This window comes from Equus przewalskii, chromosome 17 (assembly GCF_037783145.1).
Source record: "Equus przewalskii isolate Varuska chromosome 17, EquPr2, whole genome shotgun sequence".
Taxonomy (NCBI): domain Eukaryota; kingdom Metazoa; phylum Chordata; class Mammalia; order Perissodactyla; family Equidae; genus Equus; species Equus przewalskii.
Window position 1 is genome coordinate 73,831,525 of NC_091847.1, and position 288,358 is coordinate 74,119,882.

A 288,358-nucleotide genomic window follows, 5' to 3' on the forward strand; every position below is an offset into this window, starting at 1 on the left:
TAGTTATTTTATTTAATCATAACAACAATTCTGAGATACATGAATTATTAGCTGTGTTTTATAAATGAGGAAACTGGGGGTCTGAAAAAGAACTTGAGCTGCAAAAGCTGGTAAGAGAGAGAAACTAGGAGAGCTCCCGCCTCCTCATGATCAACTTGAGGCAGATTAAAGCTAGAATGTTCTCCATACCTTTTTCTTAAGTTGGGGGAGGGTTCCTAGGACCGTGTGGTCCACAGTCTCTGCTGAGCCTCCCAAGACTCCCCTAGACTGTGCTGTTTTGTGTTAAAATGGGATTATTCTTGTTAATGGATAGTGAATAAATCATAGTTCTCTCATTAATTAATTATTGCTCTGCACTATTTATTACAGTCCTAATGGAATATTTTTGTAATTATTTCTCCATATGTGAAGGTAACACTTTAAACCTTTTAAAATGTCACCAAAGAAGCTACTACTAGATGCTTCTGAGACAGTTTCCCTAGCAGAGCATGGTGTTTTTTAAAAATAGGTTTTTCCTTCACAACAAAACTACATCCAAAATGTCGTATCAGACAAGATTCTGAAAAAGCGTGTTAAGAGAAGTCAAAAGGTCATCTCATAGAAAATATGTTGGCCAATAAACTAATGTTCAGTTCATACAGCCTTTCCAGGACATTCTGGGACCTGAAAAGAGAGGTGGTGTGGTACCGTGGAGAAGATGCGAGCCTCAGTGTCTTGCAGACGTGGTTTTCGCTCCTGGCCCCGCTATTTCTCAGCAAGACTGAATCGGGAGGGTTACACCGCCTGCCCCTCATGGCACCCTTCAGTCTTCATTTCTGTCTCTGACTCAATCCTGGACACACTCACCCAGAGGAAACGCTGTCACACCTGTCTCCACAGGGCCTGTGTCACTCCACCTGCCCACCCCTGACTTCTGCACAGACGAATGCTGAGGAAGACTTCACACCTTCCCACTGAGCAAGCACAGTGTGCCACAAGCCCTGTGACAGTCCTGTGATGACAGAACCCCCTGAGAGCTAGGTGAACATAGAAGGATTTGTAACCACATTGGCAGAGCGGATTAGGAAGGGCTTCCAGGAAGAAGCGATGCTTGGGCTGATCCTTAAACTTAGCCAGGAAGAGGACACAGAGTGGGGAGGAGGAGGAAGAGCAGGTTTCCAGGAGTAGCCGCAAGGTGAACATGCCTCTTCACCTATCCTCTCCTTAGCTGGTATTTTCAGCATCCCTTGACAACTTCTGTGGCAGGGGCTGCTAGTTGCCTACCAAATATCTACTCTCCCCCTTTCTCTGGAACTAATGGAACAGCTAGAAACATTTAACACCCTCCCTTGCATTTAGTTTAGGGCTTGAAGAAGTCTCTAGAAAAGAAAGGGAATATGCTATTCTTTATTCCTCCTTCCATCCTGGTGTCTGGAAGGTGGGTGTGATGGTGAGAGCTCTAGCAATTATCTTGAACCCTGAGGAAGAGGAAACACAGGAACACAGGGAACAGTGGAGCTAGACGAAGTGTGAGTCCTTGAAAACTTTGTGAAGTCAGCTTATTTCTGCAATTTCTCTTATGTAAGAAACAGGTAAACTCTTACCTTGTTTGTGTCATTATTACTTTGGTTTTTTTTCTATTTTATGTAACCGATCCTAGGTGATCCACCTTTCAAGACTATTCTAACTCACAAACAAATATTCTTTCCTTCTCTAAATTCACAGCACGTGTTTGTACCGCTCACTAAACAAATAAATCGTAGTCTGGAGACAACATTTGTACAGCCATTTCACTTTTCCTGGATTTATATCATGCCTTTCCAACAAGTTATAAGCTCCTTGAGGGGAGAGTGCCAAGTCATACATTTTTCCTTGTCACCTCAGTTCCTAGCAAATTATCTGGCATAGAGTACATGTTTAATCAGTGTTTGCTGTCTGATTATGCCATGATTGCCCTTTAGCAAAAAAACATGGGGACTTTTAAATCTTTGCTTAAAATTCGTCAGAAAGGGAAATAATAGTGTAAAGGAAAATATCTCCTCTCAGGAAACAAAAAAGACAAAAACAACCCATGAGGTGACGGCTCGGAGATGCCAGAATATAGCAACGTACAGTCAAGAAATCTCTTCCTTTGCTTTCCTGGAAATAGAAGTTGCCAGCACAGAGACCAGCTCCTAGCAGAAGCCAGTCCTTTTGTGGGCAGAGCCTCCTACTTATGAGTCTGTCACCGCTGATGAAGTTTGACCCCAAAAGCACAACCTCCTTCGTGTGGAAGCTATTTGTGATAAAGTCAGATAATCTCACACATTTTCCCTTCCACCCTCTGGCCCAAATGCAGGATTTAGTTACATTTGCATAAGTAACTCGTATCCCCCAGTACTGAGCCTCCAATTGCTCTTTAATAACCTGCGGGCTCTGGGCTTTGGGGCATCTGCCATTCTGCAAACAACGTTTACACAAAATGGCCTTGAAACACATCTACGGGGTCCACAGTTGTTAACTATCACGGAAAAAAAGGCAAGTGACATTGAGGAAGAAAGGAAAGAAAAATTACATCTGTACGGCAACCAAAGGCAAAAAAATGCAAAAAGAAAAAAACCAGGAAAGACAATTTATAGTACTGAAAGGAAACAAGGTCACATTTGAATTTACTTTCTCTTTGCCAGTGGTGCAGCTAAGCACTTGCTCCCTCCTTATTAACTTTAGTCTTTTCAGCAATTTTTTCCATTGTAAGCACTTTCTAAAAAGTCATCTTCACACATTTCTCAGATGCATCAATCCTTCCGGCATTCCTCTATGCACACATTTTGGTATCCCAGATCCAAATATAAAAGGCTTTTATTATGTCCATTAACCATGGACATATGTGCTCCAAAAGTTTCCTGACACGCAGTCATTTGTGGTTTTTTAATTATAAACAGAAAATATTCACCAGAAAAATAAAGAGGCAAGCCCATAAATATATCTCCATACATTTGCCTTTTGTTTGTATACAACAAAACGCTTGGATAAATGACCCTGCCAATTGCCAGCTCCAGGAGATGAGCATGCGCGCCTTCAGAAACACGCAGAGATGCATAGATGCTCACATGTACAGTCAAATCCAGGCCTTGTCCAGGACTCAAACAGCTGTGATTTTGGGTACCGCTGTCTTGTTTCTAAAATAAGAGAATGGATTTTCCTTGCACTCACCAGGTCTCCCTCCACGTGAAAAGTAAAATGGGGAAGAAGGCAACGCCCAGCAAAGTACTTGACAAACGAAGTCATATTTATTGAATGCGTTTTATTTTAACAACCAAAAAATTCTAACAGCCTAACAATGCACATAAGTTAAAAATTAATTATCACTTAGTGATAACAAAGATAGTTGATTTACATGGAAAAAAGAACATTTACAATATGTTAATCCTTATTCACATTGTTGATACCGCAATAAAACACAATTTGTTTTTTCATTTCACAAAAAAAAAAAAAGGCTGGAAATTGTGCTTTGTCAAGAGGCACTACAAGAGAAAGTTTCTTCTTCCAAATAGATATTATATGACAGATATTGAATAAATAGACATATATGCATTGTAATTCGCAAAGATCTGGCAAGACCACAGGCTAAAATGCCCACAGATTCACTTAGAACCACTGCAAACTTGGCAGTGAAATTAAAAAATAAAAGGCAAGACTTAGCATTGAAAAATACCTAATAAATTTTTGGTTGAAGTGTAAAAGATACCAAATGCGGATGCCATCGATCGATGAACCACCTTGTAAGAGCTTGGCAACATCAGTTTCCATTACGTGTACAGAGTGACCTTCAGCAACAGTGTAAGAAGACGATTTGGAAAGAGTAACTCGGAGATCAGGAAGCAGCGACCACGGACTTTCCGATTAAAGCTGCAGCGCTACAGGTGGGGGGAGGACGGGCCCGGGCGGAACTGCCAACAACCATCCTTTGCAAAGGTACAGGACGCTCGTGTCAAGGTAATTTTTTTAAACATCATTATTTGAAAAAGTACAGGAAAATGTCCCTTTAAAAACTCCAGAGGTTACTGAGCAGCTAGAATTAGCTTGTATTGCAACATGTCTTCTCCCTGTATATTGTAAGTTCTGAGTTAATATCTACACATAGAGGTTTTTTTTTTAACTCCTACCTTTTATACCTTTCAAATATATAAATAGTATTAACAGTTATATTACAATGTTTGTGTAGTAAACAGAAAATAACTTTCAAAGTAATATTGCATGAGGTCTTTGACAAGGTTGCATGAAAGCACAACTCAAACTCCGACCGTGTGGGACTGCGTGACGGCCACCTAGAAGACCAGGTCCCCCCGGCCAGTCCTGCAGGCGAGGTCTCCTCGGGCAATGACCAGCGGTGGAAGCGGGCAGCAATGCTCCCGGTGTTTCTGAGGAAGCTACAGGAGGGTGGAGACTACAGGAGCTCGCAGCTTTAATGCTCGTTCCACTAAACAGCCAGTCGGCATTAGTTCTGCTTTATGTCACGGAACCGCTATGGAGGTGACTGGGGCGGTGCTTCCGTTTATGACGAGTAGGTGATGCCACTGAAATCGCTTCGCTTACTCTATTGCCTGGAGCTGCACCATGATTCAGAAACAGGTGCTTGTTAGGGCTGCCACACCAGGGAAGGGACGAGGCTTGTGAGAGCGGGGACTGGAAACGTTCGGTTCGGTGGACGGAATGTGTACAAAGAAGAGGAAGCCCAAAGTGAGACAGAAATAGGAGACATCTTTTGGGAGACGGGAGGACAGAGACTTATCTGAGAGGGAGCCCCTGTAACCGGGCAGCAACTTCTTTTCTAACTTAACATTACATTGAACTATTTTCTATTAAAAAAAAAAAGAACCAAAAAAAAAGAAAAGAAAACAGCAACAACAAACAACTTTTAAATGAGCAGGCCTATTAATTTTAAGATTTGAAGCCACGAGCAGGTAAATAAACTTCACAATAAAATGTGGCTCATACTATGAATTCCATATGTCCAACGTCAAAATGTCATTTTATCAAGACTGCACTAATGGACAAGTTTCCTCTGTATTGAATTCCCATTTTACTCATTGGAATTCCACAGAAGTGCACCCGTTTGCTGCAGGAATGACAGTGGGTAACGGAGCGTACGAGTCACGTAAGTGTGCGTTGTGTCTCTAAGTGATGTCACTTGTATCGTCATTCTAAGGTGCCCTGATCTTTTTTCACTTGACTTTCTTCTTCTTTCTTTCTTTCTTTTTTTTTGGCAGTGTTGATTTATTTTGTTAAATACATACCTCAAAAATTACCCATCAAGCTGACAGATAGGAAGCCATAGAATTTAAAAAAAAAAAATCAGGGACAAACACAGAAAATAAATAGGAATTCAAAAATAGTCACCCCCCCCCCCTGAGAGCAGGCCGCAGTTTATCAAAGAGCCAGAGCGACTCACTGTGAAGTGGTTTTTTTTTTTAATACATAAACAAGTCTCTTCTTTAAGAACTCATTTCACAGTCTATTCTTTCAGATTGTAAAGTTCTCGGTCCCATGCAATTTTCATACATATATGTAAATATATAGATACATACATATACATATACACACACTGGTAGCTTCCTTCATGTATTCCGGAGGTCTTTTCATCCTGGAACTCGCCTGCTGTCTCTTCCATAAGTGCAAGGATGACGAAGGCAGAGTGTCCTGTGATTATAATTACTATGATCCAGTCAACTGCGAAAGGGTAACACTTTAGTGTCTTTGCCAAGGTGATGTCTGATTCAGAAATACTGAACTCACTCAGTCTACAGGTGTATCCTGTGCAACAAAGAAATGTCAAAAAAGGTAAAGAAAACAAAACAGACAAAAAAAGACAAAACTAAAACAAAGCCAAAAAAAGGTGTTTTTTAAGGAAACTAGAACAGAAAGTCCTTGGGCCGATGTATTGCTTGGCCTGGTGCGAGTTCACATTATCTCTGGTCGATGTCGGCGGGCGCCGCCTTGCTTTTCTCCGCGTTGTCCTCCTCGGCCTCCACTTTGTACATCTCCTCCGAGCCTTCCTCGCTGTCGTTCTCCTCAGACTCTGTCAGCAGCTCCTCGTCCTTATACTCGGCCACATCCACCGCGGAGCCCAGGTGTTCCTTGAGCTTCCCGTGATGCTTCACGTGGTACCGCTGGTTCTGGAAGAACTTGATGATGGTGTGTTTGGGGAGATCCAGCTGCGCAGAGAGAGTGTGGATGGCTTCCTGATCGGGGTACAGGCCTACATCGTGAATAAAGCTTTGGAGGATCCCCAGGGCTTCCAAAGAGATCTTTGTGCGAGACCGGGGCTTTTTGGCACAACTGTCTTCAGCCGGAGGAGGCGGGGGAGGCGCCTCTTCTCTGGGAGGAGAGCTCTCCTTGGCGGGCTGCGACTGCTGTCGATGGAGGACCTGAGGATGACAAGTGGAAAAAATTAACATCTGACTCAGGAGCTCGCCTTTCAAAAGCCATCTGAAACACATGTTGTCTATCTAGCAGTGGAATAATGCTGTAGTCACTTGTAAATTCAGGTAAAAGAATTTCTGGAGATTTAGAATCTCATCTACAAAACAAGAGGCTAACAATAGTAATGTCCGCGAACTTTTCTATTCTGAGGCACAGAGAAGTCAAGCCATTTGTTGCCCGAGGTCATCTGAATTCAGACTATCTGCTCCAGAGTACCCCTTGCTGTTAACCAGCCAGAGAGGCCACCTCTCTGACGCCTAAGGAGAGAGAAACTGGAGCCAGAGGGAAAGCGCAGGCCCTACAATCAGACCTCATGGGTTCAAGTCCAGACTCTCCCCACTCAGCTGGGTGTCTTTGTGCAAGACATCAAACATCTTTAAGCCTCACTTTCATCATCCATAAAAGAAGGATGAGACACTGACTTCCTAGGAGTGTTGTAAGGATTACACGACACAATATATGTAAAGAACAGTGCTTACCTTACATCAGAGGTTGACACACTTTTTCAGTAAAGGGCCAGATAGTAAATATTTGAGGCCTCACAGGGCCATACAGTCTCCGTTGCAATGCCTCAACTCTCTCTCTGCAGTATGAAAGCAGCCATGGGTAATACATAAACAAATAAGCATGGCTGTGTTCCAATAAAACTTTATTTACAAATACAGGGGGCAGACTGGAGTTGGCCCGGGAGCCATTGTTTGTCCCCCTCTGGTTAGGGTAAACATCCAATAAATGAGTCATTATTGTCATCAGCCTCGTAATTACTCTTAGAGCAAAAGAGAGGAATAGATGATATTTGAGCCAGAAAATCAACCCTTCATAAAATCAGTAACAGCTTTTGTTTATTTTCTGTAGCCTTGATTTTGAGCCTTAAACAATAATGTTTTTAAAAAATATAAAAACTTCCAAATTAATGTAAAGATATAACTTTTTCTTAAATTATGAATTTTAAACGACTATTTTATACTCATATAGATGGACCTTCTCAATATCACTACAAACTGTTAATCCTCTGTTTTGCACACACTTCCTAATTTCTGTTTTTTACCCTAAATGCCAAGGTTTTCTAGTCACTGTGATTAACGTAGATTTCTCTTCTACCTCCACCTACTCCCCACTCATTAAAAAGAAAAAAAATTCTAATGTTTAAATAAAGTTCTAGACCCGAGATGGAGTTGCCCCTGCCTGGGGTGCCACATCACCAGATGGAGCTCTCAGGTTCCCGTACGTGCTCCCCTCGACCAAAAATGCAGAAGATCCCGTCAGCCGATCCCCAAACACCAAGCTAACTCCGGGCTCCATACTGCTCTCCCTGTTCTTGGATCTGTCTGAAGATGAGAGCGCCCCCGCCAGCCACGCCCTGGCTCTGCGCTGCCGCCTCCGCTGCTCTATAAGCCTGGCTCTTGCCCAAAGCCCGTGGGAAGAGGCTCCACTGCGCATGCGGCCTGCGCTCCCCCAATCCGTGGACAGCTTCCCTTGAATAGAGGACATTAACTTCGTGACTTAACTGTTTTAGTTTTGTCATTTGACACTAGTTAGGCAAGCTTATTCTTGATCTTTATAACTGCTTCTTCAACATCATCTCTCTGCATGAAATAATTTCCCACTTTAATAGTTGTTTATGAGCTTCCATCTGACTAAAGAAAACAAGCAATGCCGAGGGGACTGTCTGAAGGACTCACCCTGCTCTCATCAAGGCCTGGGTGAGAAGGGCTTCTTGGGGAGGGAGAGGGGCAGGGGTCCTGGAGAGGACCTCAGCCACGGCTCACACCTTAACAACACCAGTGGCACCGTAGTATCATTAAAAAGCTACCGGGAAGACCCCCATTAAAAAGCGTGATGTCAGCTCCAAAGGTAAAGGCAAAGAGATCTCTGCTCAGGTCAGCGCCTAACTTCCTGGATCCTCCCGAGACCTTTAAGAATAATGAGTTCACTTTCTAAAAAACACGTGTTTTTCTTTCACCATTCTCTCCTACTTTATGCAGTCTTTTTCATGTTAGAGTAACAAATTATGCACTTTCCAGAGTTCAGGGGGAAAATAAGTCCAATTAACGTAGAAGAAACATATCTCGTTACATTAAAGCATCACTCGTAACACATCCCATAGCCATTACCACCACCACCACACACTACCCATATGACCCATTTTTTTTAGCCATGAAACATCAGCATCAAAGCAAGCATTTAAGAAAAAAAATCCCTGCCATCTATACTAGTCTCGAGAACCATGTGATGAAAACTAATTTCTTACCAATGTGAAAACGTCAGTCTTTTATATAGAATTTAATAAATATTAGGGCAGATGAAATTGTTACCTGGGTAAGGATAAAACTTAAGAGATGAAATGTTACCTAAGGATGAAGGATAACACCTCTTGAATAATAATTAATAATCAAGTAACAATCAAAATAATAATCAAAAGGATAATCAAATGCAAATAAGAATATCCCTCATAATAAGCTGACATGGCTAGTGACAGAAAGAAATCTAAAACACAAGCCATAAAACAGTGGTACTAAAGGTCTATATAATGTTGACCAATTAAAATGAATGCTCTTAGCATTTTCTTTACCACTTTCAACTAAGAGTAAACTCCTGTGGTCTGCTGTGGTAAGCTGGCATCAGCAAAAAAGTGAGAGCTCCGGTCCTTCAACATCCTAATTATAGCCAGCAGGGAAAGCAGAGTTGCATGGTGGGCCAGCGCTGCTCACGGCAGCTTTGATGGCAGGAAGATATTTGCTCTGAGGTCATAATCTGGGCAGCCTGAGCATTGCAGTCAATGAACCTCTATGTCAACAGGTGAGGATTTTGTTATTTGACGAGAAAGAGAGAGACTGAAATTGCGTATGAAAATGTACTCACAGAACATATAACTCAAGCACGAGTGCCCCCTATTAGAGCAATTGCGTTAATTGGAAAACAAAAGAGAATTAAAATGCCCCATTTTCTAAATTATGCTTGCTTTCTGTAGTAAAAGTCAGCATAACGGTTCCATTTAATTAAATAATTAGATTGGTTCTTTAGGGGTTTTCCATTGTGCATTGGTTAGATTTAAAGACATTTTCCATAACTATACTTTGAAGTTACTATAATCTTTCTGCATGATAGGGTTTGTTCTCCTTAGGTCCAACCAACTGGCCTACTTCACCTCGCCTTTCTTCCCTAGAGCCTGACAGTAGCAACATATGCATACAGAGAAGCCACACATGAAACAGAGAAACGACAAAAATAATAGTCACTACCACTTACTGAATGCTTACTCTCTGCTGGGCAGGTCTGAGAGCTTGACAGGGATCAACTCGTTTAATCCCCGCAGTTCCTTAGGAAGGCACTGCTCGGATCAAGAACAACCTGGGCACGGGCAGCATCTCAGAGAAACTCTCTATATTGGAAATTACAAACCCAGGGAGCCGTCAGTCTGAGAAAGTACTTTTCTGAGGAATGGTGACGATGTTGCTGCCCATGATAGAAGAGGAAGATGTTTCTCAGAGAAGTAACAGCAATAGAAATGACCCTCAAACTGAAATGTCTCGTTTCTGGTCAGGCAATGTTCTATAGTGAGTTGGGCAGCGTCACAATATTTACATGAAGAAGGTCAAATGATATTTCTAGCATCTTTGAGCAGATAGGGAAAGAGTAGTGAAAGTAGAGAGTGACAAAATGAGCAGCTGCACAATGAAATTATCCTGTAAATTACCTAAAGGGCCTGTCTGAGGTTTTTCGGTTACACTGCTACTTTTCATCTGTCTATAACTCCCTTTCAACCACAATATGCATAATATCTGAGATAATAGATTCCCCAAGTTATCGGTCCCAACTATCTTCATTCCCCCAAAATGTTCTAATTACTCCAGGCAGAGAATTCTTTATTGTCTCCAGACAATTTTGAGCAAAAAGAACTGCATCAATTTCCCCACTAGCCAATTGCAGCAGCTTATTATTACGACAGTCAAGGAATTCTTCCCAATGTGGTACGTGGCGCTTTCTTCTAGGGTGCGAGCACCCTGAACATAAGCAGAGGAGAGCCCCATGCTCACAGGACGGTCTTCCCCGGCCAGGTGATCAGCCCCGGCCCTCTCCTCAGATCCTGTGTCTAAACGGAGCATCCTCACTCTCCTCCCCTCTCTCCCGTCTTGACCAAGTAATGTCAACTCTTTCGGCCTCTCCCTCAGAGGACAGGCTTCCTTGCTCCCACTTCACTGAATTTTAGTTTTTCTGTCTGAACTTCTCATAGATGTCTGACATTCCTTGTTAGTTAACTAGAATGAATCAAGTTTGGTTCCTGTCCCAAGCAAGTGCCCTGAGTAACTCGAGCGTGAGGCCATGTCCTTGACACCTGTTGGACGGACAAGAAGCCGTCCTGTTCCTCAGCTCATTTAACAGTTCAGACATCCATTTCTGGCTGATTGATTTTTTTAAACCGCAAAATTTACAATTATTTCAACCAAGACAGAGAATGCCCTGCCAAGTGAATAGAAATATGCTCTTTCCCAACAACTTCTTCACACATGCAGATTATTGTTTTCTGGGGCTTTCTTTACGTGTCATGGAGCATCTTCCCAGATATTTATGAAAATTTGCCAAGTCCACAGACTTTCCAGCCTCATCCCTTTTCCTCTTCTTCAAAATGGCCCCAGCAGTTGATCTCTCTGTTCCTAAGGTCCATCATCCCTCTTCACATGATTTCCACAAATAGCAGAATAGATCCTTCTGTATAGACAGCTATCCATCCCTTTACTCTTGACCTTTGCCACGTGAAGCCTGATAATTCATCCTAGCTCCATTTTGGTTTAGATTTTTGTCTATCACGACTGAAATTAAATTAATATAGTCAACAATTCATTTCTGAAAATTTCTATAGAGTTTTAAAAAGGTTTATTTAAAAGCCTCTTCCTTTTTTGTAGCTTCTATTGTTGATTTTTCAATATGACAATTAGAGTTCACAGCAGTGAAATATCTAAATACCATCAATAATAATAGTAATAAAAGGTGGTTGCAGGGGCCGCCCCCGTGGCTGAGTGGTCAGGTCTGCGCGCTCCACTTCAGCAGCCCAGGGTTTCGCTGGTTTGGATCCTGGGAGCAGACATGGCACCGCTTGTCAGGCCATGCTGAGGCAGCGTCCCTCATGCCACAACTAGAAGGGCCACAACTAGAATACACAACTATGTACTGCGGGACTTTGGGGAGAAGGAGGAGGAGGAGGAGGAGGTGGAGGTGGAGGAGGTGGAGGAGGAGGAGGAGGAGGTGGAGGAGGAACAAAGAAGATTGGCAACAGGTTAGCTCAGGTGCCAATCCTTTGAAAAAACAACAAAAAAAAGGTGGGTGCATTCATGTAAAGCTTATTATGAGCCAAACACTAACCCAAAAGCTATAAATATATTTTATTTTATTTTCACAGTAATCCTGGAGTTAGGTATTTTTACCTCATTTTACGATGAGAACACCAATGTTTAAAGAGTGTAGGTACTTTGTTCGAGGCTGCGCAGCTTGTAATTAGCAGCACTGGGATTCTAAAACGTATCTGCTGATTTTAAATCCCATGCCCTTAAACTTGTTCTCCTGCCTTCTATAAGAAGATTACATAGGAAAACTGAACAAAGTCTCTACGGCAGAGGAGACAGACCATAAATAAAATATCAGGTAGTAATAAACGCTATAAGCAAAAATAGAGCAATGCATAAGGAGGAGAATCAGGGGGACGGGAAGTTCTTTTAGATACAGTAACTCAAGGAAGGCTCCCTAAGGAGGCAGCATCTGAGCAGAGGGCTGAAGGAAGTGAGGACTGAGCCACGAAGAAGAGCATTCCAGACAAAGGAAACCAAGCACAAAGGCCAAGAGGCAGGAATACACTCAGCATATGTGAAGAACGCCAAGAAAGGCCGCATGTTAGAGCTGGGCCACCCCATACAGTAGCTACTAGCCACATATGGCTGTTTACATTCAAATTAATGAAAACTAACAAAAGAAGAGGCTCAGTTCCTCAGTCACATTTGCCACATTTCAAGTGCTCGATAACCACACTGCACAACACCATATTGGATGGCACAGCACATTTCCATCATCACAGAAAGTAGTGATGGACAGCCCTATGCTAGGGAGAAATAGGACAACTGAGAGGTAGCTGGGACCAGAGCATGGAGGGCCTTGGCACTCTACTGTCAGGGGGACAGAAATTTCTCACAATGAACTGCAATCATGTAATCTGATCTAGTCAAAAACATAGTAGGACTTGAAACTGCCACTATTACTAGAGAAAAGAGAAGTATTCATATATCCATAAACTGAGAAGAAAAACTCAGCTTGTAATATATTACTGGACTTTGAACAGAGTGTCACAAATAGCAACACCATCGTAAAAACAACCAGAGGGAGGCACGGGCACTGCTATCCTCAAGAGAATGGTTAATTTACATTTAACTGATGACTGCCCTTTTCCTCAGAGGTGCTTATCACCATCTGAAAGGAATTATGTTTAAAATAATCAAACTTCAGTTTAAAAAGTTCAAAAAAGTATCCATTTATCAAATATTTACAGAGTGTCTATAATAATTGGACCTATTAATTTACAAAGTTTCTAATAAAGAGTCCTGTCTCCAATAATTAAGTGTTGATGAGTAACTTATGGGTAGTAAGGAAACAAATAGAAAGTTAAAAATCTAAGAAGCTCCTTCTTATTTGTTTGCTGAAATCTCTTTGGGCTGAAATATGACATACGTTTATATAAATGGACATGAAGGTGGCGATAAAGAAAGAAAAGTTGTAAATATATTCAAAAGAGACATGAACTTCAAAATACAACCCAAAACCTGCGTGCACAGCGACAAAGCACAATTCTAATATGGACACATTTTGTTTCCCTGCCTGCAAAACCAAAAATTTTGAAAACACAAGGACAAAATGGTACCATGACAAAAGTTGACTAAGAAAGATAAAGCAGCTCCTCTTAAACCTCTCTGTGCTCAAATGGAGTTTGAAGGCCTCGATGAAAACCAGCTGGGAGCCATGTGTAAAATATAATGGTTTTTGCCTGCAGGGAAGGAAGTGAGATCTTGAATGATTAAGTTTAGGAAAGTATATAATTCACTGTATCATTATGGGGTGAACTGGATTACTTATAATAAGCCAAGACTTTGTGGTCTTTTTTATAAAAAGAAAATGAGAAATTATTAAGGAGGTGAGTGTAGAGGGGAACTGATCCAGTGTGGTAATAGGTTAAAACAGAAGTTTCCCAGGTGGGCTGCAGCCACCTCTCTCTGACAAGCCTTCCCCCAGAAGAGTGAGCCTCGCCCTGAACTTCGGGTCCCAGACGGTGATGCCCATCAACAGGAGAAGAGAACGAGAATAAGGCGACTTCTGTCTGCATTCATTTTGAGTTAATATCAGAATTATTTTGACTTAATTTTACTTCATCTATGACAACAGAATGTAAAATAGTTGATCCAAAAAAGGAAAGCATTCTTCCACTAAAAGTCCCCAGAGAAATATATTTAACAGGCAATAAGAACAATTGGTTGAAAGCCCTTGTGCAGAACTCAACTACAATTTGTTAAATAAGTGAATGGATAAATGCTGCTATTTTTAAAATATGCTATATGTAAAATATCATGTAACCAAGATATTTATCTTACGTTTCAACAACCTAGCTCTACCCCCTAAAATTCCGTTTTTTCAAATCACCCTTAAGACTATTAATTTTGGCTCAAAACTCAGTGGGGAGAACTTAACATTAATGATTACTAATTAATGTAACTATTAATGTAACTATTATACCCCTATGTCATCTGTTGTATGTAACAGGTATTGTACTCATAGTAATGATGTAGCTACTATGTATCCATCCCGCCTACACAGTGGCGCACCCCATGCCTGGCCCACAGTAAGTAAGGCTCAGTACATCTTTGTTCTGCTGCACTGGACTAATTCCACATTCTCTCTTCTTTACCTTCAGACCAGTTATTATTCTTGTTCTGCAAAACTTATTATTTTTCTTGTTATTATTCCTAGTTAGCAAAACCATATTTAAAAAGTAAGGAAACTATCACTAATTATAGGAACTTACATCTAGTGGGTATCTGAAGAAAATATAATTTATGTATTTTTTTACCAGTCTTGTATTAAAAAAATTCCAGGGCATCACATAACCCATAAGATGGCATTGTACAGAAGTTGTGAGCAGGAGTTTTGGGGTCATATAGTTCTGGCTTTGAATCCAGTCCTTACCCCGAAAAGCACATCTGCTTACTAGCCTTGTGACTCCGAGCAAGTGACTTTCTCTGAGCCACAGTGTTTCGCTAATCTGTAAAATCTCCCATGTAGTGCTATGAAGATTGAGTGAAACAGGACTTAGCAGAGTTCTTGTCTTAAGGTTTCTGTAAGTAGTTACTATCATCAAAAAATGAGAAGACGATTTAAGAATCAGTAGTAGAGGCCAGCTTGGTGGCACGGCAGTTAAGTTCGCACGTTCCACTTCTCAGTGGCCCGGGGTTCGCCGGTTGGGATCCTGGGTGCGGACATGGCACCGTTTGGCAAGCCATGCTGTGGTAGGTGTCCCACGTACAAAGTGGAGGAAGATGGGCATGGATGTGAGCTCAGGGCCAGTCTGCCTCAGCAAAAAGAGGGTTGGCAGTAGTTAGCTCAGGGCTAATCTTCCTCAAAAACAAAAAAAGAATCAGTAGTAAAATACCTCATGTATTCTTCTGTCAATTATGCTTATTATAAAAATCAGGAATAAATTCAGAGATCAGTCTGTCCTTCTCACCCCAAAGATCTACAGATGGGCATGTCTACCAGTAAGTTTTCTTATTTCTTTCACTCATATAACGACATACATCTTTGTACATGGCACCAGCACATGGACGTTGCCTCTTAAGCATCTGTCACATGGAATTATATCTCACAGACATAGTCCCGTTCAAGGTGACACCCTCTATGTGCACAGCCTGGGATCCTCCTAGGAAGACATCCTTTATCAGTGGTTCTCAAAATGTGGTCCATGACTCCTGGGGGAATCCTGATACCCCATCAAGAGGTCCATGACATCAAAACTATTTTCATGGCAAAACTAAGACATTATTTGCCTTTTTGACTGTGCTGAAATTTGTACTGATGGTGCAAAAGCAATGGTGGGAAAACTGCCGGCCTGTTAGCAGAAATCAAGTCAGTGGCACCAAACTGCACTGGGATGTATTTGTTTTCTTCACTGCCACGCACACACAGTGAAAATGCCACTTTCATTTAAGAAAGTCCTTGATGAAGCAGTAATATATTATTAATTATATTAAATCTCAACCCTTGAGTATATCTCTTTTTTAAAATTCTGTATGAGGAAATGGGAGGTCCACATACAGCACTTCTGTGGGATAAAATGGTTGTCATAAGAAAGAGCGTTTGTGTGATTGTTGGAGTTGCCAGCTGAGCCACCACATTTCTCACGGGATATCATTTTTACTTGAAAGAACAACAGACAGACCAACTTTGGTTATTCAGACCTGGGTATTTGGCAGACATTTTCTTAAAATGAAGTGAGCCTGTAACTTCAAGAAAAATATCTGATAGTGTTTGTTGTCAATGATAAAATTGACCTTCCAAGCAAAAACTAGAATTTTGGGAAACTTGAAGCTGCTACTATAAGCTTAACAGCTCCCCAATACTTAAAGACCTTCCGGATGATATTAGTGGCGATTTAACAATTTTTTTTAATATGTTATGCAATGAAATGTGTCAACATTTGGAAGATCTGCATAACTCAGTGCAGCACTAACTTCCAAATGACCAATGCATGATATTACAAAATCATGAATAGGTAAAAGATCCATTCAAGCGCAAGGCAGACCAATGAATTATAAAGTAACAACGTATGAAAAGTTCATCAGTATATGACTTTAGATTCCACTTTGCAACTAACCTTTAAGAAACTACCACTTGTAGAGTTTTCCTATAGAATCAAAGAAGAAAATAACAATTACCTGCACAGGCTATTAAAATACACCTTTCTTTTCTAATTACATGTCTGCATAAGGCTTGATTTTCTTCGTTTAATTCAACCAAAACCACAAACTGAATGAGATTGAATGCAGAAGCAATTATGAGAATCCAAGCGTCTTCCATGAAGCCACTTGAAATATTTACAAAAAAAGAATATTAAACAACAGTACTCTTTCATTTTTTTGTTTAGGAAATACAGTTATTTTTCATAAAAATATATCATTTGCATATGTATTACTTATAATTATTTTTAAATTAATAAACATTTAAAAATTTTCTCAAAATTAATTTCTAGTGTAACAAATATTGATAGATATAACACAGTATTGGAGTTCCCAATAGTAAGAGTGAAAGGGGATTCTGATGCCAACAAGTTTGAAAAGTCTGTGCTACATGAATCACACTGAACATATACTTTGTCCTTCTCCTAACGAAAACCAAGCACTTTACTATAAAATTCAAAATGTATCCTACATTGACTTGAGCCAAGTCACCTAGGAAGATCTTAAAGAATGAGTGTAGGAGAAATTACACACGCATTATGATTTGCCTCTTGACTTTATCACTCAAAAAAGTTTCCACAGGCAAAGCATATTCTCCTAGATACACAACTCAGCACTATTTCTAACTCCAAATGATGGTCCTTGAGTTGGCGCTGATGGTTGTAATTTCACATCCTAACATTATAAGACTTATTAAAAACCATGGTTCAGTTTTGTTGCTTTTTTTGGATTATATAGTATCCTAAGGTCAAAACTCAGGAAATCTGTTATTAAAAAAAAAAAAAAAGTATCCATGAAGAGATGACAAATTGCAGACTACAGGTGTTAGATTACATTTTGACTCCAGGCAGGTTTAATATAAGTTGGTCTCCTTTTACAATTGCTCTTAGCACATACAGCTATAGGAAGGGGATTTTAACGATAAAAAAAAGAGAGAGACAGAATAAGAAAAAATAAAAAAAAAAGAGTGGTGCTCAATAAAAGAAGACCATGTCAAGAGAAATCAATACAAACAAGCAAAATGGTAGGAAGTCTGACATGGAAATATGTGTTCAATTTCATCCAGCCTTAGTCTGAGTTTCCTTTAATATTGTAACCAAGATGGTATTGGAACATTGTGTATGTTTTTAATGCAGTTTAATAATTGTTTCTCAAAATAAACACTTTGGTCAAAGATAAAAGCATAAAAACACTGTGACACAATAATCTGTTAAAATAAACTTGGGGGTTGGAGGAAGCATAGTTCTTAAAACAGACTTTGGCTTATATCATTTCCTCTTTGGTAACAAATTGAGAACAACTATACCAACTTTGGTATGGTTTGGGTAAAAAAAACAAAAAAAAAAGTGTTGTAGTCATTAATCTGACTAGTGGGAGTGGCCAGAATCTGCAAACACTGACAGATAGCTGGGTGAGCTGCTTCTTCAGTTTAAGGACATGAGCTGACAGGGTAAATTAAGCAGGGCCAGGATGACTAACTGTATCTCAATCAAAGAGACACATGCCCCATAAAAAACAATCACCTTCCTGTTAGAACATAAGAAGGGTAAAACATGGGCATATATTGAACTTAATGGTAATTATAACTTTCCCTTCATCAGTGCCATCTAATAAATAGGTTTATTTGATCATTAAGGGCCTAACATGACCAAAACTGTTCCACAAACATGACAGACAGAATCCATGAGAGGATTCAAGGAAAACAGCCTCTTCAGGATGGTCTAGGCCACAGCCATGTGTCCTTCTGCCTGGAAGAAATCATCTCCCAGCCCACCCACTCCAATCCCACTTGCCTGACACCCACGAGCAGTCATTTCCTCCCTGTTCCCTTACAACCCCACCACAGTCCACAATGTCTTCTCAAAACACAAAACTTACCCTAAAATTTCACAGAGAAAGCCTATCTTTTGAAGACCAGATTCAAGGTACAAGTAGTATTACAGTGTCTTTAAAGACTTTATATTGGAGCTGAAAGGAGTAAGGAGTAACATGGACATGACCAGGGCTGATAGCTATCCCTGGCATTCTGATTTTTAAATGAATGCATGACTTAGTCATTGGTATAATAGAGAAGAGAGTTATCTTTGCATCAGCAAAAATGAAAGAACTCTTATGTCAAGTTAAAGATAACCAGGGTAACTAAATGAAGAAGGTAAAAGGTTATGATGACTTGAGTATCAAGTTATCATAATGGTATTAAAAGAACCAACCCAGAAATTCGCAATACCTCATCAATGGCAAAACACCAAGAGAGAAAGATGTGCAAAGGGTTCCGGATAAGAGCAATCCATTACAATGCCTAAACAGGTAACCCAGTTGGCTACATAATTCTCAAGTGAAGTAAAATGTGACCCAAACGAAAACAACTACATCAAATGCCAGGGATACATGACCCAGTGAGCTCTGAAATTTGATTTTTAAAAAACGGATTCAAGGTAATCTTAAAAGAATAAAATACACAGACTGCTTCAGATAAAGAAATTTAATCCAATAAATTCAACCAGAGCAGAGTTTTGATTCCTTTTAAGTGAAAACATGTTAAGCTAAATGAAGATAGAGGATAGATACATTTTATAAGGATAGACATCACATAGCCAGCCAGGAACTGTCAATGAAGACTCAAATAATATTCCTGAGACAAAGCACTAGAGTCAGGATTCAAACCACTTCCAAATCTCTCAGTATTTATAAATCCAGTGACAACAACAATAACTTAAGAAGACCGATTTGGTAAAGAATTACCCAGAAACAAGGATAATATGGGGGGAAAAATTATGCATACTTTAAGTCATAGAACCTCATTAAATTACGCAAGCTCCCTTGAAATAAGGCATCGCTCCTCCTGATTCACACACAGATCATAATATGACTTGGTGGTCATATGTCCAGTTTCTGTAATTATTTAAATCCTACAATTAGGATATTTGCAAAGCGCTTTACTATCTTTTGGACTTCCTGTTTCTTAACAACAACAAACTGATCTCACAATGTCACTGGGTACTGCTGCATTTGTTCCTCAGAGAAGGAAATGGACACAAGAAATGGATCTCTGACCCCAAAGTCACAAACCCCCGAGTCTAATGTAACAAACACGCCCTGACTGCTGTTTAGCTGGTAAATGGAGAAAAATACAAAAATATGTTTAAATTTAAAATGTAAGTTTTGAACACAAATTCATTTTAGTGTAAATAAACGTCTTCCAATTAAAACACAAAAATAAAGCTAAAAAATGACAATGGATACTAGTCAGTATTTCAAGTTTAGGGTTATAACTGAAGACAAATAAGGAAAAATTAGAATACATGATGGAGAAGTTCCTCTCCCAAATGTTAATTTTGAGTGGGTTTTAAAGGGATTTTTCCTATCTTTGTGTACCATTTTTTAAAAAGCATATACCCAATTTTCTCAAAATTTGCTAGCCCGAAAAAGAGGCTCTTCCTGACAAAACTCAGCCAAGATTCAGCAGAAGATTAAAAATTCCCACAATTGTGATGGCACTAGCGACACTGCAGTTATGTTGTTTCCCAGATTTTTAGAGAAGGTTTAAATTATTTAAGGAGACAGGGTGTTTGGATTAGATTCTTTGCTTGGGGGGAAAAAGAAGAACGAAGGTAATCCATGTGTTTGAGGCTTCACATGGGGCTGTTTAGAATCCCATGATAGGCCACATTTTCTGTATAATTTTTACAGTTGGGGCACTCAGAAGTCAGAACAATCTGACAGTTATGGTTAGTGAAAATATTAGATGTTCGCCAATAAAATACTACTTCAGCATATTTTTTGCTTTCGGGATGTAACCACTTAATAACAGGACTTGAGAAAACTGCACTGTGTGAATCAAACACATAAAAGCACAAATACTCCTTTTATAGAAAGCAAATCTCATGCAGTGCATTATAATCAACCACTCTGGGAAAAGACAAAATATCTAGCATTACCACACCACTGACATATTATGGTTTATTATACCCCAAAGTCCAAACTGGGTAAACAAAGTCAAATGATCAAAGTAGGGTTCTTTCCTCAGACGTGAGGTAGAGGCCATTGATCTCAAGGGAGTGGCAGCAAAGATTCCTTGTGGCTCAGCAATGAAAAGGCGTCAAATGAGAGCTTATCAAACACAGTCTTTCGTTCTCAACTTCATTTAATTTCATCAGAGACTGGCTTCCTTGGTATTATTTTCTTTCAAGGGGAAAAGAATATGGAAAAATTAAATGCTGTGAGGTAAAACTTCCCAAAGGTTAATTCTAGAGTATTCTTTTAAATTTTAACCACTTTTAATTCATTGTGAGGATACTGGTTCTACGTCCTCCACGTTCATGGTCTCACTAACTGGAACCAGGTATGGGGAGACTTTTGCTTCTAAACTCTGTGGCAAGTACGCCAGGGAGAGACAGAAAGCAGAGAGAGCCAGGCACTCTTATTAGGCTGTGGTTTTTCCTCAAGAGAATGAACCTCCTTCTCCTAGGGTACCAAGGACGGTCACTGGGAAGAGAAATCTCAGTTCCTAATTCCCTGGGGCAAAGTAACTGGATGGGTGAGTCCTTTTCCCACAAGAAAGATTACAGTCTTGAGCTGCAGAGGAACCATTAGAGTCCCATGAGGCCGGTCACGCAGCATCCTTATCTGCTCAGATTCACAAAGCAAGTCCAATTTTGTCTCCGTGCCACGTCGCCCGGGCTTTCCTACGCATATTTGCTTACCCTGTGCAGGTCCGTCCTCGGAAACTAGCACTGTCAAGTCATTATACTTTCAAATATGAATTAGCTTAAGGGTGGATTTGATTTAATAGCTGAAAACTCAGTACAAAACAAACACACTTACAAATGACATTAGCAGGGAATTAATCATTACTGCTCTCAATCCGTGCTCCAAGACCCCCTCACCCACGTTGCCCCAGTCAGGATCTGAGAGTTCGCCCTGATTCCTTCCCCTCATCCGCCCCTACATGTAGTGGATCCCATGTGCTGCTGATCCGGCCTTAAACAGGTCTTGGGTGGATTTCCCCTCTCCATGTGTACTCCCATTGCTGCTGCTCAGACCTTTATAATCTCCTGCCTGAATGACTACGGCTTCATCCCAACAGGCCCCCCTGCCACAGCCAACAGAGCATCTTGCCCAAGGTCTTCAGTGGCCTTAAGATGGGTCAGGGCCTCTTGTGCTTCCAAGAAGGCTGTGACCTGACTGCAGCTTGTGCCCCTGCCCCTGCCCCTGCCCTTGCTCCTCAACCCTGCCTCTCAGGCGGGGCTCCAGCGACTGCACAGCTGCAGTCCCCACCCTCACGCTGTGTGGCCATCTGACCTCCATGCCTTTGCCTCTGCTGTCTGCTTTATTGGGAAAGCTCCTCTCAAGAGGAATTCTGTAAAGGACCCTGAGCTGCACTACTTCCGGGAAGACTTCCGGGTTGTCCTGTCCACAAGGTTTTGGGGCTATGTGCCCCTCTTTTGTGCTCTTTTTCTCTGACCTTACTCGCGTGCCGTACTACAGTCATCTGTCCTGGTACCTCTCTCTCACCGAATCTGTGAGCTCCTTAGGGGCACATTCCGTGTTACATTCATCTCCACACACTCAGCACTTAGCACACAGTCAAGAGCTGTGTTTTGAGTGAATAGTTGAAACTTAAAATTTATCCAAAAATTTCCAGAATATTTCTGTACTGCTAACAGCCATATTATAGAAATCAAGTCTTCTTAAAATTTAGAGCATGTCTAATAGCTCTAAGGGGAGAAAAAGCGGCAAGTTCACACAGGTATTCATTGAAAAATACACTTATTACTGAAAAGAGCTGAATTACAAGAGTCTGTAATAACTTATTAGCTTCACGCATTCTCTTTGCATAGGCTAAAGTGGCTCATGCACTTCTTCAATTCCCCCAAACTTGATTGAAAATTAGTGACGTTTAGAGACACACGTTTAGGGTGTCACTATTCTCAGGGATAAAAACTGACATAGTCAGCAGCTTGCTTCACTCTCCCTGTCCCCAACCTGCAGAAGTATTTCTACTGCCAACAGAACTCGGAAAGGCCTACGGCAGACAGTCTGTATGACGAGAAGAGCTGCTGGAGGCAGGACAGCAAAACGACAAATAACAAGGAGAGAAACCCTACAAGACAAGGAAAAAGAACCTTTAAAATAAAAGGAATTCATAAAAACTAGATGTATTTGTCAAAAACGGATCATATATATCACAATAAAAGTCTGAGACGGTAATGGCTGTCAAGTGACTGAAACGTGAAAGAATGTTGCCCATTTACACAGTGCTACAGAGGCACTGTAGGTCTTTCTGAAACAAACATTAAATGCCAAAATGGTTATCCTTGGAGCAGAACGAATGACATTAACCCACGTGTGAAGAACCAACAAAAAAGAAAAGCGAAATTAATTCAAAGTCTATATTTTGCCCCTACTTTGTCTCAACCTCTGTAGTCCCAACATCACACACTCCAACGCCAGTGAGGCACGCGGTTCAAAGTTAGGCCAGAAACTGCCTTGGCTGTTTCCTGCCCGCTTTTGCAGCTTATCTGGATTTTATCAAAATTTGTTTTTAAAAATATTCTACTAAAACTAAATAAATCATGGAAGTAAAGAAAATCTAGAAACTCAATAGAAGCCACCTCATTTATACTTACAGAGATCAAAAAGCATTTTGGCGTTAAAGAACGCTTTCGTTTGAAGGTGCAGTGCATCTGATGTATTATATAATCACCCTGAGTGAGAGTATAGCTTGCAGCTTTGTCAGGGTCTCTGCTGGAATTATAATTCCAGACTGAGCAAAGAACTCTATCAAAACTCTATTATCATATTAAAACACTTGATCATGTGTTCCCTCAAGATTCCCAACTTTCTATTTCTGAGAAGGGAACAGATTTAATGAGATATTTTCAAAGTAGAGCTGGTAAAGGGAATATTTGTGAAAAGCACTGCCAAAAAGACAGTTCATTTGGTAGACACAGAAAAGGCAAAATTTACCACATATACTGGAGCAATGGGTATTAAATAATCATCTCTGAATAAACTCTACAAATCAATATGGTCTTTTTGGTCTAAACTCAAGATGGCATTGCCTAAAGGAAATCTCTAAGGTCAACCAGCAATTAACTGAAAGGCTTTGATTGAAAATGCTATTGACTGCTTTCATATCAGACAGCTTCCTGGGTATTACACTTCGCAGGCTAAGGAGGTGCCAAGACATTAACCTGTCAATAATCTATTAATACCAGACTGGGATGCTAACTCTCCCCGAGTCTCAGGCAAAGGTATTCAAGCCAAGTACCTGCTTAGAACTAATGCAAACTCCCCAACCCTGACATGGACAACATATCTTTATTACCACGCAGCTTAAATGCCTCGGATGTTCACACAGCGTAAGAATAAGAACAAATGCTTATTCAGATGAGTTAAACTAACATTTGTTTTTTTAAGAAATTGCTGAAGGGATGGGGAACATGTCCTGGAATCTGACTTTCTTTCTAAGTCATATTTAACAGTTTCTAAATTGAAAGTAATAAACACTTTACAAAGAGAAATGAGAAGTTATTTAAAGTGAGGCTCATAGGGCCCTGCCACTCCGCATCTGGAAAGCAGTTATGCATCGGTGGGGGGAAGGGGGACTTTTAATGAATTTAATAGAGAAAAGCACTTTAATTAAATGCTGTCAAAGTGGATTGTATTAATGACTGTACACAGAGGAATTTAAAGCAAGCCAAGTTTATTTAGCAAATAGAAACTGGGCTTTCGAAGCCTGCAAGTATTTATGTGTCTGCAGTTGCAGTACATCTAGAAGATGCTGATGGTGTCAAATGAAACCATTGAGTTATTAGATATGATTTTATTTATTGTGTATTATTAAAGTTTCAAAGGCCTTGGGGGAATTAATTTCATTTTCAAAATGAAATACCACATTTGATCAGAAATGGTTAAGAAAAGAGAATATTGTACCCCAACTTCTTCTGTGCCCTGGGATTTGGGTGCAGCAGCATGGTTAATGGGGACGACCTTTTCTAGCTGCATCCAGTCGCAATTCACTTCATCGCATAGTAGGGGCAAAGAAATCGATGACAGTATTTCTTCTATGACTTTTTCTTCTTTTTTTTTCAATGATTTGCCACTGAACATAATTCATTCTATTACACATAGCAATAAGTTGAAAAATGACCAAAGCTCCTAAAAATCTCCATGAAAATTTGGTTGCCATAACTTTCTTAATGAAAAACATGAATAGCACAAACTTCCACAAAGGAAAAGGTATCAAATGTATGACTTGGGGCAAATAGGAAGAAAGGGGTCTTCCTCAGTATCTTCTATTCAGAGGCTGACCACAGAACAAACCTATTATTAATGATAGTATTTTTAAAATAAACAAAGAAAATATGAGCCTTAATGCATGAAACCTGTAAAAGATTGAAAAGCTGGTCTGGCTGGAAAACACTATGTGTGTGTCAAAATGATTTTCTCTACCATTTGTAAAAATGTAATTATCCATGATAGGCTATTATCCGTGATATGGTATGAGGGGAGGGATTTCAAGTAAATCCACTGCAAGCTGAGGATTCGCCTTTGGTCCTCAGGCCCTGACACCACCATGTCTGTGAGATCACAAACCACTGCCATGATTTACCACATCCTTCTCGCAGTTATATATACACGCTTTCGGTCTGTCTTTAGATTTTAATTCAAAACATGAGGAAGGGGGAGGGGGGGAACATGAGGATGGGAGAAAAAAACAAAATAGAAAACCCAGCACCTATTTCCTTTCAAGAACAGGGTAATGATCACAAATGGAGACTTTCAACTTTCTAAATAAATAATCTAATTTTTAACCCTCCCCCTCCCCCCCCATCCAAGCTATTTATTAATATCTTATGTTTGATCTGTGTCTTTGTAGTTCTGGAACTTATAAGCAACTCTGCTTTCCCCATCTGTGCCAAGATGTTTCAGACTAGTCTTTGAAATGCTGCAAATGCAGATGACTATGACATAAGTAGGAACTGATTACATACACAGTCTATATGTGAGTAATGGCCACAGAGAACAGAGATGACATTACAAGTTCACACAGTGCACCGTACAACCCTGCTTCACGTATGCAGATATGCAGGGATCATCAAAGTACCGCAGGCCGTCGCCAGCATGTCTGTTCTAGGAGCTCAAAATAAAGTGGTTGATTCCATACAAACAAAGCAACAAGAAAACTTCTTCTCCCCACTACATCAGTAGTTCTAACATGAAGATACATCAAAGAATCATCAACTGATAGAACAGACTGACGCATTTGATCCACATTATGTTTCACAAGCCAAAGAATCTGTCAATTTGCTTCTCCCCTTCCATTGCTGAGAAGGTGCCTGTGTCAACATACTGCACATGCTGGGTAACCATTTGAGCTCTATCGCTTTGAGAGGCTTTCATTTCATGTGAAGCATAAACTCAAATAAGGGTTTCTCTCAAAAGTATACCCCTAAATTGCACCTACATGGAAATATTTGACATTGACCACCACAATTTCTTTCTGCTCTTCTATTACCACACTTTTGAGTACATTGTTGACATGAATCATCAAAAAACTGAAATGAGAAAAATTATATTTAAAAAACCATTTGCATGTAGATACTGCACTTATACAGTATATGCTGCCTTTAGGACATTCTGTTGTTCATTTAGATCATCATAAAAAATAGGAAGACCTTTCTAGATCCACATACATTTACCTTTAAGAGTTCACATCATAGACTTTAGCTCTCTAGGTTTAAGTACTTTTTAAAAGGTAATTGACTCCTCATATCTGGGTTCAGTTTATGATATCTAAGAAAGTAAGTGTTAAAATAACTTGTTTCCCTGCTTTCTAGCTCAAGTCCTCCACTCTGTTGGGTGTTTGGTACTAGGAACTCACAGGCCATGGACTCATTATGCTACATGGTACGGATTCTGCAAAATGAATCTCACCAGATACTCAGCTTAGCCTTGGGGATTACATACAGAAATAAATACAAAAACTTCCCTGAATATCAAGAAACAGATTTAACCTGAAGGAAGTGTGAAGGCAGAAGAATAGAAACAACGCCTGTTTCAACAAACTATTTTTGATATCTGGGTGATCAAGTGAGCTGTAAGACCAATCAGCCATTCAGTTCTGGAAACACCCGACCTTTCTTTCATACAATGGTTTTCGGTACATCTTGTTTATAAAAAATAAATACACGGATATCCACAGAGCTTTAAAAAAAAGTTAATTGGAGTCCATTCAGTGTTGTGCTATAAATGTTTAACAACTGGCTCTCTAGAGAAAAAAGCCCCAATTGGATCATTTGCCAACTTTTGTAGTGTGAATAATCCCACCAAGGCCAGGTCCATCCTACTAACTGTGTGACAACCAGCTTTCAAAATCCCTGAAAATTTAACCACCGGCTCCTGTTAGCTGGTGTAAGCTTAGTCCAGCACACCCTGGGTCTGCTGTAGAAAGTGTTACCCGTCCTCCACTGGCAAACTACACAGTACTTCCCAGACTTGCTCCCTGGAATGCCTCTGCCTGGCCTGACTCACCTGTCGTTTTCCCAGCCCAAAGGGATCAGGATGACCCTGATGGGATGGACAATTCCATAGAAGATTCTGTATCAAAGGTGAAGGGTTATATGATTTGCAGTGAATTAGATCTACAAACAACTTGTGAGGAAGTTGAACTTGTGACCTTAGAACTGTCAAATCTATCTGGTTTGCTTGATCTCCCATTTCTAGGGTTAAACCAAGTAATAATAAAATAAATGAATTTCAGAACTTTGGCAGTTTTCCTTTAATTGAAAGTGTGCTTTTCTATCATTACCAGGGGAAGTTCCAGACTTCAACTTAATAAAAATCAGCAGTAGTTTTCAGCTACATTAGATTTCCACACTAAATAGAAACAGCTGAGGAGCCACAGTAGGTAGGTTTGGCTACAATAGTTTAAAACTCAGTGGCTGGCTTTCTCTTGCAATTGTCATAACTATCAATCATAAGAAAATCAACCGGATCTCTGTGAGCCCATAAAGGTGTCCATAATCTGTTATTTTGCTGCTAATTTGTTTTTCCAAAATGCATTTGAACCTCCCAGGAGCAATGTGTTTTTGTTTTGTTTTCTACATTTTCATTAAAATAATCATATGGGGATCAGAAATAGATGGACCAACTCACAGAGTGAGTGTTTCAGATAAAAACAGTCTCTGAGATCACTGAACCCATGTTATAAGACTTTACAAAACAGTAGAAGGAAACTCTAAGGGATAAAACCCCTTGTCCAAGGTCACACGCCCAGCTCTGCGGTGAGTCTAGTCACTTTCAGGGTCCTATTCTTTACCATATCATCTTTTTTCCCATTTGGTCAAAGGTTCATGGAAAATAGAGATAGAAAGTCATTTTCATTCTTTATATGATGCTCTAGTTCCTGAAATAGTGAAAAGAAAATCTTAGGTGAGTAACAAACACGTACAGAAAACTTTTAAATATTTGGGAACTTTCTGTTTTAAGGTCATACTACATTCAGATTTAAGCAAATCCCTGTCATCTATTTTGAATGTGCTTTAAAAAATTATAATCAGAAGGCTCTGCTTTCAAAAGAGGCATTTATGTTTGTTTTTTACAATTATGTAAGCAAGACATCACGATTTTTCAAAATTAAAATCAAATGGTTATACGTATCATCAGGTTCTTAACTCCGTCCTTTTCAATCATGGAGCCATGACTGACACATTTGTTGCGAACTGCACTTCAAATAATTTGTTACCATCGACAGCAAAATTTGCAGATGTTTTACTTTTTTTCTTTTTTTTTGTTTTTGGTAAATTACAGCTGACTCTGCATTCCTTCTACCATGACACTATTCATACATTCTTCCACCCCTCTTTACCTGCATATGTGAGAGGGAAAGGGTAGAATTCCACGTGGCGATGCCCAGAGTTGAATCACTTACATGAAGGCCACCCGTTGTTATTTTCAGTTTAAAGGACTCTTTAAAGAGCGTCCTTAGATCTCAGAGAACTCTGCATCTTTGCTCAGCCTCGCTCTACACAGTCTCCTCCGGGAAAGTCTGTATTCATTTCCCTGGCAGCCACTGAGCAATTCAAGGCCCGAGAAAATCCCCTTCCCCTTGTTTGAGTCCATCAGAGGCCAGTGCAGAGCTGCTGATATGGTAGATGATTATTTAATACTGGACCAAAGGAGACTCAAACATCATCACTGCATGGCACCCTCACAACTTTGTGGATTCTAATGCGTTATGAAAAGGACAGCAGAAGTCCCAGAGATTATCCAGCAGCTGAGTGGTCTTTTTGCTTTTTGAAGCTAAAAACATTAAAAAAAAAAAGAAAGAGTACCAACCCACTTGTGTTATATCCAATGGCATTTTATTATGTCCTACAGGGATTTTATTCAGAGCTGAGAAGAAACGTTCTCACTTACTTTTAACTAAATAACTTATAATGACTTTTAAAAGAGCTTGGAAATGTAGAAAGATCAGATGAAGCCAGATAGCTCTGAGTTTCTCAATCTGTCTCAAAACAATAGGACAACATACTCACAATAGAGGCGAGGCACACTCTCCTATCCTGCTAGTTATAAAATTATATGCTGACACCATCCTTGGGTCAACTCTGAACTTTTTTACATAGAATTATTCACTTTAACCTTAATATTAATAGTAATAATTAAGCTCTGTTTGCTTTGGTACCTTCAAATAGCTATGGTTTTTCTTTGTTAAAGTAATATCATCTCTGAGAGGCTCAACATGTTTTAAAGATATTATCTAGTACATTCCAGAAACAGCTAGAAAAACTGAAGCAAAGAGATGGCACCCAAGGTCAGGATCAGAGAAAGAAACAGAACCTGTGGATTCCACCCAACCACAGTCTGAATTCTGGATTAAGGCAAGGCAGCCAGAGGGAAAACGAAGTCTGTTTTGAAAATGCCATTCTAAGCGAGTAAAGGGGAAAACTGCTCAATATATGCGTGAAATTCTGTTTTATTCACCGTTATATACTGGTGCCTACAATAATACCTGGCACGCTAAAGGAGCTCAAAAACTGTTGAATAAAGAAGTAAAAATGTGAGAAGAAAAGTGGCCAGCCTTCTCAATCATGTCTGTAACCTGAGACCTGAAAACAGTTCTATCAATCAATTTTAATCATCTTTACTAAAAGCCAGACTTTGCTAGATATCTACGGAAGTATAAAGGAATGCATTTTCCTTCTCACAGATGAAATGTGACGAGGCCCTTGATTAGAACAATGATACATCAATATCCACACGTACCTTAATTTTAGTTTAAGTTTATTGCTGTTTTTGTGGGTGAGGGAGAAGGGAAGACGCATTCTAATGCATGATCTCACTCTCTCTTTTTGTCTCTCTCTCAATTTGCTCCACATTGCTCATATTTAATCAGTTTGCCCCTCCACAAAATTTATTAACCATTGGCCTCTGCTCGTTCAGCTTTAAAAAACAACAAAAAAAGAGTGTTTCAGATTATTAAACAGAAAGGAAGGCAGGAAGGAAGGCAGGCAGGCAAGAGGGACGGAGGGAGAAAATAGCCATGCTGAGTTGGCCAATAGACCAATAGCAAGAACATCCCCTAAAAAATTCCATAGCAATAGTTTTTTAAAAACACAGCTAAGCTTCATATTCAAAAGTATTATGTTTAGTCTTATTTTCCTATGAGAATATAAAGAAAAGGCCATGGTGCTAAAGGTTTTTTATTATACCTCGTTTCATTTAATGTCACCAGGAGGAAAAGAATATGAGACCGTGTATAAGGAATACTCTGTTGTCCCAAAACTTTTAAAAATAGACATAAGGAAAGGTAATTAACAGTAGTGATTTTCGTGGTTTCTGTGCCCGGGCAGTGCAGAGACCTGTAGTAGCGCACAGAATTTGCACCGCCGTTATGACACAGCTAATCCCCGTTCTTCCCTTTCCCTACACAGCGGCATTAGGCAAAGCGCCTTCCATTCAGTTGTAGGATCTAACAAGGAGTCCATCAGTAACCCACAGTGTGAGCTGAAGAGATTGTGCTGCCTCTCCAAAATTCAAAATAGCAAAATTAGACTATTTTTGAAGAAACATAGCAATCATTGAAGAACAAGCTACTCAAGAAACCAAGGTCTCTGTGTTGCCACAGGGCAGGAGAAGCCTGAAGAAGCGAAACCCAGCTGTTTGACATTTCACTTCCAACCAATAGCTAATCCTGGATATTTAATTTGGAAGGCAGTGTGTTGTGAGGGTTGTCACTCATAGGGGGCACTCTTTTTGGCAAAAACACTATAGCAGCCCAAGAAGAATGAGAAGCAGAAAGCTAAATCCAATTATTAAAATGATAAGCCTAGTAAAATGTTGAACCCACTTTAAAGAAATCAATAGGCAGACCCAGAACAGATTACTATACAATTTTAAGTTTAATTCTATCAGTATCCATAGCACAGTGCCTGAACACACAAATATAGATTATAAACATTAGAAAAATTCCAATGAAACAAAAAGGCATAATACTTTGAATATAAAATCACTCAGGTATTGGTTTCCTACTGCTTACATGTCCACTGCACTTTACATTTAAAAAGTCATATAAATCTCCCTTGATATGAGAATTTTATATTAGACTTGTTAATCATACCTGCAACTGTCTACAGAGCTAAATGCAGAGTCCTAAGAGCCATGTTCTACTAGACAGCCCCAACTTTCCCACCCAAGGGCAGCCCATTCACAGCTTACCTACAGGTGGTCCACAGCCAGTTAGCTTTCTGCTCCCATTCATCTTGAGACTATCTAACAATTTGCCCAACAGAGCTCTTCCTTTAAAATGTAATGTCTGCCAAATTAAGCATTCACATTACTGGGTGGAAATTAAACGTCAAGAAAGTTTGCCTTCTTGGGGATGAGGTGGACTAGTCAATTTCCCTGTTCTAAGAATTTAAAGCAGTAAACATGGAGTGGGCAACAGAAGCTGGATTTGATAAATGTACAGAACAGTCACAAGGTAGAGCAGAGGCCATGGGCAGGCTAAGGTTTTGAGGAGGCAGAATTATAATTCAGAGAGACTATGAGTAGTAAGCAGAAGTTATAGGGTAGACAAAGATATAGAGTAAATGATAAATCAGGTGATGGTGGGAAGAAAAGCTTGATAGTAGAAAGGAGACATGGACAAGAGGTATGCTACATGAAGGATAGCAAAGGAGAGAGCAAACCCATGATGCAGCTGCTGAATTCTCAGTTCCAAGTTTAGAGAAACCTAACCGTATTCACAGGCCTACACCTGGATTTTCATTAAGCTCTATCACCCTCAATTTCTTTTATTATCTCCAATAATTAACCTGGAATTCCTAAAAGAAAAAAAACCTTTAAGCTACTTTAAATTTAAAAATAAGCAAGCAATTTGCCTAAATCTCCAGAAAAAAATGAAGCCATAGCTAATGTCTAATCTACTAGCTACTGACTCTAATGAGCTTCTTCAACTGTCTGACGTCATCACTGAAAGAAACCTGCTCACTACTCTTTGAAAGAAGGTGAACCCGAGATGGAAATGTTCTTGTCCTAGAATAAAAAACTGGTTGCAAATGACCTCCAAATCTCTCTCTACTCCTAAATGACAAATTAAAAAGTTTGGACTGGTGAAGAGCTAACTGGTAACACAGAAATGAAGAATGCTCTTCAAGTCGAATGAACACATGCAGGACAATGTAATGTTAATATGAAGAAAGCCAGTGTGGCTCTTCATTATGGTCAGGTACTCCCGAAGTTTGCCCAGGTGAAGACTTACTATACCCAACTGGGGCAACGTTTCATTAAAACATGGCCAGTGTTCATTTACTTCTCTTCTCAGGACGAGGGGAGGGTTTCAAACTCTGGAGCTGCATGCAGACAGCAGGCTTCAAATAGGAGCTTGCAATGAATCAAAGGTGGGAGAAATTCTCATAACCTGGTTAGAGAATTGCAAATATCCATAATGGATTAATTAATTAGCTTATTTATTTGTTTGCTTAGAAGTTGTCCTCTTAGAAGCAAATTCAGCAATCAAGACATAGCTCATGCAGCTTGAGTAGAAAGGCATGATGGAATTTTTAGAGCTTAAAGGTACACTTCAAGTACCCTTAAACATTAGCAATGAGAGTCACAATCTAAAGCTATCTCAAAAAAGCGTGAAGAAAAGTGAAAATTTCAGTGACATCAGTTCTTTGACATCACACCAGTGAGTTAAGGGTTTCACTGCATTCAGCATTCTGTAAAAAAGAAAGCTCACAAAACTAGGTCTACTCAGTAGGATGATTAAAACTTAAATGATGTACATCAACACTTTGCACAGTCCTCGGCAGCTAACAGCGAGCGTTCAGGGAATGCTAGCTGCTGCGCGCTGGCAGGTCTTTGCTGCACACAGAGGAAAGTCAGACAGGGAAGGCGACAAATGTGGATTTAAGGTCGCGCTTTGAGCAGGTTACTTCTCTAAGATTCAGTTTCCCACACATGAAAGTAGATAAAAACCACCCTCCTCCTTGGTTTTTCACAAGGTTTAAAGAAGAGAAGACACAGAAAAATCTCACATTTTGAGAGCCTGCCTCCTCAAAAGGCTAACTGCTGGCAAGGAGGAGGAGGAAGAAGGAGAGGAGGAGGAGGGGGTGGGAGGGGGAGGAGGAAGAGGAGGTAGAAGAGAAGGAGGGGGAGGAGGAAGAGAAGGAGGGGCAGGAGGAGGAAGAGAACGAGGGGGAGGAAGAGAAGGAGGAGGAGGAAGAGAAAGAGGAGGAGAAGGAGAAGGAGGGGGAGGGGAAGAGGAAAAGGGAAAGGAGGAGGAGGAGGAGGCAGGAGAGGGAGGAGGGAGCAGGAGAGAGAGGAGGAGGAGGAAGAGGAGGTGGAGGGGCAAGAGAAGGAGGGGGAAGGGGAGGAAGGATGTCTATCACCAGACAGTCTCAGCCCAGGTACATTGTAGGACAGATAAGTCTTTGTTTGGGGGGCTGTCCTGTGCATTGCAGGATATTTAGCAGCATTCCTGGCCTGCACCCAGTAGATACCCGTAGCATCCCGAAGTTAAAGAACCAAAAGTGTCTCCAGACACTGCCAAATATCCCGTGGGGACAAAGTCACCCCTGGTTGAGAACCACTGGCTGACACCAATGACAAGGAATCAGTGGCTCAGAAAATGCTGAGAATCCCGAGTGGGCAGCAGTCCAGACGAGCAGGGGGCAAGGCCAGTGTCGGCTGTCGCCCCCCAGGTCTCGCATTCTTACTCGGCATACGGCATGGAATTTTAAAACAAGTACTTGTGAGGAAACCACATAGCAGCAAGCTCAGAATTCCTGAACCTACAAAACAGCCCATGGAAACACTGTGGTGGAAATATAATAAAGCAATAAAGCACAAAGTACACAGACATGAACAGTTTGGCAAATGCTCCCCAATCAGCCCCACTCGGTGACCCAGTCATAGCATGAGCAACGTCCTTTCTTCTCCACTGCACTGGAGAGAAGTGTGGTCAGAGGGAAGACCGGATGCCAAAAACGCCTGCGTTTTCATTCAGCTGGCGATTCTGGCTCCAGGCAAGGCTTAACATCTCTGCTCCAGCTTTTCCAATTACAAAGTGGAGCTGGTAACAATGAATACCCCGACCTAACTAGGTTTTGATTCCAAGCTGAGGGTATCCTTTCACTATAGGGCCTCAGGTCATAATAACCACGAGGGGGAAAAGCACTACAACCACAAGAAATAATTTTGTCTCCAGCCTTTTGGCATGAAAAATGGAATTTATTTCATCTTTTTCATGGAATGTTCTAGTATGCCTTATCTTGTCATCTCACCTCTGTTGGTCTTCTCTGTGCTATCTATACATGGACTAGAAACATCATGCATATTAGTATTTTACAACCCCCATTTTTTTTAATTACTACCCTCTGAAGGAGCCTTTTTAGGCATTTTTTCCTAATCATCTCCCCCACTTCATGAAATTTTAATACCAGAGATATACTATTTCTTTATGTACTATGTCCCTTTGGAGGGCCACAAACCATTGACACCATATAAAAATTGAAGATTTTTATATTCCCCAATGATCAGTTTTCAGCCCCTGGGGCAATAGTGTCCCCACTGAGGATCCACAGTATAGATGGATCTAGTTTACAAAGTGTGTTCAGAGCCTGGAAAGTCACCTTCTACACAGCAGAGATTTCAATGGGGGTTTGTGAAGAGACATATAGTACAGAAAAGAAAACTGGAGAACCCAGATAAATCAACATGACATCAAAGCTGTACATTACCTGGAGAGATCTGAATTCTTAAGGGAAAGCATCTCACTCTTCCAGGACCCCCAAGTTATCTCAGGCTGAAAATACCCCTGAGGGGCCCCAAGCCCCACTTGGTCTCAACTATAACCTAGCTTCATCTCTGAAGGAAATTCCACCAGACACGCCTTGCTTGGTAAGCGTGAAAAGGATTCTGTTAGGTATTAGAATTATAAAAATAAATGGCACATAATGGCTGCCATGGAAGAAATCAGAACCACAGGGCAAAGGCATGTGTGGCTTTGGTTTGGCAGATTCAGATATAGAGTTGGAGTCACAAGGCAAGGTGTCCTCACAAGGGCAGAGTGACGTGACGGGAGCAAGGCCTAAACGAACAAGTGGAGGAGATGCGTGCGCATGTGCAGGGTGTGGTGATGGGGATCTTGCAGCAGAATGGTGAGCGTGTGCCCTATGTAGACGGCATCAGCTCCAGCCATGTGGTCCAGTGGGTCACATCTGATTTTCTGCATTGTTATGTGAAATGCAGATTTTATGTGAAATCTGATTTTTAAATGTGGGCTTAAATTTTTAAAACCCTTTGTGGGCTTAAAAAAAGAAACACAACTGCAAGCAATATAAGACTGTCAATTTGTAAACTATTTGCAAACAAATGGCAAGAAACATTTCCTCTCTTCCAGGCAGAGAGAGAGGCTCTGACTCCACAGAAGGCCCTGAATGGCCAGGGAGATGCGAAGCTCCTTCTTTTATCCAGTACATCCGGGGTCCTAGTCCAACAGACTAATCTGGTGGGTAATTATGCACAAAGATCACTGCTTCATATTTTTACCATTTAAGAAAAATCGGGGAATAATGTACCCTGACTACTTCCAGAAATTTAAGTGGCACCCTTCCATAACCATAAGTGGGGCGACTTCTGCGTGCATTTTAATATACTGTGTGTAAAGTAGCTCTTGATAATCACCGATCTCACCTGTACCTAACAATTTAATAATGGCACACTTTCTGCCTAGTTAGACAAAATCTAACATCACCAAACTAATATTACCCTACATATAAATTTTAAAATCTCTAAAACACGTAAGCAATTATATCTCCCTAAAATTTTAGTTGACATAAGGGCACAGTGAATCCCAACCCTGAATCCAGTGGCTTAACTTTTGGACAATTACAGATATTTTTTAGTAGTTTGGGATCTTTTTGAACAGTCTTTCCCAAGTCACAGAGGCTGTACCAGCTGTATCCTCCAGTCTCATGAGTTCTGCCAGCTGGTTGCAGTTATTTTCTTCATCTTTCATATCACGACTGTAATAAATAATTAATCCAAGGATTTGTATTTTGCTGACAAACGTAAATGTAGCATTCAAAGCAGTGTTGCTGAGAGACAGACACAATGACCAAAAAAAGGAATGTATTGAAGAATTTCACAGTAGTTATGGGATCAAGGTCAATGGCTAAGGCAAAGTCAACACAGAGAAAACTACCTTATTTTGTAAACTCTTTAACTAAGATCTGAGTGATAGAAATAACCTTTTAGAAAATAAGTGAATTCTTTTAGGTATATCAGAAGTTAATGTTAATAGCTACAAAGTGTTTAAAACTGAAAGGGAAAATTACAGACTGACTCTTCCTCAGCCATTAAATATTGTTTGCACACTCTAGTTTTGACATACTAACATAAAAGATAATAAAACTCTTAAATCAATTGGCTGTCTACTTCTCAGATTTATTTTACTCAAACAGGTCAGTTAAAAAGACAAAATATTATGCTGAATATCCTTTCAGCGTCGATAAATACAGGGGACTCATAGAGATGAGGATTTCTAGATGAAGAAGGGAGACAGGGGATGCATAGGGCCATTGTCCAAATGAAGGGAGAGCCTTAACTACAATGGAGAATAAGTTTTAGCATTTTTATTGCAAACTCTAAATTTCCAACTTTGTCATCATCCTATAAAAATGGGATGCCATTAATGTCTAGAATAAATCAGGTATTCATTCCTGTTCTATTTCTGCTTTGCCTGGATTGAACTAAGATGGACCCTGAATAAAAAGTCCACACAAAGTCAGCGGTTTCTGGAGCTGGTCCTTGGCCCTGTGTTGGTTCAACACAGAAGTTTTGATCCGTTCACATCAAAATGAGAAAAACAAGGGTGATGGTGAGTTTTTCAGATGACTAAGTTTATACAGTTTGTCAGATCTTTTGTCTGAGGCTATCCTTTTCATTAATTTGTTTGATATTAAAGAGTATTTTATTTTATGAAATGATATGGATAATAAATGGGAGCTTCAGTTGAATTTTTCAAATAAATTTATTTTCCAAAATAACAGGCTGGTGAACCTATATTGGGCTCCTTTAATTTTAATTTCTACTAAATCTCAAATCTGAAAACCACTGCTCTGTGTGACTCAACATGTTGGTCTAATTCTCTATAGGGAGGTGCCCTGGTGTTTGGATCAGGCTCCAGCAGGACAGGGCAGGAGAGGGAAGAGGGAGGGTGGGCCTGAAGGGTAAGCCCTGGGGCTCACCTTCAGGGAACAAGTTGCTCTGGACTGGTGTCCAGAGCCAGGAGAGTGGGCTCCGCCATTTATTAGGGTGTACCCTCACCACCCACCCATTCTGAGTTCACTGTCGGTATTATAAGAGACTGCCTTTAGGTGGTTCTAGTTCTACAAATTCATGAGTCTAATCATCTGGGCAATTTACTCTGTGACTTTGGAAACTGACCAATGACAGCATGAAAGCATTGACTGCAATGTCAATATTTGGATGAAAAGTCATGTAATGGACCTGTTGACTTCTGGCTTCTCCTCCAGGCATGTGAGGGTGGAAGGAGGGGAAAGGAGACAGGGAAACCTAGGGTAGAGCATTTCACCACATCCTTCACCACCTCTCCTATATCTTGATCAAGAAACTGTGGCCCACCTTATCTTCATTCTCCTCACCTTCTTTTCCATTCTTCACACACATGCACTAATACATGCACTTCTGCCTCAACTGTCCTCGCTACACAAAAGGAGATTCAGAAAGAGGCCCTGAAGGATCCTCTTTGGTGGCACTTGAGATTGGTGGCATTGGACAGAAGGATAAATCTCCTAACCCACCAAAACAATTTGTGGGCAACACTCTAAGGTGTCTGACCTTGGAATACTAACCTAGTTAATATTTCTTCCTAAAAGTGATTGATTTTAGACTATAGCAAGAATCAGTAGTTAAACTCAATTACTTTCAGAAAGGAATATTTCTCTCAATGAGAGTAAAAACTAAGCAAACAAAACACGCAACCCAAATGAAGGTAGATTTCTAAAAGAGGAAACCAAAGACAGCAAAAACACATCTTAAAATTCTAAGAACCTATCACAATTTCTCTCAAGGGTTCAGTTGAGTTCAATGGCATTCTCTAGCTCATGTGGATATTTCTTTTCTCAGCCTAATCAAATATTCCTTGAGGAATTTTGGATCAATTCATTGGCTACTTCAGAATTTTTTCTTTAGAAAATGAACTGATGGAAAGTATGAACTACGTTCTGTGACTGAGAGATTTCATTCCCCACTAGCGTGCCGGCTTCACAATCCCACAAGGAAAGCAGCTGCCTTTGGAGTTGACTTCTTAGTCATTTTGTCTGTGTGAGCACATGCACGCGTGGGCACACACACACACACATGCTGTGCCCACTGTGAGAACGGGGTCCTCTGTCCTTAGGGACATGGCATGAGATGGGAGGTTGGTGTGGCATGCTTCTGTGACCCTCGACAGTTGCCTGCCTGTCACCGACAGCCCAGCTCAGGTTGGGGGAGGGGGCGCTGACCTGTACTGGCTCAGGGGGAAGCTGGACCACGTGCTGCATGCGTTCGCTGTGGTGATGCCTCGACTCCTCCTCATAGATCACATCCCTCTCGTGCTGGGGAAGGTTCAGGAAGCGACGGATGGTACAGAGGTTCTCCCAGAGGGTGCGGTTTTCTGGGCTAGGGTTCTCCTTCCAGCGGAGCAGTTCACACAGCCAGCCCTGGAGAAAGAAGGTCACTTGAGTTAACCTGCAGAGTGCAGAGCGTAGAGGACAGCCAGACTACAGTCAGGTGCCCATCCCTGTTTATCATATTTTTCCATCAAAATTTTTCCCACCACGTGGGGTGAGACTGAAACAGCCTGACAACTCTGAAACCCAACCAACCCAACCGACCACGTCGGTGGTGACACCAATGCCCGAGAATCTTCACTCCTGTTAATCTTATCACCTTCATATAGAATATATTCTCAATTAATTTACAGTTCCTTTGTAAAAGATACTCAAGCAAGATTACGGTTATCTGATTCTCAGCAAAAAGTAATTCACGTTGGTCAGCTACAATTTTTTTAAATTACCCAATCAGATAGTATTCCATTCTAAGAAAGGAGTGAAGATGAACAAGTATGTATTACAAGACGGCAAATTCTAAAGAAGAAAAAATGTCTAAGTGTAAACAACACTGAATTCTCTAGAGAGGAAACAGTCTTACAACTCTTAATAACTCCACAAAATAGACACAACCACCTTGGCTAGAATGAAAACAAACTGTATATTTGCTGCATCTCTGAACGCCCTGGGCTCCAGGCCCTCCTAACCATCACCTTCCCGCCACAGCCACACCTGCAGGAAGGTAGGCAGTTGGTCGGGTCACACCTGCAAATGTCTGCCTCCCAATTCTGGCATCCGGATGTTCTCTCACTCGAAACTGCACAAGAAAGAAAATGTAATGCAAATAATGATGGATTATATGAAAATAATACAGAGGATGCTGTCAACATCGCTCACTGACTCATGTCAAAATATTTTACCCAGTAGCTTTCTAAGCCATCATTTTCAAGCTACATCGCTAATTTTAAAAACAAGAACTGTCCCACATCACGCCTCTTGCGAAAGAGTTAAGAATCTTCCTAAAAAAGTGCAGAAGTAAACACAAATGACTTTGTAAAAAAATAAATCTCAAACCTCAACAAATTCTATATTATAACTTGTAAGCCAATGAGCGTTCCTGACACGCATTATAAAAACCCCATATAATATCATAAGCCGTTGTTTGTCTAACTCTCCACTGTGTCTTCTGCCTTTACCCAAAAAAAGGCAAGATTTGATTATCTCCGCTGCATCAGCCAAGACAGCAACACCAGCTGTTCTCATTGTGCAGCCTCTTCCTCGCGGCCTCCATGTTAATAACCTGATCATTCCATTTTCTCCTTCAACTGCCGGCTGCAGCACCGCGAAGAGACAAAAACCCAGGCCCATCTGCAGCAGCTGTAGGCACTGAACTGTGAAGCCACTAGGGATTTATAAACTAATCTGTAACACAACACTGCCTTGTTTTTACAAGTGAGAGGCCACATTTGCGCAGACCTGATCTTTTCTTGCAATAAACTGGGAGCTGGGGAGAGTTAGAGGGTTAGGAAGAATGAAAACAAGATATCTAATCATTTGCTTGGAAATGTTTTTCCAAGTATTTTCACAGATTTTTTTTTTCAGCTCAATTGAGAGATAGGTAATGGTTGATTTTCAAGGTGCAACATATATGAAAATTGAAGGCAATTAAATTTTTTATCCCTATGAGAAAATAAATTATATTTTTAAATATTTCTTCCTCCCAAAGTGTTTCCTCAAGGGCTTTTTTGTGTACAAAGGAAAGAATTCTTGAAACAGAAAATAAACCATCTTTGGAAAAAATAAGCTCCTATGTCTCTGTCTTTTCACAGATCTGAATAAGTCTCCAACTGAACTCTTTCAAATGTTTCAAACAGGTATGTTTAACATCTCCCAGGGGAGGCTATAGCATGGCGACCAATCACTTAACAGAAAATAAAAACAAAAACCTACATCTGTTAAAAGATGACGCTCTGAGATACCAAGACCTTAAGGAGGACAGCACCTGCTGTTCTGCTTGAGGAGTGAACTGCATTGTGGGAAGCCGCAGCTTGAAAGGAGACAGGTGACAGCTGAGTGGTATCTCCACTTATGATACTTGGAATGTCTCGCACAACAGTCATTGCCGCGTTTGATTTATATGCGCTGTTATAATCTGCACTCATTACAATCACTTAGAACAAACTACAGGCCTCGTTATGGACTGTGTACTGTCTGCCATCAGTCTTTAAGAAGTGTAGTGCTCAATTTGCCCACTGACATGCAAGGTCCTGACCTTGAAGCTATTAGGGAGCGGATTAGACACAAGTGTGGTCATGTGTGCAGACATAAGCAAACCAAATTAATTTCTGGCACAGGGAGGTAGCCAACAAGACTGTGTTCTTCGGGCACCAGAGAACTTCCTCAAATCCCTGATGGAGCTGAGCTAATAGCATGTTTAAGGGAACCCGGTTTTGAAGAGAAAGCACATTCATGGTATTTAGAGGGTTATTAATCTAGTTTCCCCACAAAGTGTTTGCTTGGCTGATCAGATTAAGGGATGGAGCCTTCAACAGCGCACCCCCACCACAGCAGGCCCCAAGAAATCTGTGATACTTCACAGCCTTGGACATATTGCACCATGTGTACCCAGCTGCTTCAATAATTAGCTTATGAATGTATCAGCTGGTTCTGTGATTTTTATAAATAATAACTAACCTACAGAGCAGAAATATTGTCAAGAGCCTTACAGTAGCACAAAATTGCAAGGTGCTCCTAACTCTGACTGCCTCTTCTACTAAATGCCGATATTCCCTACTAGTGGAGCTCCTGGGATACCATTTATAAACATTTACCTTGCATTTGAAATGGCACTGTATTTTTGTCAGTTTTCTTCATGGCAGCCGTGATTGGCTTTCCCCTCACTCTGACTCACTGATCACTCCATGTCTTTGTATGCTTACCTTCCGGAGATCTATTCTTCCACCTTACCTCCCATCTCACCCTCCATCTTTTCATTCACATGATCCTTCCACCAGCCCATTTGGGATACTTATCTCTGTTTTCTCAATAGGGTCCCTTAGTAGCTTGTTTGGTGACTAACGAATGTGCAAGAAAGTACTATGCTGTTGCATGAACACACATGCATGGAACTGTGAGTGAACCCATCGCAGAAGAGATAAAGAGTCCTCACATTGGGATTTTTTTCATTTATATAATTTTTGCATGCCATCCAAGAAAGTTTTGCAGTATCAGGCAAAAAAAAAAGTGTAAATGTCAAATAAAACAGTGACAGATGACAGTATTCTCTATTGAATAGCACTGTTTCTGTCGTGCATGTTCAATGGGAACTCATGAATTATTAATAAACAAATCTCCTTTTTCTGTTAAAAATCTCAAGTAGGTTTTTTGTTGTTGTTCCCTATGTGTTATGTGGAGCATTCCAGGAGAATTACTTTCATTTCAGAAATGCTGATGCAGAAGTTCATCTGATTTCCAACCTTGGCCAGCTCTGTGCGTGGCATCATCAACTGTAGGGTATACAGCTACCCGTGATTTCTCTTTTAGTCTGATTGGAAGTTTTGACCAAATATTGGCTGAATATTCACATAGTCAGTTTAGCTTTTTTGGCATGGTAAAACTGAAGGTAAGTGAACTACAAGTGTTGGAGCACAGTTGGGAAGCACAGGGGGTATTCACCTTGGAGCTCTGAGACCTAACTGCTAAGTTCCTGCTCTGACGGTAAATAATTGGGTGACCTTTGGGCATGTGGTTACCCTCTTGGAGCTTCTGGGAACTTAGCTGTAAAAGGAAGAGTTTACAAAACATGGTCTCTAAGTTCTCTTTTAGCTCCATATTCCATGATCTGTTACACCTTGTTATTTGTCAGAAATAGCAGACAATGATTAGCCATAAGGGTTAAAGTAGAAAGAAGAAACCACCTTGGCCAAGTGATCAAGGTCAACATCACCAGTGACGACATATAGACACCATGAACCCTGTGATATGAGGCACTGTGAAGGATACAACACAGTACTGGAAGCAGTCTTGCCCAAAAAGCATAACCTCCACTCAATCATGACAAACTCAGATTGAGAGATGTTCAACAAAATAACAAATCAGTACTCTTCAAAAGTGGCAAGGTCATTAAAAAAAAAAAAAAAAAGGAAAGACTAAGGACTGGTCACAGACTGTGGAAAACTAAGAAGAAATAATAATTAAACGCAATGTGTTTCCCGGATGGGATCTTGGTACAGAAAATGGACATTAGTGGAAAAACTACTGAAATTAGAATAGTTTTTAGTTTAGTTAATAGTGTTAAAACTATGTGAATTTCCCGGTTTTAACTGTTGCACTATGGGGATGTAAGGCGTTAATATTAGTGGATGCCAAGTGGAGGATATATGGAAACTGTACTATTTTGCAACATTTCTGTGAGTCTAAAATTTGCTCAAAGTAAAAAATTTTTAAAAATACAGAGAATACCTAGAACTTATGTAGGAAAATATCCATGGAGCCCAAGTGTAATGATGCCAAGGAATTTACGATTAAAACTCTTTACCTTCAAAATCTGAACCCACAGAAGGAACATAAATTTAAAGGCTGCATCCTTGCAATCTATGGTTAAAGAGTTCCCAGGCATTCAGTGCATAAGCAAATAATATCTATTAATATCTCACTTTAGCCATCTCACCAACCTCTTAAACAAATATATTTCCCTCTGTAGAAAAAACAACTGTCACCACCCTTTCCAACTATGCAGGTGAGGCGAGACTCGCACAACTCAAGATATAGTTTGTTTACAATCCACGGGTTCCTGAAAAGTTGCATGTCACTCTAAATTTACAAAGCAAATCACGTTGTAAATGTATTAGAAATCCTTACTACTTGAAGAAATGTGCCATTATTTCTTTTTGGAAGATGAATAATAACCCCATAGTTTATCTTTCAGTAAATTGATAGTTTTATTAATGATTTACTTAAATGAGACACCTCTAGTTCACAATTAAAAAGCATTAAAAGAGGCAACAATAAGAACCACAATATGCATCTGTTTTTCCTTCATGGTCTGATCTCCCATCAATTCCCCTATTAACTTTGTGCTCCAGCCACTGTCAATTACTCATAGTCCTCGAGTACGGTTGGTATATTCCCACCTCCATGCTCTGAACTGTGGTATATTCCCCTTTCTGTGCATGAACCGTGGGGAATGTACATGAACTGTGGGGTATATACCTATCTGTGATTTTTCTTTTAGTCTGGTTGTAAGTTTTAACCAAACGTTGGCTGAATATTCTATAGTCAGCTTAGCTTTTTTACTACAGTAAAACTGTGGCTAAGGGAACGACAAGTGTTTGGGAACAGCTAGTATTGCTCCTGTTCCCTTGGCTGGAATGTCTCATACTAAACCCTCTGTCCCCCATAAGAAACTGTACTTCAGGGCTCAGCCAACATGGTCTCAACTGATCCCCTGTAAGAATTGGTTGCTCACTCCTGCATGGCCCCGAAGCATTTTGCTTATATTCTTTCACAATTTGATGATTATTACTGTGGTGGATGGGCATGTTTACATCCCCATCAGATCAGCCAGCTTTGTGATGGGGGTGGAGGGAAAGGGTTGGTTTCTTACTCATTTTAGCACCTTTCAGAGCGGAGTGTGGTTCTCTGCACATAATAGATGCTCAATAAATGCTCATTAAACTGAAATTATTAGACTACACAGAAATTAGCCTAGGGGAATGTTTACAGCCTCACTTTCAAAAGTTATAGATGGAGAGGATCACTATTTCTCAGAAGCAACCCTGTCAATGTTCTGAGGTTTTCCCCCATCTCTAATGCATGAATATGATAAAGAAAATGGTGTGATCCAATTTATCCCATTATATAAATGCAAACAGTAACAGAGGTCTCTCAAAACATTAATTCAGTTTAAAATCCTGTATTGAGCACCCATGTACTGTGTGCCATGCAATGTGCTAGTACATTACGTTGTCATTATTACTTTTTACTTCAAAGGTTATTGAGACCACCAGCAAGGAACTGAGCAATTTTATCTATGAAGCTCAGGAAAAATATCATAGAGAATTTGACATGTAAGGTGGACCCTGAAAGATAAAGATGGATTTCACCAGGTGGGAAGAGGAAGTGATTAGAAGCACATGCCAAGCAGAGATAACATTATCAGTAAATGCAGGGACTGATAAAATGATCACATCTGGAGAATCAGAAGTAAGTGAGGGTAAAGCACAGTCTAAAAATGGAGGTGGGGGGTCAGATTATAAACACTACCGTGCAAAGAAATTTCATCTTAATCCTATGGACCATGGGAGTTATGGAAGGCTTTTAAATATGATGACAAAGAATTAACTTTTCTTCCTTTTTTTCTTTTTCCCTCCTTCCTACCTTCCTTCCTTCTTTCCTTCCCTCCTTCCTTCCAACAAGAAGTCCTTAGGGAAAAAAGTATGATAAAGTCAAGAACACCAATTATCCTGTCTAGATATCTTTTTTTCATAGTAAAATCAGGGCCCACAATGACCTGGTAGTGGTAAAGCACATACTTCATAAGCTTCATCCTCTAGGAGTTTTTGTTCTATAAAAAAAAAAAGACATATAAGCACCAAACCACCAAACTATATCAATCATTTAAAAAAAACTTATCCTCATCATTTTAACCATTTTATTTTCCCTGTGTGTGTTGTTGTTGTTATTTATATGAGAGTTTTTTAATGCTCTCCTGGATTAAAAGTAAATGAGGAAGAGCAATATCTATTTCACTTATAAAAAATGTTAAAGGTTTAAAAATGTCAAGTAGACAATAAATCAGTGACATATTCTCCAAACTACATACCAGAGGCTGAGAACGTTCAAATGACCAGGGAGGTCTTTCACAGAACAATAATGCAGACCAGTGCCTGAGTGTGGATACAGGTTTGAATCCTAGCTCCAAACCTTATGTTCAAATGATGGGGGAGGGGAAGCAGATAGAGAGAGTGGGGTTCCTGTCCGTGGTACTGAAATCTCGCTGTGTACTAAGTTACTTGTTTTCCTACCCCAGGACACTGTAAACGACTCTAGCTTCTCCCACTCTCCATGTTTTTCCTTTAAAAAAAATTAAGTTCTATCTTGGTGACAAATTTCCTAGTTTTTATAATATTTCAGAACAAATACAAACCAGGACTTGCTCAGCAACAAACACAAATTCACAGCCTGCTCTGATTTCCAATGAGAGAGAGAGGAAATAACTTTGTTCCTGTTAAGTAAGGTTGTACTGGCCTGGAAGGCAGGGCCTTGTCACAGTCATTACTGTTGCCCCTCATGTCCCTACCACACAGCCAACGAATGAATTCAATCTGCAAATTGTAAGTAGCCCCCATCCCCTTTGCCCCTCTAGGAACTCCAATGAATGAATAAGTCAGCAAATGAACAGTTCTTCAGGAGAATGACTCGAGGCTTCTTGCAACAGAAATGTAAAAGGCCATTTAGTCACCCACATCTTCAATACAGAAAATGTCAGCATATGTAACCAAAAGGAAATGTTTTCTGGGTGTCTCGAAAGAAAATTCATATTATTAACCACAGACAGTTCGCTTTCTAAATGGAAGCACATAAAGTCCCCAAACAAACTTTTGTAACTGTGAAAGGATTTCTTTTCAGCTGGTTGAGACTCTTCTGAAGTGTGAAATGAGCCAGATAATATTCAGCTCTTGTTTCTTAGTCACCGAATTCTCTTTTCATGAATCCAATAAGTGTCTATTAAAATAAATAAACCCCCTAATGATTCAAGATAACCTAATCAAGAAAACTGAAATGGATAAAAGGCTAGCTGAGAGGGAGACCTGTCAAGGGCTTCAATGAGTCCCTGACAAGGAGGTCATCTCAACCTGAAGAAAGCTTTGTGCTGAGCATTTGGTTACAGTTCAAGGTTAATTATTTTATACCTTGAATGTGGTAAGTAAAAATGATCTGCTTCTGTTTTTTATTTTGCAAAATTGTACACTAAGTTCTAAACTGTATTTTCACAGGGACCAATTTTCAGCTGTCTCTGGGCTTGTTGGTCACATTTATATGGCTGTGTTCATAAAGATTGACTCTGTAATTGTGAGTAATGAAACTTTTATTTCAGAAAAACTCCTTCACCTCTGTAATAGAGGACTCAAGTCAAGAGGAGATTTCATAAAATCTTGCTGCCCTCTTTACCAGAGATATATGGGATGCACATAGCTATCCAACAGTTTGGAGATCTGGGATGACTTTATATAAATATGTACGTACATACATACATGAAAACATGTACCTGGAAAAACTTCCTATTTGTCAAAAGATGAAGGACTCTGGAATCTTCTGCTTCTTCACTTAAATACTAGAAAGATATTAACAGCAAAACATACTAGGCTAAAATATCAAGCAGAAATCACCCAAAATACTTCCAGTCTCTGACTTCAAGCCCAAATTCCAGCATACCTATGATGCAAAATTGTATACGGTGCCAACTGCCTCAAGAACTTACAAGTGCAGGAGGAAAACACAGATATAGCAAAAACACAGAAAGAAGACTTTTTTGAAATATCAGGGCTGGAAGTAGGGTGAGGCAAGTAAGAACTAGTGCACAAAATTTAAGACATGTGACTCTGAAAGTGTGTGCCTCCTCAAACTTTGCTCCCGAGGACCTAGCTTGCGGCCCTGTGAAAGGAAGATGACTAAACAGTCTCTATAGCAAAGGGGTAGGAAGCACTCACAGGCGCCGACATTCTCCAGCTGTAGGAACCCTGGTTTAACTCAAGCTCCTCTTCACAAAAGGGCTGTGAGAGTCCAGAGAGATGGCTTTACTATGTCAACCGGATATGCTTTCAAGTCACATGCAAGTTTCCAAAGGTGCCATGTCATGAAAAGGCAAAATAATGCAACTCAAGGGTTTCTGCAGTAAAGATGTGCTTGAAACCAGTACATAAGTGTTAGTGATGGGTAAAGTTATCTGACTTTATAGGAAGTGCATATGAACTCTGTGACTAATCTTCACTGGTATCTAATTAAGGACTCCCATAAAAGCTAGTTTTAGAGCATGAAACATTAACATAATTAATTGTGGTGGTGGCAAAAAGAACCCAATTCCTCCCTACAACGTTGATATGAAAACTGAGATCTTGGAGTCCAGTAGCAGTGGTTAGCTTTGCCTGCTCTGCTTTGGTGGCCTGGGGTTCACAGGTTTGTATCCCAGGTGCAGATCTACACATCGCTCATCAAGCCACATTGTGGTGTCGTCCCACATAGAAAATAGAGGAAGACTGGAACAGCTGTTAGCTCAGGGACAATCTTCCTCAGCAAAAATAACACAAAAAAAACAAAAACAAAACCTGAGATCTTGAGTGAATTTCTGCTGCAAACCTCTCAACAGAATCTAATCCTTTGAGATTATGCAGAGAGAGAAAGGAAGAATGAGGGCTCAACTTGACACTCAAACATCATTGTGCTGACTGCCTACTTAGCTGGCATTTAGGAATGTTGAGAAATCTCACTTCTTCACTACTTGGCATAATAGTTTTTTCAAATGGTAATTGCAGTGTAAATATATTAATTTTTTAACTTTAACTTGGCAGATAGCCCTGAAATTGTAGTATATGCCCCAGGTGACAAGAGTAGAAACTGCTCCTTGATAGGCTGTCAAAATGATAGTGTTCCAAAGAAACCTGCCCAGCAGGACGGGGCGTCTACTCAGCAAGGCCACATGCCTCATCTTAACCTGCCTTACACACTAAATACAAGATGGCAAAAGCAAAACCAGGAGGAGGGAGTCTGAGACCCTAACTCCTTTTACACAGGGTATCCTACGGCCGGTCCTTCCTGTCACTCTATACCAGACAGACAGGGCAGCCGAACATCTACTTCCAGTAGCCTGAGCTATCAGCCCCAATTAAGTCATCTCCATAAAGGGAACTTAATAATAGAAGATAAACATAAACCACATTTGGTGCAAAGTGGCAAAACTTTGATCCTTGAGCAATATTTTCTAAAGGCTAAGAAACTAAATAATGAGACTAAAGATAGTATTTTATACCTTGTAAATTTACCCTCCTACGTGAAAAGTTGGCCTTAAAAAGAACAGTAGTTTCAACTTGTCTTATAATTATGTGTTGTACAGCATGATCTCAATTCTGATATAAACACACATGTGCACAACCATACACACACAAACATGTTAGAAGGAAAGACTCTACAACATGAACAGTAACTGTCTCTGGGTTGTGTAATTATGAGTGATTCATGTTTTTGCTTTTATACTTTTCTTCATTTTCTGACTTTTCTAAAATGAGGATGTTATTACTTAAGAAATTATAAAGGTTATTTCTTTAAGAAAAGAAATATGTACAACCAAATTGTGCCTGGGACATTTTTCAGAAGAGACACAAAAACAAAGATTAATATGGTAACCTATGACTGACTGACGAAAATATGTTAGCACATATACTGAATGTGACATAAACTCTAATAGCAAAGAGTAATAAAAGGAAGGAAACAACCCAAATAATACACCCATCATTTTTCGTTATGTAAAATTGTCTGTCTTTCCTTTATTTTTGCTTTATTTTAAAAGGACTGGCCAAAGAGACCTGTATATTTTAAATCATTTAGCCTGTTAAGGAAATTATCTATAAGGAGTTATTTTATGATAAAGAAGAATGTCCAAAATCTGAGCTTGTAATCTATATCCAAAGTTTAAGTAGTCTTCTATTTAGGAATACAATTTGTTAAGTCAGTAGGTGAGAATATGGATTTGGGGGTAGAAACATAGTGATAAGGAAGAAAGGTCAAGACAAGAAATCTACTTAACCCCAATATACATGAAGCATAGGACATACTGAAACCCAATCACCATGAAGAATACAGCTTCTACAGGGGAAATGATTTCAGAATTGTGTATTGGAGGCCAGCAACAGCTTCCTCAGCTTCGGTAGGATCCTGACTGTGCCTCCCTCCCTCGCTTCTGTGTCAGCAGTAAGGGCTCTCACATCCCTGATCCTGGTGGTAGTTCCTGCAGCCTGTGGGCCTGGGAAGGCATGTGTGGCAGCAAGAGGAACTCCAGGATTGGCAGGGGTCTTTACATCTTGGTGGAGATGAGGACATTCTTATGTCATCTCGGCAGACACCACTCTGGCTCCCTGTTTATTCCCAAATCACTCCATTTCTTTCATTCCAGCACCCTCTGGGGTTGGTCCTTTCTCGACCACCATCTGATGTTTACAACCAGGTTGTCTATTTCTCCTTTTTGCCGTGTCTCAGCTTCTCTCTACCTTCCTAATACAGAAAGCAAGTGTCCCCACACTTGAAAACAAAAAAAGGAAGCAAACGAAGCACCTTCGAAAGTTTTTGTTCATTTGTTTGTTTTATTTTTTTTTTAATGGGGGTAAGCAAAAACAGGGATTAAAGTACTAAGCCCCTTCACCTTCCTCTAGCTACTCTATTTTCACCCAAACCTAGTAAGAATGACAGTTACACATGTAGAGTTGCGTCTCAGGTAGACAAATAATAAAGATTCACTCTCCTTTCAAATAACCACAACCTGAGACCATCCTCAACATTCCGTGAGCTGAACTACTGTAAGCTATAAAAAAGAGAAGTGGGCAGGAGACAAGAGAGACAGTGAATTAGTGTCTGGAGAAAGGGGCAATTGATGTCAAGGGAAAGAAATGTGGCTGAAGAGACTATCACAAAGCACATGGCCGGCCCTGGAGGACCGCAGTGGGACTGCTACAGCTTACTGTGTTTCCTTCCCTCCGGATTTCCACTGCCCAGATCACCTGGAACAAGCTCCAATCAGGGAGGAAGCAGGAGAGCAGCCCTACAGAACGTAAGAGGGAGAGATTACAAGCAGCCATTGCAGGACAAGGACTTCCTGTGGCCACTCAGCCTGTACGCTGGGGTGCTCATTCCCTGCTGGTCCTTTGTATGTGAGGGTCATATCGAAGTTACGTAGAAAAAGTCCCATATGCCTTTACATTATGGCCCCACTAGGGACCCATCACTCCTATTTCACAGAGAACAATCACTGACCACAGTGCATCCTATCCCCTGAGGGCCAACAATCTGAATATTCTGCAGAAAGAAAAGGAAGATAGTCTTCAGAATTCACACACAAACTAAAACTGATCCTAAACGAAAAATGAAGGAAAAGTGGAAGGTGAAATGTACATAAGCATACCTTTCCCTTTTATTTTTCTGTTCTGCTTTTCCTTCTTTGACTCCTCTCCCATGAAAATAGGAGACTCTCAGTGGAATTGGATGATGTATTGGCCTGGCCGTGACAAAGGAGGCGGCGCTGAACTGGAGAAGAGGTGGTCTATGACCCTACAAATGCATCCTGACGTAACCCACGCACTAAGGAAACACACAGACACACTTTCTGGTAAAATATTTTCACCAAGAGGATCATAGGCAAAACTGTAAAAGCCTGTCACCCTTTCAACAACTTGCCTAAACCCCTCCTTCCATTGTGCCTCTTCCCTGAACACGTACAGCCCTCAAAGACCATCTTGGCCCACCACCTTAATTTCTAAAATTCTCCTCCCTTTTTCCTACTCCTCATTCAAATCTTGTCTAACGCAGAGGGCAGTGTTAGATATTATTCTCTTTTTTTTTGAGGAAGATTGGTCCTGAGCTCACATCTGTGCCCATCTTCCTCTACTTTATCTGTGGGACACCTGCCACAGCATGGCTTGATGAGTACTGTGTAGGTCTGCACCCGGGATATGAATCAGAGAATCCTGGGCCACTGGAGCAGAGAGTGTGAACTTAACCACTACGCCACGGGGCGGCCCCTAGATATTATTCTTAATAGCTGGTGACAGCAATTCACATCAAGGAGTGAAGGAGATTTAATGGAGGAATCATTTCTATTTTAAAAGAAATTTGAAACAGAAGGGGAGGGGTGGCTATGCGTATTTGAATGGGGCCTTCAAGGCTCCAAACCCACTCCAGTTCACAAGAGTTCCTAGTAAATGGTTCTGCTAATTTTACATCCAAGTTAACGGCCCTTGCTGTTCACCTGCCTCCTCCGTCACTCCAAGAACTTCTGATCCCTCCACAGAGAAAACATAGAGGCAGGAAAGGGAATGACAGAGAGGAGGAGAACACCTTTGTTCTCTCAGTCCTCACAATCTAATGAAGAGGGTGTGGCCACTTCCCATCGCAGCTCCAGAGGTTAAGTACTTTGGCCAAAGTCCCACTATCAGTCATACATATACACACCTATGGATACACACCAAATACACGTGAAAGGCACCAAATCAGGCAACTGATTTCACTAAATATGCTTTTTATTAAGTGAACGCTGGTACCTACAGAATGTAGTGAAAATCTTATGCTAAATTGCCTTTGAGACTATCAGTTACGTTCATTTTGTTTGGCAGTACCATTTTTAAAGCACTTAACATGGATTTGCAAAACTAGTCAGTTATCTACAATAACATTCCTTATTCATAAATGAGAATGAGACTATTGTCCCAAAGGAAAAAAGAAAAACTTCAAAGCATTTCACCCCCACCTTTCACACATGACTTCCCAGAACTATGCTTTCCTCCAGATTCTACAAAATCAGGGCTACTGATTTCTTCAGGAGGCGTCAAAAATTTGGAGAGCTAAGTTTGTGCCAAATGGCAAACACAGTTTTCAATCAGCCACCTGAATTATTCTGGGAGGCTCTAGGCATCACTATTCCCAGAAGCCAGAGTGCCAAGTCAACAGGGAGATTACAGGCATTTTGAATCCACTTCTCAGACTGCAGTCTTCAGTTTTTCTGGAAAGCAGCTTATAAAAGAAAGACTCAGTGAAACTTTGATATTTACGTCAAGTCACGACTAAGGGGCAGTTTTGCAAAATCCATTGTGTAGCTTTTATACTCACTGCACATTTACCACATATGTCCTTTATTACACAGTGGAAAACCATTAAATGCACAGTAGTTTTGCCAAGTGGCATTATGCATTTAACAGCTTTATTCGTTTAACAGCTCCAACTCTCATTATATTTTGCCATGTGGTACATGGGATTTTATGCATTTAACAGTTTAAGAAGGCTCTATGGTATTTTCTTTTCATGCATTTCATATTATGGTTGGACATCATATCTTAGCAAGCTGTATTTCAACGATTTCATTGATGAAAGAGAGTAACTATACTTTGGAAAAATTACTATATTGAAACTGAAAAGGGAAACAAACATTTCAATCCTCTTCAAAATTTCTTGATATTCTACTCCTCTCCATTTAACAACATCTGAAAAATACCTTATCAGCTTACTTCAAAACTGCAGGTGAAAAAGGCAATTCTCAAAACCATATAATTAGTCTAAAAATGGCATTTGACTATCTATCATTTTAAAAACTCAGTTTTCATTGAAAACCTTCTTGCTTAATAGAAATACAATATTCAGTAACTTCCTTTCTTCTAGCACACAGCAGAAGCTCTGTTAGGGAGATGATGGACCATTTCACCATTTACATATGTCGGGATGAAAACATTTGTCATGCAAGGCCACAGAGGAAATCAAGCCCAGGATCAAAGGACTCTCAGAATGATGCTTCAACTAACTTTTGTTTCCTCTGCCTGCACTGGGTAATTATTCATCCTGGGGATAAACGAGCAGGCACCTCAACCTACCCCATTCTAAGACAGGGCGGTAGGTGGCCCTTTAAACAAACTGAAACAGATAGTCCATCCCACCAACTGTTGCTGCTTTCAGAAATAAAACCTCTAAGCATCTGTCTACGCTTTTCCCCGGAGCATTCCATTCCTCACAATGCCAGCACTCTGAAAAAGTGTCCTGGATAAGCTTCTGTGTTTTTCTGTGAAAGATCTTAGCACTCATTCTGGGCTCTCCCACGTGTGTTTTCTCCCGGAAAAACAACTGTATTCTATACATAAAAGAAACCCTTGGCATTACAAGGTGTCTTGGGGGTTGGGGGAAGCAGTTATTATGACAAAGTCAGCCATCCCCTGGTGGGAGTAAGAGAGGCGATGAGGTCTGGATGAAACTTGGTCTCAGGAAGACGCTGTTTGATACGTACTACGTTTTGCTCAAAAAAAAGGTTACGTAGTAGTGTTTAGAATTAGGAGAGAAATCACTCAAGGCTGACTCTTTCTGAAAAAAATCCTTTAAAAGAAAAATATCTGGCTTTTGATTTAATCCCTACTTTGAACTCCAATGGGAATACAAGCAAACCATAGAGCAAAAGGCAGAGCATGACAGGTTCCCTAGAGATTATTATTGGGATTATTATTATAGGAACAGATGTATTTTTATTGGTGGGAGGAGGAGAAGGGTCTAATGCCAGCCCTCCCTTTTGCTCTTTTAAACACCACTCACCTGACTTTTATTTGCAGCCACTTTGGCAAACAGGGCTTGAGACACCTTGGCCCTTTTCATCTCCTGTTGGATCTCGTCATAAATGGCAGCTGTGATGTTGACGTTGGCGCCGTCCACCTTAATGGGGAGGTCTGTTGTCGGTGTCGAGGTTTTGGCCTACCAAGAGACCATGAAAATAATAATTTAAAAAGTGCTGCATTCAGCCCAGCCATCTGTGCAGAAATTATCAAAGGATTTCAGTCAGCTGATGCCAAACGGCATTAGCTACAGAGGGACACTTCCTGTCCATTATTCTAATCAGGTTAATTGTGATTGGAAATAATTGCAGTGCATTCCTATAGGACATGCAGAGTCCTGTCAACCCTGCTCTTTCCCTCAGTGTCCTAGACAGTTCACAGGTAGGATGGCCACTCTGGACACCAACTGGAGCGATCACCTCACTGCAAAACAAGCATGCAGAACACGCATATACTTACCTTTTTCTTTCTAAAAATGGCACACCTTGCAGGAAGAGCCAATTCTTCCAGAAAAAATGAGTAAATGGGTAGAGGTCTCTAAATAATAAATTATTACTCAATTTAATGCACTCCCCTGAGTCTCTCTCATTCTTTATTAAAGCTTTACGGATGTCATTCGAGTATGAATGGTTTCCCATCATTATCATCATTATGCTACCCAGACAGTCACCTAATTTCACCTAGGAAATCAGTGGCAATGAAACAAAATTTCATTTCATAAAACCGGGCTTCCCAATGCCTTTGATCTACCGTTTTCATTTTCTTAAACTCATATTGTGGTTTTATGTATTCTGTTGTGCTCGTTTTAATTGAATGATTTCCCATCAGCTTCAGAGACAAATGAAGGACAATATGGAAGGTGCCTGTGCTTCTTGGGGTTAGGATAACCCTAAGACATTTGCATCTACCCGATCTGACAGCCCGTCAGAGCATTTGCTCTGGTGAAATAACTGGGGCTGGGCAGCCCTCTCAGGAGCCCTGGCAGCAGGACTCTGGGAAGAGTCAGCCCGGTTCTTGGACTCCCAAGCAAGGCCAGCTGATCGGTCTAAACTGGATTTCTTTCTTTTTGTCTCCACTCACCCTAGAATCCCAGACCAAGACAATTGTTCCCAAATCACTCCTTTCCCTCTGAGGATGCCTCACTGGATCTAGCAGTGCGCAGGTCTGGAGGAAGACACGGCATGAAGTCTGGACATGGTGGGAGCCTTCTCACTGGTACCTTGAAGCTGGAGTTAATAAGTTTCCATGAAGACTTTGATTCCTAGCAGTGTTCAGTGGCTTTTGCCATTCTCCTTTGACCTCCCTGTCTCATGCTATTTTCTAATCATTGCAAAGTAATAATAAGCATAATATACGCAGTACTTTTTATGTGCCAGACACCCCAGAAAGTGTTTTACCTTTGTTATCTCATTTAATCATTTTAAGAACCCTACGAGTTAGACATTATTATTTTCATTTTAGAGATGAAGACAACTGGAAATAAAGAGGATGCTTGACTTGCTGGAAGGACAGGGGGCAGCAAGCAAAGGAGCCATGATCTGAACTCAAGTCCTTCCAGCTCCAAAGCCTGGGAGCAGGACCCCTGTGCTGCCCTGCCTCCGAAATCTCCCCTTTGTCCCGGGTGCTGTTTTTACAGGTATCTTCTTGTCCTCTCCAAAGAATAATCCAATTCTCTGTCATTTTTTTCAAGAAATGCCTTTTTCTTCTCAAACGTCTAGCTAACCCACAGTGCTTTTCCTCTTGAGAGCACGTTTTAGCACATCATTTCTGCCTTTCTCAACCCAGGTTTCTTCATGAGCCTTGCAGACCATCTCACCTTCCCGGACTGCAAATCCTCTCTAGAGCCCTGTGGGCTGGAACAAAACCCCTCAGAGAACTAGCATATATGGTTTGGAGCCCAGGCCATGGAATCAGAATAGCCAGAGTTCAAACCCTCACTCAACCACTCAGCCAGGTGACCTTACACAAGTCATTTAACCTATCGGAACCTCAGTTTCCTCATCTGTAAAATGGTAATAACACAAAATTGTGAGGATCAAGTTCATGCAAAATGCTCACAATACCTGATACACAGTAAGTGCTCAATAAATGATCACTCTTATACTTATATTGTTGTTTTGTTATTAAGTGCTTCAAGGAATACTGACCAACTGAAGGATTACAAGCAAGGACTTCTGGAGGTTTAATTTTAAATCTGAAATTTCTTCAATGTATTTTAAACCAATTATAAAGTATGGGTGGTGTCTGGAAAATCATCTCCGTGCACCCAGATAAGGCTGCCCGTGTGCCCAAGCTTGCTGACTCCAACTACAAGGCTGGATCAGTGGGCCGCCCCTCAACACCTGTTCTCATGGAGAAAGCTCCCTGTGCTATGCATCTGTACCACTGAGCTGTGTCTGTAAAGAAGTTTGAGTAAAGAGGGAATCAAGAAATGTTTAAAAGACATCAGTAACTTCCCTTTCTCAATGTTTAACCAACAGAAAAAGAAGAAAGTTCCAGAGAATGTATAAAGGCCAATGCCATGACTATATTCTCAAAATTATTTTGAGGAAAACATTTTACATTTATTTTCAGAAATCTTAAAACTGCAAAATTAAATGATCAATTTCCCTGTTCTTCTCGTCCCTATAGGGCACTTTTATCTAGGAATTGCCTAGGTAGGATTTTCGGCTGTTGAAAAAAGCAAAATACTGACCCTGACTGTGTGGCCTTGTAAACTGATCTGGCTCTGAAAGCTATCAGGTCTTTGAAAAGATGCCTGCGATATAATCTCGTTAGAAAAATATTCTGAAGGAGTGGAAAACAAAACCCTCAGGCCTATGTTACTTTCCAACAAGGAGAAGTGACTTTCTGAGAAGGGCTGCCTGGTTAAATGGCCATCAAGCAAGGCTGGACTCTGCTGTGGTGGCTTAATGGGCTTCAAAAGTGGCAAAAATATCAGTGAATTTAATAAGAGTCAATATTAGTGCAAATTAACCACTTACCCAACTTAATAACTCAATATATATGCCCCCAAATTTTTTTGAAAATCAAATTAAAAAAGCTTGGTTACACTCGTTCAAAGTAAACAGTCAAGAGACTCTTTTTTGGTTTAACAGTAACTAAAATTTATAATTCACTAAAAACTAAAGTGTTAGTATCACAATTTGGCAGTGCATGATAGAAAATGATCTTCAATTAAAAATCTATTGCAGAGTGCAAAAATATAAAAAGAGTTCAGATGTGTGAAAAAAATGAATATGCTTGAAAAAGCTCAAATATTTCTACCAGAAAAAAATTCTGCTTCTATGCTTAATCAGTTCTTTGGAACTTACCAGAAAACAAACTCACAAAACCAAAACTATAGTATTCAAGTAGGAAAAAATTTGGTTTCAAAGTACCCATTTTTCTGATTTGTAGAAATGTGTACCTGTTAAGTGTTTGTTTTGAGATGGAACTTGCAACCATCCTAGCAACAGTGAATGAGATGACTTTAGCACAAATCTGTTGAGTCATAAAAATTTAGGGGAAATAGGGAGTAGGCTAGAAATGAGTGTGCTCAGATCTGCATTGGAAATGACCCTTGGCTGACCCGAGACCTTGAGCCTTCAGTTAGGATGTCTGAAGCACACAGCACTAATAGATGTGCACATTCTCAGGAGGACCCGAGATCCGAATGCCTTGAAAGGTGGAGAAAGCGGGGATGGAAAGCTGAGTCACAGAGTCCTGTGGGGAGAGCACCCTAGGGAGGAAACTAATTAAGGCCTACCTCACCATGACCACTGTCGAAGGGATCACTGAAGGATCCCCCAGTCACTCTGATCTAGCTGCTCCATATTCATGCTCCCATCACACACAGGTTTCTCCCCATTTTGTCTTTTCCAGATTGCACAGAGCAGAGCTTCGACTACCCTATGTGTCCCCCGCCCCCAACTACCCATAAATTGTACGCAAATAAACATACAGTGTGCTTGCTATGAAAACTCAGCTTCAAGGCAAATCCCCTAACCTCCTCTTTGATAACTAAGCAGTTGTATGGAGACATTCTAGAGCCTGCCCCTCCCCCACTCCTGCCTTCCTGCCATGTCAGGAAGAATGGTACTTTCCTAAAAGGACAGAAATGGCCCTTTAACCTAGTAAAGGCCAACCACCATTGTATAGGTTCACATCCTCCGACCAACATGGTCAGTGGATTCAGAAATCCTTGAATTGTGTCTGAGTCTTTGAGGGAAAACAGTATCAGCGAAGGCAAGATGTTTCCAAGGCACAGAGTGAAACGTCAATGGAGCAAATATCTCACCTGAGGGGTTCGGGAGGAGCTGGGGCTGCTCGAGGCCGACGAGACCATGCTCACATTGGGGTTCATGCTCCGCTCTCTCTCGTCCTGGTATATACGATCCCGCTCCACTTCCGGCAGATTGAGGAAATTCTGCATGGCCCTCAGGTTTACTAAAAGAGACTGAGAGGCTGTCCGAGGGTCTTCTTCCTTACGCAGAATCTCGGACAACAATCCCTGATTAAATGGAAAAAGAAAACAGGGCAAGTCATGTCTGCAGGTGAGTGTGCAGCGTCCTCTTCTGCCCCTCCCCCTTAGTCTAGTGTAACCAGCTGGCTGTGATGTCCAGAACCTCAGTCTAATTCCTGAGGGTTCTCCAGCAGGAAGATTTTGTGGGAATGTGCTTGCCTTCCGGAGGCTGTGCCTTATTTTGGACTGTTCTATTCTGACACTTTATCATCACTGTAATAATCGTCAGTGTGCAGAGATGCCAGCTAGCAAGGTAGGTGCCTGGGAAGAACTGTGAAACTGCAGTTACCACCAGGTGCCTCCTACAAGTATTTCAGGAACTGCTAGAACTCTCTGCTGGAAACTGGGAACACTTGGCAGTCCTGCTCAGCTTTACAAATCTGCCAAGTTTGGTAAATTTAGTTCCGACATTTAAACAGCATGGGAGATTTACATTGATTTAAAAAAAAAAGTTTGGCTGAATTTCTGTTGACCGGCCACTGTTTTCAATATAGATATTTCTTATGGCAGAAAAGAAAAGAAAAGACACAAAGTAAATGGCTACAATTTGCATTAACCCTCTGACAACTTCTCAATCTACACACATAACAGGTATCCTTGCATTTGTACCAGACGCACCGAAACTTTTTCATAAGATGCTCTCAGAGGGAAAGCTCTAATCCCACCATTAAAGCAATGGAAATGTAGGCACATCTGATGAGGGGAGAGAGCACACCATAACTATAGCGGGCGTAGAATGCCAGGACAGGCTCAGATCCTTTCTGAACACGTGATTCATCCAAACAGAAACCTTTAAATAGGAGATTAATGTTTTCATGGGCTCTGATGACAGAAAATTCACAAAGAAAAGGAAAATGCTGCCAAGTCTAGAGAAAAGTATTATGGACTGAAGAAAAGGGCTGGAGATCTGAGTAGGAATACTGGAGTACTTTGGGCAAAAGCAGATCTATTTCCATTCTACACACTTGTTAGATTATCACATGGAGTCATCACTTTCCATTCCCAGCTAACATCCCTTCTCAGGGCACTATGAGATCAGGACTAGGATTATCCCTCAGGAAGAGCTGGGATGTTAACCCCTGCATCTTAGAACAGATGGGGCAACCCCAAATCGTGAAAAGTAGATGTCAAAGATGTTTCCACTGAGGGGAATATGAATGCGAAGGAAATGCTATCAGATTTGAAATACATGGCTTAAATATAAAAATATTGGCTACAAAAGTAATATACCATCTCTGGTTGGCCAGAAATCTTCAGGGTAATGTAGGCAATTTTTAAAAATAAAGCAATGCATTAGGGTCCAGCCCCGTGGCCGAGTGGTTAAGTTCGTGAGCTCCACTGCAGCGGCCCAGGGTTTCACCAGTTCGAGTCCTGGGCGCCAACATGGGCACCACTCATCGGGCCATGCTGAGGAGGCATCTCACATGCCACAACTAGAAGGACCCACAACTAAAGATACACAACTATGTACCAGGGGGGCTTTGGAAGAAAAAGGAAAAAAAAAATCTTTAAAAACAAATAAACAAATAAAGCAATGCATTACAATACAGGGAAGCAAATGTCACTTATAGGAGTGTGCATCACACAGTTATCAGCACTGCAAGGAGGCGATCACCACTCCAAACCTCAGGTTAGGCAATGTTACTATAATGAACCTACGAGCAGTATGCCAACTCACAGTTCTGCAACTCAAGTGTCATGTGACTTTGATTAAAGAAGTCTTTATGACTGAGAATAAGATATGCCATACAACGAAGCTAGAAGAAATGTTAACAAGTGTGTGTCTGTGACATGCATGCCCAAGGAAAGGATAAGGTATGACGTGTATGTAAAAATACCCTACTGGTAAAATGATTCTAAGAAAATCCAGATTTCTTGTCATGCTTTTAGAAGCAACGAGTGAGAAACTTGTCTTCCACAAAAGGTTATACAATCTAGGTACTGATTCTCTTTCTGAAATTAAAAGTCAGTTCTGCCTTAAGTTATCCTAATTTCCACTTGCACTAAGAAACCTGAAATATTCATAATGGATTTGTTTCTAAGATAAAAATCTACAAATTAATACGTGGAGAAGCAAAAGAGAAGTGGACTTAAAATCAATACCAACAAGACACTAAAGATTGATATTTACCAAGTTTTCTTTAATGATGAACTCTGCACATAAAGAATGTGTTGGTCTCCTCCTCTCTCTCTTTCTCTCTCTCTCTCATAACTCTAGCATTTTAATAAATCTCAGACTACCAAATTTGGAGGAGGTGTAGGATCTATCTGGACATACTCTTTATGATAGTTACTACGATTATACTCAAGGCATCTCAAAGGCAAAGTCTGTAAACTTATTCTTCTGTGAAATTATTTTCACAAGTCATGGAGTACATTGTAGCAAAGACCTTGCATACAAAATAGTGAAATAACAAAAACTATTGTTCTAACAGACCATGGTTCAAAATCCTAAGTTTGTTCATTCCGAATCAATAAAAAAAAACATCATTCCAAAGCATAATGTTTTTATTTGTTTCTTGTTTGGCTTGGTTTACTTTTTTTTCCAGATTGAAATTATGGAGTTCCCTCCCCTGCATTTTTTACATGTTGGACGACCTCATAGGGAAATGAATCCATCTCTAAGAAAAATGAAGACAAAGCATCCTTGAAGATGACTGCTCATCAGCATCGTTTCTGAAGTGAATCAGACACAATATTTGTATTTTAAGGGGCTGGTGGAATATACTGTTGCCTCTGTTTCATTTGCCTAATTGAAGATAAAGTCACAAACCAACAAGGTGGCTGGCACCACCTCCATGTATTACCCCAGAGAATGAGAACACTGTTCTAAATTATTTACTTAAAGCCTCATCTGTGTAGCTGTGGTCCCAAAGCAGATTCTTTTCACCTCAGACATTTTCAATAACAAGTGGCTAGCTTGTGGGCACAAGAAGAGTTTTAGTTGTTTTGTTGAGCCTTTTTCATTTTGGTTATTTATGCGCTTTTAACTATTTAACTGCAATTTAAAAAATATATAGTCCAAATTCTGCAGGCTCATAAATGTAAAGTGAGTTTATTTAGTTAGTTGAAAATCACCATAGAGGAAAAAAAATCAGAAGAAAATCTACAGCAGAACTTACACCACGACTCACCCCATCTAATTATCAAGATAAGTAAATGTTGATCATATTGAAACTGCCTTGCATAGAACATGAATTAATAATTTATCTCACATAAATATTTCTAAAGCCCTTGCCACTGTGTTGTCTGGCATTTTAATTATCAACCAGCCAGGCAGGAGGTGTCACTTGGACATTCCCATTATGCAGCCTGAGATATAGAGCATGTGGCATGACACTTGGGCACTGAAAAAAGGTGTACTTTTATGAATAGAAAGGTCATGAATATTGAGAATGTGAAAATTGAGGAAAATTAATAAATTAACCAGGATATTGCTTATTAAACTTTCATATGACTAACCATATTAAAACATATTGCAAGTACTGAGTCAAGTGGCCATTAAGTATTTTCCTCATCGTAGGCAACAGAGCCTTCTCGAGGGAGAGATTATAACAATTCCCTCAACAGAGTTAGCTGAGGTTATGTAAGACCAGGAAACATGTTGACTGAAAAGGAGTAGAGAGAGCATCTGCACAGGGTGGGAAGACACCTTGCACAAGAGCTCTAGGGTTACAAGTCACCGAAAAAAGAAGGGAGTCGGGCAGAAAGAACCTCTAGTCAGTCTTCTTCCTAGCCTTTCAATGGGGCATTTTGTAAGCTGCATAGTATTTCCAGCAGCAGCAAGGAATATATGAGGTTAGCAGAAAATTCGATGAAAGCAAAATAATTCAAAGTGCAAAACAAGATATAATACAACGCCATCTAGCTTGGTTGCTAATATAGGCTATCTCCACAGACAAAATAAAGAATTCGGGCTAATTTTTAAAATGAAAAATCGATGTACCTATTATTTCTAGTATTTTAAATAATATTTATTTATAACAAATTAAATGACCTTACAGTTTCCGAGTGTGCAATTTCTGTCAATGAGCTAACTTATTTACCTTGTTATGATTTCCATATTCAAAAATTTATATAGTTTGCCCCAAATTGTTAGTGTGCAAAATACATGCTGATAGTCAGAAATGTTCGGAAAACATTACCATGACTGGCTCTATAAAATTTACTTCCAAGTTTTTGCACCAGCCCTTGAGGCCTTGTCTGGGATGGGTGAGAAACTGCCTTTGATAGGCTCTTCATTTTAAAGATTGGCACCTGAGCTAACAACTGTTGCCAATCTTTTTTTTCCCTCCTTCTTTCCTGCTTTTTCTCCCCCAAATCCCCCCAGTACATAGTTGTATATTTCAGTTGTGTAGTCCTTCTAGTTGTGGCATGTGGGACACCACCTCAACGTGGCCTGATTAACCATGCCATGTCCGCGCCCAGGATCCGAACCAGCAAAACCCTGGGCTGCCAAAGCAGAGTGTGCGAACTTAACCACTCAGCCACAGGGCCAGCCCCCAGGCTCTTAATTCTTGAAGAGAGCAAAAAGAGAACCCAAATGGGGGCCAAGTTCTAGGAACACTGAGTCTGAGCCCCTCAGACCTCGCCAGGCCCCCTGCCCCCTCAGGGCTGACGGCAACAGTTAAGGTCATTACTCACTAGATTTTAACAGATATCCATTCCTCATCATTCTCAGACCTTAGGTAATTATCTAGATTAGGCTATATCTCCCCTGATTATCTAGGGAAACCCCAAATTCAATATACCTATTACCAAAGAATGACAGATCAGTCTATTAATTTATTTCTTACTTAAGACTTGGTACAAAGCTCAGAAAGGAATGAAAAGATTAATAAGACAGATTCTGCTGCCAAGGAGTTTACTCTATGATAGTTTATAGAAGCACAATGTAAAAGATGACAAGTGTCGTAAATTCGAGACCGAACTAGTGCCACTTCTGTTCAAAGGAGGGAGAAAGTCTTGCCAATTGCAGGACTCAGGAAAAATTTTGGAAGGGGCAGGACTTAACTTGGCTGGGATTTGAAATATACAAACATAGCACATGGATGTAGAGATAATGGGGAGACCAGCCAAAGGGGAGAGGGAGCGGTGGACTGGACAGGATTAGAACATTTGAAGCAAAAGAAAGAGCATGCCTAATCCAGACATAAACAGAAGTTTCTGTTGCTTTAAAAGCTTAAAAAAAAAGGAGTACAAAAACTGATAAAGTAGTAGGAGATATTTTGAAGTGAAAATAATACAGTCCACATTAATATAATTCTGAACTACTGGAGTATACACAAACTAACCAGCAAATATTACCCCCAAAATGAAGTGATATTAGATAATCTGTTCAGCCTTTTTGTCACCTGCAACAAATTAGGCTTTCAATATGCAAAACATCTTCCTTCCAGAAAAACAAATGATCGTGATTCCATTTAATTGTAATTTAATGAGGCATAATTTATTTTTTAAAGTGATATACACCAGGTGTGTACTGAGAGGAAATCGGCCCAGCCAAACCCCAGTGCTTCTCTTTGGAAAAAGCCTCCAACTCACCGGAGACTGTTTTATTTGTGTAAATTATATTTCTGTCTGTGGCAGGTGAAGTGGGACGTAGAAAGGGAACTTGCAAAGTGCACATATTTATTACAATACATATCTTTGAAGTAACTGAGCAAATACTTATCACACAAAGCAAACAATTTGAAAATGTTGGGCTCTGATCCGAATAAAGGCAGATATTAGAATACTGTAAATAAATCCCAAAGATAGCCTGTATATACAGCTGATTGCCACACTAAGAGTAAAAGCATATGCTTAACACTTCTTTAGAAACATTTAGACTGGTTATTTTAGAGAAAATAAGCCCTAATCCTGTCGCAATCTATCTTAATTATTAATTATTAATTGTTGGATGTACAAACAAAGTATATAAGCTCTTCTGAAATGAAGTCACATCTCTTAAGGATGTATCAATTGAAGCCTATTTAGTGAGCAGTACTGAGTCAGGAAATATATTTTAGTTCATAATTATATATTGCTTTAAACAAATAGTGTCAGAACCATCAGCAAAGTTAACAGGCACATATTCCCCCATTTTACAGACTAAGATTACAGAGGGTCAGAGGTGGAAGGGGCCTTGGCACTCACATGGTCCAACCTAGCATCCTGCCTCTGAACGTGACCTAGCTATCACATACTTCTCTTGGAATACAAAAAAGAAGTTCCCTCCAAAAGTATTCTTCACATTTCACCACCCCTTCTGCATGCTTATTTGTTAGTCTTAATTTTCACACAATTCTGAGATGTCTCGTCCCAGCTGACACGTCAGCCAAAATCGGGTCTCCTCATAAGAAAACCAGGTAATACCAAATGCCTGGTGCAATCACACAAAAATGAACTCTTAAATTGCAATGGTTAACGAAGTTAGCCAAAGCCGCGAAAGCAGCTGCACGGCTGTGGAAGGTATTGCGATCCCACCATCTGAAAGCAGCCCTAACAGTATCGGCTTCCTCCTAACCTCCAATCTCATTTCCTCCCAGACGCTCCTAGGAGGCATCTCCCCTCTGCTCACGAATATAAACAGGTTTCCCTGGGTCCCATATTCATAATCTATAACTCTACTATGAGCCTGACTGCGGATATTCATCTCTGTAATGCTAAAAATACTCACACCCTCCACCCTCCAGAGCATTGCTTAGCCACAAAGCCAGAGTACTTAGTCTGATTTGAATAAAAGGTATACAGGACACAACAATGACAATTTGATTTTTATTATTAAAGATGATGTGTTAAATCCTCAAAGAAAATGTCGTTATTGCATTAGTTTAATAAAACCTCTCTCTTTTATTACAATATTTCTTTATTAGGAAAGACAGCATATGCATGTGGCATTTTTGTAGGATGGGGGTGGATAGAATTGAGCATCTAAAGGGAATTAATGAATTCTGCAAATATAAATGCATATACAAAAGTAACATTTGCAGACAAATGTTGTTGCTGCAGAAAAGCATTCTGTAATGCACTAAGAGACTATGCATCTTTGTGTCTATTACCTACGCTGCAGTTGGCAGTCCTTCCTCTCTCCTTCGAACGCAGATGTACTGGTTCTATCTTGCACTTACGACACTTCTCAACTGTTAGATTGTGCTACTATGAACCCTTCTTCCTCCCATTGAACAGTAAACTCCCCGGGAGCAGAATCTGTCATTTAATGCTTAGTGGTTAGTTGGGGATACACAGGAATATAGGGCTCTAAGATGGCACCAAATGAGTATTTTTCCTTTTTCTGAGCAGTGGGAGTCCTATCTCTGCTGAACAGCCAGCAGCAGGCCCTGATGGACCACCATATTAAAAGCCTGACTCACATGTACTCAAGATCTTTGCATTCAACCTATTGAAAACAAGACAATGGAAACTGAAATTCTGGGCCATGTACATTCTACTTTAAAACAAATACTCTATGTACCCCAAATCTGAAATTTATTAAATGAAACACTACCCTCACTGACAGCTTTCTTTCCAGTGTATACAAGAGAAGTTCACTTGTGCCACCTGACACATCAGAGTACAGTAAGCATGCAACACCAAGTGAGTGGGTGCAACAGAACATTCTTGAAACCAAAAGTCTGCACTCTCCTAGCTGCAATCTCCTTGTCCAAGCCACACTCAAGCACGTACAACAGAAGAACTTTGCCAAAAACAGATTCCTGGCAACTTCCCTGTTTTTTACCTACCTAATCTGTGCAATGACAGGTGCAATTAGACAAACAGTCCCATCTTGTTTTCCTCCTTACCCCTTCCCTCCTTGTCTTTAGAAAGTCTGAGGTACTGGCATGGGGGGCTATGCACAGTCTAAGTCAAAATTTTCCAAACACATCAACACCAAAAAGCAAAAGCAAACAGAGAGCTGAACAGGTTCTCTTTGGAAACATGTTGCCAGTGGTGTTCTCAGCTCTGGGCACATACTTGGTTTCTACTAACACCTCAAGTACCTGGCACCACGACTATTACATTCACATAGTTCTGGGCCCTGCTTATTCCTAGTTTCCGGGAGTCTTCTGTGAAACAACGGTTGGCAAACTGCCTAAAAAATTTACTAGCTTTGGCTACTTTGTCAAAACATTGGCAAAAATAGTACTTCCCAAAAACAAAACAAAACAAACCAAAAACATACATTTATTGACTATTTCTATCTCAAATGTATCCAGTGCATTCAGATATAAAAAGTAAGCCAGTCGATTAACATACGCGTTAACTGTCCTAAAGCAAATGTAAAACGTTATTGTTTCCTGCTGATATATTTCTGCTTTAACTTCAATCACCTCCAGGGTCCAAAGCACCCGTTCTCCCACGGTACATACGACACATCACAGTACTTATTATACCACAACGGGATTACTGGTTTGAAAAAGTCTGTTTACTCCTTGCATCTCCTTAAAGAAGGAACTGTGTCTTTCATCCTCTGCTCCCTGACAGCAGAAATGACTGAGAACAAAGTGGTTATGAACGTGAGTTATGAAGTCAGAATTGCTGGGTTCAAAACTGGGCTTCAATTGGACAAGGATGAATTAATCTCCCTATGGCACAATTTCCTCACGTGTAAAATTGAGATGACTGTACTTCCCTCATGCCTAGCACAGTCTCTGAATGAATAACAAAGATTTGTTCAATGAATGGATAAATAGATACAAAACTGATATCAAAGTACAATTCTTATTTTAAATTTGCAGCTTCAAATATTCCAGGACCACCACTCATATTTTGCTAAATGTCTTCCCATATGGAAAGCAGAAAATACAAAGAATAAATTTTAAGAAGTTAGATAGCTCAAATTATTTGGGATAGAGGAGAATGTAAAGAAAAATATAACAAATTATATAAAGTAAAATGACTGCATGGATATTCAGGATAGCACCAAACTAAGATATTCATTTTATACTTCAGAAAAGTAAAACAACTTTTCTTTCCTAAGTAACTTTGTAGTCATTTAAAATAAACCTTAATCTGCATGACTGTTTAATAATTATTAGTAAATGATAAAATTCATTCAGTACATCGTAACTAACTTTTCTATAATGAAATGCAATTAAACAGATTAGAAAACACCAGAGTGCTTCATAAGTGGGACAAGTATTGTTTCATGAAGCCTTTTTTTTCTTTCAGGAAGGCTTTGTTTTAGAAATATACACAAAGATATAGGTGGAAATGAGATAGAGTTCAAGATAGACACACACACATGTGCAAGCAGACATACAAACACATGTGCACATGTGTGAGTGTGTGTGTCCCAGCTCATGATGTAGAAAGTATTTCTTTTTGGTGTTGGGTTTTGCAGTCAGAGAAGTTTGAAAGTAAATGCTGTAGTCTATAGTGACAATTTTAGGCATAAAACTATTAGATAGAGCTTAAATAACCTTGTAATTTCCAATTGACTTCAAATTGATTCAGTTATATTTTTCTCACAGCATTTCTGGCCTTTAAACTTAACTCACTTTATTTAAGCAAACACGTACTTAACTCCAGGCCAAACGGTCATCATTTCAATCAGTGGCCAGGAAAGGATCATTCCTTGTCTTTTATTACTTTAAATAAGCAATGGTGAAGAGTATACAAATGACAGGATCTAAAGCTAGTGTTTCATTGTATGTCTCCTTTACTTTTTAATTTTTTTAAATTAAAAAATTTTACTTTAAATATAAACATCACCCAGGGTTTGGGGAGACAGTCAGACAATAAAGCCATAGGCCTTCACGCTAAAAGCACAGGTCTCTACTGAGACGCACTGGAGGGGAAAGAAAACCCTTCCTGAGGATGGAGTCCTCTTATCTGTGTGACATGAGCTGATCATTCCTTGTTAGACAATAACGACAAAAGCTTATAAAACCATCACCAAAAGCCAATCTTTTTAGTAAAAGGGGAGAAGTCTGAATTTTCTAAAATTAGTTCAGTAGCTAATTTTTAAGGACACTGGCCACGGATGAAAGGAATAGATAGAACAGTGTGCTACCATGTTTGTTTCCTCTGATTCTTTGGGATGAGTTTTGTGAAGAAGTGGGGAAAAGTCTCCATATTTTCTTTTACATAAAATTTTCTATTTCAAGTGGCTTTAGAAATGGGGAGAGGGTTATATACGTTTGACAGCTGCTGAGTCAACCTTCTCTCTACCCAGAGCATATACAAAGCCAGTATCTCCTCCACGCTTTTTTGCTGAAATTGCCTAAAAGTTGCTAACTAATGATAGTCTTTCTATGTACAGGAGGAGCTAAAGTGAGACCACTATCTTAAGGACCATCCTTAAGCCATCTAATAACATTGAGACACTGCTATCCTGGGAGATATTAATATTATTACAATCTTTAAATCTATGAACTCAAGCCAGTGATTCTGAAATGAAAGAATGCCTATTTTATGAAGCAAGCAGGGCCATCTTTTCCTACTTTATTAATTTAATGTTGAAATCAAAAGAGGATATATTATTTGCTTCAAAACCCAATAACATGTTCATGCCTGATCTGCAGCATTTCATATTTATAGCCCAACTTTCAGTGGGTGGACTTCCTTTTTCTCACAGATTTCCTTGTCATTTTATAACCAGCTCACTGGACCATGGAGTCAAGACCCCTGGACTTACATTGTGTTCTATTCCTGTGTGACTTGCTGAGTGCCTGTAACACTGTTGAATACTGAGAAATAATGATAACTGAGACCAAAGGTTGGCTGAAAAAGAATTCTGAATATCTTGGGGGTCAAGTTTTCTACAAGTAGAAATTGTATGTATAATTAAATCATGCCTGTCTTTGGCTAACCATATGTATAAATCAAACAAAGGACTTAAAAGAGAAGTTTCTGCCCCAAAAAACTGACTGCTAATACACTGAAGCTCGGACTCCCAAATATTTCAGTTAAGTTTTCATTTTGTTGCTACACATCTCTTCCTGACTGTACCACTTCAAAATATAATGTTTAGCAAGTCCTTAGACATTTTTAAACTTAATAATATGGGTGTGCATATATGATAAACACTGTGCCAAAAAAGCATAACAGCAAAACCCATGTCATTTCACACAAAGACATTTACATTTCTAGCTGTTGACCTTACTGCCAACTTTCCTGATACATCATTCAATCTAATTTTCCAATCTGTTGAAAACATTCTCCAGTTGCTGAGTGACTTCATAAATTATATTTATGACCCTGGCCTTAAGTTTCTTCAACTGATTTGGCTTTCATGAGTAAACGGCAGACTTTTTTGCAAAGTCTCATAAAAAATAAAAAGTAATCAACCAAGTGAGTTCCCAAAGGATTTTTAGAATCCTCTTCTCTGTCAGACAAGACCAGGATGAACAGCTTTCTCAAGCAAGGGTTTCGACAAAAGGTTGCAAACTGGGTAACTCTTTTTCGTCAAAACTGAAGAAGGAGAAAGACACCAAATTAGAGACCTACTGTTACAGAAGAATAGCACGTTTTGCAAAACACATCTGTGCTTCCACAGAGAACATGTTGCTAAGAATTGGCTCAGGAGAGCTACCTGAGACACAAAATGAACATGAACTTTCTGAGTTATGGCATAATTTGTTAGATGGAAAAAAAAAAGTATACTACATAAATAATGAATGTAGCCAAACTTCTTATTGCTGATCCTTGTTTAAGAATGTTTCCTGAACCCCACCATAAGGTGAGGGGACAGTGGTGCAGAGAAGGGACAAGGCTCGCACCTAATTTCCCTTTTTGGGCATTCTAATGCTCCCATTCATACCTGGCAGGGCATCCGTTCCAATGGATTTAGCCTAGTTTGGATCAAAGCTTCCTCTACTTCATTTAACAGATTTGCTGAGACGGAAGGTCTCAGAGGAGAATGGATGTTAGTAAATGGGGGATTCTGAACATATGAATATGTAGGTCATTGGATTTTTAAATAAATTAGAGAATAGTTTATCTATTAAGGAAGATTCGCTGTACATATTTTATGAAACCATGCTTATTATAGGTCAGTGGACATTGCACAAGTATCCCTTGGTAATATTAAGTCTTTTAAAATACCGTGAGACACCTTTTCGTACTATCATATGCCTCTGATTAATTTTTTAAGTCCATAAAGTGACAAGGGGCAAAAGAACGTTTCAGGTTAGGATTCATAATCAAACTGTCGAAACGCAAAGAAGTAAACTTAGTAAATAGCCAAGTAACTTATTTCACGTCCATAGGCCAAGTAAGTAAAAGTATGCTAACACTAAATAAATTCAGAATATAAGCAAGGGAAAACATATATGCAAAAAAACAAAAACCTGACCGAGCACTGGTTCTATAACTTCTCAAAACTATTATTCCTCCAGATACCATCTGCCTCACTGACAGAGCCAGGGCCAGGGAGCAAAGCTGCTCTGAAACTCACCAGAACCACGTAAGTCACTGTTGGGGCTCAGTAAGGATGGTTTCTATTGAAGTCAAGTTTGGGAGACCTCATAGGGCCTCAAATCAAGGTCTGTTTGTCTCATTCTCTCTCTCTCTTTCCTTTCTCTTTCTCTCTCCCCACATTCAATATCCACAAGTAAATCTGGCCAATATCAATATCATACCATTGAGTTCAGGGGGCTCATTTTAAAACAAGCATAGTGATAATATTTTCAAAAGACAATAATACAGTAAAAAAATTTGTACAATTCTATACTATTCCTCTAACAACATCTTTCTTATGATTTATTAACAATAGTAGCATTTTTAAAGAAAGAAGTACAGTAAAGATTTCTATACTATTTCCATGACAGCATCTTGCTTTAAACTTGTAAAGGGAGTAGGCATAAAATTGAAGAGATCTTTTATTCAAACTACCACCCCATGGTATAAGCAAATGCCATCTAGGCTAGCAATAGCATTGATGGATAACCTGGGATAAAAAGCACAGCCTGAGATGAAGATTTATTAAGGAAGTACTTCCGGGGCAAACTGGTGAAGGAGTGGGAGAAGCATGACAGGGAAGGGAAGAAACCCAAGCAAAGCCCCAGCCTCAGCTTATCCTGCAAAGAAAGCTCTGGAGTGGAAGTCACACGGCAGAGCTGTCCCTACTCCAGGAGGCAAGGAGCTGGGTTAACAGACATCAGTGAAGCATTTCCAGCTCTCTGTCAGTGTGAGCAAAGCAAAGCCCAGTAGCCTGAGGAAAGTCCTTTGAATGAAAAGCCAACCAGGAGATACTAGATTTTACAAGTAAAAGCATGAGGTGGGGAGGGGGCAAGGTGGAGCATCAAAAGCAGAGCAGGCATGTTACCTGCCTTGGCTTCCCCTGGTGTACTGACAATACCACATCGCTTTATGACCATAGGTAACAGAAATGCTTAGAAATGTATCATAGGATTGACTGAATATTGATGACCCGATTGGCAAAAGACTGTCTATCTCTAACTCCAGTAGAAGTTACAACTTCGTCATGAAGTGTGGGTAGGGTATCATTTTATCAAACAAATGCATTTTATGTTTTTAAAAGACATAGTGATTAAAATAAAAATGTATTAAAAGTAAGCTCTTGGAAAAATAGCTCTATTCCCTTAATTATGTTATTTAACATCACCAAATGACATAGTGCCAATGGATCAGATATACAAGGTAATTAATAGTTTCTGTTTGGAGAACTGGCATTTTCAAATGTTATTTATTATGAATTTGAGTTTTTCATCTGGAAGTCTTTAACACAAAAAACTAGGCTGATATGGGCTTTTTTTTTTTACAACTCTAGCTTCATTGACAAATGTTGTGCATGTGATTCTGTTTTACACACACATACACACACACTCACACACACACAAATTGCTAGATTTGTTCTTGGTCCAATCAAGTACAAATACAGGAACACAAACTGTAACATGACAAAATATGTCAAGTGCTTTTTATTGAATTTGATAATAAGTGAATAATAGAGATCATGAACTATTTTTGGAATATATTCAATGGACTGAGAATATGCTACATATCAGGAAAGCAACTGAGTATAAGACTGATATTGGCCTTAGGTGTCTGTGAGAAATGAATGGTTCTAGGGCCGGTCCGGTGGCTCAGCGGTTAAGTTCCCACGCTCCCCTTTGGTGGCCCAGGGTTCTCTAGTTCAGATCCCAGGCATGGACCTATGCACCGCTTGTCAAGCCATGCTGTGGTAGGCATCCCACATACGAAATAGAGGAAGATGGGCACAGATGTTAGCTCAGGGCCAATCTTCTTCTGCAAAAAGAGGAGGATTGGCAGCGGATGTTAGCCCCGGGCTAATCTTCCTCAAAAAAAGAGAATGGTGCTAACTCTATTTGCTTTGAGGAAAAAAAAAAGTTGAGATTGTTTTCTATCCAAAGACTAACATGCATTTATGTTATTATCCATAAAGTTAATTTATATTTGTTTATTATAGCTGGCAAATTATTATATAACCCATAAACGTCTGATTCCACTCAAAAAAGCCTCAACATTTGGAAAATCCATGGTTGGTTTCATGGGGCATAGTACACCACATTTTCCATTTAACAATGCTGCTGGTGAAACCCAGCTGTCCAGCCTTGCTGTTAGTGACTACAGTATATACAGCAAAAACAATCTGCCTGCTGACCTCCGGCTTAAGTTCAAACTATGTCATTCTGTCAATACCATCTACCTTGATTAGGCTGGGCTTTATACACAACAGGTTATGATCCCAGAGGGATGAAAAGCTTTCCCAAATTAAAAGCAGAATTTTAAAAGGAAATACTCATACATTCCTATGCAGTTTCCATTTGATATCCTCAAGGCTGGCCCACGAACTCAAGCTCATGTTGATTGAAAGTGAATGTTTCTTTCTGGGTGTAGCCATCTTACAAATTTAACGGCAGGAGGAAAATAATAAAACGTGTTCCATGCTTCAATTAGACCTTTTATAACTTGGCACTTGAAAGACGGCAATGCCAAAGAAAAGTCATTAATCCATAAAAATAGACAAAAGAGTTGTGCAGGAGAAGACAGACCTCCAGGAGTCTAGAGCCTTGGCAGAGCGTTCCCTCACACCAACACGGTCTGTCTTTTGTCTAGCCTCATTGTGAGTCTTCTCTCATGCGTCACGCTATTTGGATAAAATATATTCTGTATTTGATTCTAAAATCCAAAGTAATACAACCATGCTTTCAATTTTATTCTTAGCCAATGGAGCTATATATATAACCAGGCAATAAAATGTTGGCTAGCCATGAAATGCCTATTCATGCACATGAATGATAGATGAAAGAACACACACACACACAGCACCGCAAAATACAGACTAAAAGATGCATCCTTCCACTTTGCATTTTCCAATAGTATGGAATGGACTTGCTCAAAAGGACCAGAGCGTTTCATAACCCCAGTCCAGATAAAGTGGGCGCACAAATACTGCCTGAGTACTTTGAGTCACATGAGAAAAGCAGTGGAGTGATGTCTAGAACACGTGCAGACCTCTGTGAACCTCCAAACTCATTTTCAAATGATGTAAACAGACTCTGTCAATAATAGAATGTATAAATTAGCTAAGAGTCAAGGGAGCAAGAGACTTCACCCCTCTTGGTCTCCTGCCATACCTAATCTGTCAGCACCAAACCTCAAACAATCCCACTGTGTTTCTTCCCTGCTCCCACTCCTGCAGTTCCAGCGCTGCTGAAGCCTGTTCCCAAACCACAGTGGTTGGTTCCATCACTAGCTTAACTTCAGCTGAGGCCCCAACTACCTCACAAATCCTTCTATCATGAATTGACTTGCTATCACATTCAAACAGTCAACCCATTTCTGGCCTCCCTTTCAACACCAAATTTTGGAAAGAGTAATGTGCAGCGCCTGCTTCTATATTCTCACCAGTTAATCACTCCTTAACTCCTAAATTCTGGCTCCTGTGTTCACCACTCTAATGAAATTATACTCTAAGTTTGCCAAAGATCTCTCCCAACCAATTGCCAAATTTCACGGCATGGTTTCGAGCGTCTCCCTCCCAGACATCTTCGCTTTCTACACATGGACAAGTCTCAAGTCTGCCCCTGTCCTCCACGGCCTTACTACTATCTCCTTATTCTTCTATCTCCACGTGCCCCCATCTCCCTGCAATTTCTTCTGTCTCTTTTCCTGGTGGGAGCAGTGGTGATGGTTTCTCCCCATCATCCCCCAAATCTTTAAATCTCAGGCTCTGTGAATAAACTTCTAATTTCTTTCTCTAGCCTTGACAACTCTTCTTAGCACCAAACTCCTGTTTCCAATGAGTGCTGCACATCTTCACTTAAGAAATCTGCCAGCACTTCAAAGTCAAGACAGCCCAATCTAGAATAATCACTAAACCTGACTCCAACCATTTCTTTCAGCATCCTCCGTGAGTCTCTGAATAATCGCAGCTTTATGCTCAGTCACAGGCATTATCTTTACTCCCTTCCTCCCTGCCCATTCAGCTGGTTGCACTTTCCATCAACTTTACTTCCACGATGCTTCTTGACTCTGTACCCTCTACTCCACTGCCACCAGCCTACTTCAGAATTACTACACATTTCAGCTGGACATTTACGGCAGCCTTCTAAATGATATTCCTATCTTCTTGCTATCATAAGGGGGGAAAAATATTCCTAAGATCCAATTCTGATTATTGGGTCAAAGCATATTCCCACATGAAACCTTCAGTGGTTTCCAGCGCCTATTAAATAAAGTTTAAAGTTCTTAGAGTGTCCCTAAGACTTTTTTGATCTTTTTCTCTCCCTAAGTTTCATTATCTAGCTTTACTGTCAACTACCAGCTATTCCTGCATTTTTCTAACTCAACACTTGTCTCATGAATTCTTTTAGCCAAAAATACCCTTCTTCTCCATCTTTGCCTGTTAAATTTTATTTATCCAGCAACCTAATACTCAAGTCAGTTGTTTACATATGTGCTGGCCCATGATCGTTTTCATCTTTGCATCTGCACAGAGCTTAGCTTCCTGACTTGCACATAGTAGGGTGGCTGAACTTAAACCCACTGTCTTCCTAAATACTCACCATATTCATTCTACTGTAAGTATTCCTTAGCCCCGACTCCTCAGGAACAGCCACTACAACAATTGCTTACACTCTCCTACACTATTCACCTTACTTCACACCTTTAGTTATCTAGGTACATTTTTTTCACTACTAGGTTGTTAGCTTGTTGAGATTAGCACTTTTACTTTTTTGTTACTCATATACAGGCTAGATTAATGGTTCCCAAAGTATGGCCCCCAGACTAGCAGCATCAGCATCACCCAGGACCTTGTTAGAAGTACCAATTTCTGGGCACCACCTCAGACCTACTGAATCAGAACTTCTGGAATGAAGCTCAGCAATCTGTGTTTTAACAGTGTTCCAGATGATTCTGATGCAGCTAAAGTTTAAGAACCACTGGTGGAAAAGAATGTCTTACTTATAAGCAGCCCTCAATAAAATAAGACATACATAAATAATTTATTCTTTTATCTTTAATATTATATTGGCATATAATTCCCCTACAAAAATAAAGATACAGCCATGCGTTGCTTAACAACGGGGATACATTCTAAGAAATGTGTCACTAGGAGATTCTGTCATTGTGCTAGCATCAGAGTGTATATACACAAACCTAGATTGTATAGCCTACTACACAACTAGGCTACAGGTACTAATCCTAAGGGACCACCACTGTATGCGTGGTTTGCTGTTGACCATAACGTCGTTGACCATACGTCTTTATGCGGCACAGGACTGTATAAGTAAACTATCTATTACCACTTTATCAATATCTTAAATATAATGTATATTTTCAAGAGCATATAAAAAAATTATTGAAATTATAACATATAATGATACTCTTTTTATAAAGTTCAAAAACAAGGTAAATAATAGATTGGGCATGAATAAATAGTTTTAGAACTAATTTTTAAAAAACAAGGCAATGATAACCACAAAATTCAAGATCAAAGTTACATCTAGGGTAAGGCAGATCGAGAAGATGAGAGAGGAGAGGAGCACATGGACAGAGCCAAGTCACTGGTTACATTTTGGGTCTTGAGTTGGGTGGTGGGTTTTCAATTAATTAATTATGGTCATGCATGGATCAATGGTGATAGTATTTCATGAACTAAGGATTATTAAGTAATCTAATTCTATGTGCTCTGAGATCCATAAAAATTTCTTAAGAGATAAAAAGGATTTAATATGTGTCACAATCCTGTCCCTAGTATTATTCTTAACCACCAATTATCAGGCTTAACGCTAATTGTACCTGTGTGCGGTTGAATGCTACTCTTGCAAAGACAGCTTGGGATACGCTGGCCCTCTTCAGCTCGTCTCTGACTTGCTGGTAGATATCTGGAGAGACTTCCACAGAAGAGTTGGTTGGCTCCGGCTTAACTGCTCTGGGAATGGGCGGATGGTTCAGGAACTGCTGGTTGATGGCTTGAGGATGCTGGTGAGCCAGGAGCCGGCTAACAGCAATCTGTTGGTTTATCAGATGGGCCATAGCTATTTGCTGCCTGACAAGTTGTGGACTAAGCTGGGGAGAAAGAAGACCAGGGCTCATGATGGGCTGTAACGCGGGCACTTGGTTTCGGATTGGAGTACTGTGGTGGATTTGGCTGTGAGGAGACTGTTCGTTGGTTTTCCCCAGGGATGCCAGCTGGTTCATATTTGGTAAATGCATTGGACGCTGGCCCAGAACACAATAGTCTGAAAGGTTTTCTCGTTCCACTCTTTCCACTGTTGAGATAAAAATGATAATTCATTTTTATTGGTATAATTCGTTGCTAATATATGTAGTACTGAATTATCATGGTTTTTGTATATTAATGACATAGACATTTTTTCACACCTAGCTGGAAGCCTCAGCATAAAATGATCTTGTAAAATATTACAATAATAGATTCTTTCATAGGTGATATGAAAGCAAAAATTATTTGCCACTTCAGTCTTAAATTCCTAAAAGTAGGCATTTTATTGAATAGCCAAGACAGAAACCGCTAACCATTACAAACTCTAAATCCTCTGATATTCCCAATCTCTATCATCTCCCTCATCACCCTCTGCTATAAAAACACCAGCTGTTCTCATCTTCTGCAGTTTGTGGTTAATGGTGTAGTTCACGGTTAACAGGAAATGACAAGGACAACATCTCCTGCCAAATTAACTGCTACCTGCTAATAAAAACCTCACATAAATACTATTATACAACTATGGAAACATTCATAGAAAATGTCTACCACATAGTATATCCTTTTACCTACTCACTTGCTTTCTTCTTTATAAGAACATTTCTTTTAGAAATGGATATTTTAATGATCGTAATATGCACCAGGATAAGAAAAAAGCTCACAAAATCAGTAACATTTGCCTTGACCTCCTATTAAATAAGATGCTCTCCCTCTCCAGGTTATCTACTTTATTACATTCCATTGCATTCTAGCAAAGATTGAAGGAATAACCCTGAAAGGGAGAGGAAAAAGAAAGTGAATATCCTATATGTTCAAACATGAGGCAGATTTTTTTCTTCCCCCAAGAATATTTCTCAGGAAAGAAGGAGTCACTTCATAGTCAAATCTTCACCTAAATCTTTGTATTACTTTACCGTATAAAACAAAGGCTTGTTTGGAGAAAACACATTAGGCTGAAACAACTTCCATCATTACTAGTTTTAAATACTTACAGAGATAATCTAAAAAAATCTGTTTTTTAAAACAAAAATTCCAAACAAATTTAGTAATTATTTCTTACAATTGTAAATGTTAGATATGATTATGCAAAACCTTATTAAGATAACTTTAAAGAGCACTACTTTGGGAGGTTACGTGCTGGAGATCAAAAGAACTCATCCATAGGACAAATTTTAAAATAATTGCTCCCCAATATGGAAATAGTGTTTGTAGTTTTGCATATACTTTACATTGACAGAACCATATTTGAATCAAAAAAGTACTGTCTCATTTGTGTATTTTTGTTTTTGTTGCCCTTGCATGAGGAGACGTATCCAAAAAAGTATTGCTAAGACCGATGTCCAAGACGTTACTACCTATGGTTCTCTTCTAGGTGTTTTATAGTTTCAGGTCTTATATTTAAGTCTTTAATCCATTTTGAGTTGATTTTTGTATATGGTCTGAGAAAGTGCTCCAATTTCATTGTTTTGCATGTACTTGTCCAGTTTTCCCAATACCACTTATTAAAGAGACTGCTCTTTTTCCATTGTGTATTTTTGCCTCCTTTTTCATAGATTAATTGACCATATATGTGTGGGTTTATTTCTGGGCTTCCTATTCTGTCCCACTGATCTATGCATCTGTTTTTGTGCCCATACCATACTGTTTTAACTACTATAGTTTTGTAGTATAGTTGAAATCAGGCTTTTGCACAGAAAAAAAACAAAATCCACTAAACAAAAAGGCAACCTATTTAAAGGGAAAATATATTTGCAAATAATACATCTGATAAGGGGTTAATATCCAAAATATATACAGAACTCATACAACTCAATATCAAAAAAACGAACAACCCAATTTAAAATGGGCAGAGGACCTGAACAGACTTCTTTCCAAAGAAGACAAAGAGATGGCCAGGAGACACATGAAAAGATGCTCAGCATCACTAATCATCAGGGAAATGCAAATCAAAACCACAATGAAGTACCATCTCATACCTGGCAGAATGGCTATTATCAAAAAGATAACAAATAACAAGTGTTGGTGTTGGTGAGGATGTGGAGAAAAGGCAACTCTCATGCACTGTTGGTGGGAATGTAAATTGGTGCAAACACTATGGAAAACAGTACAGGGGTTCCTCAAAAACAGAACTATCATATGATCCAGCAATTCCACTTCTGGGTATTTATCTGAAGAAAACTAAAACAGTAATTTGAAAAGACACATGCATCCCTATGTTTATTGCAGTATTATATACAACAGCCAAGATATGAAGTCAACCTAAAGTGTCCACTGGTAGATGAATGGATAAAGAAGATGCGGTAGATATACACAATGAAATATTACTCAGCCATAAAAAAGAACGAACTCCTGCCATTTGCAACAACAGGAATGAATCTAAAGCACATTATGCTAAGTGAAATAAGTAAAGACAAAGAAAGAAGATTATCATATGATTTCACTTATAAGTGGAATGTAAAAAATCAAAACAAACAATCAAACAAAACAAAAGAGAAACAGACTGATAGATACAGAGAACTAATTGGTAGTCTCCAGAGGGGAGATGCTGGGGGGAAAGATGAAATAGGTGAAGGGGATTAAGAAGTACAAACTTCCAGCCATAAAACCAATAAGTCATGGGGATGTAATATAAAGCATAGGGAATACAGTCAACAATACTGTACGAACATTGAATGTGACAGTTACTAGTCTTATCAGGGTGATCATTTTGTAATGTATATAAACATCAAATCATTATGATGTGTAAATGAAACTAATACAATATTGTATGGCAACTATACTTCAATAAGAAAAAAAAGTACCGAGTCTCAAAAAAATTTAGGAGACATGATGTGTGCTGGAAAACTGGGTGAAATGACTCAAAACAGAGGATTTAGTAATGACAAAGATACCAGTGCCAAATCACACGTGAAGAATTTGAACAAAATCAATCAATGAACGGGGCTGGCCCCGTGGCCGAGTGGTTAAGTTCGCGCGCTCCGCTGCAGGCAGCCCAGTGTTTCGTCGGTTCGAATCCTGGGCGCGGACATGGCACTGCTCGTCAGACCACGCTGAGGCAGCGTCCCACATGCCACAACTAGAGGAACCCACAACGAAGAATACACAACTATGTACCGGGGGGCTTTGGGGAGAAAAAGGAAAAAATAAAATCTTAAAAAAAAAAAAATCAATCAGTGAACTGTAAGGGTGGGGAAAAGTCATATTTCTAAATGAATAATTTGTGAAATTTTAAAATACATACATGGAAGTAAATATATTAAAAATCTAAGCAGATATTTGACCACTTTATCTATATGTCTAAAGGTTTTATACATTTACAACTTATCATTGGGAAAATAGATAAACACCTATTTCTTGGGATCACCTTAAGTTCAGACATATACAGTACTTTTTCCTGCTTTTTAAAAAGCTGAATGATTGCTTAACTTTCCTATGAACCCCCAAATAAGTCAAAAGTTTACCTCAAATTTCTTTAAGGGGTTCAATTTCTAGCTTAATCCTTTCAATGCAATTCATTTAGTGTGTCACCTTTCCTTCATAAGGTTCAAGGTGAACAAATTTAATCTCATCTTCTAAATGCAAACATTTTTCAGTCATTGTATTAGTTAAACTTTAAGGTACACAATCTTGAAATCAAACCAAGCAAATGGTTAAGAGCCTTCAAATAAGGTAATCTAACAGTTTCCATGGAACAGGAATTACTATTATAATTTCCTTATTGCAAGAAGAAGTAAAATGACCATGGACTGTTTCCAGAGTCAAGCCATGTTTTATAGGCAGAAATATTTGGTCTCAGGTGGACACTTGGTTTACTTTTGTTTCTTTATTCGCTTTTTAATTCAGCTAAAATAAAGACAAATTCAAAGATTAAATTACGTTTTCAGGTACTCAAGAAGCAAAAGTTTTATCTATTTTTTTCTACTTTAAAAAACATAGAATCATCCTCTTACAGCATGCATTCTTTGGCCATAAAGCTAATTTTCCAAAATTTCAGTATTTTCATTTTTTAGTGATTTAATTACATTTGAGTGATTTACTTTCTTGAGATATATCTAAATCACGTCATTAATAAAAAATACACTCCATTCACAGATCTAGTTGTAATCATGCACACAATTAAGCACAAATGTCAGAGCTCCGTGAAACCTATATGAGATGGTGGAGTAAGAATCCGAATAATGCCAGCCAATATTCCTTTACGATTATACATAAGAATTCTCCCTTTTCTTATGAGTTCCTAGATCCTTATAAATTCATAGCGTTAAGAACAGTGACTGTGGAGGTACACTTAGAGACACGTGGTGACACCAGGAAGCTCCAACTCCTTAGTAAACCCCAGTGAAGGCACTGCAGGTACAAATGCCCACACATCCAGGCAGAGAAGCTGCCGCAGAGGTGCTGGGGGTGAGGGAAAGCCTGCCCAGTCCTAAGGAAGCAACTAGTTTTTGTGTTTCTCGTACTATCATTTCTTCACATTTTTTTTTCAAGAAAATGAAAAATCTGGATTATTACATGATAGCTCATAAGTTTTAAGTGTTGGCAACTAATTCCATTTTCAAAACACAATAAACACCAAACAAAACATTTCTGCAAAACAGATCCTGCCCATGGGCTGCCAATCTCAAAATTTTGCCTATGAGACTACAGACACTCCTTATGTTGTTAAAGAAAAAAAAATATTCAACAACACTTGTTAAAGGAAGTAAGGCAGACCTTATCCAGGACCTTCACAATAGGTATAAGGGCCATTGCAATGGGGTTTTATAGTGGGGGAGAGAGACGGGGCTCAACTCTGAATACAGCACAGGCAAGTGGGAATTTATAGCCAAGGAGCAGGTGGCGGACAGTGGGTGGAAAATTACTAAGAGGAAACATCAGGAGCTAGGGGGATTCTGGCTAAACCGACCTAACAGGATTCTTTGCTGAAGACAGACCAGGGCACTCAGACATCACCTGGGGGAGGTGGAAGATGAGGAACCCGATCAGATATCGAGGGTGATCAGATATTGAGACTGGGGGTCTGGTTAAACTGACTTAGCAGGGTTCTTGCTAAAACTGGATTTTACAAGTAAGTGAATAGATGGGCCTAGGAGAAGGTTCAGGAGCCTGACTTAAGTTTGGTCAAGCAAAAAATCTTTGTTAATGTTTTTCAGTCCCTGACATCTTTACCAGTAAAAGCCAAGTTATCTACTCCCAAGAATGAAGGAAGAAAAAAAAAATCCTCATCCTGACTTTAAGAATGCTTAAAAATCAAATGCTTGGGGCCAGCCCCATGGCTGAGTGTTTCAGTTCCCGCACTCTGCTTCAGCGGCCCAGGATTTCACCGGTTCGGATCCTGGGCGTGGACACTGCACCGCTCATCAGGCCACGCTGAGGCAGTGTCCCACACAGCACAACCAGAGGCACTCACAACTAGAATATACAACTATGTACTGGGGGGCTTTGGGGAGAAGAAGAAAAAGGAAAAGAAAAAAGGAAGATTGGCAACAGATGTTAGCTCAGGTGCCAACCTTTAAAAAAGAAAAAATCAAATGCTCATCAACAGGCTGCACCTTCACTGACCAAGGCAGGGTATGGTTTCAGTAATGGTTTGAATGGATTTCGCCAAATTTGAAAAACTTTTTCATTTTTTCTCCTGCCAGTCTTATAATAATAACATCAGAATGCATCACAATGTACCAGCCTCCGTGAAAAAAACTGCAAGGAATGGAAAACCATTATCTAACCAGCTTCTGAGCTTCTGGGATTCCATTTAACTCCAAAGTAGGAGAGGCCTTTGCAGGCCTGTGTTAGAATTCCAGAGGCCCCTGAAGCCTCCCCAAGTTCACAGAGCTGATGTTCTAACCAAGAGCACCCCAGAACCATTAGCTATTCAATGCCCATGACCGGTGGCTGTGGTGGGCTCTTCACAGATGGGAAGGCTACATTCCTCCCCAGGGATTTATCTGGATTACAATGAAAAGATACTTGGTTCAAAAATCTCATTTTATCTCAAGCAATTTTACCACATTCAGAAAGTCAAGTATTTATTTTAATAATCGCAAATCCTTGAGATATATATATTAGGTGGTTGCAAGAACATTTTCAATACCCAAATATATATATATAAATCTTGTCTTATATTCCTATCTGGTGCCTAGTTTTTGTACTGTCATTTCTTTACTGCAATTTGGGTAAATAGCTTTTCAACTGTTGGGAAAGACGTACAGTATACTTGTTGCAAGGAGAGATTTCTAAGCCAGACTGCTGGCGTTTCAATCTCAGCTCTGTCACGTGGTAGATGTGTGACCTTGGGTAGGTTACTTACCTTCCCAGTGCCTTAGTTTCCTCATATATTTAATGTGGGCCAATAATTATGCGTTCCATGAAGGATTATTGCACAGATTAAATGAGTTATTATATGTCAACAGTCCCTGGCACTGTGCAGTATTTACCATTGCTATCGTATTCACCTTGTCTGTGTGCGTGTGTGTGCACGCGCACGGGTACAGATAGAGATGGCTGGACATACACGGTACACTTCAGGTCTGTGTTTATGTCAGAAATACTCAAAGTATGGTCCTTGGACCATCAATATCCATATCACCTGGAAGACTGTTAGAAAGACAAATTTCTCCAAATCAGAATCTCTTAAGAGTTCCTATGTACACTAAAATTCCAACGAGTCTTAGGTACACTAACGTTTTAGAGTTAAGTCTATATCATCTTGCTTTTATTTATTGTCTTTTGAGATTACACCAGGTATTTAGAGCTGCGGGGTGATTCTTTATGCTGAAGTTTATCACTGTTCTATACTGTCTTTGCTTTTATGTTGATGTCTTTTGAGAATGTTCCAGACACTTAGAACTGTTCTATTCTGTTTTTTTCTCTCTAATGCCTAACAACATTAAGGATTCAATCTTCCTATGAATGTATATTATAATGTATATTATAAATGTACCTAAGCATTTTTTAAAATTTTCTCTACGATACATCTTTAGTTTTTGTTGATGAACATGTTATATCGAAGAAGCATTGATTGGACCTGGTATTAGAAAGCTGTACAGTCATGTGCCGCATAACAACGTTTCAGTCAACGATGGATCACATATATAATGGTGGTGCCATAAGATTAGTACCATAGAGCACAGGTGTGTAGTAGGAGATCCCACCTAGGTTTGTGTAAGTGCACGCTATGATGTTTGCATGATGACAAAATCACCTAATGACGCATTTCTCAGAATTTGTCCTCTTTGTTAAGTGACCCATGACTGCATTCAAATTGACGTTCTGCCTCTTATTAGCTGTGGGGCTTCCTTGAGCAAGTTGGAGACTCCCTGGACCTCAGTCTTGCCATAGGGAAAATATTATTATCTCAGAATTCTAACAGTAAAATTTAGATGTTCAGTATCTATGCGAAGATCTTTGTGAAAGTGCTACTGTAAATTTCAGAAAATATCTATATAATTATGATTAACAGATTAGGCTCCCATTTCAAAATTTCCTGATTAGGACATTCAGATCAATGTCTGCTATTTCCCAAAGGTCATCTAAGGAATTGCACTCTTTTCTTTTGGTTCAATTAGCTATGCCACGTTATATCATATCACTTTTTAAAATAAATCCGTGCAGTTTAAAAGAATTCATTATCAATATAGAATTGCATGCCTCCTGGTCTATGCAGGAATATGCTGCTATTCAGTTTTTCCAAATAAGGCTTACTAGTTCATATTCTGACCTTCAAATTAGAAGGCAGAAGAATATTTGGGAAATAAAATGACATAATCTCATAACTCTTGCAATTAAATTCACAAGAATGCTACACAAATTTAGTTTTAAGTTTCAAAAATTATTATGAATAAAAAGTGAAAAAAATCCTTAACGAATAAAATATGCTTTCTTTAAGTGTATACTTTACTTTTACATCAACCAAAAGAAAGAAGGAAAGTATCCTACAGTATTTTAAAAAAGGAGATGTTTAATAGCTTGCTTCTTTTTTCCAGGGAATGAGGAGGCATGTCCTAACTTAAAACAACAAACACCAATAATTTTTCCTCTTCATTTTAGTGCTTCCCTCAGTTAGATTTCATTATTGTTATTATGGCTATTTGCTATAGATGCTATGGAAAGTAAACTCAGTAAAATTTCAGTGCTCAAAATATACTCCCGTGACTAAGTGCCCCAAAGTATACTTTCTGAGGAAGATTTATGAGCAAAAGGAGAAGCGTCTGATTGGCACAGATACCTGGCAATCAGAGCAAGATGGCACAGGAGAGGCAGAAAGAACACATGGGATTTTTACAGTCTGAGTTCTGACTAACTGGGTGATCTTGGGATTGCCTACAAACTGGTTTTAAGGCAACCTTCCAGGTTACTTACCCAATAGCATCTTAAAGAGTATTGCTGCTAGGATTTTCAAAAGGATTCCCTTTCTCAGAATACTTGCTTCTGCTTTTTGACTCTTTGGCAAGAATTTAAGACTTTCCTACGGCATCCCTCATTAGGAAACTCCCCATTGGAGCAATAACAGTAGTTGACGTGTTCACAATAACAGTAGTTTACATGTGCAGCGGCAACAGCAGTAGTTCTAGTCTTGCTCTTGCGAGTTTATCTATCAATACCGCTTGAAAAGACTGATCATTTTTCCAGAACTCTAAATCTAGTGTTTCAATGCAAACCTTAACACAGTTGCTTTTGTGAAATAACCCCTGGGGTTTGTCCATAGTTATAATGAGTGGAAAGCAAAGCAATGGGTAAAAGGCTTTGCCCTGAGAAATTTCTGGAATTTCTGGCCTATGGATTTTTCCTTAAACCTTTAAAATGCTTATGCAATGTAAACAGATTAGCATGAATGAGTGCTAATGGATTCCTTAATAAGATAACACTCTAGTATTCCCCAGAACCTCTCCTGGAAACCTTGGATAGAAGAATATAAGCCAAATAAAAAGAGAAAGAAAAGGATGGCAGAATTTCTCTGTGAGTCTGTCAGCCTCAGAAAGTTCTCTGGAAGTGGTCCTAGAAAGGTAACACATAGGCCTGACTTTGGCACTCTCAGCAGAAAAACCGTCAATCAAATAGACAATTTCTAATACGTACCCGAATCTTTGAGATACAGAAAAGATATGCTCGAGCATCTCATTGCCCTGGCTTTCCAAATCTCCGCCAACAACTTCCTTGCTTCCCTACCCCTAGCTAGCCCCAAAAGCCTGGAGCCCAATTTTAAACACAATGACCCTGTTTAATATCAGAGAAGGCAGATAACTAGTTCAAGGTCAAACCGATGTCCAAATGTAGATAAATATTTAGGAATATTCAAAACGATTAGGGCTGCTGGCTCTAACCTCACATGCATAATAAACAAACCACATAGCTGGTAAAAACCAGGATTTTTCCTCTTTCTCTGCATAGATCAAAGTCAAGTTCTCAGGGCCTGAATGTTTCACAAGTACTTTCTAATGGATTCCCTTTAGAGAAAAACGTCTTTATTATAAGTATAGAAATTTTCATGTCTGTATTGGTAATATACCTCTTTTAAAACGTGTTGGCATCACAGGTAACATCAACCCGACTAGTGATATAGTAGCTGGGGCAGTGGACTACACCCTGTACACATCACTGTCATTTAATTCCCACAACAATTGTATGAATAGATATTATTATGCCCACTTTACTGAAGAAGAAGCCGAAGCTCAGAAAAATAATGTCACAAACCTATTAAAGGAAGAATCAGAATTCAAACCTATATCTTCAGGATCTTACAGCCTTTGTTCCACTGCTTATGCTACACTGCCCAATCCGGGGCAGGTAGTTACTACTAATTTTAGGGTTTGAGTCAGGACTAATCAACCTTCCTACAGAGAAGTCCTGCTTTCTATTTGGGGGTGTGTGCACGCACGCATGAGGCATGTCCATGCAGGGGCAACGTGATGGAGAGATGAGTTATCTGAATGGCGAGGGCTCAAGCTGATGCCTCCACTACATGCCCTGCAAAGCTTCCTGAGGTGAGAGACCGAAAAAGCTGGTCAGCTCTAAAAATTGATGAAATCATGGATTCTTCAACAATTGGATTAGCTAATCAGTAAAACAGGATTATTTACATTTGTTTGTTTACTTCTTTAAATTACTTTGAATATTTATTAATCAACTATTATGTGCCAGGAAGGATGCCAGGCCCTAGAGATACAGTACTGAATAATATTGGCTTCAAAAAACTCCACCTACAGATTTGCTTCAGACTATTTAACTGTTTGGTACACATAGATGGGCCTGAACATCTGCCTATGCTTTAAAATGCATTTCTATTTGATGATAAAACATAGATCCTTTTAATTCCTATTTTGCCATTTGCTAGCAATTCATTCTGGGTATCTGTAAAACAAACTCACACTCATTATATTTATTTTAATGAATCCCCCCATTCTTGTATTTTTCTTGTGGCCAAAAAAGCTTTGTCCCAAAATGAATGTCATTAGCATGGATTCCCACCTGACTGATGAAAGACGTGAATCACACAAGTGAGAGCTTTTGCAAGTACTTTTTATAAACTCTGGAAATATGAAGAGTTTCTTTGAAACAGGCAACCAACAAGAAATAAGTGGGGTATGCACATTCACATAACATGGTAATAACCTGATAATCTTGGGCAATCACAACAAATTCATATATGATTGACTATATATGATTGAACATATATGATTGTGATATACAACAATTTTGACCTACAAAAACAGCAGTTTCATATGGTTCAACCTGGTAATTATTTTGACTCCTCCCTCTGATCTGGGCTATTCATTAACACTATACATTAACATTAAAAACCTTACTGTCTACCCAAAGTCTTTCACTAAGTTAAATTTTTTAAAATGTAAACATAACACGAATTTCCTCGACAAACCAGGACAGCATCCCATCTGCCGATATTAAATATGCCCAATCACTGAAAATACTTCTGACTTATTCTCTCCTAGTCAATAACTGTAGGTACAAAGTCAATTTGTTATATAAAAAACACTTTCTGTTAACACAAACACAGACAGATGATTTCAAGAGCTAAAGCTAATATTCCATATATATCAGATATAAATCCCACACCATTGGAAAAAAAAACTATTACCAGAAGAGTTCACTAAATATAATTAAAGAAAATATTAGGAGCCTGAAAGGGCTGAAGGGCAAAAGGAAAAAAAGAAAAGCTAAGTCTTTTAGGACTATGAAACCTAAAGATTTTTTTCTTTCAATTTGTTAAAGAGAATCTGTCTCTGCGTTGAGAACTTGCTTGCAAAGTCTCTGCCTAGAGCAAGATATTCGAGCCAACCTGTTAACTCCTAATAAAACAAGGCTTGGAAGGAAAACGCTTCCAGCCCCGTAAGCTCAGTGGACCAGCCGGCATCGTGATAATACCACAGTACTGATTTTCTTAGGTGTATTTTCCCCTTATTATCAACTTCCTTTTTCCATCATATTAAGATCCATAAAAACATATATATTTACCATAAAGCAACTTGAATCTCGACAACTCTGCATTTTGACAATAAAAGCTCATAGGACCCGTTATGTTCCATGGAAAAAGTGAGCGTTATCCACCTTTACCCTACTGCAGTCTCCACCTCGGCATCTGAACGCTATGGTCCCTTCTGGTTTCCAACAACGCTTTATCAGACTTGACATCACTGATGATTTCAAGTATTCCATAACTTTCTGTATAGGTGAAAGCTACTTATATCTAATAATATCTCTAGTTTTATTCTTTATTTTAATCTAAAGTTATAATTTCAGAGGTGAATTCAGCTCACGATAGAAAAAAATCACATTTCAGAAATTTAACATTACTGTTTGAGAACATTCTACCTTTGCCAGTTGGCAATCAATGTGTATTAATTAATTAATTAATTAACCTATTGAAGAAAAGTTAAGGAAACAACCCATAATTCATTCTTTTCCACTGGCAATTCTCTCTGATTTTATGGGACTTAAACATCTTAGGCCTTTTTTAAAGGAAAATACTCAACAAACTAGCTGGAAAAATCTCAAAGACATGCTTTTCTTAGGCTACATAAATGGTTCCTAATTTCTACTTAATAAAGGTGCTACTGTCTCTTTCAGTGGAATTGACTAGCTATTGCTAATCTTTAGCTCAATAACTAATTAATAGAAGAAGAGAATGATTCTAACTGATTACTAATTTGCTAAGGACATTTGTAATATGAATTAAACAAGCGGAGATTTTCTGTTTTCTTTTTTCTCTCAATTGAGACATCGGCATATAAAATTAGTTGCAATATAATACGTGCAAAAATAAAACTGTTCTAAGTGCCTATGTTCAAACAAGTTCATCTATGTTAAGTTCAACGCTATTAATATTTACTAAGTATCTACAACACTCAAGGTCCTATGCGCACAGGGCTCTGAGGAGGGCACAAAATGGATGAGGGCCCCAGACGTGCTTTCAAGGACCTTCTGGCCTAGTAGGAAGATTATTCAAGAATCAAAATTACTATGGAACACGGAACTCAGGTGACAACTTGAAAGCCCCGATGTTAGAACTCATAGCCTAACTTGTACCCCAGATCTTTCTAGATCCATGGCCATTCCCTGAGGAGTTCAGGACTCCAAGGTCAGATAATCTCAAATTCTTACAAAGGGTAAAATGAAGGCCTTCCATCAGTCAGGCAAATAGTTAAACGACTGTCTCCTATTGGCAATTGTCTTGTTGGTGCTCATGTTATAGTACTCAACTGTCATGTTAGAGTGCTTACACAGTGCTCTACTTAAGAGCTTCAAGCCCCTGACAAACTTAAGTACTTTCTAGCTTATAACACTGTAAATCATCTGAGGAAAAACAAATAATAATTTTTATTTCATTGATCAAGAAACCAAGAGAATTCTCTGATTTTAACCTGCTGGTTTCCCCCAAATAAGAGAATGTCACCACAATCATACCAGACTTTAAATAAGCTGGACATTTCCTGGTGTACATACAAAATGTATGTTCTCTTTTTGCAACTCTTATAGATTCTTCATCAGCCACCACCAGATCTATCTTTGTTTTTGAGTTTTTAATTTTGGTTCTGGGAAGGAAAATGGAAATCTGAAACTATAGGAAATCTAAAGCACACTGTAAGGAAATGCTAAGAGTTAAAGAGACCTGAACCACTACAAATCCTTAGCTATGCCACCTCAGTTCAACCGCCTACTTCTCCATGATTTTCCCAAACATGATTCGTCCAGGACCTTTTTCAGGTGTTCTCCTCACCAAGCCCCCATCCCAACCATGCTCTCCTTCACAGCTAGATAATCACAACACCCCCACCTACCCCCACTGCCACCACACAGCATGAGCTCCCTCATTCCTTACCACACACCGCATCTCCAAAACTTGTCTCCTTATCCATCTCCTTTCCTTTCCTCCAGGTTCTGAAGAAGACATAACTATTTCAACTTCTTTCAAAGACAAAGCATCCTCTGTGCCTTAGATCTCATCCCTTCCTAGTTTGCGAGCTCTTGCTTATCACCCCTCTTCCTCTTCAGAGCCTTTGACCTCCACTGGCTCCATCCTCTTTGTCCTGAGTATTAGGAGGTGGGTGGGGAGAGTGTGTTACACTTAACCCTAATGCTGCTTTTAGATCTTTTCCTCACTAAGTCTGTATCTGCCATCCTCTTTGCCTTCCTGGATGCATATAGGTTCCCTTTGTTCTCACATTACAGGGAAATAGCTCCCTCCAATGTCGTTACAGTCCCCTTTGTTCTAAAGCTAAGAGCCTCCAATTACCTCCTCTCCTTCTCCTCCTCCTGGCACCCTTGATGACATTTCTCCACTAATAACCCATCTTCCCTTGGCTGCCATGAAACCTCCCTTTCTTCCTAATCACACCTTCTCAACCCATGGCCCTTTTCCTCTCAAAGTTTCCAATCCCTGCCTGTTCTCACTCTCTCTCGTTTAGAGAAAACTCCTTTGGTGTCATTTTAACTCTCATGTCCAAACACTTGGCTGCAAAATCTCTTCTCCAGTTCTGTCTATTGGTAAGCTGGCTCCACATTGTGAATGGCCCAATGGATAGTTCTACCTAGTTCACCAACTCTCACTGAAGTATCAGCAAATTCCTCTCCATTTATATTGTCCTGTTTCTGTCAAAATCACCAAGAGTCACTTAAGCTTGGATTCTACTTTGATTTCTCTCTTTCCCACACCCGTATTGCATTGATCGCTTCTCTTTCTCGCTGCTGCCACCAAAAGCCAAGGCCCCACCTCCCTCACTGTCTTCACCTCCATATATTAATACACTAGATTCTATTTTGCCTACTTCCTCCAGGGTATACGCACTGCCCCTTTTCCTCCCAGCTGCCTCCTCTCCTGCCTTGCACACACTCACATCCATACACAGTTTTAGATGGGTTCTAGAGGATTTTTTTTTAAACCACCATTTTCATGATTTCACTCCTTTGCTGAAAAACCTTCAATGATTCTCAAAATGCCTCAACTGGCCTTTCAGAGTTCCCTAAGGTGTGGTCACTCCCTTCCCAATGTTATTTTTCATTGTTATAACACAAACGCTCCCCACAGCCAGGTCCAAAATATTTCTGCTCATTCACCAATGTTTGGTGCCACCATCAACTCCACACCTAGCCATGCTTTTCACCAATCAGAAATTGTAGAGATCGGGGCATCTGTTCTATTATTGTACCACAATAAATGCACAGCATTTAGACATACTGGATAACCACTCATAATTGTCTAAACACATCCTGCTCTTCTGCACCTCTCCATCTATACCCATGAACTTGCAGTTGCCTGAAATGTTCTTTTTCTTTTTCTCCTTGCAAAACTCTACTTCTCCTTAAGGCATAACTCATGTGCTACGTCTTCTCGAATTACTCCCTGCAAACCTGACACTCAACAGGTAGAACTTACGGATCTTTCTCTGTGCTACCACTGCAATAGTTTATGCCACTGCTATATATTTGCCAAATATACTTACAGGGCTGCCTCCCTCGCTAGGTTGAGGGCAACACAACTAGAGGTGGGAACCACATCTTACGTGTGTCTGGATGTCTCTCGCTGCTTCTAGCACTGAATATGGCCTGTAACAGAGGCATTGACTAAACATTTATTTAATTACAATTAGTTATTTAATTGTGACTGTAATTTTCTCACAAAGAGGGACTATATAATGGCTCCCACCTAGAATCCTGCCAGATATAAAAAGTAGATGCTCAAATTTATATTTGAATGACAAAATATATGTTATATTATTAATTATTTCATACAGAGCATAGGCTTTTTGGAACCAGGAACTGTGTCTTACACTTCTTTCAAATAGTAAGTAAATGTGATGGATGGAGGCAGAGGAAAAGAAGGAGTTAGGAAAGCAGATCCTTTTTCCTTTTCCATTCTTTTTTAACAAGCATTTAAAATGGCTTATAAATCGTATAAATACAAGCAGATAGCAAGTTTGTTTCTTTTAATCTACAAACCACATTGTTGACAAATGATTGTTTTTCCTTCTTTAAACATTTATGAATAAACACATTCAGGCTAAAGGAGCAGCTACCAGTACAGCCAGAATGAGCTTCTTAAGATCCAAGTAAGGAATGAGCCCATGTCTGAGTTAAGGGTCCAAGGCATTGCTCACTCCCCACGCACCATTCTTCCAGTTGCCGACAGCACCAATAAGCTTCTGATGGGAAGGCCAGGTCGAGTAAGGTGGTCAATGAATGCACACACATCAGTGACAGTCACCGTGAAAACGCACAAAGCTCTCCCAAATGTTGGAAAACCAGTAAGATGGAAAGTGGTTGGTTGTGGAAGTAATGTTTCTATTTCCATGAATCCAATATTTACATCAAGTTCAAGAATTTGAGGCTGGTATTACTTTAAGCAAGGTACAATACAGGCAGAGGGCAAACTTCCTCACCAAGCACCTTCATTCAGCTCCAAGGCTGAAAGCAAACGTCTTTCATGACTCGGAAGGACAAGGTAGACAAAAGTAACCTCCTCTTACCTCCTCAGAGTTAAACAACAGCAGAGGCAGCAGTGCCGGCAGTTGATGAAAGCGTTGTCCCGACCACCGATAGCACCACAGCTACGCAAGGGCCGCCTGATGGGCCCAGGTCGGGAAACATTGATCTCTCTCTCTATTCAACTCCGAGGCACCACTTTGTAAATGACACAATCAATTTTGGGTACAAGAGGTGCTTTAAATGTGGTAACATTATATCATTTCAGCTATAATGATCATAATTACTTATTTCTTTTAATCACAACCCACTTAACCACTTTAGTACAGAGGACTAGTTCAAGGAGTTTAATTTTCATTCAACATCTAATCTTTGTGTTTACTGAAACTCTTCACGGGCTTTGTTTACTGTCTGCTTGCTGGCCCGGACGTTTGATCTTGCAAGACTAGATCAGACAGGGTCAGATAAAATACTGATTACTAGAATAAACCAGGCTTGGGGAAGTAACACTGGTTTTTAAAATTCTTATTTCTCCCAGCTTTTTAATATTTTGCAAAATAAACTCAAATAAACAAATAAAATTAAGACGACTAGCAATCAGAGGGTTTTTGAGCAATGATTGAGAAAAGGAAAGTGATGAGGATCATTTTGCTTTCTGGCCAAAATGTGGGGTTTGCTTAGGTCCATTCATTCTAGTGGTATTACTTTATGACACAAATAACTTTATGATATTCATTAGTATTTGTATAAACTTTCAATGACCCTTTAATTCATGTGACATATTAAATACTTGAGATTGACCTGACCAGAGAGGATAGTTTTTTGCTTTTGGTGCCAGATAAAAGACACTTCAGATATAAAGTCATTTTCTTTTAACTTATTAATTTTCAATTAGGAAATATTTAAAATATATGAGCCCTTCCTTGTTAAGGCTCTTTCTTATTCTTTTAAGATCCCCTGTAGAAGTAGATTGAAGTAAGAGTATAATTTCTAGTGCTATTGCATACATAATTGCCACTTAGTTTCATAAAAATGATGGGGCAAGTTTAAGTCTAAATAGAGTTAATACAAAAGAAGAGTTAGGTTAAAAAAATAAGTGTCTTATTAAGATGTGCAGAATTTCTGAAAGAAAAAGTGATGGGATAAATCCCACATAATCCCAAGAATTCTTGAAAATAATTTTGCAATAGCACGAACGTTTCTAGGTCTGTTGGGATTATCCTTGTGTCCAACATTAAAACTCATACACATTAAACAACTTTTAATATGGTCACTTCTTTCTTTCGTTTTTACACAAAACGTCCGCTTTTTATACTTGGGAGCTTAGGAGCTCTACATTGTAGAATCTAGGCCAGAAGCAATTACGGTATGAGATGAACAGCAATGAAAAATGCTGAAGAAACCAACCTACCCCAGCCACCACTCCATTTCCTTCCCTATCAGAGCTCCTGGGGAGCAGGCTCAGGTTTTAACCTGCTATCCAACCTCTGTCTCCCCATCTATTCTGAATTAACACTAATGTTCACTCAGATATGTGTGCGTCAACCATGATTGTCTTTGAAATTAAAGGAAAAAGGTAAACAGACTGTGCTTTCCTGTGATCACCAGGGGAAAAAAGTTAACATGCTAAGCCAAACCAACTTAGGACTTTTTAAAGAATAAGTGTAAATAGTTTAGCTATCCTAACAACAAATTCAAAAAATCTACATTAAAATGTTTATTTCAAAACGTAGACAATTCCATTTGTATATAGTTTTTACATCTGTTTTAAATGATATCAAATTATTGATTGTTCATTTTTCTCATATTTATTTAAGCATTAACTATAGAATTTGCAATCTGATCTTTTTTTTAAATCTCCCAGTAGACTTTTATTTTTGCCAGGTTTTAGACATATTTACTTTGATCTTTCAGAGTATATAATTATTTTACCGTTTATTTATTTCTATGAGAAGAGAAAAAAAAAATTTGACCTAGGAGATCTATATGTGGCAATTTGTAACAGAATCACATAGCTTATGTTTAGGAAATCATGGTTTTGATTAAGAAGCAACCATTTAGTTCCCACTGTTTTATTAAAACAGACATTAGCAGATAATAGGAAACATATTTAACAATGCAGGCTGCATTTAGTTTGGGACATCAGTCAGTTAGCTTGAGATTGTCTTCCATCCTGAATACCAGCCATGGTACCCGTAAATTGGAGACTTTGGGGTGGAGGCGGGGCAGGAGGAGGTGGAGGGAGGTAAGGACGGCCACGCAGCTCTGACTGCTGGGCTCTCAGGAAGATCCTAAGGTAGAATTCTGGTTTTGCTGCTACTAATTTCCAGATTTGAAATTCATCACTTCTTTTTCTCATTTTGAAAATGGATAGACAAAACAGGAATTTTACAAACAAAATCATTCCTTTCTCATGAGAAATGGATTCCGATAGATAGGAACTCCCACAGCGACATCTATTCATAGCATGAAGCTCCTATCAAAGGAAATGTGCCTGTGTAGGTCCAATACTTCCTTTTCTCTGAGGGTCGAAAGTTAATGAAACGCACTTCTCTGGGTGTTTATTTTCTGTGCACCATTATACCTGTCAGGAATTCTTTGTTTTTCCTCCCACTCCCTTGGTTGATGAATCAACACCACTTGAACTGTTTTACGGCAGCTTGTGTTTACTTCACACATACCTTAACCTTCCCTTTTCTCCTCCTACTGACACACACACACGCACACATACACTTTTCAACAGCGATGACTAGCTCCATCTCTTTGAATAGCATGTGTACACAGTGTCTGGCAGCCTCTTCAGGTGTGGATCCTTGACCTCCTGATTGAAATCAAGGTCTCAGTCTGCTTTTACAGCACTTAAAGATTTAACTGTGCATTTACTATCGCGAAAAAAAAAATAGAACTTGAAGAATTGCATCTCTAAGAAAGAAAGAAGAAAAGTAGAAGATATAAGTATTAACATGCGTGTGAACAGATACACACACACACGCACGGACTCTGTAGTGGCAATTCTGAAAACACTAGAGTGAAGGGTTTCCAGTCTTTCTGAATGTGGAATTATACTTCAGCCTATTAAAAGAGGACGCTCTCTTCCTTTCTCTTATAACAGAAAGTAAATGGGATCTAAGAAATGACCTTGAAGCTGCGTAATTCTTTTGATTTTTAGCCAAAGAGGATATGTTCAAGCACTTTAACAATTTTATTTAAAAAAAAAAAAATTCTTGGAAGCAACGCTTAGAGAAAAGAAACTCTTCTGAACTACACCATTATGTCTTATAATGAGAAGGAGTTCTTCATCTTATCCTGTACAATAATTAATATTAATAATATCCTAAAGCAAGTGCTCAAACCAGAATCTAAAGGGCCCTAAGAATTTTAGAATACACTGAAAAGAAATGTATCTTAATTCATTTTTCAGTGCACTTAATTTCTCCTGGATAGTTCAACATCTTGACTTTCCTTACAACTGGTATATTTAGCATAAAATGCTCTCGTTCCTTTGTAATCAGAAATGTGCTGTGAATACATGTAAAGCTCGTTTCCTCAAAAAGTAACCTTGTAAACAAGCTCTGAAATACTCAACAGCCAACTAGCATTTCTTCAACACTCTGTCTCCCCAGAGGAAACCTGCAGAGAGTAAAACAAATTCATCCTCTACCTTTACCTACCCACCATAAACTGTCATTTGAACCTCAGATGGGGGCAGTGAACTGTCAGCAAGGCTATGAATACCTATAATAAAGCATGATGGATGATGTCATAATCATGCAAAATATGGACTGGAAGGACCCTAGAACATCAACCTATTATGGTGCAAGAAATATCCCAAATTCCCTCAGGGACTAGTATCATTTTAATTGAACAGCATTTGCATTGGGGTGAGAACAAAAGAATGTTTCCAACATTGACAAATTTGCAAAGGCAAAATATCACTGATACGTTTAGAGGGCCGGATGGTCTAAATAGCATGCATTTATTATATAAGAGAACTGTATTTTCAGGACCAGACGTAACTCCATATTTAATACATTACTGCTGGTACTACTACCACTACTATTAATTATTATGAATCATAGGAGTGTTTATTAAGAGGTTACTTTGTGCCAATATTGACTTATTTAGTCCTCACAGCTAGCCAGTGATTTAGACACTTTTCTTATTTCCAATTTTCCAATGAGGAGATCTAGTTTTGATGAAGTCAAATAATTTTTTCAAGCTCATACAGCCAGTTAATGGAAGACAAAGACTTGAACACAAGTCCCACCTGACAGCAGGCTCACTTTGGTTCAACCACTGCTCTGGAATTGTCTCCAAACAAACACATCAAAACTCCATTTCTGACCAAAGATTTCCTGATACCAAAACAGTCATTCCACTTGTTAATTGGTACTTAAACTGTAAATGCTGATTTAACCTACAATGACTGCTTTTAAATTTCCATTAATATATGGTTTATTGATTGAGCTTTTTAAATAGACAAGCCCGGGCTGGCCCGGTGGTGTGGCAGTTAAGTGCGCATGTTCTGCTTCAGCAGCCGGGGTTTGCCGGTTCGGATCCTGGGTGCAGACATGGCACCGCTTGGCAAGCCATGCTGTGGCAGGCTTGTGTAAAGTGTATACATGTATAAAGTGTGAAGTGTATAAAGTGTATCTCATGTATAAAGTGGAGGAAGATGGGCACGGATGTTAGCTCAGGGCCAGTCTTCCTCAGTGAAAGGAGGAGGATTGGCAGCAGTTAGCTCAGGGCTAATCTTCCTCAAAAATAAATAAATAAATAGATAGATAGACAAGCCTATCTAAAATAAACCATTTCAAGATATTTCCAAAAATCTTGGCCTTCACAGCCATCTCTTGTGAAAACTATAAACTTCATATATTAGGCTATGAATTTTACTTTTAGTTCTGATACCACCTTTGCTTTAAGGGAGCCAATCTGGATCTCTTGATGGAAATAATAAGAATCTTATCTTTGCAAAAATTATACACAACTTTATTAAAAATTATAACTCAAATTAACATAAATTCCAAAGAATCAACAACTCATTGATCTAAGAAACTGAAAATAGGCTTTAAAAACAAACAAGTCCATTTACCTTTAATCTTCTTGTACTTCTTATACCATCGCCCAAACTCCTGGCACTTGGTTGCTGACACGTTGGCATAATATGTGCTATTTACAATGGATGAAATCATACTCTGAAAAGAGAGAAAAACCAGTTAGTGTTCATAAATATGCGTACTCCTTTTTAGGGACAAGACAGGGCACATTATAGCCCACACCAACCTCCTTTGTCTTTTCAATTTGAAGTGGTCACCCTCCTGTAAGCTCAACTAGTCAACACCACACGATTATCTAAATTCACTATCCCTTTAATTTCCACTTGTTTGATGACAGTGCTTTCTCCAAAAACCAACCCTGGGAAAATGCCAAAGATGGAGGGGACAGGACACACAGATTAAATGCAAAGGGAAAGAACAGTAGTGATTTAGGAACCAGAGCAAGAGGTGAGATCAGATGCTCCAGCATCCGTAATGCAAATAACGCCTTTCAGATGTTTCTGTTCCGCTTCCAACTGCAATAAGCTTACACAGCCAAGAATCTGAGAACATCCGTGCTACACACTGCAGAACAACATTTAGGGAAATAAGTTAAATTAATATAATTTATAGAAACGTGTGATTAGCACTTGTGTGAAAATTCACCAAATGAAAAAATTAACAGTGCTATTTCAGAGCAGGGGAAACTAAACATAACACTTATACTGTGTTTCAACCAAAAATGAATCAAAGCTAAAACTTTCTGAGTGCTTAAGTACATGAGTCCTGCTTGCTCTTCGTCTTCCTCTCCTTCCTCAGCTCAACCCCTTAGTTGATTTGTTGGTAATTGGGGTTAAAAGGAAAGAAAAGGGGAGCGTGACCTGACTTACCACTGAAAAATTAAAATTATAATGGCATACCTTGAATTATATTGCCTACAGAAATATGTTTTCAGTCACTATGGCATATTTGGACGAACATTTGTGACAGATGTTAACTTATACCTGAATTGACACATTCAGTCACATAAATTTATACACAGATTTAACTTCTGCAAAGTCTGTCTAAAAACAAATGGACAGAAACAACTCAAGAGATCCAAACGACCTACATGAGGTTTTACATCCTGCCTTACAATCTCATCTTTCTTAAAAAAAGGTATCCCCAGATACGGAGCAGCTGAACAAAATCTTAGAACTTCCAATGGCATTTCTGCAAAGGAGTTGAGATAAAAAGGATAACAATAAATCAAAGCAATGGCAACTTATTTACCAGGAGGTTAACTGCCAACAGACAGGCCTGCATAGACTCCCATTTAAAACAGTTCCTTCTGTGAGCCCATAGACCCCAGCTCTTTTAATCACCATGCAGTACTAGTGGGGGAGGGGGATCCTAATTCAATTCACAGAAACCTCTTTGGCCCTTTCTACGTAGCAGATGGCTATCCTCCCCCACTTGCTGATCTCTAAATTACAATTCTGTTCTCTAAGGGGAGATAATAAGGTGAACTCTTTCAATCTGAGGATCTAAACACAGCCCTGGGAACACAATGAGCCAGCATCACCTGAGCATCTCAGAAAACTTTCAGAGCCTTGCCTGCTACCTTAGAGGGTCAACGGAATCTCCTTCCTGAGGCAGCGTTCTGCTTTGCGTGTTATTAACAAAGGAGTAAAGAAGTCTCTTGGCTAGCTGGGCTAGTTCCCTCTCTGGGCTGAGCTTTCCTCTCTGTCCTAGTCCGTGAGACCCTTGAGGACAGCGACTGTGTCTGTTTCCTTTGTTTTTCTTCTCCCTCATGTCTAACACAGTTCTGATGTGGGATATCTGAGTCACTGAAATATAACAGATGAAAAGGGACAGCGATGAAATCTAAAAATGCCAAACTGAAATGTCATAATAATGAAAAATTTAGCATGAAAGAAGCCTAATAATAGATACACCAGCCATACTGGTGTATGTGAATAATCGCAAATGTACTTGTCATCGCTCTATGTTGTTTGTATGAATGTTACCCCATGGAAAGGCACAGGCTACACAGCCATAGCAGGAGTCAGACCTAAACCTTCCATTGCAAAGTGGTCAAAAGCAGATGGCAATGGAAAGTATCTCAAGCACTGTCTGCAGGTGTCCCTCAACTCTTCCTGGCTCATAAGACCAGGCCACAGACCCGTATCACTCTGGCAACAGATAGTCCACCTTTTCCTCACTCCTCCGCCTCCCTATTGTCTCTGCTCCAGATGCATATTCACTGACACAGCACAAGGCCAGTATTAATCTGCATGGCAAGGAAATAATATCTGTGCTTCCACTGGCTCCATCATCAGATCCTATACTAGAGTCAGGTTCACACAACTCATCTAAAAAGGAGGAGTTGGCTACCCAGAGATGCAATCAGATTTGTTCTCTTCCTCAGATTATCATAAACTAGTTTTCATCTCTACTGATAACAGAACAAAAAGTAAATAGATTTAAGCTATAAACTGAGCAAAGGAATTGGGTAGCAATTGGAGGCAGTTTCCTAGACAATAAGAATCTTTAGTCACCAGAAAAATTTCTTTTAGTTTGTGGCACATTTTATTCATTAATTCCCTGTAGGTCTTTACACCTAGTTGACACTCAAAATACTTTTACTGGTAAGACTTTTTATAATTCATCCTCATAGAGCTTTAACAATAGAAGAGGTACATTTTGGGGATATTTTAGATGAAAGGTTATGTGATGTCTCATTATTCCAGTTTCAAGCATGAACATTCTCTAACCCTAAATTAGACCTTACATTCTGATAGCCTAAGTCTGAACCACTAGGCCTCACTAGAATATTCTTGACACATAGTGCAAGGTCATCTTAATGTTAGCGTCAATTTATTTTTAAAAAATCAAAACCATTCATTATAAACAAAACTGAATGAGGCTAACACAGACCCAGCACATGCTGACTTTTACTCTACATGGAACAATGTTCTCCAGAGGTCCTGGGACACAGAGAATCTGCATTTAACACATTTCATCCTTTCTATGGCCACATTTTTAAAATACTTTAAAGTCACTGAAATTGGGATGCATTTTACAATCAATAGCATCTTAGACCTGATGAGATATAGTTGCGGCAAAATGGGAGGAGTAATGATTAAAATCTCTTCCACCTACCACCCTGCTAAAAATATCTCATTTCCATTTACTGCTTTTTAAAACATGTATACAATTCTGTAGTTTACAGTTGTCTTATATGTTTTCTAATAATTCCAGAGCAACCATACAATTGGACTTTTTGGATCCACACACCTTTTTTGATAAATGAACAAGATCTGAGTCTACTTTTTCAACCCAGAATGCAACCAACTCCTGGGAATCCATGTTAATATAAAGCAATACTGATACAAATAAGCCAAAAGATATGTGTATTGTTATTTTTGACACTTAAACAAAGGGACATTCAGGCTACATTAAAATGACTTTGCATTTGCTAAGCATGCTCCACTTCTCACAGTGCTGGGTTGTGAGAAAGAAAGGAGGAGGGTACACACAATGGGCAGTTGAGGCAGCCCCTTTAGACTCTCAGTCACAGCCAGAAAGACGACACGGACAGTGACTGTAAGCAAAGCTATTTTATGAAAAATATTACTTATTAAAATAAATACAAAGATTTAACGGCTTCCCAACTACAGAAACTTTTTGAAAGTTTCAGACCTCTTTGTAATCAATTGTGAAATTTTAAATATGAAGATTTTAGATGGGGGATAAAATCTAGGTTTCCTCGTGTTCAGTCACTCTGACACATAGTTTTCTACTTATCTTTGAAAATTATTTTTTTTTAGTAAAATAAGTTAGTTGAGGAATTAAAATACATCAGAATGAGTTACTCCAGAGTTTACTAGCTGATTGGAATTTGCCCTAAGCCACACAGAAAGAGAACATTATAATACCGTTAGTAATACTTACTATAGCTGAATAGATTGCCTTATGTAAAAATAAATTTTCTTTTCTCTTTCTGAGACAAATTTTAAACTCACTTGTTTATTTTTCACTAGCCCAGAGAATAGATGTCAGTTGTGATTATAAGTAGGGTTCCATTTTCCAAACTGAGGGCCCAGAAGCTCAGAATGAAGAAGTATCTTGTCCTAAGTCAAATCGCAGTGGGACGCATCTCAAAGACACCACTACCGGGCCGCACTATTTCACGGGTCTCTGAAGAAGGGAAACTCATTAACGAAAGGAAGGAAATATTCACCACCACCTCCACTGCTAGCACCAGCTCAATAGCAGATTCTGCAACCAATTCTTTAGACAAAGCAAGAAGCAAAGTGACAAAAAATAAAACAATGTTGTGACCTCAGGCCCCTTATATGAGTTAATTAAGGAGTTTAGAATCAGAGAAAACTAAGGAACCTAAAGGCAATTTAAAACTTAATAGGAAAAGCAAAGCAATAAACACAGGTTAAGATGATTTGCACAACACGTTTGGAAAGACAAAGATCCGAGCATCCCCTTTTCCTCCCCCTAAAAAGAAAGATAAAATAATTGGATATCCTTCACAGCATTCCCCTTGGCTTAGTGAGATTTATTTGTTTGAACAGCAACGTTATACGAAGAGTAGCTAAGCTGCAGATACACAATACACTGGCTACACAAAAGAACACCTTAATCCAAAGTGAACAGTTACACGTTCCGTCAGTGAGAAAGCCCTGTCTAAGCAGGAAGACTGCCAGAGTTGGGGGGAGTTGGCGTCAGAGTCGGGGGGAGTTGGTGTCTTGTGGCCTCCCTTTCCACGTTAACATGGAGGAGACAGCGCGACGCAGGCTATGAATAATACATGCATTCTTTGCTCGTTTTCAACCTTTTCATTCTGCTTTGTGATATACTAAAAAACGTAATAAACATAAGTATAATGATACTTCAATTAAGTATTTAGTAAAGGGAAAAAACTGATTTGGAGGAATTTGTCATGGAAAATTCACTTAATGTCATTTGGCAGCCTTCTCCCATCCCTTTCTGAGCTATGCTATCAGAATTGAAAACTTTTGCCATTCCAGTTGAAAGAAACCCTTCCTCTGGACTTTGGAGTATGAAACGACTGCATTGAGAGCTTCTCTCCCAAGTAGTCGCTGAATGGCTTATCTGATGGTGGGACCTTCTTCTGTGAAATTGGGATCTTGATACCTGTCTCAGAGGGCTGCAAGGATTCGGAGGGATGATTTGTAAAAGGCCTAGCACAAGATGTGAAGGCAACAAATATCAGCTCTCTCCCCTCCACGTGATCATTTGATGTGATTATCTCCATTACTCGGTTAGGAATTCTTTTTAAGCTGTCACTCGTGAGCCTCCTTCAACATGAGTTCACGAGGCTGGACCTCAAACTAAAACAACCTCGTGTGAAAATAACTGAAAGGAACTGTTGGCAACTGGTTAACAGGAAACAGGATGCATCCCCACTACATACGTAAATTTAAGATTAAACCAAATGGACAGCTGGCAACTGGTTAACACAACGCTGGCCCATGCAGTTATCAGCCACTTGTCTGCAGATGAGCACACAATCAATTTGTGTTTCTCTAATGACCCAACTGGCGGCTTGATTTCACCGCCCAATTATTTTGGCATATTGTACACTTAAGTTAGTTCTTTACTGATCCCCAAATGGGCAAGGCTTCCTTAGGATGACAGAAATAATTATCCTACAGTTTACATCTTTAAAAAGTTGTATAAACACTATATCACCATCATACTGGAAATCTAGTAACATTTTCAAGGTTCAGCAACTTCTGTCATTTTGTTCCTCAAATATTTGGCAAACAAAACCTCAACCAGGGGCATAGGACAGAGCTGCTTTAAAAACATATCTATGTGCTAAGCGAAATAAGCCAGCACAAAAGGACAAATATTCTATGATTCTACTTTATGAGATATCTAGAATAAGCAAATTCACAGAGACAGAAAATAGAAGAGAGGTTACCAGGGGTTGGGGTGGGGGAATTACTGTTAATGGTTACAGACTTTCGGTTTGGGGTGATGAAGAAGTTTTAGAAATCAATAGGGGTGAGGGTTACACACATTGTGAATGCAATTAATGCCACTGAATTGTAAGCTTTAAAATGGCTAAAATGATTAATTTCATGTTATGTATTTTTACCACACACAAAAATTTTTTAAACATGTCTACAGTTTGAGAGAACACATTGGGGGCGGCGCAGGGGGACAATGGCAGGTGCACGCATTTGCAAACTACTTGTTCTTTCATTGCCATTTTCAGTGAACAAGACTCTCTCTTTAATCATTCCATGTGCTCATCATCACAACCTATGAGGCAGATAAGGCAGAAACTGTTAGCTTTACTTATTTTAATGGATCAAAACCCTGAGGACCTGCGGTTTCGTCCTCAAGTAAAAATCGGTAAGACACAAAAAGATGTGTTCATAATGTTTTCATATTGGAACAGTTGGAAAAGACCATTGAATAAGGGATACCTGTGCCTAAGGTATGATAAAGTAAGATGCTTCAAGGACAGACTATGTGGCAAAGGAAGATGCTGGAAGTGGTGACTCAGGGGAACATCAGAGGAAAAGGAAGAGAGTCTCAACAGTTAAACACATTTTGAAAGGTGAAATCAAAAATAAATACACAGAGACACAAACACAACCTATACTTTCTAAACATCTGGCCAGACAAGAGAATAGCTAAATCATGACTTCCCTCCCTTTAAATATATATGCCTCAGCCTACAATTGTTGCCCTCTTATGGACTTTCCCACTCTTTTCTTCTGCCTTCAAGGCTGCTCTTTTGAACTGTGGACCACTGGGATCTTCAGGAAAATATATACTAGCCACTGAATCATTCCTTTATGCAACCGCCAAACTTGAGTGAGGAAATACCTAATATGGTTTGGTTTAGGGGCAATAAGGAGGAATTATTTCAAAAACAGGTATCTTTTACTCATGAACTGAGACTATTATAAATAGCCCAATAACCTACCTTTCTCCTTTGAAGTAGTAGTATTGGGTGCTTCACTCCCTTCCTCCTAAATTCAAAGCGTAATCCCTCTCTCATCTTCACCACTCTCTCCCCAGCCCACCGTAAAGGACCTGACTCTCAATCAGGACTCCAGTAATGCTGGTGGAATACATGTTTGAATTACTGCTTCACCTTCTTAGAATAAAAAGGTACTCTTTTTCACATTACGTAGGTTGAACTTAAAAAAAACAGATGCACCTGCTCTCTGACAACCACCAACAAAATGGGTGAGCTTTTCTCCACATTGAAATGCAATCTAGCTATGCAATAAGTGAATAATCTGGAACGTTTACGGTTAATAACTGTCGGATTAATGCTGGAGCCCCCATTACATGTCCATGCTGGCTGAGAAGGACTACTCCCGTAAGATTTTCTGTAATCACACAGCATACCAAAAGCCTAAATCAAATCACCCCAAATGTAAGGAACAGAACTGAGCTCCTGTTTGAAAATGTACCGGGTGTCAACCACCAAATTACTGTATTCACTTCCTAGTGGAAAATATTTTAGAGCTTCCAAGAACACTGTACAAATGATAAAATTTTACAGGACTTTCTAAAAGAAATTTATATTTAATTTATAAAACACATTAGAGCAGTGGTTGTCCACCAAGATGGGTTTTACTCCCCTCATTGGACATTTGGCAATGTCTGGAGACATTTTGGCTGTCAAAACTGTGGGGGAGGGAGGATGGTGGCATGCTACCAGCATCTAGGGGGTAGAGGCCAGGGATACTGCTAGACATCCCACCATACACAGGACAGCCTCCTACCACAAAGAATTATCCAGCCCTAAAGGACAATAGGGCCAAAGTTGAGAACTCCTGCACTAGAATGACAACTACGTGCAAGACATACATTGCGCTGAACGCTAAGAACACGAAGATAAACAAGAGATGGCTTTGGCTATTGTGGGCAGTCCATCAGCCATGGGAACTTGGATAACACTGACAACAGGCTGTGAGAAGTGCTGTGACAGGGGTGTGTACAAACGGCTACTAAGAGCAGAAGCAGCAACTACTCCACCCAGGAGGTCGGGGTACTTCACCAGCAGTGACTTTCCAGCTGGAATTTGAAAGATGATTTTTATCAAGTAGAAAAGAGCAGCACATGCTAGTCAGGAGAAATCACGTATGCAAAAGCAAGCATCAAACTGAAGGACTCCAGGGTCACCAGCATTGTGTGCGGGGCTTCCGAAGCCAGAGATTAACACAGTACATCTCCCTGGCGGGCCAATCTCACATGGACAGAAGCAAGGTAATAATTTAACCAGTAAAGTGATTTTTATGGCACTTTAAAAAATATCAAAAACACAGGTATATGGAGTAGAATATAAACTTTGCACAAATTTTTTAAAAAACACAAGAAGTTGTTTTGTTAGCCTTGTAATGCAAAGGATACAAGGGGACTAGTTCTGTTTCTCCCACCCTCGGGAACATTTTGGTGAAGTATGAGCCGTGGCAAATGTTCCAAAATAAGTAATTCCGTGTGTCTGGAGCACAGAGTGGGTGCAGGTAGAGGGAGGAAGGGGCTCTGGTGGGAAATCAGGCTGGACATGTCATCTTGACGCTTCTCACTGGCTCTGCTGTGCCCTCGGTACTTGCTACAGGCTGGGCAGGGGGTCATGGAGGCTTGGAGACAGGAAACAGCACAGTATCAGTGTTGGAGAAGCAGGTGAAAGGTTGTGACACATGACGACTTACAATATTTCAGATGAGAGGTGATGTAAGTCTGAGCAAGGCAATGCCACAAAGGAGGAAGATTTCAGATATCGAAGCTGTAGAATCCATAGGATCAAACGTAAGAGGGACGAGGAAGAACTTTTTAGGTTGGGCAATGAGGTGGGAAAGCAATGAGACTAGAAAAAGGGGGGAAAGGGAGGTTTTTAAGGTAGGGATAAAAATGATCTCACGTGAACCTCAAGACAACTCTGCAAATTAAGTGAAGTGTGTAGATGCAATCATGCCCAGTTTATAGATGAGTTTAATGAGATGCTGGGAGTAGACGGGCCTGCCCCAGAATCACACACGCAACAGAAAAGAACTGAGCTTAGAGCTCTGGGCCCTCAGCTCACGATGGGGTTCTCTCTCCTCATGTGTCTCTCTCATCACATTTTACAGTTATTACCAAACTTGAGAATCACAATAGATCAGTTTTGACCAAATTCCCATAGGCCTTAAAAACCCTAGATAAAATTCTGAACTGGTGATATTAAGTTAGGAGCTTGTGCCCTCCAGGCAAAGCCCATTTTGACTTCCATGTGAATCCAAGAGATAGTTAATTGTGACTAACAGTGAAATTCAGGACAAATGATTAAAATTTTTTCCAAAATTGTTCTTTTCTTTTCTTTTTTTTTTTTTGAGGAAGATTAGCCCTGAGCTAACTGCTGCCAATCCTCCTTTTTTTGCTGAGGAAGACTGGCCCTGAGCTAACATCCGTGCCCATCTTCCTCTACTTTATATGTGGGACGCCTACCACAGCATGGCTTGCCAAGCGGTGCCATGTCCACACCCAGGATCCGAACTGGCAAACCCTGGGCCACTGAAGCAGAACATGCAAACTTAACTACTGCACCACCGGGCCAGTCCCTCCAAAATTGTTCTTTATCCAGTCCCTGCATATGATTAGAATAATTCAAAATATTTATTCTTTTAACTTCATAAGTAACCACAATGAAGTAAATTAAAATTCTAGCAACAAGCTTTAGCCCCTACATTTGTACCTATATGCAGGTATTGAAATGGCCTGCATGAAAGGTGTAAGCACAAGAACAGGCACATAAGTGATGGTCAAGAACTACCACTGCCCCTTTCTATCTAGCTGCCAACTACTCAGCAGCATGCCTCCTTGATTTTTTTTGGAAGGAAAAATATTAACAGCATGTTTTGCTTCAGAGGATGCATGTTCCAAAACACTCCTTAAGACACACATAAAAATTATTCAGTGCCCACCAACAATATCATGTCTCAATAATAATAGCTGATACTGTCTATGGAGCATCATTGCATGCCAGGCACCAAGCCAAGAATTTATGTGATTTATCTCATTTACTCGTCATTTATGACTTAGAACTATTACTATCCTGGTTTTCTTACAAAGAAATAGGCTCATAAAGGTGAGGTCATAGAGGCTTGTAAGCCAGGACACGAATCCAGATCTAAGTGATTCCAGAATGCATGCTCTTAAACATTAGGCTTCCTGCTTCCCCCGAAGACCCATTATTCTAGAACACAACTCAGGGTGCATCAAGTCTCTATGGTTCTTGCCACCTTCCCTTGAACTTCATAGACATGTAGTCTATTGTCTTAAATCAAGTGTTGCAACTCATGCCAGGAAACGGATTTCCAGTTATGGCTTTAAATAATGTCAACTTGACTTCATTTCACAGCAGTCCTAAGCCACTGCCCATAGCCACCAAAACATCATCTCAGCATTAGAAAAAGTGGGGCCATCACTCGTGACGCAAATGGAAAAGAAGCCCTTTCTTCTGCTGTCCTTCCTTTGATCCTCTCAATCTCTTTAGTTTATGATCAGTTCACTAAAAATGGAGAATTACTTTTTCTCATGATGCATTCTCACATGGAGAATTCACTATAAAATCTCCACAAATGTGTATGACCTAAAGATCATCCCTTTCTACTAGACAGAGAAAAGGCTCAATAAAGAAATGTGAATAAATTAAGATAAGCTTTGCATGGCTCACTCATGTCATTGACCAAGTAAAGCAACGATCTGGAGCCAGAGCTTTGGGAGGGGAGGTGTGGATTAGGGTCTCAACTGGCCACTTAGCCAACAGAGTAAGCTGCAGCAAGTAAAGTATTTCTCTGAGCCTTGATTTCTTGATCCATAAAACGGAGACACTGATACCCACCTCTTTTGATATATGTGAGACGTTAAAGATTGTGAATGTAAAACATTTTAATATACTCCCATTACATCAAAACTCTCAATAAATGATAACTTCTACAATAAAAAGCACCACAATCTCCATGTTTTTCCCACCTAAAACGTGGTGTGACTATAAATAAAAGACAGAGACGATAGCTGTCTAAGCAGTGGTGTCCCTCCTACTAGATGGGCCACCAGTGGCTTTCCACATCTCCCAGAACCCCAGAATACTGACCTGGGAGAGAGGGCATTCTTTGGCTAATGTGCTCTGGTTCATCTCTTTGAGTAGTTCCTTTAAGGCATTGCGGACTGTGGCATGGTTCCACTGCTCCGCAGGCAAGTCTTCCAACTTCGAACAACTGGAAAACAGAGCAAGAATGAACGACATGGCCATGCAAACCTCACTAAACGGCCCCAATGCCACCGCCACTCCCTGGTCTTGCGCCAGTGTCAGGACCGCTCAAGAATGGGCCTAAGGAGGCCCTGAATGAGGGAGGGGAGCAGAACTGCTTCTCCAGGACCTTGATAGAGCCCAATGCTGTCTCCTTATGTTGGTTATCACATTAGCCCGAGAAAAAGAGTCATTTCAGATACAAAGAAATGCTGATTTTTTAAAATAAGATTTCTCAAACCTGCTGATAGAAATGGCATGTAGTGTGACTATAAACTTCCATAATACCAATTTAATTATTGGACATTCCTAAGGTTAAACGTAAACGAATAGTCTGTCAGATTTGAAGCTTGAAGGCCCACCCTTCACCCTCATAGAACAATTCAGAGATGCTACTTTCCTAACCAAAATATAACTTTTAAGAGAAGACACTAAAGCATTCCTAGACAAGGATGGGAATGTTGGGTTCCTATTAAAGTACAAACTCTCCAAAAGGGGCGAATTGAAACCTTTACCCTAAAGGACAACTTCCCTTATATCACATGACTTGCAGGCTCTTCACATACAAGACTCTACAGAGAACCTCTAGATTCTTTAGGGCATAATTTGCTCTGGATGCTGTATCTGGGGAAAAAAAAGGAAAGAAAGCATTCCCAGAATCTCTGTGGGCCACCAGAGAGGGAAGAAAAAGATGTCCAGTGCTAGCTCCTTCTTGGTAAGCCTGCTACACAAGCACAAAACTCACCCCTCACAACACAAACCTGAAACGACAGAGGTGTTTATTCTTCAAATACTACGTGCTAAGCATTTAACCAGAGGACCCATTAAATTAGGGGCTGTGGAAAGTTCCCCTTCAAGGGCTGCAGATTTTTAATGATTTATCAGGCTTCCCCTAGGTTACCACTTCACTGCTTCTGAAAACAAAACATAAAACAGTTGGAATGTGGACTATAAAGATGCCGGTGAAGTGCCCCTCCTTCCCTCCTCTCTCGCCTTTTTTCATTTCATCCAATGTCTAGAAATTAACAAAGATGGGACATGCTGATCTCTGTGGTGACTCCACGATCAACAGAGCAGCTCCGAGAGTAAGGAAGGGCAGGTGCTCAGGGACACCCACCTTTGTAACTGGATTTTCAACGTCACAACATGATAGACATCTTGCAGCATGTCGGCCACTGTCGCATCAGGTGCATCTGTCACATAACTGAGGGGGAGAGGGTTCCACCTCCCCAGCTTGATTATTCCTGCACAGAGAAGAAAAATACAATAAACACATACCTGCCATTTATTAAACCTTCCCACTGTTTGTTCAATGTTAAGAAGGTCATTCAATAGTCAACACTCAAGGCCCACTCAGTGATATTTTACGACCCAGTGCAACAACCTATTTCTTTCTGGGTGACCATTGAGTGAGTTAACTATAGAGGAAGATGAGAAGGAAAGGATGAGGCTTCATCACGGACAATCAGTTCTTTTATGTTTTCCTGTTTCTTAAATTACTTAGAAAACCATACGGTTACTTCCTTCCCCCAAAGTCTTGTTTTACATTCTAACTTAAGACTGATGCTAAATATACCGGACTGCTGATTTCATAGACAAAAAAACTAAAAAATAAAAAAAGCAAGCCTTAAGTAAATATAAGATTCGGTTTTGAATTGTACAAGAAGATTCCTGTGTGTGGGCTCAGCACACACAGTCACATCCTGCTTGTGGTGTGATTCCCCGTGCGAACGGCACTGGGAGCTGATGGAGCAGTTAGAGTTCACTTCCAGATCCGCGTCTCGCCAGGCAGAGGCTTGTTTTCCAATAGCACAATGATTGACCACAGATCAGAAATAGCAAAGATCCCTTCAGCTTCCTTTTTCTTTTTTTTTTTTTAATTCCTCAGCTCTTTTTAGAGGGACCATGGTCCCCTTTCCCTGTGGATTTCCTGCTGCATACGGTAAACACGTGTAACAATGGAGAAAGAATGAAAATCCTGGTCAAACCCGGGCTGCGTAGAGCATGATTTTAGGAACACCCTTGTTATAGGAAGATTCATGGGACAACTTCAGCAACATGTGGTGAAAATGCTAAATTATTCCTCAGATGGACCCGTCTGATCTGGTGCATAGGGCATACATAACATTGATGAAAAAAATAAAGAGGAATCCATTTCACAAACAACAGAGCAACACAAGTTTTTCGCATGCTATGAAAAATCTAACGGTCTCCAGGATGTCAGAAACTGTCACACACAAAAAACAGCTATGTTTTAGTGATAGAAGAGAAACAGCATTTTTATTTTTGACAATACAGGTGAGTCCAACTATACTGTTCTTTCAAAAAACATTTTTTATCCTCAAAGAGGGAAAACACCTGTATACCCAAGTGACCTTTTAAAAGCTTCACAAAATGATGGTTTACAGCTATCGGGGGATGTTCCAATAATAGGAAATGAACTTTCTGGTCAGGGCACGTCCTGTCCAAGATGAAATAAATGAATGCGCAATGCTTGACATAATGCTTGAAAACAGGGAATAAACAGAACAAAAATATTAAAATGATGCACTGTTTCAGTATTAAGATTTAACAATCTGGTGCTGAATATGCTGCAGTGTAAATAGCGCCTGGACTCAGATCCAATGAAGTAACACAGCTCTCATTCATAGTACCGTATGTCTCCAGTTCTGGCTCCTTAAGTCATATTTCACTTGCCAAGAAAAGCTGTTTTCTTGTGGGGATAGTTTTCCTAGCATTCTCTCCCATGACAATGAAAAGTGCACAGCACGCAGCACGTAGCAGTCATGAAATGAACATCCAGGGCCCACTGGACAGCCACCCATAAGAGGCTGGATCCATTTCCTTCCTTCTTTTACTCCTTCTGACATTTGAAAATACTAAAAAACACTGTGTAACATCTAACATATCTCCTTTTCTTAAAATCACTTTAAAAAATCATTATGATAGCCTATAAATGAAGTATCATCTAAAGACATGATATTTTATTATAAGAGATTAGAAGGGGAAAAAATGAAGTTGACAGTTGTGCCCTATGATAGGCGAGTAGAAGAAGGTGATTTTGTGGGTCATCCTTGTTTCTAAGATACAAAGGTATTGTGAAGAAACAAGAAACGAATCCTGCAAACTTCCATGCACGGCTCTTGCGGGGATTCATCCATGCTGTTGTGGGTCACTGTTCATTCTTTTTCATCGTTGAGTAGTGTTCCACTGTAGGAATATACCACAACACAGCCGGACAGAACAGGATGTCTCTGTATGATTTCATTATACAAAATACAAGAACGGGCAAGACGAATCAATGAGGACAGAAGTCTGCAAGCGGTTACCTATAGACGGCTGGGACACGACTACAAAGGAACAAAGGGGATTTTCTTGTTTTGGTTAGTCGTTTCGCAGGGATAAAAAATGTCAAAATTCATGAAACCGAACACTTAATATGCATATATTTTATTGTGTGTAAATCATACCTCCATTAAAAAAAGCATTGAAGGGGAGGCATCTCTACAGGAAATGACAGACAAATCACTCTACTGGAAATAGTAATCTCCATGTAGGTAAATTCTCTCCCCACCTTGATGAGCTGGAAGGAGATTTGTTTGGGCTAGAATTAGATGCACACAGGTGTCTTCACAACTTAACACCTCCACAGGGAGCAGCTGCTCCAGGTTGGTCTCTACCTCTTGGAAGAGAGCTGTTGGCACACGCTATTTTCAGGCAACGGGACGTGGCCCGAGCTTTTTCTTTTTCACACCGTATTGACTAATCTGCACAGTTCTAGAAGTCATGTTCTTTGCTCAACTATCTACCAGGGCCTGCGGATGCAAGACCTGCCAGGACAGCTGCATCCAGAAGGCTGCTCTCCTCCAGCCAGGGAGGGCTTGGAGTAACTCTTTTTTAATAAGCCTTTCCTCCAGACAGGGTCTCTGACTAAAGTATTTGCCCTCTTGGGAAATACATTCCTTAGATATAGTCCTCTTTCCCTGATATAAAATCCACAAACATATTACTTGGGTTAGTGGTCAAGAGTCAATTGAGGAAATCAAATCAGGAAGCAGTATACATAGGGACTAAGAATGCAGGCAGTCCAGTTGCCTCTGTTCACATCCTGGCTCCTCCACCCACTAACTATGTAACTCTAGAAGTTACCTAACTTCTCCATACCCCTGTCCTCTCATCTGTAAAATGGCACAATGAAAGTACTGACCTTATCAGAATATTGTGCAGATTAAATGGAAGGCCCTTAGTACAGAGCCCGGATATAATTCATCTCAACAATTGTTTACAGTCATTATTTAGATGTTTTTAATACTTCTTAACAGGAAGATATAGTTGATTTATTTCAAAAAATATTGACTCAAGGATTTTTTTAGGACTTCATTGTCTTTCGATCTTTAATTCAGTCATGTGCCTCTAAAAGGCCTGTTATTTTAAATCACAAAAGAGGACTGTAGGTCAATTTTGTCCCCCCTTATAGTCCTGCCTTCCCCCCCATTCATTTCTTCCATCCTTGCTCTTCAGCACCCCCTTTCCTTTTACCTATAAGTGGGTTCAGCTCGCCTCTACTTTAAAACTAACAAAAACAGTACGACAGCCTCTTTCCCCTCAGTCCCTCATTTTTGCACCATCAAATGTACTGGACGTGCACCTCCCATTTCTCCATCAGACCTTCACCCCTAGACATCCAGTTTCAACTCTTTCCAGGAGGAAACGGAGGTTCAGAAGAGTTGGGTTATCCTGAGTAACATCACTGGGAAGTAACAGAGCCCAGATTCACTTCAAATACCATGTTCTCGCTGTCCTTAGTATCCTATAAGTCACACTGGCTCAAGTGGGAGGCACATTGGAAGAAAAGACTGGAAAAGAGCTTGGCTCCAAGTCTGGAAGGCCTTGAATGCCCAACTCAGCAGCACTCGGTATGGGTCAGAGGTCAGGATGGAGGCCTGGAATCAGAGGTGAGTTTACACCCCGCCTCCTCTGCCATCAGAGACTTTGGGCGAGTTGTTTAGTCTGCCCAAGACTCCATTTCCATTACCTGTAAAATGGGGATAATGACGATGCCTGCCCTTTAGGGTTGCCTTGAGGCCTTAAATGAGAATGAGAGTGTAGCACTGGGATTGGCATACAGTAAGTGCTCAGTAAATGTCAGGGAAAAAGAGATCCTGAAAGGTTCTGAGTGTAGACATAACAGTCAAAGCAAAGCTTGAGGAAAGTTAACCTAAACTAGAATGCAGGTGGACTAACAGAGGGAAGCATTCTGAGGGGAGAAAAAAAGAGCTAAATAATACAGACAGGTGTGTCTAATCACAACCATACAGCCTCTTCCTGGCTCCCTCTAAGGGAAGATCCAGACCCCACCAAATGCCACAGCACAGTAGAGGAGGATAGAGAAGAAAGAACAGGCTACGTGCCCAGTAGGGGTATCTGACTCACAGTATGGGAGAAAGCTCAATAAAAAGGGCATAACTATCAAAGTACATTATTATAACTATAATAATATATATAACTATACATGTATATTATTTCCAATGCTCACATTCCATAAGTAGGTTTTGTAACCTCAATCTGAAAAATGAGAAAAACTAACAATGATTAAATTAGGTAGGGCTACATGCACACACACACACATACACCTCGAGCCCACCAGGCACATGGCAGCTGCTCAGTAAACGCCAGTTCCCATTTCTTCTCTGAATATGTATCACACTCTCTCTATGTCTAGAGTACTGATCCCCAATATTCACTTCTAGAAATTGTACACATTCTTCAAATTCTGCCCCATAAATAATTCCAACCCTGATCAACACAGCTTGAAGTAATTCTTTCTCTACACAGATGCACAATAAATATTCTTGGTTGGTTTGTGTGTCTCATAAGGAACTTACTTCATCACAATATCCCTTTATGTTACCTTACAGTTTGCGGACTGTTGTTTTCAAACCATTAGCTCACCCTCATGAGGACAGCAGGGGCTCAGTAATCTAACTGGAAGTGAGTTGAAGATCAGAGAAGAGTGACCTTTCAAGGTCATCAGTGGGTTACAGCCAGGACTAGACCCTGGGCTTCACCTGACAAGTTTTCCAACTACTGGACCAACCCTTTCCACTTAGCTCTGCCCATGTGCCAATGCCCAGCCACTTGATAGGTCCCCGGAGGGCAGGGCCCTGGCTCGTCCACAGCCACACATCAGGTAGGGTCTTGACATTTAATGTTAAACAAAGGAACATATGAGACTAATGAGCAAACAGGTGACAGGCTCAGAAGCCTGAAGAGTCAGCTACACTCGGGACTTCTCTGGAAAAAATCGCCTCCCACAAGAGCGCCATTTCAGACATAAACATTGTTTCCCAAATCATCTTTCCTAGTGCCAAGGAATTTATCATCTGCAAACATTTACAAAATGCCTGGTGACTATTAAAGACGTAGTTTTTCAAGGTCTTTGAGTCACAAATTATGGGCCTTTATTTTGGGGTTGAAATTCATACAAATGTTAACATGATTGAATTGAGCACAATATAAATGAAATTGTTTACATCCAGACAAATCTGTTCACTAAAATACAGAGGACCAATCCACTCTTTATGTAATGACTCTAAACCAAATAACAAAATGCAATTGTAGGTAAATTTCCCATTAGTGACATAAAATTAGGTTGAGAATGGAGGCAATTTTTGTCCAAAATTAAAAAGATGCAATAATGGAAACCAGTTTTCACTCTCTCAATGCAGTATTCAGCCAGAGTCGAGAGTTGACATATCACAAAAAGAAATATCAATACTTGCATGTGTTTGTATGTTTTTCTTATTTTTATCATTTTCTCAAAGAAATCAAATAGTCTTCTCAGCAGATGCATAATTCATATTATTAGTATTATTTACCTCCAACCATGTAAAAACAGGAGTGGTGATTACACATTATAGTTCATCAATAATTGATTCAAGTTTTTAGAAAAGTCGATCACCTCTGAGGATAAAATAAAACGTGGTGATAATACAATATAATCAATAAAACATCAGAATGGTTTGTATTAAGCACAAGTCATTCATTCATTCAACAAATTTTTCTTTTGTGTCTCCAGCGTAAGTCACGGAGATGCAAAGATAACCCAGTGTACACTATCCCTGTAATTATGGAGCTCGCACTTGAGTAGAGAAGCTTATTATTCTTAAACACACAGCCAAGTGAAACCACTCTTAAAATAAACCAAAATGATTTACCCCCTGTACCCCAAATATAAGAAATATTTACTTCATGAAGCCCTGTAAAGTACATGAGAATACTTCTCTTTTTGCAGTGGCATATAGATAGATGCTGATAAAACAGGTATATATTGGGCATATTGTAGAATAAAACCCACATACCAATCTGTAAGACAGACACAGGAACCCAGCCAGATATCAGCAGCATTCCTATAATGCAGCTCAAGGAATGATTTTCTTTTATTCCAGGTGCATTTTAACATTAATTTTAAAAGCAAAGTGAAAATTCAGCCTGGGAAAAAAACGAGACATTAGCTTTAATATCCAAAGGGTGGGGTTTATATATCTCATAACTTCCTGGAAAAGATGTCGGCAAAAGAGTATCAATAAAAACCCCAGCCTGAGAGTACCTAAGCCTTGGGGCTTCTGGTTAGGGGTATAATTTCCACAATACACCAACTGCTGATGAGGCCCCTTGTAAAAACAGGAGTACTGGTGACATTGATTGCATCTGTTCACCCTCCACAGAGTGCTTGTGTCCCTATGCTCAGCGTATAATTTTTCGTTGTTCAGTTATGCTTTGTTAAAGAAATTAAAAATTGTCTGTCCTATATAATAAGAACATAGAATTATTTACGCATAAATCAGTTCACAGGAAATCACTACCCAGCAGTATATAATAACTCAGCCTGTGTTTCTAACCAGTGGCCTAACTGTGGTACATCATCAAATTGTAGCAGCGTAACGCATAGCTTAGTGGTACCTCAATACAACTTACTGGAATTCTTCTACACCTTCTGCTTTGATTTTAAAGGATGTCTATATTTCAAATGTCTCGTATTGGGGCAAAAGTAAAAGGAAAATAGAATAGCATTCTTCTGGCATTTTACATTATTCAAGTGCCATTATAACTAACACAAATTAATGAAACCTCACAACATGCTTGTCTGGGAACTTACAATACAGTTAATCCTGTATTTATAACAATACAAAAGAAAACACCAGACAAAAATAAATAATTCAACGATTCAGAATAAATGTTGAGGCTAGACTGTTATATAAATTTATCTGAACGTCAACAGACACCATACACACACACACACCCCCCAAATGTACCATAGCCTGTCGCCACAGACAGCTCGTCTACCAACAATAACATAGGTATTATCGGCAAACACAAGCAAGATCGGTTTTTCCCTTTTTAAGAACGCTAACTTTTATTCTTAAATAACATCTGTATCTTTCAGGGAAAATTATCATTAGGAACATTATTAGTATTAAAAAGCTGAAATACGAATTTTAGAGCACTTTCTGATTAAATTATGGTGACACACAGCTGTCTCCCACACTTTTCTTGAGCTGACTACCCCCTTACACTACAGAAACATTCTACTTAAAAGATATACACAGTACCATTTGGTGCCTGGTAATTCTATACATGGCTTTTACATTTTGCAGCATAAAGATTTTGTCTCATGTAATAGATGCTGCTTCACATTTGGGAAACATTATGTTATAACCATGACTTTTATTAGATTATTTAATATAAGCACTAAGTAACTAGACTAAATTAATAAAGACCTTATTGAAAAAAAAAAAAAAAACAGAGAGAGAACAAAATTATTCCACAAATTAAATAAAACTTTCTGAAGTTGGTATTTTAGAAACCTTTATTTAATTTTCAAAATTCCAATTCTTCTGAAAAACAGCCAAAATATTGGTCAGGATATGAAAAAAATATGGTTAGTGTTTAGTTATTTATTTCATAAGAGTGCCATTTAAAACTATTACATGGGAGAATAGGACAAATGAGAAAGAAAAGTGTTATGAGAAATTATTTGGGATCGGTTCTAAGCTTCTGTCATTGGTTAAAAACTATTTCATCTGGTATATATTTTCTTATTATTGTTCTAAGTTTGTTTAATCATTACCTAAAAGAGTTTTGAATTAAAGGATTAATTTTGGCAGGTAACACAAACAAACTTCTCTTTTTTTCCTTTCTATTCAGAAATACATATGCATAAAGAGAGCTCCCTCCACATGTGTCCCCCTACAATATCTTTAATAATCAAAGACAGGGGAAAAAGTATAGCCTTTTAAACATACTTCTCTACATTCTAGCAGATGCTATTCATAACTTATGTTTAGCCAGTGTTTCTGCATCCTCTGGGGTAAGAAGTATCTACTGAAGATCTAAAAATACAGTTGCCACACATATTCCACATCCTAATTAATGACATGTACTCTTTTCAGATGGGAGCTCGAACATTACAAGAGGTTTCCCGAGACCTGGCTTTCTAGGTACCCCATCAATGGGCTCAACGCCCTTGGAAATCCCATCAATTGCATGCTCCCAATTATACCTTCCAGAATTGTCCTTAGGCATATTCTGTTTCCTATAATTTAAGGTTACATAATATCTGATCTTAAGGGCAATATTATGATGGCATGTTGATTATCAAAGAAAATGGTGCCATATAATATGAAGGCAAAAAGTATATTCATGTATGCTGTACATTTTTATTCATGTTCCAACTAACCTGATTTCACAGTAATTTGTTAAGAAAGTACATGACATGAAAGCAAGTATGGCTGTAACTATTACAAAATGGAAACTGCTTTTGGTTTGGAGGGGTTTTGTTGAGTTTTTTTAAAAAGTGTCTTTGGTTCCTTTAAGAACATTTTAATAGTTTTTTACTTTCAGTCCATCTTCATATATACTCTACTATTAAATCTAATAATGTACATGGTTTGCAGATTTCAGATATTTTACATTCAAAAAAGTTCTGACAGTTCCTTGATTTCCATATTTTGGAAATGTCATATTTAAATGTGGCTAACCAAACTTTTAAATATGGTACAACAGTTTTAATGGTTATAATAAAGAAGCCAAGGGCCCAATACATAGGATGTAATCTCTCATTAGGCAAATGTCTCTGGAATTAAATTGAAGGTAGATCTATAGTTACAACATGCAAGGTGATGAGTAATAACAATGATCTATTTGCACCCCCTTAAATATTTAGCCACGTCAGGAAAATGCCATACAAATCAATGGTCAACTGAACTACGGTAGAGACCTAGCGATTATTCCTGACAAGATGTCTAGTTATCCCAGGGTAGTTGGGCCAAACAATTACAAGTGACCTGGAGTATAGGGAAAGATCAGAAATGAATTCTTTTTCTCCCCATTCCCAGGAATTTACAGTGTTGTAAGGACTGTGCTGCTGAGAGTGGGCATGTTAAGTGAATGGGTTCCTAGTTCACCCCTAGAGCAGTTGTGGGCGCCACTCTGGCCTCTGGAAGAGAAGCTCCAGGGGTGGGTCCCAGGAGATGCTGAGAAGGAGCCAGGTCTGGTGAACACTGCCTGGTAAAAATGAGGACCTGGAGCATGAAGATCAATCCACTGATTCTCCTGGAGAGAAGGCAGGAGACCAACAAATTCCCAGTTTCCTCTCCTCCATCTCACAGCAGATAGTCTCACTGCTAGCAGGTAGGATAAGCAAAGAGAAAAGGAGGAAGTGAGGGCGTGTGAGAAGGAAGATGGTTAGGAGTTCCATTTCTTTTTACGTTTGGAGGATTTGGCATGGGCTGAATAGGTCATAGCCAGAAAAAAGTTTCCTGTATATGCATCAACTTCAGAAACTCTTGACCTTACTCAGACTAAAACCCACCAGAAAGCAAGGGTCGTGTCAGTTTGTTTTATACAACGTGGTCCAGCCCCATTGGCATGAGGATGCCTAAAATACAGGGGGTGTGACATAAGAAGAAAGCCCCTTCGTTTCAAAGAGCAGCAGACTGGGAAGCGGGTATCCAGGTCTGGTCTTGGATCTGCCTCCTATCCACAATAGCTCTGCACCTGTGGACTACTCACCTAACCTCTCTGGGCCCCTATTTTCTCTTCTATAAAATGAGAATTTGAAAGCAAAAACAGAATAAAACCACCACCAACAACAACAAAAAACTCCTCTGCCTAACTCACAAAATGGTAATTATAATAAAATAATATGAGCTAAACCATACTAAAACTTATAAAGTGCTGTATAAACATGTGCTGGCATTCATGAGTTGTAAGTGAACATGAAAGAAGTAAGCAATACATTTTTTAGGATATTTTTAAGGAAAAGTTTCCTTTACTTAAGCAAAAAGGTCAAACGTCTAAAATGTCACTGGCTAACATGGCAAGTCATCTGATGTAGTCCAAAGACCTGGGCTTGGAAACTGGTTCCATCTCTGTAACCGGGTCAAGTCACTCCATCTCTCTGAGCCTCCTTCAGCATCTTTAGGAGCAGCCAAAATCTGAGCGGAGGCGTCAGGAACCACATCTCACCACCCCGCCCTCTGCTGCAAAGCTTCCCAGGATCCTCCGCACTTGTAAATACTTACTGTCTCTATTCCTCACGGGACTCTCAGCTCCACAATGGCAGATAGTTAGTAGAGGCACACAAACATGGAAGGAAAGAAGCGAGAGAGGGAGGAAGGAAAGAAGGGAGAGAGGAAGAAGAAAGGTGGGAAGGAGGGAAGAAGGGAAGTAAGGTAAAAAAGAAGGAAGGCGGAGGGAGAGAGGGAGACAAGGAGAGAGGGAGGGAGGGAGGAAGATGGGTGGGGGGGGAGGGAGGGAAGGCAGGAGAAAGGGAGGGCCACTCTGCCATCACCCTGGGCAGCATGAGCTCACTTTGCAGGCTCACCTGATGTTCCCTACCCAGACTCTGTCCCCAGCATCCTGTTAACCCCCAACAAATAGAAAGTTAAGCTCCTATACTCTTGGCACCCTGGACATCCAGCGAGACCAGCACAAGAGATATCCTAGACAGCTGCTGAAGGCGCAGAGAAAGCCCTGAGGGCTGAAACCCTCAAACCAAATCTTCTCATAGAATCCATGCCACCCCCAGAGACTTACTGATGCTCTCTCCTGCAGCTCTGACCTTCTAGAAACACTGCCTGAGTACTTTGGGACCCAGTAATGGCGTCTTGGATTGCCGTCATTTTAAAAACACATTAAGCCTTCAAAACTGTGAAAATAAACTCAACATTGAATTGGTGGGTTAACTTTTCTTTCATTAAAATTCTACTTTTCTATTAAAAAAAAATGGCAAGCACCCAGCTTTTTGTTTCTTAGGGAGGGCTCATTTTTAAACTTTCAAAGTATAGTAAACAACTTCTAAGTTCAGGGTAACTGAAGGTCTGCCAGTTGGTGAGCAAAACAACGGCTTTCACATCAACCAAAAGGGAACGCGGTTCAATCAGGATGTTTTTAACTGAATATCATTCTGCCAACTGCACTTCCTACTAAAATAACAAAAGCTGCTGCCTACAGACAACTAATGGACTACCACCTGAATAAATATAATTGTGTCCATTACTTATTTATAATCAAATTATTAGCTAAGAGTGACTTTCCCGGGGATTCTTTTATGTTAATGAAAGACAATAACACAAATATTAGAACAAGCAAGATACTCTTAGATCAATTTTGCATTTCCATAGCACCAAACAGAAGAAATAAATTGTTTACATGCTTCCACAAATAAGTAATTTCCTCTCCTTAAAGATATATTTATATATGGCCAACTAAGCCCCTAGCACAACCCACATAAATAAATAAATCTAATCCATTCAGGAAGCATGATGCTGAAAATTAAGAGCAAGGTATTGAAATCTCAAAATTATCTAATTATAAATTCTAAGAAATTCCCAAGGAATCATTGATATATGAGTCTTGTAGACAAGGATTCCTTTTATTCAAGGCTTTAAAAAGTGAAAACTAGTAAGGAAGATGAGAAGACAGGAATTATATGAGAGCTAATAATAATATAATATAATTATAATAAAATAATGTAAATTTCTATTGTGCTCCATTAGGTAAAAGGCTGGAAAGAAGGCCCCAAGGGCTTGGTATCAGGTGGATTTTTTTTTTAATTCAACCATCCTTGAAACAACTTGAATGATATTTCATTTTGATTCTAATACCAAGCCACCATCAACCTCCCACCTCTAAAAGGAAGGAAAGTCACAAATCTCAAAATCTTATTCAGTCGTTCAGGTCACTAAGTCAAATGTGAAAAAAAGATCAGTTTCTTTCACCTTTTGTTGTTTTATTTTGTTGTTTTAACATATACATTCTACAATACATAGAAAGAGCATAGAAAATATTCACTGTAAGAAGACTGATTTTCTTCACGTCTAATTTTTTACCTACTGATGAAGAGCATGTGCCTTAATAGGCCCAAATTCTCCTCTTATATTCATTTTTAGTTTTCAATAGTTTATTATCATGTTCACTTTATAATGATTCATCAAGAAACTGGACATTTATTTTATGTTTATCATGGTATTGCTAAGTTGCTACACTAGAAGAAAGTAATTAACCAAGTTATCCAATTCACATTAAAATTAATCCATACCAGAAACAAATAAGTTATTAATTTGTAGCTCTAATATAATACTTTTCAGTATGATTCACAGTAAGTTAAACTTAAGTTAAAATGCCCTTGAACATTTATTTATCAATTTATGGTTCTTACACACTTGGAAACATCTCAAAACCAGTCATAATCAATCATGGACTACCTCATTCATCTGCGTGCCCTAGCCTGGTGACTGACATTTAGCAGAGGCTCAAAAGAATGCTTGCAAAATAATATTGAAACATGATTATGCTCTAGGAAATATGAGTCCAAAAATGATTGCAAATTTCTCCCTAATCACATCTATGTGATATATAATTTTAGCACTTAATTGGTATTTGTCAAGAAAAATAAAGAAAAGCAAGAGCTTTGCAACTCTTGCTCCTGCTACCAAATTACTTGATGACACTGAATATTGGGTTGGAGTGGTTCATATAATAACGCTTACAATAAACCAGAATAAGAGCTCTAAAAAATGAATCTTTTATTCACCCATCAATTTCTCCATGTAAAGGACGTATTATGGTATTTGAGGCACAGCTAATTCTCTCTCTGATCCATTCATGATGACGTAGACTATGTCAACTGTTGAATACATGTCTTGCCCCTCCATTGGCAAGAAATAATTTGCATTGCAATATGACTTCACATGAGATATTGTGCATGTAAAATATCCAGCAATTTTCAATATGGGCTGGATTTAGACTCTAACTCTTTATGCACCCAAACCTGGAGATAGAACCCCTATTTGGTCTCCTCCTACTTTCAGTCCCTGCTTGGTTCATACAAACCTTTTATTCTTTACCCACAAAATGCAATCATTAGTATCAAAATATTTTCTTAAAAATCTGCTCTAATAGAGTCATAAGAGAGGCTTGAGATTTTCATATTTGCTGTCTCTATTATCATTTTGGAAGATAATTAATGCTTCACCCCAAGGCATTCAAAATAACTGTTGCAATAATCCAAAAATTCAATGGCCCAGAGTGACTATCCTCACACAAACGTTCATTCTGCATGATTTAAAATATTCACTTTTGCAAAGGTAAGGCCTACAGATGTGTTTTACCAAAACGACAATAACATTTTGCATTTGAAATGCAGAGGAAAATGACCTTTCAAAGTCGCCACAGCACGAAAGGAAGTCACAGTCCCACTGGTCTCTGAAAACTCCAAAGTCCTTAGGGAGCAGCCAAGTAAATAGTTGGCCAGGCTGGTTTGTCACTCTACACTGAGAAACTGCCCAAGTGTAACCTGACCCATGGTTCTTAGTGAAAATATCACCTCTTTTGTGAACTTACTCCCAGCAAATACATTTCTGGTTTAATGGAAAAGAAGATCTGGGTTCACACTAATCAGGCCCAACGGAAGGCCGTATTAGCAGTTTGGCAGGTGCCCGAGGGCCATACCTCATCTGCATAAAATGGAGCAGATTGCAACCGCCCTCATCTTTTTTATTTTTAAACTGGTTTTTGAAGCTGAGCATACATAAAATCTCAGAGGGAGAGACAAGGAGATGGTAGTGCATACATTTTCCTCCATGCATTTATTTTCATTCTTTTTATACAAACCATCTTCCTGAATGGCTATTTACTGAAACAAAGATAACAAAATAAAAGGTGCTAGGAAAAGGAGTAGGCAGGGATCACAAATGCTAAAAAAAAAAAAAAAAAAAAAAAGCTTGTGTCTTTTAATAGATCTTCACGATCCTCTACAGTATAATTTTAAATCAGTTTTCATTTGAATTTAGTTTTTATATTTTGTAAAAACATGCAAAATGGAAATATACCCTGAATTTGGGAAGCAGGCTGCAGCTAGCAGAGATTTCAAAACAAATAATTATTTGTTAACCTATGACGTGTCTAATAGAGAAAAACATTACATGAAGTATCACCATTATCATCTCAACACTAGCTTCTGCTGCTCATAGAATAATTTAAAGTGGCAGTGCTCTTTATATCCTAGGAATGGATAATCTAAGTCACTCAGTTTAAGCCTGGGTGAATCTGAAAAATAACTCAACAATAATTAAGGATGAGTAATGTAAGACATACAAAATCTGGAAGAGAAGAATAAATGCACAGAGGTAAGATATCAGATAACTTTTTTAATGGAGTTAATATAGACATGGAAGTCCCAAGAGAGAGCCATGAGAGAAGAAACTGCTTTCTGTTGCTTTAGAAAAACAGAAGGTGCTTAGCAAGGTGCTAGGGAGCACAAGGATGTTACAAGTAAAACAGATTCACATCAGAGAGGCCATTATCATAAGTATATTCCATACCTCTACAAGATGGTCGACTTAAGGTCAAGAATAGGAAATGCCTGGTGGTTTTGAGGGAGAGGATAAGAGGATCTTGAAGTCACTTCACAGGGCAATGAGAAGCCACTATAGAGCATTAAGAAATGCTTGAGGGCAGGCCCTGCGACCGAGTGGTTAAGTTTGCGCACTCCGCAGCAGCAGCCCAGGGTTTTGCTGGTTCGGATCCTGGGCGTGGACACGGCACCACTCATCAGGCAACGCTGAGGCAGTGTCCCATATAGCACAACCAGAGGCACTCACAACTAGAATATACAACTATGTACTTGGTTGGGGCTCTGGGGAGAAGAGGAAAAAAAAAAAAAGATCGGCAATAGATGTTAGCTCAGGGCCAATTAAAAAAAAAAAAGAAAGAAATGATTGAGAAATGCCAATCTATCAATATCAACAAAAGGCAGGCGCAAACTTTTCTAGAGCTGGGGAATCTAGGTCACAGGAGACTGCTACATAACCGGGCCATACAGGAGCTAAACAAAGACTGTTGTAGTGAAAGGAATAAGGATGAATGCTGTCAACCTCGGAAGGAACAAGAGAATCTGAAAACAGGCTAAACGGAAAGGCAGGTATGGTAGAAAGTGAAAAGTTCTGGATTCGAATCAGAAGACCATGTCACCCACCTCTCAATCCCTCTCAGTCTCCTCCCCTGTAAACAAGATGATACTGGCCTCCATCTCAAGGGTTGTAAGGACGTTCAATGAGGTAATATGAATTCAGGCTCTCTGTAAATTCTAAACCGCTAACCAAATGTAAGCAGCCATTGTTGCTGATGCTATAAAGAGCAAGCACAATGACAAAGAGTTTAAAATGATTGATTCCTTGTTCAGAATCTTAGAGGAAGGAGGGCATTATTTCCTCTGACAGTAGGAAAGAGTGAAACTCCTAAAGAGCCAAGTAAATGTTCTGACAAACTGAGCTAGAAGTGGTGATGAATAGCCAATCTTTCAACCTTTAAATACAAAGATATAGATAAGATCTAATCAAGTTTTAAAAATTCATGTTTGACCAGGTAAAGACATATAACTAACTATTGACTCTTGGGAGTGGAGGCCATTTTGCAATTTCCTGTTTATAAAGAGGACAAAATTCCAGGTGATTCCAAAGAGTCCACATTTATGAGTTCTTACTATGCACCAGACGCTTCCTTGTATCGATTTTGACAAAAATCCTTTGGCATAGATATGAGTGTCTCCATTTTAGACTAGGCTAGATAACTTGCCTAAGGTCACAAAGATGGCAGAGACTGGAACCCAGGTTTGCCTGACTCTAAAGCCCATACTTCTTCTCCCACAACACGGCACCACTTACCCTCTGGAGAACTCCTGCTATGAGATCCAACTCAAAAAATATCCCCAGATGAAATAGCTCTTTTCCTATTCCCCTGAGAGAATTCATCTCACTGCATTTTGTATTCGTTCACGAGGTAAATAACTATACGGTTCACGTGAAATCCCCTTTCGCCATTAAGCTGTAGGCTACTCAAGGGAGCTTCGTCTTAGTCATGCTTATGTCATCCTTGTAGCTCCAGCACTGAACTGAGCACCTGGCATAAAATAGGCATCCAATAAATATGCAGTGAATGAATCAACAGAACTTGCAGACTCCAAGCTGCCACTAAGTAACTTGATCCCAACTCTTTCATGCTATCGTTTTTATTAACCACCTTTATTCATTTAGGGAGGATCAATGAGGAGCCAGGCAGGGTTGCTCCAGGTACCGCATCAATGCACTCATACATTACATGAGCAATCCTCATATTCGTATAAAGTCAGAATTAACCCCACTTTACAGATTAAGAAACAGTAGCGGAAAAATGTTAAAGCAACTTGCTACAGGCGCAGTTTCTAATAATAGTAACGATAACAATAATATCATGAATTAAGTACCTATTTTGTGGCAAGCACAGCGCCAGGATTTAACACATATTATCTCCTTTGATCTTCACAACAAACCAAGAAGGTAGATGTTATCATCACATTTTGCAGATGAGAATACCAGAGGACAAAAAGGTTAAGCAGTTTCCCAAGATTACACAGCTATCAAGTGGCAGAACTACTATTTAAACTCAGGTTTTTATGACTCCAAAGCCCACATTCTTCCCACTATATCAAGATCCCTTCTACTATGCTATGTTGCTTAAATCTGTCTATTTTAAATACCTGACATAAGTACTCGAGATAAAATAAATGTCTAAGGGACTATTGAAACTAAATTGGTCACATTTAATAAACAGGTCAGTCAGAATTAAAAATAACATATGCGCAGGTAAAAGGAGGTCCAGGGATGTAGGTCTGAGTCAATGAACTGAATCAGTTGTATTTTGTTGGACCCAAAATACCATACATTGCTTTTGAACATAAAAAAATCTGTGCAATACTAATATTCTCTTCCAAATGCATCATAAATTTTTTCACTCATTCATTTTAACATTTATGGAGCATTTGCCCAGGTACTAGAAATACAAAGTGGTGAACGAGATAGGCATGGTGCCTACACCCATGAAACGTAGAGTCTACGAGGTCTAAACAACAAGCAAAGACATAACTAAGACTTTAAGAAGAGTTTGGCACAAAAATAACAGGACACTATGAGAAATATCCGAAAATGGCCCGAGGGATGGAAAGGAACCTGCCTCGAAAGAGTGGTGAAAAGCAGGTGCTGGGCAAAGAATATACGACGGTCATGAAGCATGAAGGCCAACCCTGGTGGTCATGGTTAAGACTCAGGGCTCTGACCGCCACGGCCCAGGTTTGTGTCCAGTCAGGGAACCACACCACCTGCCTGTTAGGTGTCACACTGTGGCAGCTGTGTTTTGCTGTGATGCTGAAAGCTATGCCACCAGGATTTCAGATACCAGCAGGGTCACTCATGGCGGACAGGTTTCAATGGAGTTTCCAGACTCAGACGGACTAGGAAGAAGGACCTGGCCACCCACTTCCAAAAAAACTGGCCATGAAAACTTTGTGACTAGCAGGGAGCACTTCAGATAGAGCGCCAGAAGGGGAGAGGATGGCGCAGAAAGCCTGGGCAGGTTCCGCTCTGCTGTGCACAGGGGCGCTAGGATCAGAATCCACTCAGGGCACTAACAACAACATGAACCATAAAAGGCTTGGCTGAGGCTGAGAAATCTGAAGGCCAGCGTGGCTGGAGCAGGAATAGGGGGAGTAAGTGGTTAAGCATGGAGACCAGAACAAGCTTTGCAGGTCACAGCAAGTATTTGGATTTTACTCTAAACAGAAAACTGACGAAGGGTTTCAGGCAGATGGATGGCATTACTCGGTTTTTGTATTTAAGCCGTCACGTCACTCAGGTAGGTTATGGGGGAGTTTGAGCTGAAGTGGATCAAGAGTGAAAAGCAAGGACGCCAGTTAGGAGGCTGTTGCAACAGGTTCGGCGAGAAGGGATGGTAGGTTTTTCTATTTCCAGGTAGAAGAAATGGAAATGGAAAAAATTAGACATTTCAAACTCTTCCTCCATCCAGTATCACTGAGCTCCCTGACGCTAAAGAAAACCCAACGTGTTGAGGAGAACATGCAGAAGTTTCTAAGGTACCGGGAAGGCTCTGTTTCCTAAGCAGAGTGGTGAGCACAGGGTGCTTGTTGTATAATTTCTTCTTTAACAGTCAACATAGTCATTACTTATATTCCTGTGTAAGGAATTCTGTGCATGTTTCATAATAAAACATTTAGAGACTATCAGCGCTATGGGTTTTAAGTGCCTGCTATATCTTAGAATACTCAGACACAGATAGCAGTCTTGTAATTTCAGGCAAATTTCATAAATTCCTCAGTCTGACCTTTAAATCAGGACCATAAAGTTCTTCACCAGTCCAAATTCTAATGAAGTAGGTATTTTCTAACTCTGGGTTAACTGTAATAACAAGAAAACTGTAAGTGAAATTTAAAATCTGAAATTTGACAATGTAAAATCCTACATATCAGTGAAAATTAATCATGAATTTGTCAGCTGAGAATATAATGCAGGCTTTTAAAAATTATTACCCATTACCCCAATTAATCATAAACATACGACAACACCCAAATACAAAGATATTTATTAAAGAGTTATCTGTAACAATAAAAAAAACTCGAAACATTACCCAAATGTCTAAAACAAATGGAATGGTTAAGTAAATTATAGTATACCCATACCACCAATCATTAGGAAGTCATGGAAAAATGTATTTTATATAAGTGAAAAAATGTTACATGTAGATACAGCCCTGTGCCTGTGGGAGGGAAGGAAAAAGAGACAGTGAGGGATGTAGAAAAGACTTTAACTTTATCAGCAAAATTTTTAAGGTCAGAAATATCTTGGACCACAGGTGACATCAAAGGAGAATTTTACTTTATCCTTCACACCATTTTGTATTTTTCAAATTTTCTACAATTTGTGCATTTATTACTGTTAAATCCCTGTACTTTCCTTGCAAATTATTAAGCAAGGCAACCTACACAGAAAAAGGAAGCTATTTGCATTTAGAAATCTCTGTTCTTTTATAAATTCTTGACTATTTTGAGATGAGAAACTCTCCAATTTAGAAACCTTTAGATAGAAACATGAACAGTTCCAATGTTGCCTAAAAGAATATTAAGCAAGAAAGCCTTGATACTCAAAGTGGCTGGATAGGAACACCAACGAATTAAACCAATCTGGTCAGGTAGCAAAATTCAATCCCCTCCTCGTCTTCCCTGTCTATTCAGTGAACATCCATGCTGTGCCTTCTGGGATGGCAGGGTACCAAACCACAAGGAGACCCAGGGAATCAGAAGACAATCTCTGACAACATGGGGTTTCTTATCACCTGGCTGGAGAAAGAGCAGGTAATGCAAGAACAGCAGGGAAAAATCAGCAAGTAAAGGAGCCCCTTTCACACGCTAAGGGAAGGCAAAGCGAGGGAAAGAACCACCTCCGAAGGCTATGCTGAGAAGCTGTGCTGACTGAGTGAGACTTCACCTGCGGAAACACTGCAGAGGGTTGCCAAATGGAACAAGTCGCCAGTGCCGACTCAATGAAAGCAACGTTAACGCCATGACCAGGAGGGAGAGAAGAACTTTCACACAAAAACAACCATCTCAAAGGCCAGCACTTCTGATGCCCGCCGTGGACCTGCTGGCTCTGGTTGAGCTCACTTCCTTCCGTGGGCTGCCTGAGAGATGATTGTTATGTTAACAGATAGAAGACAGAATATAAGTGGCAGCACTAATTGACAAAACCAATAACTCTGAGTTAATGGTTACTTACCTTAATTAAAATAGTGCACATTATTTAGAAGAAAGTTTTAAAATACCACGGAAGGAGCAATACAGGATATAAAATGGCTCAGTATAGTTTTGGGTGCAACCACAAAAGAAAAATATGTCATTTAAGCCAGAAACTATTCATTTACTATGTATACTTAGTATAAAAACAGTATATCCATTTTAAAAATATGAACATTGTATTGTTTTAATGCTGTATGAATCTTTAAAGGCCCCCCAAATAACTAACATTTATAAAAACATAGCTTTAAATTAAATGACATTTTAAATAAAATCATGCAAATCCCCAAACAAGCAATTTTTAAAAAAAGAAATTTGGCATTCTTTAATTTTGCCCCCAAGTATTATATTTCATTGATTGGAATACCAGACTACCCTTCTTTTTCTTTCTTTTTGGTTATGCCCTTAAAATAACTGTGATGCTCCCGTCGCTAAAAGCTTTAAACTTGTAAATAACCCCTCCCAGAAGCCCAAATCTCCATATCTTAATATCATGAAAGCTGGAACTGTAAAATAAAATCTGTTAGCAGCTGAAATCTTAATGAGGTTCTACAAAGAAGCGGCTTTTCTGCAATGACTCAATGCATGGAAACAGTTGAGTAATTAGAAATGCATGGGCTGAATGTGAGTTGGCAAATATAATACCACAGAATGTACCCAGAACTAGGGTTGTCCCAGTTCAAATGAGACTATATTCCTTTACCAGTGCAGGCACACGACTAACCTGAAATGTCTTTGGCTGAGAGATAGGTGTGAGCCCATAAAATTATGTCCCTTGACTCCCCATTTACATGGTGACAATCTGTTCTGGCCCACCAGCAGCCTGTTCTTCAACAACAAAGCACTTCAGAAGAAACTCTGCATAATGTTGGTTTCATCTGACATAACAGAAGCCAACGACTATTGGACTGGAGAAGTGGTTCTCAAAACCAGGGACATGAGACCCTCCCCCCTCATAGAGAACTTATGAAAATGAAGATTCGGGGGTCTGCACCAAAGGACCCGAGGCACCAGGGATGCGCCCTGGAACCTGCACTTAGATCAGCACCCCACAGCAAAGCAGGCCTCTCAGGGAAATACCAGAATAGGGCACGCCCCTGAGGAAGTGTAGGAAGGCCAGAGGGAAATGCAAATAACGGGTGGAGGGAGGAAAGCCACTTTTTTTTTTTTTTGATTACTCCACCACTATCATTTTTTCAGGGAAAAGGAATACTTTTCCTCAAAAGTATTCTCTGAACCTTCACACATACAACTGCAAACTTAGAACATGTCCTAGAAATATTTTAGTACAATTATTCATGGTAAAGAAATCAAACTCCACATGCTTATTTCTAGTTGTATATATACATACATATTCTTAAAGAGGAAAAAATGAAAAAGCTCTCAGGGCCAAACTCTATCCATTCTTACTTAGGAATTCCAAAAATTTCGGAATGCTTAATTATATGAATATTGCATGGTCCATGGTAAGTACTATTATTTATTCTCGGCATACTGCAGATAAAACACAGGCAGAGTCTTTACAATTAACACACCTTACAAGGTAGAAGTTAAAATGTAAACACGGTGAAACCCTATATTTTCATGATTATGTTTCCACAATTCTCACTTATTTTTCCCTAAGCCCATTAAATTCCAAGCCCTTTATGCTAATAACATGTTTAGTTTTCACAGTGTGCAGTCCTTTGTGAGAAAACCCCGGGGAAATAACAACAGCTTTGGCTGACAATCTACCACCGCCCCCCCCCCCCCCCCCCGCCCCAAGAACAGAGGTTTCCACAGAGCCTTGGGAGAGCCTCGCATCCTGAGAGCTGTAGCTGCCCCCTAAGTCATCTAGCTCATGGCACTCACCATAGAAGACGCAATGAACATGTTTAGGAAGGTGAACTAGGCTGGGCTTAAATCAGAAGAACGGACCAGAGAGAGCTGAAGCCACAGAGTGTGGGAGGCACAAAAGCCTGCTGCTCCTGAAGCCTACAGTGAGTAAGCGATGGCATTCTTGGAAGAGATAGGATTCCATAGTCAGGAAAGCAGACATGATGAAAGAAATGATAAAAGAAAACATGGGTACGATTCTACAGTTAGAGTTGTTTTAGGGGAGATGGTTTAAAAGAGCTGTGAGGCTGTGGAAATACTTGTACGACCACAGAACTGTGAAAGAATGTGAGTGGGCATCATCATGAGAAATAATAGTCGTAAGAGTAACATTATTGAGGACAACCTTTTTGGTCATTAAAATAGCATCTTACTTAATCCTTAAAAGAGTCCTAAAGTAAAGAGGGCTCTTACTCCATTTTACACATGAAGTATAGAGAAACTAGGCAACTCTCCTGAGGTAGATGCCCCGTGAGGAATGAGGCCAGGACCTGAATACTGTACTGAAAAGCCTTAGGTGTGGCTGCTTAGGAAGTTCTCCCTGAGCTTAAATTTTTAAGACGCCATAAAAATTGTGGAAAGTGGATCAGAGACAGAAGCAGGAATCTCTAAGAATCTTATCAAAGAGGCAATAGCCCAGAGTGACCTGAGACACGTGAAACCTGCTAACAAACAGTTTTTTAGGTGAAGTCAGGAATCAAATGATGATCTAGGAAAAGATAAGACAGCTGCTTAAGGAGATGATATTATGTTAAAGAGATGAAAAGATGGGAGGCAAAACCACCCCATTACCCACCTGTCTCCATTTTATCTGCTAAAGCAAAAGAAGCTGCAAACTGGCAATGCTCAGACACGGCTACGAAAGCCCCAAAAGCTAATATCGGAAATAAAGCCATGAAAGAACCCCAGGCTGCTGTAAAAGAGTGTAAGTCTCCTGGCCCAGAGAATTCACATCCCAGGACAGGAATCTGCAGAAGTGATATCTGATGGTAAAAAATGAATAAACAAAATCATGAAGAAACAGAAGAATTCCAGAACAAGACAAACTTTAACTCAAAGTTCAAAATTTTTAAAGTAATAAAGTTCAGTCCACAAAGAAAGTGTAATGCCAAAATAAAACCATGTCCTTTGACTAGGGGTACAGGAATGGCAGAAATAATTGAGAAAATCTTTCTTGATACCTTAGTGGGCTGGATAGACCGTGCAGTTAGGCAGTTTGTGCCTCGTTGAATAATAACTAGTCTCAAAATAAATAGCCTCCACGGTCGTCTTCAGGTTGGGACCCAGTGTTCTGTCTTTGGCCCTGCCCATTCAACATTTTGCCAATGATTTGGATGAAGACGCTTACACAATTTGTAGAGTTCACAAAGCCAACTATAGTTGATAATATAATTTAGATTCAAAATTATCTCAATGGGCTATTAACACTTGACTAGATAAAAGAAAATGAAACTTAACAAGAATGAACACATTTATGTCTTTAAATATATATATATCAAATTTTTTTACCATACTTAAATTCATGTGAAAAAAAACAAATTTGATTATCGGCAAGTGCCACATAACGACATCGCGGTCAATGACAGACTGCATATATGGTCCCACACGATTAGTACCCCATACCCTAGGTGTGTAGTAGGCTACACCACCTAGGTGTGTGTATGTACACTCTATGATGTTTGCACAAGGACGAAATCACCCAACGACGCATTTCTCAGAACCTATCCCCGTCGTTAAGCGGTGCATGACTGCATATTAAGGAGACTTAATATGAACCACTATTGTGAACATCTGCCAAAAACAATCAACACATTTATAGAAAGTCAAGATCACACGTGAGGTAATGGATGAGTGTGTTTGAGAAGGCCATGGACAACCAGAGAGCAACCAGATTAGGATGACACAGAGCCTGAAAGGACAGAAAAGGGACCAAATGTGCACATAGACCACTGAGGTTGTTTACTCTACAAAAAAAGAAGTCTTAGAGAGGGTATGATCGTTACTTCCCAAATATGTGAGTTGTCTTACAAACAAAGGAAGTAGTATTAGTATTTGTACACCTTCTGTGGAGACTATTTCCCGTATGAGCCTCAGGAATGATAAAACTAGAGCAACTGGTGACGGCCATCTATAGCCTTACAAAGAAGTGAGCTTCTCGTCCCTGGAAGTAGCCAAGTACAGGCTGGATAATACCCCACCGGAGAAGTGGCGGAGGAGGTTCCTGCATATGGTGGGGAGCAGGAAGAGATGATCTGTAATCAACTATAATGCCAAAGGTCCATTCCAGTTTTTCTTGTCTCACACCCAGCCCTACACTCTACTCAGCTATGTTATTTTAATGGTAAGCTACCCTGCACAGGAGGGGAGGGAATTTATAGTAGATTTATTGATGTACAAAAGGCCTGGAATAAAATAATAGTTGAAACTTGAATTTAGATCATGTGTAAACTTCCAACATTTTACAGAGCAATATTGGCTATCAGAACATTGCATAGTCAATAGCATCTCCCCGAGGAATAGCTCTTTCTATGGACAAGATGGTGAATTAACGTATTTATCATGGCTAAATTAATCTGTGCCCTACACCTCTGCTGACTTTATATTTTCAGTACCTTCCTTAAAAAATCAAGACTAAATTTTTCTATAGCATGGTGTCATAACACCACCTGCAACAAATGTCAAGTTTTTATGAAGGAGGAATCTTTGCTTGAAATATGCATGCTGTTTAGCACTGTTTTGTTTTCAAAGATTGGTCACAGTGCAAAAGCCCTTTCTCCTCCAGGGGGTAATTTTAAGAAATTCAGCTTCAAAAGAGTTTCTAGCTCATCTTCACAATGCAATGATACTGCTGCTAAGTCTGGATTTCATTACAAGTGTGCAAAGAATGAGGGAGGGAGAAACTCTGTCGGGCATGGCTCCTTCTCTCTCCATCACTGGCACCCCCCTTTTCTGACTTTTTCTTTGGTCTGTACACACTCTATAGGCCAGGGTCACTAATAACCTGTGCAAACAGACTATCATAGAGATTAGGAACCGCTTTTCTCTGTGGGCATTAGTTTAGCAGTTAAGGCTATTTGAGGGATTTTAAACACACTATAGAACAAAACCTTTGTTTAAAAAAATATCAAGAGCAGGCCGTCTTCCCTGTTCTGTGAAACTTAACCAGGACTCCTTGAACTCTGACCTGAAAGGACACTTGGTCAGCTAAACCTAATCCTAGAGTCCGAGATTAGTTTAAAGATATTTGAGGCAGCTGGGATGAACCATGCTGAATTTTGTGGCCACATTGTAAAACGAGTCATTGTTCCTCAGGCAGAGTAGTCTCTCTCAGTTGGTGTTTGAGTTCAACTGCTCTTACTGATCACCCATTCTTCAATGAGGAGAACTTCGTTAGAACAGGACTGTATTGTTGTCTCGTCTCTCAGGACGCAATATTTTCCAGTATCACCCGTAAACCCTCTTCCCAAAGAATTGGACAAAGAATGCTAGGAATCATCATCTTTACCAATCTCCAATCTTGAAGTGAGATTACAACTCTGAAAAACTGACCTCCCACCGCATGTTGCTATAACTTTAACTATGGAATATTTCAGGCTGCAGTTCAAGAAGAATGAATGCTCCTTTATTTGAACCGACCGCTCAGGGTGGTCACTCTGTTTTTAAACGCAATGTACTACACAGGAATGACATCATAAGGCTATCATAAAAACAAGTGTTAAAACCGATGATGAATTTTCCTACTACAACCAAGCAGTTAATAAGTGTAAAAGTAGATCAAAACATACACTTATGGTCTGGTGAAACATTTACACTCACCTTTGTAAATACAAAAATAAAAAGTTTGTTTAAAAGTCCTTTTTGCCTCTTACTTCTGAAGCTCTGTTAGTGATCTTAGACACCTGGAGATTTTTATTCTAATTAAAGAAGCCCAAAAAGTAATTGCTAATAAATGGCATTTATTAATCTTGGGCAGTTTTCTTCTCATGATGATCTCGTTGGACCATATTACTATGTGTCAAATTCAAATCACACGGAGTCCCTCGCTGTACTCTGCCACATCCGTTCCCTTTTCATCCTCTAACACAGCTTCCATGGCCACCTCTGACAAGGCTTCCTTCCAAGTCATTCTTTCTATCTAGAAAAAAATTGTTTCTCTTCCCATCTTCATCATCCCACTCTCACTTAAAACGTAACTCCATCCTTATCGAGTAGAATTTACCGTCCAGAACCTCACCAACTATCTTTAAGCGTGACCACCCCCGTGTAATTTTCCTTGTTTACATTTACATTGAAACAAGAAGTGGAAGAGGAGGAAGACACCATTACCACCAAACGAACACTGTTTTATTTATTAATATATTTTTAAGCAAATATTCTTTTAATAGGAATTCTTCCCATGTTCTAGGCACTATGCTAAGAACATTGCTTGGATGTCATTCTAACCTCACAAGAGAACGAGGGGGTACGTACTATTTTTATTTTTAGATAAATAAACTGAGGTTCGTGGATGTTTACAAACTTATCCAATGTCACAAGACAAGCAAGCAATAGAGTCGATACATGAACTACTGCAGTGTGACTCCAAAGCCAGTAACGCAGCCACGAGCACGGCTATAGTGCAGTAAGGACAATACGGCAAGCAGTAGATGTGGATAGACATGGTCCCTAGACGAGGATAACTCACAGACCAGGGGACAGAAGATAAGCAAACAGACAAACCAATCCATTGTGTTAACTGCTGGTACAAAGATAAGCGCTATAGGAGCACAGGGAAGAAAGCAACTACTGCTCTGTGGTGAACAGGTAGTGGGATGGGGGATGGTCCTCCTAGGATGGTACCTGGGTCTTCAGTGTTCCGTGCGAACTGGAGAGGGGCCAGATATTTCAGAAAAAGCATAAGGACAGAGATTCATGAAAGAATATGGTGCATCTGAGGAACAGTGAGAACTTCAGCTCTGAATGAGTAGGAAATGCAAGCAGCGAACAAGGTTGGAAGAGGATGTAGAGAAAGACTTAAGCCAGGTTGTGGGGCCCCTAAATTTGGTTAACGGAAAAGCATGTTGATCTAAGAGTGAAAAAGGGATTTAAGACGCATGGGAACCAGAATGTAAGGATGGAGCAATGCAAACTTTGGAAACATTTAACAAGGGAAAAACAAAATAGGGTGGTGGCCTGAGTCAGGGAGTAAATCCTGAGAGTTTCTACTTTAGTTTGGAGCAGTCTTGATTGAGCATTTCTGTAGACCAAAGAGAAAGAGTCAATGGAGAGGGAGAAATTGAAGACACAAGAACTCAGGGGACACATGACGAAGCAGGGTCTCAAAAAAGGTGAGAGTCAGCGATTGAGTGAGCAAGGAGAGAGGCCAGCCTTGAGCAGGAGAAAAGAGCCCTCCTCTAGGCACAGGCCCCCACTAAGGCGCAGACACCTGCTGCAACTCTTCACTATTCGTCCCTGTCCTTGTCTCCACTTGCTCTGTGTGTCTTTGTCTTCTCTTCCAACTAAGTAATGAAGTCCCCCAAGAGGAGGGGCCAAGATTTATGTTCGTTAACTCCTTCCATATTTTAAAGTGGACCCATCTGAGCTAGTTAAATGCGCCTTAGCACGGTGGGTTGAGGAAGAAATCAGAGATGGAGCAAAAGAGACAACACTTCCCTTGACAGAGACAAGTCTCAGATGAAAAATAGAAACTGTGTATCTTCTCTTTGTACGGTACGAGCTGCCCCAGATGGAACTGTAAAATACATGGAGAATGTAATTGAGCTATTTATCAGGAAAAGACTGTGTAATAAATTGTCACATTATAAATAATCCTGTTAGAGCAGAGGCTCGAGAGTGAATCTGTCATCTCCTACTTCCCCTGCAGTAACCAAATGCAACTACGGTTGATAACAGAAAACACGAGTGCTAAGGAATATTACAGAGTGTTGTTTTTTAAAATATATTTTAAATTAATACATGAAATACTTTTGCTAGCTCTTTGGTTCTTCAAATTAGAAGAAAACATTTTAAAATACAATTTAAAGTTTATCTTCTCATAATCTGTATGCTTATTTTTATAACTCACTCAGTGTTTAACCTGAAAATAGTATCCAAAAGCACATACTCAATCGTTTCTTAGCATCATAGATTTGGCTCGCAGGTTTTGAAGTTCTCAATTTTACAAATAAGAAAACTGAAGTTCAGAGAAGTGACTTCTGTATTCAAACACAGGCATGCTTAATAATGATGCCAGATTTAAAGCCTACTTTTCCTAACTCATTGTCCCATATTCTTTCATTAAACAAACCTACAATTGAAACTGAACTCTGCAGTTATTCTCTCCGAATCTAATCTGAAGTCCTCACTGGCATGGTTGGCTTTCTGCCCCTCTGCTCTCTGTCTTCCATGATTTCCCAGGATAGATTCACAAACAAGCTGTGGCCAATACTGCTACTTTTCTACCCAATATCTACTCTCCCCTTCTTTCTTCCTAAAGAATCTCAATTTTTTTCGAGCAGCATTGTGTCAAATAAGAAACTTAATTTCCCAGGCTCTCTAGACCTGAAACTGAGATAAATGACAAAGTCCTGGGGGAAGATGTCCCTTCCAGAATAATAAAGACACAGTTTGATGAGGAGAGGCATTTGGCCTTTTGCCCTTCTCTCCCTACCCTCTTCCTGCCTGGAATCTGAACTGGATGTTTGGAGGTCCAGCAGCCATGTTGCAACCCTCAAAAAAGAAGCCAGGAAGAGAGCCAGAGCCCATGTCCCCGGCGGCACTGGGAAACACTGTTTGAGCCTGGATTGGTCACCTATGTGAAACAAATAAAACCCCTATTTGGTTAGTCACTGTTGTAGAGTTTCTGTCACATGTAGTTACTTGCAATCTTACCTAATTAATACCTAAACTGTTACTAGGCACTAATATATTCCTAATATATCACTCTCTTGATCAAATAAAAAAATAAAATGAAACAGTAACTCTTTAGCCTGGCATCCAAGGCCCTTTGCAATCAGCTCTTGAGTCCTGATACCTGCTGAACACACCCTGCACAGCAGCCAGACAGAACTCCCTGCCAACTGTCTCTCTCACCCATCTCTGCCCATCAGAATCCTACAGTCTCGTCAAGGCCCCCTCACACATCACCTCCCCCCATCAGGCTAAATGGATCCCTCCGACCTGGTGAGATCTCTCCCACTTTTGAACTCTCAAAGCAGTCTCGTTTGCCCCCTCCTATGTTACTCTTCATGACAGCCACTGTACTCACGAGCTCTCCCATGCAAGAGGCACCTTGAGGGCAGGACCTTGTCATTGTGGTATGGAAGCCTCCACCTCACCCCCCAGCACAGTGCCTGACACATAGCAGATGATTAATAATCACCTCTTAAATTGAATTAATAAACACTTCCCCCTCTCCTAATGCATCTCTGACTGATCCCGGAAAGAGACCACGCCAATACTCTAACGAGGGAGCATGTGTGACAGCAGGAGTACGCTGAGCTGCAGTTCAAACTGCTGTATTGTTTTGACACCAGTGCAAGTGATAATGGGCTGTTACTCGGTGTGTCAAAGCGCGCTCACTCAAGACTCCTGCGCCAGCCTCTCCTGCCTGTCACAAGCCCCAGTCTGCAAAAGCCTTCCCATTCGAAACACCATGTGGCTTCTGCTTAAGAAAAGCCTCTAGCCGGTCACTCCTCTCCCCGCGTGGATCACAGATAAAACCAAATGACTCCAGCAGGAACAGGGTTTCAGCGGGATCCGTCGGCACACACCTGACCCTACAGAAACGATCCCTGGCACCCGTGCAAGAGCGGGGGCAAAAGGAGCAGGACGGGGTGGCAGGGAACCAGTCACAAGGGCAGAACAGCACGGACTTCTGGTTAAGGAAAGGCTACACCACAGCAACACTGAGGGAGCATTCAGTTCACATTGCAAAAAGCTGGGAATAATAAAAGGAGGAAAAATCTACAGGATTACAGGATGACAGGCTATGCAATTTGCATACAATCTAAAAAACAAAATAACTCAAATAAGAAGGAGAGCCATAAATTTACATATTGAAATACAGGGCCTGAAGTGTGAAAGATGCTGTCCTTCCCAGCACACGTACCAGCTCCATCACTGCAGATCCCAAAGGGAAATGTTATCTTCAGACAGAACAGGTCTCAGTTTGTCTCAAATAAATAATTGTTCAAAATAAGCTAAAACAAAGTAACTGTTACATACACAATTAATCGGAATGGAGACAACGTCACCAATATTACCATAAATCTCTGAGAAAAGTTGCTAATCATTAGCCATATGAATCATTGAAAGTGCTGTATAGTATTTTTAACTTATTGGCTACTATTCACAATATGATTAAAAACGGTATTGCTTTAAGAAGCATTTAATACTAATGATGCATCCTGGTTAAAAAACAACTGAGTAAACATTAAGATAATGTATATGGGTATCGAAATTGCATTAAAATGCTGTAGGTAAGTTGTTTAATTTGATAGGAAGGTGAATATTTCATTCACGTGAAGTTTAATTAAATGCACTAATTCTTCACTCCTCCAATGAGGCTGTGCTTGCTGGGGGCCCAGTGGCTTATCACCTTTCTACATAACGTCTCCCCACTCAGGTCTGCTGTGGCCACGTAAACCATGATGAGAAGTCAGAGCCATGGCGCCTGCACCGTGCCCCTCCTGGTCAAGTCCTTCTCCTTCCTGACACATGATGCTCCATCCTACTCTCCAAAGCCTCTGGGAGCAGCCTCCAGGCCCAGCACCACCCCCTGCCAGCTGTCCTTCTCTGGAGGCTGCTCCCAGCCCCACCAAGCCTGCCTGCCAACTTGTAGCATCACCACTGCCCCCTTGCCACTGCAAATGGCCACAAGGTAAAGAGGTGGCTGTCAAATGCACAGACCTGGGCAGGGGTGAGTTCTTGGGAAAGTTAAAAATAGGAGAACTGGACCCAGAAGGGAGTGGGCACCAGGACTTGGCAGCAGTCACATTATAATATTTGGCAGAAGGAACATTATATTTCTATTTTAGTGTATTTCAGTTATTTGTATGTAGGTGTGGTTCTCTTATACCAAAGTGGGTTATTTTGCCTAAGATCTAGTGGATTATGCTTTGTGGGAAGTTGAATGAACTTAAAAAATACACAATTTTAAAAACACCACTTTATGTACAAATCTATGAATGGATAATTATCAAATAGAAGACTATCCACTAATAATTATATTTGACTTTGAGGTACACCATGCAATTTTTGATACAGATTTACCTTCATAATTATACTTTTCTTAGAATATTATTAGCTTTCAGTTGGTAATTCTAATATTAAAATAAACACACACCACAACACAGTGGGACCACACATCTACTAGCTGGCAGGAGAGAGGTCTTCATTGCTGTGTTTCCCCACAGGTAATTCATGGTTGATTTCTTTTTTCAAGAATAGAATATTTCTCAAAAAGGTGGTGGGGCGGGGGGAGCTAGGAATATTTTAAATACTAAGGAGAGGGGGAGAAATAGTGAGAATGGAAGAAGACCGCAGAGGTGAGGGAAAGAAGTCAATAAACTTGCATAAATTAGAACTGCTACTGGGGAGTAGCAGTTTCCTTTCTTATTGCCTGGAGTACAAGCTTACTGCCCTATGCTGTAACGCCGCTGAATCCGACGTAACGTGATCTAATGTCTTTATCCGGTGAGGCTCCGTAGTCCCACAAATATCACCATTTACTTCTTTTTAAGCCACGGTCATTTAGTCCAGGTAAAAGGGCACCAACGTCAAAGAAAACAGCCATGGCTGTCTCCCGTGAGACAGCTCCAGGAAGGAGAATGAAAGGAGGGAGGAGCTGTGATTCCAAAGCGACATTACATTCAAATTTTCGAGGATCCAAATACCTACTGACAATTGTCCCCAGGGAAAAACATTTACATTCCTTCCGCTCCACACAGTCCCAGATTTGCTTTGAGGCAGTTCCACAAGTGGAACTACGTCAGAAGAGAAAAGATAGGAGCAACTATTTCGGAGGAGGAATGGAAGGGAAGATGGCCTGTTTCTCAACACAACTGTGGAAAAAGTTGTGCTAAATAAGATGGCTTCCCTGTGGTCAAGTTGCATTTGTACCTGGGTAACTCAATTTTTAGAACTCTGTAGAAGGAGAAAGAAGATTGAACGGATGCAAAATATTTGTCGCCTGACGTATATATACATTAACTGCTCTGGACAAAAGTGGAAAGAGGCAGGGCAGTACAGGATACTTGGCCCACAGAAAAGAAAACAACTCTTCTCCAGGTTGATGCAGAGCCATGGAATAGGATTTTGTTGACCAAAAAACATGACGATCAGAGGATATATTCTTACTCTGCCATAAGAAAATCAAAGAGATTAAGGAAACAATCTTGGTAATTCACATCCAGTATCTCAGAGTGAAGGACTATATGAATGGAAGCTACGGAAAACAAAAGAAATCAACATTTTCTATCTGGCTCCTGCATTGTAAACGGTAATAATGACAAGGGCAGCTAAGGTGGACCCCACCCTCACCATGTGAAGCACTGTACACAAACCCTTTCATTTAGTCTTCCTTACAACCCTAGGAGGGAGGGATTATTTGTCACCCCTATTTTACAGGTAAGAAAACTGAGGCAGTCACAGAGCTGGGAAGGGGTAGCACCAAGATTAAAAGCCCAGCAGTCAGACTCCCGAGTCTAGGACACCAAGCCACCCCACTCTCCTACCCTGTCCTGGAGGAGAACAAGACTGCAGAGGGCAGAGACTTGGAGACCCGAGCCCCCCGTTCCACCCCCCGACACAGCTCTCAGCTGAGCTGACAGACGAGCGAGGCCACCCGGATCAACTGCTCAGCGTGAACGGTGCCTAACAGCGCCTGAGAGAAAAGAAACTGGCAAATCCAGATGCGTTTAACCATTTATTTTTGTTTACATTGGAAATTAAATATTTCTTGAAAAAATTTACATTGGAAATTAAATATTTTTTAAAAATTTTAAACACATTTCAAAATGTGCAACTGTGAAATTTTATCAGCGACTTTTACTTTCAAACGTTAGCCTGGTTTACTTCCACAGCCTCACAACACTTTTCAAGGCTATCTGTTGTTTGATTTGGTTTGTTTAACAAATTCTAACATTTAAATTGGATAAGCATTTTCAACCAATATTTTGTTATACATAACAGAAAATGTACCTAAAAAGAAAACATCACAGAAAGCATCTAGTCCAAGTCCCAGTTCCAGAGAATACCACCTCGGGGGTGTCTGAATCCATCGGCTGGAATCTGAGGCAAAAAGGACCAAGACCCGCCTCATGGAGGTCTGGTTTTGTCTTTGGACCCAAAGATCTGGTCTTCGCTCCTGTTGCTACCTGTCCACCCAACACAAAGCAGCTGTCATGGCTCACAAGGGGACCAGGTGAGTGATTCTGGCCGACTCTGCAGAAACTCCATCACTGCCCAGCAAATCGGATGCCACACTGCAGGGCCACCTGTTATCAGCCCCTATCGATCCTCGCCCCACACAAGACCACACTCTTATTTTCCCAGAATCCCTAGTACTACAAATAGAACTATTTTGGTTCCACACATTTCAAAGCCTTTTTAAAATTCAGGACAAACAAATGACTGTGGCAGCTTGGGGACACAGGTCCTTTGAGAAGTGCTTACATTCACAACACCCAAATTTTGAGTTTTAGCCTTCCACCACCACAGAGACCTACAACACACTCTGTTTTTAGTCCAGTGGGAAGAAAAAAGAATTCTTACTCAGTCTTACTATGAATAAATTACCCTCCAGAAGAAGTCAACGCATACCTTCCAGGAAACTATTAAATGCACTAAAGAGAGAGAATTTTCTAAATGCCACCCCCAGTGACCTGAAAATGGTCCATTCTCCCCCACGGGATGAAACAACTTATTTCTCAAGAGTCAGTTTATGCTAAAGAAGGTCAATTAGAAAGATATATCTGCATTCCATGACTTGAGAAGTTCAACCTGGGCTTTGCTTGACAGCGTGTTTTAAAAAATTTTTTAGTGTGGGCCGTAAATCACCTCGGGACGCCCGCGTGCGAGCCGTGCCGCCTGGGAACGGTTGGTGTCACACCGTAGCACACTCAGCGGCTCCATCCCATGAATGGCACTCGTAATGAAAACACTGCCATATATCTTGGTTTGTCAGAGAACAAATCAGTTTTATCTGTTCATTTTGTGGTTTAGTGTCATAGGTATTTTAGAAAACATAATTTATAATTCCTCATGCAATTATATATGAAATTAAATCATCTCACTTTTCCAGAAGCATCAAAATATTTCAGATTAAGTAGAATGCACTTGTAATGTCTTTGAAGTTCTCTTCCCCCAATCTACCACCAGAAGAAAAACTGAACACATAAAGGAAAAAGAGGAGGAAATATGCAGCATTTTAATGAGCTGGTCTAGTAATATTAGGTGAGGCCTTGTAGGGGCTTTTATTCACATTCTTAGTAATAACCCACGATCACAACAATGCCTAATCATGCCATAGAGACGCAGGGGTATAGCGGCTAAGCCACTGTCTCAGGAGGCAGAATGCCTGGGTTTGAACATTTGAATCCTGGCTCCATCACTTACCTGCTGTGTGCCCTGGCATAACTCCCTTAACCTCTCTGTGCCTCACTTTCCTCAGCTGTTAAATATAGATAATGGTACCTATGCCACACACGGTATGTGAGCATTAAATGAGTTAACATGTGTAACGCACTTAAGAGTGCCTGGTATAGTATGCTCTGGGTTTGCTAGCATTTTAATTAACAACAATAGACACACCACTCTTCTTTTTTTAAGGACTAAACATACATGAAAACATAAAAAGGCTATGTCTTATTGACTAATACTGAGGCACTCCAATGGAAGATAAGAGAAAAATATTCTATTGGTGCGTCCTTGTTTGGGTGACAAATTGGCTATTTTAGTAAACTTCAAGACAATGCAGCCAAGATTCCTTATTAAGTACTAAGTGACATTTCAGTCCCCTGGGAGAACATGCCACCCCTACAAGGGGTTTTAATCCCCCTGATTTACAACAGAGCTGGTCCTATTCTTTCTAATTTACCTGGTTAAATTAATATCTGCCAAGGGACTCAGACAAATTCATAGTCACGACAGGAAATTTCCCCTTAATAAGACAGAAAAGTAACTGTTGATCTTAATTGTATTACTTTAAACTGCAAATAGGTGTATTTTAATATCCACTGGAGGTTAAAGTAAAAAAGGAACAAAGTAGAAAATTATAACAAGGTGCTACATATCTCTGCTTTGTACACTTGAGAAAACACTGGTTTCATAATTAAAACTTTTCTTTCTTATAAATTGATATTTTTGGTTACATGAGGACATTTTCATAGATAATTTGAGTTACGTAAATCCTGGCCAATCCTTACTCTGTATATTATGAAAACCCACCTAAATATTTATTGAAAGCAAATGCTTCTCTCTATCCCAGGGCCAGTAACATAATCACGCAGGCAGAGTGAGCCCTAGCTTGGAGGACTGACCTGAGTGTGAGCTGAAGGACTCCACCACGGCACACAGAAGGAAGCCTATTGGAATGGCACCAATGACACTGACGGGAAAGAGTCCAGGGTAGGTGGCCAAATACATCTCAGTTCTAACTAAGTCCATCTCACACCTGCTAAACTACAGGGAAGACTATGAAAAGAAATAGGGTCAATGTCCAAACTCTCAAATACAGAAGGAGACAGACAGATGCTCGTCTCTTTTCCATGCCCAGAGAATGCAGGGCCTGGTACAAACAAGCCACCAAAAGGGATTAGAACCCACTGCTCCTCAAGCAGGGAGCTTTCACGATTTGTTTGACAAATCCCCCATCTCCAAGAGTGGGCTGTCTTCAGTCAATTCAAACACATGAAAGACCCTCCCAAAGTTTCCCCCAATGACTCCTTCACAAAATCTCATCCTACTGCACAGAGCAGAAACCAGAGCTAAAAAGTTGACAAACCGTCATCAGTTATTAATTCCTGGGCCACGGGACATCTTTAACACAGGACTGTCATTGTGAAGCTAGTGAGCACTCAGTAACTAACCCACACAATGCAGTGTATGTGTCTTTTAAAGAGCAGGAAGACCAAAATGTGGGTAAGAACAAGACTATTATAAAAACAGAATATGAAGTCAATTAACTAAAGTTTCCGAAATGACACAATGACTTCTTACTCTTCTCCCACATTAAAACTTAACTCTTCACCACGAGGCAGAGGTGAGAGAGAAAGCAGGCCAATGCCCAATGTTTTTAAGTAATGGGCCTTTCACCTGCAATGAACCAAAGGAGAAGAAATTTATTTTCAAAGGATAACTCTGTTCTCACATGATTGCTGGAGCAAGTCACTCTGATGAGCCAGCATGGGCACAGCATCTGTACTTAACGCCTCCTCACAAACTGACCCCTCCTAAATCCTTCTAGATAATCTAAGGAAGGCAAATCTTTCACAGGTCCCCTGAAATAATAAAATATTTCATTTTAATACTAAGTGAAAACCACAGGTGAAAATACTGCATATATACGACCTCAAGTACATAAAAGAATGCCGAAACTACAACTCACCAGGGATGCCTTAAAATGTTACCTACCTTTATCTTAGGGAGCTGGGCCCTGGGGTTTTTTGTCTTCTTTCTACTTTTTCTGTATTTTTTTAGTTTTCTATAACTAACAAGCATTAGTTGATTACTAAAAAAAATGATTTTTTAAAATTTATAAGTTTATAAGGAGCTTAGATATCCAAAAATGGTGTCTCATTATAAAGTAAGTTCTCATAAAATGCCACCCCAAGACAGCAAGTTCAGTTTTACTATCTGAACTCAAAATAAGCTCCCCATTCAATTTAAAAATATATACGTTCAGTTACCAGTTCCAAAATGTCAATCTTTGGTTTACGCCTGTAAAATATAGTTACTATTGGTTTGAATTCTAGACTAAATTGACAGACTAGGCACACAATCCCGATGAACGGGATGCTGTTAAGCACAAGTTCTCTGGAGCCTGCGTTTGGTGTCAGCCAAGCTGTTGACCTCGGAGTCTCAGCTTTCTCATTGGTAAAATGTAGAAAGAATATTACATACTTCACAGGGTTATTAGCAAGACTGAGTGAATGAATACATGTTAAGAACAGTGTCTGTTACATAAGAAGCACTAAATAAATAATAGTACTTAACATTATTAATCAATTACTGACATTAATTTCATTAAATATATTCATAACATGTCTATTATGTAAAAATTTTAGTTTCCCTCACAAAAACAAAACCATAGCTTAATATAAGGTAATTCAGACAATGTTACATTTATCCTACTCCGAACACAAAGTTAGTCCACATAGTAAAATTTTCAGAAAACCGAGGCCTAACTTTTAAGTGCCACAATCATTTTATTTTTAATCCTCAAAATCCACTCAAAATCTTCAGATTTGTTCCATTAAGCAGCTACTTTCCAGAAGCCTAAATTTGCCAAAACCCCGTTTTGGACAAGATGGAGAGAACAGACTCCTCATAAGCATAACACTTCAGTGTCAGGCCCCACCTAATGGCTTAGGACACAGTCGTGGGCAGTGTCTATCTCCCCTCCTGGAACGTAAGCCTCATGGGGGCAGGAGCATTATATGTCTGTTCCTTTGCTGTGTCCCCAACACCTAGAACAATGGGGGGCACACAAGAGGCACTCGATAGATATTTATTCAATGAATGAATGAAATGATAGTGTGCAAGAGAACCAGAGAATTAAGGTGTGATCTTTAAAGTTTCTTTGTAGTTTTCCTCTCCATAAAATGGGAACAGTAAAGCTCAACCACATTTCTTCCAATGGTGTTCAAAAGACTAAAGATCTTTACTAAGATCTATCTTTCTTTTCAAATAATTCTGATTCTGATATATCTTCCATTGCAGAGTATTGAAAGGAGGCCCCCTTTCAAAAAGCTCTCCCCCCCTCCCTTCAGGCACCACTGTATTCATAATAATAAAACACGACGTTTAGAATTGTTATTTATTACTGTGGCTCTGGAGCATATAGTCTCAGGAAGAACCACCATCTGAAGTTGATAAAACCGGTCAGCGCTTTTGATCAAGAACAGACTGGCCTCGTAACTCAGCTCCCAGGATGGTGGGCCCAGCTTTATCTGGGAGGTTATTAGGCCTTGTAGAGCCGAGTCTTTGAGGGCTGAGGTTTCACTGTCTGTGCCCTGAGCTTCCCAGCATTTCATCCTTTGATTTACAAAACTGACAGAATCTGTCAGAGGTACTCCGGCCTGGGAGCTGGAAGCTGAGGAAGCTGGGGGCTGTCAATTTGCATATAGCCTGCAGCCATCTCTTCCGACCTGAGTCACGAGCTTGTAAAACAGTAGCGCAGATTTGTTGTTCTGTCCTGGGTGATATTTCTTCAAACCAAAAAGAGGCAGACAGACAGAAGAAAACCTTTGTGTTTTCTCTCATTCACACACAAATAATTTTGCCAGTTACTGTTTCGAGCAAGAAAATGGCATGCGCTCCAAAGCCTTGCGGGAGGACTCTTCAGAGATCTCAAAGCTGCCATCCAAAAACCACTGCGTTTCCAAGTCCTGGGTTTTAATGCTCATCACAATCATCTGAAATCTGTCTGGCACCTCAGAAACCAAACTAAGGTGCCCACGAGTGACCACATGGCCAGCTGAATGCTGGCTTTTCATCCCTGCCTCCCACAACCACCACAAGCTCGTCCTGTCACACCGCAGGTGGACGAGGTCCCTGACATCTCAGAATTCCTCTTTGTGGACCAAGACACCTAAATAAGTAATAAGCTGCCCACTGGCTGATACCATGCAGAGGAATGAATTATTATAGCATTGAGATCCCATAAGAATTTTAAAATTCAATAATACTCTATCTGAGAAAATTTGGGCATTCAAAGTAGAAACGTAAAATGTACATCAAAATAAGAAGTGAAAGACCTACAATTATGAAATTTCATAATCTCACAAAGAATTAACTGAAATTATAAGATTCCGACGACAGAGCTCTTATCCATACAAAAAAGAAAGAAAGCAGAGAGTTCTTAAAAAGCATTTTAATACTACAAAATGCTCTATGGCCAAGAATTTTTTACCATCTATAGTGAATGTCAAAATAGACTTTATTTAGAGTTGGAATATGATGGTCTAGCACCAAAGATGAGAGCTGTATCAATGCAGAGCTCTAAATATAAAGGACCTACCCAAAAGGGAGCAACACTATGCACTGTAGCATTTATAAGTATTTGAATGAATGTGCTTTAAATGAGTTCCTTGAACGGAATCTGTATTGCACCTTCTTATGACACAAAAAGATCTGGGTCTTTAGCAAATGACTCTACGTTGCATTTAATATCTATATGTCAGCAAAAGACACATACTTTAGATGGGAATAGAATAAAAAATTAATCACAATATAAACTGTATCAGAGTATCCCCAATTTTAGGTTGTAGGTTTGCTACTCATAACTCCTCAAAACTATATATTTTTAATGGGACGTACTTTAATTGTTAAACAAAAATTGTATTACTATGGGTCAATTTGTTCAGCCTGGATCATTTTACGTGAACGCCAGAGTGTAGAGCTCAGATGACCAGTCCCCTCCAGGTCATGGGTATTAATGCCTAAACACTAAAAAGAATTTTAAGCAGTTTAAAAAATACACGGAAGCTAATGGCCACCATGGCCAATTGCCCCAAACAAAACAGTTAACTGAAAACATTGCTAAACATGTCCCCCATCATAAAGGAAGTAATGGGCTAGCTTTTTAATGAATTATTTCCACTGATAGGATTTCTTAAAAATGGACCTTCAAGTAGAGGGGCCAGCCTGGTGGTGCAGCAGTTAAGCTCGCAAGTTCCGCTTCGGTGGCCCAGGATTCACTGGTTCGGATCCCGGGTGCGGACATGGCACCACTTGGCAAGCCATGCTGTGGCAGGTGTCCCACATATAAAGTAGAGGAAGATGGGCATGGATGTTAGCTCAGGGCCAGTCTTCCTCAGCAAAAAAGAGGAGGATTGGCAGCAAAGGTTAGCTGAGGGCTAATCTTCCTCAAAAGAAAAAAAAAAGGGCCTTTAGGTAGAAACTGCAAGGTCAGAAGTAAAGAGAGATCAGATTTGTTTCTTTTCTTTTATTCACTGCCCTTAACAGTTTTTATCAAGTACTTCCTACTCAACTGCGAGACATCCTGAAAACCAAGTTGGATAGGGTCTTGGCCCTCTTCAAATTTACATATAGACAATAATTCCACCAAGTGACCTTCATGTGAGCCATAATTACATATCTATATGTTTGAAATAACATATAGATATGTTACAAATAAATCACATATTTATGACAATACAAATGAATATAAGGAATACAGAACTATAAACATTTACACTAGATATTCATTGTTAAGTATCTATTGGACAAGGAAGGATGACCATTATTTTTCCCTGGCATTTAGTTACAAGGCAGTGTTTCAGGTCTTGCTGTGTGTGAATGAACAATCACGGGTGCACACACATGTATGAATGTCCTTTTACGGAGCAGAGGAACACGGGGGCTTGTTGGAGATTCGTGTGGGACTAGCCAGCGTTTTACATTTTGCCTGTCCAGCTCTAACAAGGGTTGAGACATGGTTAACAGCAATTTTGGGTAGCTTTTTTAGTTCTCTTTCAAGAGCCACAGAATTTTTTTTAAAACAGCTTGTTTGTTAAAAGTTTGCTCCAAGGCCTAAAATTTCTAAATATGCACCTTTTTTCAACATTGCCCTTATAAAGAAAAAACTGCAGAGAGTCTCCCAAACATGAGAGTTTAATTAAAGAAGGAAAATGAAAAAAAAAAAGAAAGAGAGAACGCCAAGGAAAGAAACCAAGAAAGCAAGACAAGGCAAGAGATTATTTTAAACATTTTCAATAGGGAGAACGTCAAACCTGCAGACCACGAAAAACCTTTAGGCTCTAGACAACATATGTCTTTTAACTATCCTCCCTCAAAAAGAAAGTGTGATTTTCTGAATTCCTTTCCAAGGTTATGACTGAACTTACTAATTGTTTACCTGGAATCATAGTATTTGCAAGGATTTATAGGGTGAGGATTTCCGTTAAGTTTAACAAAACAAAAATAATTCTGAATTAAAGCAGCAAATATAAATTCTAGAAAAGAATGTTTTTTAATTTAAAAGGAAAGGAAACCCATAGATTCAAAGACTTAAAAGACACATCAACTAAGTGCAGTATATAGATTTGTCTGGCTCCTGATTTGAATAAACACTAAAAAAAAATTACAAAATACTTATTAGATAAATTTTAATCTTGTCTGGATATTTCATGATATTAAGGAATTATTAAGTTTTTTAAAGAGTCATACTGGTATTGTAGTTATGTTTGTAAAATGGTCTTTAAGAGACACTTAGTAAAATATTTATGGATAAAATATGAGGTCTAGGATGTGCTTTATTTTATTTATTTATCCTTTTTTTGAGGAAGATTAGCCCTGGGCCAACTACTACCAGTCCTCCTCATTTTTGCTGAGGAAGCCTGGCCCTGAGCTAACATCCGCGCCCACCTTCCTCTACTTTATACGTGGGACGCCTACCACAGCATGGCGTGCCAAGTGGTGCCATGTCCACACCCGGGATCTGAAACGGCGAACCCCGGGCCACCAAGAAGCAGAACGTTCGCACTTAACCGCTGCGCCACCAGGCTGGCCCCTATGATGTGCTTTAAAATAATCCATTTGGGGAGGAGTGAGAGGTGGGTGGAGGCAGAGATGAAACAAGATTGACCACGAATTGCTAATTGTTGATCCTAGATGATGAGTTCATGACTATTTAATACACCAGTCTCTCTACTTTGTATATTTTGCATGTTCTTATAATAAAACATTTTAGAGAATTAAGAAGAGAGCATGTCAAGCACTGAACAACTTAAAATGAAAGTGCATTCATTTCTAGTGATAAAATTTACCTTAAAAGTAGCTTCTAAGTAAAGTTCCTCCCGATAGCATGTTGTAAAGAGCTAGTCCACTGGAAAGTATATAATAATAAATAAACGAACAACATATAAAATAATAATAAACAAATAAATAAATTAAGCTATTTGCTTTTTATATAAATATCCTTGCTATTTTGGTTTTAAATATTATTCTATTTATTTATTCTTATCATTGTTTCTAGTTCATAGACTGAAGTTATTCTCCCTACATTCTCCCTACAATGTATAATTCCTTTAAACAGATGAGGTCTAGATAAACACTGACAAAATATCTCTAAGTTTTGATCAGAAGAATTTGGATCCCATCAATCTCATAAGTAGCTTTTGAATAACTACCTCTTATGATTCTAAAAGTTATTATCAGAGTGTTTTGCCATCATAAGCACAGCCAAAACATCACTAAGGAAGGATGACATGGAATAATCTAGAAATGGTGATAGCTGATCAAATAAGGAGACAAATTATATTTCACTTCTGATAAAAACAGCTAATTCATGAATGGAAGCCAACTTCATAGCGATGCACAAGGGAAAAGAAATTCTTCACAGATAAAGTTTAGTAAAAAATCAACCTTAAACACTGTTTTCATTCAGTCAACAAACAAACACTGAATTCCTGTAGACTGCAAATTGCGCTATGTGTCTGTTGTAAAGAAGCAAAAATAGCTTCCAGTTCATAAGTCCAAGTCTAACTATCGAAGAAAGTAAACTGGTACTTTTTGGGAATACATATATTTCTACAGGGTAATAAACAACATCTTCAAGTTCATTTATTCGCTCTTCAAACACTGACAGACTGTCTACCCTAACTGCCACCCTCGTATTCTGAAGAAGTGGGCCTTTGAGAACAGAAGAGTTTCACCACTAAAAATCAAAGCCAACCACAGGCCTATTTTTAAAATGGACATGACAATGAACAGAAGTGGTAAATAAACAACTTTCCTTTAATGAGGCAAAGTCAGGATTTCCTAGAAGTTTTAACCCATATTTCCCATCTCGTCCTCCACCTCCAAAAGCTGACAAGAGGAAAAGGAATTCCTAAGCATTTTTCAGAAATAAAATGAACATTGAGTTATAAATTACCACCAAACTTGTAAATAAGTTTTATGTGTGTTTCTATTCTCTGAACCTCAGTATTCAATATTTCTGAGCTCAGAGGGTCAAAACTCAACCAATGATCCGCACGCTGAATTTCTTTGACGTGTGATTAAACTACCAAATGTAAGCTGCATGAAAGCAAGATTTGTTTTTTTCAGTTCTTTATCCCCAGAACCTAGAATAATGACTGGTACATGGTAGGCATTTAATACTGCTGAATTAATTAATTTGAAGACCAGAATCTCTAAGGAATACGCTTCATTTTCACAGCAGAAATCATTTTGGCCTCATAAGCAAAAATGGAGTATTTGAATTAACCTATTTTAGGCCCTCTAGTTTTAGCAGCTGGCTTCAACAGAAAACAATTCTGGGAAGTTTTTTGTTTGTTTGTCTTTAATGAAGTCTGTCTCAGTTATCTCGAAAAAGTATCTCTCTATATTTTATCATGGAAATGAAAATAGGCATAATTTATCATTATCTAATATATATAACCATTATCAAATAAATGTAATTGTTATGTATTTAGTAAGCACCCAGTCCAAAAAGTCCTGCCTTCCAGGGCCTATGGCACAAAGTAAAGAGCGAGCATCAAACGAGAATTGACTCCTACCCCAGCTCTGAACTCCCAGCGATCAGGTTGATCACAGGACAGCCCTGTGGTTAAGGACCCCGACTCTGGAGGTGGACCACAGGGCTTCGCATCTCAGCTCTTCCACCCACTAGCCCTGTGCCCTGGGAAAGTTACTCTCTATTTGCCTCAGTTTCCTCATCTGTGAAATGGGAAACATAGGACTTACTTCAAAGAGCTGTTGTGAGAAGTAAATGAGTTAGTAAACTGTAAAGCTCTGAGAATAGTGAATGACATAGAGTAACTGCTCAGTTAACGTCACCTAGCACTATTAAGACTCTAAGAAATCCCTCGGGTTATGCACCACAGGGGCTCATTAACTACCTATTGATTCTTTTTTTAATCTTAAACTGAAAAAAAACAACAGGAATTCGTCTATATCGTGTACAAATTTTCACACTTTAGATAAATTAGGAACAAACTGAACTGCTTACCAAAATTGGAGAATAAGGTAGAAATTACTTCCCACTCTTTCAGCAAACTCATGAAGGATGTAGAATTTCATACTTAAATATTTTTCTCTGACTAAAAAAAGAAGAAAATCCCACATAATCCCACCACCCACCCTGTTGACGTTTTAATATATTTCCTTTGTCTTTTCTTCTATGCATATATGTGAAATTTTATATAAATGAGACTGTATTTGGCATTCTGTGTGATTCACATAACATTGTATTAAACGCACTTTTCTGTGTTGCTTTTTTAAAAATATCATTTTAAATGATTGCATAAATTTAATTATTCCAACATAAATAAGAAATAATTGTGATTAATACAGTATTTCTGTTGTAAACATTTTTGCCACAAACATTTTAGCCATGTAACTAATTACCCATAAGGCAATTTTGCCATAATAGATAAAAAAATAACTGGTTGACAGTTTGGTTTCATTTCACCATTGACACAGTACTCACATTTTTATATTACAGGAATCTTAGTCCTCATAAAGGCCTAATACAGTGGCATAGGGTTTTGAATCCACATTCCCCAGAAAATTCTGGAATGTCTATCAACTGTCATGTCACAATATGACAAGAATGAACAACAGTGTAGAAGGCTTTGTCAACGTAATACAAAGCTCAGTAACAAATATACATCCTAGTATTTGGAAATTGATACTTCTCTGAATGAAGGAAGAAATTTTAGCAAAAAAGAAAAAGTGTGATGCCAAATGAGAAGACGAATCAACAAGCAAAAAAGAAAAAAGTATTTGGGTTTTTTGACTAATCACCAAAAAACAAACAACTCAGTCAGCTTTATTTGTGAAACAAAGAAATAAAGGCTTACTTTTCTTTAAAAAAAAATGTATACTACTATCAACAAAAGCCTTTGAAGACAAGTGCTTAGGTACAACCACAAAATAAAATCATTTATTTGCTAAGTATTGCCATGAATCTACATACATTTTAAATGTATTCAAATATTTTGTATTTTGTAATACAGTCTTTTTAAGTTATTCATTTATGTTTCGTTATGTCCTCTTTAATGTCCTTTTTATATTTTTGTTTGTTATTTTATCTTTCACGGCAAAATTGCCTTATAGCCAATTAGTTATGCAGTGAAAATGTTCCCAGTGAACGCGTTTGCAGCAAAAATGCTGGTAGCAAAAGTACCTAGAACTGATTAATACATCTCTTATTGAACCTGCAATTTTTATATACTCATGACCACAAAAATAAACAGCCAGAAAGAAGTTTTGCTCATTTATTGTTCGGTATGTTTGTTTTTAAATAAAATTTGCTGATCAAAAATAAATTTTAAAAGTTATTTTAAAATACAGATAGCAAGGGATAGATAAAATACCCACTTAGAAATTAAGTCAAATGTGCACAGTGAGGAATCACGTTGCCCTCATTGCCACTTCCCAAGGCCCTCCATCCACACTGGCAAGTAGGAATAGCTACTCAATCAGAGGAATAAAGAACTTTCTCAACAACGCCAAGAGGTCTATGGCCATTTCCAAAAGCTTTACGGGGCAGAATTGAAAAGATGAAAAAGAAAGAAGAAAGAAGAAAGGGAGTGATGAGTTGAAGTGGGTGGAGGGGAGGTGGTTTACTGTGTACCAGTACCCCAGATTAACACTCCTCTTATAAAAGACTAGAGGACTTGATTCAGAGACATAGAGTCATAGTCCATCTATAGTGTAAAACATGATTGCTGTTCATTAGACCGCAGCCTACATACTCCGGGAAAAGCAAAGAGCCCGCCATCTTTCTGCTTTTTGCATATGTAAACAGCAATTCAGATGAATCCTGCATCTCATATCCTTGGGAATCAGAGTTAATGGTATGGGTGCTGGGGAATGGAGGGTTTGGGTCAGTTACAAGTATAGTGCCCATGATTTATGATAGTATCTCATGCCCTTATTCTCTCTTGGGTCCTAATATCTGGCATCAAATAAAGAAGGTTACTATCAAAATGGGGGGAGGGAAGGCAGAAATCCCTGAACTCCATTTTAGCGAAATCCTATCACCCTTTAGAAGCAAATATTCTTCCTTAATCAAATCTCTTCAGCTCACCTGGAGGGAATGGTCTCTCAAAAAAGAAATTGACTATCCCCTGTTCACAGAGCATGGGTCCACTGCCTTGTCATTGGGACTTGAGTATTACTCCAAAATAATGACCTTGCAAATGTATTTTCTCTTTCACAGGCAATCTGAATGTTATTCAATTCAATTGTTGAAACTCTTTCCTGGTCATGTCAAAATGAAAAACCATGTTTCAAGAGCCTCAATTACTAAAGTAGGCTCAGTGGTCCACTATCCTTGCAGTTTATTTCTGCCCAGCTTTTCCAGCGTAGGACACTCGGATTCTCTGCTGCAAATGGATTTGTTAGGAGGTCACCCAATGACTCCCCATCTTGGGGGAATTACCTAAACACTGAACAAACAAACAAAACAGAAAACTAGATGCACAAAACTTCAGACCTTGAATATGCAGCCATATTTTGTTCTCTCTTCATTTCTAGCTCTCTCCTGCTTGTCCAGCACATGAACGACCTGCATTATCACGCATTCTGTTTGGTCTACAGTCAACACAGAGCACACTGCATACGTTTGATGATCTGAATGACAACAAAGATCTAACACATTCATTTGGAAATAAACAATTCCAAGTTCTTCCATTTACCCCAAACTGAGATCAGCAGCCTAATTTGAAACAAAACAAACGATGATTTTTTCTCCTCTGTGAGATTACAGTACAGGACCTCGCAATAAAACCTTTGCTTACCTACAAAATAAAGTATATCTGTGATCTAGGGCACCTTCAGAATGTTGATTCAACTTTTAAAAAGTTAATATTTAGTATTTTTTAATCACAGCTTTCAAAAACTTTGGGGAAGCAAGTCTTCTCTTTTGACTTTTCCCATGTACCCTCCACTGTAGACCATATTTCTTGCTAGTGTATCTCACCTGGGCGAGCAGAACTCTCAGTCCACATCACTGAATGAAACAGTGTGGTTCCCTAGTGCAAATTTCCTGAGCGCCCCTTCCCTGAGCATGTGCCAAGAATCAAATCTTGGCCACTTAGTGCTCTGTGCTCCACATGTGAGCTCACGGCGCGTTGAGCAGCCGTGCTAACTGAGATGGATAGCCCTGTCAAACAGGAAGCTGGCACACCAGGATGCAAACAGTGGGATACAATGACCTTTACATTCAGAGAAAAATATCCCTAAAATGGCATGAAAAGTTTATGGGGGGGGGGACGGGGGTTTCTTTTATTTCACTTAGGCACATAGCATGAAATAAAAGCAATGGTGCCCGGTATGCAATTTGCTCGGGATCAAAACCTGAATCCCTCGCACAAGAAGAAAAGTGGTCAAAGAAAGGAAATGAATCATGCTCTATCACACTGCTTTGAAAGCAACAGACTCTGCGATTCAGCTGTAATACTGAACCCGAACGGGCCAAGTGCTCGGATTCAGACCGCACTTGGATTCTCCACAATCCGAGGGGTGCTACCTGCCCTGGGGACATTCGTGACCTCCTGGTCTCAGACGAGTTGCTTTCTTGATAGAAGTAAGATACAATTTAAACACTTAAGTAAAACATTTTTTAAAAAGTAATGATCTGCTTACAGAATCAGAGTCACGAGCTTGGGAATTTAAATCTTATGTCCTTGGTCACCATATTTATCACTTTGTATAAATTGCTTAATCTCTCATAGTTGCTTTGTCTGAATAAATAGAAGCTCTGATGATAATTCTTAGGAATTATACGAAGAGTAACTCATTAAAAAAGTAGGAAAAATCCCTGGCACACAGACAAACATTAAGTAAGGATAGTAACATAGGAAATTAATATAGAAAACATGACCTGGAAGTCACCTATTTCTCCCCTTTTGTTATAGCCGTTATCATAAAGTATGTAATTCAATCATTTCAGCTGAAAAACAAGGATAATCATTCCATTGGGTCAAAAAGAAATGTTTTCCATTCTTCAAGGTTTGGGGGATATTTTTGTTGTTATTTGTTTTGTCAGTTCTTTGGCATGAAAGAACAATGGGCTGTGCTTCAGAACGAAGCAACACAAGCTCACAATGGGCTCCCCAGTGCTGTAAAATACACGCTGAAATAATGATGCAATTTAATCTTTAATTAAATAGGTAAACGGAATTGATCACAAAGACACTGAGTTTTTTTTTTTTTAATGAATGGACTACATCAAAACTACAGAGCAGTTTTCAAAGATACAAAAGTATGGTAAGATGCATCCATTTTTTTCTATTTAATTAAAAGCTGATCATAAAGTGCAAAAGCTGCAGGCCCAAAGCCAAAAATAAACTTAGAAAACTGAAAGCTTCTGAATCATGTATTAAAACTTGGACAAGCGGGGAGTCAACATCTCAGTACTGGCTGTGAGGACACCAATTTGGGGACTTAGAGAAAACAGAGTAATCAATGCAAAAAAACCTGTGATGATCGCTTTGAAAGGCAAGCTGATTTTGGCGGCTCTAGAGGTGCTGGTCAAATGCTTCCCAAAGCAACCAGAAAACGAGACTCTGCAAGAGACATTCTGCTGTTCACTGCTTGGGAAAGATGCTAAATCTGACCATTCTCCTCCAACCTTGTTTGGAGAATTATTTCAGGGAACACATTCTCCCTGAAATTACGACACACAAGAGGCATGGGGAGGAGAGAGGAGACGCAATAATACCTTGTGCCTGAGCCGCGGAGCTGTGGGAGTACCCCAGGGCCAGGAGCGCGGTCTCCACCAGCTGGCTAAAAAGCACGTCTTTTCGAACCAGGACAAACTCCGCATGTTCTTCTCTGTTGTCATATTCGAGAGAGCTATCCAACTGCTCCACCACACAAAAGACAGGAATCATCAAACCTGGAGGGACAAGATTCAAGAGCAAAAGACAAACATTACAAAGCAAATCTCAGTCACCATGATGAGAAGGGAAGAGACAGTTATAAAAGCCACTCATCTGTGATCGACAGTGGTTCACATTAAACAAGGCTCTTAGTCAGATGGGCCTAATGGGAAAGCTGTGGATGTTTCCCCTCCATTATTACCATCAGGCTGCAGCAAAACTGCCTCAGGCAGTGACGGAAACCCTCAGATTCCAGTCATTGAAAAGTGGAGTGACCAATCAGAGGTGTCCTGACGGAGAGACCTCAAGTTCTCGGCCCCCTGGCACACAGGTAGGCAAGGTGAGGTCAAGGTGACGTCAAGGTGACGTTCCAGACCCAGGCATCCTTTGTGTCTATGGTTTTATCATTAACTCTTAATCAGAACTAGTATTTTCAGATCAGATCTGCTTTTGTCTGAAAATGTAAGATACCCAGTAGGGAGGCACATGTGACATCAAGGCCTAAGCTATTATTTGAATATGTACAAGAAAACCAATAGGAATTTAAAAGAAGTCCCTCTTGTATCTTTTACTTTTTTAAGTCCTGGGAACTAGGTCATCAATTAGCCTGAAAATACGCTGCCCATGAAAGCTTTAACTGATGTTTAACTTATGTCAGAACATAGATCCAAATTCAAAGCTTTGTCTTTTTTTAAGTTATTATTTTACACATTAACATCAGTTACCACTGGAAAGGGAATATCTCTTCTTGTGTTTTCAGAGAAAAAAGTAAACTACCCTAAAGAATAAAGCAAATTAGTCTAGTTGAAAATCTGTTGAAATCTGTTGTCACTGAAATATTTCTCTGCTTTGTATCAAAGTGTGAAAAGCTAAAAAATGTTTAATTCGCCAAAGATTTGTTATAAACTGTTTTTTATTTAAAAAAAAAAAAGTCATACAGGCATTTAAATCTAAACATAGCCAAAGCATAAGAAGATCAAAGTTGTACCAACATGCAAGTAATAAACATGGACTCTGCCCTACGTAATTCACATAAATTAGTGTGTTATGGAATAAGGATCTGCTCCGGGTCTTCTCTTTGTGCAAGAAAAATCAAAAGTTATGAAGGATGGGTGGGCAGGCGGAGAGATGGGGGAGGTGGAGGGTTAGTGTGTCATGGCGAAGGCGCTTTACAAGAAAAATGAGACCTCCGTGTAAAATGACACATGGGAGCATGGCCTCTGATGTACAGAATGCATGGGAGTTTTTCTAGAAGTCCCTCCCTGTTGCCCGGACCCTAGAAGCCTGTGACTCACTCTGATCTGGAAAGCAGAGGGTGGGAGCAGACACTGCAAACTGCCAGGTCACAGATTTAGATTTTTGTTCTAAAGATAATACAATGATGCAACTGGTTCCCATGTGCTAATTATTATTATTAAAGATAATAAGTATTGGGTGTAATTATTAAATATAATCATTATTAACAATAATAATACTTATTAAGAATTGTTATCATTAAAGATCACGGTAATTATTATTAAGCCTGCACAACAGTCTAACAAGTCACACCGTGCCATACCTGGGACAATTATTGACTCAGTGTTCACTCTTAAGAACAACAAAGCAGCATTATTGTCTGTAGCAAATACACTATCCACAATATAGATTTACGGAAAATCGGAAAGAAGGGTGGAGTACACTGTCTTCCACAAAGAAAAGAACTTAGCCCAGCCACACAGTGACTTACAAAGTATTTTTTTTAATTGTGACCAGTAATGGCTCATCAAATGCTTATTTATTTATGCCCTGTTTATTCCTAAATGTATGTAAGACATGCAATGAGTAATATAAATTAGATTTCCTTCAAATTTTCTCTGTGGTCATTCATTTATCCAACTTCCATTCCCTGAGCACATCCTAAGTGCCCGGGAGCCCCTGTAGCTGCAGGGATACAAGCGACAACAAGCCTGATGTGGCTGCGGCCCTCGGCGCAGGTGAAGGTGTCGTAACATCTCCCTAAGCAAGCATAATGGCATTTTATAGGAGAGTCCTTCCCAGCAGCAAATAGCCTCCATTTAGACCTTTTAACTCTTACATACTGGTATATGATCTTTGTCCAAGGAAGCAGGTTGATTTCTATTTTTAATGATTTAAGCGTACGCACACATAGGCGATGTAGTCAGCAGTGCCATAAGCTCCTTCACCACTAATACCTATGTGTACATAAGTTTAAATGCTGAAAATCCATGTGCAGTTCCTAATGTCAACATCTGAGGGTCACACATCTGGGAATCACAGATAAGACCTTTAAATGAATCCAGTGGCTCCATAAGCTATCATGTATCCATTACCTAGGAACCATAAATCTTTCTCAAGTCTATGGTCAACTGAAAAAACTTAAGACCCTATTAATTTTTAAAAATAATGTTAACAGTTCAATGAGTTAGATATGAAATATGACATTAAAGCACAGGGATCTACACCATGCAGGGACTTCTGTTTTGAAAGTGTCAATTACCAAAATATTCCCTAAACATTTTAGTTCAGAGATTCAAGGAAGCAATTGTTATCTGATATGAAAGCAATAACTCCTCATAGTAAAAAGCAAGCACCCATCCCTCAGAGGCATCAGCCACTTTTAAAAAAAGAAAAGAAAAAAAAAAGGACTTTGAGGCCATTTATAAAATAAAACAAAATTAACCGGAAGTATACAATAATAGAATTTGTTCTAGAAGCACATATATATGAGATAGCAAAGAATATCGTAAACAGGTTATTTTTAACCCCTAGAAAAATGTACCTTTTTACTTGAATTTGATTATCTAAACAATTATGAAATTTTTACAATGAAATGCAGTTTTTACAAAAGAAGAGGAAGGCAGGAAAAATGGATGCAAATACTAATGACAATGACAAGAGAAATGAAAAATAGTAAAATAATAGAATTGTGGTCAAGTGTGGGGAAGAAGAAAAAAAGGCGTAAGTTTTAAAAACAGCAAATCCCTAGGAAAGAAAACTATAAAAGGATGAGTAGAAATATATACCGAAAAAAGATATTTATCCATTTGGTCCCCCCACTCTCCAGGCAAAAAGAGAAAAAAAGAGAGAGACAGAAAAAAGTGACAATGGACGAAAAGATAGGGAGAAGTGTTTGGAAAGCACTTCAAAAAATAAATTAAGAATGGAAAGAATTAAAAGATAAGTTCCAATAAAATAAGAGCAATGTAAAACTAAAATGCATTGAAGACAAAATTTAGAAGTGACCAAGTTTAAATAATCAAATTTAGAAATGATCAAATGATCATAATCTAGGCTTATATCTAGAGCTTGTGGCATTATTTTTCTTTTGTTATAGCTCAGACCCATTTCCAGATGATCAAGAAGAGAACTTTGGATCTTTTGATTATAAGCCTCACTGAGCCTCTTAAATTGCGGGAGGTAAGCAGGCAGTCTAACCTGGAGGACAGGCACACAATCCCAGCCGTTTGCTAAAACTTGAGAGTTGATCTGACAATTGGGATAAATGGTCATGTGGTCATAGCGGAAAATAAGCATGGAACACTCTCTACCAGAAAAATGCATTTTCACAACTGTCATTAGTTGTGATGCTCAAATTGTCATTTTCATTATGACAGTTTTCTGAAGAAGAGTGTGTAATTATAAAGAGTTCACCGATCCTCAACCACCCCCGCCATGGGAACGGAGACCTGTGGGGAGACGGTAAATGCGGTGATGAGGAGCTCTGTGTCGGGAGACTGGCAACGCTAGGATCAAATCCTGGTGCTGTCACTCCGTACCTGGGGGAGTGACCCTGGTAATTTACTTGACCTCTCTGAGGCTCAAATTCCTCCTAGCTAAAATGCAAATAATAATGTCTACCTGACAGAGTTGTGGTGAGGATGAAACAACATAGTATAGCTAAGTCGTCTGACAGCCCTCAAACAATGGAACCTGTTTGTTTTTCTTTTTTCAAAATCAATATTAATACAATTTTACAGAGGAAAAAAGAGACCAATAATTTTTCTCAGGATCTATAATCAATGCCCATGACACTCACTAAAAGGCATTTCTTCAGAATAAAAAGGATACTAATAATCATTGACTGGTCTACTTATTTAAGATGCAGATAATAATGGCGTAAAATGCTCAACGAGCCCCATAGCAAAACAGAAAAAGTGTGAAAAACACATACTTTATACCCTCAAACTGCCTGTCCAACACAGTAGGCCCTAGCAACACGTGGCGCTGAGCACTTGAAAGGTGGCTAGTCCTGAATTGAAATGCGCTGTAAGTGTAAAATACACACTTGATTTCCATGATTTAATACTAAAAGAGAAATAAAAGTAAATACATCATGAATAACTTTTAAAAATTTACTGCATGTTGAAATAATATTTTGGATACACTGAGTTAAACAAAATATATTATTAAAATTAATTTCACCTGTTTCATTCTTTTTAAACAACGCTGCTAGAAAATCTAAAATGATACATGTGGTTCGTGTTGTACTTCCATCAGACAGAGCTCCTCTAAGCAATCCACCAAACACCAACAGATAAAATGGTTTTTCTGACCCAGGATAAATTCATCACAAACTGATAACTAGGACAATGTACAAGCGTCTTGGGCGTTTCTTGGCTGCCCCGCCATTATCTCTCCACTGTGTTCCAGATCTCACGAGACACGAGGACAGATGTACTCTTGGTTAAACTCCAGAATCTAACACAGTATCTTCTCTGCATCCTCAAGCAAATTGTGGGCTATTGTTTTATTCCTAACTATATTAAGCCAACTTCTTCAGTAAGGGAAAGGCTTTTTCTGCTTCCCTTCATTTTAAAGAACGATTACAGTTTTTGGGAAATGCCACAATAGAGGCATGAAAGCAACCTGAGGAACAAGTATTCTTTAATACTCTGGACGTTGAAGGTCAACAATGAAAGATGCGAGAAGGTCCAGCGGCAGGGGGCCTAGATGATGGGGTTCCATGGCCTTGCACAAAAGTTGGGACACAAAACGAAACTCTCATTTGCATAGTGCCTCCTAACTTATCACGTACGCTAACATACATACACACCTTTATTTTCTTCCCACATTTACCCTGGGAGAGGGTTATTATTGTTCTCATTTAATAAATGAGGAAACTGAAACTATGCCCAAAGAAACTCAGCGAGGCAAGAGTTGAGCAGTTCAGGTCAGCCAAGGAAACAACTCTCTAAAGCCCACACCCACAGAAATCTAGAGGGTTGGCCTTTTGATAAGGACCCTTCACCACCGGCTACGTCCAATGGGTGACCTGTGTTCCCTATAAGTGAACTCACCCTTTGATGACCTACCACATGTCAGGCACCGTGCTAGGCATTGAGGAGGAATCGAACACGGTTCCTGCCTTCAGTCACTCACAATGAAAGGCTCAAATAATGGGTTACACTCTAGTGTGGGTGAACATGGGCACCAGCCTCCTCCCCAGCCCCTTTGTCTCCTGGGTCTACCCTCATTCTTGGGCCTGCCCCCTGAATCACCAGTCTGAGATGATAGGAGACCAGCCTTTCTCTTCCCCTCTTTCAAAGGGCTCCTGAAATCATCCTTTCCAGAAGGAAGACAGCCACAGGACCCACTCCCTTCCCTGCGGCTGGCAGTTTATCTGGTTCTATCACTTGCAAAGGTCCCAGGGCTAATTGAAGACTACAAAGGCTCTAGGGCAGAGCCTCTCCTATCTGTTCTTTGTATAAAACCGAACCTGGAGTAACGCACCACACTCAGCAACCAGCACGATCAATAAATCCTAGAACCCTGAAACACTGCATGAAATTCTACCATGCAAACCCAGCACATCTTAGAGGGTCCTCCAGACGACGGGGAGAGAAAGGAGTGAGGGGTGGCAACTATCCTTTCTAGTTGCAAATTTACTAGAAAAACACTCATTTACTCCCTCTATAACGTCGTATTCTCTCTCTTTCTGCCTGTCGGCTTCTCACACATACACACACCCATATTCACAAACGGACACCGACTCACAGACAAAAAGAGAAGTAATTTGCCAATATTAACCTCAAGATACTTCCTCCCATCCTAAAACAATAAAGGCCAGTTCGAGTCCAAGAATTGTAACTAGAAACAGAAGGGAAGAATAGGGTACCCCTTACCTCCTTGGGGTCCCAGGCAAAACTTCAAATGGGTCAGGAGTGTGCCTAGTACTCTCCTCTTTCCTGCCCCCACTGTCCTCTCCCAGGCACCCATCTCCTGAGCCCACAGCCAGAGGCTCCACATTCCACCATTCCACTGCAGCCTCTCATTCCCTCAGGGACCAAGCGCAAAAATTCCAGAGATTAATAGATAAAGCGATGCCACACTTTGCTGTTTGAATGGTTTAGTAGTCCCTTAATCTCTCTAGATATATTTTCATTGTAAGAGAAACACACTGTATCTCACATTAACTTCTAACGGGAAGAATTTCAGGTAGCGTAAGAAACAAAAACACGTTTCAATCTTGGGGTAGAGGGAGAGCAAAAGCCTTCGGTGGCAAGGGAGTGCCCAGGGGTGGACAGAAGGTCCTCGAGGCTGCCCTAGACCGCTCCACTTCCCACAGTTCCTCTCTGTCCTTTGCTTGTGAACTACAGATTCTCTGAGGGATTAATTCACCTGTTTTTGTTGTTGGTTTTGTTTTTAACTCTTACTGAAGAAGCAGCAGAAGCTGAGAAAGAGGTGGGACAGTCGAAAGTCCTGCTCATTCACAGGTGGAGGAACAGCCAATCCTACAATTATGGAGAAGGCAAAGCTTGCTTAATAATTATTCTAAGGGCAAACTCAGTCATACGTGCAGAAATTCGATTTCATGTTCATGCACAACCCCGTTGTTTGTAACTCAGGACCAGACCTCCAGCTAAAGTTTCAACAATACAGCTCCTTGATGCCTCTCCCCCTACGGGGAGGGGAGGGAAGAGTAAGATTATCAAGAAATATTTTATTCTCAGAATTCTCTCTAGTAAAACCAGCCCCTAAGGCAGATCTTATCTTCGGAAGATAAGAACAAAAATAGGCCAGGGGTGGGACGGCGGTGAACTCTGGTCCTCTTTCACTTATCACCCCAAAGGCTCACATTGGGCTTAAAGTGGTAGGGAAGGGAGAAGGGCTCTGGCCTTCCAGACCTCTGATTCCAGGCCTGTCCCAAACTGGGATTACAGCTCAACCTGAAGTCAGCCCTGAAGGCTGAAGGAAAAACTCCAGCCCTCTCAATACTCCTCAGTTACAGAAACACAGTGGCAGGATCAGGCTAGCCTAGCAGTGCGCAGATCGGGATTTCACAGAGGGACAGTGTGGCTACCTAGCTAAACAAAAAAGCCTGAGCAACGCCTGGGAACTGGGCCATAGCAAACCTGACTCAAGGAACAAAACCCCCTGATGTCAGGAATGGCCAGTTCGCGTGAATGAGAGGCCCACCTTTTCCTTCTCCAACGTGGCTGGACATAGATAAGTCTTCTGCACTCCCCATCTCCCCTTCCACCCCCAAGCCTGACCTACGGCAGGCCCTAAATAAAGGTTGGTTCAGTTTAACAAGATGCTAATTGCAGCTAGACATTAATAACCACCATTGATAGCCAGTGTCGGTTCTGGTTTTTCCCCCTGACTCCCCAGCTGCCAAGCTCCACATGTCTTTGGCCCTACTCTATGGCATTCGGCAGCAGCCAGCGAGGACGGCTTTCTAGGAACCAATCCGCACAGGCGGGTCCAGAGCTCACTCCACGTTCCCCAGGGGAAATGTGCCAGACCACAGGGCTGTGCACGACCACTGGGGACAGAAACTGTTGGTTTATCACCACGATGGCATCTGAGTCAACCGGTGTACAGCTCAAGTGACTAGCAGCACTGTGCTCTGCGACTGGGCGCACCTGGAACCCTGGGGTCTTCTCTGCAGTCCTCCCCATGGCCTGCACTGAAGGACTGCAGCTTCCTTTCTAAATTTAGTAACCACAGAGACATAAAAAGCCGATTCGTCCCAGAATCACAAATTTTTTTTTAAAAAAGTAGAATACGCAACTTTGTAGATTACAGAGGAGTTCAAACATAAGGCATGTTGTTGAAGTACCCCTTAGTTCAAAGCTAAATTCTTGAGGTTCCTTTCACAGTGGGTTAGAAATGCATACATTATTAAGTTGGCATGCTAAAATGACTATACTATAATTCATTAATACCAGGATTTCTATGCTCCATTAAGTAAAATTTTATTCTGGATGTTTCTGAGAGGATAATGTTTTAAACAGTGTTTAAGTGGAGATGTATTTGCTACTCCCCTCACCCTCATTATCCTCTCTGGAAAGCTATTTGCAAGTCAGAGTCCCATGAGTCAAAAAAGAAGTGAATAAAATTGTCTTTATACTAACATTTTCTTCATTATCTCAGGTTTTGAGATGTGCCTAAATGTTATTTTATCTAAGTTAACAATTAAAATAAAACCCCTTGATTAATTTCTCCGGTGTCGTGTCAAGGAAAGGTTAACTGGTGCTGAGGTTCTCCAGCGAGGAATTAATAAAGGAATCAGGCGCTCGGCTCTCAATAAGACAAGACTACCCAGATTTCTAGTGGGAATATTTCATAGCACGAGCATGTTTTCTTTGGGGAGTTTAACTCACCAAAATTATTAAAAATTGAGATCAAACACTGGTGCAAAGCCCCAAAGGAAATCATACTAGAGGGGAGAGATTTTTATGAAATAAAAACCTGAAAAGGTAAAGATTTTATAGGGAAAAATAAAAGGCTTTCTCCCTTACAAAAGGAAATCCTACTGTCTATGCTTGGGGTTCAAACAGCAAAACATGTATGGCTATTTAATAGACGTGTAGAAATCGTCACTGTGAAATGAATGCAGATTTCACAAAGCCAAGCCGAAGCAGACAGGCAGCTGTCACCATCCTGTCCCCACCACTGAAAGCCACTCTCATTCTGGAACACAGCAAAGGCCTCCACCGAGACATAACAGCAACCAAGCCCTTGAAAGGGGGAACTAACACTGGGAGGAGAAAAAGAAAGGAACAGGAGGAGAGAGAGCAAGAAAGTCAAAATCATAGTGTGTATTCTGCACTTCCCTAAGGGCACGAGGAGATCTCTGGACTGCAGCACAGAGGATATTATTATTGTGACTGAGATGAAGTTAATAAAACCCGGCATTCAGACTGGGGAAACCCAGATCCCCACTAATGGAATGCTTCCCAGACAAGATATTTTAAGTATATATGTACCTGTGTAATTTATAGCAATTACTTAAATAAGAAAAACAGAATAGAGAAACTAGTACATTACTTTTTTCACTTTATGATTCTGTCATCTTTATAATTTATATAATTTCCAAAAGAAAATATTAAATTTAATATTAAAAAACCTAAAGAGACCATTTAAGTCACTGCAATAAAACCACTGAAAATCTTTTGTTCATTCTTAATGTTATCCAAAGGATATACCACTCCGCCAAAGGAGGAATGTTATGACTATGACACTTTTAACTCTTTCAGAAGTGTCACCAAAGCCCAAAGTGATTTGTCTCTTGAAAAAAAAAAAAAGAAGCGATAAATTCTTATGCCAAAGAGAATATAATTTTCTACCTTCCTTAAAGCAAAAAAAAAAACCTGGAAAAGCACCACACCATTTTAAATTTGAGATAATCCCAGATACTAAACAGATGAAACTCAAAAAGATTTATTTCCCTGGATTCCCTGGATTCATACATTCTTTAAGTTGTGAGCCACAAAATGGAGCCTAGTAGAGTCACTTCTCCCCCTCCCCCAAAAGGCCACAGTTTCAAAAGAGTTCTGATCTCAGGAGCTCAACACAAAATAACAGGAAGACAAGTCAAAGACTCTTTTTCAAACGGTGCATTAAAGGAGAAAAGGGCTCCTTTTGGGGTGAACTTAGAGGTACAGGATTAGGCTTGCAGGCGAACTCCAGTGGGGCCAAGGAGGCCTTGCCTGCCACAGGGAGAACAGCTACTTCATCTCAGCCCCACCGTTGCCCAGATCTTGATAAAGATGACGGAAGGAAATCTACCTAACAGTTTCCAAGAGTATGAGTTCACGTCTTTATTTTGTTAAGAGAAGTAGGATCGACAAACAGATATGTTTCAAAGAGCAAGCCTGTGTTTATTGTATATCTGAGAGGCTGGCTGTGAGAAAGACAACTTCCCTGAGTCGTCGCAAAGGAGAAGAGAGCTGCATCTCAGAAGCTTCCCCTGGTTGAAAAGAACTGTCTCCCTCCAACTCCAGCTAGACATCAATCTTCAATATAATTATGTTTGACAGAATATAAGCTCTTGGCAGTTAACTTGTTTACAATAAATGCTTAGTTTGGGTACATGGACTGTATTTCAGTCTTATAAATATCAAACACAAACCTACAACAGTCCCATTATGGGCCTGAGAATTATTTTGCTATAAATCTTTTTATTGGGGGGCCGAGGGAATTACTTTGCAGCTTGTTTTCCACTAACCACTTGGAACAGTGTGAAAAGAGGTACATTTATCCTTTGACCCTGTCCTAATTGGAACTCTATACGTTTCCACGGGAGAGCGTGCAGTATCAGTCCTGAACTGCAGGTCGGCCCCCAGACAGGTTTGCCATGGCGGCAAAAAAGATACACACGTGCAACAAAATGGCTCTTACTGAAGTCACAGCATTTTCCTACAGTCCTTTTTCTTCTCAAAGTCTCTTGGGAACTAATGACCGTTTGGGACAGCGTTGGCAGGCTTTCAATAGCAAGCTCCAGTTTGGGGGGTTTTATAAGTTAGCTGTAAAAATGTGCTTTAGGCTTAACCTTACTATGTGAATGGGCCTGTAAATAGAGTTAGTTTTGCTGAACGTTACCTGGGGATTCCTTTGAGAAGGAAAATAATCAGGATCCCCTGATTTATGCTCGCAAAGTGCCTTTACTCAGATCTTAAATGTGTAACAACTTCCCTTTCAGAGAGCGACTTGCTCCTCTCATACTCCCTCCATAATAAAGGGCGTTTGGTCTTCTAACACTACATCTGCCAAATTTATAGGACAAAATCTTGTCTGAATGGAGCCTCGGAAGCTGAAAGCTAGGCCAAACCTCAGGAGTCCTCTGGCTTAACCCCACTCTCCTCTTCTCCAGGCACGCACCTTCACGAGCAATTCTGAACACCTTCTGGTTTTCATGTGACAAAGCATCATTGCAAGGTTTCTTCACTTATTTCTTAATTTCACAAACACCTTGTCAGATTCCTACAATAATTCTTCTTTAACATCGTATGAACATGTAGAAAAGATCATTTTAAGAATCCTACCTTAAGAATATTTTTCAAAATAACTACTACTGGGAAATTCAGTCACTTTATACTTAACAGTGAGATTCCAACATTTTTCCTTCTAGTCAATGTGATAATTGCAGGTGACATAGAATAAAATATTTTTTTATGTCTCTCAGCTTCTAATAAAGAAGACAAGTAACTGATTTATAAGTTTCAAGGGTCATTAAACATGATTTTATAAAAAAATTTTACCACATGGCTTTTTAGTATCTAGAGACAGAGAGGAAAAAATATTTTCATGGCATTATCAACCTCACAGATCTTTATTGTTAATATCAAAAGTACTAGTTTGCAATGTGAACAAATGGAAAATTGTTAAATTCACCTATAATAATCACTCCTTTTTTTTGAATTAAATAAGCCCTTTTAAAACCTTGACTATTTAACTGCTATTTACTCAAGGGAGGGGAAACATGGAGAAGGTGACTATATGAAAAAAAAATACCTTTTTTTTTATTGTACAACAAAAATTCCCTCCAAGGGAAAAAGACATTATGCCAAGTTCCACCCAGAATTAATGTTTAGGTTTAAATTATGAAGTCCAGAAAAAACGGAACCACTAATAGACCCTTAAAGCTCGTGGTATTTGTCAACGCTGTTAGGTTATGTAAATGTTAAAACTGAAAAACCCTTTGCTGACAAAAGTATTTTAATGAAGGTGCTATTAACTAGACTCTCTGAACTGAATTTTTTTTTTTTAAAAAAAGCCTTTTGATGGGGCAGCTGGTGGCACAGCAGTTAAGTTCGCAGGCTCTGCTTCGTGGCTGGGGGTTCAGAGGTTGGGATGCCGGGTGCAGACCTGCACGCTGCTCGTCGAGACACATTGTGGCGGCGTCCCACATAAAATAGAGGAAGATTGGCACAGATGGTAGCTCAAGGACAGTCTTCCTCAAGCAAAAAGAGGAAGATTGGCAACAGATGTTAGCTCAGGGCCAATCTTCCTCAACAACAACAAAAAAGCCTTCCGAGCTGTTTGATATAAACTCTACTCTGAAGAGGATTATGCTTGGGACAGTCCTGGGCTTATGAGACTTCTACCCAGAAGAGTTTACTGTCTATCTTATTCCTTTCATTTGCCACCCTCAGAAAGGTTTCTAAATATTGAACCCAAGAAAACTTTTAGCTACAGATCAAAGAACTATTCTCCCCTAAATCTGTCAACCAGGTCCAACCTTGCACTCCAGCTGCTCTGACAGCCAACATTATTTGTGGTTTTAGTACCCCCGCAATGAGCAGGGGTTAACTCCAGTGTCTGGGCTCAACTCCACTGTCATCACCCAAGTTTTCAAGAGCTCACAGTTTCCACGAACAGAGAAAGAAATACAGCTCCAAGTGAAAGAAAATTAGCCACTGATTTTGGCTGCTGCCAGCCGGTTGGCTCCAAGTTGCTGAAAGCTCCCCTCTGGGGAATGAGGGCTCAGCACTGTGAAGGATTATCGATTGAATGGTTCCAATGATTGCAAATCGAGGCCAGAGCCTGTGCATCTCAGGTGACAGTTTATGTCACCTGAGTGAATGTCAGGCAATGTGTACACGTGGAACCTCGGGCCCCCCCAGCCCCATGTGTGCTGAGAAGAAATAAGGGGGCTCATTATTCACCTTCAACCCTCTCCCTGTCCCCTTCAGCCTGGTTAGGACTTCCAGAGAAGGAGGAACAGAAGGCCCAGGAACCACACCTAACCCTCACTTGCAGGGCTTTGTACCAAGAGAAACATTCATTACTTTTGACTTCCATTTACACAGGTGAGAAAAAAAAAAAAAAAAAGAAAGGAGGTAGTTATACCTCGGGGAGAATGTGAGAAAATGTGATTTCCCTTCTCAAACTCTGCATGAAGACAAATCGGTGAGCATTTTTAATGTCTCCTGAGCAACCACCTCCCAGGGGCCCCTCTCTGAACTTCCCAGGGAGGAGCAAGAATCAAATGGTCTCACCCCAAAACAGATTTTGGCTAATCAACACGGCAAAGTAAGTGAAAAGCACTTCCGTTATTCTGCATCTTCTCCGAGACTAAAAATTTGTACACTGCGTGACAGGTCCACCTCATTTTTCTTAATGATGTTTTCATTATTCTTTCACTCAATTAAAGCAGAAATGGATATTGCATCTTCTGACTGTGTAATTGTTATTGTAATCTGTTTTCGATCACTGCTTGGGAAATGGGTCCAAAACAACATACACTCTCCACTGCCTCGGAAGGCAAGTCATTTTCTTTTACTACGACACTTAAAGAGACATTTATCATGCTGCTCTGTTAGCATCTTTGGATTATGAAAAAAGAAAGTTCTTGTTCTGTTAACCAAAAAAAATAACGTTTCGGTAACGCTGCTATTTGAAGAGCTTTGCTATGAAGGCATTTTCCTAATAAGCTATCAGTTTTGCCTTTCCTTATATGTATAAATAATTGGAACAAATGCAATAAAAATAGGCAATTTTAATATGGGAAATAATCAAGAAATTTGAAAATCAATCAGATTCAGTTATAAAAGAACTGATATACTTGCTTTCCAGCCAAATATAAAAACAAGTAAAAAATATTTTTAAAAGAAAGAAAAAGATATCTGTGCTTAACGTGATGAAATTCAAATTGTTTCTATGAAAAATGCAAATCACCTCTGTCAGATCTTAGTGCTTTGGAAAACATTTGCTCTAACTGGAGTCTCTATTAATTTTTCTTCATATTTGTGCAAGTCTTCAACAAAACAAAGAAAGTTACTGAGCTGCTGTGCACATTTCAATAACTCTGCAACCATCAGTGGACACCGCACAGTTCCTCTGGTGTAAAATGCCTCTCTTCATGAAAGGCAGCTGGCAGGGTTTCCCTTTAACTTTTTGATCTTTGTTGTTATGTTATGCTACAGTTTAATAACCCACCGTGCTAAGATAAAAATCCATTCCAATGATAAGGCAACTAGCTGAGGGCAGAACCCAATTTGCCTTATATACCAGCAAACAGTAATAATAGCAGGAGCAACTAAAATTGGAATATACTTCCCCCGAGAGTTTTACTATCCTAATATGTCATAACCACAAAAAAAGAATATTCTTACTACAATACAAGACTGCCATAATTTGCTGATAATTTTCCTACAAGGTTCAAATTCTTAAAATTTTTATTAATGCTTTTTTCTTCCTTTCAAGCATTTGTCAAACTAGTAACTTTAATATTCACTAATTTTTAAGTTTTAAAAGTATACACATCAATTAAAAACAGAAAAAATACACGCCATAAACCCAATTGCCATAATTATATATCTAAGTTACATTTAATCCATAAAAGGGCATTTTTACCTAGTTTTTTAAAAATATGGAACATGTAACTTTGTAAATGAGAAGCAAAAGATACACGTTGTAGAGGACAATTTCTGACGCAGCCTGTCACCGCCACTTAATTATACTGACTTTACCACAATTTTTAAATCACTTGTTATTAAACAGCAAAACAATTCTGCTAATTGAAAGCAAAAAAAATTATATAGAATTCGATGATTTTGAAAACTCCACCATGGAACATTTTTACATAAACACTGTGTAGCATGAAGGACTTGTGGGGCTTGTTTCATGTAAAAGAAGAAAATAAATGTTTGGTTGATCGCTGACAATAAGGGAACCAATGTGACTTCAGAAAATGGAAAATAACACACTACAGAGGCTACCTCTGTGCTTTTTTGGAAATCTGTAAGTCCTCAACTGGCTTTTGTTTTAACTCATACCTCAATTCCACTCAGGGCCGTCTACTCTGACTTTGAAATATCTATCACATTACCCGTAAGTAGTAGGATGATGAATTCTTTGTATATGAAGATCCATTTTTAACACATAGACATTTGCAAACCTCTATCACACTTTAAAATAAAAAGAATTCACAGCCCTCCTCACTGGCACCCTAAATTAATGCTGGAGAGCACTGGGGATTGGAAGGGAGAAAGGCCCCATGCAATCAAAGACAGCAGAGGGAAATCACTCATTTTAAAACGGCTGTAAAGAAAAGAATGCAAATTAAAAGGCAAATTCTCTTCTTCGGTTTTTTGAGTTAAGCATAAAGGTCTCCTACTTGAAACCATTTTCAGTTATTTCTTTCTTTTCTTTCTTTCTTTTTTTTTTTTCCAAAATATAATGAGTTAAAATGTATGGGTCGGATCCAACATTTCACTGCTGTTCTTATTCCTGGGGCGTGGGGGAGGGGGAGCTTGCTGCCAAAGCTTCTGAAAAGAGAGTTTGGGCTGCTAATTTTCCGTTCACAAAATCTAAATTCCCCTTATGCATCTCACACAACTCATGAAATAATATGAAACAGTATTATATCACTGCAAATTGAGACATTTTTATCAAAATAAAGAGTGATGATGCCAACATTTCATTTGTCATTTCCCACTTGTCACTTTTCACTGACAAACTGTTACACATACAACTTTTGTCAAATGCTCCATCTTTAAATATGTTCCAAATGCCATTGTATCTCAGCATTCATGCAAGGAAGAGAGTAAAAACTATTACGTTACCACACATTAGTTATATAGGTTAAAAAAAAAGTCTACTTCTTAGAGAAAAGAACATAAAGGACTTTTTATTTATTTATATGCTATGTAGGATAAAGTTTGGTTTCCTGAAATAAAACAAATTATGTACATACTTTACGCACCTAACGTGAGGTTATTAGTTACAAGAAACTTTTTTAATGGTGAGAAATTGGGTCATTTTTACTTCAACAGACACCTAAAAACTCTAAAAAGACCAAAGAAAATAATACAATTTGGAATTCATCTAGCCCTGTTCATTTAATATATCTTTCTTTATATATGCATATAAACTGTCTCTACACCAAATTCTTTTTTAAAAAAAAGAAAAATAAGGGTGTTAAATTATCCAAGTAGAACCACCAAACTTGACTGCTTACCAGATATACCTTGCCAGATACACCAAATAATTACCCTGTCTTGCCTGGAATAAAACTGACTTCCATATTCTTAAGATAACTTAAATTTATATTCTTAGATGTCTAATAAACGGTAAACGGTGATGAGTCTGTTTCTCTCCCTCCAGAGACAGAAGGGCAAATATATATACACATATATATTCAAAAAAGGAGAGAAGAATAACACGGGATATCTAAGATGTGCACACTGATTCTGCTAGTCACAACCCACCCCCCCAAAAAGGATGATGCTGCTTATTTTCTGCAGAGGTTAAAAAACAGACGCCTTAAGGGACATTGACATAGTTCCAACACACATACACATACACACACGTTTCACTGCAGATGATCTTGAATATATAATGGTCAGTGGGTTTCTGCTGATGGAACATAAGGCTTCCAAAATTACTCGAAACATCAAATTATGCTCAGGACTTAGAGGGGCGGATACCCTATGTTCTGTTTAATGTGTACGTTCCATTGCATATATTTTTTTAACCAAGTATATCTTTATTTTAATAACAGGCCGAGGACTAAAAACACTTTAGAGAAGGGCTATTTTTCTACCTCAGCAAAACTACAGAGGACAGTCTAGATTGTTGGATGACCCCAAAGGCTAAGGTCATTCTATTTAAATCTTACACTTGTAAAAAAAAAAAAAAAAAACGTGGAATGGAAGAGGGAAATACAATCTTTTCTCTTTTGAAGTAATAACACGAGTCCGCCCTACAAGCATAATGGTGTTCATCCTTGGCTAAAATAAATTTAATGAGTTTTCTCCATTTCGCCGACGTTGACAATGAGTTTCTAAATTTCTAAGTATTTTATACATTTCAGTACATCAACATCTATACTCTTTCATATCTGCATTCCTTTCGGAAAGTCGAATGTCTCTCTACAACTGTTAACATGGTGAGGACACCTGACCCGAACTGCATTTCTTTTCATCGAAAAGGAAATGTTCCACAGGTAGACTATTAAATTCACTGTTGTTATAGACAATGTTCAGCTCTAAATGAGGCCCAGCTCAGCAACTGGGATCATATTTGCTTCCCTATTAGAATACATCGGTGTGTATTGCATGATTACTTTTTTCCCTTGCAACAAGCCAGTTATGTTCTTGAAAGGGCTGCTTGGTAGCAAGAATAGGTCTACTCTGGGTCAACTAGCTATAGATAACTTCAACAGACAATTCTTCAACAAAATTAAATTGCTATTTTAAAAACTAATTCTTTTTCCCAAAAAAGCAATTTTTTTCAAAAAAAGCAAATATCTCTAAAAGATATTCCCAGTGTTTAAACATTTTCCCCTAAACTCTAGAACATTTAACACCAAAAAAATTATCAAAATTCAAAAGAAAATGAAAAATATCAAAGATTTCTGATGTTTAATGCGTCCTATCAGCAAATACACCATCTGGTATACTCAAGCACTCTTCATTCAGTTTAAATAAAGCTGTCTGAAAGTTCTTCTCTAAGCCAACATTAAAAAATGAAAATGCTTGTGTTAACAATAAATGAAGCACAATAATTTATTGCTATTAAAGCACAACTGGCCAGCACCTTTCAGCAGTCCAGGAGGAAAACAGAATGCCTTGCTTCCTATGGAACCTTGATTGGCATCACTTTTATTTTATGCTGTAGGTTGCGTGGCTGAAGCATCACATACAGCAGAACATTTTAGGTACTTATGCTAATGGTGGTAAAGAGGATCATCTGATTCTTATTTTTGTCATCCCTAACAATCTTCTCTTTTTCTAAATCTTCAAATAGATCTGTAAGTCGTAATCAACAATTTCACAAATATAAATTTCCCCACCATTAATCATCCTTTTTCAAAATCCTTATGGAGTGAATTACTAGCTGAGAGGGGACGCCAATTCTAGTAAGTGAATGTTACCCAGCAGGGATATAAAGCTGTCAACACCACGGTGCTCTTGCTTGCTCTAAACTCTCTCCCAGCCTTCATATGTTTTTTAAAGAGATATTAGCCTTTTTTTTTCCTGAGGACCTTCTATAAAAGCCGACTGTCATACATATCTGAGCACTTATATTTTATTACATACATGCTTTAAAATACACTGCCTAGATAAGAGCAAAAACATCCTAGAAAGTGTTGGAAAGGCAAAACAAAACTGATCTACTTTCTAATAGTCTTCTAAAACTAATCACATTGTAAACAACACACTAACTTTTAAGTCCCCTATTAAAGCGCAACCTTGAAGGACTGTGATAGTGTACCTACCACCTCAACTAGTTAAATCTAGACACTAAAATAATGGCTCTCTTTTTTTTTTTTTTTTACAAACACTTGGTTCTCAAGAAAAAACACAGCAAACTCTCTCCCTAAAAAAGTAGAACAGCAACAGAACTTACTATTGCAACCAATTCATTCAGAAACATTTCTTCACCTCACTGTTTATCAAAAGCAGTAGGATAAGCTGCCATTTGTTGGGCGACCAATTAAACTTAATGATTCCCCCTATTTTTAAGGGGAGAAGTTTCAAGAAAGAGAATCACTAAAGGTTAACAAATGTATCCTCCCAAATTTTGAGCTCTATTTTTAAAACATATTATTATAGCCATCTTTACAACACTGACAAGACTGCAATATATCTGGGAATGGTAATAAATGACGCAGAGCTATAAATATTTTTGTAGTTTCTATGCTTATTCTATTGCTTCATAAGGAAAATTTAAACAAAAGGAGGTAGGGTGATAGAAATATATCTGTTTCATATTTACCTTATGTTTCAAAAAACAAAGTCTTTCTGCTATAAAGAACTGCTAACAGGAAATATATTTTAAAAATATTTTAGAATTTAGAATGTGGATTTTTTAAAGGCTTTGCCTTTCTCCAATTTATATACATGATTAAAAGCTACAAAGAAATGAAATTATTAATATCTTAATGTACACTTGGAAACTACATAAACTTAAACCCACAAAATAATCATTAACATTCAATAAGAAAACTTTGTACTACCAAAATTTTTATGTTCCACGTTATTATATTTTAAAGCTTTCAAAGTTAAAATCTTTCCAAACAATCTATTATGCTATATATAGCAAAATGTTTCTTTTAAAAAGAATCTTTAAAAATCTATCATATGCAAACTATTTTCACCACTTTACTATTAAGTATCATAAATGGTACTTATTGAGACAAAATAATATCATCTTTATTTTCAGTTTGGGAAGCAGCTAATAAGAACTCTGATATTACTAAATTAAGTTAAAGCTCAGAAAAAGTGACTAAAGCAGCTTGTTGAAACAAATCTACTATTCCTTACCAAGACTTAAGAATTTTAGTTTACATCAAATTTATAATAAGCGGTCAAATGTGAATTAAAGTCTCAGAAAATATGAAAAGCGACCACTGTTTTACACTCAAGGTACCCCTGGTCAACAAAACCAGGTAGTTTCTTTCATAGTTCAATACAATAGAGAAAGAAAAAATACAACTTGTTTTAGGGAAGCACAATTGTTAACAATTACATTCTAAAATGTTCAGAGAGTTTTTTCAATTTAGTGAATTTTATTAGGTCTTCAGAAAGAAAGTGAAATTTTAAGTCCAAGCTTTTTCTTGATGCCTCAGGCCACTTTAAGAACACATCCCCTCCAAGGATTTCCAAAAGGTTTTCAATCAAACATTATCAGCACTTATATCGTCTCACATTTGGCTCCATCATATTCACCTCATATTTTTCTTTCTTATATTTATATACTAAATGATACGAAAAGTCCTAAGGGATTGCTCCAGTCTCAAGACAACACATTAATAAAGCCCACTCTGAAAAAGAGGGTCACCGAACTACCAAGTGCTCTTTGCTTCCTTAAAGTATATCCTCACGTCCCTCAAATGGAAGACACATAAGGCACAATCTATAGCCAAATAATTTTTTTAAAGCTTTAGAAATTGCAAGAATGAGTGCTTCTCAGGGGAGGTGATTAATATAAGGAACTAAGACAAATCATCCTGAATGTCCACCATGAAGAAATAGTAATAGCAAAATAAGGAAAACTAAAAATGTGTTATTTTATAAAATGTGTGTTTTTAACTTCTTAAAAGGGAGTGGACATATAGAGTTAAGTATTTACTTCGAAATACATACTATGACTATTTAGAACATGGGATTGGAGCTTATCACTAGGTTTTGCCAGGGTTTTATATCATTTCAGTCAGGCTAATATAAAGAACTATATTAAATAGGCTACCGCTGAAAATATTAGAGAAAAAAAATCCTTCAGAAGCAAAAAAATTTTAACTAGTGATTTATCTCAAACACACAAAAAATTAATGCCATGTAGAATTGTGCATTTTATATGTAAAAAAAACTAAACAAGTGGCACATGAACCTCAAAATATTTAAATGTGTAAATTTCACATATCTTTATTTTATAAAATTACTTTTCTTAACCACTTTAAAAGAAAGCAGTTGTTTAAATAGCAAAAATGACAAAAGATTTTCTGTAAATAATATTAAATTCTTGGAAAGGGAAACAGCATGGAGCCAGAAGGGCTACTACGTTCTTTGTACCTGTCTTGCTATAATTCATAACAAAGTTCTGAATGCATATGCCTTTAATCTCCATAGGAAACAGTAGCATTAAAGCCTCTCGCGGCTGACAGATTCGTGGTGATTCTTTATTTGCCCCTGGAAATGTGGCAGGGAACGTTTCCAGTTGTTACTCATTGTCTCAGCCCTGTCCTACCTCAAAAGTGACACCGGCACTCGGGCCCCTGGGCCAGCCTGAGCGTGAAAGACTAATCCACCAACGCGAACGCCCCTAGACTTCATCCCTACGACAGACACTCTGAGGCAAGGCAAAGGAGTTAAATCACTAAAAGCTCTCTAGGAAAATCTAGAAACAGTTAGCTGGCTGTGACATAAACCTGCCAACACCTCAGCACACAGTGGCAAAGTGCCCAAAAAATGCCACCCTCTGGGTAAACCACTTTCTTGTTTCAACTCGAGATGAAGCTACCAGTTGCAGATGAGAGGCGACAGGGGCATTATTTGGCAACCTGGAGCTCACTTCCTGTAATCCTACACCGCGACAGCGCCTAATCAACCTGAACCCGGACACCCGGGCCATTATCGCCGGGCCGCGGGCCGCGCGCCTCCCGCTCGGGGCTGTTACCTCCCACGGCCTTGGCCACGGCGCCGTTGGGCCTCCCGCGGGCTCCCATGGGGCTGCCGTTCTGCTCCAGCCGGGCCACCTTCGCCGGGGGAGGCCCCTTGACGTCGGGGCTGCCGCTCCGCCGGTCGGGGCTGTCCCGCAGACACGGGCTCTCGCTCCGCCGCTCCATGCTGCTCCGACTCGGAGACAAAGTTCCCACCGGCAGGTCGCAATAAAACGCGCAGGGACCTAGGGAGGGGGCGGGGGGGAGGGAAGGGGGAGGGAAAAAAAAAGAGGGAAAACCGCTCACACACGTGATAGACGTTCAGGCCAGTGGCAGAGCGCTGCACCAAAGCCACACAAACTTCCTCCCACGCTGCCCGAGGGGCCCGAGCCGGGAAGACGGTCCCCACCTTACCCTGGGCGGCCCAAAGGAAGCCCAGAGCTTAGGGTGCTGCGACTCTGCCCAGTCCCTGCTCCCCAGGAGTTAGCCCTCGGTGACGACGGCCGGCCCGCGCCCAAGGGCGCCCAGAGGTGGCCCATTCATTGGGACGGGGTGGGCATAAACCGTTCTCGGGTGCGACAGCCTCGCCGTCTGGGGGTCAGGGTTGCGGAAGAAGTGAACTTCAGAAAAAGCTATCTCACCCACTCGAGGAGGGGGTGGGGGATGTACACAAGACCCTAAGAAACCGATTAACCGCATGCTGAAGGCGCCGTGAATGGCGGGGCAGGAGCCGACGGCCTGGCAGAAGGACCCCTCGAATTCCCGCTCTTTACCTTTACCCAGCACGTCTTGAGACACATACACACTTTACACAAAATCAACCCTAATTCCACATCATAAGTATCCAAAAACACTTGGAAGTATTCATCACAACCACCTCCAGAAGAACCTTCAACACAAGGGCGGGGGGGCTACTATTTTAGAACGTTCTTATCTTCATCCGATCCTAAGTGATTTTTTAAAAACTCTTCAGCATAAAACACAAAAGCAAAAGAGCATTTCAATTATTACGTGCAGGAGCAGCCTTTATCAACCCCAATTTTAAAATCTCTCCAAAAAGTTTTCCTGTGGGTCGCTTGGCTGGCAGCGCGCTCCTCAAGGAACCCGCAGATCTCGGCACCCCTGGATTTTGGGGCGACGGAGAAGGAGGGGGAAACACCTTAGGAAACGGCGCTCACATTGTCACTGACATCCCCAAGAAGCAGGGACCCGGCACAACAAAGTGCACTGCGAATCCTCGCGGGCGCTCTCGCCGTGGAAGAAGCCGCGTCGCCACAGCTCGAGGAGACAAGGTGGGGGTGGCAGAGGGGAGAGGAGAGATGCGAGAGATGCGGAGACGCCGCGGGAGGGCTGCAGGGAAGATTCCGCCCGCATTCCCGGCTGCGCTGTCCCGGAGGGCGAGAGCTGCCTGGAGGGGACGCAGCCAGACCCGGGGCTTCCCCGAACTCCCGAGCGGGGCGCGGGAGCCCTCGCCCCGCGTACTTACTGCTCACGGTCTGTCTGTAACTTGGCTGGCTGGGGCTCTGTCCATGGAGCAAAAGTAGAGAATCCAGGGTGGAAAGTTTCTGGTGCTTTGCCTTGCAGTGTTCTCCTAGTCTTCCTTTCTCTTTACTCCTTCCCCTCTCCTCTTCCCCAGGTCCTAACGTTTAAGGTCCTGGGTCAGGGTGTCTTCTAGTGCGGAGATGGTTGTTATGATGATGATGATTGGGGAGGGGGTGGGGTAGGGGGAGGAGGAGGAGAGGGAAAGGAGGGCTCCTCCAAAGGGGCACCCGAGCGAGCAGGGGGAGGGGACGGCGGAGGAGGGGAGAAGAGAAGGAGGCTGAAAAAGCCTTTTCACACCTTCGGGAAGGAGACCCGTTCTGGAGAGAAAGGGCTGAGAGCTGGGAGGCGGCGGAGGCGGGCCGGGGCTGCCGCTTCGCGGGGCTGCTAGCTCGCGAGGAGGCGCGGCCGGAGCCGTAGGGCCGGTGCCACCGAGAGCCGAGAAGGCGCAGGGACCCGGGACCGCGCGCGGGAGGAATCGCGGCGGCTGCCCAAGCTGTCACCTCCAGCCTCTCCCCTCTTGGCCGCCGCCGCCAGCAGCCAGAGCCGGACTCACTGACAAGCCGCAGAGAGAGACACACTGAGAGGGAGATGATTATTAGTTGCGTTGAGTCATCAGGCAAAGTGAGTCCTTTTGGGTTGTCCTCGGTTTCCGATTTCTCCCCCTCCCCCTTTCCGTCCCCAGATCTAGCGCCTTCAAAATAATAATTTGGGGTGGGGGTAGGGGAAGTCTCTGGGTTATTTCGGGATGAGGGTTGGGGGGGAAAGATCTAAACCCAAGCCAGACTGGTCCACCGCAATGAAGGAGGAGAGTGGGGGGCGGGGAGGAGGGCTGGGGAGGTTGCGGGGGAAGGGGGGCCCCGCCTGGCAGGAAATTAAACATCAATCAATCAATCGCTGTGAGCCCGGCGACCCAACAGCGGCGGGGCTGCGGAGGATGCAGAGGGACAGGCGAGGGGTGGGTGGGAGGCAGGGAGGAGGGAGGAGAAGGAAGAGGAGAGCCGGCGGTGGGAGAGCGGTGTGGCGAGCACCGCGCGCGCAGGGCGGCGGAGGACCGATGGCAGCGAACCGGGTGCCGCGCGGGGCGCTGGCCGCGGCCGGTGGGTGGGTGCGCCCGGGTGCCGGCGGGCGCCGGGGCCCGGGGTCTGGTCCTCCTCCTCGTGGCGGGTCCAGGGCGCGGCTGCCTCGCCCAGCCCCTAGGCGCGCTCGTCCCGGCGCGGAGGCGGAGGCGACGAGGCAGGAGCTGGCTGCCTGTCTCCCGGCGGAGGCGCAGACCGACGCGCAGGAGGCGGCCGCGCTGCCTCGGCTCCCGGTGCTGCCAACTGCGCCGAGTACTTTCGACTTTGGAGATAGGAGGGCTATCGCCTCCCCCACCCACCGCCTCCGCCCACCACCCACCGCCTCCGCCCCTCCGAGCAACTTTTCCCGGTGCCTGCGAGCTCCCCCTCGGCGCGGAGCCGGCCGTCCGGGCCCGCCGCGCCGCCGCCCGCGCGGGGAAGGCCGCTTCTCGCTCAGAGCCGGCGCGGCCGCGGGTCCCGAACAATAGCCCGGCTGTCCCAAATGGCAGGAGCACCGGCCCTGCCCGCCGGGCTGCGGGTGGCACAGGAGCGGGAGCTGCGCGGGGGGCGCGGGGCGGGGGACATCCCTGGACGACGTCCCTGGAGCCCTGGCGGCGCCGGCGACATCTCGAGCAGCGGGGCCGGGGCCGCCTGGAGGCCGTGACGCGGTGGCGGCGAGGGCGGTGGGGCCGCCTGTCCTCCGGCTGCGGGGCTGGCACTCCTGGGACCCCAGGCGGCTCGAGCCCTGGGCTTGGAGCGTGGGGAGGGCTGGGCGGTGGGGACCCGGCTTCCCCTTCCCGGGGGAGGCCGCGCGGGGGCGTCCCCAGCGGGTCCCGCGGAGGCGTCACCGAACCACAAACTTTTGCCCACTCCCGCGGCAAAGCCGCCCGCAGCCCAGCGCCGGCCGCGGTGCCCATTTAAGGTGGCGCGGGCGCTAGCCGAGCGGACCGGGCTCGGGCCGCGCTTTTGTCCCGGAGGTCCTCCTCGGGCGCGGGACCTCCTTAAACAGAAGCACGTGGACAGGCGCCGCGGGCCCCCGCGAGACGCTCGGGGCGCCGGCTGACATTCGCGGTCCCGACCTGGGGCGGGAAAATGTGGACGCGTCCCCGCCCGCCTTGAGGCCGATGAAGTCCCCTCAGCAGGCGGCACCGCCTGTCCCTCCCGCACACCTCGGCTCTCCTTCCTAGTCCCCTGGACCCCGAGGACTCCCCACCCTCCCACCGCCTGAACCACCGGTCCCCCTTAAGAAGCGTTGACTGTACGGCGGCGCCAGAGGGCCAAACTAAATTCGGCTCCGGGAAACGCGCTCGGGGGGCAAGTCTGGAAATCCTGGTCCGGCGCAGGGACAGCGGGAAGCCGCGCCAGCCTAGTGTGCTCGGGCCAGGCTGCCGTCCACTCGCCGCACCCACCCGGTGGTCGGCGTGCGCGCGGCCACCCGCTCAAAGGCAGGGACCTGGGAGGCGGGGGAGCCTCTAGAAGAGAAGGGGTCCCAGAAGCAAAATTTGCCCCCGGCCTAAGTCTCAGCGCCTAGATCCCGGAGAACCCCGCACCCAGGCGCCGCCCACCAAGTTCCAAAGGAGCCCCGGGCGACCCGGGAGGCGGTCGGAGCCCAGCCGAGAAAGGAAGCCAGCAGGATAGTAACCCTTCAGAGAGCCACCCTGGAGATTTAGGCAGCGTTTTTTTCCCCCTGTTTTTTTATTCCCCAAACCCCATCCCCCAGGCTCCCCTAAACGAGCGGGTTAGAGAAAATGCTCAATTCGAAGTCTGTGAGAACAAAGTGGCTCAAGTGAATCAACTCGGGGTGGTAGCTAAAAGGTTTTTGGCTGCAAAGAAACAAACTGTAAGTTTGATCGACAAACTTTTTTTTTAACCTGTAATATCACGTCGGAATGGGAAGGGGGTGTTGCAAAAACCAGCTGCCGCTGTCAAAGTTTGAGCCCGTTTCCAAAATGGGGAAAGGCGCATTTCTTATTAATATCTTCACAACGATAATAATGCTGTTTCTTTCCTTACCTTGGTGTTGAACTGCAGAATCCTCCTCCGGATCAATGTCCAGGAACTTAGAAGAATTGGTGATATTAGGACCTCAGTACTTCTGGAAAAAAATGCAAATGGTTTAGCCAGGATCTTTCCTGTCTGATTCGTCACTATTATTATATCTGATGATGCGAATGGTTGGAGCGATTCAATCATAAGTCATTAATGAGCTATTTTATAAACACCGCTGTCTGAAGATCTTCATTTACATTTTGCGAAGGATCTCTTCGCGAACCTCCCAGGCTTGTGTCAACAGCATGATTACGGGACTTCAGTTACACTCATAAACAACACAGCCGTATTGTTATTCGGTTAATATTTTATAAAGTGTAAATATTTTATTATGTTTTGAAGAGAACTATTGATTCTAAATTATTAAACCTCTGAGAAGGACGATTTAAATAAAGTATACAATTAAGTACAATTAAATGTACATGGGGACTAGTTTGTTTTCAGATTCTGCACCCTTTTAAATTCATTGATTTTTCTCCTTATTGGAGTTTCCTCTTGTCTGTTTTTGATAGTGAACAATTCTATCATTTTGGGCAAAAGAACTCAAATTATTTAAAATTGCATTTAACATAGATGAGAATATCGGATACTGTGAATTATTACCAGAAATGTATTTTGGATTTTTTTGTAGATTTATGCTTAGTGACACTTTTTACAAATTTCTTTGGATTTAAAAAAGGAGAATCCTAGAAAGTTTTGTGATATATGTCTGGCGTGAGTTTTTTTTCCTTGAGTTTTGTCCCTAATAAAGGCCTTTTCTGTTTCAAATTACATAAGCTTTTCACTGCACAATTTTCGTATTGACTTTATTTCAACTGAAGTAAGTGATCCTTTTCAGCATGTTTAATTTTGAAAATAAGAAATTTTAAATAACATTTTTTACCTTTTGCTAGGATTTTCTGCTTTTTAAACAGTAAATAAATTATGATGATTCAAAAGTTTTGTTTGGTTTCGTTTTATATTGCTCAAGTGGTTTATTTCCAAACATTTTTTAAACAAAATCACACTCAAGAAAAGAATTGGTTTTAATTACGTTTGGGGTTTTTTAAAAAAATAATTTGATCCAAAACGCATTTTTGCGCATTACGTGATAGTTTGCTCCAGCGCTTAAAGCATAAAGTTCACACTGGGGGACAGTTTTATCCCTCAGCTTGCTAGTCACTGACGTTTTTGTCGGGAATCTACTGAACAGTTTTTCTCCCTTCCTCCCCCACCCCCAATTTTTTTTCATATACTATTTAGTCAAAGGTCGCTTGTCTTTCATAATCACACTGAGATTTGTTATTTTAAAAATCAACGGATCTTTGTACGCTGGGCTTAAATAGGCATGTGTTTTCTTATTTCTTAGGTTCTCCACTTTTCTCTCTATCTCTTGTCAGGCCTTTCTTCTCCTTTCTTTTACGGCCTGCACTTTTAATGACCACATTTCTTGATTTCTGTTTCTGGACACCGAGGTTTTTGCCGCGCTGGCTCTCAACTCTGGCCACCCTTCCTCCCCCAGTGCCCGCGCGGGACGGCCTAGGCCCTACGACCCGGGCGTAGGGTGCCGGGGGCGCGCGTGCTACTCTGGCTCTCGGCCCGGCCACTCGGGCCTCTGAAGGCCCAGCATCCATCGCCAGGCTCCCTGGATTTCAAGTCGGGTCACCCAGGCAAAGAGGCCCTCCCGGCAGTGCGCTGCCTCCTAGGGAACACGGGAAAGTTGTGCCGCGTGTTCCCTTCGCTCCCGCGCGCACGGGGAAAACTCTACGCGAATCGCGAGCGTCAAAAGCCTTCGACGGCTCCTGGGAACCCACGCGGGCCTGCCTCTCCCCCCCACCTCCCCCCGCCCCCCCCCCGCCCCGGGCTTGCTCTGCTGGGGGCGAGAGGAGGGCGGGAGGGACTCCTTTCTTTCACATGAAGCCCACGCCAGCTCTGAAGCCAATTTCCGCCGCGGACTGTCCGGGGAGAGTTGGGCGACCAACATTTTCGCGGACCGCATTACTGCACCGGGCTTGGACTGGAAATTGGATGCGCCAGGGGGACCAGGGTCCGGGGCCAGAACGCCCCGAGGGGAACGCGCCTAAAAGACAGCTCGACTAGAGTGGGCTCGAGCCCCTTCCCAGACTGCTCCGGGGCGTCTGGAGACTGACCGGGGCGCAGGGGCGGGGGACACTTACTCCGTTATCCGCACGCCTTTCTCGTTGGCATCAGAGCCGGACAAACCCCAACCCGCGCCGGGCAAAGATAAATTACTCTTGGCTCCCCCAGCGGCTCGGGGGCCTGGGCGGGGGCGGAGCGGCGAGGAAGCCGTCGGGCCGCCTAAGGTAGGGGCGGTGGAGGTCCTGCTCCCGTCCTCAAGCGAACGAGCTCCTGCGGCCCGGACAGAGAGATGCGTCTCGGGGAGACGACTGCTTGGGGAAGGGTGGTGCAACTAGTCGGCGTTAGATGGTGAGCCGAGTACCCAGGAGCCTGGAGGATCGGGGGTCCCGGGAACAGACAATGCAGAGGCCCAGAGGGCTCGAGGAGACGCGCGACGGTGGGCCTGGGCGCTGCCTCAGGCGACGATGGGAGCTTTCTGTCCCGGGGGCCCAGATGTGGGGGACGGGAGAGGGCGTCGGGAGCGGGTACTGCCTGCCTCGAGTGAGGAAAGCGAGAGGACAGGTTTCGAAACTAGGGGAGTCGTGGTGGGGAAGATGCGGATGTGCTCTGGTCACGGCCGCGGGCTGGGAGGCCCGGGAAGGCGGAGGGCCTGCGGGCTCCGAGCACTCCTCCAGCGACGCGGGACAACGCCCCCGGGCTCCCCGATCCCTCCTTCTTTTCCAGACTCGGGAGCTTAATAGCTGGATCTTCCCGTGCAGCAGCGCAGCGAGAGAATGACTGCCCTGCTAATCTAGTTTTTTAACATAGAAATCGACTTTAAACGACCGGGAGAACAAGGCGAAGGGGGAAAGAAAACGAAACGCCAAAGCAGCCACCGCCGCCTCCCCGCCCCTGCTGGAGGGGGGGTCGCGCTTCGGACCCGCCGCCTTTTCTATCCGGAAACACCGCGCGAGGCGGAGTTGGTCGGTGCCAACTCCAAGCCCCGGGCCCAAGGTGGCGGCGAAGAACCCCGTGGCCTCGACTCGTCGTCACGGCCCCGTCACCCCTGAGCCCGGGTCACTGCCCGGGTCCCAGACCCGAGCCTCGGCGTCCTCTCCCGACAGCGCCACCGCGTGGGCTGCGGCCGAAACCTGCGCCGCCCGTTCAGTCGGCGGCGTCCGAGAACCGGCCCTTCCGCGTCGCCTCCAGTCTTCGGGTTAAAGATGCTGCGGGGGATGGGCAGGTGCCCAGCCTGGGGGACAAACGGACCACCTAACACAAACACGCGCCCGGCAGGCAAAACAGAGGCGCCCTCCGTTTGTCCCAACCCCTCGTAATGAAAAGCACACCTGGAAAGTCCAGGCCACGGCGCCCCACCTGCACCCAGACTCCAGGCAGGCCAGCCTGCGCCGTCCACTTCGCGCCACCCCTAGCAGGGCGAGCGAGCCCGGGAAGCCGGGGACGAGGTGGCCCAAGCCAGAGCGGTTCTGGGAGCGCTTCGCAGCTCTGGGCCGCCGCCGGTCTCGAACCGCGCCAGAGTGCGCGAGGACACATGCTGCGGGCCCAAGGTCCCGGTACCCGCTGGGACCGAAGACGAAGCGGGTGGCCGACTATCCCGCAGTCCGAACCCGTCCGGAGTGGCGGGGAACCTAGAGGGCCTCCCGGGCCGGCGACTCGCCTGTTGTCTCGGTTTCGCGAAACCCCACGGACACCCTCTTAGTCTGTCAAAGCTTGACCCCCGGGCTAAGGCCCAGGCGGCTGTGACAGCGGCGTCTGGGGCTGGGCCCTTCCCCACCCCGCGCTGCCTTGCCTCCCGGCCCCGCGGCCAAGCCCGGCCCAGCCCCACATCACCTCGCGCCGCCCGGAGCGAAGAGAGGACTAGAGAGCCCCACGTCGGGCTTAGAGGACTCCAGGGGGTAGGTAGGGGCTTACTGTAAATAAACCCACTGGTCACACGCGCGCACACGTCCACACACAGTTCGGGACTGCCAGCTATCGAAAGGGACAACGACCTAGAAAGGTGTCAATTCACCTGGTGCCCACCCCATTACGAAGCTCGCAGCCCCAACGAAACAGGAGCGAGCCCTGGACGCCCGAGCGCTCCCACGCGCGGCGCCCGGCGGCCCAGGCCCGGTGGCGCGGCGGCCGGTGGCTGTGCTGCGCTCGCCGCGCGGGGCCTCTCCACCCACGCCCGCATCGTGGGATGCGACCTGTTCCCTTCCAGATGCTCACACCCCTGGGCCACGCGGAGCTGTCTCCCGGCGTGCCGGGCCCGGCGCCCTGCCAGGCGGCTCACCTCGGCGGCCGCGCCTGCGGTTGCCCCCGGTGCCAAGCGGCCGGCCAGGGGCGGCGGGACAGAGCGCGGACGCTCCGCTCGCCTCCAGGAGCCTCCAGCCGTGCCCTCGGCGTCGCTCGGCCAGCCCTGGGCTGATTTAAATAACTAATAAGCTCAGAGAAATTTTACGAGGGGAACTTTTCCTTTTAGTATCAATAAAGCCTAGTAATTGGGCTTGTTGGTTACCTAAGCTCGAGTTCCCAGTCTCTCTCGTTCCCTCTTCTCTCTCTCTCATTCAGAGGCAACGTTTAAAAAAACCGGCAAATGTGTGTGCGTTTGTGTGGGGAGTGTGAGTGTGAGTGTATGAGAGAAGTTGTTTCAAAAGTCCTTCGCCTGGAGAACAGTCATCATTGTCGCTCTGCGGTGAAGAATTTTGAAAGGTGAACTGTCGTTATTTCAGAGGATACAAATGTTGACAATTCAAGTCTCACAATACAAGTATAATTCAAGACGAGGGGGAGTTCTAAAGATTTTTCCCTTTGGATGTGACAAAGGCAGTTGCAATTCTTCCCTAATAATTTGCATTTGAATTAACTTTCACTACATTTTGACTTCAACTCCTGGATTGTAGTGCTATCGGTTGTTTTCAGTAAAGACTTCTATATTATAATGCATTCTAAATTTTTGTTTTGCTTTTCTAATTTTTTGAAAGCATGTTCTTAGCAATAAAGAATTTTTTCCATGTGGGAACCATGCCTCAATTTAAAAATATAAGACCTTCCATGAATAATAACTGCCAATAGTCAGTTCGGTAGTGTCCACAGTGCCATTAGCGCCTATACAAAATCTCAGAAATCTAAAGGCAACCTACGCATGTTTCTCTCCAATCATAGCAATATATATTTTTTCATTTCTGCTGTATGGAAGTAAAAAAATCTTTTAAAGGACTTTTTAAATGCTAAAATTTGCTTGATCTTAAATTCCCTACCAGATACAACATAACTAGTGCCTGCCAATGTCAGCCTAACGAAATGAAGAGTATTTCTGAACCGGATTATTGTTGGGGTCAAAAGCTAGTCAACGAAAAACGATAAGAATTCAAGTGTGCAAACCAAGAGTGGGAGGGGGAAAGCTGTCTTCTGAAGTTCCCAGGAACACACCCAAACCTGTGCGCTCCTATCTTCAGTGTTTACGTACTATGAAGAACTTTTCCTTTCCACTTTTAGTTAGAAAATTGATGAGCTTTCCTTAGTCAGTCTTGTTTTACGCTGACATCTAAAGTCAGCCGAGGGTTGCCTTCTGCCAGTTAACTTCCGGAGGCCCAGGGTTAGTCGGAGGTAGACCCAGCCCTTTGCACATTCCGGCGGAAAAGGGCGTCTTGCTGACCCTTCTCAGCGCATCCCCATCGTCTAGTCTACACCCGCGGGCTTGAGGGCACCCTCTCCCTTCTGGAGATCCGCCCCGAGGTCGCAGCTTGGCTGCAGAGCGAGCGAACCTTGAGTTGTGGGTGTATACTCCCCGTTTCCCGCTTTCCCAGAGGGTTTCAGACAACGTTCCTTCCCATCTGCTCCCGGAAGGGTTCCTGTTCCCACCCATCCTCCCCAGTCTTGCGGTCACCAGGCTCCCAGCGCCCCGCCGCAGTGGCCACGCGCTCAGGGCACTCACAGCTGCAGCCCCTTGTCCCCTAAGCTGCCCATGTTAAGGGAGGACGCGTCCTCGCAGGCGCTGTCCTCCCAGCGCCAGGACGTCGAGAACAGGGGCAGGGAAAGACGGCAGGATTGAGAAGCAAAGTGCAGGGCTGTGGAGAGTAACCCAGAGCCTCAGTGATGGGCACCTCACCTCCCCCAAACAACTCAGGGCCTCCCCTTCCTTCCTTGCCCTTCAGCTGCAGGTCTCACCCTGGGCTGCAGGTCCCAGACGGAGCTGCTCTGTGAACCCAGGTTGTCCTCTGGCTTTTAAGCACCCTCCTCTCCATTAGCTCCCTGCTATCCCATGTTTTGGTTTCACTTAAGCTATTTTCTGAGGTCATGGAAACCCCAATTTTACTCTTTTTCTCTTTGCCTCATCCACAATCCTTTTTTTAAAAAAAGAATCCCCTAAGCCTGGCTTCTGCCAGACCCTACACGATCTCCCAGAGCTCTATGTGCAAGAGGAAAAGTGATTTGTCTGTTTATAGCAGGTTTAATTAAGATAGTTATGTGCCGTGAACTCTTTGGGCCCCAATCAATGCATTTTGATTTGGAAAGTCAAATAGAATCACATCTTGCACTTGTGGGGCCCCGGTTGGCCGCCCAGGCTGGGGACAGACGCTGTTACCGGTCTATAGGGGCCTCTGGACCTGGGCGAGTCCCCTGCAGAACTCGCTGCCCTGCTCGTCCCTCGAGACCTGCAGTCGGGTCTTCAGCAAGACCCAGGCCTTCCTGGTACGGGCGTGAGGATGCACGCCCAGAGCGCTCCCAGGGGCCCCGAGCTAGGAGCCAGGCGCCCGGCTTCTGCGCGTCCGGCTTTCCCGCTGCCTAAGCGCCCCCAGCCCCAGGCCTTCGTCCCGGCCCGTCGCCGGCGCAGCTGTTGGAGTGGCGGAGAGTGCGGCAGGGGTGAGGCTCTCCTTTCCCCAGCCGTGCTTCCAGTAGTGTCCCCTCCCCCAACGCAGACTTAGGTGCTGGGCTGCAGCCGAAGCGTTTTTCTAATTTGTCATCATTGGAAACCTCAGACAATTGGAGTGTAAAACTTTAAGGGCTTCCAGGGATACGCTGACTTCAGGCACTCAAGGGGGGAGGGGGGACTGAGGGTCAGGGACAGGCACACGCGACAGACGTCCCAAAGTGCTCTCCGGACTGTCTTCCCTCGGCAGCTCGGTAGCACCCGCGCACGCACTTGTCCCCTCCCCACCCTCCGGGCTTCGGAAGTGTTCCTGCCACTTCTTCGGCCCTCAGGAGGGGAAGGGGGCTGTAGTGTCAAGGTCTCTCAGCCTCCTGCCCACCCCCGACCTTGTCTTAGGACCCAGGACTCAAGGGCCAGGGCCATGTGGGCAGCGGTACTCGCTACCACGCGGCATGCGGTGGGTGCTCCTCTCGGTCCCCACCTCCGGCCCCCCGGGCCAGCGCCCCGTCCCCACCCTCCTCCCCAGGAAGCTGCAGACCTGCCTCTAACTTCATCACACCGTCTATAATCGACCCCCTCGGTTTTCAGTAGATTTGTAAGCCAAGAAGGGGTAACTCTTATCTTTTTCTTTTTTTAGGATTTGGGGCTCTTGAAACATTCTGAGTATGTTTGCGGGGGGTCCCAGAGGAGTTGTCCTGAAAGCTGCTCGGAGCAGCCACCTTTGCTGTCGCCCAGGCCTTGCCGGGTCGGCTCTGGCCGGCTGTCTGTGCTGCGGCTCCCGAGGCACCCCACCCCCGTCGGCCTCCTGCAACCAGGGTAGGAGGATTGGGTTGGAGGGTCGAGTGCCGGGGGAGAGGGTCTTTTTTGTTTTTTAAAAATTTTGTTTTTATTTCTATGGAGGACTACTCCTGGCGCTAGAAGGGTGCAGCAGTTGGCCCCAAAGTGGCCTGTGACTTGCCCATCCCCCCTGTGCCAGGCAGCAGAGGGTGTTAGCTCTGGGAACACTAGCTGACAGGGCATTTGCTTTGGGCCTGGGGTCCAGCCGAGGCCCAGGAAGCCGCCTCTGTGCGCACTTGCCCCGGGTGTTGCAGCGTGCGTGTGGGGGGTGTGTGAGGGGGAGATGGGCCGTCGCCATGTCCCCCTCGCGCCTCCTTCCCTTCTCGTGAGGGCGGGTGTGGACGCAGTGAAGCAGTCCGTGAACCAGCCCCACGCGGAGGGGTCGAAGGAACAGCCTCATCTGTTAAATGGGCTCTGGGCAGCCCGGCCGACGGCCCCCTCCCCTCCTCTGAGCAGGCGCGAGGTGGTCTGGGAGCCCGGCCAGCAGCCCCCGCCCCTCAGGCGGAGCTCGGGCCCTGGCAATCTCTGCACTTTGTCATCACGCCCGAGTATTTGACATTCGCAATTATCTGCAAATACCCTGATCGGTTTGTATATGAAACACTTTTTTTCCTGCCTTAAGGTTGGAATCTGGTAAGTTTCAGACAAGTGGTTGCGGGGGGAGGTGACCCGGGGGACCGCGGGGGACCGGCCCGGTGAACCTGACTCGGCGAGGTGGGCGACCAGAAGAGCCGGGTCTGCGTGCCGCCCCCTGCCCCCAGCCCGGCGCGGAGGAAAGACTGGCGGAGGTGCGGCAGGCTCAGGCCGCGACCCTCGGGTCCTCCTGTGAAAGGAGCGCCCCCTAATCCCTGCGAGCGGACGCCGAAGGGGGAGCGGGGATCCCACCAGAGGGAAGGCCCAGAGGTTAATCATCTTGATAACCGGAAAGGGCGCTGCCCGGCCTGGCTGCCATCACAAAGCGTGTCAGTCACCAGCTCTCAATCCCGCCACAGAATTACCTGCTCAAAGAGCCATCCCGGGGAGCGCTCTGCTCCGCGCTCTTCCCGCCCGCCGCCTGCGGGAAGGACACCGTGTCCTAGTCCGAAAGAAGCGGATGTCGCTTTGACCCTCCTCCGCCCCCAGACGGTTCCTAAATCCAGGAGGGCAATGCCAGCCCTGGATCGCTCAGAACTGCTACATCGCAGCTTCGGGCCACCTGCCTATTACTCAGCCCGTCTACAAAAAGAAAAATAGAAAAAGCGGGGCGGGAGAGGAAAAAGGAGCGAGATTACTTGTCTGATTTATCTCTGCCTTAGGAACCTGGTCCTGGCCGCTGGCGGAGCCGAGGGCCTCGAGCCTGGGCACTGGGAGGCCAGACCCTGCCCGCCAGAGGTGCACACAGCCTGGGTGCCCCCGGCTCGGTGTCTCACTGGCCAAGAAGCCGAGCTCCTTTGCAGCGGGTGTCAGCAACTTTAGAAACAGCAAACTCTTCAGCGAAGCCCCCTCCCCACGCACTGAGCTCGCGGCTCTGCTACAGACGCGGGTTTAGGCGCCTTTCACATACACTACTCACGTTTTCCGAGAAAATGGGGAGAGGAGCACATTGAAGAAAGGTGGGGGGGGGGGGTACTGCAACACTTTCAAGAAAAACTAGGGGTGGGGTGGGAAGGGAGTTTAGAAAGGCTGTCTGTAACAGCCCAGCTGCCAAATCCCTGGCTGTTCTGAAAAGGAAGAAGGAGAGAAGCAGGCGGGAAAGGACTCCCTTCCTCCTCCCAGCCATCTCCCTCTCAGCGCCCCCAGCCCAGGACACCCGGGCTGGGAACCCGAGAGTGTGCTCCTAGGAAGACATCAGCCCTTCCGCCTCCAGCTCAGCCCAGGTGGGCAAGAAAGCGCGGGAGACTCGAGAAAGCTGTTAAGGTCTCCCGCGGCGCCCTTGACCCCTGAGAGCCCCACACAGGAAAGGCAGCTGAGGGACTTCTCTACTCACAGGTCGCAGCCCCTGCCCGAGACTTCCTGGGAAGCAACCCGCAACGCCCACAGCGTTGGCCTCCTTTCCCCGACTCCTTGGAGATTGGTCTGCGGCTTGAGTCCGGCTGCAGACACCCACTCCGGCCCTTAGATTAGACCTGCCTCGGGCGTGGACGCCAAGGTGCGGTACCGAGGCCCCAAGCTGCGCCGAGGCTGGCGAGTTTCTGCCTGGGTCGGGAGAGGGGGTCCCAACAGCGGAGCCCGCTGCAGTCTGGTGACACCTACTGCGCCTCGCACTGCCTCCACGACGGCCCTTGGCCTGCGGAGAAGGAGGCAAGGGCAAGATGCTCCGTGGCGGGTCAAACCTTCGCCCCTTTATCTCCTACCATGCTTTTCATGTCCATATCTTTGTTAGTTAGGTGTATGACTGCTATATTCCAGCGGCTTATCCTGCATAAAATACCCCACGGCTTGGGCGAGACTTTGCAAATTTGGCATCCCAGGTGAGCGGTCTTGAGTATTCTGTGCCCTATCCACCCACCTCGCCCGTGGGTACTCAGGGCAGCGCCCACTTGGCAGAATTGATGGCCGTTCAGGCCTAGCAGAGTGCGCATCGCCAAACCTGCGCGTCCAAAATGCATCCTCGCCTCGCCGGAACGCTGAGCCGCGCAACTCTAAAGGAGCCCGCATTCCGGAGCACGTGCAAGCATCCTCCCGCTTTGAAATGAATTCGCTCTGAGTCTTTCATCCCCAAAGGAAAAGCCTTTGGGGCGCTACTCAGACCCAAGACCTGGGAGAGAGAAGTCCCGAAGGCGGGGACCAGGGGCTTGGGCACTCTTCTGCTCACCTGGACTTGAGACACTCGAAGGCCCGATTAACCATCGGTTGTATCAGGGCCGATGGGTTCAAAGTGGCTGCGCCTCGCGGAGGCGCTCACTCCCCGGGTCCGGGTCTCCGAGGGCATCTGGAATCTGGGTGGGTTGTGCTGACTACCTGCAGCGCGCGCGGATCCCAGGCCAGGAAAAAGGGCGCCGGGTAACGGGGACGGTCGGTTACCTCTCCAGGGATCTGCCCTGACTTTGTTCGTAATTTAAGAAGCCTCTGAACTCGGGGAGCGCGTGTTGGGGCACCTCCCTGCACACACACGCCCCCTCCTTCCCGGGCCTCGTATCTTTCCCTCCACTCTCCCGTTCCCCCCACCCCCAACCCCGCGGCCCCGCCCGTTAGAGGCGCGCAGCGGGCACTCGGTTTACAGAGCCGCCGGTTCAGATGTTTATTCGCAGCTAATTGCTGGTGCAGGAAAATGCTCGCTACCCCGGCCGAGCGCTTCCGCCCTGCGCTGGCCGATCCCGCCGGCGGCAGCTCGCTGATCCCACCCGCGAAGCCACGGAGGAACCGGCGGCAGGGAGGCGGCTGTGCCACCCTGGGCCGGGCTACCGGCGCTGCCCCGGACTCCCGGTAGGGGGAGCCGCCGCGGGCACCAGGCCAGCCCGGCTCCAGGCCTCAGGTCGGCCCTGCTGCCAGCAGCCACCCGGAACGCAGAACGTGGGCGGCCTCCTCACCTGCCCTCCAGGTGCGTGCGGCCAGCAGAGAAGGGAACACAGGGCCGAGCCGGCTCCTCGTTCCCGGCTGTTGCATCGCAAAGAAGCTACGCGAGACCTAAGTGCATTCTTCAGGTCCAAATATAGTTAGGAAAATTGGTAGGTAAGGAGATCATCTCCTTTGCCCATGCCCCTTAACACCAGTGATTAAGAACTCCTCTTAATTCCACAAATTTTGAGGCTTATTTTAAAAATTTTAGATGATCTAATCCCTTCTCACTGTGTTTCCGAGTCGTTTATTTCCAGGAGTTTCAGATGGTCCCAGCACAAAATAGGAGCTCAGAGGAGACCAGCTGGCTTTGCTGCCGGATCACCGACCACTCCTCTCCCTTTCTGACTCTATGTGCTCAATAAAGGTTCCGAAGCTTTCATTTTAAGAGATGGCCAATGTTGAGAGAGCAACCCTAACCCAGGGTCAAGAGGAAAGCAGCTAGGCGGACTGTGACCCCACAGGGCCCCCCCCCCCCCCCCCCAACAAAGGGCCCGGCGCAGCAGCACACCTGTGCTGAAGGGCTGGAGACTTCCGGCTCGCTACTCCCACAGATGAAACATGCAAGCCCTCCTTCTACAGAAACTCGTCCTTCCAGAGCAAGCCCCAACTCATGAGAGCTCTCTTAAGGCCGAGTCCTTAAAGTCTCTCCACAGAGAATTACAAAAGCAAAGAATTTCACACTTGGAAGGAAACTTAAAGACCATCTAGTCCAACTGATGTAGTTTACTGGCGAGGAACTTAAGCTGAGTGGAGGCAAAGAATCACACTTCAGGTGAGACAGCCCCTGGATACCAGCTGAGACTGGAACTCTCCTCTCTGGATCCTCAGTCCAGTCCAGTTTCGACTATGGGGCACTAGAAATGCATTTTACTGTTGTCATTATCCTTGTAGTTATTATCGTGTTTCCACATGTTTTAGGGTTCTTAGTAAGGCATGCTCTTTTAATAATAACAAAATTTGCAACGTCTGTGTGAAAAGAGTACTACATTTGGCTCAAAAGGAGGCTGAATTTTAGAAATGAAGTTACATATAGTATTGAAGCTTTTGGAGGAAAGACTAAACAAAAATTTGTATTGTTTTATATCAACTTAAGAACATCAGATACGTGCAAATACATGAATGAATGAACGAAACAGAAGAAAAACCACAGGATTGTTGACATTATCAAGGTATTCTTCCAAATTGTGTAATTTTTCTACAAAAATCAGAGCTTATTCAGGGCATTTAAGTGTTCGTTTATAGATTTTTAAGCGTTAAATTCTGCTGTCATTTTTTTTTTTTTTGAGGAAGATTAGCCCTGAGCTAACATCTGCTGCCAATCCTCCTCTTTTTGCTGAGGAAGACTGGCCCTGAGCTAACATCCATGCCCATCTTCCTCTACTTTATATGTGGGATGCCTGCCACAGCATGGCATGCCAAGCGGTGCCATGTCCGAACCCGGGATCCGAACTGGCCAACCTGGGCCGCCCAAGCAGAACGTACGAACTTAACTGCTACACCACCGGGCCAGCCCCTCTGGTGTCATTTTTAAAAACTAAGAGGAAAGAATATTTACATTTCTAAAATCAGATTTAAAAAGGTCTAATTTCTAAGAAGTTGATTTAGCCACAGTAGGGGAAACTTTTTGAATGAAATATTACAGGATAAGCCTAAAAAACACTCCCCACTGGCTTTGTAATAAACCCTGAGATGTAAATGATAGTTTATCATTCTCTCCATAATTACCCTCTTTTTACTTTTTGATAAGATCAACACAAAAATTATTATTTACAAGGACACTCCACTATTCCTTTCTGTTCACAAAGGCAAAGAGATACATTATCAAATGAAATGAAAATGTCTCAGTCTCTTTCCGTAACTAATGTCTGATCTTTAGCAAATGGCGCTGTGATGTCATTGAAATGGGTATTGGACAAAGTACCAATTGATTTATTGATTTCCCTTCTTCAAAGTCTTTTGGGAATTGGGGAGAAGAAGGAAAAGCATAGGCCGGCTAAGATGTGCAATACTTACTCACACACATGCAAAAAAAATTATATTTGATAAAATTGACAATTCAGAGGCATTGCTTACAGAAATTCCTAATAGAATGACGTTGAGGCCGCTCAGCTGATCAACCTGCCTCTCCCTCGGCCTGTCGGTTTATTTGCCCTTCTACTTTCAACCTTTTAGAAGTCAAAAAGCACCAGGTTTTCAGTTAGCCTATATACAACGAGAGCAGGAGGAACAGAGGGGGTTCTCCGAGAAGGAAACAGAAGAGGCACCTCTGCTTTCAAACCCAACCCCGTAAGTCCCGCTTAAGGCCCTGTAAGCTTGCAGTGTCCCCAAAGACTGGAACTTGCTGTGGATCTCACAAGGGATCTCCATGGTCTGTGGGCTGGAGTGACTTCCTACCTGGGGGGTCTGAGAGCTTCCTATGGCCTAAACCTGTGGTGGTTCGCAGCCGACTCAGGGCAATAAAGAAAATAAGGCAGCTCTGATTGTCTTTGGTTTTGTAGGAGAGGATTTCAAAGCCAGGCTCCTTTCAGCCTCAATCACTGAACCGGTTTTTGAGGAGAAAGACTTTTAATCCAAGTCCTGTTAAAAATGCTAAGTAAACCACCTGGAGAAACTCTGCATTGTAACATCTGCCTAGGAATTACCACACACAACAGCATCTACAGCAAAGCTGAAACTATACGAACAAAAACAAACCTCAGACTTCCTCTCCCTCCACACTCCGTATGGGTGAGCTGCACTGCGTAATAGGACAGATTTACTATAAGGCATTCTAAACACACTGCAGATTAGCTACTTTGGTTTTCCTGTTCCCTCCCCCTACACCAAGAAGAACTGAAGATCTTTGCCTTCCAGAGCTTTCTATTCATTTAGCTCAATCCTCTGGGTTTAGCACTATGATCTAGGAAATCCCTGCTCACTAAGGTAAGTTGACTTTCCTCCACCTTGTGGCCTTGTGTCTGTGGGAGTGGGTGGAAGGATACGGTGAAGGGAGCTTCTCCCTCCCAACCCCCAGAAGAGGGGTGTGCTTCCAGAACATGGGGTTCATTTAACGCTAGGCAGCAGCCCCCACACCCCGAGCCTAGATTCTAGGCATTCTCTAAGAGAAACTGGATGGGGAGGTCCATGAAAAAGGATCTGGAACATTGCCTGCATGTCTCTCCTTACCCCAAGGAAGGCTGGTGGTGCAGCAGATGCTGGGTAGGGAGGTATGATGGAGAGGAAAGGAGAATGGTGACCACTTTTAAGCAGGTTATGCAGGTGTGTTCTTGGAGCTGGTGCACAAAACAACTCTCTTTTTAAAAGATTAGAGTTATTTAAGCAATAGTACCCATCTTCCTGCAATGGAAACTTTAATGACTGTCAAAAATTCCTAAATAAGAGGCTTTTTCTTACAGAAATAAATATTTCTGTAAATATTGGGGGAATGAAGCATTATGCTTCAGGATTTTAAACCTACAGGATAAGTCAATTCTGTCTTTGCCACTTACTAGCAGTGTAAACCTGGGGAGAGTAATTGACCTCTCTGAGCCTCATTGTCCTTATGTGTCAAATGGGTATAATACCAACAGCTGTCTCATAAAATTGTGAGGATTAAATGAAATACTCCATGTCAGTTGCTTACAACAGTTCCTAGTAAGCACTTTTACTCCTTTTTTACTGCTTTCATAGTAAAAACTTTGAAAGTGTTCACTATATTATTCTGATGTCGGAATTGCTGATTCAATCATCTCTCTCTTTTTCTCTTAATTTCTACCGCAAATCACTGAAGGTAGACAAGTTGGAGGTCAGATCACAATGTTTTCTTAGATCATTTTTTTTCGATAAAATAGCGTGAAGAACTTTATATTACTTCATCCCCAATGACGTTTTTCTGAATTTTATTAGCATCTCTCTAGAACCTTTTCCTTAGCTATTTTGTACTCTTTCTTCCTCTTTACCAGAGCCCCCTCAGCTGGGTGAGCTGGGCAGAGATGGCCAGGACTATCTGCCCAGAGGCCATTTCAAAGCCTTCCATACAGGGCTGTGCTCGGGCGGGAGAATTTTCCTCATACGATCCCAGAGATGTGATAATACATCAGCTCAGGGTACAAAAAAAGAGACTCAGAGGCTGTGCCCTCTGCTCTTTGACTCTTGCTGTGGGGACACAGGGGGTCATACCAAATAGTGAGAAGCCCCTAGGCCTACTTTGAGAAACATCTCTCTGTCTTCTGCATTAAACTGCACAGAGACTAATATTGGTTTTTTGGTGTTAACAAAGAAATAAAATATTGCCATTTTCCTCTCTATTAAAATGATTTTATGAAAGAAAATGGTTATACCCTCCTGGGTTGAGCAGTAGTCTCCATTTAGTTTTAAATTCCTATGCTGTTCTCATTGTGGTCAGATTCTTCCCCGCGCTGTGTTCTTCTGGCTCCACTGAGAGCACCCGCCGCCCCAGAAGGGGGCAGTGAAAAAGCAGAGCGTTCAGAAGCCACAATGCCAAGCCATTCTCTTCACTTACCTGGAAGACCAGTCGCAAAACCAGGGGACTCTGCTTGAAGCCTCAAAGGAGCTGTGTCTCCAGGCTTTAGCAAAAGCAGAGCAGATTGTAGGAGTTACTGCCAAAGACCCACTTCTCCCTCCTGCGGCTTTGTGTCTCTCCCGAATGATTTCTTGAAGTCCACGCACTAAGTCAGGTCAGGCAGGCTGGCAGGTTCCTCAGATGCCTGGCCTACCGTTGTCTTTGACTTGAGATGTGGGTATTAAAATGCAGAGTTGTGAGGCCCAGGAAGAGAATGTCAGAAGGGAAACACCCAAGACGCTGTTCTATCTGGTTGTCTCTTTGATTCAATGTTTTGTCCTTTGTGAGCTCTGCCTAGATATTTACATCAGTTGGAAACATTCAAACAATAAAATTTCAATGACCTTGCAGACCGTGTCCACTCCCACAAACCAAACACAAATTGATTGCTTTTTACCAATCAATTTTCTACTGCAGCTTAAGGGAAGACGCCACCAACATCCAGGGAACTCCGGTCCTGAGATGAAAACCCTCGGGCTCTTTGGGTTATTATAAACTAAAGCCGAACTATGGAGCCGGAGGTATTCACTCCCTCACTCTTCCCCCCGTCCTGAAAAACAGCCATTTGTTTTTATTGCTTCTATAGATACTTTTAGTCCTAGGAAAGGAAGAAGGAAAAGAAAAAGGGGATGGATCTGGAGAATAGCCACCCAACTGGATTGGCTGAAAGGCTCAGGCTTCTGCTGACATCCGGGACCTCAAAACACAGGTCAAAGGACCATTTCAATTCAACCAATATACTGAGAAGCTTCTGGTTCATCTATTGCTCAGCTACCCTCCATCTCAAGGAATAATGAAAACACCTACAAAAATAATAGCTATGAATGTTACTAGGCACTTTACATGCATTGTCTCATTTAATCCTAAAACAATACTATGAGATAGGTACTATTCTCATCTGCATTTCACTTTCAAAAGTGAGTTCAGAAAGGTTAAATAATTGGCACAAGGTCACACAGCTAATTAGGAGTGGGGATCAACCAGAAGATCTGAGCTACTGGGACCTTCTATCTAGTTCTGCCATGAGCCTAACAGTGAGAAGTCAGAGATGAGATTTTCTGCATATGACCTTGTTTAAAGGCACCATTTAGCAATCATTTTGAAGTGTGCTTTCAGGCCAGGAACTGCTCCAGGCACATTAAAAAATGACATCCTGTGCGCCCTCTCAGAACTTCCAATCTAAGATCAACTGTTAACAGAACCACCTCCTGCTTGACCACACAGACGACGGACGAAATACATGGGTAAGCAAACAGATTTTACAGCCAAGTGTACAATGACACAAGTTGTTGTTCTGGAGTGACAACCACAGAGGAGTAGCCTATTTAGAAATTCAAGCTCAGAGGAGGTGTGATCACCATCTCACCTATGACATTTAGGCCTGTTTCTTGGAGAAAGGGGTACCTCTGATGCTGATGGAACTGAGACAAATGAACAGAGCTGTCCACAATGGCGGGGGAAGGAACCTGGTGTAGACAATGAAGTTCACAATCTGCTAAAGACATAAGATGGTCTCACCAGGGTAGGGGTCAGAACAGCCGACAGGAGTCACATGAGGGTGATTGGCTGGCAAGTCAGGGCAAAGGCGACATTTTCCAAGCCCACATAGTCAGCTTGTTACTGCTGCCCCAAATCCTCCCATTAGCTTTTTATTTCTTTGTATTCATGATTACCATCCCTATGAAATCCTCCGTCAAATATTTTGTAGGAAAGTGGACACAGTGGTTTGACACATATAAAATCATTCAGCTAAGATGTGGCTAAAGTTCTCAAAATATAATTATCAATAGATTACCTATTATGTGTTTAGAACTATACTAGATGGTATGAGAATAGGTGGGAATTTATAAGAGCTCACTCTTGTCCTCAAAGAACTTGGAATTCATTGAAGAGACAAGATTCACTCAGGTGAAATAGGTGGCAAGAGCTAAAAGGGCATCACGGATTTTCCAAGGGGTGTGGTACAGACAAATACAACGTCATAGAAGGGATAGAGAAGTTTAAGAGTTAAAATAGTCCAGGAAGGTGAAATTTTAACTAGCTCTGGAAAGAAGCCTAAGACTTCAGTGGGCTGGGCGAACAGGGTTTGCCAGGAGCAGAAGCTTGGTGCTGCGGGGACACTATTACAGCCTGGATTGAGGAACTGAGGGAGAGCACGTTTGGTAGCTAGAGTAGGACTATTTATGGAGGCCCCAAATATTGCCAAAAAGGATGCAGACTTGATGAAGAAGAAATGAGAGTCACCGTTGCTCCCCTCCCAACTTTGAAGCATTTAAAACTGATTTCATCTTTTCATTACTACACAAATCATGCATGTTTATTTAGAGGCATTTAAAAGTATAGGTAAGAAAAACTCCAGGAGCAACAACAACAAAAAGAAACGTAAAACAACCCTACTAACGCCACTTGGTAAATTCTAAGGTAAAGGAGGCTCATAACGAAAAGCATTTGGGGGAGTTATCATGGCGACAATACGCTGGAGAGCTTTGAGGAACAAAAGGCAAGTGGCAGGGGGACAAGTTAGAAGGGAAGCAGGATGAGAAGCCTGTCACAGAATCCTGAGGGCTGACCCCAGAACAGTAGCGGTGAGAATGGGGAGGAAAGACTGAATCTGAGAGAGCTTCCAGAGGAGGTCACCATCAGGCCTTCTTCTGTTAATGGAAATGGCACAGAGAGTCCCCCAGCTATTGGAGTCCCAGCCCCAGGGCATAGCCCCTCGAATCTTTGCCTGGATTTTCCCATCCCAATCGTTTTCTCCCAGAGCCTGGACACCTAGCATCTCACAAACTGGGCTGATCCCACATAGGTGGCCCCAAAGTAGGCCAAGAGTGTGCTAACGTTCTAGAAATTACTATCTGCTTGAGAGAGATACGTGAAACTGCTTTCCAGCTTTTCAGAAAACGTTTTACAGATCCAATCTTGGACTGATGTCCTGAAGCCTTTTCCAGACTGAGCAAGTGTCCAGGGGTTCCAGGTCAGCCCTGTGCCGGATGGGCATCTCCTCAGGGAAGGGAATGGAACCCCCAAGTGGTCAGAGCAGCTGCCAGATTTCACATTGCAGCACAGCACTTCCTTGTTTGTTCCCTCCCTCTGCATCTGCAAACCGTTTCTCAGTTGCTTCATGGCTCCTCCCCCTCATTTTCCAGCTCTGTTTCACATTAGTAATCCTTTATCACTCTTTTTATCACCACCAGCCACCGCCTTGCCTCTAACTACTTTTGAATCACAAGCCAAGAACCAAACTGTTTTGAGGGAAGAGATTTTCTACGCTCCTCTGTGAAAAGTGAGGCAGACAGATCGTCAGAAATATCAGCACTGATATTAACAGCAACTCCCATGGCTGTAACAAACAGTAAGGAGCTTGTGACAAACGTCAGGCTTTCATCTAATATTGTTCACCTTCTTTTTCCTCTCACACGACTGCCCAGCTGAAGCCTACATCTCACAGCTCCGCTGGCTGCTAGGTGTGACCACGTGACTAAGTTTGGGCAATAAAATGAGAGAAGTGATGGGTGCTACTCCTGGTCTTAATTTTGAAAGGATCAGGCGTGCACCTTCTCGTCCCATTTGTCTGCCTGAGAAAATATAAGAACCGGGGAAGCCTCTTTGAACCTAGAGATGAGAGTCCCATGTTGAGGATGGCAGACTGTCCTCCCAGTTCTGTATTGCCCACCTCAGGACTGTTACGTGAAGGAGAAATCAGCTCCTATCCTGCGTAAGCCACTCTACTTAGGAGTCTTTCTGTTAGATCAGCTGGCCTGTAGCCCAGTTAGTTTTATCCTATTTTATATGTATGGAAAGTGCGAAGTCAAATAACTTCCTTAGTATCATTCATACAAACTTCCATGAAGATATCACAACAGAACTAATAAATAAGGAACTGCACAGGCATGCAAAAGACTTGACAAGGATGGCACGAGACTGTGTAGTACAAAGAAGGAATTCTGGTCTGGAAGTCAGAAGAACTGAATTCCAATAATAATATCAGTTACTATTTATTGAGTGTTTACAATGAACAGATACCACATAAATGCTTCACATTTATTATCCCACTTAACACCGTTGAGTAGATACTTTTTTTATCCTTATCATGCAGATGAGAAAACTAAGTTCAGAAAAGTTAAATAACTTGCCCAAAGTCACAGAACAAACAGTTGGCAGAGCGCAGGTTTGAAGGCAGACGTGATTCCACAGCCTGTTGATACTCCAGTCTCTCTGGTTCTTATCCAAGGTGACTACTATGTACCTTTGGCAGTAATTTCCCATCTCTGGATCTCATTTTCCTTAATTAAAAGATGAAGGCATTGGACAGGACCAGCACTTGGGTTCCCTTTAATTCCATCACTCTGTTGAATGACTGTGGTTCTAAGTTCGGCAGTGCAATGATTTCCTGGGGTCTCGACAAGTAGCTGAAACTATTTTTCCAACATGTACTGTGTCAGCGATCATGATGATCTCTAAATGTGTCACAAAGGTGCAGTCAAGACCAATGAAATAATCTGTGGCACTGACCCTCAGATCTTTGCTACCCCCAGCCCTCTGATTCCTGAACTTCTCTGCCTCCCATTTCCTGCTTGTTTTTGGCTGCCATCTCAGGACTAACTGCCTTAACTCAAACACATGGAGGAAACTAAGGACTTGTTCCACACTTTCTAACATGTCCAAATCACACCATAGCAGGTGAATCCTAGCCCCTCCTTATATTGTCATCATTGACATCGTCGTCATCATCGTCATCATCATCATCGTCATCATCATCATCATCACTCTACTGATAGGAAAGCTCTTATAACCACTGTTTCCTGCTCTCCTAGGGGTTGGTCCATCTGCAGAGCGGACGGTTCTCGCCCCTGTCCCATCCTGAAGCAGCGGGCTCTCAGCACCCTCTGCTGGGCTCTGCCTGCAGCTCAGAACCTCTCTCTGCAAAGGAACCAGCGGGGCCTTTCCAAGTGCTACCAGGGAGGTCGCCTGAGGGAATTAAACAGAGGCACCGACTTCAAAGGCATTCCTGCTGAGTGGAAGGCGGTGCTCCAATTATGCTCCTTCCCTGGATCCCCAAATGGCAGCTTTTCAAATCTTGACATCCAGGCCCTGTAAATTACTTTCCTGATCTTTAAGGGGGCAGCACTGGTTGAATTCAGGGAGCTGTGGACTATGCATCCCTGGCCCACCTCTGTGACCCTCTATACACCAGTAGAAGCTTCTGAAGACCGGAAGCCAAGGTTTCCAATTAGATCATCCATGATTCATCCTTAATCTGTCACTTAACAGCTTTCAAATGCTGGTCAAGGCAACCCTTTTTTGGTTTCATAGCTGTAACATATGGATAAAAATCCATACATGCCTTGCCTGCCTCACAAGATGTTGTGACAATAAAAAGTGATAATTTGCTGAAAAGGACATTGAAAACTGTAAACTACTATGCAAAATCCAGTTATTCCTGCTTTGATATCAATGCCTATGCACTGATCCATAAAGTCAGTTTAGGAAAACAATAAAGCAAGTTCTTACAAATAAAATATATTAGCTGACATTTTCAAATCAACCAGATCAATAGAGCTATTAGTCTTCCCAAGCCTGGCTGGGATACAGCTCACAATAAGCAAAGCTGTCAGTCAACTGCAATGTAGTCTACAGATAGAAGAAGTGCCAGGATCGCCTCAGGCGCTAAGCCCAAGCCAAATCTGGTTAGAGCCCTGGGGGGCTGCTCCTCCTCCTACTCCATCCTCTGCCTTAGGAGTCAACACAGGGAATCAAGAAACCAATGCAAAGCGCTGGGGAGGGGAGGAGTCCCTGGGTGTTTAGCCAGGCTGCCAACTGCACACAAGAGGGGGTCTTTGTTACTCCCTCTTTGTTGAGGCCACCCTTTCCTCCTGGTGACATTGCTGCCTTGCAGTCTCAATCCTTGGTCACCTCTACCCATGCACTGGACTTCAGCGCCCTCCAGGGTGGGGTCTCTCCTCCCAGCCCCTAAAGCAGTACTGTCCAATGGCAGTAGAATATCATGTGTAATTTAGAGTTTTCTAGGAGCCATCTTTTTAAAAATGAAAAGAAACAGATTTAACTTTAAAAGTAGATTTTATTAGTCGAAAATATCCTAAATATTTTCATTTCTACCTGTAATCAATATAAAAAATCCCTGAGATATTTTATATTCTTCCCCCCCCATGCTAAGTCTTTGAAAATTGGTGTCCATTTGGACTAGCAGAATTCCAAGGGCTCGAGAGCCACAAGTGGCTGATGGCTACTGGATTGGACAGTGTAGCATTAACATGTGTCACCTGGTGCCATTTCTTTTCCTATACCCTCCAAGCCAAGTCTGCAAGGCTTCCCAAGTGCTGATGAGATGACCTGAGAGAAACAGTCTGTGGCTCAGTGGTAATAAGAGGGAATTAGAGGTGTCCAACCTCTCTACTCTGCCTTTTCCCTTAATAACCACCACATACCACACGCACATCCTTACACACACACTTGAACCACGAAGTTTCCTCCCTCTCCTCCTGGTAAATTAGGTATTTGAATGGGAACAGTGGCTTAACCCAAAAAGTGTTATTAAGGTGAGAATTTCAGGTCAAGTTGTGGGGAGTTAGTGGCAGATGTGCTGGGGGTATGGGAAGCCCTTACAGGGTTCCTCAAAACAAAAGGCGTGAGCGGCTATGTACTTTCTTTTGAGTTGGGACAGGCCTATCCAGTGCAGTGGCCAAGATAAGGAATAATGAAGGTTCTGGTAATTTAAGGACAGCAGAGTTCGCGAATGTAATCACCTCCACTGTTTCTTGGCTCTTGGTTTAATTCAACGAGCATGTGGTGAGCACTTACCAAGTATCCTGCTAGACAGTGAATACTCTGAAAATAGGACCATCTCTTCCTCATCTCCGTATGGTCAATGTCTCAACTGGTGAGTTTACACTATTTCAGCCAAAAGCAAAAGACGGTTGATGTTTCCATATTCCTGTGCCACTTTATTTCAGATAAGTAAACATTTGGGAGGCTTCCTCAAACGTGAAACCCACTAGTGGAGCTCCATGCCTCTGTGGAGCTCTCCTGGGTGTGGGTGGGAGGAATTCCAGAGTGAAGACCACAATCAGGCCTCCATCGGCTGACAAAGGAGGGAAGTGAGGTCACCACATCTCGAATGTATCTATAAAGAGATTTTTACAGTCAGGTAAGTTTCTTGGAGAGAAGGAGGGGAGTAGTTGGGCAGTTGCAAGAATTTTAACAGAGCTTAGTCCACTTCATCTTTAAAGGCCCCAGGCAGAGCTCCAGGCTGGGCTGTGGGGAAGGGGGAGCAGGAGAAAAGGAAGACCCAACAGTCCCTAAGCCAGGGAACCTGGGGGTTTTATAGCCCAAGCAGCCAAATGGGATGTTTGTACTCTTAGAAAGGCATCTTGAGCTTTTGATCCTTGCAAGCCACCAAACCCCATGGATCATTTTGTAAACTACAAAATCACTAGCTTAAAAACAATATAATTTAGCCAGGTCAATCCATAGGCATCCCAAACCGTACTCTGTGGCTTACTGCAGAGAAACCTGGAACAAAAAACTCCCTGGCCTGGGACAGTTCCCAGGGAATCACAAACTGGAACTTCTTTGGTCATCTCATATGTGGTCCATGCAAACAGCTCAACCAGGATGGATTGTGCTCCAAAGGCCCATCTGTAAGTCCACTTACACTGAAACCCGAATGCACTGTCCCATGGAAACGTGATTGTTGATTAGGGCCCCGGCCTATCCTGCAAGGACTGTTAACCCATGGTGTTGCTGAAATATGATACCTTTCTGACGAAAAGTAGTAGGGTGCTGTGTCACTGCCACACTAGGAATTAAGCACTAAAGGAAAATAAATACATTGAAAAAGAGCTGGACATTCAGAAGAGAAGCTGAGGTTGGAGGGAGGTTCCATCCATCACCTGCCACCTCATCCCCACAACGAATAGTCTGAGAGTCTGAGACCCAGGGCCCTTGCCCTACCCACCCACGGAGGGCTTGGGACTGTCCCCTCCAGGCCCTCCTCCCCTGGATGACGGAAGAAGGGATTTTCTCCAGTGTTGCCATCAGACAAGCACCGTTCCTTCCCCAATACTGCCCCCTCCTGGAGAAGGGAGTTCTCTCCCCAAAGCACCGTCCGGGTTAAACTTCCTCCTTCCTGCAGAGGAGCAGAAAGAAATCCTCTTGGAAAGACACCCAAACCAGCGAGGGGCAAAAGGGAGCCGGGAAATTATTTTCTGGGTGAATCTCTTCTCTGAACGTAGGGAGGACAAGCCAAAAGGGCTGGTGCTGGTCCCTCAACCTAGAGAGCAGAGCAGGTGAGGGAAAGAATTCTGGAGAATTCTGGGCTCTTTGATAACCAAACATCTGTGATTATGAAATCTAACATCAATGAAGTCGACACATGCTACATTTTATAATTGATCAATAAATCTGTGTTAACTTCAATATTCTAGTTTTCTTTTCGTATATTGAAGCAAACAATTTTTTCAGATCACCAACTTTTCAGTAGGCCCCAGAAAAGCTCTAAAGCCCTAAGAATTGTGCCTGTGGCCAAGCGTTCCTAGCCTTCTGGGATACAGCATGATTATCAGCATGAATGTCGGGCATGTCCCTGAACTGATGTCAGCCTTAGTATGGATCCTGTTAAGGTATAACCAACATCACAATTTCAGGAATTTTTCTTGTACATCTGGAAGCACCTAATGAGATGGAATAGAAAAACTGGCAGCCTGGAGCAAAATTAAAATGGACTGTAGGACTGCCCACTAATTCTGCTTCCAGGGATCCATCGTACAGAAACATTTGCAAACGTATACAAAAAAAGAGTGTACAAAGATATTCACTGTAGCGCTGTTTATAATCCTGAAAACTTGGAAGCAACCCAAGCATCCTTCAGAAGGGAATGATTAAATGGCAAATATACATTGCTGCCATACTATACTCTGCCACACTGAATGCTATTCAGTGGTTCGGAAAGAAAGAAGTAGACTTATATTTGCTGATGTCTAATCCTTTGAAGACAGGTTTTTAAGTGAAAAAGGGTTTCAAAATAATCTGAGCCCAAAGATAATGCCTAAAACCATATATAGTTTCTCTCTGTATATGTGTGTGTATATATATAAACACATAGAATAAAGGGCTGAAAAGAGACACAGCTTACTCTTAGGAGGGGAGTGGACTTTTTTATTTTTCACGGAGTGGGTATGAAAGCAGCTTATCCAGTCTTTGTGTACTTCTGTATAGTTTGCATTTTTTTTATAATGGAAAAGTATTCATGTATTAGTCGTATGATTTTAAGATTATATATAAATAATAACAAAAGTCCTGTAATGTTATATGTCTAGTTGGGGTGGGTCCAGGCTTGAGCTTAAGACTTGTCTCCCCTTGGGACTTGGCGTGTCTGAGCATGTCTGATGGGGCAGAATTTTCAAGACAGGCAAAGAGCCACCTGGGAGAGGTTTTGTCCCAAGGGAACAGAGAGGCAGGCACACGTGTCGCCTAATAGTGGAGGCCTGGTGGGTGGAAGGGAGGAGCAGGTGCAGCCCAGCCCGTGCAATTTGCTGTGAAACAGGGGCAGGTGGGCTCCGCCGTTAACTGATGCCTGGGAAGTAGATGATGGCTACTCAGGGGCCTGGAGAGGAAGGACGCTGGGCAGATGTGGACGCCAAGTATTCCTCTTCCTTACTCCCTGAACTTGGGTTTTCTTCTGCATTCCTCATCAGGATAAATGTCACCAAGTTTAAAAATCTGCAGGCCTGTTCCTCCCTTTCTCTTGTCCCCCACATCTAGGTCACCAAGCCCTGTTAATTTCCCCTTCAAATGCACCTCCCATCCGTCCAGCCCCACTGTGACGCCTTTGTTCTGGCCAGGAGGAGCATAGCCTTCCTGCCTCAAACTGTCCACCGCACAGCTGCCTGGAAAATCTTTCTGAAATACTGAAGATTACTTTACCTTCTTCAATCCCACAGCTCTTCCAAGTTCCTTGGAAAGTCATGCCTGGCTCCAGGCTGACCAGCTCATCTCTGCCACTCTCCTGCCTCTCCTCCTTCTGGGGCATGTCTGCACATCCTGCTTTCCAGGCACAAAGTGACCAGCTTCTCCTGTACCTAATGTGTTTACATCCAGGCCTTTGCATCCTCTATTTCTTCTGCTCGAAATGTCCTCTGCGGACTTTTCCATCTGGCAAACTCTTACTCATCCTTCAAGACCCAGGTGAAAAAAATCCCACTCCTTCCCTCCCTAAGCAGAGTCGGTGAGTCCATCCTCTGTGCTCCCCAAACACCTCACATGTGCATCCGTCACAGTGGGGTCACACTGTATGACCATGGCTGTTTCCAGGCTTGTCTTCCAATATAGATCATAGCTCTTCCAGGATAGGCTTGCATCATCCATTCATTCAACAAACATTTATTAAGTATTTACTATATGGCAGGCACTATTCTGCGCACTGGGATTAGCAGTTAACAAGATAGACAAAGCTCTTGGAATTTCATTTTAGTAGGGGAGAAAAACAAAAAGGGAGATAAATACTGAAAAGGGCTATGAATGCAAAAAAATTAGTGTAAGAGGACAGAGTGAGGAGTCGGGGTCTCTGCAATTTGAGCTGATATTTTAGGTCGGGGAAGACCTCTCTGAGGAAGTGACATCTGAGCAGAGACCCAAATCAAGTGAATCTCTGGGGACAGTTGGGGCAGTGGAGGAGGATTCCAAGAAGAAACAGCTAGTGCAAAGGACCTGAGCTGGGCATGAACTAGGTGCGTTCCAAGTACAGTGAGCAGGTTGGCATGGCTGGAGCGGAGGGAGCAACGAGCAGAGCATAGAAGATGAGGAAGGAGAGAGAGGCAGGGACCTGGAAGGTCATGGTCAGGAGTTTGGATTCTATTCTGAGTGTTGATGGAGTGGTTTGATTTAATTTTTAGAAAGGTCATCCAGGCTGCTACGTGGAGAACAGACAGTATGGCATGGGGGTGGGGTGGAAGAAGGGAGATGATCAGGAGGCTCCTGCTGTGATCCACGGAAGGGATGCTGGTGGCCTGGACCAGGAAGGCGGCACGGGAGGTGGAGAGGAGTGTCCAGATTAGACATATTCGGGGGCGGAGATTCTACAGCAGTTCCTGAGGGCTCGGAAAAGAGAGGAGCCGAAGGTGAGGTCAAGTTCTTGGCCCTAGTAACTGAGTGATAGGAAATGAATTATCCTATTTCTTTTCATACATCCTCCTCATATGGTGCTTAATACACAGCAGGTTGTCAAGATATTTCTGTTGAACTTTGGTCTGCGACTACAATGTGTCATGACTGTCATCTCAAGAGCACTAATTTAGTCAGTCTTATGTAGTATTTTTATGAACACTCTTATCTTGATATGGAATTTAAAAAAAATTTTTTTAAAGATTGGCACCTGAGCTAACATCTGTTGCCAATCTTCTTCTTTTTCTTTTGTTTTCTCCCCAAAGCCCCCCAATACACAGTTGTATATTCTGGTTGTAGGTCCTTCTGTTTGTGCTGTGTGGGACGCCGCCTCAACATGACCTGATGAGTGGTGCTAGGTCCGCACCCAGGATCTGAACCTGTGACACCCCGGGCCGCCGAAGCGGAGCACGGGAACTTAACCACTTGGCCATGGAGCTGGCCCCTTGATATGGAATTTTAAATCAGAAATCCGGTGCTAGGACCCACCCTTCAGCAGAGGTGCTTAAGTTCTGAGTGCTAAGCTCTGTGTGTGTGCGTGTACATGTGTGTGCACACGTGTGTTTTTATCTCCACAGAGAACGTGGCCGGAAGAAAAGTCAATATCTTAGCTTCAGTTGTAAATGGTATTTGGTTTCTTCACAGCGTTCCTGTGTTTTGAAAAGTACTTAACAAAGGGTGATGAGGACGCAAGTAGGCATGGAAAGAATTCAGCAGAGCCTGTGAATGACAGCTCAGCCTCTCTCTCTCTCTCTCTCTCTCTCTCTCACACTCACACACACACACACACACACTCCTCTGGGCAGTATGCCAACACAAATGCCTTACATGTCTTCAGCTAACCTTACATGTGATTCTCTGTCACACCACATATGTAACAATGTGCTAAATTACTAAAACAGAAACGATAATAATCTGGAAAACACTTTCCCAATTCCACCTTGAAGTCAACCTCCGTCATCACAGAAGATCAGTTTTTTTACTGCCTCTTTGCGGCAGCTTCTGCTTGAAGAATGAGTGCTATTTGATGCAACAATGTACTTCTGTTTTGGGATCAAGGGGTACAGTAAGAGATGGGGGCTTCTTAAGAAATGCTGGGTCTGAGAGAGGCCTGCAAGACTCAGTGAAGACCCTGGACTGAAAGCCACATGTTTACAGGCGTTTCTGCAGCAAGGGTGTATATGTGATAGATGTAGTCCTGAGAATGTCGAGTTCTGTGAAATCTTGCACTTGAACCAAACTTTTTGGAGAAAATATAGTTAGTGCAAACCACTCAAAATCTATGGAACTTGATAATTAGAGCACTACCAAATAAATAACAAGTAACACAATTTAAATGAATATACTAACACAATTTAAAGAGATAAGATAAATTCCTAGCAGAAAGTATTATGGTAAATACGGAATTTAAACAAAAATAAGTGAAATTATTTTGATGAAAGCGGCTTTAGATAGACAAAAGATGGTTACAAAGGTTTTGCTATTCCTCCCACTAGGAGAGTCTAGTTCCCCCTCCTTGAATCTGAGCTGGCCTAGGGACTTGCTTGACCAATAGAATACAGCAGAAATGATGTTCTAGGGCTTCTGAGGTTAGAGCATAAGAAGGCTTAGAGCTTCCCCCACAGACTCTGAGAATGCTGGCATTGGGAGAAATCAGCTGCCATGTAAGAAGGGGAACCACCTGAGATCAACACACTGTGAGGCAGCCTCAGCTATTCACATGGAGAGGGAAGAGAGAGAGAGAGAAACCCAGCCAGCCCTGAGCTGTTCTGGCCCCCAATCCACTGGAGTCATCCTAGCTGAGACCCAGATGCTGATAGCAGAGTGGAGATGTCCTTTCCAAGCCTTGCCAGAATTGCCAGTACATGGGTAAATTCAATATTTATGTAGTTGTAAACCACTAAGTCTAGGGGTGGCTTGTTATGCGGCAATAGATAAATGAAACAGAGCTGAAAGGAAGAGTTGAGGTTGCTGAACTATGGCGAAAAAAGCAAAATACGCAGTGATGGGCAGAAGCAGCCAATCAGGTAAACTGAGCCAAGGAGAAGACTGCTGGGGAGATGGTTCTCACTCCCGCGGCACTGGGGTCTGAGGTGTATTCAGTGCTTTACTTTCACCTGCTGTCACTTCCTGGCGTAAAATGTTAAAATGCTAGGAAAAACCACATTTAAGTGAACACTGATATTGGTATCGTTACCCTAATTACTAATAGCATATGAGCTAATTCTTATTAAAAAAATATCAGTTGCAGAAGGACAGACTGTACTCGCTTTGGAAGCCCACGTTGTCCACAGTGTAGACTGAAATGTCTTGACTGTTTCTTTGGATTTTGTACTTCTGGTTGAATTCAGAAGCACTCTGTGGGTAACTGAGAGCAGGCAGAAAAAAGCTGGTGAACCCAAGAGAGAGAGAGAAGAGCTCCAATGCATAAACAGGGCGCCCTCCTTAATGACGGGTAATGACAGGAGAACAGGGAACAGAACACTTCCTGCTCCTCCTACCTCTCCTTGAGATCAGGGAAAGCATTCGCTCTTTCACCAGGAAATAGAATGTTAACTGTAGGTAGGGATGTCCAATCTCACTGCCTCAATGCAATACTACGCTACACGTTCCAGCCGGTACAATAAGGTAAGAAAAAGAAGTTAAAGGCATGCAGATGAAAAGAAAGAAGTAAAACCATCCTCTTTCACAGACAATATGATCCTTTCCGTAGAAAATCCTAGGACTCTACAAAAACTGTTAGAACTAGTAAACACTACTACAAGCTCATGGCATACAGGATTAATATAAATAACCAGTTGTATTTCTATATGCCAGCAACAATCTGAAAGTGAAAATAAGAAGACAATTTCATCCATAATAGCATCAAAAAGAATAAAATACTTAGGAATAAATTTTACCCAGTGCAAGACCTGTATACTGAAAACTACAAAACTTTGCTGAAAGAAAAGAAAGATCTAAATAATTGAAGCAATGGTCCATGTTTGTGGAATATTTTTAAGATGTCAATTCTTCCCAAATTGACATATAGATTCAACATAATCCCTATAAAAATCCAAACAGACTTGTTTGGTATTTTTTTTAGAAATTGGCCAGCTGATCCTATAATTTACATGCAATGCAAAGGACTTAAAATAACCAAAACAATTTTGAAAAAGAATGAAATGGGAGGACGTACAGTACTTGATTTTAAAAGTTACTATAAAGCTACAACAATCAAGATAGTGCATAAGGATAAAAATATGGGTCAGTGGAATGGAATGAAAAGTCCAGAAATAATTGCTTACATTTATAATCAGTTGGCTTTCAACACAGGTGCCAAAACAATGGAATGGGGGAAGGATAGTCTTTTCAATACATTGTGCAAAGACAGTTGAATATCCACATGCAAAACAAACAAGAACTTAGATCCTTACTTCCTACTATACACAGGAGAATGAAAAGACAACTCCCTGACTGGCACAAAATATTTGCAAGTCACATATCTGACAGAGAATTTGTGCCCAGAATATAGAAAGAACTCTTAAGCCTCAACCTTAAAAAACAACTAACCAGTAAAAAGAAGGGGCAATATTTGCAAAGACATTTCCTCAGAGAAGACGTAAAGATGCCAAATAAGTACATGAAAAGATGCTCATCATTATTAGTCATTAGGGAAATGCGTGTTAAAACCACACTGAGAAACTAGTACACACCATTTAGAATGATGAAATTAACAAAACAAAACAAAAAGAGAACACCAAGTGACGGGGATGATGTGGAACAACTAGAACTCTCTCACACTTTTGGTAGAAATACCGCGTAAAACCACTTTGGAAGATGGTTTGTCAGTCTCTTATAAGCAATCACTTACCAAAGGACCCAGTAATCCCACTCCTAGGTATTTACTCAGGAGAAATGAAAACTTAGGGGGGCCAGCCTGTTGGCATGGTGGTTAAGTTCACACATTCTGCTTTGGCAGCCTGGGGTTCGCCAGTTCGGATCCCGGGTGTGGACCTATGCACTGCTTATCAAGCCATGCTGTAGCAGGCGTCCCACATATAAAAAATAGAGGAAGATGGGCATGGGTGTTAGCTCAGGGGTAATCTTCCTCAGCAAAAAGAGGGGGATTGGTGGCAGATCTTAGCTCAGGGCTAATTTTACTCAAGAAAAACCAAAATGAAAACAGGTTCTCACAAAAGTCTATATGTGAATGTTTTTAGCAGCTTTATTCATACTTGCCCAAACTGTAAAGAACCCATAAGTCCTTCAACTGGTGATGGATAAGCAAACTGTGGCACATCTATATAATGGAATACTACTCAGCCACAAAAAAGAGCAAACTATTAATAAATGTAACAACATGGCTGAAACTCAAAAGGCCACATACTGCATGATTCCATTTCCATGACATTCTGGAAAAGGCAAACTATAAGTGACGGAGAACAGATCAGTGATTGTCAGAGGATATCGGTGAAAGAGGGTGTGACCACAATGGAGCAGCACAAGGGAATTTTTGAGGTAACAGAACTGTTCTGTATCTCATTTGTGGCAGTGGTTACATGACTCTGCATTTGTCAACACTCACTGAACTATACACCAAAAAGAGAAAATTTTCCTGTATGCAAATTTGAAAAATAAATTTAAACAAATCTGGTAACATTCTTATTCCCCATCCATTGTATACGACTTCTTTTTTCTTTTTGGGAACTTTTAGAATTTTCTCTTTGTGCCTAATGTTCTAAAATTTCACATTCTCGTGCATTGGTATGCATATTGTTTTCGTTGTTCTAAGTCCTACATGGGGCTTTTAAATCTATAAATGCATAACTTTCAATTGTAGGAAATTTTCTTGAAATATTTCTTTAAAAATTCCCTCCCCAAGGTTTGTCATATTCTCTCTTCGTGGAATTTCTATTAGTCAGGTGTTAGTGCTCCTGGATTGGTTCTTTTTTCTTTCTTTTTGTTTTTTAAAGCATCACATACCATAAAATTCACCCGTTTAAAGCGTTCAATTCAATGGCTTTTAGTATATTCACAGAATTGTGCAAGCATCACCATAAACTAAGTTTACAACATTTTCATCATCCCCAAAAGAAACCATGTAATAATTAACAGCCGTTCTCCATTCCCTAACCAGATTGATTCTATAATTAGTTTTTCTTTTCTCTTATATTTTGCATCTCTCTCTTTTTAAACTGCTTTCTGTAGATTTTCTCAGAATGTGCACATTCTATTCCTTCTACTGATTTTTAAAAATTAAGTTAGTATTGTATTTTTAATTTAAAAGAGTTATATATGCAGTTGTAAGAAATAATTACAGAGAAATGCTGTATATCCTTCACCCAGTTTCCCCCAATGATAACATCTTGCATAGCTATAAAATAACATCATGAACAGGAAATTGGCATTGATACCATCCACCAGTTTTGCATGCACTCCTTTTTGTGTGTATCTAGTTCTATGTAATTTTAATCACATGTGTAGATTGATGTGCCTACCATCACATCAAGAACAGAACAGTTCCATCACACAGATCGCTCTCATAGCCACAGGCACCTGTCTTCTCCACCTCCCCTCAACCTTGGCAACCACTAATCTGTTCTATATCTCTACAATTTTAGCATTTTGAAAATATTATATAAATGAAATCATGTAACCTTTTCAGATTAGCCTTTTTCACTTAGCATAATTCCCTTGAGATCCATTCAGGTTGCCATATGCATCAATAGTTTGCTCCTTTTTATGGCTGAGTAGGATTCTACAGCATGGATTTACCACAATTTATTTAACCATTCACCTGCTGAAGAACATTTGAGTTGTTGCCAGTTTTGGGAACATCTGTGTATGGGTTTTTGTGTGAACATAAGTTTTCATTTCTCTGGGATAAATGCCTAACCGCGCAATTGCTAGCTCATATGATAAACATATTCCAGTTTATATATTTCAGACACAAGCCTTTTGTCAGATACCTGTTTTGCAAATATTTTCTACCTATCTGTAGCTTGTCTTTTCTTACTCTTCACAGGGTCTTTCAGAGACCAAAAAAAGGAAATTTTTAATTTTGATGAGATAGAATTTATTCATTTTTCCTTTTATGGATCATGCCTTTTGTGTCAAGTCTAAAAGCTCTTTGCCTAGCCCTAGGTGCTAAGGATTTTATATATTTTTTTCTAAAAGCCTCACTTTCAAGTTAATTTTTGTATAAGGTGTGAGGTTTAGGTTAATGTTCTTTTTTCCTTTTCTTTTGCTTTTGCCTATGATTCTAATTGTTCCAGTAATATTTGTTGAAAAGCTATCCTTCCTCCATTGAATTGCTTTGGTATCTTGGTCAAAAGTATTTGCAAATCATTTATTAGACAAGGAGTTGATCTCCAAAATATATAAAGAACTCATACAACTCAACAAAAACCAAACAACCAGATCAAAAAATGGGCAGAGGATATGAACAGACATTTTCCCAAGAAAGATATACAGATGGCCAACAGACATGAAAAGATGCTCAACATCACTAATTATTAGGGAAATGCAAATCAAAACTACAATGAGATGTCACCTTACATTGGTCAGAATGGCTATAATTAATAAGACCAAAAACAACAAATGTTGGAGAGGATGTGGAGAAAAGGGAATCCTCACACACTGCTGGTGGGATTGCAAATTGGTACAGCTACTATGGAAAACAGTATGGAGATTTCTCAAAAAATTGAACATAGAAACACCATATGACCCAGCTATCCTACTACTAGGTATTTATCCAAAGAACTTGAAATCAATGATCCAAAGAGATTTATGCACCCCTATGTTCATTGCAGCATTATCTGCAATAGCCAAGATGTGGAAGCAACCCAAGTGCCCTTCTACAGATGAGTGGATAAAGAAGATGTGGTATATACATATACAATGGAATACTACTCAGCCATAAAAAAGACAAAATTGTCCCATTTGCAACAACATGGATGCACCTTGAGGGTATGATTTTAAGTGAAATAAGCCAGACAGAGAAAGACAAATACTACGTAATTTCACTATATGTGGAAGATAACAAATACATGGATAAAGAGAACAGAATAGTGATTACCAGAGGGGAAGAGGGTGAGGGATGGGCAAAAGGGATAAAGGGGCACGTATGTATGGTGATGGATAAAAATTAGACTACTGGGTGTGAGCACGATGAAGTGTATTCAGGAATTGATAAACAATAATATACACCTGAAATTACACAATGTTATAAACCATTATAATTCCAATAAAATTACTTGAAATAAAATCAGTAGGGTATATTTGTATGTGTCTATTTTTGGATTCTCTATTTCTCTTCCATTAATCTATACGTCTATCCCTCTACCAATATTATACTGTCTTCATTGTTATAACTGTATAACAAGCCTTAGCACTGAGTAGAGTGATTCTTCCCACTTTATTCTTTTTAAGAATTGTTTTAGCCATTTCAGATCCCATACATTTCCATATAAATTTAAGAATAAGCTTGTCTAAGTCTGCAAAAAACCTTGATGGGATAGAAATTGTACTAAACTTATAGATCAATTTGGGGAGAGTTGACATCTCTGCTATGTTAAATCCTCCAACCCATGAATATAGTATGTATCTCCATTTACTCATGATTTCTTTTTGATTTCTTTCATCAGCATCATATAATTTTCAGGATACAAATCCTGTACATAGTTTGCTAGATTTCAACCTAAGTATTTTTGTACGTGTGAAGTAGTTATAAAGAGCATTGTGTTTTTAATTTTGGTTTGTACATGTTCATTGTTAGTATATCTTTATTTTTTTAATTCTTCCTTTTTAATAACTTTGTACTCCTTTCTCATGGACAAAGTATCTTCTGTTTTCTTATTAATAATATTAGGGTAATTTATATAATTTTCTTTTCATCTTCTCGCCTCATTGCCTCTGCTTTTTCCAAGTTCTTTTTTTCTGTCTTGTTTGCCTGTTTTGTTGTTTCTATCTTTCATGTTGGAGGGGCTTCCTTCAAATGTATTACAGTCTTTGCCTGTCTGCTTACATAAGAAAGGGTCACACGCCGTATGATTCCATTTATACAAAATGTCCAGAATAGGCATATTTATAGAGATAGTAAGTTGATTGGCAGTTTCCAGGGGCTGGAGGGAACGGGGAGTGACTGATAGCAGGTATGGCTTTTTTCCTTTGGAATGGGTGATGAAAATCGTCTGAAATTAGATAGAGGTAATGATTGTACAACTTAGTGAATGTTCTACAAACCTCTGAACTACTTACTCTAAAAGGGTGGACTTTAAGGTATGTGAACGATATCTTAAAGCTGTTATCAAATATAAAGAAGTAACAGTGGCTTAAAAAAATGATGCACTGCCCTTCACCTCCTGTTTTCCAGTCCACACCTAAAATGCAGCCTTCCTCTCAGCCTGTGCTTCCAAACTCTTAGCCTCTTTGGTTTGACATCTTCAGATACTCCTTGAAAATTGAAAGTCTTCTAGGGCAGGGATCCCAAAGTTTGGCCAAGGGAATATACCATCGTCATAAGTTTTACCATTTTAGCACATTACCTATATTATTATTAACATGACATTAAAAAAAATTAACTCGGACTTAACATTAATGCCTACTTCACTATTACCTAGGAAGTAAATACCCCTGAAACCATAGATTTGATGTGCTAGTGTGGAGGTTTAAAAATATGTCCATACATTTTTGACATACCTCCCTTTAAAAGGTGTAGGCTAATTTCCCTATCCTTGCGTGTAGGGGAGAGTTGGCAACTGACTTTTAAGGAACAGAATAGGTAAGTGACAGTGTGTGCTTCAAAGACTAGATCAGAAAGGGCACAGTGACTTCCTCCTTGTTCTCTCTCTCAACTACAAACTCTGGGAAATGCTGGATAATACAACATGAGAGCAATCGACTAGCCATATAGAGAGGTCCATATGCGGCAGACCGGAGGCCTCCTCTCAGTGGCCGTGTGAGTAACCATCTTGGAAGTAGCTCATGAGCCCCAGTGAAGGCTTCAGATGACTGCAGCCCGGTCAACATCTTAGCCTTATGAAGGTTTCTGAGCCAGAACTGCCCGGCTAAGCTGCTCCCAAATTTCTGACCTACATAAATTATGAGATAATAAATGTTTGTTGTTTTAGCCACTAAGTTTTGGAGTAATCTTTTATACAATAATAGATAATTGTCTTAGTCAGTTTGGGCTGTTATAACAAAAATACCATACACGGGCGGCTTAAACAACAAACATTTATTTCTCACAGTGATGGAGGCTGGGAAGTCTGAGATCAAGGCTCTGGCAGATTTGGTGTCTGGGGAGGGCCGCTCCCTGGTTCATAGATGGTTGTCTTCTCACTGTGTCCTCACAGGGCAGAGAGAGAAAGAGAGAGCTCTGGGTTCTTCCTCCTTATAAGGGCTCCAATCCCTTGATGGGGGCTCCACCCCCATGACCTCATCCAAACCTGATTACCTCCCAAAGCCCTACCTGCAAATACCATCACTTTAAGGACGAGGCTTCAACATATGAATGGAGGGGAAGGGACACAAGCATTCAGTCCACAGCAATAATTAATACTTCTAGTTATATGTTTCTCTAGTACACATTACGTAGTATAATCAAATGGCTTTTTCCAACAGGGGTTATACAAGAGAATCAAGCAGAAAATTATTGGAGTGGCTATTTTTCTGAAGTCACTAGGATGTATGCTGTGTACCCAAGGACGATACACAGCTACAGCTGTTCTGGGTGCATGGTGAGAAGATAATTCGTTACACACGATGGACGCCCTGGAGCACTAGGGGGTTTTTTGTTTGTTTTTTTTTAAAGAGTGCCACCTGAGCTAACATCTGTCGCCAATCTTCTTTTTTTTTTTTCCTTCTTCTTCTCCTCAAAGCCCCCCAGTACGTAGTTGTATATTCTAGTTGTAGGTCCTTCTGGCTCTGTTATGTGGGACGCCGCCTCAGCGTGGCCTGATGCGCGGTGACACATCCGCACCCAGGAGCTGAACCAGCCAAACCCAGGGCCACCTAAGCAGAGTGTGAACTTAACCACCCAGCCATGGGGCCAGCCCTAGAGTTTGATTCTCTCAGTGAACCCGGTTGAGAAGAGCTGGAGGGGGTTAACCACATAGACACTGGAGCTAGGCTACAGACCCAGGCTTTACCTGTAACTTCCTAAATCACCAAGGACAAATCACTTGATCTCCTTAGTCTCCTCTGTAACAGGGGACGGTAGTATCACCTACCATCTTCCTAGAGTTGTCAGGAGGATTAAATGAGTTAATACACATAAGGCACAATGTCTTGTGCATAGTAAACGTTAGTTAAATGTAAATTACTTTATTATAAACAACTAACTATTAAAAGAACAAGTGTTTGTTAATATAGCGCCTATGCCCATCTTGCATTATATTAGCGGTGTATATTCTACGCTAACCCAGGTGGTGAATGATTCCCTTTCCCCCACTGCCACTCCTCTTGAGTGAGCTTCTTCAAAAAGCTGATTAAACCTTCCAAGCAGCTAGAATACAACTCAATAAGAAACTGCTTCTGCTCAGGCAGCCTCAGTGACTGTGATCCCCAGCCTGCAGGGGTCAGTGGGGAGAATCACGGGTCAGCAGTGTGCAGTGAGGAAGGGGGAACATAAGAGAGCCTGGCACTTAGAATTTCTCACGGACCCCAAATGTGCTCCCGGGCAGAGAAGAAGCGCAAAATATTTACCTCTTTCTGTCTTTGTTTCTCCTTGGCGCTGCTTTTGAACTTTCAATGAAGTAGAAGTTAAACTCCAAACTGAGTGGAGCTTCTAAACTTTGGTTTGGAGCACGGGTTCATTATAAGCTTCAAGGAGAGACTGGTGCGTTGCTGACAGCCTGACTCCTGGAGAGCAGTTTTATACACAGGGAGAGTCTGACCCAAGGGTTTTACTATAACAGCTCTTCTGCATTAAATGAACCTAGTTATCTGTAATGGAAGAATAATCCTGTGATTTAACTGCTGATAATTCTTGTTCTGTGGATGAGAGCTATGTTACAACTGTGTTTGAAAAGAATTTTAAACTAACCCTACTGTGGGCAGGGCCCTCGGTGGGCACTGGAGTGCTAGTGTGAAGGGAGAAACTGTGTGTAAGAAGCATGTGATGTTTTTGCAGTGGTTTGAGGGCTGGGTTCGGTAATTATACTCTCGAATGCGAAAATCCAATGTGGCATAATGAAAAACACACCTCTGTTCTGCTTCCAAAACTAATTCCAAATACAGGACAGTCTTTGCCCGGGCTGACTGTGTTCCATAAAGCATGCACGCCCTCCACTTCTGTGTCTCTAAGAGCACCTGGACAAAAATAAGACGCCAGAAGAACACGCGCGCCTCCTCCCTTTTGTTCCTGTTTGCTCTTTTCCTCTAAGCTGCCCTTCTCATCACCCTGACTGCTCAGTTGACTTATTTGAAAACATACACAAAACCAGTCTTAATAGAAGAGAAAAGGAGTCATGTGGGTAGCAAATCAACTGTGAAGTTCAGTCACTGTTACAGTAAAATATTGTTTCTTAAAGTACCCTGCAGTTGTCAGAAGGGTACTTTGTATTGGGTAGGAATAAAAAGCCAGCAAAGATTACAGAGTTCAGTGTGAAAGCCCTTTTTAGCCACAGAATTCTCATCCAAGCCTCCCCTGCTACGTTGGATATTTGACTACAGAACACAAAAGAACCAACATTCACCCCATGGATTTTGAACCACACATGACGGACATTCACAGCATCTGTCTTCCCTTGTCTAATGGAATTTGCTGATCAAGAAAGGGGAGACATTTTCAGTCTTTCTGTGGGAGAACCAATGGGTATAAAAATATCGGGACCTTGAGCCAGATGGCCTAGTGGTTAAGGTTCGGTGCTCTCACTGCTTCAGTGGCCTGGATTCGCTTCCCAGTCACAGAACCACACCACCTGTCTGTCAGTTGACATGCCATGGTGGCGGCTCACATAGAAAGAACTGGAAGATCTTACAACTAGGATATACAACCATGCACTGGGGCTTTGGGGAGAAGAAAACAAAAGAGGAAGATTTGCAACAGATGTTAGTTCAGGGCAAATCTTTCCCTGCCCCCTCCCCCAAAAAAAAGACCTCCCCTTAGCTGCCTGCACGAGGGGCTTATATTAGTCACTGTTTATGTTATGCCGAGACCTTACCAGCTAGTGATGGAGCATCATTCTCTTTATGGGTACACAACGGAGAAGTTTTTCTCAGAACATGGTATCAGGATTGACTGTAGTTTGCATGAGCAGCTCTCACGAAAAGGTTTCTCTCCTTTTGCTTTTGATGCTGGGCAGCTCAGCCAAGTGCCTGCCCTTCTTTCACAAGTGCTACCACACATTTAGAGATGCATTTTGCCACATGATGTTATCCCAGGTTTTGGCTTCTTTGTCCTACTCGGATTTTCCCTTTTCCATAATTTCTTCACCTACTCTTTTTATCTTGCACTATATTTTTGCACGGAAGCAATCTCAAATCCCCGTTTGGGATAAGGCACGGTTTAAATTTCCAAATAAAGTGTCTAAAAAAAGAAGTGACTATATTCCTTCAGCAGTTATGCTGACCAGAGAAGAACCATTGCTTCCTTCACCATGTGACACATTTCAGAAGGTATCAGCCTGGGGGACTGAACTTCTCACCACTGCTAGGGGTCCACACATGGCTGACAGGCTGCCACACCTGCTTTCTTGACACTGCAGGACACAGGCCCCATGACCTAAGTCACAATGGTGGAACTTAGCCTGGCTTCAGCACCCAACAAAGACTCAGTCATAGGATCTCGGTGAGTACAGGGTAGCTATATTGAAGACAACATCCTGGATATATTTTGGTTTATCTTTTCTTTTTTTGTCATAACAACTGTTGCCATTAACTGAATTCTTACTGTGGTTTAAATCCTTTTTTTCCTCAAAAGTATGGAATGCTTTTACAAATTTGCATGTCATCCTTGCGCAGGAGCCATACTAATCTCTGTATCTTTCCCATTGCAGTATACGCGCTGCCGAAGCAAGCACTGTTTTGCTTTATCTTAGACATTCCTAGCAGGTTCTATCATCAAGAATTTGTTTTGCAACTACAGTTCCCTTTGGTGCGGTTGGTTACTTTGTTCCTGGTTGGGTCTTGATAGGATGAAGGAGCCCCTTAACCCCACACTCCCTCGCCCACACTTCCCTTACCTCTTAACCTCTAATTGAATTAGAAGGTTTTTTGGCTCTTCTTGAGCATCACCTCCAAACCAAAACCATAAAAAGACAGCTATAAGGCCCAAACCAAACCAAACACAACTGCACAGAAAACCAAACTCCTCTGTAACCACCAGCAGCACTGTAATAAATAAAGTTAAAGACAAATAATAAAATGAGAAAAATATCTGCAATATACAACCACAGGTCAATTTTGTTAATGTATAAATACTTCTTAAGAGTCAATAAGATAAAAAACAAAACCCCAGAAGAAAAATGAAGTAAAGGCATGAACAAGCAGTTGACTAAGAAGAAATACAAACAGACAAAAAAGTATGAAAAAGATATTTAATCTTACTATTATTTAAAACTGTAAATTAAGACTGTATTGAGAATTTTTTGTTTATCAGATTGGGGAAAAAAGTAAAAAGCATTATAAAACTTGATGGGGGGCCAGCCCAGTGGCATAGTGATTAAGTTTGGTGCGCTCTGCTTCAGCAGCCTGGGGTTCACAGGATCAGATCCTGGGCGTGGAGCTACATCACTCATCAAGCCACGCTGTGGCAGGTGTCCCACACACAAAATAGAGGAACATTGGCACAGATGTTAGCTCAGGGCCAAACTTCCTCACCAAAAACAAATAAATAAATAAAACGTGATAGGAATGTGGTTGAATTTTCCTGAACAAAAAAAAAAACAACTGATGATGAAGATGAAAAGCCTATAAAATGTGCTTAACTAACTCTCACACAGATCCATAAGGAAACCTGTACAGTTTGTGGTAGCAAGGAGAGGGAAGCAACCTGGATGTCCACTATTAGGGTCACGAATAAGTAAAACGCTTGCATACAGTGGACTGCCATGCAGCAATTATAATAAATTAGTTATAGCTTCAGATAACATGAATACATCTCAAAGTCACAGTATTTAAGTCTAATGTGTAATAAATAAAATGATATTTTTAGCACAGTGGCATTTGTATACACTAAAAGCACACGTACACACCACCACCATGAATTTTTCAAGGATATACATATTTCTACACGGAAAAATGGACAGTGAACTGAAGGGATAGATATTAAATCCACTAGGATGGGTACCTGGGAGGGTGGAAGACGAGGGATAAAGAGAATAAAAATAACATGACATAAAATAGAAAAAAAATGTCTGTGGACTACTGCGTCACTAACTGAGGTATAGGATAAACTCAGCTTTCGGCAGCTGAGGTGCCATCTATGGAAGCAGAAATTGCACTTCTGCTCGAATTTATTCTGCGACAATAATTAGTCTCTGTTGACCTTCTCCTTTTCAAAAAACTGAAGTAAAACATATTTCACAATCAAAAATCATAAACGTAAGGTCTAATGATTTTTCACACAGTGGACATACTCATGTAATCACCTCCCAGATCAAGAAATAGAACATTTTCAACTCCGAGAAGTCCTTTGAGTCCCTACCAAGCCATCACTGGCCCTCATCAAAGGTCACCACTATTCTGATTTCCCACACCATAGATTAGCTTTATCTGTTTTGACCTTCCTATAAATGGAATCATGCAGTACATAGGCTTTTGTGTCTGCTTCTTTCATTCTCTGTTTGTGAGATTAACCCCTGTTTTTGCAAGGGATAGTATGATATATGAATGTATAAACACATTCTATTATTGACGAACTTTAAGTTGCTCTCAGTTTTTGATTATTATGGATAAGGCTGCTATGAAGAGTCTTGTCCATGACTTTTTGGACAACTGCATGCTTTTCTCTCGGAGAAGAGGAGTACCAAGGAGAGGAATAGTTGGGTCACAAGATCTGTATGTGATCAGCTTTACTAGATACTGCCAACCAGTTTTCCAAAGCGACTGTATCAATTTTTATTTCCACCAGCAGTATATGAGAGCTTTACTGGCTCCACATCCTTGCCAACACTGGGAATTGCCAGTCTTTTTAATTTTAGCCATTCTAGTGGGCATCTTATCCTCACTATTTTTTGCTTAAATCAGCTTCTGGATTTCATTTCTTCTTATTTATTTACTTGTTTTTTAAAGATTGGCACGCGTTAATGTTAATCTGTTCCCCAACATTTTTTTCTTTCCTGCTTCTTCTCCTAGTTGTGAGTGCCTCTGGTTGTGCTATGTGGGATGCTGCCTCAGCATGGCTTGATGAGCAGTGCCATGTCCACACCCAGGATTGGAACTGGTAAAACCCTGGGCCACTGAAGTAGTGCACGCGAACTTAACCACCGGGCCATGGGGCCAGCCCCTGGATTTTGTTTCTTTTCAAATCCAGATTAGATTTCACAGTCTAACACTGCCATCACTTCCTTAATAGTCCCAAACCCCAGTGTCATCTTGTTGTACTTATTGGTCAACATCCCAAGTAGGGATCAATCGTTCTGCTTTCTCTGCCTTACACATGACCTACTGGTTACTGCTGGAGGGAATTGTGCAACAGCACAGATTAGTCCTTCCATGAATTGAGGGCTAGGCTTAAGAGAGCTCTCTCTCCACCCCACTGCTACTCTCCCAGTCCAGATCATCTTGATCTCTTACACATTGCTGCAACAGCTACCCGAGCAGTCTCCTGGATCTTCTTTAATCTTTTCTCTAGAAGGATCTTTGCAAAACACAAAGTCGATCACATTATTCCTTGAATTACTCTTTAATGCCTCCCGCAGTCTTCAGGATATAGTAAAATTCATTTCAGATCTCATCTTTGACACTCTCTAAGCTGCCTCCCCTACACACCCTTGACAGTTTCTAAACTGTCAGTTTTCAAAAAACTGAAGTAAAACGTATTCCTCAATATGTTTTTCTCAATATCTTTTTACTTGGTTCACACATCTAATGAAACCAAAGTTTTTTAAAACAAGATTTCACCTTTTTACAGTGATACACTCTGGTATTTTCCATTCTGTTTTATTCTATCTCATTTTGCATGAAATATTGACCATGAGCAACACAACCGGTTTCATAACTGACTGATGGGTTGCAACTAGCACTTTGTAAAACATATTAGCTCTATTGTAGATCTTTCAGTTTCTGTAAAACCCTCCATTTCTCTTCTCCAGGAGCCTCTGCCACACACCTCCGACTCAGGAAGCCTTTGCCAATCACTCCTCCTTTGTACTCCAATTGTGTCCTCACTCTGTAATCTGTTTACTTACTTACATTTTCCAATGCACCGTAAGATTCTTGAAGACAAAGGATAAGATTTTCTTGACCACCTTCATAAGTAATGCCTGGCACATAGCAGGCACTCAATAGATATTTGTTGAATGAAGAAATGATGTATACACACACGTTTATTATAGCATTGTTTTACACACACACATATATGTCAATATTTATCCTTCTAATACAATATCAGAAACAGATTAACTAGCCAACTTTTAGGCATTTAAGAATATAGAATATTGTTGTGATACAATGTAGAGAATGACTTAGATGAATATTTATTGCTCTGAAACAATGTCATTGGTCTATTGGGAAGATTAAATGAAATAGAGCAGTTAAAGTGCTCTTGGCACATGGAAGTACTCATCCAATATTCAACAGCCACTTTTGTTATGAATTAATGAGATGTGTTCATAAGAGACAGATAATAGGAAAACAGAAAAGTTGGCAGCAAGGAAAGAAAGACAGCTCCAAGGGTCCAGAAAATGAAAGGGAAGGAAGGAGAGTTAACACTTCTGGAAGGTGTCTTTGTGATTTTAGCTCCACACTCCCATTTTACGGATGGAAAAATGAAGTCCAGAAGCATAAGGGCTCATCTTTAGATACATATGTGGAACCCAGGTCATGATCTCCAGCCTGAGACTCTTACAAACACCAAACAGAAAGGGTGCCCGTGAACATATCTTTCAAACAAAAATCATTCTGCCTGTGAGAACTGAGAGGAACCTCCTGGGAAGACCTTGTAGGAACTTGACCTTTATTCAGACACACAGATTTGCAGGCTCCAGTGCATTGATATGCCATATTACCTGATTCTCAGATGGAATGCAATGCAATTATTTTGATTTAAGCTTTCTTAGTCATAATCACACTGGAGACCTGTCTTCTTGAGGTCACCTTGACTGTATTTTGCAAGCTCTTTTAATCGCCTATATACTGACTTGTTTGGGGACCATGTTATTGATGACTCATCTCATCTTTTACAATTTGATCCTTCCTAATTTCAATCCGAAAGGGTTCTTATTCTTAATTTCAATTTGGAATTACTTTGCTGATGCCCCATTTATAATATAAACACTATAGTATAATATCACCAGTGTTGTTTTTAAACGAAGCTTGATGAATGGCAAAGATTATATCATTCTATCAACACATGCTTATTAAACATTTATATTGCTGAGCCTAGAAATGTAATTAGACCCACCAGCATAATGTGTGAAATATTTGGGTTGGTTTTTTTAGTTTAGCTTTTTTTTTTCTTAACTACGACAGGACCTAAAAGTCTAGTTTACATAACTTTTAAAATTCAGTCTGCAACTGACAGGAAAGCAACACCATTCAGAAAATGTAGACAAGTTAAAAATCAGCTTTAAAAATTATTTCAGATCTGATTATTTTCATTTTATTAAAGTAATATAATGGCAGGAAATAGTAGTCATATAATAGGGATAATGTCAAATGCAATAATAATTTCATGTAAGCAGATACACGCAGTACAGACTCTGTCTGAGGACACCTTCTCTTGCTGCTCAGAATCCAGGACTGGCTTATTTCAGTCTCTCTCCGATTTTCCTCCCTTTCTTTGTTCTCCTCTCACTCCTTTGTCTCAATGCTTCACCCACATTAATTATTCCACTTCTTGCCTTGTCTCTCTTTGCACTTTTTTTCCTGTTTCTTTGGCTTCCCTCCTAACTTTCTTCAATGTTCCTCCCTCTTCCCTTTGTTCTCCTCTTAACTTGCTGTGTCCTCCTCTGCCTCCTGCCTTCCTCTTGCTTGGGATTTTTGGCAGGCAGGGCTCTTGCCTGGTCCCTAATACAACCCCAGACTAACCCTGGTCTCTTATCTCAGAGTCCTGAGCCCCACCACTCAACAATCCACTTCCAGCATTAGGATTTGAAGGCAGCTGGTTTGTTCCCACTGAGCAAACCTACTGAGGACGCTTTGGCACTACAGGGTGAAGCAGTGTGGCAGACAGCCTTTCTGGTCACATGGGTGTTGTGGATGGGAATGAAGCAGCAGGGGTTTTAGCACTCAGGCCTCCGTCATGTGGTCGAGGTGGGATGGTTCACTGCTCCAGTTCCTTTATTCTCCTTAGGTTCCTGCATGGAACTTGAAACTGGGCTGCACAGGTAATCTGCTTCTCCATGAAAAGAGGCAACTCTCCATTCACTCAAACCTTTAGCAAAAATGTATCGAGTCCACTGTGACCAGAGCATGAGCTGTCTGGGGTCATACAGGATATCTGTGCAGTCCTTTGAGTACTTCTCAGGCTCTCTCTGCTCAACAGAGAGAGAGAACGGATCGCCTCCCCCTCAGGTCAATGTAATTAGCTTGGTGGAGAGAACAGAGCCTTCCAACAAGCATCTTTGGAAACACCACTGCCCTGGGTGTTCTCACTCAAGAGAAGGGAGAATGTGACTCCACATGGCGGTTGAGTCTAGAGTGCTTCAGAGGAACCTCAGGACAGCTTCCAGTGCCACTTAGTTCCCTTCTTCCCCCCTATTCTCAGTTGGCCCCCAAAATGCTAGGTTTGGCTTTTGAAAAGTAATACTAATTACTGTCCTTTACATGAACTGCTCATGCATTTAAATCAAACTAGCATGCAGTACAAGGATGATTACGAATGCCATTAAATATGTGTCAGACTAACATTCTAAGTTATATTTGATTTCATCTGTCAACTGTATTCTTCTATGCTCAATCATCAGACTTTTTGCTTATGCAGTGTGCTCATGTACTCAAGTTTGAACTGCTGGAGGGGATATTAGTATGGAATGTATTAGATCAAACAGATTTCAGGAATAGTAACCAGAGAATAACATATTTTATATTCTTGGTTTGGTTCTCTGAAAAGAGACTCTTCCAGGATTTCTGTCAGAGAACAAATATATAAACCCTTCATTCTAGGTACAATTTACTTGTGTGGGCCTTTAATAGAATACCTGGTCTCACAGATAAATAATCATTGTACGGTTTGAGTATATATAATCTTACAACATACATATATATGTAAAAGAGAGAAAGGAGTATGGGAGAATGGAAACCAAATTTTTGTTGCTACCACAATTGTATGTGATCTAAACTTTTTTGTGTCTTGGTGTTTTATCCCCAAAACTAGTTTTCACTTTTGAATATATAATTACCTCCATTTCTTTATGGTCATGGAAGAAGTTAAAAATATGTATTTATTTACTGGGCTCTATTACACAAAATTTTTAGATATTGTGAAAATATTTTCCTATTCCTCCTTTACTTAACTGCATTTTTGTTTGCTTGTCATTTAATAAAAAGTGGGGAGGAGAGGAGTTGAAGGTCCAGTCTCCCTGAAGATGTATTGTGCTTCTTATGATATGCTGCATGATTGATGAAGTGTTTTGGAATCTTTTTAGAACTGTGGCTGCAAAGCTCCTGGGGCCAGGGACTGGATCCTCAATGCATAGCCACTGGACCCAACACACAAAAGTGGTTCAGGAAATATTTCTTGAATGAATGAGTCTACATAGAACTGATTTACTTACTCGAGTAGCCAACCAAACCAGTTTACTCGGTCAAGTTCATTGATTTTGTGGCCTTATTTGGATGTAATCTATAAAGTGGAACGTCATAAGGAGGGAAGGAATCGAAAGGTTCCCATTGTTGAATTGTAGTGAAAAGATGGTATGAAATACTGCATTGAATTGTGTTGAGTATAAAAAGCAGATAGAAACTTTCAGGACCATGAAGAAAATCCTTCCTAAACTTTTGAATCCCTGAACAGCACTGGGGGGTGGGTGGAAACTCCAAAGACAATAATTTTAAAACAAAAACAAACTAGTCCTTTAATTATAGCATAATTACCAGATTTCAAACTGTGAATTCACTTTCGCTTTGGTCTTTTAAATAAATTATGCATGTTTTCCATATGGGGCCCCACACTGAAACTCCTTTTTAATCTGGGAAAACATCTCCAAAATCCAAGCTAGTATCGATGCTCTGGGATATTAATTTGCCTTTGGATTCCTCCATAAACTTTCCATGTTTAGCAATCTTTTTGAACTGTCTCTTGGGATACATATGTTTGTATTACACATATTCTATGTCTTTTAATAGTAACGTTTAGGAATTCAGTAGGAAAAAATAATGCCCTTGTAAATTTGATCTCTTTTGCAAACATCAGAACATGAAATGTTCTTTGGCTTACCCCCCACGAGGTTTACATTAATAAACTATCAATTGTGAGCCCAACCATCCAATTCCAAAGAAACTTCCAACTTCAATATTATATGCTGTTTTATTCTGTTGTGCATTTAACAAAGGATTAAGGCATAATGCATTTTTAATTAACTGAAATATTAATGGCAAAGGCTTTTAAGAGAAAAATTTTTAAAGAATTACTCATCATAAACATGGTTTGAATAGAATTTATTTATAAAGCTGGATAGAGAACAAGGAATGGATAATTAAAACTTTTAAAAAAATATTTTCCTTTTACATAAAATGGTTAACTTGAGGAACTTCAGAGATAACAGCAAAAAATGTGGGAAAACTCTTGGGGGCTATGTACTAATTTACAATCACCAAGATTTTCTACTTTTTTGGCGAGTTCTTGTGAAACTCCCTGTGTTAAACATATAGAGTCTGGATTGTGTTTAGCCAACCGGTTTCCTTAATGGGCCCACACTCCACAATCATAAATGCCTTTCTCAGTAGCCACTAGGCATCCCGAAACTGCAGCTAATGAGATGATGAAGAGTAACAGGACCCGAACCATAGCATCGATCAATCCAGTACTGTCTTGCTTTTAACTCTACTGTCTACACTACACAAAGAAAAGTTAAGATTTTATACTTTGCCCCTGATAGCATCTCAACACTGACAATGAAGTAATTTTCACGGCTTTGAGACTTTTGAAACCAGTTAATCCAATTAGGGTTGCATTTGGCTAAATTTAACAGAAACCCACCAACAGTGGCTTAAGCAATAAAGTTTTGTTTCTCAAATAAATTAGAAGTCCAGAAGGAAGTATTACTGGCATTAAGGAAATCATCAAAGATTGAAATTCCTTTTAGTATTCTGCTCCATCTTCCACTGCATTTGATTTTCATCATTACAAGATGGTTGCTCCATCTCTAGGCATCATAGCTGTGTTCTCAGCTGGAAGAAGGAAATGCACAGGACCAACGTGTATGCCGGTTGAGTCTGTCCCCTTATAACAAGAAAAACATCGTGTTTCTGGAAGGTCTGCCAGTAGAATTCTGCTTCTAACTCAATGGCCAGCCTCTCTCACATGGGCCACCTCTAGCTGAAAGGGGAACTTGGGAAATCAAATTCTTTTTTGTTTGGGTACTTTGATTCCCCCAATAAAATCAACTCTACATTGGTAAGAAGGGAGGAAACAGAATACCGGATAGGCAAGTAAGAGTGGTTGTAATGCCTCATGGGGGCCATTATGGTGACCAAATAAAAGATCCATTTTCTACTTTACTTCATGTTCTATAGATATAGCCTCGAATATGCCACCCTATAATTAGAAGATCCAAAAACATTTTATATCACAACAACAAACTCTAGCTCTCAAATCCTCCACTCTTTCCCGCAGGCCTAGCCAGAGCCTGAAGGATGTCCCAGGTGTTTCCCACGGCTTTTGCAGCAAGGGCAGATCTCAGGGGAGTGGGTCAAAAGGACGGTTTTGACACATTTGTCTTAGTCATTCTTTTTACTCATATGACCTGACTCCCATTTCATCTTGGCACAATGAATTGGAAAGCTGATGACCACACACTCCTAACTTCTGGCTTACTAATGTTTCTGTTAAATTAGAAAACCCCTCTTCATCCCTCGATGTTTCTACATTAGGTAAATCCACAATACTCATGTCATAATGAAGGAGATTAGGGGTCTGCAAACTACAGCCCACAGTCAAATCTGGCCAGCTGCATTTTTGTAAATAAAGTTTTCTAAGAATATAGCTACACCCATTCCTTTATGTATTGCAAATAGTTGCTTTCACACTATCAGTGCAGAGTTGAGTAGCTGCAAGAGAGACCATCTGGCCTGCAAAGCCTAAAATATGTACTATGTGGCCCTTTACAGAAAGAATTTGCTGATCCTTGATCCAGATAATCAATATATAAAAAGGAGGAAATATTTGTATTGTGTGAGGACAACTTCTTCCTAAGCATGTAACAAATACTTTTTCCTCCTGTTTTATCCCTGAGCCACTGCCCAGCAGCAGAAACAAAGGACTCTGCTGTAGAAAACTTTGAAGGAATTGACAAAAGTAACGAGAAGTGATGCACGGGGATTAATTAGTTAGAGCTTTGAAAGGGTGAAGTAACAAAGTGAGAAGCTTTGAAACGTTGGGACTACCGTTATCAATCACTAGAGTACCTCATCAGTCCTCATTCATAGATTAGGAATGTAATTCAGAGGTAAGTCATGTTTCAAGATAGAAAGACTTAATGTTTAGGATAATAACATCAAAATAAAATTCTCCCAAAGAAAAATAGTTTAGCTTTTCCCTACAATTCCAAGCAAAATTAAATTTTCTTCATTGGGCTCCTAGAATACTTTGGTGGATAGAACTGGAAATATTTGTCTGAACATCTGTCTCTTCCACTGGTTTATTAAGGGAGGCACTGGCTTATTGAGCTTTTTGTCTCCACTGCCCTTCATGGTGCAGGGATCATGGCAAGTGCTCAAAACACCATCTTCCTTTTTTATTGAGGTTACAATAGTTTACAACATTGTGAAATTTCAGTTGTACATTATTATTTGTCAGTTACCATAGAAGTGCGCCCTTTCACCCTTTGTTCTCACCACCCCCTCCTTCCCCCTGGTAACCACTAAATAGTTGTCTTTGCCCATGTGTTTGTTGATCTCCCAAATAGGAGTGAAATCATATGGTGTTAGGCTTTCTCTGTCTGATTTATTTCACTTAGCATAATACCCTCAAGGTCCAACCATGCTGTTGCAAATGGGACAATTTTGTCATTTTTTATGGCTGAGTAGTATTCCATTGTATACATATACCATATCTTCCTTATCCAGTCACCAGTCAATGGGCACTTGGGTTGCTTCCACATCTTGGGTATTGTGAATAATGCTGCAATGAACATAGGGGTGCGTAAGTTTCTTTGAATTATTGATTTCAAGTTCTTTGGATAGATACCCAATAGTGGGATAGCTGAATCATACGGTAGTTCTATTTTTAATTTTTTGAGAATTCTCCATACTGTTTTCCACAGTGGCTGCACCAGTTTGCATTCCTACCATCAGTGTATGAGGGTTCCCTTTTCTTCACATCCTCTCCAACATCTGCTATTTTTTGTCTTGGTGATTATAGCCATTCTAATGGATGTAAGGTGATACCTTAGTGTAGTTTTGATTTGCATTTCCCTGATGATCGGTGATGTTGAGCATCTTTTCATGTGCCTATTGTCCATCTGCATATCTTCTTTGGAGAAATGTCTGTTTACATCCTCTGCCCATTTTTTGATTGAGTTGTTTGATTTTTTGTTGTTCAGTTGTGTGAGTTCTTTATATATTATGGAGATTAACCCCTTGTTGGATAGACGATTTGCAAATATTTTTTCCCAGCTGGTCAGCTGTCTTTTCATTTCGATCCTGGTTTCCCTTGCCTTGTAGAAGCTCGTTAGTCTGATGAAGTCCCACTTGTTTATTTTTTCTTTTGTTTCCCTTGTCTGAGAAGACATGGTATTTGAAAAGATCCTTTTAAGATCGATCTCAAAGAGTGTACTGCCTATATTTCCTTCTAGAAGTTTTATGGTTTCAGGTCTTACCTTCAAGTCTTTAATCCATTTTGAAATAATTTTTGTGTATGGTATAAGAGAATGGTCTACTTTCATTCTTTTGCATGTGGCTGTCCAGTTTTCACAACACCCTTTACTGAAGAGACTTTCCTTTCTCCATTGTATGTTCTTAACTCCTTTGCCAAAGATTAGCTGTCTGTAAATGTGTGTGAAAACACAATTTTTAACAGAATAATTAATGAATTATTAATTTAATTTCGGGTTTGAAATCTTATTTTAGTGGTTTACTGATAGTGCATAAGAAGTCTGATTATCAATAGTCTGCAGTAAAGGATTACCTTTGCCTTAAGAGAGGTTTAGCCTTTGTTGCCAGCTCCTGGGAGGCAACCTCTAAGCCCTTGGAATGTCCTGCTTGATCAGTGTTTTTGTTTACTTGGTGCCTTGGGCCACAGCGGATAGTCTAAGCCAACAATGTAATTTATGGTGGGGCCCTTTAGCCATGCAGTATCAGCTTGCCATCTGGCAGGGCTGGAGGCTAAGTGATGCAGCCAGTTGACCACATCTATGTGACTGAGCCTCATAAAAACTCTGGACACCAAAGCTCAAGTGAGCTTCCCTGATTGGCAGCACTCTGTGTGTATTGCCACACACAGTTGCTAGAAGAAACAGGCACTGTTGCACGACTCCACTGGGACAGGACAACTGGAACTCTCCTGGGCTCTGCCCTATGAACCTCTTCCCTTGTGGATTTTAATCTGTATCCTTCACTGTAATAAACTGTAACTTTGAATATAACAGCTTTTCTGAGTTCTGTGAGTCCTTCTAGTAAATTGTGGAATCTGAGGGTGGTCCTGGGGGTGCTCAAACTTGCAATTGGTGTCAAAAGTGAAAAAGCTCTTGGGGACTCCCAAATTCAGTAAATAATAACAGCAGAGACTTGATAAACACTTTCTATATGTAAAGGATGGAAACATGAGTTGCTTCGTTAATTTTGTAGCCTAAATCTATGATGTTGGCACTATTTTTATCCTCATTTTATACATGAGGAAATTGAGGCTTTAAGATCGAATACCTAATCCAAAATCTGAGAGGGTGGAGGTGGCTCCAAATTCAAGCTCCCTGACTCCAGAGTCCATCACTCATCTCCTGTGACAAGACTGGGCTCCTTCCTTCATGGTGTAGAGGAGAGCAGCCAGAGTTTACCTCCGGTGAAAGCCTCCACACCTTCTGCACATGGGACGGGGCAACAGTGAAGATTACTGAAAGCCATTGGCCTCAGGGCAAGATATTCTCTTTGGTTTTTGACAGCTCCATTTCTCTCTTTGCCCCTAAGAACTTCTATGAAAATAGATTAACAACTCCTCCTAATCAATTGTCTCTGTTTCTACCTTCGCAGAAAAATAACAGCCATTTAGGAATCTGGTCTCATTCTTGCCAAATAAGCATCCCAAGAAGCCAAATGTAGAACTTGCCTATTCAGACTGGGAAACTGGGAAACCAGTGGGGGCTTGATGACGGTGCATGATTATTTTCTTGTCCCTTTGGTAAATTCAAGATCACAGAGAGTGAAGAGGAAATGGGACTGGAATTCCTCGGCCAGACCCTCAGTGCAGCAGCATAGAGCTGGTGCTGACCATCGAGCCATCTGGAGCAGATTGGTCAAGAATGCCAAAAACTGCCCTCAAAGACTGCCAGCTCAGACTTACAACGTGTAAATTGCACAGGCAGTGGCGGCTACACGTGTGCTGTTGGGGAGTAGTTAAGTAAACCTTCCCATTCCTGGGAAGCCAGGGATGTCTGGCCTTGGCATGTGAGTCAGAGGAAGTCCACATAGCCCATAGCCCAGAGACCAAGTAGATCACAGACACATGAAAACCGCTTTTCCAAGAGGAAATTTTAATAGCAGTCAGATCCTAAAAATAGTTACTCCACAAGTCTTTAGGTTGAGATATTAAGATTCACTCCAATTCTCTTCCCCCTGCAGGTCAAGCACCATGAATCTTATACTACCCAAGACTAAAAGATAAATGCAAAATAAGAAGACAGAGTAACTGTTATTCAGGTAGCCTAAAAAGGAAAATGTGGGGACTCTGACTTTTACCTCCATTTATGGATACAATTCACTCTTTGACCAAATGGATTTCTCCTCTGTTGTCACACTGCAATTCAAATATCGGACATTTAGAGCATAAACTTATGTGGCAAATCTCCAATGTCAGCCTGGCTGAGCAGAAATTTGATCTTTGGTCTCTGCTTTTTCTTGAATTGATCTTTTAGTTCTAACTATCCAGGAAGAAAGGTCCTTGATTTATTAGAATTGGGTCAGTCAAATGAGGTCCAATAGCCACCACAGGCATAGGACCAATGGATTCATATTTGAGATGGCTCCAAGGGCTGAGGAGTTCAGAAGTTCTCATCAGATCGGCATCCTTTGGACAAACTTTGCCTTGAGTCATCCTTCAAAACCTTATAAGGATTTCTTCAGTCTTGTCTATGTGCCCCAGAGAACTACTTTGTTCAATTTTATCTGCCCAGAGCTACGGTTTGTGAATCCCACCATTGGTGATGGCTGGCCTTTGTTTATAGTCCAGAAACTTGAGATTTTAGAAACACCATTCTTACTGACTCTTGCAGTGCACATGGGGTGGTCTCAATTTGTCTACAGCCTCTCTGGGTCAAACATCTGATTCCTCATATTTCTTAAATTATACTTTTAACTCATGTGCATCTTTCAAAATGGCATAATTTAATCAGGACCATTTGTAATTACAGTGACCATTTTGGAGATCTTTGGACATCAACCAAAAAGGAAACAAAATCTGAACTACCCATTTGTCTTTATTTTTTAATTGACATAGGAAAACTTCCAAGTGCAATTTGGGTTCTAAAATGGTCTCCCTAAAAGATTTGCCAATAAGCAGTATTTTTAAGGAAAAGTTTAATAAAAAGCTCAGACTTATCATGGGCACATTCATTCAGGCCTCCCTGAATTTTACCAAAGGAAAGAAGAGCTCGAAGCCTCTGTAGGACAATGAAGAAGCTTCAAGCAAGACTTCGTCACCCAGTTTCCCATGAACTCCTCCAGCCAGCAGGAAGTCTATCTGCATTTCAACCAGAAGTCCCACCACGGCGTCTACGCAGCCTGGAGTTGGAAAATGACTTAGGTGACAGGGGACTTGGACACCCTCAGACTCTCCCTCTCACCTATCTATAACTTCTTCCATATTTGTCTGTAGCTGGCTTTCTCTCATTTAATTTTTTCCCCTTTGGAAACTTTAGATAGTAATTCATTTAAAAACCTGTCATTATGTGTCACTGTAGAAATAACTAGTTCGGACAGACAGATCTAACCAAAAGGGAAAGATGTCAGAAATTAGCTTCAATGGAACAAGTTCTTGCTCCAATTGACTTTTAGAAACAACATTGATTTATTTCGCTCTCAAAAAAACCCCCAAAACTATGTGGCTTTAGTTACTGGGTTACAAGATAAGAAGGAAAGCGAAATGCCAAGAGCTTTTTTTTTAAGAGCTTTTAAATATGATTTATGGTATTTAAAATTTTGGTTTATAAATTCACATATTTATAAATTATATTTTCAAAAAATTCATATAATATTCCTATCAAAATGATTCCTTGGACAAATAGGCTGATTTAATAATTTCAAGTTTAAAAACTGCTCTATGTTTTTCTTCTGATTTTACCACCATATTAAAAACAACGTTAGCAAAATGTTCTAGTTTGTGCTAGTCTTTATTTTTCATAAAAAAGTCTAATTTGAATTTCCTAAATTTCCTTTTTTTGGTTTTGCTAGTCAGTCCTTTAAGGTTATAAAATTGAAAATTGTATGTTTAAGTAAATTTTATCAAAATAGGTAAAGTCTTTATGAAAAGAGATAAATTTATATAATGCTACAAACCATAAGATTTGCAAGGCCCTTGGTTTAAAATCTTAAATAATACTACTTTGAATTAATTGAGAAATAATCTTCGGATACTCAAGCACATAATTTTAATATATTTGTGCTATTCTTAATACCTTACAGAGCAGTCTTCAATTAACATGTTAAAAAGATGTACAAGCGCCTTTTGTAGTTTAATATGTGTTCATTTTAAAATAAATGTTTTTTAAAAGTATGTGATGGTGGAGGATGTTTCTGCAGAGCAATGGATATATTTTGGTTTACTATGGCAAAAGAAAGTAATAATTTTGTCTTAAAGTAAAAACAATCTGGTTGTATAAGAACAAAAAGTGATAGATAATAAGGGGCCGGCCCTGTGGCGTACTAGTTGAGTTTGTTGCAGTCCACTTTGGCAGCCCAGGTTCACAGGTTCAGATCCTAGGCTAAGACCTACGCCACTCGTGAGCCATGCTGTAGTGGCAATCCACATATAAAGCAGAGGAAGATTGGTACAGATGTTAGCTTAGGGCTAATCTTTCTCAGGAAAAAAAAAAAGATAATAAAAGACAAATTTTAGCATATTTTATAACTGTAGAAGATCCTTCCTGAAAAGGAAAGTTTATTAGGTTGGGATTATAATATCTACAAATAAGCAGCTGGAAAAAAAATTGCACAAAAAATTTTGACCAAGTCGTTTAAATTGATGGGTTTATTCAAAAGAGGAAAAGACTTACAGATCATTACCTGTCAATCGTTCATGGATATTTTAAAAAGAGTGAACTAGAATGGGTTTTCTTTTGTTTAAAATTGTCTAAGTTATTTTGTGACAAAATAATAAAATTATTCTGTTAGCTCTTTTTGTTTTTGACACATTCTAAATAATTTTAGAGGCTTTTACTTTTGAAAAAGTTAAAGTTCTTAATAATGACCTTCACTAATTGTTGTTTTAAACTATTGTCTGTAACTATTTCTTGCCTTAAGCCTATCTTATCTCTTATGACCATGCTTCTTGATTTTGTCTTTCTCAGACGTAGACTCAAAATTTAGAATAATAAAAATGTTTACGATAGCTTTTACCCCTAAAAACCTTTGAGTTTCCTAAACGGATACAGGCAACATAAAGATTTTTTCCTTTACTTTTAAAAGAAAAGGTAATAGGAGTAACTTGATTTGTTTGCAAATTTTAATTTTAGCTAACTCAAAACTATTGTGAGAACCTTTTTCTTTATCAAAGTTGGGACAAATTTTTTTTAAGTTGACAATTTCAAAGAGAAGTTCAGCATTTCTATGTTAATTATGTACAAAATGTGTGATAAATATGCATTGTATCAATTATTGTTCACTCTTCATGTTAAAGAAAACATACTCGTGTAGCTATAATAACAGTCTATGCAAAGATTTTCTAAGGTTTATATGTGAAATGTCAATTGGTGACTTTCATAATACATATGTTTGAATGAATTAAAAACCTGGATATTTATCACTGTCCCCACTGGCCATAATATGTTCTTCTCCCTAGAATAATTATTGACTAAATTCCTGTAGGTTAATTTTGTGTGATACCTCAAAAGAAATCCTACACTCCTTCATTCAAATATTGTAGTGTAATATTTTATCATGAGATCTTCATTCTTATCACCAAAAGATCTGAACAGCCTCCCTTGCCGGCCACCTAATCAGCTTCAACATGATATTAAGCCAGGTGATTAAATATTTGGGAAACATCATCAGATAAAGACTTCACTTAAACTTATCAGAAAAGACCTTGTCATGTACAGGTAACATCTTACATAGCAGTAAGACTCCAATGATACACGTTTTCCAGATAAAACAGTATCATCCATTCTCCAACATTAAAATATTTAGAAATTACACTTAATGGAGACATTAAACTGAAATTCTCTATAGAATCTCCAGAAGCGGGTGATTCATGGAAATAGCTAGCTCAAGATCCTCGGAACAAGCAGCTGACTGCATAGACAGGTTTGGTTCGAGACCGTCCCTCCCCACCAAAACCAGAGGCCAAAGCTACTAGTCTTGTGTTTCTTTACAAGTTTGTTCTTTATCCTCTAAGCATTTCATTCTCTCTTGCTGGCTCTAGTTTCTGAGTTGTCAATAGACATCTCTGTTCCTCATTCACACCAGCACCCTTACACTTGATAATTTGCAGATACTGGACCACTTCTTCAGACACCGGGCAAAGTCAAACAACCCACAGCCAGATTAAAGGGAAAAAACACTCGGTCACCTAAGGAAGATTCAGATAGTTTGCGGAACATCTGAGACATGTTTCAACCATTCATAATAATCCTTGTGTCTATGTTTGTCCTGTTATAGTCACCAAACGCATAATCTCCAGAGTCTTAAATACTGCTGCACAGTCACTGTCATGCTAGATGATTCAATAATCAGCCAACAAAAATAGCTAGATAGTATAATGCTGATAGTTATCAAAACAGTTACCATTACAAACCTTCAATCCTTTTTAATAGATTCAGATACGATACTTTTTCTTTAAAAATTGAGATATAATTGACAAAATTGTATATATTTAAAGTGTACAATGTGATGATCTGATATACATATCCATTGTGAAATGATTAACACAATCAAGTTAGTTGACACCTCCATCACTTCACATAGTTACCTTTTGTTCTGGTGAGAACCCTTAAGATCTACTCTCTTAGTTTCTCAGCAAATTTCAACTATACAACACAGTATTATTAACAGGAGTCACCATGCTGTACATTAGATCCTCAGAACTTATTCATTCTATAACTAAGAGCTTGTTAGGTACTGCAACAGAGGTGCAGAACTAAATTGATATATTCCCAAAAGAAAATGATCTATCACCAAGAAAGAGAAAAATGTCTCTATCGGTAGTTAGGCTGCAGCGGAGGAGAGGAGAGACTCAGAATTGAAACAGAAGGCACAACTTTCAAAACTGTAAAACAGACAAACTGTAGTAACCCAAACGACCTCGTGTGTCACAGAGTATCTAGGCTCAAACTTGTTTAACAAGAGCTCATTCAGACCCATATTTCTGAGAGAAGACCACAGAGAACGTGATCTAGCAGCAACTCCGCCCAGACTCATGTGTTTAAAGACCATGGACTGTTCCAGCAACTTGCCATGTCAAGGCATCCTTTGACTAATCCAATCCCCCATATGCTGTAAGTTCCCTCCTTTCAATTCTCCCTCTTGAAATCCCCCAGAGTTCCTCCCGAGTACCTTCATCCTCATGCACCAAGCTAAACAAACATTGGCTTCTGGGGAATCGCCGGTGGTCTTCGCTTGGTATACTTTAGAAATCTTATGAAATTGGTATTATTTCTATTCCCATATTTCAGATTTTATTGAAGAATTTTATCTTAGAGCATCAGTGTCCAACAGAACTTTCCTGTGATGATGGAAATGGTTTATAAGCTGCCCTGTTGAGTGCAGTAGCTACTAGCCACATGTGACCATTGGGTACTTGAAATATGAGTAGTATGACTGAGGAATGGAAATTTTAATTTTGTATAATTTTAATTTATTTAAATCTAAGTAGTCTCATGTGACTAGAGGTCATCACACTGGACAGTGTGGTCTTAGAGCATGTGCCATTCCTGACCCTGCTGGTGCCCCTTTATCTAAAGGGACATTCTTCTCAGAGAGTACTGCATCCTAATCCCTTCCCTTCTTCACAAAGCCATGTAATGGCCTCTGAATGGATGTAGGAGACTCCCTGATGTGGGAGGGAAGGTAAAACCTAGCTTTGGTCCTCTAAGGAAAAGGTTTTGGCTGTAGGGAAGTGGGTTCTGCCTCATTTGCTGATTGAACTAGCTTCTACACCACTGAAGAGAGATTAACAATAGATTCTTCTACCTACTCATCAGCCAAAGGTCTTATTCTAATTCAAACGTGGGACAGAATGGGAACACCACTGTTTGTGAATTAGCCCCCCAGCACTCTTATTTGTGGAAACTCCATAAAGATTTTGGCATGTGGTAAACTTTTGCATTTATTTTCTTTGGTAATGTGAGTTTTCATAATTTTAGATGTCATAACGGGTATTTTAAATGGACAGTTGGCAGACCATGAACATGAGGCTGCTTAGGTTGACATCATCTTATACTAGAAATCCCAATGTCGCTAGAATATTGATTGCAATGTTTGATGGTGTACAAGAATGTCTGTTGCTGAGTTGAGCTATTTTATCGTGTTTTCACCAGGTTTATTGAGATATAATTGACATATAACATTATGTAAATTTAAAGTGTACAATGGGAAGATTTGATACACGTATATATTGTGAAATAATTACCACAATAGGGTTAGTTAACACTCCCACCACCTCACATAATTATCTTTTTTTTATGTGTGGTGGGAACACTTAAGATTTACTCTCTTAGCAACTTTAAAGTATATAATATGGTATTGTTAACTATAGTCACCATGCTATACATTAGATCTCCAAAACTTATTCATCTCATAACTGGAAGTTTGTACCCTTTGACCAACATCTCTCCATTTCCCCCCACCCCAGCTCCTGGCAACCACCATTCTACTCTCTTTTTCTATGAGTTCGGCTTTTTTAGATTCCACATATAAGTGAGATCATACAGTCTTTGTCTTTCTCTGTCTGACTTATTTCACTTAGTATAATGCACCAAGATCCATCCATGTTTTGCAAATGACAGGATTTCCTTCTTTCTCATGACTGAATAATATTCCATTGTGTATATATATATATACGCGACATCTTCTTTATCCATTCACTTGTAGATGGACATGTAGGTTATTTCCATATTTTGGCTATTGCAAATAATGCTGCAGTGAACACGAGGGTGCATATATCTCTTTGAGATCTTGATTTCATTTCTTTTGGGTATATACCCAAAAGTGAGATTGCTGGATCATATGGCTTTTCATAATTTCAGAAACCTCCATACTGTCTTCCAGAGTGGCTATACCAATTTACTTTCTTACCAACAGTACACAAGGGTTCACTTTTCTCCACATCCTCATCAACAGTTATGATTGCTTGTCTTTTTGATAATAGCCATTCTAACAGGTCTGAGGTGATATTTCATTGTGGTTTTGATTTGAATTTCCCTGATGATTAGTGATTTCGAGCACCTTTTCATGTATTGGTTGGTCATCCGTATATCTTCCTTGGAAAACTATCTATTTAGATCCTCTACCCATTTTTTAATTGGATTGTTTTCTTCCTATTGGGTTGTACAAGTTTCTTGTATATTTTGGATATTAACCCCTTAGATCGATGGCTTACAAATATTTTCTCCCATTCCATATGTTGTCTCTTCATTTTGTTGATCATTTCCTTTGCTGTGCAGAAGCTTTTTGTTTGATGTCATCCCACTTGTTTATTTTGACTTTTGCTGCTTGTGCTTTTGGTGTCTTATGCAGGAAATCACTGCCAAGACCAATGTCAAGGAGCTTTTTCCCTATGTTTTCTTCTAGGAGTTTTATGGTTTCAGGTCTTACGTTTAAGTCTTTAGTCCATTTTGAGTTTATTTTTGTGAGTGGTATAAGATGGGGTTCAATTTCATTTTCTGCACGTCGTTATCCAGTTTTCCCAATACCATTTCTTGAAGAGGCTATCCTTCCCCCATTGAGTATTCTTGGCTCCCTTGTCAAATACTAGTTACTGTATATGTGAGGGCTTATTTCTGGGATCTTGATCCTATTCCATTGGTCTATGTTTCTGTTTTTATACTAGTACAATACAGTTTTGATTATTGTAGTTTTGTAACCTATTTTGAAATCAGGAAGTGTGATGTCTCCAGCTTTGTTTTCTTTCTCAGGATTGCTTTGCTATTTGGGGTCTTTCATGGTTCTACATGAATTTTGGGAGTGTTTTTTCCATTTCTGTGAAAAATGCCATTGGCATATTGATAAAGATTGCATTGAATCTATAGACGGCTTTGGGTAGTACGGACATTTTAACAATATTAATTCTTCTAACCCATGAACACAGGATATCTTTCCATTTATCAGTGTTTTCTTCAATTTCTTTCATCAACATCTTACAGTTTTCAGCGTACAGATCTTTCACTTCATTGGTTAAATTCATTCCTAAGTATTTTATTGTTTTTGGTGCTATTGTAAATGGGATTGTTTTCCATATTTCTTTTTGAGATATTTTGTTGTTAGTGTATGGAAATGCAACTGACTTCTGTATGCTGATTTTGAGCTGAGTTATTTTAGAGCAGTGACTCTCAGTCATGATTGCACATTAGAATCACTTGAGGAGCTTTTAAAAATCTCAAATGCCGGATGAAGTAGTTCAGGATTTCTGAGGGTGGGGTCCCAATGGGCAGCGAAAGAGAGAACACTCATTTTTAGCGAGTGGTTTAACACAATTAAAGATTTCATACTGTAAACAGAATGAAATACCTCTCAGATAGGTCAAAATAATAATAAAAATAATAAGCCCTACTTAGTGACTTCCCAGCACGTTGCGTTGTCTTCAGTCCCACAGCTCTTCTATGAGGAAGGTGTTATTATTCTCATTTGTCACATAAAAAAACTGAGTTAAGTCATAGGGATCTAAATTTCTAAATTCTTGCTTGAAAATACTTTACTGCTTCCAGAAAATCATCTGAATCACTGATAGTCAATGCAATCAAGAGTTAATATTCTGAGCATTTATGTTATCTCATTCTGGACTTCTCCTTGGGAAAAAAGTATATATTTTGACATATATTAAAGGGCATTATCATTTATCAGAGACAAAAATTAAATTATATGCTCTTATTTTAAGTAGCATTTTTTTTTCACTAATGAATGCTTACTACTGCAGATATTCATTCAAAGTCAATTGGTTATTTTTCTAAATTTTATTTTTAATTGATTTACCAATCTTGTGTTTGAGTACCTTAAGTTAAAAAGAAAATATTCAACTCTGAATAAAACTGTAAAATTGAATATATCAATTTCAAGACACCACATAGAACAAGGAAAATACATTCTGGCTTTGGGGGGAAAAAGATAAATGAAAACAAATGATTAGGCTGAGAAGCCCACTAAGTTTCTATGTACAGTGACAGAGCACTCTGTGAAGCCATGCTAAACTGGCGCTAGGTTGGGACAGTCTCCTCCATTTCCTGACAGTGGATAAAATCCAGGAGATACTCATTGAACACTTGCTTTGACCATAGTGAAGAGGAGGTTATTTGTCCTGGTCTTCCACATTAAGTAAAACTAACTGCAAAGCTATTTCCCATTGTACCAGATGCAGCAACGCCAGATCGAGTCAAGGAGCATTTTTTATCTTGTATTTGTACGAGAAATTTAGCTGTCTTGTAACTTTTTTTTGTATGACAAATGTTAGGGACCTTGAAATTGTCTCTGGAGTAACCAACACGATGAGATTTGGGGGCTGGTTGGAATTTGCGTTTGTACATCAATATGGTTGGATGTTTAAGCAGGCACATCTGTCAGCATGGGGATGAAACACAGCCGTTCAGAGTCTAGACTGAGGGCCGAACTGCTTGGATTCAAAGCCCGGCTCGCCCAGCTGGGAGACTTTGGGGAAGTTACTTAAAACTCCTTGTGCCTCAGTTTTCTTATCCGCTAATGGGGATCGTGATATTAACAGCACATACCTAATCGGGTTGTTGTGAGGTTTAATCAACCAATATGCACATGTTACTAAGATCAGTGCCCGCACAGAGTAAGCATTTGCTATTATTAAGTTCTAGGCTTTGACTTTAAAGAGCCTCATGTAAATGCTTTGCACACAAGAGTTTAGAAAAAGAATGTGGTCACTGCTCTGCAGTATATCCTGTCCGGCATCATGCCAGTCAAGGACTGTTGAGCTAATACCGATTTGGTAAAGAAAAATTCCAAGCCTTTACGATCTTACTAAAGAACCCAGAGTGTTGACAATGTCAGAAGGCATCTTTGGCCTCCACTCAGGGCGGCTGTATATTCTGAGACCTCATTCATCCGAGATGGATCCATGCACCTGAACAGAAGACACAGAACTTAACCTACCTCTCTGTGTCTCTCTGTGAATGACATTGACAGGAAGCACAAGAAGCAAGTTTCAGACTGTGAAAAGGATAGAAACACTTGGCTGTATGGATGGAGGATTAGGCATTATGAGTAGCTTTATTCGACAATGAACCCCTTGGAGTATAAGCATTAGGGATTTGAAGAAGTTTTAGTTACTACCAGAAGGACCTTCAGCAATCTGTTTTTCCTTCTCATCACACAACTGTGCACTGTGTAAAACTGCACAGTTTTCAAAGTAGGACATCCATTGGCATCATGATCTTTCCTTGCTCCTTCCTAACTTTGTTTTTCCCCTCCCTGCCCTAGAGAAGTCCAAAGAAAAGGGTAGAAGGAGGAGAATGATAAGAGGGCAACTCCAGGTGATTACTAGATGGAACCCTGAGAGAGGAGAACCTTCATCCAGGAACACGAGTGAGCCTGAGCGCCTCTGCCGGAATTCAAACTTGATTGCTCGCATCCTACAGCATTTCTGAGATGAACAGAATTCTGGCCTCCAAATAAGCAGCTAATTTAAGGAGCTTATATTCTCTCGTCAAGGGAAACCTACAACAAGACAAGGAAGGTGTCTACCATTTTTAAACTTTTTTTTGCAATTGGGTCAACCTGGTCTAATATATAGATTCCTCCATGGAGGGCAATCACAGTATACGGTAAATGATGAAGTGGAAGGAAGAGGCCTGTGGGGCTACCAGGAGACGGCGTAGCAGGCCAATCACAAGGCCCAAGGCTTCGTGTTTTCCACTCAGTACAAAACTTCAAACGTTGGCATTTCTTTACTGTGTTACTCTGGTAAAGTTTATTTTTTCTTTCTATATATCAGCATTTAAAATACATAACTTAACATTTTCTTGTATTTGAAGTCTTATGAGATCTCTCTTTGGAAAATGCTTTAGTGGTTCAAAATTTGATTATGGCTTTTTAGGGTCATAAGTGGGATGTCCTTGCCTGGTTTGGGTCTCTCTTGGCTGCTGTGATGGCCTTTCACGTGCTTTCATGTCCTGGGCTTTCTTTGTCCGTGTCATCTTTCATTCTGTTGTCAGAGTTCTGAAGGACAGATTTCATCACATCACTGTCTTAAGAATATTTCTTGTCTCCCTATGGGCCTGTAGGGTGAAACCCTAATTCCTTAGGAAGATGCACAAGGCCCTCCGCCTCCCACTTTTCCTTGTGAAGTCTTCTACTCCCCGTGCTCCATGACAACAAGAATCACAGCCGTTTTGTTGACTGTTCTACTCTGGTGTCCAACAGGCTCAGAAGTGGCCAGGCGTGTAAGAGGAAGGGGAGAAGGGGCAGGGCGGAGACTGGGGGGAACGGCAAGCAAGCACATGCCTCTTTCCAAGAAGGAGGGGGCATGGGAGCTGCTACTCAGCCCCAGTCGTTAGTTGCCATGTGGGAATGTGGGCCCTGTGTTGCCAGATCTTCTGATTTTTTTTTCAAGAGAAGCCAGAAATCTGGAATTTTATGAGAAATCTTCCAATTTTTAAATCTTGGCAACTAATTCAAAATATTTTTAAAACACTGTATGGGCCAAAAAGAAAAAAAAAAAAGTCTGCCAACTGAGACTGTGACCTCTCTGGTAAGAGCCAGAAGGGTCTGTTACCCACCTAGCCTTGCATCCCAGCCACACCGCACTTCCTGCCATTCCCAAACAGCCCATGTACTCTGTACCCCTCTTCAGCATTGATCTTGCTGCCAGGAATGCCCTCCTCATTCTCCACTTGGAAACTCCTACTCATCCTTAAGGACCCAGCCCACATGCCACCTTCCCTGGGGAGGTTCACCTTCCCTGAGGAGGTGCAGTCTGGCTCTGCCCAGACTCTGCCATAACGCGTATCATCTGTATGGCGATCCTTAGAGCCCAGGAGGGGCTCTCTTATGAATCTTCTGGCACACAGAACAGGGTCTGGCACATAGTAGGCTATCACTAGATGTTTGTTGAATGGATGTGTTCCCATCAGAATGAATACATGAGATTTCCTGAGGAAACAAACACTTTTCATTTCCTCTCATCTTTGCCATGTTGATTTCAATGTGGTAGGCAAATCCATCTGTGGATGCTGGTGTCCTTTTTCAGTTCTACACAACGTGCAGACTGTACTCTTTGGAGCTCCCCACTGTCACTGCTCTCATTGGCTTAGGGTTAAGGCGTATCTAGGCAGATGGCTATATATCTATTCGTCTTACATGGTCTGAATTATTCAGACTGGTTTTCAAGGACTTAAGGTGTAGAAGAGTTGTTTCCTCAATGACGTGGGAGTCCGTTTTATAGAAATAAAATTATTACATGCTGGGTCAGGTAGTTCCAATTAAAAATATGTGCCCACTAATTTTGTAGTTTTGTAATCTTACCTTCTTTGTGAGAATTCCATTTCTTAAAACTGTTTGAATTCATGTTTGATGTATATTATGAGAATAATGCCAGTTTAAATGATTTCATATGAAAAATGAAAGCCACTCCAATCCATCCTTACCTCCATTAAAGTAAAACCATAAGGGCTTCTAATTCCTAATTTCCTGTATACACCCCATACTTCCCAACAAACAAGCCCATCCACATAATTTGACCACATATCCACCCACACAAAAAAGCCCGCAGATGCCATACACATACATGCATATAAACAGAGAAATATACTAAGCAATTTGCATATAACCATTCCATCTACACAATAATATTCAAAGTAGACTTCTCCCTCTGGAATTCGATTCACTCAAATGTTAACTAAGAAATTGCATTTCTCCTGTCTCCATAAATCCATACACTCCCCTATTTTATTTTTCTGAAATTTCTACTTATTTTGGAATTCAGACATCACTTGTTTGAAGATGTGAAAGGATTCTGGACAAAGGGAAAAATGTTTTCCTAAAGTTATCAACTGAAATTTACTCTCTTATTCAAGAGCTGATGAATTAGCTGAATTAAGTAAGATGTGAAAGATCTCCCCCAACCCACTACTACTATCATTCTTATAAAATTTCAAAGATAGCAGAAAATCAGTTAAAAGAAAGACAATAACTGTTCTTTAATAAGATAGTTCAAATGTGACATGATCCAAAGGATGACTAAAATTCATGAAGTAGAAAATTCCAAATAGCAAAAAGCAAAGACAAAGATTTCAAATGATTTGTTTTCCAAGTCAGTAAGATATATCATTTTTGCATGATGATTGACAATAGATTATTATAATATGAAGTTTACTCTATATGATTATGGAATAGCATTTGTTCTTTCCTTTGCTATATTTTCTCCTAAAATATACCACTAATAGGATTACTCAATTAGGGTCTCAAGAACTCCAGAAAAAGGTCAGGGGAACACACAATGCTATGTTTGGCAGTGAAGCTCAACCACAATCCCAGTCTCCCTCCTCTGCCCTCACACACAAAGCTCCAGAGGCTAAAAATATGCCGAGTCATCAAAGTGTCACCGATTAACTTAAGTGGCCTCCGCAACAGTAGGAATCCGAATGAACAAGGAACTGGAAGCGCTAGGCAATGAACTCGAAGGTCAGAATTCTGAACTCCATGGCTGACGGGACTTTGGTCACCGGCCAACATGAAGCATCAATCCCCCTAGCTGGTTTACAGTCTCTGTGGATGCAGACATGATCAAGATGCAGGCTTTCAGAGCACAGGGCTCCTAATCTGAAAGCCAGGCCCCACTGCTTGCGTTTAACGGATTCCAGGCTCTCTTGAGCTCTATCCTTCACTAATCTCCCCTCCAGGACGTGTCCACTGTCCTAAAGCCCTGTGCACCATGCTTCACCTTGGCAGCGTCCTCGTCCTTTCTGGTTCTTCATGATTCCTACCCACTCATTATAAAGCATTTTCGAGAATCACTGTTTTGGCAAAAACATTAGAAATGTCTGAGATGTCGAATAGAAAATATAATACTGTATCTATAAGTCAAGAGACAGAAGGAACAAGGAGGTAGTGGTGTTAGGATATAAGTTAGCTATTAGTGAAAAAGGAAAGTCCCAAGAAAAAACCAGGAATCTCTCAATTTCATTCAGCAGAGCTTGTCCAAAATTTTAATTTTCAGAGACAATAGGGAAACACCAGGTAGTCAGAATTTCCAGATGGGAAAATATAGCAGGTCCTTTTTAGACCGAAAAATCCAGCATCGTCCCTTTTAAGGAAAATAAAATTCCTTTAATATGATGCAGTGGTAGACATGGCTTATTATTAGGTTATAAATTTTAAAAACCTTATTAGGATCTTCAAAGCAGGAATATAAAAATACACTTTATCCCCTTTCTCCTAAAGACATATTTATTGGCATCTACAGTGAAAAAAAAAAAAAAAAAAGGCTCCTGAAAGTCCCAAATATATCTAAATAACCAGTTAAGAATACACAATGTGCATATGCCACATCAAAAGAGGTATTATAATTTAAGGACTGTAGGGTAAAAATAAAACCCAAATCTGCCACAGTTGCATAGAAATGTGTTTAATCCTCTGTCTGAGGTATTTGGTACGAAACATTACCCCACCCCAACAAACCTTGACACAGATTTGGTGGAAAGTTAGCCAGGCCACTGAGTTCCCGCAGGCTCTGTGGTAGGGTTGGCCAGTCCTCATCCCCTCCCAGGCAGCCATGCTTTAAATAAACTCCTCTGACTTTAAAGGAATGTTATGCAGACGGACAGATTGTTTGTTTGCACTTGTATTTCTGAAATGGAGAAGCTTCTGCTCGAGTAAACGTCGCAGCAGGAAACTTCACTGCAAAGAACAGAGTTAGGGAAATCTCACTGGTACCTGGCAAAGAGACCCCGGGAGGCCCCCATAATAGATTTCCATTTCTTTGCATCTACAGCTGACCTTCAGACCAGTCAGGAACTCTGGGCCATAAGGCCTCCACATGGTACTTGGAGAAATTAGGGGCGTTTCCCTCCAAATTGTATTAGTCACGCCTTGGTGCCAAATGAGAGATTTTTTTAGTTCCAACTGCATATGCATATAATGATCATAATGCTAAGTAAAAATTATTGGCATAGCAGTAGAGCTAAAATTGGTCTTCTCTACACTTTCACATGTTTATTAAACATCTACTTCATGCTAGGCCCTGTACTGACTCACACAGAAATGTGAAAAAAACACGGACATGGGGCACTAAAAATAGTTCATAAAGCCAGATGGTAAGTGTTAGAAGGGAATGACCAAACTCAAGGAAGGAACTCGGAAGCATTGCAATAGAATCTCAACGTAGCCAATAGTCAAGGGATTAAGGCCAAAGTTAGAGAGCAAGGCAAAAATCTCAAAAAATGTCATCATTCTTGAAATCTTTTACAAAAGCACCATGCTGGTGCCTCTGTGCCATCTCTCAATAAATTCATCCTGGACGCCTTTGGAGAGGGCTGTTTCTCCTGACGAGTACCAGATGAAAATCATTGGCTTCCATTCTGAAATCATATTGTACAAGAAATACATGTGTTCAAACACCGGCATCCCATTCAGTGTAGTGAGGTGTCCACGCCACGAAAGGCAGGGAGACACTCTCAAGCGAAGGAAAAGCAGAGTCCCATCTCCCATTGCCCACTCCCTCCGGGACATGCTCACCTTTAGGAAATGGAGCCTGAGTTTTGCCTCCAGTATATCAGTAATTAAACTGTAATTTCTGTCCCTCTTGACTCTTCTGTCAGGTACTAACAACTGATTTCTAGAAAATTAGAAGTGAAAGTGTTAAGATTGTTGCTTGGCTAACGGTGGTTAAAGGAGTTTGGCATGACCAGATTCGTGGTTTAGAACGGTGTGTTGTAGCTTAGAGGAAGGATATAAGGAAGGAATAAAGAGGATAGGTTTGGATAGTGTCGCAAAGGCTTATAACAAAGCAGATGAAGTGGAGATAGAAAGGAGAGATGTCAGAGAGAAAATGTAGGTCGTAGAATTGACAGGGTCTAGTGAGTATTGAGATAAAACGGATAAAGCAGGGAAAGGTAGGAATTATAACAAGGTTCATTTTTGACAGTATGCAAAAATTTGATGTCTTTCTTACAATTTATAACTTGGGCTAGTAACCCAGAGGCACATACAAAAAACTTGACATTTATGACGTGGATTGTACGATAATGTATTCCCCAATATCTCCGCTGTGAAGCATATATAAATTAGGATTTAGGATTTATTTGTGTGCCACATTTTTTATGTTGCTTTCATTTGAAGCTATGAAATGATTTTTTAAAAAGCCAGACTAATTTTGATGACAAAGACATCAAACTGGTACATGGAGGCACAGTGCTGATGTCTAAACTGTCTTCATGATTTACCACGTTTCCCAGGAAAGCCTGCCATTGACAAATTGGTGAACCATGGATTTCCACCAGGTACAACAGAATATTGCTGTAAGCAAAAAGTGGTTAGGGTCAAAGGTCTTAGATGATCATTATGTGTAATATAGCACTTTTCATAAAGAAAAAAATGTCAGCCCTGACTCAAATTTAGGGAGACACACCCTTATGGGGGTTTTCTTTCACCGTGGTTTATTCCTGGTATGATATGGAGTCGTTTAGATCAGGATCTAGTATTTACACTGGTAGCTGCAGCTTGTGGGGAATAAAAAATATCAATAAAATTCTATCTCAACACTCCGACTGGTTAAAGTTAATCGTACCTGTATTAGATCTGTTGAGAACTATGCCCTCTTTCCTCCTGTATTTGAGCCCATCTTGGAGGGAGTGTGCGTGAGTTGTTTGTGACATTGTACATTACAGTCAAAGTGAAATTAATTATGTTTGTTCAACTTATTTCTAGCTCTTCAGTGATTTTAGCTAAAGAGACATGAATGACTGTATGTTCTACTAAGCAACAATGGGATGTGGCAATGCTGAAATATTAAGGTTTTTGTCAGATTTCCTTTCATAGAATTTTGTCTGTGGGTTGAGATAATATATCATTTCCCTAAGGTAACTTGCCGCATATTTACTCTTCTGATTATTATATTACGGAGTACAGCCTTATCTTCAAATTCCAAGACACACATCTTTTTAGAATTGAGTCAACATTTACTACCAAATCATGCTATAAAGACTTTTTAAAAAACAGACACTTTATCTACAAGATGATTATAATAATAGATAACATCACTCCCTAAATTAATCAAAAATGGCTAAAATTTAGGAACAACAACAATAAAAAAAACCATTGAGGAATATTAAAAGCTGAAATAAAGTACATCTATCATTTTAATGTACTAAATTGTTTTCTCCTCAAGAAGGCTGGAATATATGAAATTTATTTTCACAATGGAAAAACACTCAATGGGGCTATAGTGGATACACTAGATTCAAGTAAACATTCCCTTTTAATAATCGAAAATAACATTGTTTTAACTCTAGGATGGATGCCAAATTAAAATATTAGACATATTATGTATGTAATCATTCTCAGGGACAGCCTTTTTGGATTTCTATCATTTTAGAAAGAATGCATCCCAGGCCTGAAGTAAAACCCTCCTCAGGTAAAGTGCATTTCTGGAATATTCAAGTTTGGTGAGAGAGCTGGAGAAATGTCTAGTACCCGCTTAAAAAGTGCACATCCAAAAAGAGGGATCTTGGTTTTGATAGAGCCCCTAATAAGAAAAAAAAAACCCCACACATATGTCAGGAAAGAAACAAGCTAGAAACGTGAACACGACTGAAAAGTTTTCCAGGGCACCTGGCCCTGGCACTGCCACCACGGAGGCCACTTCGGAGGGTTCAGGGCGGCCGCCCAAGGACGGAACACAAGGCCCCATTTCTCCTGAACTCAGGCAAGTCCTGTGTTTCCCCTGAAAACCCAGGCCCAACTTTCAGTTTTCTCCTCCAAGGATTCCATATCCTAGGTTCTCTCTGTAATGCTAGAAGCTGGCCTGGATTTCCAACATTTCAACATTCCTAATTAAAGGAGGATTGTCTTTATGGGGCTGGCAGATGGTGCTGCGGCAGAGTCTGCTCGAACCGAAACGTTTTTGTGAGGCCTTCCCTGTCAGAGATTTATGCGGAGGAGCAAGTGCACTAGGGGCAAGTAACTGGATGAGTGACAAGTCCTGAAAGAGACAGAGAGAGCACACGATAGGGAGAGACATAGAGACACAGGCACGGGGAGAGACAGCGAGAGGGACGTGGGGAAAATCTAGGGCTCAGATTACAACTCCAAGGGCTTCCCAACTTGAAGCCCTGTTTGAGTTTTCTGCAGGAGCCAGTAAAGGGTAGTGGTTAACATCAGAGACCTGAAGTCCCACAGACTTTGTCTTGAATCCCTGTTCTGCCGTATAGAAGTCCAAAGTCTTTGACTTCTCTGCGCTTCAGCTTCCTGATGCGTAAAATGGGGACAAGACAATTCTCCCAGAGGGCTATTACCAGGATCACATGAGGTAACGTATTTAAGGAGGTTATTTTTCAACTGACACTGACACAGTATAAGGTCTCAAGAAAGAATTTTACATTATTAAATAGAAGTTAATTGAGTTACATCTATCCCAGACTTTGGAGGTAAATTATTTTTATAGAGCGCTGGCCCAGATATTACTGATTTTGGTAGGCTCGGCAATACAGCCCACCTGCCTGTGCTGTTAATACAGCATACAAACACTGGAGTGATTCTTTAGGGTACAGTTTTGATTTTGGACCTAGTAACAGCTAAAGGTTTTGTTTTTAAGGAAATCTATCCTGAGGTTTAATTATCAATATCAAGGTTAAGTTCTCCAACAGTGTACCTTCTTTCTGGTTTTACCATACCTCTAAAGGCCAAGCAAACATTCTAAGGAAAAGTAAACTATAAAATGTTGAAACCACAGACTGGAACTCAGCCCAAGGACAAGGTGCTGGTGGTCTCCTTCCTCCTGACAGCCCTTCGGCATCTCTCTTTGGAATCAAAGTCAAGCTCTCAACCATCAGGTCATCCCAGATGGTGTTAGCTGACACTAAGTCCTTCTCAATAGAGCACACCCGAAGAGCCAAAGACTGCGGGAGGCAATGGAAGTCATCTCCAATGGCAACATTTTAGCTAAGTGTGTGGCCAGGGAGCCTTCCAGGAGCTGCCTTCTTAGGACCCTAAACTATACTATCACGGTCATCTACCGAAGGCACCAATACTGTGGCGAATGGAAAATCTGTGAGGGATGGAGCCTGAGAAGCCTCAGGAGCAACTAAAAATATAAAAGAAATTGAAGACAAAAATTCTCTTTTTCCCCTCCCTCCAATTCTTTGGCAAATGGAAGAAAAGTAACTAAATTCATTTCTTCAGGAAGACATTATCAGTGGCAAGTGTTGGCAAGGGTGTAGAGCAATCGGAACCCTTGGATGCTGGAGGTAGAGGTGTGAATTGGTCCAATCACTTTGGAAGATCGTTGGGCACTTACTGACAAAGCCAAACTACACATACTCGATGACTCAGCAATTCCACTCCAACATACAGCATACACATGCAGACCAAAATCACGCACAAAAATGTTTCCTTTAGGCATAACAGATAGAAACCGAAAATAACTCAGATGTCCATCAACAGTAGAATGGGTAAATAAATTGTGGTATTCATACAATGAAATGCTACATGCCAAAAAAAGTAATTAAGTAAATAACGTATTGCTGCACACAACACAATAGATGAATTTCATGAACATAACGTGGAGTGAAAGAAGTCAAACAGCAAAGAGTATTCACTGTATGATCCATCTTACCTAAAGTTCAAAACCAGACAAAACTAATTTATGGTGTCAGAAGTCAGAACAGTGGCCACTCTTGCTGGGACGGTGACTGGAAAGGGGCTCAAGGTGGCAAGGGCTTGGTGACCTTCTGTTTCTTGATCTGGGTGTTTGTTTATGCGAGTGTAATCCTTTGTGCAAATGCATCTAGTGTACAAGGATTTGTGCACTTTTGTGTGGATCTATGTTACATTTCAATAAAATTTACACAATAAAACAAAACAGTCTCTTGTACAAAGACTTAAAAAAGTGGACTGTAGTTTGGAGAGCTGCTCTGCTGGTTCTGCCAGTTCTCTGCGAGAGAAGCTTAGAAGCAAGGTCGACAACACCTGAGTTTCACTCAAAGCATTTGAACAAACCACTGTCCCTCCCTTGGCCTCCTTTTCCTCTTCTGAAAGAGGAAGGACGTCCCTGGAGGGTCCCTAAGATTGCTCATGGCTCTAACGAAGGCCCACTGACCTCAGAACTAGCACACTTAACCGCCAAACTTGTTACCCGCCTAGACTAGACAACAGGCAGATCACCATTTCTAAAGCCTTCCCAAATGTGAAGTCTGCATCTTCCTCAGACTCTTGGCGAGTCCGATAGAAAACTACATTAGAACAGATTTCTAGGAAAACATTTTTTCTCTGGTAGCCTGTATCTTGTCAATGTTGGGTCTCATTAAGCAAGAATCCCCTGAAGAGCATTTATCCTTAATCCTAATAGAAGTGAGAAGGCTAACCCAAGAATTAGACTTGAGATAATCAACCTAAAGATCTTAAGTAAGCTGCTCTGAGGGGGGTTATGTTCTGGAAGCTGCCAAATGCAGCATTTGGATTTCTGATTGCCTACTGCATCTGACCTTCTAAGAAACTGGGCTGATCAACACCCCCTAACCAACTCAATTCTGATGAGGAGGTCTGAACCGAAATTAAGCACAGATAGTTTAGTGAGGCTTTCCTTGTTATGCTAACCGTGTCCTTCCCTGGGCCAAAAGCCTCCCTAGATTGGGATCTTTGCTTTGAGACAGAATTCCCCCTGCCCCTCCTTAGGGGGATGGCAGCGGCCCGTTTCCTCACACTCTTCCTCTTCACTCCTCTCTTCCTACCTTGGGACAATCTAGAAAAGTTATTAGGACGGAAAATGTTTTGCTGAACTTTTTTTTTTTGCGTATCATTTCCGAGAATTTTCCAAAATAGCAAAGGGATGCTGACTTCCCACTAGGACTCAACAGAGTGTAGCAAATCAAACAATTTTCCAAAAGGCATTTTCCTACCACTCATCTGACCACATTTCCCACCCCACAGAGAAGCACTGTGGCTACAAGCGGAATCATATCTGAGATTCTCAGATTGAAATAGGTATACTTTCAAACCTCGGGGCGAGAAAGGAGCAGAGAAAAATTCCAGTATAGATTTTTGAGTGGGGCAGAGGCTAGGAAATGACAAAGAAAGGACAGCAGTGTAATCAGGAAAGAAATAAATTCACTTACTTTCTGTCACTGAGTCGAGGCGGGGTGGAGACATGGCACTCTGAAGGGCGGGAGAGCGACTTCTTGAGCAACACAGAGAACAGTTTCAGATTCTACTTCCAGTCATCTGCGGGTCTCGTCTAATCAGGGAAACTTTATTTTTCATCATTCCTTGCTGAGCTGTGACACATGAAAATAATTACTGAGGTTAGGGATGGAAAATATTTATTAGGTCAGCTCGACCATCCTTTCCACTATGTAGGCCGGCTCCCCGCTGGGCCTGGAAGACATAGCTATGACAACAACCTGGCATGTCCCTGTCTCCCGGCACCTGAGAAGCAGGTTTTTAGTCCCTTCTTGATCTTCAGTGGGTCTAGGAACACCAAGGCAGAGAAAAAAGAAGACAGTAAGCTGTAACTGAGCACCAGGAAATTCTGTCTCCCAGCCACTGACTAAGTCTTAGCATGAGAAGTTGTCTCATCCGGTTTCAAAAGGTTGAGATTCAACCCCTCCAGGAAGACTCCGCCACCGTTTGTTTATGACAGATGCACGAGGCCATATTGAAGGTCGCCATGTTTTCTTCTGAAGGGAGCGTCCTGTGCTCGTTGCTTTTGCCTGGGTGAGGCCTGGCCCCTCAGAGCTGGTGCTCGCACCTCCTTGCCAGGGGCCTTCGAGCCCCACTGGCTGTTACTCAGGCAAGGAGGAAAGAGGGGGTCCCCTGTCGGCTTGCCTCGTTCGGGCACTCCCCCTGAGCCTTCTTCCTTTCCGCTGTTTTTCTTCTGCATGACTTCCAGCTCGCTGACATTGAACCTGTCCTAAAGAGACCAGGGCAGCACTCAGCAGTCTAAAGGTGGTCTCTTCAGAGCCATAGAAGCAGGACCGCCCCCGGCACTAGGCCCCCCAAATAACCGGCTCTCCTCAACCCCCCACCAGCTCCAGTCTATGCGCCCTTGTTTCATGCGGAAGTCTAGGGCTGCTTCTCTCCAGGACTCGGGACACAGAGGCACTTAATATGTGTAAAATAGTGCTCTCTGCCGCCCCCCGCCCCAAGTGACCAGGGGCTGTGAGGGCTGAGGGGGCTTCCATCACCTCAGGATCGCCTCGCACACCGACGGTAGCTCAGGGGCCCCACCTGGTCTCAGAAAACAGCCCAAAAGAATTGATTCAAATTCCTATCCAAGCCCCAGAACATCGAAGGGGAAAATAGAGCAAAACTTGCTATAAAATAAAGGAAATGGCTGAGGAAAAGGTCATAATGATTGAAGATATTCGCGCTGAGCGCTGGGTTGCTTGTACAGGTGGCGCGGGGTGGGGGAAGCCCACACGGAAAGACAAATGGTCCATACAGTCTGCTTGTCCACGGACAGGACGGGCCTGCTCGGGATGTTTTTAAGGTAACTGAAAACCGCCCACAGCGCTCCGGGGCGATTGCCTAGGTCTGGGGAGACGGCGATCTTTTCCTGGCGCTGGATCTGGCCTTGACAGGGCCACCAGCAGGTTCCCCGCTGCAGGCCTGCCAGGCGGAGCGGGGACGCGGGCGCCGGGGTTCCGCGCGTGCTCGGGGGAGAGCCGGGGCCACAGCGCATCTTCTCCCCGAGCTTCCCACGGGCTGCTTTTCACTACGTGTCGTCACTGGCCCCTCGCTGCCTCCTCCACGTCCCCTGCCATACAGGGTTCGCTCAAAGGCCCTACCTCCTGCCACCTGGCAGCCGGGAACCCGGCGTCCCCGGGAAGTGTTCTCCCCATGGGAACTGGGTGTTGGTTGAAGGCTGCGTCAACCTGTTATTAAAATAACTGATCAACTTAGTTTTAAAAAGTAAAGGAGGTCGTCTCAACCAGTAAAAGAAAAAAATCCAAATTATTGGTTTTATTATACTAGTTAACCGTGTGCCGTCGAGGTTCCTCCCGAGTGATTGTGTAGGGACCTGGGGAAAACGTATATATGAATAAGACACCATGGTGGTTGGATACCTGTAATTAAAGGTAACAGTTTTAAAGAGTCTCTTAGCTTCAAAAAATAAAAATTTTAACCGTATTTCAGGACTCTTCTTCTCTATATCAATGCCGAATTATATCTCCTCTGGTTTTACCTTTAATGCCTCTTTTTTCATTGCTCCCTATACACTGAGGGGACTGTGGTAGGGGACTTGCTAGCCTATTTTAATATATTTTTCTTATTAATTTTAATATCCAAGCACTTCAGTTTTCTTCTCTATTCTACTGAAAAAAAATGTATGCTTTTCACTTTTTCTTTTTGGGAAATAAATTAACCAAAATGTAATATGATGTTTAATGAAGGGTGCCACTGACGTTGAATGCTCCACGCGGCACCACATTAGGGTTTCTGTTTTATGTTGTGCATCTTTCTAACACAGGCTAAAGCTGGCATTCGTGTAAATTGCTCTGGGTTATGGAACAGGACGCTGCATTCTTTCCGAAACCCAGGGCTCTGGTGCAGTGATAGAAAAAAAGGCAGCAACAAAACAATGGGTGCCCACAATCAAACTGTCATTACAGGTGTATTATGCGCAGCTGCTAAATTGGCAGAAGGCTTTATTTTTAATTTCTACTCATCTGTTGACCATTATTAAGCGGGCTTAGACACCAGAGGAGATTTAAGAGGGACAGAGGGTAATTACACACGTTAGGAAAAGATAGTTTTCCTCGTAGGATTAGAGCTGCACCAAGAGAAAAGCCCCTTCGGAATTTCATACAGGGCCTCGCTGTACATTTTCATTTGCACAGGTACATAGTTTTCATATATATTCCAGTTTGAATTTCACATAATGCTTTTCCTATTAGATTTTTATAGTCTGGCTGGATATCATTTCATAGTTGTTCATAAGGGCCTTATTTTAATAAATAATTGTTCATTTTGCACTCTGTACTTAAAAATAATTCATTTGCAGTTAATGAATTTTTAATTTTCCAGTTATAGTTAGTGTCATTAGGATGAAAGTGCGAGCATTTTAAACATAATTTGAGACTTTGGTTAACTCAAATGAGTAGGGACGCAAAGTCATAGGAACCATAAAGTTTTTTAGCAACTTTATTGATGTGTAATTGATGTAGAATAAACTGCATATATTTAAATTGCACACTTCTATAAGTTTTGATATATATGTGATCTATATATATGTGTGATATACACATAAACACACTCTAGTGAAACCATCAACACAATCACAATCGAGATAGTGAACCTGGTCCTAACTCCCCAAACTTTTCTTGTGCCCCTTCCTTTGCACCCCTCCTTGGCACCCCTCCCGACCCTCTGCCCCAGGTGACAATTTATCAGCGTCACTGTAGATGAGTTTGCATTTTCTACAATTCTACTTCAATGGAATCATACAGTATACCCTCTTTTTCTGGCTCGTTCATTCAGCATGGGTATTTTGAGATACATCCGTGTTGTTGGGTGTATCAAGAGCGCATCCTTTTTTATTGCTATTCCATTAAATGGATGTGTCACAACTTGTGTATCCATTCATCTGTTGACGGACATTTGGATTTTTTTGTATTACAAATACAGCTGCTATAGACCTTCGTGTACGAATCATTGTGTGGACGTGTGCTTTCTTTTCTTTGGGGTAAATGCTTAGGAATGTCATAGTTGATTCACATAGTGGGTGGGTATTTAAATTTTTAAGAAACTGGCAAACTGTTTTCCAAAGTGGTTGTACCATCTTGTATTCCCGCCACAGTCTGTGACTGTTCAAGTTGCTCCTCATCCTCATTGACACTTGGTATGGTCAGTCTTTCAAATTTTAGACATTTTATACACGTATAGTTATAGTGCATTCTTTGATTTCTCTCAGCAATGTTGTGTGGTTTCAGGACATAGGTCTTTCAACTCTGTTGTCAAATCTATTTCTAAGTATTTTGCATTTTTGGTGTTGTAAATAGTCTTGCTTTTTAATTTCAATTTCTGATTGTTGCTAATATATAGAAATACAATATATTTTTATATATTAATCTTGTAACAAGCTGAATTCACTTATCCTAGCTCTTTGTAGATTCCATTAGATTTTCTACACAGATGATCATGTCATCTGTGAATAAAGACAGTTTTATTTCCTCCTTTCTAACATAGTGTCTGTTATTTCCTTTTCTTTTCTGATTGCACTGGCTAGAACCTCCAGTACAATGTTGGATAGAAGTGATGACAATGAACATCCTTGGCTTGTTCCTGATCTTAAGGAGAAGACTTTCAGTCTCTCACCATTAAGTATGATGTTAGCTATAGGTTTTTCAAAGATGCCCTTTATCGGGTTGAAGAAATTCCTTTCTATCCCTAGTTTTCTGAGAGTTTTTGATCAGGACTAGATGTCAGCTTTTGTCAAATCTCTTTTTACGTTTATTGAGATGATCATATGGTTATTCATTTTTAGTTTTCTTGGTTTTCAAATGTCAAACCAGCCTTGTATTCCTGGGATAAACCCCATATGGTCATGAGGCATTATCCATTTTATATATTGTTGGATTTGATTCGATAAAATTTTGTTTAAAATGCAGTGTTACAAGCAGAGCATGGAGAACATTTAGGGCAGTGAAGCTACTCTATATAATACTATAATGGTGGACATATGTCATTATACATTTGTCCAAATCTACAGAATGTGCAATATCAAGAGTGAACCCTAATGTAAACTCTGGACACTGGGTGATAGTGTTGTGTCAATGTAGGTTCACCAGTGATGACAAATGTACCACTCTGGTGGGGGATGTTAATAACAGAGGAAGCTTTGCATGTGTGGGGGCAGGGAGTATAGGGATATCTCTGTATCTTCCACTCAATTTCGCTGTGAACTTAAACTGCTCTAAATATAAACTCTACTTAAAAGAAAAAGTTATGGAGGTAGATAGTGGTGGATGGTTGTGCAACAATGTGAATGTATTTAATACCACTGAACTGTGCACTTAAAAATGGTTAGAATGCTAAATTTTGTGTTATATGTATTTTACTACAATAGAAAATTATTATAAGGTGTTTCATGCATACAAAGGAATATATAACGTAAAGATAAAAATGAACACCTGTGTACCCACCACTAGATTAGGAAATAAATCATTATCATACATAAGTCTTGGGCACCCCTCTGAATGACACCCTCTCCTCCCAAGGATAATCATTCTTCTGATTTTGTGTTTACCATTCCTATGTCTCTCAATCTTGATATGCCCCTAAATAATGTATTGATTATTGTATGTTTCTAAACTTTATATAAATGGTATTTGGTATATATTCTAGAAGTGCTCCTTCTTGCTCAAAGCTACCATTTTTAGATTTATTTACACTGATGTGCGTCGCTGTAGTTCACTCATGTTCATTGTCTTTGGAATGCATTAAGTAAATATACCACATTTTATTCATTAAAAAAACACAGTATTACTTTAAATCATGTCATGACATTTTGTTAAAATACAGTGAGTATCTTAAACAAAATTTGGACCCTCGTTAACTCTTGAATGGTCCAGAACACAAAATCTATAGAATCCATAGGATTTTTAAAGAAAAAAAATTTCTTTTAAAATAAAGGCCGAAGTTGAACTCTTATAACATTTATTATCTGTACTATACACTTTAAGTAATTGTACACTGTAATGTATTGTTTTCCAATTATAGAATTTATTTAGTTTTGCTTCTTCGATTAAACTATACGTCTTTAAGCAGGAATCACATTTAATCTATCTTCCGTGTTCGTTTCAGCATCTGGCACTGTGCGTGGCTACCAGGGCCCAGAATCTTACCAGCATGTGCTTAATAAAGACACTCACTGATTGAGATGAATTGATTAAATAAATTAATTCCTGCTCTTCAGTGTCCCTCAATATTGATGATTTCAGGGTTGGACTTTTGAGAGTAATGGGAAGTGAATTAAAAAGTGACACTTGTCTGTCTTTTCTACCTCCAAGTATTTTGTCTTCAAGCATGAAAATAGTGAGAGGAGAAAGAGTGGGAGAAGCTGAAAGTCAATGGGTTCTAGGAAAGGCTATCACCAAATGCCTTCATATCTTGGGTTGAGGTCACCTCTGCACGCCGTTCAATTGCATGTAGAGAGCCCAGGTCTCACCTATGAACATTAGAGTGGCATTTGCAAGATGAGATGCCTGTTGTCAGTCTAAGTGTATTGAATTCCTACTCAAGCTTGAGAAGGAACGGTCAAGAATTGATGGCATTTAAAAATGTTCTTTCTCTGGTGCTGAGTAGGAGTCTCGAAGTCCAGAAGAGCTAGGACATCTCATGTAAGGTGCAATCCTACTCGTGCAGGACTATACTACTTCTTCTGTCCTTTTGTTCGTATTAGTAGATGGATATACTTTTTATATTCATCTATTCATAAAAATGGAAGAAGAGAAAAAGACTGAGTGTATAATACAAAATATTATCACAACTGATAGAATGAATTATGAGTAATTTAATTGTTTCTCTTTTTTTCTGTGACCTTAATCTTCTAATAAGCATCTATTGCTTTCCTAAACAAAAAAAGTTTTTAAAAAGCCAATTAAATACTGCTAATGGTCCTGGTGCCAGCCATGTCGATAACCAAGTCCTTGGCTAGCTTACCTGCTAGAGCCAACCACTTCCCATCTTATGTTGTTCAGTTTGCTTCCCAGAATTCCCCAGTGAATGACAAAATTTTGCCACATCCGTAGATGAAGTAAAATGGTAGTTTGGAGTATGGTATTAGGATTTACCAAATTCCTTTACAGAGCAAAGTAATGGTCGATGAAAAAAAAGTAAACCAGCCTGAGTTCATTGCCTAGAATATAAAAACTCGAAAGCAAAAAAGAAAAACAACCAGCCAAGATCACAGGAACATCTGGAAACGCAGTAGGGCAGAGGTGCTACCTGTGGTCAGAAGTTCATCAGCCAAAGGCAGCAGGGGCAGCCCGAGTGACCAGGGTTGATGTCACAGGTCAGTGGCTATGATCCCTGACCTATCAGTTAAAAACAGTTAGCGCCGCCTTCATCCAGAACAAGTGTCACAGAGAAGGCACAGTATTGCGTGTCCTTCCCAAGGAGGGCAGAAGTTCTGGTGTACCCAGTGAACACTGGCATCCGATGGCACTGAGGAACGATGAGTGCTGATGAGGCATATAGGTCCATTAATAGCCAGCATGTTTTTCATATACTGATAAACATCTTTTAAAGAAAGGATACCCTCAATTATGATATATTAGGCATAATTTATTCTTTTACAATAGAAAAGATCTTTCAGGTCTTCACAATGACCAAAAGTTGTTGGAGGATATAGAAATTCTAAGTAAGAAACTGTTAGTTATAGGACGCTAGATTGAAATCTTGCTGTAACGTGCTTTGTATGAAAATATTTCCCTTCATTTTTACGATACTATTTCCTTAAAATATGTAATTATGGAACATAATACAAAAATATGTAACATATATGGATGGCTAAAATAGCAAGAAACAAAATCTCCTGTGTCCTCACTACCAATACTTTGAAGTCCTCCGTGCAGCTTTCCCAAACTATATTCCCCTTTCTTTCTCTCCGTGATCACCCAGTCCTGAATTTTATGTACAGGACTCCCTCAAGTTTTATCACATAGTTATGTCCCTGAACATTACGTTGTTAGGTTTGCATGTTTTTGAACTTTATATAAATTGAATCATTACATATTTTGTTTTTTAACGCCACATGAAGTTAGTGACATTCGCCTATGCTGACATAGTTAGCTGTAGCTCATTCATTTTTCATTGCTGTAGAGTACTTATTATTGAATATACCTCACTACCATTCTAGAAATAAAGGCACGTTTTTAAAAATTTGATTAATGTTTCTGTATTCTGTCCAAGTTAGAACGCCTCAGAAAACCCAACCATTTCCTTCTTTCTTCAGAAACAGTGCCGAGTATGTGGCTAAGAGCCACTCCTGAAGCTCAGACCTTGGCTTTACTGGTGTGACTTTGGACTGGTTACTCAACCTCTCTGAGCATCAGTTTCCTTACCTGTGTCATGGGGATAATAGTGCCTATGTCATAGAGCAGTTATGATGATTACACGAGCTAACACATGTAAAGGGTTAGGAACAGTGCCTGGCTCATTTCTAAGAGCTCAACAAACATTATCTATCATAAGAGACAGAGATTTGGAATGAAGTCTAGATGTTTCTGCAGATTTAAGTGTATATGAGAAGGTATTTTAAGAAGTTCTAATTAATGAACTAATGAGAAAGCATTGTTCCTAATACTTCTGAAGAAGAGAGAACAAATCTTCTCTCTTCCTTGTACTGTCAGCGACATTAAAGATAATGCTAAATGGACCAAAAAGAGAAAGGAAAAGGATAAGCTTTAAGAAAGCTTATATTACTGGGATCCAGCCCTGAACTAGAAGAGATGAATATCTCTTATCTCTATGGTAATCATAGATGTTAGGTAGCAAGTCCATTAGGATATAAATTTATGATGGTTTTTAAAGAAAATTTATCATCATGAAGATCTCTAAGTGAATTGAAAGCTCAATGAGTAACTGAAGATTAAATCATCATCTTATGGAATGAGGCCAATTTACTACTCAAAAGCTATGACCTTCTCCGCTCGTACCCTGGAGAAGAAGCAAACAAAACGATGAGGGGGGTAACTTTTGACCACGGGAGACATTTTTGTGATATGCGTGCAGGGAAAATGAATAGTCCTTAGCTGTTCTGCAAGTGGGAAATAAAACTCAAGATTTTTAAAGAAAGCCCCTTTATTTATTGTTGGTTACAATTTTATGTTAAATGCAGAAATAAGCCTCACAAGTAAATATTCACCTTTTTCTTTTCAAAATCTGTCATCCTTGCTATTAAACTGAAATAGCAGAATTATAGGAATGGAAGCACTCTCACGTGGTGGGCATGAATACATATATTGTACTGCTAGCAGCTAAGAGACTGAGTGACGTGACTCAAGAGAGTGTTCCTGCCGTGGACATATTGTAGCTCCTGGCTGAGCAGATGCTTGATGCACGGACATGTGGATGATGCTCAGTGAATAACACTGGAATAAATAAATGAACAAATTCCTGTGCCACCTTGAAACAGTGATGGTCTCAATTACTTACTTGGTCTAGCAAAGTACATTTCAATGCTTGTCAGTTAACAATACTTACTGCTGGGAAATTCATTTTCATACCACACTCACATCCCAATGCTATATTCAAAATCAGTGGTTCTAAACCTTTTCAAAGATAAAGGTCCCCCTTTAATGGCAAACATTTCACACTAGAAAAAAACTATTGTTATGCTTTTGTATTTAGTATTTGATAGAATAAAATTAATTGAAGACCCCTTTAAATAATTCGGTGGCAACATCCCTCCTTTTCCATCCCACCAGGTTTGGAGTCCACAGATTGGAAACCAAAGCTCTGGATTCTGTTCTTGCGTTCTTGTTCTGCATAGAAAGAGAAAATGATGGCTCCATATCCTTCATATGTAAATCTTCAATGCAATCACGGCACCAGTCCCTCTTAGGTATTTTTAAAACTTAGCAAAAATAAATCCATTTAATCTGGCCTCTCAGGCTTTATTTTCCCAGTACTTTTATTTTTCATAGTCTTTTCTGAACCTTCTCCAACATTTCCACATTTTCAAGTTGCAGAACCCACAAGTGGTTGCCCTGCTCAGGGAGCACCCATTTAATACGTGTAACAGAGTGACAGGCTTCTTAAAGATAGGCACTTTTAAATATAGGAAACAGAGGATAAAAAGCCCAATCAAGGAATAAGTATCATTGACCAATTCTGGCCTATGATGTTTAGTGAAAAAAGATACCACAATTTAATCCATAAAGTCACTGTGTTTCTTGGACCTTATCTCTCCCATACTAGTGTTATTCTGCTGTGTAACGGGATACACAGTTCATGTCTCTAACCCATAAAAATGCAGGAATGAGTCCCATATGTACCTTTGCCTAGTCTTTATGATGTGGACTCTGATTAGCCTCCGGGCCACACAAGTCGAGTGAACGTGTCTTTCCAAACAATTCTGTTCTATTTCAGGGCTCGGACTCCCGTTGGCAGGCTGATGAAACGAAGGGTTGTTGTTCTCCCTACTTCCTCCATCCAGTCTTGGGGTATGTTCCTGGGAGTTAAACTATCACTTCCTTGCTCAGCCTTTTAAAGCATTAATAAAGCACAAATCACATCATTTTTATCAGTGTAGGTGGGAATTGTGAACTAACTAGAGATTTTCTAAAACCCTGAGTTGGCTGCAAGTTGATGTGGTAATTTATCGAAACCCTTAGGGCCATTGCGCTAAGGAAGAAGTGGGGGAATGTATGTTCTTGGGTTTTTATTTGCGTTAAAGCTGGGAGTCCCAGAGGACAGACATGTTAATCACGAGATAGCAGCTTTCTCAACCTGATTTTCTTTCTACCAGTGCTTTCTCTGACTCAATCTGAGTTTAATAGAAAGAGCAACAAACTTGAATCACAAGATGCGTTCATTCCTGGCTTTTCCCCTCATCATCTGTGTAGTTTTGGGCAAGTCACTACTTCTCTGAGCTTGTTTTCTCTTCTCTAATATAGGAATAATGATGTCTGCCATAAATGTTATTTTGAGGATCAAATGGGACAGTGTTCAAGGATATGCCGGGTAAACTGTAAAGCGGAATAAAATTGTGAGGTATCATTGTCATTAGCAGCAGCAGCATCTCACAGTCTGGTGAGTGATGCCTGACTTGGCCTCCAGTGATTCCGTGAAGGGGTTGGCAGAGCAGCCCGGGGGGCCAAATCACACCCAGGGCCTGCTTTTGAGCAGTCTGGGAGCTGAGAGTGGTTTCTACATTTTTAAAGAGTTGTAAAAACAACAAAACACAAGCAACGTGAAGTAGCAGCAGCAGCAGCAACAGAGACCGTATGTCATCCGCAAAACCTACACCCCTTACAGGAAGTGTGCCGACCCCTGTGATGGGAGGATTATCAGTGCAGACCCACAGCGTCCCTGCCGAATTCTGTACACACCAGCCTCGCCCGCCACCTCCACTGCATCTCTTACTTCAAAATCTCTCCCTCTTCTACCCTGAAAGGCCATGGAGACAAACAGTGCATTATTCTGTTATCGAAAGGTGCGCCTAAAGATTCTTCAGTCACATAGGAAAGATTTTTAAAAATTTGCAAATCACATGGTTTGAAATCCATGTACTCAATTGAGCTGTGGGCACAAATTATTTTAGAAAAGACCAAAGGATTTCACATTTCATATTTCTGCTTCTCCCCTAATAATCTGCTGCAAATAGAATTATCTCATCTCTCTTTTTCCCCTATCACCACAATCTTCAAAACCCCTTAATCCAAACTGATACTGATGGCAAAGAGCCTGTGACATAATTAAATTGAACCATATGGATTCTGGATCAAGATTAAGAAAAAAATTAAAGCGTTTATTGTGTTGAAATTTCTTATGCCAATTTTCTGCTAAGAAGGAAGATTCAAAAGGTCAGAGATTTTGCAGCAGAGACTCAGTGGTATATTAGTTACAGTAATTCAGCCTGAAAATTCCAGCAGAAATAAATACAATGGAATGTCATGAATTACAAGAGACCACAACTTTAATCAGCTCATGGGAAAAGAAAAACATGCATCTGCCTATTGACGGTTGATAAACTGAACTCTGAAGCTCGTGTGCAGGCAGAGGAACACCAAGGGCTCACCACCACTGCTGTGAGGTGGCAGCAAAGATTTTGAGCTCCCACTTTGTCCCCTACTGGTGGCGATATAAAGAGCAGAACCCTTTCTGCATTCTTCTTGCAGCTACTCATTATGTTCATTTAGTGGGTGTTCTCAGAGTCAGACCATCCCCCAAAGCATGGGAACCAAGATGATTAGATGATCAGTAACAGAACGGCAGAAACTTTATGAATTATTTTACTCTAATTTCAGATGCAACCTTACAAACCATAGCACAAACTTGTGCATTCTGATGTCACAAATCTTATTTACACCAATAAATGGTAGAAAACGCACAAGTAAGGAGACTACTATGCCAGACATATAAATATTTGTTGAATAAGTTTATCCTCAAGAATCAAGAATTTGTGAGCTTTCATTGAAACACAGCATCCCGATTTCATTTGAATTTTGACTCACAAGAATAATGCCTGAATTTACAAATCCTTTGGCTTCTTAAGACTAGTTAACAATGCCAAAGGAAATTTTTTTTTGGTTCCTTAATAAATTGATTCCAAAATTCAACTAGAAGACAAATACATGGTAATAGTGAAAAAAATTTCTGAAAAAGAAAAATAATGATGTAAAAATTCTCCATCCACATATAAAATATACTCTAAAGCTGTAGTAATTAATGTGGTGAGGCACCAATGTAGGAATAGGGAGATCGCTCACTGAAACAAAATAATCTAGAAACACACCACCGAATAAGTAGGAATTTACAAAAAAAAGTGGTATTTCAGATTAGTAAATTGTTTGGAGACAAATGGTAGGATATGGGGAAAAAAAATGTTTGGCCATCTACAAAATATATACAAACCATATATATTCCTCAACCCATATGTAAAAATAAATTACAGAAAATTAATATATCTATTATAAGCGTAAAAAAATGAGAGTATGTAACATAGATTTTTTATTAATACTTGAATGGTATGACTGATGCAAAAAAGCCTTAAAAGGAATGATAGAAAAGATTTGATAACATAAAATTTCTGAACTGTTTTCTGATGAAGGTGCCATCCACAAAGCTGGTGGATAAACAACAAACAAGAAAATAACTGAAACACATTTGACAGAGAGGTATTTTCCTAAATATATAAAAATCTCTTACAGATCAGCTTAAAAAAAAAGGACACTGACAGAAAAAATGGACAAAAACATGAACACGCAAGTCACAAAAGAAGTACAAATGACCTATAAATATATGCAACATGCTCAGATTCATTGATGAGAGAGATAACTTGGCAACAGTGGGATAAAAAATTTTGCCTTTCTTTAAGGTAATCTGGCAGTATGTATTAAAATTTGATCCAGAAATTTAACTTCTAGAAATTTAATCTAAGGAAATTACTAGACAAATGCATGATGAAATATATTTGCACATGGTAATAAAGAAAACTGGGACAAAAATATTTAACCATAAGTCAAGAGCTGGTTACCTAAACCATACAGTGCAATCATTTAAGAGAATGATAGAGACTATGTAAATAGCAAGAAAGAATACCTAGAATTACATTCATTTGATATTAACACTATTTCCATGTAGTGCAATTTGTTTTTACTTTCTTCTTTGCAATCACCTGATTATCTGATTAAAACAATAACCCATGTGAAACATTTAAAAACAAAACAAAATCTGTACGTACTGTCACGAAAATACATCCATGATTTTTTATTTGAGAAAAGCAGGTTACAGAACAGTATGCGTCTTCTGATCTCATCCAGGTAAAAGTATGGAAGGCCTTTTGCTGTGGCTATCTTTGGGAAGGGAGAGTGTAGATGTTTTCTCCAATTTGCTTCTTTTCTTCTTTTTTTTAGTTTAAAATCTGTATTGTTCTTATAATAAAAAAACAGAAACACTATTTTTTACTTTAAAAAGGTTGAATATTTTTACCCAAAATGAAGACACCTATCAAGATGCTTGGCATATAGTAGGTCTTTGTTAACTGTTTTGTTCATTTATTTGTTTAGAAGAGACCTTTAAAGACAAACACCGACCCATCAGAAGAGCTCAGCTCCACTTCTGTCTCACTCCTTGCTGTTTGCCTCTCAACTGTGAAATGGGGATGGTGTTATTGGCTAACCTATTGAGTTACGGCAAAGAATGAGAAAATAAGTTTCCGTAAGTATAAAGTTTTACCTAGTTTCTTCTTTAAACAAATAACAATTGTAAAATTAATAAATGACAAACTTTCTGATTATATACCGCTGCTGTCCAGGGCCTTCCTGTAACTCAGGCCAAATTTCCATTAGCCTAAATCGGAAACATCTTCAGAAAAGACTGAAATGTTGGCATAGGAATAATTTTTTAACGTGCTCCTTCCTGGGTAAATTACTCTGTGAAAGAATTAATAATTGGCTCCATGTCTGGAGTCCTGCAAGAAGGGTTGTATATAGCCTGCAGTGAAATCTACAGTGCTGATGCTTATTTAGACAGTTAATAAAACCTACATGCTTATTATCCAATAGCCCATTAGCGCTCCTCCAGAGCTACCCTGTTGCTTTTGAATCTGCAGAAGGCTGTGCCATAAATGTATGCTGTTTCCCTATAGAACAGAGTGAGTTTCAAATCGTTACCGAGTGTCCTTTGAATTTCTACCCAAGCAATTTAAAAAGTGGACATCTGGCTAAAAGAGAGTAATAGTTTCTCTGTCCTATTGTGTAAAGATGGATATTGGCACCTCTTTGAAACCGCAATGAGCAGCCAAACGTCACGCTAAATGGTATTACAGAGCCCGTGGAATGGAAAATGAGTCCAGGTGATGACTTTCCACAGCCACAAAACTTATAACTGACCTGACTGCATTTGGAGCACGAAGCTTACTTTGGTCTAATATCAAAGAGTAGTCGCTCTCATCACATCATCAATAGTTAACTCTCTCTTTGTTTACAGTATCCTTTCTTGAAGCCCTACCCTCTCTCAAGCTGGAAGGTACTGTCACGAGCTCAGGCAGTGCATTCTCTGCCTGTGCAATACTTCTTCACAATGCTTGGGAGTGGGGGCATTGGGAAGGTGGTGTGTTTTCTGCTTTAGCCACTAAAATAAGTGTATGCAACAGCAACACTGAACCCCTTAGGGATTTATTGGTGCTACCCAAGGAAAAAATATAAGGAAGAAAAGAAATGGACTCAATCCCCATCTCCTTAGGGGATGGAAGGTGGGTGTGTGTGTTGAATCAAAGGGAAAATGAATGTGTACACTGGGGAGATTCCAGAACTACCCATTGGGACCAAGAATATAAATAAATGAACCAAAGCCACAAGAATAATTTTTTTGCCCGAGTTGGGTAAACGAAGAAGGAGGAGGAAATGGAGGAGGGAGTGGAGGAGGAAGAAGAAAAGGAGATCTTTTTCTCTTTCTCAGTGGAAAAGTGTAACAGAGAATTTTCTTTCTAATGGGATGTGCTTTAACTTCTCTAAGCCAAAGACACTGCTGTCAGTCAACCACACGCACTGAGCAGCCGTTTTCTACCTTCTTTTAAGCTGTATAACATCATCAGCCAGAGGCAAGACCAAATACTCAAACTCTGCCAGACCCCAGAATTCAGATGTCAAAGAAGTTCGACATGTCATCACAAGGACAAGAAGATGATAACAAGTTTCTGTGCAAATTCAGAGCAGAGAGCGTGTTTCAAGACTGTCTACCCAGGACCGTTTCAGGCAGTGGAGGACTCATGCATATTTGTACGTATTTGAGTTTCTCCAGAGTTGTCTCTCCTCATCTTGTCTGTTAACTGTTGGGGGATTGTAATCTCACCTTTTAAACTACGTCTTTTAAAATTCGTTTTGCTACTCACCCAATTCCTTCATTTCTGTCCGGAGCCCCTGCTGTGTGCCAGCCCTGGCATAGAGTGTGCGGGAAATACAAGGCAGGCTGACGCAGGGCCCCAACCCTGGATGCTCACGTTTTAATGAAGGGGAAACAAACTCATAAATAGGGAAGTCCAGCCTTTGTGATGACTGCCATAATAGCATAGAACGTCCTTCTCACCGTTCATTCCCTAAGAGCTAGTTTAAAAGCAGCCATCTTTTAGAGCCCTCAAAAGCTTCCTTGGGGGGCTGGCCAGGTGGTGTAGTGGTTAAGTTTCCGCGCTGCACTTCTTTGGCCTGGGAGTCACTGGCTTAGATCCTGGGTGCAGACCTACACACTGCTCATCAAGCCATGCTGCGGTGGCATCCCATGTACAAAAAATAGAGGAAAACTGGCATGGATGTTAGCTCAGAACCAATCTTCCTCACCAAAAAAAAAAAAAAGAAGGAGAAGAAGCTTCCTTGACACAGGCGGAATTTCCCACTCCTGCACCCTTATTCTGTTCACAGTACTTTATCTTGTTTCTAGCAGAACACAGATTTAGTATTTTGGATTATGGTTAGTTATATGCATACATGAATCCTGGGTAGACCGAGAGCAACCTGAGATCAGACAGAGGCCAGGTACCACTCATTCTGTGTCCTGGATGCCTAGCACAGTGTTTGACCTGCTGTAGACACTCAGCTGATGCTTCCTAAATCGAACCAAATGCCCATGAGTCACTCAATTCCTAGTGCACCGGGTCATCTCTTTGATGGCGTCCTCCCTCCAAGGCAGCTGTACACGGTTCCAGTGGGCCATGAGCCCGGAAAACACAAACATTGATCCTCGAGGGGAAAAACCATGTAGTCAACAGTTTGTCAACAAATTGAAATTGATGTCATAGCTGTCATGTTGTTTTCTCTTTGGTTAATAACGGGCAGGCTTTCACGGCGGTCAGGGTAGACGTGGTCACTGAGAACTGAGGGAGCTGATTTTTCCCAGTCATGGTTTTAATCAGATGTGGAAACTTTTCTCACGGCACTTTAGTTTAACTATCTTAGGATTCATTTTCAATCTTCTGACAATCGTTGTTTTAGACAAGAGTTACTATTTCCAAGTGAAACTTAACAAAAATAGTAAGGTGGAAGTTTTAGATAATTCTTTTAAAAAACTGATCACACTGAGAATGTACTCATATTAATGCTTGCTTCAGCCTATGTGCTACCACAGCGAGCACTCAATGCTTGTTTTATGTACTTTTCGGAATAAGGTCTTATATAGAACACCTGATAAAAAATAAAAAGTCTAGTAAAAAGTAGCCACTTGACAGGAAGCCTTTTTTCCATTGTTATTCTATTCTGACAGCTCCATAACCTCCAGCCTCTCATTGTTCCAAATTTTGCGAGGAAACCAAGTAAAATTCAGGAGCTCAGCATAGGTTTAGTTACTTTTACTTTAACAAATAAGGGCTTGAAAAATAAAAATCAGCAGTAACTATTTATTATTAAGTTATTTCATAAAAGAAAGGACTTTATAACATAGAAAATATAGAAAGTCTTAAGCTCTGAAGACAGACATTTAGATAGAATAAACTTAGATTTCAAAAAACCCACTTCGTGTCCTTACTATTCTCATTTTGCTGTCAACTGGTGGAAATTGTGGCCTGGACTTTTTGTGTCCGCTGTTTGGTCTTTGAAGTTTCTGTGCCTTATTTTTCTCTTTCAGTCATGCCTGCATCATTCCATCACCGGACAAGGCCAATGAGCCCTCCTGAGCACCAGGTGCCATGTGCAGAACACTCACCCTGTGGGTCCTCCCAGCCTTTTGAAGCCACCTGCCCCCAAGAGATTCAGGCTCAGTAAGCGAGGCCCACTGCATGGAATCGAACCGGATAAATACCACAATAAAAGCTGTTCATTTTAACAAAGATTTCAAAAAGAAAGAATTAAACCCATAGCATTATCAGTTTGTTTCATGTAAAAAAAATGATAGAAGATTTTTTTAGAATATAAGTTATAGAAATGCAACTTGTGCATATGCAATAGCAGTATAACATTCTAGAAGAATTAAAATAATAGAACATATCTTACTAAAAAGATTTAATTTTTAAAATCGACTAATGTTAGAGGCAATATCTGTGCTCTGCACCTTGGAAAAAAATTCAAGCAGTACGAAGGAGCATATGGTGAAAAGTCTCTCTCCTTCTGATCCCCAGCTTCTCAACTCCCCTCCCCAGAGAGAACTCCGGCAACTATGGTTACCAGATTTTTGTGTATCTTTCCATAGATAGTCTATGATTATGCAAACACATAGATCCTCATTTTTTTCTTTTATATAAAAACGATAGTACACAATAGATCCTCTTCTCTATCTTGCTTTTTAAGTTAATAATTTTGTCTTAAGTCTGGTCTCCATCAGCAGCGACAGATCTGCCCCATTCTTCTTAGCATTTGTGTGGCATTTCATTGTGTGGTTATACACAATTTATTTAACCACTTGTCTTTTCAGGTTTTTTACAGTCTTTTGCTATTGCAAACAGTAATACAACCAGTATCCTGGTCCCTAGATGTGTGCACCCCTGTAGGATAGCTTCCTGGAAGTTGAGTCGCTGAGCTCCAGGGCATGGACATTTTTGGCACTTCCCTGCCTTTCAAGAACAATCTGGAGATTTTAAAAGATCCGTCTTACTCACCACCTTGCCATCTGGCACTTCTCCAGACTGGCTGACCCTAGTTCCTTTATCCCAGCAACTCTTAGCCCTGCTGCCCATCACGATCCCATGGGGTTTTGAAAAATATCAATACCAATCTCAGAGAGTCTGTTTTAATCAGTGATTCTAACACGTAGCTGGTGGCATCTACTCTCCAGTCCCACTGCTCCTTCTCTGGGCATCCTTCAGTCTATTCTAAGCAGGAAGTTACCCTAAGCAGGGAAGAAAGCACAAGAAATTGCTCTTGAAATCTGACTGAAGAAGTGTTGAATCATTTGTAAGAGGGTCAATTGTTTATGTGATAAATATACAAATTATTTACACGCTTCAGGGGCAAAGAAGAGCTTCTTCTCTCTCCTTGCTCTTAGCTCCCTCTTTCACCTCCTAACTAGATCACCGAAAATAGCCCCGGAGATGCTGCCAAGACCTCTGCTGCTTTATTAAATACAGGCTGAAAAGTCATTACTAGTAGAAGTCAGGAGCGATCAGGAGTCGGGGACGAGAGTCCATTATGATCCGAACTCCTCACAACACAGTGGGTAGGGATTCTTGGTGTTCCCCTGTTTGCATATATCTTTTCCTTCTTTCTCTCTTGCCCTCCTTCTCTTCTCCTTTTCTTTTTCATGCTTCTGTTTGTCACTTCTTTAACCTGTGTGGAAACTCACTGCTATGAGGAGCAGATTGTGGCTGATAGTATCCAGCCTGAATAATTTCTTAATTTTGCTGTCTAATGGGGTGAAGTCATTGTGTTAGTTTTCCTGTGCTTAATGTTGGAAAGCACCTATCGTTATTCTTAGATAACCTTCGTGGTCACAAGCTCATCGGCTCCAGAGAAAGCTGATGAAATACATAACCTTTTGGTTTAGCTGCTCATTTACAGATGCTGGAAGCTCCATTCGGGGCGTCTATATAAGGCTGCTTTATAACAATTAAGCTAGCTGTGGTAGGAAATTAGTTCCAGCATGTTTTATGGGCAGCTGCAATTTTAGTTCAAAGGAAGGAGTGCGTAATCTCAGCAATTCCAAAAGGGAAATATTACAGGCTAATTCCAACACATTCCCATCTCGCAGCTCTTTCAGAAACCACTGACACCTCACATCGGTGTGCTTCTTCCTATGTAATAAACTAATAGTATAACAATGATGGATGAACCGAGAAGGGATGGGGCTGGAAGCTGCTGTGCTGGGAGTGGGATGATGTGCCCTTCATATGATAAGCCGATTCCATTCCATTAAATCACAAATCTGTCTCTCCTCTCTGTGCATCCCACATGAACGGCTGAAGAAAAATCGTGGAATTGCTAACACTCGCTGCAGCTGTCAGGAAATGATACTAATTAGTTTAATTTGCAATAACACAAGCACTTAACTCTCCAAATAATCTAAGTTAGTAAGTCAGTTTTTATATTATGACAATGACATGTTTAAGAGACTCTGGAGCATGGCTTTTTTGACCTTTGACACACATTTCTGATAAAAGAGAACATCAAAGATGTTTTGTTTTCCTTCTTCGTTATTCTTTCATCTGTTTCAGTGCCAATTATTTGATAAATGACACGGTTTGGTAGCTTTTCATAACAGAAAAGAAGCTGAGATTGACGTCCTAAAAAGCATGCATTAGCCAAGGATTATATTCAAGAAAAGAATCTATTCCTATACCAAACAGATGACACTTCTCAGATCACTAAATCCCCTAGAATTCAAGCGTTCACATTGAATTGTACCCTTTTTTTCCCCTTTGCCCTTTTTTTGGTGATTGTCAGCTTGGGAGAGGGAGCTTAGCTGGTGAGTTTCACTTTCTCCTCTTCCTTCTCCTCTCTGATCCCCAGCACAGCGGCTGCTACTGTTCCCGCTCCTTCCCCTGACAGGGGAGTGTTTAATGTCTCCTCCTTCCCCTTTCCCATACATTCAGTATCAACGTCTCATCCACGAAGCCGAAGAGGAAAAAGCTCTCAAACACGTCTGCCGTCTGCCGTCTCCCGGGGTCCCTCCGACTTGGGAGTTAGACGTGCTTTCTGTTTCTTTCAAGTTGCTCCTTCTTCTGTGTCATATTCATTTTCATTCCACTCAAGGCCAGGGGTTTGTGGCTGCCCCAGAGCGCGTGAACAATTCCAGGCCTTAATGGAATCCTCACCTGGTTATCTGTTTAGATCAGGGCAGGTGATCTGGCTGGTGTGTGATTCCTGCTCTCAGGCCCCTGGGCTGCAGGTAGTTTTGTGTAAGTTTGTTATTTTCCTCAGAACCTCAGTTTCTCAGCCCCATTTTTATTTTTAACAAATTTCATTATAAAGCTTGACCTAGGTCTCTGAAGCCTGTTAAGACCTTGGAAAGAGAAGTGTTAGGAGTTTCTATTATTGAAACGGGCAAAAGGTTGTCTGGCCTCTTGGAGAAGGTTTATCCATGGTCACCCAGCTTTGAACTCTGATGGTGATTTTTTAGAGGAAGAGTTGAATTTAAGTTTCCCCTTCCCACCCCAACTGTGGTTCAGAGGTAAAAGCAAATGTTACTTTCTTCTGGAAGATTTAATCCTAGTCAATGAGAGCTAAATTTAAGACCAAGCATCAGATGGTTGTAGGGTACAGCTCTGCTATGTCTTGCTTTTTAAATCAATTACTGGAGAAACAAGAACAAGTTTTACAGTTTAAAAAATCTGCAACATTCAGGTCTCTTTTTCAAGGGGTGTATAAAGTGGATGTCAAATCCAAAATTCCATTCCAAAAGTGGAGCAGATACCCTTGAAATGGGCGGGGGGGGGGGGGGGAGCGCAGTACACAATGTTCAGGGAAGGGCATTAAAATAGATACTAAATAATTTCAGCATTGGCCCAATTTGGAAATTCTACCTCATTGGCGCATGTGTCACTGAAGCCACCACAGTTAACATTCTGTCAATGTTTCCGTCATAAATAAGCCTCAGTGTGGAAAGCTTTATAATTTGGTTATAGAAATTCGCTTTCTACTAAAACTTGACAGGATACAAAAGATCCAATTGTCCCAGAGAGAGATTGTTTTAAAAACATTTGGGAAGAATAAATAAAGAAAGATTAACATATTGTGAAATGAGAATCAGAAGTTTTATACCATATTTTTTTAGTGGTCTAAACAGTGACATATTTAGATAAATCTTGGCTCCAAAGTAAAAGTTTAGAAAGAATTCACTTATCCACTGGTAACTTCTGAATAAACATGTCTCCCATTCTCTCTTCCCCCTGCCCCCACCATTTAGGCAGCATCTTAGATGGTACTTAGCAATAGAGAGAAATATAGACTATGATAGACTATGGAGAAAAAAATGCTCAGGCACTTTTTCCTGTTGCTCTAACCTGATTTTACTTTCCATTGTCTATTTAATTCTTTTCCCCCAAATATTTTAAGTAGTTAACACCAAGGACTAGGTTACTACTTGTCACTTAGCCTAAGGGTAACTCCCAAAAGTTTACTAGATTTAGCTAAAATAATGTTAGTGTAGAAAAGTTTTTAAAAAAATAATAATTGGGCAGTAGGAGCTGAGAATGTCATCTGGGTCCTGCTCTCCACTGGCTGTGTGACCTTAGTCGTGTCATTTACTCTCTGCAGGGACGTCAGTTGTCTCAAGTGTAAAATACGAGGGTTTACGTTCTAGCTCTCTGTTCCTTTCAGCACGGTTTTGTCATTTTAGGTGGAAGAGGGATGACTGATGGAGGCTCAGAGTTCCCTCAGAACACTTAGCAAAAGTCTCCTGCTGAGTTAACAGAGCGTGTGACTTCCAAAATGGTTTGTGGAGGGCTTTTATCTCATAGGACCCCCAAGTTTATAGGGAACGCTTTGGGTTTTAGCTATACGTATGGCTGTAATGAGTGACAATCACAATGCCTGTGTAAATTGTATATTTTGTGAAGCACTTTTGAATACACAGTCTTGTTTAATTCTCACAAAACACCTAGAACATAGTATTGTCTCCATTGTATAGACAAGAAAACTGAGGTCAACCGGATTCAGTTACTTGGCCAAAGTGCCAAGTGCTGGAGAATTCCAAAACTGAATTTGGTCCTCTTTCTGCACAGGGCTCCCTCACTTTAATTTCTCTGAGAATGCGCTTTCAAAAATTAATAGAAGAACTAATAATCTTTAATTATTTTTAAAGATTGACAGGCACGAGAAGACACATCTCTCCGTGTGTGCGCGTTCACGTGTGAACAGGTGTTTTCATTTTCGTCCCGTGGCTCTGATAGCCTCTCAAGAGGAGCAAAGTACCGCTGCCCTCTCCCTCAGCGCCTCAGCCCCAGGCGGGGTTCAGATGTTGGCGTTCATGTTCAGCTTCGGGCCTGTTTGCTTCCAGCTGCCAACCTCTCCCTCTGGTTGGTATGGCCTCTTCAAAGCAGCCAAGAAATACAGAAGCTCTTAGATTCTTACAGCTGAGTGAGCTTTTCAACATTTAGGCCCAGATTCTCATTTTTCCAGAAGAAGAAACCAAAGCCTGAAAGACCTGAGAATTCATCCAGCCGGCTGGTGGAGGAGCTGGGCCCAGATCCTGGTCCCTAGTGTCAGACTCAGGGTCATTCCCCTGACTCCACAGCAGCCTCACCATCTTCACCCAACAGTCCAATCAGACCTTTGCAGCGAGAGGCCATGGACGCCTATTTAAATGAGTGGATTAAGCCACTCATTTAAGACCTAGCTAGGGCACCTACGGCAGGAAGGTGTGGCTGCAGTTTACGAAGTTCTCTCTCCTCCTCAGATCTTCAAACATTCTGCCCATTCCTCCTTCACAAGCCCCCTTCTATTTTCCTTAGTATCATTTCCCTTCTTCCCCAAGTTCTACACTTTTCCCTGTTTCTTTCCGTCCCACTCCCAACATATACACATATGTGACATAATGACCACTTACCAACATTTGCAAATCTTACTTAGTTCTTTAAGCTTATTATACATGTAATTCTCAAGGCTCTGATCTCCAAAACATGAAAGAAATTCAACCTTTAATTCAAAACAGCTGATTGAGGGTTCTTCGTGTTCAGAACAAACAAGAAAAGCTCTCAGTTTGCATCTATGGTCCCCAAACTGACAAAAAGGATGAGTTACACGGCTTGCTCAGATTCCATAGGACGGAGGGGGGAATGGAGTAGGGATGGAGGCTGGAGAGCCAGCGACTGCTTTTTTATGGTGAATGAAGCAACAATACTATCTCGAACGAAGATAGACCTCACCATTTCTGGTCAAATATTCAAGGCCTCAACTTTAGAGAGAAACAAAAAAGAACAATGCATTCCTTTACCAGAAATATTCAGCAATTTTGTGTCATAAATCAGTTGTTTGAAACCAAAAAAACCTAGCTATTATCCTCTCTTATTACAACAGCAACCACAATAGTGTAGTGAAACTGACATTTTGGTCTTCTCTGGGGGGCAAGGCCAGACCTGCTGGGAATGGTACCCACAGTGGACAACATTCTGGTTTCGCTTCTTAAATCCATTATTATTCAGAACCTGCTGTAATCCAGATAACATCCCTTGTTTCTGAGATGTATCACTTGCCTTTGTGATTTTGTCTACACTTCAATAAACAGAATTCAAAGATTCTGAAGAATTAAAGAAGGTCTTGGAACCGGGAAAGCAAATGGAAGAAAATAAGTGAGATGTTGATTACACAGACTTATTTGAAATACAGGGCTGTTAGGCAGCACGCGTGTAACATACGAAATATCTGCTGGATGCAGGAATCTCAATGCAACCTTAACATCCTTGAGTCCCTGAGTTGCATTGCATGTACCAAGCTCTCTCTGGGAAAACAATGTGAACAGGGGATGAATATTTGAAGGACAGAATTCTTTTCTTGCCCTTGCTTTAGACTCCAGATCACTCCTAGGAAATTCACCATAATGGAGCCCTTAGATTTCAGACCATGTAGCCTATACCCTGAACTTTAGGTCAGGAAAATGCAATAGAAAAGTAAGGGGTGGCTTCCGTTGGCTTGTGGGACTGTGGTAAAAGTATGCCATGTGTCTCTACAAGATGAAAACTCAGCTTGGATATTGCCTTTATTCCTGGCATGTACCCTAGGGGTTCTTTAATATTTACAATTGAGAAGCTTACCGGCCACACTTCTTCCAAAGCTGAAGCCACTTTGCATATCGAGGTACCCAGGTGATCTCTAACTGTCACTCTTCCCCTCTTACAAAGACCAGCTTTAAGGCTAAATGTGTTTGTTCAAAATGCCTCCTCCCCCCCAAGTCACCAGGGCTGCTCACTGTAACCAGTAATTTAGAAACAATAAGAACACTTTTCAGTAGAATTATAATGCGGTTGTCTGATACCCAGAATGCCCCCTTGTCAAAGCTTCACTTATAATCAACATGAGAAATGCAGGGTGAGTTGGCAGTGGCCTTGGAGAAAGGGGCGGGTGGAAGGGGGAGTTTTCGCCACATCAGTGCCTGTCTGATGGAACTTTATTTTTCCCCCTTGAACACAGCGATACAGAATTATCCCAATGGAGGCACCACCACCCCCCAACTTGGATTGCCATCACCTTTACTGGCACAAGAAATCAGTAACAGATGTGCCAGGCCTTGAGTGAGAAAACAGAAATCATCGGGTACTTTGTAATAGGCTCAAAACTTATCCTAGAGCTGATGTACAATTAGATGAAACCATGTCGGGATTCATGCTTCAATAGAGTCTAACACTTTGAAAAATTCTCCTTTGGTTTTAATAAGTAAAATTTTTAAATGTCTCTTGAAATAACTCACAATAGCTAGATTTACTCTATATCTCATATTACTGTCAAAACTCACATTATTGATTAATTACTGCTTAGTTCAATGACTTATATATTAAGATGAGACATAGGCACTCAAATTTTTATCTGCCGAGTCTGAAGGTTGGGTTTTGTGGGCATCTTCATTAGAAACATGAAGGATAACGTGACTTAGATTGTGAGAGACCAAGTGCCGGGGAAGCTGGAAGTTGTCAGCAGGTGTTGGGTTTCTCTTGAATGACAACAGGGTTTATTCCCACCTGGAGTGCTAACATGCAGTTCTGGTCACTACATCTCAAGAAATACAAAACAGACTGTAAGTTTATCCATAGGAGGATACGGAAAATGATCCCAGGTTTTAAGAGGTTTCTCTGTAGAGGTTAGCCTGTAAAAGTAGCCCACTTCTCTCTGGAAAGATGAAAGCTGATCAAAGTCAAATCATGAAAGATGTCAGTACCCATGTAACTAAGCTCAGACTATCAGATCGAGGAAACAACAGCTTTAGATCAAGAAAAAGAAGTTCAAGTTTCATAGTATTCTTAAATTGTGTCACCTCAAATATTTGAGAAACCAGTTTATTCAGAGTTTAGATGGGATCACAGACGTCAATTTCTAATTGGTTGTGAAGGGAAGATGGGGCTACCCAGGGACTTCTTTTTAATTTTCTGATGTGACCTCATGAGGATGACAGTAGCCCCTGCCACCGCCATCTCCCCGAGATGCATGACGGGTCTGACCCAGGAGGATACTCCCTTTGTGCCTAGGACCGAGGAGGAGAAGGAGGAGTCACACCATTTTACTGAACTCTCAGGCTACAGGAGTGTGGACACCGTAGCCAGGAGGCTTGGTGGGCTAATTTTTTCTTGCAGAAAGAGAAACAGTTACAATACATCATTTTATCACAGTATTGTTACGATAGCTATTGTTATTTCCCTGACAAAAAGGAATGATGGCCAGGTCTGAAGAACCTTGCTAATAATAACTTCTATATAAATGCAAGAATTGTAGGAAAAAGCATTTTGTTTAATGTATAAATAAAACTTGGTGCCATTTTCTTTGCCTTCGTCACTGGAAGCCTATGGATCATGAATGCAAATTAAAAACAATAAAGGTTGAAAGCGCACTGTAGGGCATGTTCCAGAAGAACACAAGCCTTGCCCTTGGGATGCCATTTAGAGTATTTTGTCAAACTGGGCATTTGGAGCCTGTCCCAAGAGGACGGAGAGACAGTCATTCCAAACGTCTCTGCTGGGGACTGCTTTGACAGACTGCCGCCACCACTGTGGGAGAAGACTGACAGTGCTGCTGGGGCCTCCCCCAGCCCCTGGCTCTCCAACCAGCTCCTGGGCTTCCGGGGACCTGGCAAAATGGGACACATAGTGTCACTGTGGCCTCCCCTCCTTGAGGTCCCGTTGGTGTGAGATACCAAGACAGACCCCGGCATTGGTCATTGTTACTACAGGTCCCCAGCTGCAGCCATTCAGGCTCACAGGCTGAGGGGGAAAAAAAGGAAGAACAAAACTTTTTGACGGCTTGTCTGGTTCCTGAAAGAGCCTGATGCCCACCTCTTCCCTGAAAGAAAGATGCTGTTTCTAACACACAGACTGCGAGTCAATGAGAAGGAAGACAGAGAAGTGGTGGGAGAGAGGAAGTCCAGCAAGTGTGCTCCTTCCCCCGCCGTCCTGTGGCGGAGATGGAAGTACCATTGAAACGCCCAAGGCCAAAAAAGGTATTGCACGTTTTCTTTGGGATTCGAACTTCCTGATGTTACGTTTGGAATGCAAGTTCTGTTGCCCCGACTACCCCCCACACCCAGCCCCCCCAGACCCCCCCCCCCAGCGGCCTATTAAGGATTTTCATTTGTGAAGATGTGGGGAGTAGCTCTTCATGTCTTATTTTAGGAAAGTTATAAAAGTTGGTTTTAGCAGTACTAGGACCCTGGGGTCCTCTGAACCTCAAACTCCTGACCCACTCCCATGGGCCTTCCAGCTGGTGCCTCTCCCGTTACTCGATTGGGGAAACTGAGGCCTCTTTTGACAATTGCTGGGGGAGGGGCAGGGAAATTGGCCATAAAGAGATTCTTTTCCTCTAAATGTTAACTAAAAGTACCTTATCTCTGCCGCTGCCCTAACTACCTCACTAATCCTGGTAGCAAAGTCATGCTGTTAACGAAATAGCTGATTTAAACAAAGCAGGAGTATTTTTAGAACAATAAAAAAAACCTCTTCATGATATCTAATTATGCAAACTGTGAACAAGAAGATGCTAGTCTCGCATTAGCTGAGACTTGACTCTTGTTATAATTTGCTCTTTTTTCTCAGCAGAAAGCGCTTCTTTTCTGTCGCCTGCCTGCATTCGCGTGGCTTGGCGCGTTTGGCAGGCAGCGCGCAGGTCACCGCAAAGCGTCTCTGTCGCGGCGGAGACTGCAGTTAGGGAGCGTGGCAGGATAATGTATTGTAATGCAGATTACGGTGGTTTGCTGCTGCGTGATTCACAGATATGATTGCATCTAATTTCAGAAATAAGTGGAACCGTCTGCTCTTTTGTGTTAGCTGAAAAGCGGTCCGACCGCATTCAAATGGCTGCTGCCTTTGCCACCTAGAAAGAGAGACAAGAGACCCGCGCGTGTCACAGCAGTGACTTTCCTGGTTGTACCCCTCAGATTCAGCACCATATTGGTTTCGATAAGAATCGTAGTTCTTTTCTCTCTCCTCCGAAAAACAGTATGGTCAGATGTTTTGAGGAGTGGGTATATTTTCTTTTATTAAATTTTCTCGTCTCTTCCTCTCGGAGAGGGACCGTGCGACGTGTTCGTTGTCCCCCACCCCCGCCCCGCCTCCGTGGTTCTGTAACAAGGCCCTTCCGACTCTTGGAAGAAAACATCTCTGCGCAAAACCTTCCGTGAACAGTTCCTAAGGAATGACTTAGCATCTCCATATTTGGTCAGGTTTACGAGGCCTGAGGAGAACTAGAGGCTTTGCAACTGAGAAATCATTCCACGTTTGATTATTAATCAGATCCGTGTAGGTTGTGAACTTTGATCAATCTGTAGGCTTTTGTTAACTTTCTAGCTCCCTGGACGCCACTTCTAAGGGAGGCGGTTCTCCAAACGCAGCCGAATCCTGCGCGCGCTCTTTTCCTCTTCTGTGACCACACACAGTCCTGTCCCCTTTATGAAATCAGTTTGAGTTTGCATCCCCCTAATTATGTGCTTTCTTAAATGTTTGTTTTCCGTTGCTCTAACTTTGGTTTTGCATATCGCTCTAAAAAAGCCCACAGAAACAAGTTAACTATACTTTTCATTCCAAACAGAAATTAAACCTAGGTAACAAACCCTTTGGCAGGAAAACAGTGGGATTTCCCAACGAGCCACATGAACGCAGAGGATGTTGGAAGCCAGCAGAGTCCCTTGGGACCCACAGAGCACAGAGGTTAACGTGAGGGGACATCCACCAAGGTCTGTGAAGAAGCAATCCACGATTTAACGCTGACCCTTAATTTTGTTCAGACTCTATGAGACAAAACCAATCACGGGCGTTTTTCCTCTCTTATTTAACACTTAGGAAAATTCAAAGTTGTGTATAAGCACAACATGAAGAATGTGGAACCAGAGGGGAAAATTTCAAATCACAGGCACCTCCTCCAGCCTGACTTGATCTTCGGCGAGGCTACTCCTGTTTCCCCAGGCTGGAGGTTTGGCGATGGTGGGCCTTTATTTGACCCACATTCAATGTGCTCTGTGTAACGAGGAGCTCTCCTAAGTGCAGCTACTGTGTGACTCCATTTTCTGGAACGATCTTTAGAAATTATCTTGTATCTGTTGTTAAAGCTTGTTCAAGTGGCATCTCGTTTGGGTCAATAAGAGTATGAGACA

General features: G+C 41.0%; 1 protein-coding gene, 1 long non-coding RNA gene and 1 other non-coding gene across 20 annotated transcripts; 1 reads left to right on the forward strand and 2 right to left on the reverse strand.

The window, feature by feature from the left end:
- Positions 1-3,320: 3,320 nt before the first annotated feature.
- Positions 3,321-201,331, reverse strand: SATB2 (SATB homeobox 2). 18 transcript variants are annotated; one of them, XM_070580520.1, is made up of 13 exons: positions 182,572-182,871; positions 182,219-182,371; positions 181,892-182,010; positions 180,750-180,977; positions 159,239-159,415; positions 110,422-110,548; positions 109,149-109,272; positions 98,080-98,182; positions 76,628-77,100; positions 58,187-58,399; positions 53,891-54,046; positions 38,474-38,671; positions 3,321-6,386 (listed from the first exon to the last, which is right to left on the reverse strand). In XM_070580520.1, the coding sequence occupies exons 4-13, from the start codon at positions 180,916-180,918 to the stop codon at positions 5,925-5,927; spliced, it is 2,202 nt and encodes a 733-aa protein (XP_070436621.1). In that variant the 5' UTR covers positions 180,919-180,977; positions 181,892-182,010; positions 182,219-182,371; positions 182,572-182,871; the 3' UTR covers positions 3,321-5,924. The 18 variants fall into 18 exon arrangements, with proteins under 18 accessions (XP_070436621.1, XP_070436614.1, XP_070436618.1 ...); XM_070580513.1 differs by lacking the exons at positions 181,892-182,010; positions 182,219-182,371; positions 182,572-182,871 and adding exons at positions 185,343-185,424; positions 201,191-201,331; XM_070580517.1 differs by lacking the exons at positions 181,892-182,010; positions 182,219-182,371; positions 182,572-182,871 and adding exons at positions 185,343-185,424; positions 195,944-196,155.
- LOC139076670 (uncharacterized) lies at positions 182,758-186,149 on the forward strand. Its single transcript, XR_011528506.1, has 3 exons — positions 182,758-182,895; positions 185,050-185,169; positions 185,361-186,149. It is a non-coding gene; the product is annotated as an uncharacterized lncRNA (long non-coding RNA).
- A 23,999-nt stretch (positions 201,332-225,330) lies between the features above and the next one.
- LOC139076883 (U6 spliceosomal RNA) lies at positions 225,331-225,435 on the reverse strand. Its single transcript, XR_011528920.1, has one exon. It is a non-coding gene; the product is annotated as a U6 spliceosomal RNA (small nuclear RNA).
- Between the last annotated feature and the right edge of the window lie 62,923 nt (positions 225,436-288,358).

Coding starts and splice junctions, on each gene's coding strand:
- SATB2 (XM_070580513.1), bottom strand. CDS start 180,918: ATGGAGCGGCGGAGCGAGAGCCCGTGTCTGCGGGACAGCCCCGACCGG. Junction 58,400..76,627: donor TAGCATTCAACCGCACACAG/GTACAATTAGCG, acceptor CCATTTAATCAG/GGATTGTTGTCCGAGATTCT. Junction 54,047..58,186: donor GCTCCTCCCGAACCCCTCAG/GTGAGATATTTG, acceptor GTCTCTTGGTAG/GCCAAAACCTCGACACCGAC.